This window comes from Giraffa tippelskirchi, chromosome 1 (genome assembly GCF_054371585.1).
Source record: "Giraffa tippelskirchi isolate mGirTip1 chromosome 1, T2T-mGirTip1v1.2.pri, whole genome shotgun sequence".
In the NCBI taxonomy this organism is placed as follows: Eukaryota; Metazoa; Chordata; class Mammalia; order Artiodactyla; family Giraffidae; genus Giraffa; species Giraffa tippelskirchi.
The window spans coordinates 216,132,720-216,370,914 of record NC_137275.1 but is presented as its reverse complement, the minus strand read 5'-3'; the positions used below and the strand labels follow the sequence as shown (position 1 = coordinate 216,370,914).

Genomic DNA, 238,195 nt, shown 5'->3' with positions numbered 1-238,195 from the left:
ATCTTTTTTTTTTTTTGGCTCCCCTGGGTCTTAGTTGCAGCGGGTGGGATCTTTAGTTGCCTCCTATGGAATCCAGTTCCCTGAGCAGGAATCAAACCCAGCCCCCTGCATTAGGAGCACAGTCTTAGCCACTGGACCACCAGGGAAGGCCCATCACCTGACTAATCTTGAAGCTGGGATTCACTGTGGTCTCCATCACATGATTTTTTTCCAAAGAAGCAAATGATACTTTAGCAGGAGGAGAATGCCAAGAGCTAAAGCTGACCCACAACATCTCCCAGGGATTCACTGAGACCTTCCCTTATTTCCCCTGGTCTAAATCATCCGACCTTAGTCCTTAAGTTATCATCTATTCCCTGCCCCCCACCCCCAATGTGGGTCTACCTTGGTTGAGGAGAATAGGACTCAGAGGATACTGGGAACAATTTTAAATACTAAATCTACCTCACAGGAATGCCAATGTCCAGTCCTCTTGGAGCTGAATAAAATTAATACTTTTATATTCAAGGGATGCTTACAACTATGACAGACCCTGTTGTCTGTTCTTTCAATTAAAGCAAATAGCATGAATATAACTAGACATGAGAGTTCTATAGATGTACAACAGATTTTTTTTTTAATTGAATGGTGTTTTTTTTAAACACCCAGGCCACCTTCCCATAATCAAGATCTTATTTTATTCAGACTCCACACAGCTTTCTCTTCAGAACGCCAGGGAAGAATGAACAGGGACCACTATTTGAATTCCTGATTCCAAACTCTAGGTGGGTGATCATGAGCAAGTTACCTAACCTAAATGAACCCACTTCCTAAACCAAGAAGGACAGGGAGCAGATAATAAAACTTACTTTACTTGGCAGTTGTGAGAACAAAATAGCATTTGCTATGTAACATTCCCAGCAAAATGCTGGCATGGATAGATGTTCCCTAAATTTTAATTCCCTTTCTTTCCCTCTGTGCTTTCTCTACTATTTTTATGAAATGATAATCATAAAGCTTTCATAAACAGGCTACTCTCCAAACTCCTCTGTTTGCTCATTTGGGGTCAGTGTATCATTTTTCTATGCTCCTACCATTTAAAACAACAAAAACAAAACAGAGTCTCTAAAAGCCCGTATGAAACAGTCTATTTTCCAGTTTCCTGGTTGGTCAATGGCTTGTGGCCACAATGATCCAGTGGGTAGTCATCAAAACTAAAGAAAGTGAACTTCTATGGAAAACATTTTGGAATACAGTTTCCACCATTCAAATTTAGCCTGGGGCTGCCTATTCATATTCACCATTTCCTGTTGTATTTCAGTGTTCTTTGTGGTGGAAAACTGTCACTGAAATAGAGCAAGTGTCCCAGACTATATGCCTGTGCTTCTACTAAAAGTTTTTCAAAGCAACATGGTGGCAAGGAGGAAATGTGAAGTGTCTGTATTGGAGCAAAAGGTTGTACTGTTGACTGGAATTTATGGAGGGAAGCTTGGGTTTCTAGGGCTCAGCTCTGAGGAAAATGCACTGGATGTGTGTGCATGGGGGAGGTGCCACCAGAACCCAAGAACAGAGCATGGGGCCTTCCCCCACCTCCCCATCCCCTCATCCCTGTCCATAAGGAATCTTGGGCACTTAGGCTGGAAACTTTCAGAAGACAGGGCCCGGGGCCCCAGAATTCGGTAAGTACGCCTGAATCCTGAAACCTCACAGCAAGTCTATCAGGGCTTTCCATGAGCAGCCAGACCTCAGAAACAAAGCGGAGTCACAGCGAAGCATTCTCTCTCTCTCCCCTGGTACAGCATGTGCTTAGGCCTTATTCATGTTTGTGTTAGCTGCTTATCCTCTTCTGGTTTTTCATACAATCATGGCTTTATTTTATATGACATCCCAAACCCTGCCTCAAAATAACACCACCACTTCTGAAGTGGACGGCTAATGAGGACAAAGGAGGTTTTCAGAGGGCATTCAGAGTGACATGTAGAAAGCCTCAGCGGGCCGCCTCCAACAAGAGGGGCAACTGAGAAGGCACTATCACCAACAGAGGCAAAATTGTGTGCACAGTTGAATTTAGCCAGTGATGTCCCAGGAAAAAGCAAAAGCCAGAAGGTCCACTGGAGGCCTTTTGCAAACAAGAAATTAGAACTTACCCCAGAAACAGCACAGAGGCTTGTGGGTAAGTGATAGGATCGTTTCATCTTTCCATGTAGAAGCTCCTAGCTTGAAAGCATGGAGACCCTCTGCAGCAGGGAATGTAATACAGATGGTGAAGTTGGTGCCTAAGGACCACCAATGAGTTTGTTAAAATGCAACTTTCTAGACCCACCTAAGAGATTCTGACTTAGGGATGATGGGGTCTGGAATCTGCATTTCTTAAAACAACATCCTAGCTGATGCTCATGCTGATTCTGTTTGATGAAAAGTTGCTTAGAAAGGCAATTTTCTCTTATAAAATTCTAATTACTTGGTCCTTTTGCCCTAAATTTTATGCTTATTTTTACTGAGTATTTACCAGGTGCTTAAAATCTGCTGACAGATTCATATCACAGCTCTGGCTGTAAAGAACCTTACAATGAAGTAGATGTTTTCCAGACCTCCCCAGACTTCTCTAGCTAACCCTGCAAGCTTCCATGAGCTCCATCTGGCCACGGAAATGTGATTCATTGCCAGTACAGAGGGCTACCTGTTACCTGACTGTCTTTACAAGATGGCTCTGGAGTGTGTACGTATATGTATACTCCTTTGTAGTGTCTACCCATTTGAGAGGTTGGGCTGGAGAACGGTATTGAGCTGACAAGTACTGGAAGCCTTAGTATTGAGTCTTATTAGTGAATCCTTGGACAGAATGGAAAGCCTGTTTATTAGCTGTGTGACCCATGATATTTGGTTCCATCACGAGGAATGATCTTTAAAAAGCATCTAGAAAATGACCATTCAGACATCATATGACCCAACAGTTCCACTCCTAAAACATACAAACAATGCATATGCATATTCATCAAAAGATGGATTCAAGAGGGACTTCCCTCATAGTCCAGTGGTTAAGACTCCTTGCTCCCAGTGCAGGGGGCATGGGTTCCATCCCTGGTCAAGGAGCTAGGATCCCACAAGCTGCACAGCATGGCCCCCTCCCCAAAAAAGAAAAGATGGATTCAAGGATCTCCATAGAAGCAGATATTTACAGTAACCAAAACTAGAAAAAACCCACATGACAGTCAACAGCGTAGTGACACAAATATAATGTTATACCGCAAGGAGAATGAAGAAGCAACGTGGTGGGGAGATCTGGTGGTCTGGTGGTTAGGATTCTAGGCTTTCACTGTGTGCGGTGGTCTGGCTTCACTCACCGGAATGGGAAACTGAGATCCTGCAAGCTGCACAGTGTGGCCAAAAAAAAAAGATGCAACATGGTGAATGAATTTCACAAACATAGTGTTGGGTGAAAAAAGCCAGATATGAAAGAATGTCTCCAGCTGATTCCATTTGTATAAAGTTCAAAGACAGACAAAACTGATGTACTGAGGTAAAAGTGGAGTAGTGTTACCTTTGTGGGGGTTTCTGGGGTAATGATATTGTTTCTTAATAGGGGGGCTAGTTCTTTGTAAAAATCCATCAAGCAGTACCTTTCTGATCTGTGAGCCCTTATGTGATACTTCAGTAAAAAGCTTACCTATATAAGGCATCTAGTCTATGACCCTCACTTCATAAGTGTGGAAACTGAGGCTCAGCGGTGTTAAATAACCTGCGTGAGGTTGACCAGTAGTTCTACTGCTTGCGCCCCTCCTGATGTGGTACATTCTGATGTGGTGTGGGTTAGCAGAATGCTACTTAAGGTAAAGCCGAAAGGCAAAGGAGGGAGGAAGTAAGCAAAAAGGAGAGAAAGAAATGTGAGCAGCTGTGAGTTGCCTGCCCTTCCTTTGCCCCTCATGACTGCTTGTGGGCCTGTCTTCCTCTCCCTTCAAATGCAGCCTTGTGAGGCCCTGATGCCTGGAGCTGCTACCGCCATCTTGTGGCCACCAGCGAGACGTTCCCAACACCCCGAGGATCACTGAGCGCATAATGGGAAGTGTGTCTTTGATGGCGTCCTTGAGCCGCTGCACTTAACTCCGGACCTCTTAAATGGAAAATGCACATCCCAGGACTTCCCTGGTGGTCCAGTGGCTGAGCCTCTGCACTCCAAATGCAGGGGGACCGGGTTCAATCTCGTGTCAGGGAACTAGATCCCACATGCTGCAACTAAGTTTGAATGCTGCAACTAAAGACTCTGCATGCCTTGTCAAAAGATTGAAGATCTTGTGAGCTGCAACCAAGTTAAGACCCAGCGCAGCCAAATAAATAAATATTTTTAAACACCCACACACATATCCCTAAAGTCTTAGGCAGTTTAATAGGGATCCCTGTAACGTGCAGCTGAACTCATCCTTAGGGATTCAGAAGAGGAACAGAAGCAGGCAGGGGAAAGTCTAAGAAGAGAGCATCCCTTGGTGGCAAGCAACGTTCCCAGCAGCAGCAGCAGCAGCATCCTTCAATAACATGCATTCCCAAAGAGACGAGGTGAAAAACAGTTCTTGGGTGGCGGTGAGGGGAGCAAATAGTCTTAGACATTACAATGGCTGTGGCCTGTCAAAGCTCAGCCCCACCCAACAAAATCTGATTCCTTAGTATTTAGTTATTTATTTTTGCTTGGGAAATCTGAAACGTCATTAACCATTCCCCTCTAGAGGTAATGATAATGAAAAAGAAAAAAAGGTGGAAAGGAAAAAAACACTACTCTCTAAAGATGCAGGAAAAGCTCTAAAATAGAAGAGGAGCAGAGTTCCTGCTTCCCTAAGGCAGAGCTCCCGAGCCTTCCCAAAGCCTTTGAACGCCACCAGCTCTTCCCAGATCCTTGCCACCCTGGTGGCTCAGGGCAGGCCTGCTCTGCCCAGCCCCTTCTGTGCTTTATACACAGGGTGATAAATGATCATGCAGGCCCACAGACTCATCTTCATTCTACAGAGGTAGTGAGACTGTGCAGGCATGAGGCCTTGTCTTTCTAACTGCTGAGCAGTGTAGCAAGGTGGTGCTGAAAGTTACACTCAGGACCCAGATTTATGGGCTTCCCTGGTGGCTTAGATGGTAAAGAGTCCACCTGCGATGCAGGAGACCTGAGTCCAATCCCTGGGTTGGGAAGATCCCCTGGAGAAGGGAATGGCAACCCACTCCAGTATTCTTGCTTGGAGAATTCCATGCACAGAGGAGCCTGGCAGGCTACAGCCCACAGGATTGCAAAGAATACGACATGACTGAGTGATTAACACACACACAGCCAGATTATAGATCCAGATGATTGTGTGCGTGTGTGCTCAGTTGTGTTCGACTCTTTGCAACCCCCATGGACTGTAACCTGGCAGGCTCCTCTGTCCATGGAAATTTTCCTGGCAAGAATACTGCAGTAAGTTGCCGTTTCCTTCTCCAGGGGATCTTTCTGACCCAGGGATAGAACCTGTGTCTCCTGCATTGGCAGGCAGATTCTTTACCACAGTGCCGGGAAGCCCCCAGATGACTGAAAGCTGGCTAAATATCAAGGACAACAAACTTTATTTTTCATGTCTGGGGGTCTGTTGATATTCAATATGAGTAGCAAAATAAATATATAAACAGTTTATAAAATTAATTTCTTTTGCCTTTATAGCAGCAAAATATTTACATTATAAGATGATAAGATTTTTCACATAAATGGTGTGTTCAAAGATAAACCGAGGTGACTGGGAGATTGGGATTGGCATATAAAACTACTATGTATAAGATGGATGACTACAGAGAACGACTGTATAGCACAGGGAACTCTACTCATTACTCTGGTGACCTGAATGGGAAGGAAATGCAAAGAAGAGGGGATATATGTGTACTATAGCTGATTCACTTTGCTATTGAGGAGGAACTAACACAACATTGAAAAGCAACTATGCTCCAATTTAAAAAAAAAAAAAAGATAAACTGAGGTGTATTAAAAGTTCTAAGAGTATTTTTTAAAAATTGTTAGAGTTCATTCAGCAAAAATCAATTTGAATCAGACCGCACCAAACTGGAATTGGTTAGGAGTACTCCATGGATAGGAGCTGGGTAGAGAGTTTTATAGAGGAAGGGCAGAAGTAAAGAAATAATGGATTGTCTATAACTTAAAGACTACTTGGCTGTTAGTGATTGTTCAATTTCATAACCTTGAGTCATTTACAGGCTTACATTGGGGTTTGTCACAGCTTTAGAGCCACCTTAGCCTAATGGGATCCTTGTTTAATTTAACAAAAGTAATGTCAAACTGGACAAAGTTTCTTAAGTGATTGTACTTCTCAAGATAGTTTTAAAACTTAATTTCAATTTGAAGAAAACATGTTCTCTGGTAAGTAAACAACTGAAGTTGCTGATTAAATTCTTAATATTTAGATTCAGAAATGAATCAAATTTTACATATCATATTAAAACACTGAAATGGGGATATATATGATAAATGATTATCATAGTATATTAGAATATATTTATTTTATCATAAATTACCACTTACATTGCAATTTTTACCATCTCTTAAAGGAATAACTAGAGGCAGATAGTAAAGAATAAGTATTATGCTTCACTCTGGATTGGGAAAATACCCTGGAGAAAGGAAAGGCTACCCACTCCAGTATTCTGGCCTGGAGAATTCTGTGGACTGTATAGTCTATGGGGTTGCAAAGAGTCAGACATGACTGAGCCACTTTCACTTTCATAGTACATATAAACTGATATATATACAAATATGAGAGGACTATTAATTGTTTAATATTGCAAAAATGTCCCTCAGCCATAGTCCAACTGTACTAACTCATGAGCAACTCCAGAATCACAAATGAGAATAAGGAGAAAAGCAAAGAAATGGACATTCAGCATTAAAGAAAAATGACTGTTGGTTGTACAAGAGTTTATTGAATTCATCTGGCATTTAGAAGTTAATAATTTGTTTTCTTTCTTACCTAAGGACTTCTGCTCCTTAACTATTCCTTGTACCAAAAAGCAGTGTCCATTTTTGACCTTGTGAGAAAATAGAAAAAATATACATATTGATTTCTGCCCTTCCACTCCCCACCTCGTTCCTGGCACAGAGTTCCTGAAACTCTTGTGAATTCCTAAGTGATAAGAACACTAGAAGCATCTGCTGTTCTAATTGTTGGCCTTTGACTCGGGTTTCTGAAACAAGGTTCTTAAATCCATTGGAACTTTCTGGGTAATAGGAGTGAGTTTGTTCTAATGAAGTGATTCTGGGTGGGCTCCTGAATGGTAGTTAAATCACCACCGGAAAGCTCAAGTCATGATCAGAGGTTTGGGATTTTCAGACCTATTCCTCAGTCTCCAGAGAGGGGAGAGGGGCTGGAAACGGAATAAATGATTCACCATGCCTACATGATGAGGCCTCCATAAACATCCCAAAGTACGGGATTTGGAGAGCTGCCGGGCTGGTGAAGTCCTCACATACCAGGAGGGTGTACACCCCAACTCCACAGTGACAGAAGCTCCTAAGCTCAGGATCCTTCCAGATCTCACCTTATGTATCTCTATCTGGTTGTTCAACTGTATTCTTTATCACAATCTTTAATAAACTGCTAAACACAGGTATTTCCCAGAGTTCTTTGAGTTCTTCTAGCATATAATCAAATCCTGGTGGAAAGGAGATAACGGGAACAGCCAATTTGTAGCCAAGTCAGACAGAAGTTGTGGGTAACCTAAGGACCTAGTACTTGTGACTGGGGGGACTGGGGGTGGTGGTGGGGGCAGTCTCCTGAGACTGAGCCCTTACCCTGTAGGGTCTAATGCTGTCTTCAGGTGGATGGTGTCAGAATGGAGTTAAATTGTAGAGCACTCAGCTGGTATCCGGCTTCCCAGGCAGCTCAGCGGTAAAGAAGAATCTGGCTGCTGATGCAGGAACCAGAGGTTTAATCTCTGGGTCGGGAAGATCCCCTGGAGGAGGGAATGACAACCCCTGCCAGTATCCTTGCCTGGGAAATCCCCTGGGCAGAGGAGCCTGGCCGGCTACAGTCCATGGGGTCACAAAGAGTAGGACACGACCGAGCACAGCACAAGAACAGGGAAGTCCAGGGACACGAAGACTTGGAGGATCCACGGACCTGGCACGGAGAAGGCAATGGCAGCCCACTCCAGTGTTCTTGCCTGGAGAATCCTGTGGACAGAGGAGCCTGGTGGGCTGCCGTCTATGGGGTCACACAGAGTCGGACACGACTGAAGTGACTTAGCAGCAGCAGCAGCAGCAGCAGCAGCAGCAGGGCACAGCACAGCTGGTGTCTCAGAACTGTGTGAAAACCCCCCCACTTCTGCTGTCAGAAGTGTTGTGAGTGTGACAGTAGTGTAAACGAGACACACAGGAGGAAGACTGGGTTTTTCCCCAACCCAGACCTCAATGGAGACAAAACCAATAAACCTGCACAGCATTTCAGCCCAGCTGCCTTTCACTTTAGAAGCAGAGGGCAAGAGATATGAAGTGTTTCCATGGGGCTTGAGTAGTGTTAGGAGCAGATGTTCTAGGCTCTAGGTTGTGTTGGGCCAGTGCCAAGTGCCAGAGGTTCTCATCTGCTCCTTAAAGAACGTACGTGTGAATGGAATATTACTCAGCTATTAAAAAGAATGCATTTGAATCAGTTTTAATGAGGTGGCTGAAACTGGAGCCTATTATACAGAGTGAAGTAAGTCAGAAAGAAAAACACCAATACAGTATATTAACACATATATATGGAATTTAGAAAGATGGTAATGATGACCCTATATGCGAGACAGCAAAAGAGATACAAATATAAAGAACAGATGTTCGGACTCTGTGGGAGAAGGCAAGGGTGGAATGATTTGAGAGAACATCATTGAAACATGTATATTACCATATGTGAAATAGATCACCAGTCCAAGTTTGATGCATGAAACAGGGCACTCAAAGCTAGTGCACTGGGACAACACTGAGGGATGGGATGGGGGGAGGTGGGAGGGGGGTTCAGGATGGGGGACACATGCATCACCCATGGCTGATTCATGTCGAGGTATGGCAAAAACCAGTACAATATTGTAAAGTAATTAGCCGCCAATTAAAAAAAAACAAACGTGTGTGTGTACCTGTGTGTATTATGCAAGACCATCTAAAATGCGGAGGCAGGAGCCTCCTTTGCTTGGGACTATTGGTAGTACTGGGCCAAATGAAAGCCAAATGACTTCACATTGTGCCACGCAGATGAAAGTTTACAATCTTGAATAGAGAAAACTGGTGGAAGAGGCAAGCAAACCCAAAGATGCATGCAACTGCCAAAGGCATCCTCTTCACACTGTGAATAGTGACCAAGGTTGCCAAAACATCAGTATCACATAAAATTTAACGTATTGATCTGAATGTATCAATTTTGTGAGTTTTTTTTCTGTGACTAAGTTGTAAACAATTCTTAATTTTGAGAAGTATCGTTATATTTACCTTGAAAATCTTGTAAAGATAAGTGGGAGTTCTATTGCCTTACAGGTGTTAGGAGTAAAGTACAGAAAATGATATACCTGGTGTTGCCAATGAAAAGATTTCTCAAAAAGATAAAATGATGCTTGCTCTGGGAGAATCACATGCTTTAAACTGCTTTAGTGTAACAAGAGAGATAGGCATGTTATTAACTCAAAGTTATAGTCAGATATTTAGATATTAGATGGTAGATACTGCGCAAGAAAAATAAAAATGGAGTCAGTATTGCTAAGAGACCTCTTTAAGTGTAGCCAGGGTAATTCCCTAGCAGTTCAGTGGTTAGGACTCTGTGGTTTCACTACCAAGGGGTCGGGTTTGATCCCTTGTGGGGGGACTAAGATCCTTTAAGCCGTGTAGTGGGACCTAAAAAATTTTTCTTTAAATAAAACACAGCTGGGAGGCCACTGAGGAAGTATGCCTTATGTGCATCTCAGCCCAGATGGAAATCTGACCTTTGACCACCTACTGTCTTAACACAGGCATCCAGAGCATCTGCCCAAAGTTCCAGAAATTCAAGATATTTAATGGACCCTCACCTTAAAGCAACTTGTGACAGCCTTCCCTTCAGGATAAATATTCCCTTTCTTCTGTCAGAGTACATGGCTCTGTACTTTGTACTCTTCTGTCATGGCTTTTGTCTTTATAAGCCCCTGACACTTTCTCTTCCCCAGAACACTCTTCTGGTTTTACCCAAATCTGTCTTCAGAATTGCAATTCTTAAACCCCCCAATAAACTCTTATTTGAAGCTTATTGCATTTTTTGGATTGACCTTACTGAGTAGGAGCCTTCCTTTAAAACCATGGGGAAATACTGTAATAGCTCTTTTAACAGGATAATGTTGGTGCAAAAATTTCCTGTCTGATTTGTCTAGTATCATCCAGGTTGCCCAATATGCTACTTTGCATGTAGAAAGTATTCAAGGAAATAGCTCAGATAATTACCAAAAAGAAGCAAATTGCAAAACAATATATATACATATATACATATATATCGGAGAAGGCAATGGCACCCCACTCCAGTACTCTTGCCTGGAAAATCCCATGGACGGAGGAGCCTGGCAGGCTTCAGTCCATGGGGTTGCTAAGAGTCGGACACGACTGAGCGACTTCACTTTCACTTTTCCCTTTCATGCACTGGAGAAGGAAATGGCAACCCACTCCAGTATTCTTGCCTGGAGAATCCCAGGGACGGCGGAGCCTGGTGGGCTGCCGTCTATGGGGTCACACAGAGTCGGACACGACTGAAGCGACTTAGCAGCAGCAGCAGCAGCATACATATATATATCATATAGATAGCAAGATAGAATGTTCACATTTTTATAAAGTTTTAAACAATTGAATATATTTTAGGAATACAATGTAGCAAAAATTTAAAGATCTGTATTGGAGCAATGACAACCAAATTCAGGAGAGTGAGTTACCTCAGAGATGGATCGAGAGGAACATAGTGGAGGAAGGGTGTCTGGAAGAATCCAAATGTACTTGAAATGTTTTGTTTTTAGGCCAGTAAAGTAAGTTCCACAGTGTCTATTACCTTATTATATATTTTTGTAAGTCTGAGCCATGAAAATGCAACCCAGACAAAAAAGCCTTTCCTGCATTTGTTTCTCAGGTACTCTCACACATGCTCTGAGTGAAAAGCAATGTATTACCTTCCTGTTGAGGCTGTAAAAGATGACCACAGATTTGGTGCCCGTAAACAAGAGAAATCCATCCTCTCCCGGTGTTGGAGATGAGAAGTCCAAAATCAGTTCGTGCTGAAACTAAGGGAGGGGAGAATGTTCTTGCTTCTTCTGGCTCCTGGGAGCTGTAAGGAATTCGCTGGTTTGTGGCTTTATCACTGCAGTCTCTGCCTCCGTGATCACACATGTTCTCTTCTGCCTGTGTCAACTCTCCCTCCCTCTCTCTCTTATAAGGATGTTTGTGATTGTGTTCAGGGCTCACCTGGGTAATCCAGGATACTCTCCCCACCTCAGTACCCTTAATGCAATCACATCTGCAGAGACCCTTTTCCCATATAAGGCAACATTTATATTCATAGGTTCCAGAATTCAGGATTACATGCTGACCACAAGGCCTCGGGGGGCTTCCCAGGTGGTGCCACTGGTAAAGAATCTGCCTGCTAATGCAGGAGACACAAGAGACGTGGGTCCTATCCTTCGGTCAGGAACATCCTCTGGAGGAGGAGATGGCAACCCACTCCAGTATTCTTGCTTGGAGAATCCCATGGACAGAGGAGCCTGGAGGGCTACGCGTGTGCACACGCACACACACACACACACACACACACACAAACGCCTCTGTCTCAATAGAAATGCAATCCTTTCCTAAAGTCAAAGTTAAATAAAATTGGCCCAAGGGTTGTAAGTAAAAAGTAAATGTAACAAGAAACTTTTTAAGAATGCTTGAGGATTTCGGACTTCCCTGGTGGTCCAGTGGTTAAGACTCTGCACCCCCAATGCATGGGGCACAGGTTTGAACCCCGGTCAGGGAACTGAGATCCCATGTGACATGGCCAAAAGATTAAAAAAAAAAAAAGAAGAAGCTAGGGGATTTGGAGAAGCATAGGGCTGGCATTTTATCACGAACAATCTCAAATGAGTCTTTCAGCAAAATTTGTTAAATTTATAGATGGTACCAAATTTGGGGAGTAATTAATAGTGCTAGTGCAATAGTTTAAGAAGAATAAAGGCCCTGAATTTTCAGAACAATACTGCTGAAGAGCATATTAGCGGCACACAGTGAGAGTCCACAAAGCATTATTTGACGAAAGGACTAGATCAGCTTTTAAAGCAAAAGTGAGATTCTGGCCTACACACTCAAAAGCATCTTATAGAAAACGACACATCGTTCAGCCTGTATTTTTATTAAACTTCTATTGAATAAATGAATGGAAGGGCACATTTCTGCTTCATTATGTTTAAAGATCCATCAGCAGGTGTACCTGCTTAGCACTCTTCTGGGGATTTTGAGGACACTGGCATGTACTGAAAACCAGGTCCCTTAGAGGTGACCACACTAGAGGAGATGACATGAAGCACTACACCGCACGCAGCCTGCCAGGCTCAAGAGGGGCTTAATGAAGTGTTGTGAACCCTCTACATAGCCCATCGCAAACAGTAGGGTTCAATCTATTTAATTAAAGGGACAGAACAGTGGCAAAATAAAAGTTTCTATTTAAAGTCAATCAATCTGGACTTCCCTGGTGGTCCAGCTGTTAAGAATTCTGCCAATGCAGAAGACGCGGGTTTGATCCCTGGGTCAGGAAGATGGAGAAGGAAACGGCAACCCACTCCAATATTCTTGCCTGGGAAATTCCATGGACAGAGGAGAATGGTGGGCTATAGTCCGTGAGGTCACAAAAGAGTTGGACACAACTTAGTGACTAAACAACAAGTTATCATACTGGCTTCAGGAGGAAGCACCTCACAGACTGTTACCTAAAGTTTCCTTATCAGTTAACAGAGGCCCAGGTCTATCACATGCATTCCTTTTGTCTTGGACTTTCCACTAGTAGATATGTAGGACTTACATACTTATCAAACCAGTCAATCCTAAAGGAAACCAACCCTGAATACTCATCAGAAGGAATGATGCTGAAACTGAAGCTCTAATACTTTGGCCACCTGATGCAAAGAGCCAGTTCACTGGAAGAACTTGATGCTGGGAACAATTGAGGGCAGGAGGAGAAGGGGGTGACAGAGGATGAGATGGTTGGATGGCATCATCAACTCAATGGACATGAGTTTGAGCAAACTCCAGGATATAGTGAAGGACAGGTAAGCCTGGCATGCTGCAGTCCATGGGGTTGCAAAGAATTGGACACAACTGTGAGACTGCACAACAACAACATACTTACCTGAACTATTGACAGGTAGATGGGTGACACAGTGGTAAAGAATCTGCTTGTCAACGCAGGAGACTCAGGAGATGCAGGTTCGATCACTGGGTCGAGAAGATCACCTGGAGGAGGAAATGGCAACCCACTACAGTATTCTTGATTGGAAAATTCCATGGACAGAGGAGCCTGGTGGGCTATATACAGTCCATGGGATCACAAAGAGTCGGACATGACTGAGCAGGCACATTGACCAACATATCCAGTAAAACACAGATCTTTTTTTCTTTTCTTTTTTAAGAGTTTACATTTTGCAAACTTTATTTAACATTTTCCTTTTTCAAACTGTGGTTTCAGATCTGACTATCCAATGTATTGATAGACATGTAGCTCTACTGTGCTGGCATCAGGCTATCCTACAAGGAGTGACTTCTTGATCTGAGATGTGGCATATCCACTCCTTAAATACACATTATTGCAATTGCACAGCAGTAAAAAATTTCTACAAGTTTAGTGCTTATGTTTAATTAAAGTAGGCAAGTATCCCCGGGATTTGTGTACATTAAGATGCGCAACCCCAAGATGGTTGTTAAAGCTCGCTCTCTGAGTGCCAACCGCAGCTCCGCCTCAGTCCCTACCTAAGTGGATTCACACTTGCTGGGCTGGTGGCTTTTCTCCCCCCAGCGGTCTGGACGGAATACCTACTTGCGGTGCTAGGGACCCGTTCTGTCTCTGCCTCCGCCCTTACGTCACTGCGCGCCCCGCCCCTTTCGGGCCCCGCCCCCGGCCTGCAAGTTCCATGAGCCTCTCTGGCTGCCACTCTTTGGAAAGGAAGTGGCGTATGCATCAGGTTGGCAGTTAAAGTACGAATCACCGTGAGGAGCGGCCGTTGGGTCCAGGCGGGAGGCGGGACTTCCGCTCCCTCGGGGGTCAGTCACCGGGAGGCGGAAGAGCAGCGGGGGCGGGAGGGTTGTAGAGTTGTATGTTGAGCTCGAGTTGCGGGTCTTGAAGTGGTCGCGCCCCCTTGGCGGACGCGACCTGACGGCTAGGCGGTCCTGGGCTCTTCCGCCTCGCGGTAAGTAGGACCGCCTGGCGGCACCGGTTATGGAGGTGTGTGGCCTCGGCGCTGACGTGCTGCCGCCATCCCTTGCCATAGGGTAGTGCCTTCCCCGTCAGCTTTGCCTCCCAGCTTTCACTCCCCCTGTTGTCCTGGGTCTCGGCTGCAGCCGCTCCGCCAGCCCTCCTCGCACGCCCCAGGGACCCTTCTGAGACGCTGGTCCAACCTTGTCACGTCCCTGCTTGACGTTCCCCATCACAAGATGGCCCTCTTGTTCCTCCCTTGCTAACCCGGTTTCGCCTGCTCTATACTTAAGCCCCAGGAGACACTTAACATTATTTTGTTCAAAACCGACATTTGTTTACTAGCTCTTGTCCTTTTGTGCGCATATTAGAAGGCATACCTCGTCACGCCAGTAGAATCAGTTCGTCTCTGCTCCCAGAGCGTTGTTTACGCCTTGTAAAAAGCGCGTGTTAAACTTTTTTTGGTATGGTTGCTTGAATGAGACTGTGTTTTCCCACTGGATTGTACATTTCATGAGAGCAAGAGTAGGGTCTTGCTCATTTGGGATCTACCCAAGCCCTAGTTCAAAAGCACGAAGTTTAGAACTAACCGTATTCGCACTAGCTTCGTGACCGTGGGCACAATCTCCCCATTTATAAAGTGGTGATAAATAAAATAACTAATTTCAGTCATCTTACATAGTGTAGAGTGCAGAGTATATACTGGATAAATATTCGGCTTGTTTCCCTTTTTAGCCTTAAGTAGTATACACAGTAGTTGTTAGGTGAAAAGTGAAGTCATTCAGTCATGTCCGACTCTTTGTGACCCCATGGACTGTAGCCTACCAGGCTCCTCCGTCCATGGAATTTTCCAGGCAAAAATACTGGAGTGGGTTGCCATTTCCTTCTCCATGTTGTTAGGTAGGTATCTTAAATGAATCCAGAGGCACTATAGTTGAGTGATTTTTTGCTTCCTAGCCCTGCAGTCGAATTGATACTATCAATTAGTTGATACATTTGGTAGTATTTGGTAAACACAGTCTAATGATGTAAGTAAAGACAGTAATGCTAACTGTTGGTATCAACATCTGTGAGAATAAACATTTGACTTTCACTCTAATTAAGTGGGCTTCCCAGGTGGTGGTAGAGGTAAAGAACCCATCTGACAGTGTGGAAGACATAAAAAGACGATGGTTCCATCCCTGGGTCAGGAAGATCTCCTGGAGTAGGAAATGGCAACCCTCTCCAGTATTCTTGCCTGGAAAATCCCATGGACAGAGGAGCCTGGCGGGCTTTAAGGTCACAGAGTCAAACATGACTGAAGCAACTGAGCACTCTAAATAACTTGAGGTGCTTGCTTTAAGTTGTGTGCCTTTCAGACATATGTTTCTGAAAAGATGAAGATAAGTGTGTACACATTATTTTTTACAGGTGTTTGTAAAGTGCTGACCAGTTATCACTGAACATAGTTGAAACAGAAAATAGGAAGATGGCAGCAAACCCTTCAGGACAAGGTAAGTGCATCCTGGAATTTCTTTTATTACTAGAAACTTTTCCCCTTTATAGTAAAGTATTTTGATAGAACATTTAGCATGGGGCAGTTATTGTAGCCAGAATTAAAAATGAATAGCAAAAAAAAAAGACTAGCAAAGTAAAATCGCATATTTGAAGCAATTCCAACATTTTGTCTATATGTAACATCCTTAATATTTATTAATCCTATATTTTCAGCTCAGTCACTCAGTCGTCTCCAACTCCTTGTGACCTCATAGACTGCAACACGCCAGGCCTCTATGTCCATCACCAGCTCCCAGAGTTTACTCAAACTCATGTCCATCGAGTCGATGATGCCACCCAACCATCTCATCCTCTGTCGGCCCCTTCTCCTCCTGCCCTCAATCTTTCCCAGCATCAGGGTCTTTTCCAATGAGTCAGTTCTTCGCATCAGGTGGCCAGAGTATTGGAGTTTCAGCATCAGTCCTTCCAATGAATATTCAGGACTGATCTCCTTTAGGATGGACTGGTTTGATCTCCTTGCAGTCCAAGGGACTCTCAAGAGTCTTCTGCAACACCACAGTTCAAAACCATCAATTCTTCAGCACTCAGCTTTCTTTATAGTCCAACTCTCACATCCATACGCGACTACTGGAAAAACCATAGCTTTGACTAGATGGACCTTTGTTGGCAAAATAATGTCTCTGCTTCTTAATATGCTGTCTAGGTTGGTCATAACTTTTCTTCCACGGAACAAATGTCTTTTCATTTCATGGCTGCAGTCACCATCTGCAGTGATTTTGAAGCCCCCCAAAATTAAGTCTGTCACTGTTTCCACTGTTTCCCCATCTATTTGCCATGAAGTGATGGGACCAGATGCCGTGATCTTAGTTTTCTGAATGCTGAGTTTTAAGCCAAATTTTCACTCTCCTGTTTCACTTTCATCAAGAGGCTCTTTATTTCTTCTCTTTCTGCCATAACGGTGGTGTCATCTGCATATCTGAGGTTATTGATATTTTTCCAAGCATCTTGATTCCAGCTTGTGCTTCATGCAGTCCAGCATTTCTCATGATGTACTCTGCATATAAGTTAAATAAGCAGGGTGACAATATACAGCCTTAATGTACTCCTTTCCCGATTTGGAACCAGTCTGTTGTTCCATGTCTAGTTCTAACTGTTGCTTCTTGACCTGCATATAGATTTCTCTGGTCAGATGATCTGGTATTCCCATCTCTGTAAGAATTTTCCAGAGTTTGTTGTGGTCCACACAGTCAAAGTCTTTGGCATAGTCAGTGAAGCAGATGTTTTTCTGGAACTCTCTTGCTTTTTCGATGATCTAGCAGGTGTTGGCAGTCTGATCCCTGGTTCCTCTGCCTTTCCTAAATCCAGCTTGAACATGTGGAACATCTAAATCTTGTATTTTAATCTCTGTTAATATGCTAACATTGTAAACCTTCGGTCCTCCTCTGAAATTTGTTTTCTTACTCTTTTACTTGAGATCAGAACCACTTTTACAGAAGTTAATATTGTCATTGGGCAATATCCATGCCTTTATTTTCATTTGCTTGAAAAGCTTTCCATACACATTTCATCTGTGTTAAGAGCTCCCTAAAGCAAATCAAGTTAGATACATCCCAAGTAAGAAGTTTTTGTTTTGTTTAAAATAAGTTCTCAAAAGCAAAGTTTAGCCTCCAGAAAATATTCAGTTCCACTTTGTAAGTGAAACTTACAAACTTACAAAACCTACTTGAAAAATTGAAACAAACTTCTGTTTTCCTCTCCATATCAAAATTAAGCGTCCATTTGACAGGTCTTATTTTTAAATTAATCTTGGTCGTGTTTCATTTTAAACATCATATAAACATGTTTGTGTCCAGCTCACACTCACTGTCCTGTCTGTGAGAATCATCCATGTTGTGCCATGTATATCAGTTGTTCATTCTGTTTGATTGCAGACTAGTATTCCATCGTATGAAGTTACCACAGTTTACTTATTCATTTTCCTTTTTGGAGACTTTGGGGTTCTATCAGTTTGGGACATTGTGAATAAAGCTGCTTTGAATATTTGTAAGTCTTTTTGCAGATATTTGAATAAATAGATAGGAGTGGAGCATCGGCGTGTACTTTACATTCCGTCTAGTAAAAGTGTGATAATTCTGGTTGCTCCATATAGAGCACTGTTGGTCTTTTCAATTTTAGCCATTTTAGAGGGTGTAAAGTGACATCTCATTGTAGTATTAACTTGCATTTCCCTGATGACAAATGTTGAGCACTTTTTAATGTGCTTATTGGCCATTGTAAATCTTTGTGAAATGTTTGTTCAGACTTCCTTTCACTCATTTTTTTAAAAATTGGGTTATTTTTATTATCAGTTTTTTTTAAGAGTCTAGATACAGGTTCTGGGTCACTGCTAAGTACATCACCTAGATCATTTTGGAGTTGGTTTCTGTTGACTGCATTTCTTTTTTTTTGAGTATGGGTCACATTTTTTTTTTTCTTACTGTAAGTAAGTGAAAGTCACTTAGTCATGTCCAACTATTTGTGACCCCGTAGACTATACAGTCCATGGAATTCTCTAGGCCAGAATACTGGAGTGGATAGCCTTTCCCTTCTCCAGGGGATCTTCCCAAACCAGGGATCGAACCCAGGTCTCCCACATTGCAGGCGGATTCTTTACCAGCTGAGCCAGAAGGGAGCCCAAATTTCTTACAATACTTAGTGATTTGTTATGAAATCCTGGGTACTATGACTAAAACATTTTAGAGACTCTGGATTCTGTTATATTTCCTCTGAAATGTGATTTTTGTTCTAGCAGCTGGCTTGGCTCAACTCATACTGCAAACTCTTGTCTCCTTTATGTTGGGCTGCAGCAGCTGAAATCTCAGCTTATTTTTTTGTTTTGTCGTAAACAGTAGTCTTTATTTTTACACAAAGCACTCAAAATGGGGCAGTTCCTCAAAGGGTGACTTGGAATTAGAAAATCCATCCTGAGTGTGAAAGTGTTAGTTGCTAAGTTGTGTCCAACACTTTGTGATCCCGTGGAGTGCAGCCTGCCAGGCTCCTCTGTCCATGGGATTTTCCAGGCAAGAATACTGGAGTGGGTTCCCATTTCCTTCTCCAGGGAATGTTTCCCACCCCCGGATTGAACCTGAGTCTTCTACCTTGGCAGGCAGATTCTTTACCACCGAGCCACCTGGGAAGCCCTTTATTGAAGTGTGGTGTTGTAAAAAACTAGCTGTGGTGACAGCTTTACTGGGTATAACCAGCTAATACAGTTCTGCTCTCTCAAATACGCAAGTGTGATTTGTGCGTTCTGTGGACTAATTACAGATCAACATTTGCCTGTGGTTTTTGACCTCTTCTTTTCAACAGGTTATAGGGATTCAGATTAAAAATTTAATTTGAACCAAAATGAGACTAAGAGAAATCCATTTTGGAGAGAAAATACGCGGCTAAAAGTCACACCATGAAGTCCAAATGAAAACAAAATAAATATTTTAATCTTTCTGTTGTAACAGCACAGATATTCAAGATTTATAATTTTTTTAAGCAGTTGGAATAAAGCACAATCATTTTTACTGTTGCCTTTGATTGATCCGTAGTCAAATCCACTATGAAACATCCCCTGAATAGAAGCAAATTTAGATTAGTCCTTTGACTTTTGTTGCTCTTTTGTCACTGATTTTTTTGGTGTCGTGAGCTGCTGCTATTAGACACCAGCAGAGGGAGTCCATATCATGTTCTGTAGACTCTGAGACTCTCAGGGATAATAAACTATTTATTTGGATCTACTGCATTTTACTCTTTATGTTAAATTACTTCTGTACTGTTTATGTGTATTAGAACTACTTATTATGAAGATTGAAGACCAAGTTCCATAATTATCTTACAATAATAACTGAAAGAAGAATGACTTTTACAAAAATCTTCATCTGTGTGGTGTAATGTATTAATGTCTCTACTGTAGGGGACAGGCCATCTTTTAGATCTAGCAGTCTATCATACTACAGTAGCAATCTGAACTGCTCAATTTCACAAGCTTTTGGCAGACAGTTACTGAAGTCTCTCATTCTCTTTAGCATTCGTCATAGTGTGGAACATTTGATGGGTTCATAATAATTATTTGATTGATAAGTAACATTTCCTAGATAGCATATTTAAAAGCAGAGACATTACTTTGCCAACAAAAGTCTGTCTAGTCAAGGCTATGGTTTTTCCAGTGGTCATGTATGGATGTGAGAGTTGGACGGTGAAGAAAGCTGAGCGCCGCAGAATTGATGCTTTTGAACTGTGGTGTTGGAGAAGACTCTTGAGAGTCCCTTGGACTGCAAGGAGATCCCACCAGTCCATCCTAAAGGAGATCAGTGCTAGGTGTTCATTGGAAGGACTGATGTTGAAGCTGAAACTCTAGTACTTTGGCCACCTCATGCAAAGAGTTGACTCATTGGAAAAGATCCTAATGCTGGGTAGGATTGAGGGCAGGAGGAGAAGGGGACGACAGAGGATGAGATGGTTGGATGGCATCACTGACTCGATGGACATGGGTTTGGGTGGACTCTGGGAGGTGGTGATGGATAGGGAGGCCTGGCGTGCTGCAGTTCATGGGGTCACAGGGAGTCGGACACGACTGAGCGACTGAACTGAACTGAAGTAACATTTTGAGAATTTAATATGTAGAGGCAGATTATCAAACTGGAATTTGGCCAAGGTACCATTCCTATGGAAAGAGGCCCTCATGATGGGTAAATATCAGGGCCCTGTGATCATGCGTTGGCAGTTGGGAGATTGGTCTAACCTGATTTCAGCTACACAGAGAAACCTGGTGAAAAACTAAGGAACGTGCAAGTTCTTTTAATTCTTTTATAGTTATCTCATAATGCTTAGAGTAATAACTGTAATTTCTGCAGTCCAGTGGTGGGAACTATTGATTTGGGGCCACTTTGGATGTTCTTAGCTGTGATTTCAGGATACTGTGTAGGATTAGAGTAGCATAGCTCCTGGGAGGTGTCTTGGTGACCTCAGACCCAAGTACCTAAACCACCTATGGTCCAGAGGGAAAGCAAATTTACCCTTCAGGCTTGTGCTAAGGTATGCTACCTCTCAACTAAGAATTTATCCTAGTGATGCATAAAAATCACCTTAAAATTCTTGTATTTGTACCTTTTTTAAAGATGAGAGTGTGGAGGCAAAGACACGATTTGGAGTTGGTTTTTTAAAGCTAGATTTCTAAGTAAATAAAGCTAGATTTGTTTTTGTCTCATTTTTCATTGCCTAGGCAAAGGCAGTACAGTAGTTTTCTGATGCTGGAATTGATCTGTAGGCCCAGGTTCAAATAGGAATGAAACTGAATTGAGGCAGAATGTTATGTAAACTAGAATGAGATTGTTTGTATAGCAGAAGAGAGCTTGTGATCCCCAGGTCCATTCAGACTGACCTGGGAGGCCAGTCATGTGAGTGTAACCTAGAAAGCTGTGCTAACCAGTTGTACCCTTTGTAATGGAAACCTGTTTACTGAAAAAGAATTGTCAGAATGGGGCTGACAAGAATCTAGTGAGGGGACTTTCCTGGTAGTCCAATGGCTAAAGCTCTGGGCTCCCAATGCAGGGGACCCGGGTTCGATCCCTGGTCAGGGAACTAGATCCCACATGCCTCAACTAAGACCCAGCACAACCAAATAAATAAATAAATAAATAAATAAATATTTTTTAAAAAAGAATCTAGTGAGGTTAACAATCTAAATGATAGAGAACACTAAGAGATAATAAAAATAATAGCTAGTATTTAGTAAGCAACTACCACGTGGCAGGCAGTATGGTAGGTATTATTTATATTTACTGTATTTCATATAACCATCCTTCAAAGTTGTCATTGTTATGCCCATCAGTCCTGCATAGTGAGATAATTTTCCCAATATTAAATAATAACTGGTAGTACTGAGATCGGAGAAGGCAATGGCACCCCACTCCAGTACTCTTGCCTGGAAATCCCATGGACGGAGGAGCCTGGTAGGCTACAGTCCATGGGGTCGCTAAGAGTTGGACACGACTGAGCGACTTCACTTTCACTTTTCCCTTTCATGCACTGGAGAAGGAAATGGCAACTCACTCCAGTATTCTTGCCTGGAGAATCCCAGGGACGGGGGAGCCTGGTGGGCTGCCGTCTATGGGGTCGCACAGAGTCGGACACGGCTGAAGCGACTTGGCAGCAGTACTGAGATGAGAACCCAAGTTGAATCTGTGCCCAAGTTCCCTGTTGATTGTTTCCCACACTGTACTTTTGCTGTGGGTTAGAACATTCTAATTATAGCATCTAAGAAAAAATTGGGAGCTCTAGACTAGGAGCAGGAGAAGGCAATAGCACCCCACTCTAGTACTCTTGCCTGGAGAATCCCATGGACAGAGGAGCCTGGGAGGCTGCAGTCCATGGGGTTGCTGGGAGTCGGACACAGCTGAGCAACTTCCCTTTCACTTTTCACTTGCGTGCATTGGAGAAGGAAATGGCAACGCACTCCAGTGTTCTTGCCTGGAGAATCCTGGGGACGGGGGAGCCTGGTGGGCTGCCGTCTATGGGGTCGCACAGAGTCGGACACGACTGAAGCGACTTAGCAGCAGCAGCAGACTAGGGGCATAAGACCTCATCTTAATTTTTGTATCTCTTAATGTACCTGTTATTAAGCAGAAAATCCTTACTATAAACTCTAAAATAAAATATAAAATCTTACTATAAAATCTAAAAATACTAAAACTATTTACTATAAATAAACACAGGGAAATGAGTTTATCTGTAAGAGGAAAAGAAAAATGAGTGAGGAGGAAAGGGTGATTCAAGCAGAAGAGATTTCATCATCTTATTTAGCCACTGATGAAGACAAGGAACCTCAATGGATAGAAAAAGAGGCAGTAGCTTAAAGGGGTAAGTAAGTCTTTGGGGTCTAAGAGAGAAAGAACTTGAACACAGGGAGATCACCTGAGCAGACCTCAGGAGTTATTCTTTTCCCTAATCTTGTGTTTTCAGTAAATTCTAAAAGGTGGCTAAGAGTTGAATAATTTTTTTTAAGAGTTGAATAATATTTTAATCTTGCAAGTTATAGGAAGTGTTTGCCATTAACTAGCTATCTAGAAGACCAGATACTGCTACTAATTAATTCATGTTAATAATGTTGTTATATTTTTTATTCTGCCAAGACTTCGACTCAGGTAGTCTCTCCTGAATTAGTATAAGCTTGAACCACTGAATACATTTTATGTATCATTAAGGAGGCAGAATAATATTCTGCCTGCCTACCCTCCAAAAAAATGGTAACCCCCTCCAGTGTTCTTGCCTGGAAAATTCCATGGACAGAGGAGCCTGGTGGGCTACAGTCTGTGGAGTCGCAGAGTTGGACATGACTGAGCGCGCGTGTGTGCAAACACACACACTCACTCACTCCAGAAAACACCCACATCATAATCCCCGGAACCTGTGAGTATTGTTACCTTACATGGCAGAAGGAATTTTGCACACGTGGTTAAGGTTAAGGGCCTTGAGATGGGAATGTTATCCTAGATTATCTAGGTGGGTCTATTTCAGTCACATGAGTTTTTAAAAGCAGGGAGCTTTTTCCTGGCTGTGTCAGAGAGAAATGACCACAGAAAAAGGGTCAGAGGGTGCAACATTGTTGACTTTGAAGTGGGAGAAAGGGGACCACAAGCCAGGGAACTCAGGCACATCTGAGTTCTGATGGAACTCATCTTGTCTGATGGAAAAGGCAGGGAAACCGATTCTCTCTTAGAGCCAGGAAAGGACTTGCAGCTCTTAATTTTATCCCAGTGAGATTACTGACCTGTAGAACTGAAAAATAATGGATTCTTGTTGTTTTAAGCCATTAAGTTTGTGGTCTTTTTTTTTTTTTTACAGCAGCAATAGAAATAATGTACCATTTAACTACATAAGCCAGAAACCTCAGAATCATCCATGACACCTTACTCCTTATTCTTGACTTGATATTGATTCTCTCATTGTCCCGTTGATTTAACTGCCTAAAAAGCTCTTGGGTCTCTCACCTCTGTGCATTTCTCCAGCCGTAAACAGCCTCTGTCGTCTCTAGCTTGCTCCACTGGCTCTTTTTCTCTTACCTAGTCTATTCCCAACCGTGTAGCTTCCATTATCTTTCTACCGGGGGAAGGGTTATTTTGTCCCTCCACCCCTCATTAAACTAATTAATCTAACATTTCAGCTCAGGCATTCCTTCCTGTGGAAGACTGCTTTGACACTGCTCCCTCTCCTTCCAGTCTCAGGTTGATTCAACATTGATTCCTACAGTGATTATTATAAATACTTATAGAATTTTATTTCTTTATTTCAGACTGCTCATCTTAGACTCTAATTATACATTCATCTGTGTAATTATTTGATCATCTCTATCTTCACTGGAATGTTTTAAGAACCATGAGAGCTAGAATGAAGTCAGGTTGTGACACATCATTGCAATCTTACCATCTGCCTTAGTGCCTGTATGTATGTCATTTTTGCACAATAAATAACTTAAAACATGTTAAACTAATAGTTTATTAGTAAACCAATAAACTAATTGGAGGAGTGGACTCCTCCAATACTAAACAGCTGTTGTGTTTTTTTTTTTGAGGATGGGACATGCTAAGCGGCTTATAGGGTCTCAGTTACCCAGTCAGGGATTGAACCTAGGCCACGGAAGTGAAAGCATGCAGTGCTGACCAGTAGGCCACCAGGGAACCTCCCCCTAAACAGCTCTCTTAGGATGGTATAGTTCGCTTTACTGTCGAGTTGTGAAGAGTATATAGCTTGTAAGATAACTACTTGAAAGGATTTGAATTTTTAAAATATCTTTAAAAATAATCATTATGAAAGCAGTATAACAATTGGAAAGTATATTATCCATAACCCCACTTATCAAACAGTAATTTTCATTCTTTAGTTTTAGATTTTTTTCAATAAAAAGATTCCCTATTAGTCCTTGTTTAAGTGTCATAGAACTATTCACACAAAGTGAATTATAAGCTGTTAGGTTTTAAGTGCAATTTGATGTAATGCTAGTTACTCCAGAATATTTTAGTGACACAGAAATGTGTGCTATCAAAATGTTTCTATAAATGAATGTGGAAATGATAGTACATATGATTGTGAATGGAGACAGTTATAGTTCTAAAAGTGGAACTTCTAGAGTGTGTTGCATTATTAAATAATTTTATTAGGAAAAAGTTTAGTTATAAAGAAATAGTAAGTACTTCCTACTGTACATGAGATAATATGTTTTACTACCCTCATGCTTCTAAGAACATAAAAGTTACCTTTAACTTTAAGATGCATATAAAATAACATAAATGCTGAATTATGGCAAGAGGTAGTTTGTGTTAAAAAACAGTTCATGTAGTGATTGTAATAGAAGTTAACTTTTATATATCTATGCCTTTGAGTTAAGTTTGTGCAAACCTTGACAGTGGGAGAATCTTGCTCTAGAAAATTATACTTAACTACTTCACATAACACACCTTCCTGGGTGGCTCAGTGGTCAAGAATCTGCCTGCCAATGTAGGAGACTCAGGTTCAATCCCTGGATCGGGAAGATCCCCTGGAGGAGGAAATGGCAACCTGCTCCAGTAATCCTGCCTGAAAAATCCCATGGACAGAAGAGCCTGGAGGGCTACCGTTCATAGGGTCGCAAAGAGTCAGACATAACTGAGCAACTAAGCATAACGCACTTCATGTAACAAATAGACTACCTACTTTTTTGCCTTAAGTTTCAAATTGAAATAAACTATTATTGCTACTTAAGTTCTGTTGACTGTATATGTCTATAATATAGTAAATGTTTTGTGCAAAAATTGACATATAAATTATTTTTGAAAGCTCAAGAAGGAAGTACAAGTTTTGGTAAAAAGAAAAAAACCAGTAAATATAAAAAAAATGACCACAAACTTAATGGCTTAGAACAACAAGAATCCATTATTTTTCAGTTCTACAGGTCAGTAATCTCACTGGGATAAAATTAAGAGCTGCAAGTCCTTTCCTGGCTCTAAGAGAGAATCGGTTTCCCTGCCTTTTCCATCAGACATCAGACAAGATCAGAAAATAAGAGCCTAATAGACCTGACCATAGCCTTTCCCTTTCAGTTATGTTCCATTTCTTTCTCAGCACTGTTTGCTCGTCAGTTGCAGTTCTTTGACTTGTTCCTTGAAAGACTGTATTATTTCTGAATGAAAGCAGTTGAGAAAAAGAAATACTGTTTTGACCTGAGTATATTGAGTACTTTTCATGCTTTCCACTTCCATGAAAGAGACATTCATAAAGACTCCTAAAACTGAGAACTAAGAAAATCTCCACTTCAGAGATTGACTGAGCAAGGTAGAGATTGGTCCCTGCAGGATTTGGGGCCACAGAGATTTTAAGAAACAAATGCTGTTACCATCTTTGGTGATTAAAATTCTGTAGAACTAAGTCCTAAAAGTCCTCAGTCAGTGTTATAATTTGCTTTTATCTGTGTATAATGCTGTTACAGTTGGTTGAAAATAGGTAATAGAGAGACAGGGAAAACTGCTTACTAGTAGTTCATTATCATGTTAGAGAATAAAATTTTGCTTTCTGGATTTCTAGGTAGCCTAGGCTTATAAAATAGTTCTAATCTGTTTTCTTTCTTTCTCATTCCCTGTCCCCTCTCTTATTTTAGGTTTTCAAAACAAAAATAGAGTTGCAATCTTGGCAGAACTGGACAAAGAAAAAAGAAAGTTACTAATGCAGAACCAATCTTCAACAAATCACCCTGGAGCTAGGTATAGAAGAATCATCTGGTTTTTATATTTAGTGATATAAAAAGTATCTTGGACAGAACTAAAATTGGTTAGCAGTGATTTGTTTCTTTAACATTGGAATTTAACAGGTGACGTTTTATTTCCTAGTTGGATTTGAAAAAAATAGATTTTTAAAAATTGATTAGATTTTAAATATTTTAATTCTAATCAGAATATTTAATTTACAGCCTACTTTCAAAAAAAAGAAAAGAGTTTTGTGTTTTTTGGTTGTTGTTATTCATGAAATTATTGTTAATGTTCCACTTTTTAAGCATTATGCCAAGTAGGTAAAATTGAGGTAGCTTAATGATCTTTATTTTATTTCATTTCTGCCATCTTAAATCTCTTCCCTGACACCCATTATTCCATTCAGCCACCACCTTAACTTCCCCTTCTTTCTTTCAGGCAGATCTCTTAAAGGAGTTGTCTGTACCTACTGATCTCTGCTCTCTCACTGACTGACTCCTTAGCCCACTACAGTCTGACTTCCAGGCCTCCCCACCCTAGCCCCAAAGAATGGATTGGAGCCCAGGTCACTTGCAACTTCCTTGTGGCTAAATCTGGTGAACCAAAGTCCTTTTCTTGTTAGACTGCTTAGCATTATTTGCAACCACTGATTTCTTCCTTTTTAAAAAATTGAAATGTAGTTACCGTACAATATTATGTTAGCTTCAGGTTTACTGCATAATGATTTGACATGTGCATACACTGTGATCTGATCACTACAATAAGTAACCATCTGTCCCTACACAAAGTTATTACAATATTGTTGATCATATTTCTTATGCTGCATATTACATTCCTGTGACCTCTTTATCTTCTAACGGGTTCGTGCCTCTTAATCCTCTTTACCTGTTTCTCCCACCTCACACCCCTCCCCTCTGTTAACCACCTGTTTATCTGTGAGTCTGTTTTCTTTTTTTTTTTTATTATTACTGGTTAATTTTTTGTTTTAATTTTTATTGGCATATACTTGATATACAATATTGTGTTAGATTCAGGTATATACAAGTCTTGTTTTCATTTTGTTTTTTAGATTCCATATATAAGTGAGCTCATGGTATTTGCCGTCACAAATGAAAAGCTTTTTATTTTTTTTACTCCATTGTATACAGTTCCCTCCTCCTTTAAATACTCTTCTTGGCTTCCATTCATTCACTGTTATACAGTCTTGGTGTCTATTTTAGACATTTCTCCACTGCCTGTCTCTTGAATGTTGGTATTCCTCCGAGTTCTGTTCTAGATCCAGTTGCCCAGTCTGCTTCTTTTCACTGGACAGTTGCATCCACTTTCACAGCCTGTTATTTATGTGCCGATAACTTTTACACACTTAATATCTCTAGCCCATTCCACTCTCAAGTACCAGACTGCCTCCTGGACATCTGTACTTTGACGTCCTACAGGCATTTCACCCTTGGTGTGTTCCGTACTGAACTCATCTCCCCTCTCTGCCTACTCAGTATTCTTGGCTTACTTGTTGCCGTGAGTGGTACAGATCTACTAGTAATCAAAATCATAAATGTGAACTTTGTTTATTATTCCCTCTCACTTCCATCTCTGAGCATTTATCATTCTTTTATGTTTAATTTCCCAGCCTAGGAATCGAATTTCTTGATTTCTTTCACAAGGCTGTATATGTTCTGGTACCTGCCTTCCTTCCTAGACTCATTTTTTGACAACCCACTTCTCCCCTCTCTAGCCCTGACCTCCAGTCCTACTGAACCATAAATTTCTTCAAATGTGTCAGGTTTGAACCCTGCCTTCATATGCTCTACGATCTGCTTGAAATAGTCAGCTCTTTAGTTTTCATCATAAATGTAACTTTATGATAGACCAGAGTACCTCAAATCATTTTGAAAGCAGAAGACCATAAATCATTGTTAAAAAGGAGATAATCTGAAGCACTTGTAAATAATATGGGCTTTTCCATATAAATTAATGTAAACAGTGGAAGAAGAAAAAAGACTTATTCAGGAAGATGTTGTTTTTTCTTTTTAAATAATCCCTATATAGAATATCTAATGAAAAATGTGATTCAGAAGTAAAGGAGTCTATAAATAGTCAAGTAACTAAGATTCCCATTTTAGCATAGCGCTCTCAAGACCTGCTCTCAACAAGGACTTCCGGGACCACGCTGAGCAGCAGCATATTGCAGCCCAGCAGAAGGCAGCTTTGCAGGTGAGAAAAGTGTGACTGACATTCTTGTCTCACCGGAGATTTCCCAGGGCTTGGAAACCAGCACAATTCTTATTTTGTATTTCAGTGGAGCAATATCAATAAAAATGTTCCATACATAATTGCAGTAGTTTGCTGACGTTCAATTATGCCCAGAGGATTTGAAGGACCAATACAGGAGTAATGAAAGTATCTTTTATGGTGTTCACACATGATTGATTCTTTGCCACACCTGGCAAGAGACTGCGTGTGCACAAGAGTGTAGGATATTTGGATGGCCTGAATGAGCTCAAGAAGCTGAACTGGCTGGCTAGTTTAATAGTACATATATATTTTTCAAATTGGTCATGCTGTTATGTCCTTTGATAGTCTTACTGATTTATTGTTGCTTGGATTCTTTTTTTAATGGTCAGCATATCTGTTTTGGGTGGTGCTAGTGGTAAAGAACCCACCTGCCAGTGCAGGAGACATAAGAGACACAGGTTCAATCCCTGGGTTGGGAAGATCCTCTGGAGGAGGGCATGGCAACCCACTCCAGCATTCTTGCCTGGAGAATCCCATGGACAGGAGCCTGGTGGGCTGTAGTCTGCAGGGTCGCAAAGAATTGGACATGACTGAGCAAGACTTAACTCTTAATATGGAAATCTGACAACCCATCATCTTAAAAAAATTGACTGTAATGAACAGCTTTAGTATTTCATTGATCTTGGATAATTTAAGATTCTCAGAGACCTTGGACAAGACATCATTACTGATGCTTTTAAGCCTTAGAATCTCAGAATTGCAAGGGACATTACATTAAAGATCATCTCCCTTTAGACCACCTATGAACAGTGACAAAGGACATCACTGATGGTTTTGTTATTTACATTCCAGCATTCTCTACAAAATGTTGGCATCTTAACCACCAGTAATCAGCTACCTTCTCCCTTCTCCTTCCAGCTTCTGCCCTTCTTTCTCACTCTCCTGCTTTATTGACCAAGAGCAGAGCACTCTGGGACCTTGTTCCTAGTTTTCCTCCCCACTTCCAGGAACAAAGTAATTCACGTCTTTGACTCAATTATTGACTGATGAGACCCACAAGGAAGAGAGTAGGGAGGATAAATTAGTACCTGGTGCAACTTGTTAGTGTGAATTCTTTATTATTGTAGATCTTCTGTGTATTTAAACAAAATTAGCAGCAGCAGAACTATCTTTTAAAACAAATTTGGTCTTAAGCACTCAGAAAGGGTAAGTAATTTTAATGCCTTGGTTGAAGAACTGTGACTCTTAATAACTAAATTGCCTTTTTTTCTTTTTTTTTTTTAACTCTTTCTTAGCATGCACATGCACATTCATCGGGATACTTCATAACTCAAGATTCTGCATTTGGGAATCTCATTCTTCCTGTTTTACCTCGCCTTGACCCAGAATGAAGAAAATATTTGTAACAGAAGTGACTTTGTAATATCAAATGCCAAAGCTACTATCATTCAGTGCTATACAAACTGTGACTTTCAGAATTTTGGTGGACTTTTTTTTATATGTTTTGTTTCTTTAAAAGAAAGATGTGTAAGTGAAAGCAAAAAAAGGAAGGTGACCAGGATGATGAAAGCTCTGGAAGCTGTATAATCTGGGAACTGATGCGGCTGCTCAGGACTATAATCTGTGTGTAAGGGAGTTTGATTTTTGATTCTGAATCAGACCCCAAATTGGATGTGGTCACATAACCCACCTCCCAAACTAGTTGGACTGAATATATCATGTCTACAGTAGACTTTCAAGAACAATTTAAAATACTTTATAAACAAATTAGGGTGCTTTTTAAAAATGTGAACCAATAGGCTTAAGTTACATTCACACTTGCTATTTATAGAATTGATATCACTGTACCTTTTGCGTTTATAGTCATCATATCCTAAAATACCCTTTAACTGGTAACTAGTTTCCCTATTCTCAATTTTAAAAGAAAACCCAAGATGCAAGTAAGTTACCAGCCAATTGTAAATACCTTTTATAAAGCTATGCCACTGTTAATTATGTGACTAAATGCTATTAAAAACAATAAGAAATAGAGTTTTAAATTTTGTACATGCTCTTATTTAGTGGTACTGCATAAATAGTGTGCCTCAATAGCTTTACTGCCCATTTTTGCTCTAATTAGAAACAAAGTTGAGCCCCTTTTCAGTTAAAGAGGAAAGAATTAGGTTAAGCAAGTTTCTCAACATGATACATCTTTAAACAGAATCCAGGATGCTTACTTAAATATGCAGTGCCCACAACTGACCTTAGTCCTATGGAATTAGTGTCTAATTCAAAATAAAGTCTGAAAACCATGGGCTAGAGAATTCAGTGTTCTTGATATCTAAAAATCCATACATATGTAGGTCCCTGAACCTTAGAGGTCACTTAGTTAATAGTATTTTTTTTTACTTTTAATAGGGTTGAAATTATGTTTTATACTATATCACAGATAATAGTATTTTTTATAACTGACCTCATCTTGGCCTTAAGTCCCCATCCTGTCTGGTGGTAGGATGCAATTTTAAACTGAAAGTTACAGTTTGAGTCAAGAATTAGAAAAAGTTCATGTCCCTTTTCGAACAGATTCTCCTTCCTTCCCTTAGGTATTTGTTCCAGCCACTCAGCCCCATCTCACCTAAACTGTACGAAGCAGGAGTGGACAGTTCTAGATATGGCTGTGCCATTTAGATTCTCTCTGTTGAGAATTGGGACTGGTTTTCCTCATTTGGGTGAGTTGGCAGCTGTCTCCATTGTAATGGTCACCGTTACAGCAAAGGTGCCCTTTCTCCTACTGCTGGCGAGCACCCGGGCCTTTGCCTCTCTGCCTGTCTCAGGTTCACACAGCTAGCCTTGGCCCTCCTTGGTCCTCACTTTCTTGAATTGATACAAGTTACTCTTCCGTGCAATCCCTGAGCTCCTGGCATCATTCTAAATCTATTGATGCTAGGGAGATAACATTTTTGGATTGAATAGTTTTTATACTATTGATGCTTCTACCAAACGTGTAACTTTTATAACCTGAGTAAAGAGATCTTTTTCCCAGGGGTATCTTTTCTGGTCTCAGCTCTTTAAATAGATATCGCTTAAACATCTGAATCTTCCAGTCCTGACTAGTAAGCACTTCCTCCACCCGTTTCCGTACAAATTCAGTTCAGTTCCCATGTGTATTTACTAATGCCTGCTCTGTAAAGCACTGTGCTTTAAGGGGAAGAGATGAGTTAAGACTTGCTCTTAGAGAAGCCGCAGTGCAGAGGAGCCCACTCTGGTACAGCAGCGAGGAAGCAGCATCCAGTGCGTGGCCCGGGAGCGGCAAACCCGAGCATGCGCAGTCTAGTCACGCCGAGCCGTTACTAATGCGATCTTCCCTGGCAGGGAAAGAAGGTCTGCCCCAGGCAGAGCTCAGGACTTCCTCATCAAAGTAGGGACTGCAGCAGCTGTGAGGACCGCAAAGGATAACGGGGAGGGCGGCAGTGGGCTCCGGTGGTGCTTCCCTCGGGTTGCAGGTGAGTGTGGCTGACGCACTTAACCTTAAGACTTAACCTGTCGCTCTGTCTCCTCTGTAAAAGGAGAACAATACACACACAGCCTAATTCACAAATTACCTAGACCACAGTTTTTCAGAGTGCAGGTCTCAATACATTACCGAATTGAGAGACCAACTAAATGGCTGAATGGGGTATGACCCGCTTTTTTTTTCAATAGAAAACATCAGAGTACATGGCATGTAGAAATAGGTTTTGGTTCATAAATCTTCCTTTTCTGTGTGTTTGTGAGTTTATTTACTTTGTTTATCATATGCTCCACCTGCATGTAAGGTCTTTGAGGGCAAGGGCTTTTGTTCTTGCTTCCTGCCTGTTTACTACTGTATTCTGAGGATAGTATTTGGCGTATAGTAGGTGATCAATACTTACTGAAGGAATGAATGAATATGACCTGGATTGTGATGTAAAGGGTATTTTTTTTTATATATACTATGAGTCATGGCAAAAATGTTTTGAAAGCCACTTCTAAATAATACAGATGATAGTGCTTTGTATGACTCTTGAATAAAAACTAAAATGAATTGAATGAATGAATTTCAAAGGCTGATTTTTTTCCTGAACAATTTATAAGCTGTCTCATTAAGTTGTCTCAGTTCTTTGCTTTACTTTGGCAATAAAAACTCAACCTTACTATGCATTTAAGGCCTGTTGAGGCAAAGGTTTTGGCAGATATGGTTACATTCAGAAGTGGAATATCAACAGAGAGAACATCAGTTCGTTAGTGCAACTGGTCCCCCTAGTTGGAATCCCATCAGCTGGCACAAGTCCCTTTTCAGTAGCATTAAGCCCAACCAGTGTTTACTCAGTGCTTCCTCACCTCTGTGTGTGCATAGTGACTAGTATGCAATAGACACCAACAACTTCTTAAATGAGCAAATAATGAACTGTGGTGCTGGAGAAGACTCTTGAGAGTCCCTTGGACTGCAAGGAGATCAGTCCTGGGTGTTCATTGGAAGGACTGATGTTGAAGCTGAAACTCCGATACTTTGGCCACCTGATGGGAAGAGCTGACTCATTTGAAAAGATCCTGATGCTGGGAAAGATTGAGGGCAGGAGGAGAAGGGGACGACAGAGGATGAGACGGTTCACCGACTCAATGGACATGAGTTTGAGTAAACTCCGGGAATTGGTGATGGACAGGGAGGCCTGGCGTGCTGCAGTCCATGGGGAGCGACTGAACTGAACTGAAACATAAGATGTATGAACTTGCTAAGTGATCTCTTAGGCACACAGCTAGGGGGTGAGAGAGCAGAACTCCTCCCACCTCGCCTCGGGTGCTGCCCCCACTGCCAGCCTTCTGCTCTCAGTCAACACCAGAGTGAGCTGCCAGGGCTTCCCTTCCTTGTGGCCCCCAACCCTCCTGCAATGATGTGTCCTTTCCTGATGATACCCTGCTGTGATCTCTGGAATTCCTTTGGTTCAATCACCAAAATACATCTATGTGTGTGAGCTCTTCCTAGCTCCTGCCTTCCTCTCAAGGTCTACAGGTCGCTGGTGTCTCTCAGGGGGCAGATCAGGGATTCGCATCCCGGCTGCAGGTTCATATAGCGTCTGGCTCACTGACCATTGCCACTTTATTTTCTTTCAAAATTCACTTCTTAAAAATGCATGCCCCTTTCTCCCCTTAAAGACTCTAACATCGCCATTGCGAAGTATTCTGCCTGGGTGCTCCCTTACCTTCCTTAAGGTCTTGTATCCTACTCCAGAGTAGTAGTCTCCCCTGCGTTATCCCTGCTACTGTCCTGGCGATACAGGCAAACACTTTGGTGTGAAGTAATACCCTAGTCTCCCGGGGTTCCAGAGGACATCCTGGGTTCCAGAGACTGCCTTTCCCCTTCTCCAGTTGCCACTTGGGCCATCCTCCTTACCTGGAGTCAAATACCCCTCTCCTCCCCGAGTTCCACTGCTATCATCTTGATCCAAGCCAACATCATATACCTAGACTACTATATGTAGTGCTAAGTCACTTCAGTTGTGTCTGACTCTGTGACCCTATAGACTGTAGCCCGCCAGGCTCCTCTGTCCATGGGATTCTCCAGGCAAGAATATTGGAGTGGATTGCCATTCCCTTCTCCGGGGGATCTTCCCAACCCAGGGATTGAACCTGTGTCTCTTACATCTCCTGCAATGACAGGCAGGTTCTTTACCTAGCATCACCTGGGAAGCCCCTCTAACTGGCCTTCATCTCACCTCACAGTTGAGAATTTCAACACAGCAGCCAGAGTGATATTCGGCTGACCAGAGAGTTCCTTTGGGTTTTTCCATAAGATGTTATGGAGAAACCTGAAACTTTTTGGCCAACCTGATACTTTAAAAATTTAAGTAAGGCCTCTGAAAATATGCTCAGCATCTCTAATCATTAGGGAAATGCAAATAAAAAAAAACACAACTTCACACCCAGGATGGCTGTTGTCCAAAAAAAAAAAAACAAACAGAAAACAAATGTTGGTGAGAATGTGGAGACACTGGAACCCTGGTGCACGGTTGGTGGGAATGTAAAACGGTGCAACTGTTGTGGAAAACAGTAGGAGGGCTCCTCAAAAAATGACACATAGAGTTATCATTTGATCTAGCGATTCCACTTCAGGAGATCTGAAAGCAGGGACTCAAATAAATATGTGTGCACCCATGTTCATAGCGGCATTATTCACAAGAGCCCGAGGTGGAAACAACCCAAATGGCCATCATCGGATGAATGAGCAAAGTATGGTATATACACACAACAGGATATTCAGCCTTAAAAAGGAATGAAATTCTGATACATACTACAACATAGATGAACCCTGAAGCCATATGCTAACTGAAATAAGCCAGACACAGAAGGACAAATATTGTATGATTCCACTTATATGAGGTGCCTAGAATAGTCAAATTCACAAGAAACAGAAAGTAGAACGTGGTTACCCAGGGGCTGGGAGAAGGGGGAAATGAGTTATTGTTTAATGGGTACTGAGTTACACTGTTGGGTGGTGAAAATATTTTGGAAATGTATCGTTGTGATGGTTACATAATAATGTGAACGTACTTAATGCCACTAAACTGCAACATTTAAAAATGGTTAAGATGGTAAATTTTATGTATATTTTACCATAATTTTAATGTAAGATCATGTCTTTAATAAGTTTCCATCTCAATAAGAGTAAAGCCAAAATCTTTATAATGGATTACAAATCTACAAAATATTGTCAAATGAGTCTATTTGTTGGACAAAGAGAATTTAGCTGAGAACAGGCAATCAAAGTTAAAATTTTCTCCCCCGTGGATCTTAATATACCCTCTTTCCCCCTTTCCGTTAGTAAGCTTTTTTACTGAGAGGCTGTTGATCTCCTGAAAATGGCCAGTGACCAAAATGACGATTGGAAATTTGAGCCAAAAGTATATGTGCTTTCACCTTGTGCTAGAACAGGTTTGATTGATAATGAATGTTGGTCCCTGGTCCAGAGTGATAGTCTTTGCCACTTTGGTTAGACAAACTAGCCTGGTCCATCCAACAGAAAATGGTGTGACCTGAGATGCTCAGCAGTTCCACTCTGCCGGAAGGTGGTAATATTTTCTCAGACCCTGCTGTCTGCCTTAATGTCAACCAAAAGTAACTTTGAAGAGACTGGGATGTCCCCCAGCTCCTCACTGCTGATCCCTCTGCTTGGCATGGTCTTCTTCCTTTTACCCATGCCTTTATCCATGTAGCTCACTCTCTCAGTGGTCTCAAGTCTTTACTTAATGTTTTCAATAATGCCTTCTTGGACCACTGTATTCAAAACTTCATCTATCTCAAAACAACCTTGCTTACTTTTTCTCTGTGGTGCTTGGCACCCTCTAACATAGAATGTAATTAACTTTTTAATTATCTGCCTTCTCCCACTAGAATATAAGGGCTTTAAGTGCAGATACGTTTGTGTGTGTGTATGTGTTTTATTGATATATGCCCCCAGTGCTTAGGATACGTGCATGCACAGTCGCTTCTGCTGCTGCTGCTAAGTCGCTTCAGTCGTGTCCGACTCTGTGCGACCCCATAGATGGCAGCCACCAGGCTCTCCCGTCCCTGGGATTCTCCAGGCAAGAACACTGGAGTGGGTTGCCATTTCCTTCTCCAATGCATGAAAGTGAAAAGTGAAAGTGAAGTCGCTCAGTCATGTCTGACTCTTCGCAACCCCATGGACTGCAGCCTACCAGGCTCCTCCGTCCATGGGATTTTCCAGGCAAGAGCTCAGTCGCTTCAGTTGTGTCCTATTCTTTGTATCTAACCCTATGGACTGTAACCCGCCAGGCTCCTCTGTCCATGGGATTCTTCAGGCAAGAATACTGGAGTGGGTTGCTGTGCTCTCCTCCAAGGGATTATCTCGATCCAGGGATCCAAACCACGTCTCCTACGTCGCAGGCAGATTCTTTACCACTGAGCCATCAGGGAAGCTGTGCTTAGGATAGTGCCTGGCAAATTATAGCAAGTGTTCAAACATTTTAATGAATAAATGAAGTAAGTCTAATCATCCAAAGGGAAAACTGGCACCTTGGTCCTAAGCACGGACCCTCTCCCCAAGCAAATTTACAGACATACACACTACGCCTATAATTTTAGGGGGCTCCTAGACTCCTTAAAACCCAGCCATGGGTGCCAGCTAAAACCCTTTGGTCAAAAGGAACATAGCTGTACCTCTTTGGATGATTCTTCAGTGCAATCTTTTGGAAACCATCTCCATGCCACAGATGTTACAACTACTGGGAGTCTCCCAGGAGATTTCAGAGCCTTGCAATATTGTAGCAAACACAGTGAAGCTGGCAGCCATAATTCTGTTAAGAAAACAGGAGTGTGTGCCAGCCCCTCATTATTCATTACTGAGCTATTAATTCAAGTTCTCTTAGGAAAACATCCAACAGTGAAAAGACAGGCTCTGAGCAGCCACAAGCTGAAGCACAGCCCCTTGCCTGGTCTCCCAGGTTAGCCAAGTCATGAGGCAAATGCTGAGCTGCTCCCTTTGAACACACCTGGCTCCCTGGGGATGGGAGTGGCCTTGCAGGATGACAGTGACCAGCTAGTAGGTCCAGTTCGATGTTGCTAACTCCCGAGGCTGCGAATCCAAGAGGACTGGCTGCTCCTTAGAGGAGGAGTTCACAGGTCCAGCATGCTGGATGAGAACTGAGGATCAAGACTTTCACAAAAGAAAGGGGTGATAGTAAAGGAGTGGGTGGAAGGAGAGGGTATCCCAGGCAGAGGTGAAGGAGGCGCTGGCCCAATGCAGAGAGGAGGGAATGGGGTAACCACACGAGCCGGCATCCACATGGACTTGTCAGGTTTGTCTTGGGGAACACAGTGGACACAGGGGCCATTTCCTTAGGAAGAAGTACTGGTGGGCCAGGGGGTTGAGGAGCCTTTCTCAGCTGGGCTTCCACTAGAGCAGGAAGTGCTAAGGCCTCCACCATCTGGAAGGAATGAACATCTCTCCCCTTATCTAGAAAGGCACTAGCTCTCCTCGGGGGAACTGAGCAAACAGGCGGTTGAGTCGAGTTTTGCATTCTGCGGTTCGGATGAAGAGCCCCAGTTGAGAAAGGTTTCAATAACATAGATGTGCTTATGCTCAGGCCATGGGAGTGGATGAAATCACCCTGATCAAGTGTATAAAACTGAGTCAGTATGAATGAGAGTCAATGGATGAGGTGCCTGAAAAAGAATCTAGAGACGCAGCGAAAAAACTGGGAGACAGGGAGCCTTAAGTCGTGGAAACCAAGGAGAATTACAGCCACTTGAGAAAGGAGTGGCTGGCCAAGCTGCTTCCCACAGGGTGGTTATTGTGTTATGCTAGAGAGGATTCTTGGGGTGTATATGGGTGAACATTTTTAACTTCAGTACTTATGTATTTTTATCTCAATGTACTACAAGTAATACAGCATTAAATATAGCAATATAAATAACCAGGCATGCGTGCGCGTGCTAAGTTGCTTCAGTCGTATCCAACTCTTTATGACCCGATGCACTGTAGCCCACCAGGCTCCTCTGTTCATGGGATTCTCCAGGCAAGAATACTAGAGTGGACTGCCATGCCCTCCTCCAGGGGATCTTCCCAACCCAGGGATTGAACCCACATCTCTTACATCTCCTGCATTGGCAGGCAGGTTCTATCACTAGTGCCATCTGGGAAGCCCATAAACAGCCATAGTGAAAGTGAAGTTGCTCAGTTGTGTCCGACTCTTAGCGACCCCATGGACTGCAGCCTACCAGGCTCCTCTGTCCATGGGATTTTCCAGGCAAGAGTACTGGAGTGGATTGCCATTTCCTTCTCCATAGCTAATGGTTATTACTTTTTGACAGTTACTAGGTACTGGTCATTGTACTAAGTGCTTTATATATGTTAAAATCCTTACTTAATCCTCACCACAACCCTACAAGGTAGATATTATTATTATATCCACTTTAAAGGTGAAGAAATTGAGGCACAGAGAGATCAAATACCTTGCCCATGATCACACAACTAGTAAGAGGCAGAGTTGGAATCTGATCCTGCGAGGTTTGACTCCAGGAACTCTGATTTTTAAAGAAGTATTTATTTCTAGCTTTAAAATAAATTCAAGTTAAAAAAAATGGATCATTTAAAAAAAAAAAGTAAATAACAGAACAAGTGGACTCAGCTATCACAAAATTGTGGAGGAGGGACACAAATGACCGACACTTGGGCAACAGTGCCCTGTCTGGGTTGCTATACTAAGGGAGAAATGCATGACAGCGGACTGCACACAGTCTGCACATATCCTGAGACTACAGGACAAAAGGAGCCATCCAGATCATGCTGTCTCCCGCCTAGGGGGAGACTCAATTGTATCCTTTCAATTCGGGGCCATTATCCTAGGGACCGACAACAGCAAACCACAAATACAGTATTAACTATTAACTGTCGAAAATGTTATTTGCTATCGGTGGGCGTTAGATTTTTTAATAATGTCCTGAAAGATTCACGGGGTTCTTTAAACGTGACCAAACTCTTACACATTATTACCATACTTAAGTGTATTAGAAATGTGCTAAATTACTTCCTTGATTGCATTTGGAACATTTCAACAGCTGAGTACATTGTAAATACTCCGGGAGGAATTTTTATTTCTCATCCTTCTTTCTTTGGGATCCCATGAGAAATACAAGAAGCTTGTTTATTGCTGAAATAGATCTTGTTTAATGTCTTTTGTGTCTGTCCCTGGTGCGTTCCCAGCAAAAATGGTAGTGAAAATGGCCCTAAGCAGAGCAGGAAATAAAATGGAAACCGAGAAGAAACAGAAAAGGAAATGTACTGGGGGAGGGAGGCAGGCTGCACACCTGCTGGGGCTCCAGGTGCTAATCTGGGAGAAAGGGAGATGGAACAGACTGAAACAAGCCAAAAGCCACCGGTCGTGAGAGAGACCCTCAAGCACTGAGAAATAATGTCTTGACACCCAAGGGAGAGTGGGCAGCACCAGGTCACGAACACCTCTGTGTCTGTCTACCCTACACTTGCATCCTTGCTGGTCCTTGTCTGCAGGTTCTCTATTCTTTCAAGATTTTGGTAGCATGTAGTTTCCAGAGCAACACCATGAGGAGTATCTGTCCTCAAGGCCTAGAAAGCCATGTGCTACCCCAGGCCCTTGGGGCCCCAGCTCGGTGTGGCCATCTTCACAGTACTTTCAGTGTGGTGGATCACATCTCATCCTTAGAGACACGCTGTACCTATCTCCATGTCATACCTAAGACTACAGGAATCATGAGTTCCCCAGATCTTCTTTCTGCATTAAAGGGAGAGACAAAAATGTGTTCCCATCTGGTAGAAATTTCACTTGTTTTTGCCCTTACTGCTGCAACTCAGCATTCTTGCCTGAAAATTTCCCTCGAGTATTATCTAGAGGATCTTTCTTATCAGCATCGTTACTCTTGTCTTACGTCCTTCCTTTCAGCTTGAAAATTCTGTGATTCTCTACGATTGGTGAGGAGGGTTGGGAAATCTCTTATTATAAGAATTTTTTGTTTGTTTTAAACTCTGCCTTAGAGAAAATTTCAAATATCTACAAAAAACCAGAAGAGTATGATGAATTCTCCTGTACCCAACGATCTGCTTTCATAATGACCTACTCTGAGGCCAGTTTATGTACTATTTACCCTGCCACCTTCTGTACCCCTCTGGATTATTTTGGAGCAGATCTTAAATATTTTAGCATAAATCTCAAAAAGATAACTTTAAAGAATCTAGTGCAGGAGTTTTTAAATGTGGGTTTGTATGTGTAATGTTGCATGCAAATATGGATCTTCTTCAGAAGATGACCTATAGCACTCATCAAATTTTTTAACTGGTTCAGGAGTCTTTTTAAAAATTATAGGCAAAACAATGAGCAGAGATGAAATTTGCCTTAGGGGCAATAACTGTGAAGGAAACTTCTCATCTTTTCACTATTACATTATACTTATCCTTAAGGATTTTTCAGAAACTTGTTTCTTAGGAATGATTTTAACTCTTGTATACATAGACAGCGGTAAATTTCAACTTCAAAAGGCTTTACGATTAAATGCACTCCCTTAAAATCATAAATGCCACCTGATGCAAAAGGCTGACTCACTGGAAAAGACCCTGATGCTGGGAAAGACTGAGGGCAGGAGAAGAGGACAAGAGAGGATGAGATGGTTGGATGGCATCACCGACTCAATGGACATGAGTTTGAGCAAACTCGGCGAGATAGTGAAGGACAGGGAAGCCTGGGCATGCTGCAATCCATGGGGCCACAGGGTCGGACACAACTTAGTGACTGAACAACAACAAAGTCATAAATACTAATTTAAAGAGCAGAAAAACATTGGAGACATTTATACAGTGGTCAATACACATTCACTGAAATTTATTGCTCTCTCTATATACAACAGTTAAGATCATTCCTAAGAAACAAGTTTCTGAAAAATACTTAAGTATTTGGGAGTTTCCGAAATGGGCTCTCAGCCCGCCTAGTGAAGAAACCCAAGTCAGAGAACCAGAGGGAGAGTCAGTCAGGACTATTTCACCCAGAGTAGTAGCCAGGAGACATAGAATACAGGTATAGAACTGCTCAAAATATCCTAACGTTTTGCAAAATTCAAAGGAAAACATATTTCTAGAAACGTGATATGAAAATAAAAAAATCCAGAAACCATACATACTGCTGATTAAGTTAAAATGACTCAGTTATTTTAATAAAACAGACATAAAATATACATTAACATTTTATTTTCAAAAATCTGGGTTAAACAGTCAAGCTGAATGTACATAAACCAAACCAAACAATACACCAACAGCTTAAAAAAAAAACCCAGAACCTTGCAAATCGTTAGGACTCCACTAGACTATCAACAAGAGGGCTGAACTAAATGAACAAGAAACCCTGACACTCTATGACAGAAAATCAAGGTTAGGAGATCGCATGTGCACAAACACAGGAGTATGTGTGCAGGCCTCACTGGAGGGAGAAAGAAAAAGTTGAAAATGGTACAATAAAATAATTCAAGGTACTGACCATTTCCTCTGTCATTCAGAATGATGTTTCCAGCATTAAGAAATCACGGCTAGCCTCTCTACATTAAAAAATGATCCAGGACAACGGAAACATTAGACACAGTTTTGCTGCCATCTTTTGGAACATACAACTACGGAGAAAGTGTTAAAATTTTAAAGACAAGCATCATGTTTCTTGTCCAAGTAGTTAAAGTGAACAGACTTTTGTCAGTTACAGCCAAGCAAGAGGAGACCCTGGGAAAGGCTACACTTGGAATTTATCCATAAGAGACTCCTTCCATCTGGAAGAGGTTTGCTGTGCTTCAGAAGAAAAACTAAACAAACGCAAAGCAACCCACTCATTTTTCTATCGCTAAATTTAAAGCAAATGTGCTAAGGTTGTTGAAAATGTAAATTCCAGTTTCAATTGTCATGACCCCTTGGGGGCACAGACAAAACCTTCATACCACCAGGAAGGACCTGAGCAAGGTCAACGATACTCAGAATTACTGTGTGTTTTCACGTCTGTCCAGTGTAAGCAAATGAAAACCAAAACGAAGCAACCCAGGTTTAAGTTCTAACACTGACACTGTAGACCCTGGAAGTAACTTAGTGAGCTTTTTTGTTTTTGTTTTTTACTGCTTTTATCCTCTTACTATCTGAATTTAAACACAATTCTGTAAAACTTCGAGTACAGCTGAGGAAAGCCCTTCAACTGCCTCTAGCCAGTTTCCTGTTGAAACTGAACTTTTCTGGCATTTGTACTCCAAAACAAGTTTCATTTCTCCTGGTCTCTTGTTACAACACACATTTATCTTCTGTAATTTTCTGCTTTTGCACCTGTTGTTAGTTCTGAGTTTGGGAATACTGGAGAAGCACACAAGACGGCCTCCACAAGCTCTGGTCTGGGCTCTCAGACCCCAAGACAAACGTGGGGACCCCCTCCCTGTTCTCACATGGAAGCAAGGGACTATCAAGATAGTGTTTTAAATGGGAGTGAGGAAAACAGAGCAATTATACTTGTAAAAAGATATCTAAATTTTCTATTTATACTATGAAAGTGAATAAGTGAAAGTGAAAGTCGCTCTGTCATGTCCGACTCTGCGACCCCATGGACTAATTCTCCAGGCCAGAATACTGGAGTGGGTAGCCTTTCCCTTCTCCAGGAGATCTTCCCAACCCACGGATTGAACCCAGGTCTTCTGCATTGCAGGCAGATTCTTTACCAGCTGAGCCACAAGGGAAGCCCAAGAATACTGGAGTGAGTAGCCTATCCCTTTCGCCAAAGGATATTCCTGACCCAGGAATCAAACCGGGGTCTCCTGCATTGCAGGTGGATTCTCTACTAACTGAACTATTTGGGATCAAGTATTACTTCAGTAATTAAAAAATGAAGAAACATGATGCTGTGAGGTGGCAACTGTTTTTCATTTTCTTGTATTAGTTCAGCCCATTTAGTAAGTGAGGACTTCGGGCATTTGGGATATGTGGCTTCTGGCCATACTATTTATTTAAAAGCCTACATATTTTTCTTCTAGTGGGTAATCATCTGATACTGCAGAGTCCCTGAAATTATATTAAGTAAAAAAAAAATTTTTTTAACCAAGCTTTGTAGGTTGCAGTATATCTTTATAAGAATAGTACATAGATGGTTTATTTCTTGAATGACATAACTAAGAATATGTCCCATATCTTTACACATAAAATGTGTACAATACATAAAATGTTATCATATACCAAAGTCACAACTTTTCCCCTCAGAATTCCCTATCGTTTCCTGGCACTTGGTGCAACAGAGAAGTCTGGAGTCAGAATGTTCTTTTGTTTTCTGATAGGTAACTTATTCCTGTCTGACTGAGTGAAAGCCTGCAGGATTTTTCATTCTCTCTCCTTGGTAGTTTAAAATTTTGCCAGGAGGTGATTAGGAACAAGTTTCTTTCACTTTTGGCCTGGAATGCAGGGAGACCTTTCAATCTAAACATACAAATTTTCGTTTTGTTCAGGGAAGATTTTTATAGTCTAATGATTTTTTTTGTCAATCTGGTCTTTCCATTAGGAAAGCAAATGTCAGTAATATTAGCTCATGTTCTGTCTTTCGAATCCATTACCTTTCCCATATTTTCATCTCCTGTTTCTTTTGAAAGAACGTTAGGAAGAAAATATCAAGTTTGTCCTTCATGTTTAGTTTTTTTTTTTTTTAAAGCATCAGTAGTGTCTTCTTTTTTCAATGTGGATTTTAATCTGTTACTGTGTTTTTAGCTTCTTTGAAATCCATCTTTCTTGTCTTTTTCATTTTATTCCACTGTCTTCTTCGCTTAATCCATCCCCATCTTAAAGTAACATATTACTGCCACATAGAAGCAATTCTTCAGTTCCTTCAAATATGACATAGAGAATTCTAAAATTTTGTTTCCTGCAGTAGATCACTTTCATTTTCAAGTGTTCTGGAAGCTATTCATTTTCCTTGGTGTAGTCACATTTTTTTAATGTCCCATTTTTTTCTCTATACTCATCCTTAAATGCGGCTATCCCTCAAACTCCATATTTGCCTTTGGTTATGCAATCTGTCCACTTAAGTGTTTGTTAAATACCTTCTTTTGGATGTACAGGTTGAGGGTAAACAGATGTGCATATTTCCAAGCCCAATTTCTACTTTCACACTTTTCTACTGAAGTGGCATCCTCTTCCTTTTTATTGCTTGGTGTTCTGGATCTCTGATCCTACACCGTAAGTGAAAAATCACAACATTTGCATATTCTGCTACTTGCTTATCTACTCTTTTTGTGTTTTTCTCAAAATGCATGATGCCACTAGTAGACCCTCTCTGCTTTCTGCTCACGTGTTAGCCCTAGGACTGGGAGGTGGACTGAATGAAGAGGAGGTGGGTGGGGAGATGGAAGAGAGGGTGGGATAGAGAACCTTTCCACTCTAAGTGTGGCATCTGGTTAAGAGAAAGGGTAAGCCAGTTACTTCTCTGGCGCCAGGGCTTTGAGTAAGGAGACAGACATGGTTAAAAGAACAAGTATTAAATAGTTTTCAGATTTTCTATTTCACAGAACCTCTGTTTCATGAGTCAAAACAAAAGAAAGCAGTGAGCTACAACCTGAAACGTTTTTTCTCAGTCCACCTCCAAATGCCTTGTAAATTGTAAGATTTCTCCTAGATTCTAGAATTGAGAGGCAGCCTTCTTCTGGGTCTTTATGAGTGTTTTTCTGGGAAGGCTGGAACTCACCAGAGGCTTCTGCTAGCCAGATGTTCTGCCAGACACAGTCCCATTAATGAATTTTAAAAAATCCAAATCTTCCCAGCTATGGTATACAGGGAAGATTCTGGATTACTTTTCGAGTCTTCACTCCACTACTTATTGTCTTGCTGACCTTCGATGGGCTCCTTAGTATCTCTGGGTTTCTATTTCTTAGTGGTAAAATAGGGGAATTGGACTAGGTTATCTCAGAGTTAACAACCCAAACCAGAGCCTTCTGTTTTCTTAAGTCTCAAAACAGAAAAACATGTACTCATAAAGGAAAGAATAGAAAACAAATGACTAAATAAGCATATTTTGCTATGAGCATGCTTTAGCCTAAAGATTATAAAAATTCTCTGATGTCAAAATTAAAAAGCAAAAGTAAAAACCCTGAGCATATAATTGTGACATAGGTTAGGAGGGCCTTTACATTTTAGCAGTAATACCCATGTCAAAACAGGTACAGTTTGTAAACGACTTGACTTTTATTAGACTAAATTGGCATGATCATCTCCCTTTAAGGTGGACAACAGATAATATAAGTAATTTATTGGATAAACACAGGAGATTCTCAGTAGGCAGAAAATGTCATGCTCATTCATAGAAAACAATCAGGCTTTCCAGGAATTATTGAATTATATAAAAATATTAAATTAGTAAGAAAGCACATACAAGGTATGACACAATATGGTTTGAGAAAGAAAATATTTCCCAAACAAGCAGAAACTGTTTAAATTTTTCAAAAGCTCTGTGATAGGGAGTTCACTGGTGGTTCAGTGGTTAAGACTCAGGCTTCCATTCCAGGTGGCATAGGTTGATACCTGGCTGGGAAACTAACACTCCACATACTGGACAGTGTGGCCAAAAAATTAACATGTATTTAAAAAAAAAAAGCTCTGTGATAAATTGACTTCTTTGGGCCTGAAGAAGGTAGTTTAGGTTTGGGGGTTTTGTTTGTTTGTTTGGCTACCCATGTGAGATCTTAGTTCCTGACCAGGGATTGGGGTTGTCCATGCCTCCTGCCCTGGCAGCATGGAGTCTTAACCTCTGGACCATCAACGCCTTGAGCACTACATTTGGAGTGAGAAGAAGTGGGCTCAAACTTAAGTTCTCCAATTTATTAGCTCTGTGAGACTTAGGGAGATTTACTTAACTTCTTTGAGCCTCGGTTTCTCAGTTAATGGGAATAATTAGACCTCGCTTGCAGACCTGTTGTGAGAATTAAATGAGACTACAAGGCAGCCATGAGAAGCACTTACGATAATCAAATCTGAATCTTTCAGAAACTTATTGGAGTAAATCAGTAACAGTAACTATGGCTAAATGTAAATTAATCAAATCTGTTATACTGACCATAGGAGCCCATTCTCATCTCAATGTCAGGGAGGGATCTACCTAATTGGTTTTAATATAATGGAAGCAATATGCATCTACATATAATCCAGTGATCTTTTTCTGGATCTTAATAACTATTTCCTGAAATTATTAACTTCCAAATGAGCCACATTAGATAAATAATAAAGTATTTTAATTGAGCATAAAAATCTGATTCTGATCAACAATTAAAACATAAGGAACTTCTCTGGATTTCTTGGGCTGTAAAGAACTAGAAGTGCTCAAAACCGTCTTCATCATTATTGGTGAACTTGGCCAGGACAGGAGACGTCCCCCAGAGGAGTTTTAGGAAACCCCCTGATGTCAGGATACATGGGTACTGAACAGAGGAATTTCCGGATAAACTAGTTCTTCATCTCCCCAAAGCCTCCTCTTCTCTTAGAAAAGGAGTTCGGCTTTAGATCATCATCAGTCTCCCCCTCATGTTTTTGCTCAGATAATAATTTATATGGAAAAATACAACAAAGATTCTTACCAAAGATTCTTACCTAAGAACTCTGCCTAAACAAGTTTGTTTTCTCTTAAAATAGAGCACTAAAAGCATTAAAAGTAAAAGCATTTAAAGATATACATGAGTTTGAAACTTATAATGTATTCTCCGGCTCAGGGCTGTTGGTTAACAGTTATTCAGTCAGTATGTATGGGCCTTAACTTAGACTAAATTGGAGCTCCTTAGAGGAAATGAGGTAACTCTTCTTTGAGGTCTTCATTGTTTGTATTCCTGGATGGCTAAAGGTAACTGGTTACTAGCTCAAAAATGGTGAGCAATCCAGATTTCAATAAAAGCAACAAAGGGATGTATTATCTGATAAGCATAATATTTAAATATTTTAAGTGGTAACAATGCATGTTAATTACCAGTGTTAATTAGGTGTTAGCCTAATCTAAGAAAAATAATCAACATTCTGCTGCCTACAGAGATAACAAAATGTTAATTTTAAGGAGTTGTGAAACTTGAAGAAAAGTATTATTCCTAAAGAAAGCATTCCAATATACTGAGAAGCACTCACTGAGGAGATTCAGTGTATGATCTTGAGGAATTAGGAATTCTGCCTCCTGGTTTTGCCACTTCCTAACTAGATGGCCTTAAGGAACTGTAGAGATGTCAACACTGCTCACTTTGGAGGTGATCAATTCCAACCATCTCACTGCACAGCTGAGGAAACGGACACCAGCACTGACCGCCCGAGCAGAGGCGCTGCCAATCTGGCCATCTTTCCTGTATAGCCAGAGGCTTCCGCTTCTACAGGACTCTTTTGTCTAGATTTTCTCCGCGGCTGTCTATGAACATGCTGATAAAAGTAGGCACAGGGCTTGATGTTTTAATAAGGGTGAATTGAGATAAAAATCAAAGTAACAAAGAGTTTCACATTTCTACAAATACCACGTATCAGTCAGGGCAGGTTAATCCAGCACATAACCCAAGGAGAGCTGGGAAATGCCCCATCACTGAGGAGACCAATCCTTTCACAACTTTGGTCAGGTTTTCCCATAACACTCCCCTTTGCAAACACAGTAAACAATGGAAAGCTTTCTCATAAAGCCTCTCAGGGCTTCTCTGAAATTCTTTATCGTTTTTGCTTATATCTGAGGTATCTGGGCTTCGAGGTGCAGGAGGTAGAATTTGATGTGTTGGGTATAAATGTGACCAGATTATAAGGTTTGGTTTCCTATTCAAGTTTAACAGTTTAAAGGAGACTTTCCATCATGGAAGGAATAAGTGGTATAAAGCAGATTAGCTGAATATCATTATTGCTTTTACCAAAGACTGTAACTAAAATAGGGAAGACTTATTGCATAATTACTGTGTGTCCAGTGCTGTGCTAAAGCCTTTACATTTCAATGAATCACACCCTTCAAGCTGATGCCCCAAGTGTCTCTGGCAGAATAAAATTCCCAGGGGAGACCAGGGGGTTTCTGGGGAGGAGGTGCCAAGCAAGCAGAGCTCCCTTTAGAGCCGATGCAGAAAGTACTGCAGGCAAGAGCTCGCCCACAGGACTCGCTGGGTCCTCCCATAGTACCTACAGCCCCACCATTCCTGACAGGAGCCATGGCAACTTCTGCCTCTGCAAACATGCAAATTCCCCTATTCAATTCCACTTACGGAAAAAAAAAACAAAACAGGTAAGTGGAGAAAAGTACTCACAGTAAGTGGAGAAAGTACTCACAACCTCCCCCTTTCTTCTCTCGGGATTCTCCCTTCTGCTGGCTTATTAGGCCAAGAGGAGAAAATCCCCGAGAACCCAGCGGGTATGGTTTAGAGCTGGCTGAAAAGACAGAACAATGGCCTGAACTTCGAAGGCTAGTGAGCTAGCTACGCAGCCCCCTTAGATCATCTGACCATGGACACAGCCATGTAGCAGGACAGGTATTTGCCGGGTTAGCAGGTTTCTTAGGTGTTCCTACATATAAAGTGTGTGTGCACACACACACACACCTCTACACACAAATACACAGGGCATGGCGCAGAGTAGCACCTGATAAATGTGCTTTCTTTCTCACTCCCATTCCCCAAGGAGGCATGTGACGAAGGGCAGTTAGGACGCTGAGATAATGATTCTTTCCTTCCATCAGGTTATCACTGGAGATTCTACCTCTTGACTCTAATTATAATCATCCCCTTCAGAACTCTGAGGGTTGAAATTTCATCACATGGGTGATAAGCGACAAAGCTGAGGCAGAGATTGTTATTCAGCTGATGAAAAGCCACTATCGACAGAGAGATTACAGCCTCTGGATCAGTTATTACTACTTTTGGAAACGTTGAAATATGAAAAGATCCCAGCGACACCTCATGGCAATTTTTTCTTGAATCTATTTAAAATAAAACTGGAAGTCTTATCAATCAGGCTGCAGGCTCTGCCCAACAGTTTCATATAGGTTATATTTCTGTTTAAGATCAGTACTGACAAGAAAAATGACCATTTGCTTTCTTCAAGTGAAATTTTCTTTGGGTGTCCAGCAAGTGAGGGAAACTGTACCTCAGGTTCTGGCTCTTTTTAATCAAAACCCTAAAATCCCTATAGGAAACCACAACAGTAGTTAATAGCCTATAACACTGCTTATTAAATATTACCTGTTATTTACATACAGATGGAGACATACCAAAGTTAATCTATATTCAGCAAAGATCAACTAGTAAACAAAATAACTGTTGCAGGAACTAAAAAGGGAATAACGTGAAACCTTAAGGCAGCATTGGTTAAGTCTTCTTCAGTAAAGGAAGTATTACGTATTTCAAGGGCCAGTGAATGATTTTTTAAAAACAATTAATACTAAAACAAAATTTTGAAAAAGAAATATGACTAATTTTAGGACTCCTGCAAAATGAATGTATAGTGGAATTTTAATTGTGGGTTAGAAAGCACCAACAGGAACAAAATGGTGTAAGGTTGTGGCCGTCCTTCCTCAGATACAAAATAAAGATTCCCTAGAAGTTATTCTTATTAATTAGTACTCTTTGGGCTTTTTCACTTATAATTGAGAGTAGTTATTATAACATTCCGTTAATGTGTGAATAACATACGGTCAGATTAAATCTCACCTGAGTGAAATGTGTTCACACTGTGTTAATATCCTATCACCATGGTCTGATTTTTACCACTATGTCCTTGACGCTGGGTTTGCTTACCTGGTAGGCTGACACATCATCGTGTCCCAAGCATTGGTGCCAACCTCAAATGATGACATCTCTTGTGGCTGAAAGAGTCGTACTTTGACAAATATATTTCAAAACTCTTTAATATAAACACATTTGGGGATTTGTTTTCTTTGCAGCTTATTTTGTTGGATTTTTTTCCTGGTTAAGCCTGAAAATTACTTTCAGTTGTTTTACAGATCCAGTGCTATATGCTGACACAACAACTGCACAACACAAAGAACAGATTAAAAAAAAAAGCTCTAAACAGTGTTCAAACGAAAACAGCTTTCACAGCACGCTGAGAAAGAAAATGTAGGCACTTCTGCTTCAGGAGGTTTTTCACGTTTTGATCACAGATCGCTTTTCCAAGACACTTTCTCTCACTGCAGGAGTTTCCGTCGAACCACCTAGTTCACTGGAAATCTTGTTCTCACAAGCACTGTTTGGTGTATTAATCTTTTTTCATAAAACTGTCTCCATTGATGCAGAGACCAAGTTCCTTCTAGGGCTAACAGCAGCCCTGCTTTCCTATCAGCATGACTGAGTGGAGCTCCATGACCTTCACCAAGCAAGGCTGCGTGCTCTGCAGGATCAAGTTATCCACCAACAAAACACAAAGAGGACTGCCAAGCACAAGTTTCCTCCTGGAAGTAGTTAACCCGACTGCCTCTCTCTTCCTAGATCCTCACTGTAACTCATTCAAGTGTTTAGAGTCTTCAAAACATTCTAAAGCTACTAGGCTACTGGGATTTTTTTTTTTTAATGACTACTGAAACAGTTTTTTTTTTCTTTTTTTGAGAAAATCTGTGCTAAAAAGGCACTAGATAAAATGAACTTCCTCGCTCTTGTGTATGTAGTCATTTATACATTGTATTAGATTCTATAATTTAACAGAGGTGACACACATCTGGATAAAACATTCTAAATCTTCACTTGTCTACTTTCAGTTAAAAAAACAAATCCAAAGTCAAAGAAACAGGAAGTCCCACACCCCGACCGTGAGGTCGTGGTCATCCCCGCCGCCTGGGAGCTCTGGCCTTGGCTGCGGGGGGAGCGCCCACTGACCAGGATGAGCAGGATAGTGGCCGGGATGCAGGGGACACTCACTGGCAGCAGCTGTGGGAGCTGAGCCTCCTGGACACCTGAGTGAACGAGACAAAGGTGAAGTTCTCACAGTTTTCCAGCTTGACCTTCTTGGCTAAGTTCGGGACAACTCCCCGAAGAGACCGCAGGCCCATCCTCTGCTCCTCGTACCACACCCTGCCCATGTCTGCAGCCTCCTTCCTGGCTGTAAGGTAAAAAGGGGACTTGGCCTCCATTTGGGTGGGCGGCCGGTGGACGTACATGTACTTGTAGAGGAGGCAGTAAGGACACTGTTTGTGTCCCCTGGAATGCTCGTGGTAGATCTTGCCGTGGCACACTCGGGTGGAAGCACTCCGGCTCTCCCGCTTGACGCTGTCTGTCCGGGCAAAGTAGGACTGGTTCTGTGGGTCTTTGAGCAGCTCGATGTCCCCGTACATCAGATCGGCATGCTCCTGCAGCGTCCTCATGTTCAGGTACTGGCTGTTGTACTTGACCACGGTGGACAGGAGCGTGATAGGGCTGTCATCCCCCAGACACCCCGCCTGCCACATCTCCTCCTCGTCCGAGAGAGAGAAGTAGACAATATTGCGAGAACGGGCCCCTGACATCCCTGCCTTACTCAGCACCCACAGCTTCTCCTTGAGTTTCTTGGTGGACGAGCTGAAGGTGCTGCTGGTGATGGAGAAGCCCACCCCTGCATTCTTCAGGATGCGGTCTAGGCCTCGGCGGATGGCGTGGAGCGACGTGGCCAGGAAGTCTGAGCCGTCACTCTTCTTTACGGTGACGTAAAAGTTCTCGAGCAACTCGTTCAACTTCACTGCAGGGATCTCAAATGAGACAAACACTGAGGTTACACGTTTTGCGGACACCCAGGTAGCCAGACCCCTCCTTCCTTCTGATCCTCCCTGGGGGCTGTGCTGGGGACGGCCCTCTAGAGGGCTGCCTTCTTAGCATGAAATAATGGAAAAAACTGAGCCTCACGCTGGGAGCTCTAGGTTCCACACTAGGCTCTTTAGACATCAGAGTTTCAAGCAGCAAGACAGGAGATAATAATTACACCTTCTCAAAGAATTACTGTAATGCTTAAATAAAGTAGTGGACATGAAAGGGTCTGTAAACAGTAATGAACACATATACATACAACATAAATATATACACACATATATTTTATTACTGGCCTTTGTAACTGACTGTCTCTGGAAAGCCCTTTCTTCTCTTTCCTTCCCTCCCCTTCAATAAAATTCAACTATCCTCTCTGAAGCATGCCTGAATTAAACTGATCAAACTCTGAATCATTTCAACATTAATTTCCTTGATCTCTGCACTGTTTGGCACAGCTGGTATGAAACATTCTACAGAGAAAGGCGACTGACATGTCCAATTTGTACAGCAAGATTTGCCTTGATTTTTTACCTGCATTTATCTGAATAAGTCTGGAAATATCTCTGATTTAATGCTCCATAGAGTTTCAATATCAATATTTGCTCAAAAGATATGAAAAACTTAATGATTATACATGACAATTAAAGAGTGCTCCTTAGGTATGGTGGGAGGAGCAGGAAGGTTGGCTGGAAAGAAAGCTTTACTTTCAAGAGGGAGTCATAAAGATAAAACCAGACCCTGCTCATTGTCAATTTAGGTTGAATACACATTCTAGGACAAAAGATAGTCTCAATACAAAATGTTTTAAAAGTAGAAACTATACAGGTAACTTTCATTCTTCTAAGAGCCCTTGGGTCAAAGAGAAAATAAAAACAGAATTATACATTAAAAATGAACCAAACTGAAAACATTAGATATCAAAATGTATGAGATGTCGTCAAATACATTCCAAAAACATCACAGCCTTAAATGACTTTGTTAGAAACTTTATTGAAAATAAGCAAACATTATTCAACACAAAAGGCTAGAAAAAGTAGATCAAATTCAAAAATAGTAGAGTGAATCAATAAAAATAAAACATAAATTAATGAACTGGAAAAGACATAAACTGGGATAGATAAAAAATGAAACTATTATAAACTCCTAGCAAATATGATAGAAAGAAAGAGAAAGAAGAGAAAAGGAAATATACATATAGACAATTTCAGGAATGAGAAAGACTATTAACTACTGAAACAAAGAATATTATAAACTTTATTCATATTAATTTGAAAATATAAATAACCTGAACAATTCCCTAGCAAAATATAAGTTACCAAAGATGGTTCAACAAGAAGTAAAAGATCTGAGTGAAATGACTGCCAAAGATGTATGTCACTCATAAAGAGATGCCATTATGGAGTCAATTCAGCTTTTCTTGTGTATTTAAACAATTTTGGAGCACAGAAAAAAGCGTTCTTTTTTTTTCTCTAATGCAACTCTGACAGATATTATACCAAAAAACAAAGTATATGAGTATAAATGTACTAAGTCAAATACTGGTGATTTCCATCTTGCACGGAACGACCCAGATAATCACGATGGTGTAATCACTCACCTAGAGCCAGACATCCTGGAATGTGAAGTCAAGTGGGCCTTAGAAAGCATCACTACGAACAAAGCTAGTGGAGGTGATGGAATTCCAGTTGAGCTATTTCAAATCCTCAAAGGTGATGCTGTGAAAGTGCTGCACTCGATATGCCAGCAAATTTGGAAAACTCAGCAGTGGCCACAGGACCGGAAAAGGTCAGTTTTCGTTCCAATCCCAAAGAAAGGCAATGCCAAAGAATGCTCAAACTACCGCACAATTGCACTCATCTCACATGCTAGTAAAGTAATGCTCAAAATTCTCCAAGCCAGGCTTCAGCAATACGTGAACCATGAACTTCCAGATGTTCAAGCTGGTTTTAGAAAAGGCAGAGGAACCAGAGATCAAATTGCCAACATCAGTTGGATCATCGAAAAAGCAAGAGAGTTCCAGAAAAACATCTATTTCTGCTTTATTGACTATGCCAAAGCCTTTGACTGTGTGGATCACAATAAACTGTGGAAAATTCTGAAAGAGATGGGAATACCAGACCATCTGACCTGTCTCTTGAGAAACCTGTATGCAGGTCAGGAAACAACAGTTAGAACTGGACATGGAACAGCAGACTGGTTCCAAAGAGGAAAAGGAGTACGTCAAGGCTGTATATTGTCACCCTGCTTATTTCACTTATATGCAGAGTATATCATGAGAAACGCTGGGCTGGAAGAAACACAAGCTGGAATCAAGATTGCCGGGAGAAATATCAATAACCTCAGATATGCAGATGACACCACCCTTATGGCAGAAAGTGAAGAAGAACTAAAGAGCCTCTTGATGAAAGTGAAAGAGGAGAGTGAAAAAGTTGGCTTAAAGCTCAACGTTCAGAAAACTAAGATCATGGCATCTGGTCCCATCACTTCATGGGAAATAGATGGGGAAACAGTGTCAGACTTTATTTTTTTGGGCTCCAAAATCACTGCTGATGGTGATTGCAGCCATAAAATTAAAAGACGCTTACTCCTTGGAAGGAAGGTTATGGCCAAACTAGATAGCATATTTAAAAGCAGAGACATTACTTTGCCAACAAAAGTCCCTCTAGTCAAGGCTTTGGTTTTTCCAGTGGTCATGTATGGATGTGAGAGTTGGACAGTAAAGAATGCTGAGCGCTGCAGAATTGATGCTTTTGAACTGTGGTGTTGAAGAAAACTCTTGAGAGTCCCTTGGACTGCAAGGAGATCCAATCAATCCATCCTAAAGGAGATCAATCCTGGGTGTTCATTGGAAGGACTGATGTTGAAGCTGAAACTCCAATACTTTGGCCACCTCATGCGAAGAGTTGACTCATTGGAAAAGACCCTAATGCTGGGTACGACAGGGGGCAGGAGGAGAAGGGGATGACAGAGGATGAGATGGTTGGATGGCATCACTGACTCAATGGACACGGGTTTGGGGAGACTCTGGGAGTTGGTGATGGACAGGGAGGCCTGGCGTGCTGCAATTCATGGGGTCACAAAGAGTTGGACACGACTGAGCGACTGAACTGAACTGATATGTGTTAGAACCATGCAAACAAGGACACGGCTCTGATATTCACAAGTAGCAGTTAACATGGTACCAACAAAATAAGGGTTGCTTATGTTATCACATCAAATTCAGGACTGCAGGAAAGCAATGGACATTGAGACCAGCAGGGATTATGGCAGAGTGTAAGGATGATTCAAACATAATAAATAAGGTAACTAACTTATTCCATATATGAAGGAAAAGTAATATGAGCTTGATAATTACTGAAAAATTATTTGAAAGAATGTGCTATCCCACTTCAAATTTTTAAAAATTCAAACTAGGAACTTCCCCGGTGGCACAGTATATAAAAGAATCTGCCTGCCAATGCTGGGGACCTGGGTTCAATCGCTGGTTCAGGAAGATTCCACGTGTCTGGGAGCAACTAATCTGGTATGCCACCACTACTGATCTGGTGCTCTAGAGCCGAGAGTTGCAACTACTGGAGCCCACACACCTAGAGCCTGCGCTCTCTGTAACAAGAGAAGCCACCGCAATGAGAAGGCTGAGTACCACGCCGACGAGCAGCCCCTGCTCACCGCATCTAGAGAAAGTCTGTGTGCGGCAACGCAGACCTAGTGCGACCAAAAAATAAATTAAATTAAAAGAAAAAAATTCAAACTAAACTCAGATTGGAAGAAAAACTATCCTCTTAGTATGAAGACCACTTTACAGATATGAACTATAAACACCATATCCAAATGAAAACATTAAAATCTTTTTTTTTATGAAGTGAGGAATAGGATGAGAATGATGAATATTGCTGCTATTACGTAACACTGCTCTAAAGATTCTGACCGGGTAAGAGATGAAAAATTACACACACACATACATGTATGTCATATATGCATACAGGAAAGGAAAAAGACAAAATATAACTGTTTTCTGATAATCTAAATGTTGGTCTAGGAAACTCCAAGAGATTCAGTCAAAAAGCTGTCAGAAAGAAGAGAGTAGCTGCACATAAAATATAAAAAGTAGTAGCTTTCTTACATACCAGTAACAGTTAATATAACTTCCCAATTACCATGACACCCAAACTCAGCTGGTTTCAGATTTTTATGTTGTTATTTGAAACTTACTACTTGCAGGGGTTAACCTCTCTTTGTATTAGCTGGGATTCATGTGGTTACAAGACAGAGAGAGACCAGACCTGAACAAGCCTAGGCAAAAAGGGCTATCAGAATTGGTGGATTTCAAGGCCCTCAGGATTCCATCTCACCTTCTGCTTCTCTGTACAAAGCAGCTTTCTTTATGTAGCCACCTAGCACTCCGCAAGGTTTATATCTTACAGCTTCAAATATTAGAAAAAGGCCAACCCTTATTTTCAGCAGAACAAAAAATACAAAGGGAAGATTTCGATTGGCCCATTCTTGATCCAAACAACTGACAAAAAGGTGAGCCACTGTACTAACATGATGGCTTCTGTGGTAACCATGGGGATTGTAGGAGAGCAATGGTTTCTCAAATAAGAGGTTTTGAGCAGAAAATCATATTACCTTAGTGTCTAAAAATAAAACAAGTAACTTCTGATAGCTTCCTGTTGCCCTTAGGATAAATTCCCAATCTTTCCCTTTTATGCAAGTCTTCACAATCTGCTTCCATACAATAGTAGACCGCTTGCAAAGACAGATACCACGACCTCTCCCCATCCTGTTCCTCTCAGTTCAGTTCAGATCAGTTGATCAGTTGTGTCTGACTCTTCGCGACCCCAGGGACTGCAGCACGCCAGGCTTCCCTGTCCATCACCAGCTCCTGCAGCTTGCTCAAACTCATGTCCATAGAGTCAGTGATGCCATCCAACCATCTCATCCTCTGTTGTCCCCTTCTCCTCTCGCCTTCAATCTTTCCCAGCATCAGGGTCTTTTCCCATGAATCAGCTCTTCGCATCAGGTAGCCAAAGTAGTAAAGCTTCAGCTTCAGCATCAGTTCTTACAATGAATATTCAGGGTTGATTTCCTTTAGGATTGACTGGTTTGATTTCCTTGCAGTCCAAGGGACTCTCAAGAGTCTTCTTCAACACTGCAGCTCAAAAGCATCAATTCTTCAGTGTTCAGCTTTCTTTATAGCCCAACCCTACATCCACACATGACTACTGGAAAAAACACAGCTTTGACTAGATGGGCTTTTGTCAGCAAGGTGTGTCTCTGCTTTTCAATACGTTGTTTAGGTTGGTCATAACTTTTCTTCCAAGGAAAAAGCAGCTTATAATTTCAATGGCTGCAGTCACCATCTGCAGTGATTTTGGACCCCCCAAAAATGAAGTCTGTCACTGTTTCCATTTTTTCCCCAACTATTTGCCATGAAGTGATGGGACCAGATGCCATGATCTTTGTTTTTCGAATGTTGGGTTTTAAGCCAGCTTTTTCAGTCTCCTCTTTCACTTTCATCAAGAGGCTCTTTAGTTCTTCGTTTTTTGCCGTAAGGATGGTGTCATCTGCATATCTGAGGTTATTGATATTTCTCCAGGCAATCTTGATTCCAGCTTGTGCTTCATCTAGCTCGGCATTTCTCATGATGTACTCTGCATATAAATTAAATAAGTAAGGTGTCAATATACAGCCTCGTCGTACTCCTTTCCCAATTTCGAATCAGTTGTTCCATGTCTGGTTCTAACTGTTGCTTCTTGACCTGCACACAGGTTTCTCAGGAGGCAGGTCAGGTGGTCTGGTATTCCCATCTCTTTAAGAATTTTCCACAGTTTTTTTGTGATCTACACAGTCAAAGGCTTTGGCATAGTCAATAAAGCAGAAGTAGATTTTTTTCTGGAACTCTCTCGCTTTTTTGATGATCCAATGGATGTTGGCAATTTGATTTCTGGCTCCTCTGCCTTGTCTAAATTCAGCTTGAACATCTGGAAGTTCTTGGTTCACATACCACTGAAGTTCACGGCTTGGAGAATTTTGAGCACTACTTTGCTAGCGTGTGAAATGAGTGAAACTGTGAGGTAGAGTGGACATTTTTTGGCATTGCCTTTCTTTGGGATTGGAATGAAAACGGACCTTTTCCAGTCCTGTGGCCACTGCTGAGTTTTCCAAATTTGCTGGCATATTGAGTGCAGCACTTTAACAGCATCATCTTTTAGGATTTGAAATAACAGCTAAGATTCCATCACCTCCACTAGCTTTGTTCATAGTGATGCTTCCTAAGGCCCACTTGACTTCACACTCCAGGATGTCTGGCTCTAGGTGAGTGATCACACCACCATGGTTATCTGGGTCATTAATATCTTTTTTGTACAGTTCTCCTGACATGCTGCAGTCCATGAGGTCACAAAGAGTTGGACACGACTAAGCAACTGAACTGAACTGACTCTGTATTCGTGCCATATCTTCTGCTTCTGTTAGATCCATACCATTTCTGTCCCTTATTGTGCCCATCTTTGCATGAAATGTTCCCTTGGTATCTCTAATTTTCTTGAAGAGATTTCTTGTCTTTCCTGTTCTATTATTTTCCTCTATTTCCTTGCACTGATCACTGAGGATCTCCTTGCTATTCTGGTCCTCCTTTCTTTTCTCTTGTTGCTATTCTTTGGAACTCTGCATTCAGATGGATATATTTTTCCTTTTCTTCTTTGCCTTTTGCTTCTCTTTTTTTCTCAGCTATTTGTAAGGCCTTCTCAGACAACCATTTTGCCATTTTGCATTTCCTTTTCATGGGGATGATAACTGCCTCCTGTACAATGTTACAAACCTCTGTCCATAGTTCTTCCGGGACTCTTTCAGATCTAATCCCTTGAATCTATTTGTCACTTCTACTGTATAAGCGTAAGGGATTTGATTTAGGTCATACATGAATGGTCTAGTGGTTTTCCCAACTTTCTTCAATTTAAGTCTGAATTTTGCAATAAGGAGTTGTTGATCTGATCCAGTCAGCTCTTGGTCTTGTTTTTGCTGTAGAGCTTGTTTTGCTATAGAGCTTCTTCATCTTCAGCTGCAAAGAATATAATCAATCTGCCTTTGGTGTTGACCATCTGGTGATGTCCATGTGTAGAGTCTTCTCTTGTGTTGTTGGAAGAGGGTGTTTGCTATGACCAGTGGGTTCTCTTGGCCAAACTTTGTTAGCTTTTGCCCTACTTCATTTTGTATTCCAAGGCTAAACTTGCCTGTTACTCCTACTCTTGACTTCCAGGTATCTCTTGACTTCCTACTTTTGCATTCCAATCCCCTATGATGAAAAGGACATCTGTTTTTTGTGTGATAGTTTTCTTTATACTCTGCTTTCCAGCCTCACTGAACTTTGTGCCAGACGTATAAACCACAAGGCTCTTTCATGCTTCCAAGTTTTTGCATATGCCAGTTTCTCTACCTAGAAAGCTTTTTTTTTTTCCTAATCTTCTCTATTTGGAAAACCTCTACTCCTTATTTCAGATCTAGCTCAAATTCTGCTCTTTATATAGAAGACTACTCCAGCTTCCCTAAGCAAGTTACTCTCTCAACTGGGATCCCAAAAATCTTTTTAGAACAAATAATTGTATTTATCTATTTATTTTTGGTTGTGCAGGGGCTTCATTCCTGCTCTGGCTTTTCTCTAGTTAAGAGAAAGAGGGGGCTACTCTCTAGTTGCAGCGTGTGGGCTTCTCATTGCAGTGGTTTCTCTTGTCATGGAGTACTGGCTCTAGGCTGTGCTGGTTTTAGTAACTGCAGACACGTGGGCTCATTAGTTGCGGTTCCCAGGCTCCAGAGCACAGTCTCAGTAGTTGTGGCACAAGGGCTTGGTTGCTCCGCAGCATGTGGGATCTTCCAGGATCAGGGATTCAACCCAGGTCTCCTGCATTGGCAGGCAGATGCTTTACCACTGAGCCATGAGGGAAGCCCCCCACAACTCTTAATTTAAATTCTATTACAGTCCTCTTCATATTGCACAGGCTTTTATCTATTTATAGGTCTGTCTCTTAAAGCTTCCTGAAGGCAAGAATGATATCTCATAGATGACTGGTTCTTTATGTTGAAGATCCCCACTAGCAGGTCTGAAATGTGTCATTAATACCCCGTGTGCTGACAAACATGGGTTAAAGCAAGGAGTTAACCACAGTCAGGAGAACCAAGCCAACTTTGTGCAGATCATTTCTCTTGATTTATAGCACAAGTTTCAAAGAAAAATTACAGCAAAAGCAATTCCTGGAGAAATGTCAAGTCACAAAATTTATATTCTTTGCACACAAGAAACTGTTCATTCTGGCCCATGTTGGCTGCCTCTTTCGTTTTCTCAGATTGAGTTTTGGTTGATGGTCATTCCTCCAGGTCTTTAATTTGTTATAAAGACATGGCCAAAAACTATTTCCCTCCATGAGCCACTCTGAATAGATTTACTACATTAAATTCACTATGGATTGCAAACCTGGCTTCCTTGATGTGAAAATGACCAAAGAGAAGTAAGGGCTTGGTCACGGGGCAGATGACTCCAGGTAGGAAAGAACAGTATAAGAAGACTGACTTGCTGATAAATCCCAAACTTTTGGAACTATGTAGTAATCCTTGGCAATTGAAAGAATTATAAGACAAGTAAAACCAAGAGTTACTTTTGGGGAATGCCTCAAACTTCCTTTTGTGATAATCTTGACCAGGGGGTGAAGAAAGTGGAGAAAATGCTTGTGAACTATACATACTCTAATAAGAAAACAAAACAAATCTTCAAGTAACCACTGCTGACAACAAAAATGATTTCACTTTTGTAGTTACCAAATTTCCATTTATTGAGAAAGACAGATACAAACTTCAAGAGGCTCTATTTTCTCAGTAAGGCTAAGGAATATATAAATCAATGAGACAGCAACTTTGAGAAAGACGTGTTAGTGAGGATTAGATGACACTTATGAAGAAGAAACACGCTGTGGAACACCTGTAGTAGACCAGGGTAATGAGAGAGTGAGACTGGCAGGGCACATTCTGCTTATCGAGATGACATTTTGAAGTCTGATCTGATTTCTTGCTTTCCTCCTTAAAAAAAAAAAGAAACTAAATTTGAGGGCTGAAGTGAAGTGTTAGCTGCTCAGTCATATCTGACTCTTTATGACCTTATGGACTGTAAGCCCGCCAGGCTCCTCTGTCCATGGTATTTCCCAGGCAATACTGGAATGGGTAGACATTTCCTTCTCCAGGGGATCTTCCTGATCCAGGGATCAAACCCAGGTCTCCCACACTGCAGGTGGATTCTATACCGTCTGTGCCACCAGGGAAGCCAGCTGCCAGACCATGATCAACAGCTGTAACTATCTTGTCTGCTGCTAGCTATATCTATCTTTAGAGACACAACTAGGCTAAAAATACCTTGCACTGGGACCAAAAAAGTGAGATTAAAAACTGTAGACCTTGATGCCACAATTCCTTCTTTTAACTAAATACTGCTAATTCTCTAAGAGTCTGGCCTTTCTTAAGAATTTATCATTAAAAATATTTAAGTGGCCCATGTGAGAAAGAGGATTGAAATATATTTTCTTCTTCATCCACATTCCTCTAGACAACACAGGAGAAACTACTTAGAAGAGATGATAAGGCACACCCAACCTGGGATGTATATGTTACCTAAGCTGTGGAGGTTGTGGGGAAATGGGGCTCTTTCCATGGATTCCTGCAAGAAGTGTAAAGTTTCCCAGTAACAGATAACTGTCTTCATAGTGACTTCACAAAGTCTGGAAGACAAGATCCTCTGGCCTAGAAAAGGTTAAGGTTAAGGGCTGAAGAAATGGTGATGAGGGTCTACGAGAATACATGAATTTTTAAATTTTTATGAATGAAGGTGAATTGTTACACTTAAATTAATTTATTTGCTAGGTTATTACAGTACAGAGAAGGCAATGGCACCCCACTCCAGTACTCTTGCCTGGAGAATCCCATGGACGGAAGAGCCTGATAGGCTGCAGTCCATGGGGTCGCTAAGAGTCAGACTCGACTGAGCGACTTCCCTTTCACTTTTCGCTTTCATGCATTGGAGAAGGAAATGGCAACCCACTCCAGTGTTCTTGCCTGGAGAATCCCAGGGACGGGGGAGCCTGGTGGGCTTCCGTCTATGGGGTCGCACAGAGTCGGACATGACTGAAGCGACTTAGCCACAGTATTACAGTAAGATACACATAAAATTTACCATCTTAATAATTTACAAGTGTACCATCCAGTGGCATTAAAAGTACATTCGCAATGTTGTGCAACTATCATCACTACTTATTTCCAGAATTTTTTAAAAAAGAAACTATTCATTAAACAGTAACTCCACATTCCCTCCTCCCGCCAGCCCCTGGTAAGCTCTATTATACTTTTTGTCTCTATAAACTTGACTGTTCTACCTACCTCGCATAAACGGAACAAGACATATTTGTTCTTTTGTGTCTGACATTTCACAAAGTATAACACGTTCAAGGTTCATCCATGCTGTAAGCATGCATCAGTAGTTCATTTCTTTTTGTTGACAAATAATACTCCATTATATAGATATGCCACATTTTGCTTATCCATTTATCTGCCGATGGACATTTGGGTTGTCTGGATTATATTTTGGCTGTTGTGAATAATGCTACAACAAACATTTGGGTACAGGTTTTTGCGTAGATATATGTTTTAAATCTTCTTGAGTTTATGCCCATGAATGGAATTTCTGGGTGATACAGCAACTCTATGTTTAACTTTTAGGGAACTGCCAGACTTTCCAAAGCAGCTGCATCATTTTACATTCCCACCAGTACTATGTAAAAGCATACGAAGGTTCCAATTTCAACATTTGTTACTATCTTTTTCTTTTTTATTCTAGTCTTCCTACTGAACGTGAAGTAGAATCTCATGTGGTTTAGACTTGCATGTCCCTGAGGTCTAATGAAGTTGAGCATCTTTTCATGTGCTTATCGTCATCATAATAACTGCTTAATGTCCTTGTCTGCTAATTCTAAAATCTGTATCAGTTCTGGGTTGGTTTTGATGGATTCATTCTTTATGTGATATATTTTCTTGCTTCTTGGCATGTCTACAAATTTTTGCTAACTTGCCAGACATTCTGAATTTTCTTTCTTGGGGTCTGGATATTCTTATAATCCTATAAATGTTGTTCAGGTTTGCTCTAGGACATAGTTAAATTATTTAGAAACTGTTGGATCCTTTTGGGTCTTGCTTTTTCATCATTAAAAAATTAAGATGTAATTTCCATATAACACTGTTATCAGTTTTAGGTAAATAACATAATGTTTTGAAATTTATATATATTGCAAAATGATCACCACAATTAATCTAGTCAACAGCCATCACCACATATAGTTTAATTTTTTCCCTTGTAACGAGAACTTTTAAGATTTACTCTCTTAGCAAGTTGCAAATACACAATACAGTATTATTCACTATAGTCAACAAGCTGTAACATTACATCCCCAGGCGTTTTGAGCACCTTCACCCATTTCACCCCTCATTCCCAAGGTCTAGCAACCACCAATCTGTTCTCTGTGCTCTGAGGTTTTTGCTTTTAGATTCCACATAAAAGTGAGATCATGTGGTATTTGTCTTTCTCTGAGTTATTTCACTTAGAATATAATGCCCTCGAGGTTCAAATGCTGCTGCTGCTGCTAAGTCGCTTCAGTCGTGTCCGACTCTGTGCGACCCCACAGACGGCAGCCCACCAGGCTCCACCGTCCCTGAGATTATCCAGGCAAGAACACTGGAGTAGGTTGCCATTTCCTTCTCCAGTGCATGAAAGTGAAAGTGAAGTCGCTCATTCAAGTCTGACTCTTAGCGACCCCATGGACTGCAGCCTACCAGGCTCCTCTGTCCATGGGATTTTCCAAGCAGGAGTACTGGAGTGGGTTGCCATTGCCTTCGAGGTTCAAATATGTTGTTGCAAATGGCAAGATTTTCTTCCCTGTTATGGCTGAGTAATATTCCACTGGGTATATACACCATATATTCTTCATCCATCTATGGACACTTAGGCTGCTTCTATGTCTTGGCTATTGTAAACAACGTTGCAATGAACAGAGAGGTGTATATATACTTTTGAGTTAATGTTTTCACTTCCTTTAGCTAAAGGATAGATAAAGGAGAGCAAATCTCCAAATTGATAGGAAGTGAAAGATTTAACTCATCTTTCTCCTGGGTATGGGTTACATGTTCCCACTTCTTCCTATGAATAGCAACTTCTGATCAGATGTTAGAAATTATGGATTTTACATTATTAAATTCTGGGTTTGTTCCATCTTTTCAGTGAATGTCGTAATTTCTTTCTAGTTGTTCTCGTGTCCCCATCCTCCCTGAGTTCTGATTTCTGTCTCCCCTCAACTCAGCAAGATTGCCAGGCTCAGTCTGGGTTCCCCTCTCTTCCCTGCAGTTTAGAAATTGTCTCCAGGCAGAAAACCTGAGAGGTGGTGGCACTCATCTTAGGGATCAAGCCTGTGTTGTCTGTTCTGTTGGAAGACTTCTTTCAAACATTCTGCTCAGTTTTTCGGTTGTTACAGGAGGGTAATTCTGGACCCTTTTGTTCCCTTATGATCACAAGTGGAAATGATCTGCTGGATCATTTTGATTAGTGTGTTGCTGCTTATTTTTATAATTCTTTTCATTCTTTCAGCAAACATTACATACATACTTAGCCTATAATCTACTATCTGAAGTTCCTGCTGTCTAAACCTGTTCTTTTCTGTTTCTAATCATTCTCATTCATGGTAGTTTATTTCCTTAAGTGGCTCGTGATTTTTTTTTTAATGAGCACATATTTAGTTGATCTTTATTAATCTGTGAAAAATTTGCACCTACATGTTGGATGTTTCCCTTCAAAGATTATTAGCATATGACTGCAAGGAGCCAGGGTATGCTATTGACTTAGAACTTCTTTAGACCCTTTCAGAGTCCTCTCAATAAAGGGTTCTTCAGTTTGGCTCCTTGTCACTTTCCTTCCTCAATGGATGCTATTAAAATAAGCCCTGAGGGGAAAGCCTGATTTTCATATGTGCTTACTGCTCACACCGCTTCAGTTTCAGCCCTTGGAGGGCTCCGTTTGTTTTTGCAAAGGACCCTCACAGTATCTAGGGCACCATGCTGCCAGAAGTAGAAACTTGGATTTCCTATTTCATCTCTTGTTGGTACCCTAAACACATCACCCAAACCTAGAGGTATCACTTGCCTTTGGGCTTCAACTTTGACTTCTATTTGCAACACCTCTGAATTTAGACTCCCAGCTTTAATATTTCCACCATGTTTTAAACTCATGTTTCCAAATGCTTATTTGACATATCCATCTGGTAGATGTATCTATTATTTAGTTAGACTCAACATATCCAAATCAAAGTACATATTTCTCTTCTTTTTTTTTGTCTTAAAAAATGTTAATTTGATATAATTTTAGACTTACAAGAATAGTAGAGAGAATCCCCAGCTAGTCTTCATTGAGCTTCTCCTAATGTTAATATCTTACAGAACAGTTATTGAAACCAGGAAATTAACATTGTTGCAATGCTATTAGCTAAATTTCAAACTTTAATCATCTTTCCCCATTTTTCCAGTAAAATTTTCTTCCTGTACCAATATAATGCCACGTTTCATTTAGCTGTCATATCTGACACGTTCAGTCGTGTCTGACTCTTTGCGACCCCATAGACTGCAGTATGCCTTAGTTTCCTCCAAACCGTGACCATTTCTCGATCTTAATATCTTCTGTGACCTTGATACATTCCTTGATACATTTGGAGAGTACGAGTCAAGCATTTTGTATAATTTTCCTCAATTTGGATTTGTCTGCTGTTTTATCATGAGTACACTGAGGTTATGAGTTTTTAAGAAAAAAATCCCATACATGTGATGTGTTGTCTTAAGCACATGGGAAATATTGATCTTGATCACTATTAAAGTGGCATCTGCCAGGGTTCTCCTCTGAATAGTTACTATTTCTCTCTAGTATATATTTAAGAGGGTCTTACGTTGATGTAACACAAAAATCCTGTTTATCCTTAAACTTTCTCCACTAATTTTGCCATTACCAGTGGATCTTGCCTGTAGCAATTATCATTGTGGTGTTCTATGGTGATTTTATACCTCTCTTGTTCTACATTTAAAAAAAATTAATTAATTTATTTTAATTGGAGGCTAATTACTTTACAATATTGTGGTGGTTTCTGCCATACACTGACATGAATCAGCCACAGGTTTACATGTGTCCCCCATACCGAACCCCCCTCTCACCTCCCTCCCCATCCCATCCCTCTGGGTTGTGCCAGTGTACCAGCTTTGAGTGCCCTGTTTCATGCATCGAACTTGGACTGGTCATCTATTTCACATATGGTAATATACATGTTTCAATGCTATTCTCTCAAATCATTCCACCCTTGCCTTCTCCCACAGAGCCCAAAAGTCTGTTCTTTATATCTGTATCTCTTTTGCTGTCTTGCGTATAGGGTCGTTGTTACCATCTTTCTAAATTACATATATACATGTGTTAATATATTGTATCGGTGTTTTTCTTCCTGACTTCTGTCTCTACACATCCTAGAATTTTTCCTTCTATTGACAAATGTCAAACATTTCAAGTCAGAAGAGATTTTAAGAGCTTGTTTTACAACTGCGAAAATTAAGAATCTATCAAATACATTTTTGCTCATCACTTCCAGTTAATTGCTCTAAAATGTTACATTTCTTACATTCCTTCCTGCTCAAAAAAAATTCAGTGTTTCCCTTTCACCTGACCCTTAAGACATTTGCAGATCCTACAGTCAGTGTTCTCCCTATTATGACAGTCCCTTCCCTGCTGCTCCTGCAATCATCTTTCAAATAAAATCTCTCCTTATAAAGAAACACAGAAAAAAAGTTTAGTGGCCAATATTCACAAGATTTTGGCTTGGCATTTAAGGGTTATCAGAATCTAGCTTTATAGTTCATTGTTCCCATACGCGAAGCCTCTGCTGCAAGCAGGTCAATATGTCCCTCTGAATTTTACTCTTTCTTACATGATTCAGCTAAAAGACTCATGTCTTTATCCAATTGTCTTGAAACTCTACTTCTCTCTCAAAATACAAAATTAAGTTTAAGTATCAATTCCTTTGTCAGTCTCAACAAAGTGAAATTAATTTACCCATCTGGATTTTTTGGCATTTAAATTCTGCTCTGTACTGTGGATATTTTTCTATTTTAGGTCTTTCCAAAGTTTCCCCAGACAGAAAACACCTGTTGCACATTCCCCACAATGCTTAGCACCCCGCCTGACACAGGCAAGCTCAATAAAGCTGGCTGTAAGAAGAAGTAAAGTCAAGAGTTTCTTACCTTGGTGATGTCTGTGTGATCTTTGAGCCCATTGGTCATGCACCAATATCGCCACACATTCAGGGCATACCGCGTGGCTTTGGTTGTATTTGGGCTTACTGCACTGGTACATAGATCATTCAAGTCATCATTAATATTAAATACAGGAAATTTGTTGAGCTTAGTAGAATAGGCTAGAAAGAAAAACAATAAAAGGCATTAAAATAATTTGCCATTCCCATCTTTGGAGAATTAAATCATTGGATCATGTTAAATAACAGAAAACTTCTAAGAGACAACCCTTTAAGAAAAGAAAATTTCTATCAAGTATATTAGAATATAGTATGGAACAATATTTCTAGCTTTAAATCATGCAATATCCATGCAATATCCTTGGATTTAATCCCCCAAATTTTGCCATATATACTAACTGATGCACTAATGCAGGCATTTCAGTAATAGTTGTGGAAAAATGAATGAGGAGAAACAAAGAATGATTCCAAAATTTTCACTGAAAAAATAGCATTTCAACTAGAAAGAAGGGAAAGCAAAGGGAAGACAAGCTATACATTCTTTCTCTTTCCCTTAAGCACGTGAAGAACTGTTAGTTTTCTGTAATAAATAGTCTCAAAAGTATTATGTGTCATTCTGGACAGCTTTAAATTAAATGGTATTAGCATATTTCTTTATTTCTTTTCACAAACTGATAAAAGAGAGAAATTTCAACCCTGACTCCACAACCCATCTGCTAGCTTAGAATCTGAAATGGAAGGTCAAGTAGAATATTAGGGCAAGAGAAGGGGTACACCAGACAGGCTCACATCTGAGAGTGAACAGATTGTAAATTATAATTGCTAAATGATTTTAGATGAAGACTCCTCTTTTTCAATGTGTCCACTGGTTGCCAAAGAGATAGCTAAAGGCCACCATTAGTTGGCCTTTCTTCATACTCTGTGATCTACTAAAGCTGGGCTTAAACTGTTCAAATTGCTGTCTTTCGATAGAAAAAAAAAAGTCAAGGTAAAAACCACCGCAAAGTAAAAACAATACCAACTTGTACTCTAACCAGTGATTCTGACCCACTTTGGAAAGTTTCTGTATTCAAACCAGGCTCAAAAAGGCTGAGAAACAGCAAAACCAAAGCTAACACATTACCAAGGGGATCTGTAAAGCGACTGACTCACCTCGCCTGTCTCTGCTCCCAGTGAGGACCCCAAACCATCAGCCTCCTGTGTTTTCCAGCATCTACCTGTGCCCAGGACACCACATCACACCCTCCCCAAGCACCCTGAGAAATCTCACTCAGGTCTTTGTGCCAAGCAAATAGCGTGTGTTTTGCAATTCCAACTGCAAACTCTTTCCCCCTACAACCCAACTCCCTTATTCTCGCTTTCAGTACAAGCCCCACATTTGCTTTCTTATTCCTTAGAACTAATAATCTAATTGTGCCCAGAAGATCTCTTCAGTTGGTTTATATGCTCCTTAAGACTGTGTCTTCACCCTTTAAGTTGGTTCTGAATTGCTGAACACACAATCTGCTTTAATAAATGGTTAAAGTAAGACAGAAACAATGCTAGAAATGCTTTCCAAAGCAACTGAGACATGCAGGCATATTCCTCTCAGCACTCTCCTAAACCGACATATAGCTTGTATTATTTCTGGGACTTGCTTGATATTAATGAAAGAATTCTAGTATAAAATTTACTATTATGTCCAGCACTAATTAAATGCTCACTATATGCTAAGGGTCATATAAATTATCTGCGTCTCTAAGCAATCCTACTGTTATACCTATTTTACAGGTAAGAAATCCGAACCTCATGTACTTAGTAACTTCATACATCATTCATCCAATATTTACTGAGGTACTCTCTCTGTAACAGGCACTGTGCTGTCCCAAGTCATGGAGTTGGAAAATACTAGAGCCAACTCCTGCTTTGCTCCTGGGTCCTGCTGACTCCACTCTGGTCACTACAGCGAAGGAACCAGGTACTACAGGGATCCAGCGCTTAGTAAGGAACACATTTGGTATTAGGCACTTGTGGTTCTGAAAAACACCCTTGACTCCCAAATTTACTCAGATTAACCTTCATAAGTCTGATTTAAATAACCATTATAGTCACTATAGCTTTTCTGAACAACAATTAAAAAATGACTTATTTGCAACACAGCCTAGTCCCCATCACTTTAATATGCCTAGGAGTAGAAAAGAGTCACATTGCAAGATAGGATGCTTAAGTTTAATTATTACATTAAACAATTATAAGGGCTTAAATAATTTAATTTTCTATCACAGAAACAGAGACTGTACACTGAAAATGGAAACCAAGTCCTAGTATATAAAGACAGAGGGAAAGAATGCTTGTATACTTACATAATGGGAAAAGAAATTTGTGAAAATGAAACGACGTACACGGTTCCTTCGTGACTGTATTTAAGGATTAAATTATGTCTATTTAACTGCTTTTTAAAAATTCTGAGTATAAGCTGTAGTGTTATGGTGCTGAGGACATTTTTAGGACTTAAAAAGTAAGAACTTACAGCTGAATTCAGGGAAGAGAAGGGGCTACTAAAGAAGGCTCTGAGTGGTTTCCCACTGGAGAACAGGCAAACTCTGAGCTCAGAGTTAGGAGGGGCCGTGGAGTAGAGCCTAAGGATGGCAGATCTGACTGATTATCCTCCTGTCTATACACAGCTTCCACGTACATCATTTACAGCACAGTGTGTAAAGTGAGTGGATTTGCAGTGGAAGGCTACTACCCTCAAGGTCAGAGAGAAAAGGGGGCACAGCCTAAGGTAACTCTGGGCAGCCCCATTGGCTAGAGAGGGGAAAACAGGAAAGCAGCTATAAAAAGTAAGAAACCCCGAAATGTACTCCCCCTCTCAGGTAGCACCTCTGCTGTGTCTCCATCGGGGAGGATTCCTGGCTTCCCAGCCCATCTTCTATTTTACACTGTGCAGGGAAGCTTCTTCATGGACACTTCTTGGCCCAGCATTACAGCTGGGTGGAGTCCACCTGCAGAACCCTGTGCTCAATTATCACCCACAAAAGTGAGGTCTGCCCAGGTTCAAACAGGACCCTTGAACATGGTCGAAGGAAATCCCTATAAGCTATCAATAATGTTAAATCCAGACTTTCATTTTGAAATGTGAGCATACAAACAAGCATCACCTGGCAACTGGGTAAAACTTAAAAGCATGGAAGTTACCAAGATATACAAGCAGAGCAACTAATTTCATGTTCCCTCTCCTCTGCCTGAAACAGACAACTGAGAAAACCAGAAAAAAAAAGAATTTAAAAGATCAATACATAGGTTTGAGAGGATAATGCATACTTAAAACAAGAACAGCTTTTATTGTAAAAGGAAAAGAGAACCAAGGGGGAAAGAGTGGGGGTGGGAAGAACTGGGAGATTGGGACTGACATATATACATTATTGATACTAGTATAAAATAACTAATGAGAACACACTGTATAACACAGGGAACTCTAATGAATGCTCTGTGGTGACCTAAATGGGAAGGAAGTCCAAAAAAGAGGGGATATATGTATATGTATGGCTGATTCACTTTGCTGTATAGCAGAAACTAACGCAACACTGTAAAGCAACTATACTCTAATAAAAATTAATTTTTTTAAAAAAAGGAAAAGAGAAGAACAAGAATGATCCTGGAAAGTTTAAATGATGGAAAAACACATTTTAAAAATTCTCTGAACAGCCGAGTATTAGAATGAACATGGCTAAAGGACAAATTTGTTACTAGGAAGGAATCTTCCCTGAAGGGCAGGCAAAGTAATAAAAAACTATGAGAGTGAAGTTAAGAGGCATACAAGACAGACTAAAGAAACTAAAAGTCCATCTTATAAGAATTTAAAAGAAAAAGTTAGAGAATAGGATAAAATAATCCAAGACATAGGAAAACCCCATTGATCAAAGAAAGATTTTAATCCTTAGAGTGTTAAGGTTCATGAACTGTCAAACACACACACTGAAAAGACACATACGTAAACATATCTTGGTGAAATTTCCAAAGCTTGAGAACAAAAAGAAAATTCTGGAATCTTTCTGGTGCGGGGGCGGGGGGTGGGGTGAGGAGAGACATCACGATATTATCAAGAATTAGATTTTTCAGCTCTGATACCAAATACTTAAATACATTGACTCAAGTCTACTCAGAGTTGTGAGAGAAAACAACCAAAATTAAGAATTCTATTACCTAACTAAAGTATCACTTGAGGAAAAAGAAAGGTATTTTCAATCATAAAAAGAGTAATATCTAAGCACCCTTTCTTACAAAAAAAAAAAAGTCACGGATATTTGCAAACAAAAGAAAAACTGAATCAAAGAGAGGGAAAGATATTGGGTACAAGGTATAGTGAGTGAGAAGCAAATAATTTACTCCTAACGCTAGGTAATGTGGCAATTGAGCTCAACACAATTGTTAAGACTGTGAAAAGAGATGGGGTGTGATGGAACAAAATCTTGAACTAAAATTCCCCATAATTTCAATAATAAGGGAAAATGAGGAGAGGAGAGATATTAAAAAATATGATTAAGATTTCATCCTCTTTTGGAAGGATAAGGAACGAAGAAGAAAAAAAGGGAGAGATGACCAATGTGAATTAATTTTTTACATTAAAAATATATATTTAAATCTGTTAAAAACAAAAAACATGAAAGAAATAACTATTAGAATGTATTTTCAAATAAGAGAGTAAATAAAAGGTATTAGCCAGAAAAAGTTAAACAAAAACAAAAGTCTAACATCTGCAACCTATCAAGCAAAACTTGGGACAAGTTAACAAGAAAATAAGGAACCAAGAAAGCAAGCATGATGTAAAGAAGTCATACAGATGGCCAACAGGCACATGAAAAGATGCTCAATATCACTTATCACTAGGGAAACACAAATCAAAACCACAATGAGATATCACCTCACACCTGTCAAGAAGACAAAAACAGTAAGTGTTGGTGAGGATGTGGAGAAAAAGGAACAATTGTGCCCTGTTGGTGGGAATGAAAACTGATGCAGCCACTATGGAAAGGCACATTTGTTCTTTTAGACATAAAGCTTACTGCACACTTAACAGACTACAGTAAGAGTATAAATATAACTATATGCACTGGGAAACCAAAACTGTAAAATTTATCCAGGACAGTAAATAATGCTTAAAAAAGGAAGGCAATTATTGCTTTCACATTTTTAGATCATTATAAATTTCAATAAAGTAAAAAACATTCAGTCTGAAAATGTTCACCACCAAATTCAATGTTTTTTTAAACACTACCTTTTAGATATAGTACCATTAAATATTTTATACATATTAGTTATTTTTAGTAATTTAAACCTTCTTAGAAAAGATTATCATTAATAAATTAGAAATAGATGAATAAAACTTTTAAAAAGAAAACATCTTCTGACTTGTAGGGTAAATATTCCTCAGCTTAAATTCTAATATTCTTCCCCTACTGGGAAAACTCTGGGAGTTGGTGATGGACAGGGGAGGCCTGGTGTGCTGCAGTTCATGGGGTCGCAAAGAGTCGGACATGACTAAGCGACTGAACTGAACTGAACTGGGAAAATAAAATTTGTTACCTTTTAAATGTTTAACTTGTAAACACATTTAAAGATGAATCTCTTGTGTCTACAGTTCTAAAAACACAAACCTAGTTATAACCATTTATAAAGTAGTTTCCAATACAATTTAAAGTATTATAATACAAAAATACAGTAATTATTTCTATTTGGAATATTCAGCTTTCTATGAATAAATACTTTGGGAGACTATCCACAGATATGGAAGAAATTTATTTGCACTTTTGCAAAATAACGAACTGGGAGAGAGAACACTATATTTTCTGGGGGTTCAATATTTCTTTATTAAATAATTTTAGTGACACAACAAGGATGTCTGAAACTAGTAATTATAATCATTTTGAACAACCATTTCTATTCTATTCAAAGAACATTGTCAAATGTGCTAAATGCAACAAATTGTACACACAGAATTGTATCTGAACAGAAAAATTTTCCTAAAAATGAGGAAGTCTAGAACCTGACGTCTACTTAGCTTGGTATGACTTCACCCAACTGGCTGACACAGCTCCACAGATGGACAGAAAGACAGAGCTTGCAGTGGAGACTTCTGCTGCACGAACAGGACTTTTAGGCCTGGGGCTCCAGGAAGCATATGATTAATTAGCTATAAATGCCTTTCGAAAGTGTCTTCCCTACCTAGGAGCTCTGTCTGAGCACTCACATGTAGAAACGCTCCTCCTTGCGTGATTTCCCCTTCCTCAGCGGTTAGAAAATGACTGACGTGGAACGCTTTGCTCAGTATGCACTGATTATAACCTGGGGCTAATGCATGGTGACCAGGACAGCTTTTTAAAAATGTGGTTTAACTTGTCTTTTAAACTGTTTGTTGTAGCTACAAAAATCAGCCAGCTTTGCAGAAAATCATTGATTAAATGAAGACTAGTCATACCCAAACACAGATAAAACACTGTGATTAAAGCACGCTCTCGTTATAGAGACATCACTGATGTTCATTAGCTGATTTTATTGGATTTTTTATAAGTTTTAGGCTGCACCAACAAATACTGAAAACAATAGAAAGTCACACTACATTAGAGATAACCATCATCACATAACAGAATAAGCCACTGGGACATAAAACTATAATTTTATTTAGAGCACAGGTACACAGACAAATATGAAGCAAACACTGAACTGATCAAGATGAAAACATCTTGGTGTTAAAGATCAGTGAGCAGCGAAATAAAAATGAAACCAACAGTATATTCTTAATAACAAAAAAATTCTCCTGTATTATTACAAATATCAAAAGGCAGAGGATTAATTAACCAAGGGCATCACAGTTGCACAATTTAAATATTAACAGAAATTTCCCTCTTCCTCAATTCACCTTTCTCTTCCTTCTTTCATACATTATAATTGTAGCAGCTTAAAAAGAGAATTTTAAATACGGTTTGAGTGAACAGGAGCACATATGCTTTTTTCATGTAAATCAATTAAAAGCTAAGTGGCCAGAAAATATATATTTAAATTGACAATCCATCAAAAGGGGGGAAATAAATCCATCTTCAAAGAACACTACTGTATTTTTTTATATGACTTTTCTAAGTATTAACTGTGGTGATTACATTTCTAAACAGATGCTTAGTGTTAAATTATACTAAATCGGTAAGTCTACCTTTTTATTCCCAATTAACTTATAAGTGGTAGAATCAAAGGAATCTTAAAGTCATTCTTGTAAGAAAGATGGAAGAACTTAAGTTGTATACAGCATTCATTTTATTAAATCATCAAGTTCTTTACATTAACAGATAAATGAGTTTCTATACGAGATTCTACTGAATCCAAAAAGCTTCTAGTCATTATCTACTAGGCCTATGGGGTTATAAGCTACATTTTCAGGTTACAACAAAAAAAGTCCAAACTATGAGGCTAATCTGGCAAATCTATGTCTAACTTTAGCAATGAAATAAAGTTTAAAGTCATGGTGAGAACAAACTCTATAAATTAGAAACCTAATAAATATATATGTATTATTTGATTAAAAAGTTGTCCTAGGCATAAAGGCCTCAGGACAGACATACAAAATGTACAAAAGACCCAAAGAGGGCAAATAAACCCAAGAGCAGGATTCAATAAATGTATCCATAGCTATCTAATAGAAACTATTAATCATCGTTTCAGGACATACCATGCCAGAGTCTTTGGTGTTCATACAAACAGAATTCTAAGTACAAGGATCTCGCCTGAAAACTCCAGATGCAGGAAGCAGATATTTTTGTGCCACTCCGGCGGCCACCGGACAAGGGCATAGTCTCCCTAGAGCATACATAATTGGATTTCCTTTATTCCATTGTCACCTCCATCGAGTGACAAATGTTTAAAGCATATTCTGGAGAAAAGGCTCAACATAAAATACACCTTCCTTTTCCTATAAGCAAAGAAGTGGCAGGGGCCTTGACGAACTCATTTTAATATTCTTAGAATTAAATCAGCAATTTCAGAAGCAATGTTCCCAAATACAGCATTACCTGTCACCATGCACCTGACAGTCACACAGAAAGCCTCAATGTAACTCAGAAGACTGTCCCTTTATTATAAGGATATTATACTTATAAACCCACTGAACAGACAGAAGGAAATCCTGCACTTGAAGTGAGGAGTTTTGGAAAGTTGGTGTGAAAAGGTTCTTTAAGAAGAGCCTTTTTTCTTAACATTTTATGATATTTCCCTTCCATTTTAAGTGAAAGTCACTCAGTCTTGTCCGACTCTTTGTGACCTCTTGACTATACAGTCCATGGAATTCTCCAGGCCAGAATACTGGAGTGGGTAGCCTTTCCCTTCTCCAGGGACTCTTCCCAACCCAGGGATCAAACCCAGGTCTCCTGCATTGCAGGTGGATTCTTTACCAGCTGAGCCACAAGGGAAGCCCAATAATGTATTAAGTAAGTATGAAATTTACCCCCATTAAATTTTAATAAAGTAGAATTAACCCACTGAAATAATGTTCTAATGTCACAGTAAGTTGGGAATTGCTGAGGCAAGTCACAAATATCAGGAAGCAAACTAAAGACAGGTGGGCATGAAAAAATTCTGATGGTCATAAGGCAGCCAAGTATGTTAAGTTTATGCAGATGCCGAATACAAAAGTTAATATTTGGGAACTTTGGGGTTTTCACGTTGTTGTTTAGTTGCTAAGTCATGTCTGACTCTTGTGATTCCTTGGACTGTAGTCCACCAGGCTCCTCTGTCCATGGGGTTTCCCAGGCAAGCCTCCTGGAGTGGGTTGCCATTTCCTTCTCCAGATCTTCCCAACCCAGGGATCAAACCCGTGTCTCCTGCATTTGCAGGTGGATTCTTTACCACCTAGCCACCTGGGAAGCCAGGCTTTCCATGGTCCTTTATAAACAAAAGGAAAATACTAAATACTCTTATTAAATGAAATTCAAACAGTATGGCATGATAACCAACAAAATAATGTATGCGCCACCACAGTCTTCTGTTATTATATTCTTCAACCTAAAATACCTAGATCAAGGGAAATTATGCTGCTACACTGACATTTCATGGAATTTCTCAAGTATCAGGGGGAAAAAAATTTAAGGTGGGGGGTACTAGGAAAGTTCAGAATTCTTGCTTTCTCTTTTTACAAATGTTTCCCTTTCAAGGAGTTGGGGAAAGTGCAGAAGGAAAGCTGACATGGAATTATAAATATGAAGCAAGATTTTGCAGTTGGCTTCACCTGACAACTACAACATTTCCTTCTGTAGAGGCCACTAAGTGCTGGCTCAAAATATTAAACAGCTAAGTACATATTTCACAAGTCACACATACAAATGTTGACTGGCACAGCCTCTTAGCACAGTTTTTCAGTTTAACTACAATAAGTGATAGCAGCGATGGTTAACAATTCCACATAAATACCACAGACACACACGAAAGAGCACCTACAGCAACATGCAGAATCTCAACAATGACGTCACTGAATATACACAATGCATAGAGACTGTAATGGTTTTTGGCAAGACGGTGGTTTTTTTTTGTAACAAATACTTTATAAACCAAAAATTCTTTTGTTATAAATGCTATTTAAAAAGCTGTAATATAATGAATTGTAGATATAAAAGTTCAGTTAATCTGAGTGGATTAATACTGAAATGAAACTGCTACTTCATCCAGCATAAATAATCAATTATAAATTAATTTCTAGTGGAAGTATGCTAAGGTATTTGATTTATAAAATTTAAGAATCACAGAAAGTAAACAGGCATAAAAATCACTTAAATACAGTATGCACAAATACTGTTAGGATTCTATATTGCTGATTCTTCCTAATTCTACTTACCACAAATAAATAAACTACACCAAAGCATTTTCAAAGCTCCTTAAAATGAGTGTATGATGGAAAAATGTCTAATTCCAGTGTAATACAAAGAACATGAAAAGCCTAGAAAAATCCAACTCTGCATTCAAAAGACAAATAATTCCACTGTACCTTTTAACATCTTAGAATTTCATCTTTCATCATCAACTATGATTTGATAAATATAACTTACAAAACAAAAATTTGTGAGATTTAAAGTGTACTTGTTTGAATTCTTATTTAGAAGAGTAATCTGGATAGTATAGGAATTTACAAATAGTTTGTATGTGTATATCTTCCTGCTGTAGGCTTCTTTTACTAGTTCCCATTTTCTTCCCCCTTTCTATCTCTAAATACACTTCACAAACATCCTAATTATGTTGACAAAAATTTAATCGTTTTGATTGAAGATGTCCCAAACCTCTAAGATGATTTTACCCACAAACTAAAAACTTTCCATAGACTAAAAAAGGGCAGAGTACATTCAAAACCAATAATACAGATGCTATATATCTGGATATTCAAAAGAATACCACTTTAAATAAAAAGTTACTTTTTTAAGTTCATAATCTATGACTGGAATTCACATATTTGAAAACTGTAGTTCGTTTCTCCTCTAGAAATGAAAATTGAATATAAATGGGGTAGGCTGAAAGATGTTAAATAAAAGATGACTGATTATATTTAAGGATTATCCCATCAAATCTCAAAAGAAATTACTGTAATCAGGGTATAACATTACACAATGAAATGTAAAAATTCACATGCAAAATAGCCTATTTGGAAACTGGCAGTTTGAATCTATTTCTTAATAGAAACTTGAGAGCTTAAAAAACTATAAAATTTTCAAAACAAGAAAAGGATACCCCTTCTTACTCAGTGGGAATGTAGGGTTGTTCTTCCTTTCTGAGCCCTACCTACGGACTGGAAGTCAGGGTGCCTGGATTATACTTCGGCTCTGATTCTAACAAAGTGTGTACACCTGGGTATTCACCTCATCTCTCTGGGGCTGTTTCTCTCTTCTATAAAACAAGAGGGATGGATTAGATGAGATGTTTCCAATCTTATTTTCCAGCCTGGCACACAAGAAGGATATGTAATAGAGGTAGCTCATTCAGTGAGTCTCCAAGTAAGAAGTTAGGAGCACAGGGAACACGAGACTTCCCGGGGGATCTGTTGTAGAAAGTGTTCCCTATGCAATCTCCATCCATCTGTTTGCCCTCCCTGCCCCCTCCTCCTAAGACACGGTGACTCCACAGCACTGAAAACCACCAGGCCAGATGATCTCTTAGGTCCTTTCCAGGTCTAGCTTCTATAATTCACTCAATAAAGATGATGGTTACTTTAATACTCTGACCTAATTAATATTCTGATCAAATTAGTACTATGACCTAATTAAAGAGTCTAATTCAATAAAGTCATGGTTTACATAAAAACACAATTTAAATGTATTACAATGCTTTATTTCAAAAACTAATGCAATCTTCAGTACCAAATTATGTGTTTCCTTGAGCCTTGGCAGGCCCAATCAGTCAATTCACAAACAGGACAGAGTAGGAGAGATTTTGATTATCTTTCTTTTCTGTCTAGAAAAATGAAATGAGTTGTTGGCAGTTTAGCAAAATCATCCCCTCTTTTCTGTTTTTATATCATTAGAAATACATCAACCACCATAGGACTTCTCCAGTGGTCCAGGGATTAAGACTCTGTGCTCCCAATGCAGGGGGTCTGGGTTTGATCCATGGTCAGGGAACTAGATACCTCATGCCAAACTAAGACCCAGCGCAACCAAATAAGTAGATATATTTAAAAAATTACACCTACCACCAAAGGATGATCATGTAGTACATTTCTTTATCCCAGTATGTTCCATGACAAGATCTTTTAAAATCATATTTTCATCACTTTGCCTTATGAGAAGCTATGCGTTCACCACCTTAGCCAAATTCAATGGGGAGAAGAAGCGATGATTTGAATCCATGCATTAAGGGAAAAATGAAACAAAAAATAATCGAGGATGCCCTTGCCAATGATGTGTTTCTTAGTAAGTAACTACATCATATGGTAGACATGTAGAGATATATAATACCTTGTATAAAGGAGTTCTGTTTGCGAGAGATCTTTCACACTGATTGGTAAAGAACTTGTTGATTCCTTAGTATTTATAACTACTTTTTCATGAATAAACCTTTTAAAAATACCTTACTGTAATAAATTATCATACACTCTCCCAGATTTTTCTCCCCAGGTTTAGAAATTTATTTCCATTATCACATGGTAGAGAGTTTTTATTTATAGATGTCAAATAGGACAGCTTTATTTTGGCCAGAGGAACAAAGATCAAAACGTTCCTTTCCTGGAGATAAAGAAAACTAATCAGAAGAAAGCTGATTAAAATCAGAAGTGTTTGTCTCTAATATCTAAAACTGTGGAAATAGTCAAAGTAGAAAAAATGTGAGTGGTTCTAGTTGATCTCCAATACTGAGAATCACAGGATAGCATTTTCCTGCAATGTGTCAGTCACTGAGTCATATCCAACTCTGTGACCCCATGGACTGTAGCTCACCAGGCTCTCCTGTCCATGGAATTCTTCAGGCAAGAGTACTGGAGTGGGTAGCCATTCCCTTCTCCAGGAGATCTTCCCAACCTAGGGAAAGAACCTGGGTCTCCTGTATTGCAGGCAGATTCTTTACCATCTGAGCCACCAGGCTTTCTGTTAAAAACAATTCTGACTGACAAAAAACAAAAACAAAATAAATAAATAAAACAAAAACAAAATAATAACAAAATCTTCTATTAAATACTCAATTTGCTAGCACCGATTTGCAGAGAAGACTAAACTTTCTGGCAGACTGGCAATCAATATTCAGTATCTGGTGGATGACAGTATCAGCTCCTGGGCTTAAAAGAGATATTCCCTCTGCCTAGAACCTCCCTCTTTTCTGTCTAAATTAGAAGAAACTCTATTGAAATAGGATTTTTGGTTTACATGAGGTAAAAACAAAGGACAACCATTTGTTAAAAATATAATTATTTGCACATATTCATGTTCACCAGAAAACAAAACTAAGAGTTCTTTAAAGAATGATACAAACTTTTGCTCTCTATTCATGGCTAAGCAAAAAAAAGGAAAAACTTTGCTGAATGTTTCATCTCAAAAGAACCACAGTTAGAGGGATTTATACAATTTTATGCCAACAAACAGCCAGGTGAGGGCACTGCTCTCAATTCAGAGTTGAAAGAATATAGATGATTTTACTACACCAGGAATTCCATTTATAATTTATCACTTCAGAGAGTTCACAGAAGCACAGTAAATCATTTAGTGAACAGGCAGCTACAGCAGTAAAGGCCAGTGCTTAATGGTATCTGGATCTAGTTTCAGCTCCTGATGCCCTTATGTATTAAGTGATGTGGGCAACCTATTTGACTTCTCTGGATTTCCTCATTTATAAAAGAGAAATGATGGTACTTACTCTCACAGGACAACTGTTAAGAATTAAGTGAAACAATTTGGAAGCACTCAGTACCATGGTACACTGTAAGTACTTAGTAAGTGGGATAACTGGCACTCACCGAGGATCATCTGCACATTCCTATGCGTGTGTGCCTCTTTTTAAACACAACGGATGGTGTAGAAATGGCTTTGTCTTATTACTGACTGTAAAACAGGCTCTAAGGTAGATCCACCACAAAATACTCAAAGCAGTATTACATATTCTACAACAAACCAACACATTAAATGGCTAAATAATGGTCAGACCGTACGAGTACAAAGTTCAAGAAACTATGCAAAATAGTCTGGCATAGAGTATTTTGCTGGGCTCTCAATATGAAATCAAACTTTTATCACGGTATCTTTTATAAACCTTTTGAAGGCAGGAATTATTTTATACATCTCTGTACCCCTCTTAGTCTCTAGACACTAGGTTTTCAAGTATTTGATGATATGACTATAAATTTTCATCTCAGTAAAGTCGTCTGATTTCACGGCATCTAGAACCTAAGCCATGTGACTTAGACATATTAATTCAGTGAAGGTATCGGCTAACAAAGGAGACCCGATCTTCACTTCGACCATTCTTCTGTAGATCAGAAGTGATTTAACATAGGGAAAAATAACTATAATAAAAATACTTCAAGTAGCTGATGTATTATAAATCATATTCAGACCAGCCCTAACCATGGAAACAGATGGACTCTTAAGAATAAGCTCTGTTGGATAAACATCCTGAATATCTCTAACCTTTTCAAGCAGTTTGATTTAAAAAAAAAAAACAAAAAACTGCTACCATCTATGATGTTCAATAGCCAGTCACTCACATGAATATAGAAGAAAAACTAAATTATGCAGCTATGTCATTCAAATGCTGACGAATGGGTTTGGCATTTTTGTTGTAGACAGGGCAAAACTTCCAGTCATAGGAGGGGCACTAGAGAATTTCTTACATGACATCACACTGACCTTAAAGTGTAAACTTTGCAAATATGGTCTTATTGTTTTTGTATGAACCATGGGATTGCCTGGAAAGGCAACACGGTCAGTTACAGTGAAGACTGCTGGACTGTTGAATTTTTGCTAAAGCACAAACACAATTTTGGCATCTACCACTGCCACAATATGGATGTAAGTTTTCTAAAGGTAAAATAACAAATAATAAATATGGCATCTGGCAGTAGTATATCCTCAGTATCGTTTATACAAAAACACAAAATTTAGAGGTAGCTGACAATAATTTTTCATAATTTAATTATCCCAAAGAGATAATATAATCCAGCAAAAATTCTACCAAGTCACTCTTCAGAAGACAGTCTTCTAAATCTAAATGTCACAACGTTCCTATTTGGTTTAAGTTACCAAAGCAAAATATAAATAAGTAAAAAATAATTCACAATCTGCATTCTTCCAAATAAAAATGCTAGAGGATTAAACAGGAGATCTTCACTTTCGTACCTCAATATACACAAACAGAAATTTGAAATTTCCTAGTTCTGCTTTCTAAGAGCATACTGACTAACCTTCCCCATGACAAACTTATTTTGCCGTCAAAAAACAAATTAAGAATTTTTAAAAGTATGTCAATGCAAAAACAAAATGCACAATTTAAATCTTTTTTTATAAGAGGTAACCTATGTTTAAAAAAAAACACATTTTTTAAAAAGATGTTTAAAAAAACATCTTTCACAGCAGGCTGCCATGTGCACTTCTGAGCCCACTACAGAATAAGAAGAGGAATGTTTTGTAAAGAGAACAGGGAGAATGAGGCTCTGTGGTTCAAAACAAGCAGAAGAGGGGGGACTAGGGGACACTGTGTGCCATCATGAAAGATCACTCAGACTTCCTTTTAATCAGATAGACTTGAGAGATGCGAAGACATCAAGACATCGTGTCCCCATCTCTGGCTCAAATCACTGGAAACTAATTACGGGTTGGAACTCAGAAAGGTAAACAGAAAAAACTCTGGAGTCAGATGACAGCACCATCTCCTTAGCATATAACCTGTTATGGACTGATCTCAATGTAAAATGGGGATAATCAACCTTCTTTTCAAAGTTGCTGAAAGGATTAAAGATTACATATACAGAAATAAATATGTATGTACTGAAATCTGAATAAACAGTTACCAAAATACTGTGTTGGCCAAGAAGTTCGTTTGGGTTTTCTATATGTTATGGGAAAACTCAAATGAACTTTCTGGCCAACACAATATTAACAGTGGTTATTTTTGGCTAGCAGATTTATGAGTATATATTTTGTTTTCTTTATGCTTATCTGGATTTTCTAATTTTCATAAATTAGTACTACTTATATAAGGAGAGCATGTAAATCACTTAGCACACACATTGCTGGTACATACGGTGGCTCAAAACTAGTGGCTGTCATCATTACTAACAAAAAAATTAAAGAAAGGTATCTTCTGGTCTTTCTTCTTGTTTTTGGCTGCTTCTCTATGACAGAAAAGTCATGAAATGAAGTTGATTGCTTAACACAAAGGCCATGGCAGATTTCCCACTCCTAAGCCAAAGGAAAGGTCACAATTCAGAGAAATGGGTTTATGTGTTTATGACTTAGTGTTGGGAAGAGCTGCCTGGTCATGGGAAAGCTCAGCTAACAGGATGACTCAGCGAAGCAAATCAAAACAAAATTTGTCCTGGTCGTATAATTAAAAACATAAAATGCCACCTACCTTCCTAGCTAATGTGAATTACGAGGATGCTTTGAAGAACAAATACTTGCCAATAGGAAGCCCAGATCCAACAAAGCAATTAAGATTGGGACTTTTTTTAACGTGTTAATGATTATACAGGATAAGAACCTTGCTCATCTAAACTCTTTTATTATTAAAGTATCTCAAGTAATAATTCACCACAGGCTTACAAATAAAGACCTTGGAAAAACCACCACGAAGAGTTGCTTAACCAAAATTATAATTATTATGATTGCAGGATTATCACACATAAATGCATTTATATTTACTGTAGTAGAAACTGCATATCTTCAAGAGTGTTTTGAATTCAACTAAATTTGATAACAAAATGTTGTTACCTAAAGTGAGTGTCAATATTCCTTTGATCTCAACTACAGAGTCAAGCAATCCCCTTGGGAAAACAGACTGAAATTCAGTACTAATAAATAAATAAGTTAGGGGATTTGGGCTTCAAAGAGTATAAGTTTTTTGTGGTCTTGACTAGTGTTTCTAGATTTTCAGTAAGACTTTTCCATTCTCTACTTTCTCTTTATGTTTGATACATAATCTAATGCTTGGGAACATGTCAAAGCTTTGGTAGTTTTAAATTTCTTGTAAATCTGATAATAAAACTTCATGTACACTGATTTCTTAGAAAACAACTAAAAAATTCTATCCAGGTTCAAGAACAATAAAAATGAGCTAGTAACAGTCTTTTTTGCCATAATACTGGACTTTGCATATTATTTAAAAATTATATAGCTTCTAAAAAGAATGGCACCTTTATTCCCACCTTCTAACCCTCTTTGCCCCCACAACAAGTTAGCTAAACATCTAGATTTTCATAAATTGCAAAAGATGAGGCAGAGAAGTTAAAATCTAATTATTCTAAAAAAAAGTATATAAAAAGCTGTCCAGCTTATATCAACATTTTCATATTCTGGATCTGACAGTCTTGTGTAAGCAGGAAAGTTAGTGTTGTCTCCTCCTGATTAATGGATAATTTTAAAAATTAAAAAGATACTGCCATTTATTAAATAGACTAAAAATGAGAGGTGGAGTGGGAAGGAAAAGCAAGAGTTGAGGACACAAGTATCTAGGCTGACTCTCAGTTTCCTTTTTGATAGTTTAAAAAAAAAAAACCCCAAAACGAAATTCCTTCTCTAGTTTGTGTTGCCTGAGAATATGGTTTTATAAAGTCTGTAACAGTAATTACATTTCATCAACACAAGTACATTTGTTTTAAGCCTATAAATACTATGTCAGTAATACTAAACTATCTCCATTGACTTATTTGTAAAAAGAAAAATATATTATATATTTATATTTGTATAAAGTTAATACTGAGGGCAGAGGAAAGGGAACAAGAACCAGTGCTTAATCACAGTTTCTCTGGACACAATAACCAGACTGGGATCTTGCTCAAGCCACCTGGTCAAGCCGTGTCTGAGGACGAGTCGTAGGAGGCAGAGACGATGAAATTGCCACTGTTGGAGTGCCCAGCCACTGACTGGGCGGCCTGCTGGCTCAGATTGTTACAGATAAGCACCAGCTGGTTGCTCTGGGCCTCGGACAAGGTGCTGCAGCTCTGATACACACTGAAGTTGGTTTTCCTGCCCGGGATGTTCCCTTTCTCGCACATGGTCTTCACCATCTTGGCCAGCTTGTTCTTGCCGAGGGCCTGGCAGTTGTACCAATGTAGAGCCGCCAAGTTCACGACTGGCTTGATGGACAAGTAGAAAGGGGCATCCTCATAGCGCATGGCAGGAGGCCGCCGCTGGGCATACTCCTTATAGTCCTGTACGGGGCAGGTCTGTGGCGCGTGCTGGGTGGCATACACACGGGAGTCTGTGCCCCCTCTCTTGGTTTTGGCATTTAGGTCACCAGTGTCTTGACCCATCCACTCCAAGTACTCCAGTCCTGTTTCTGTTACCCGGAGCCGAATGTCACCCCACTTCAAGGTAGACCCATGGAAGCCTGTGCAGTGCCCAAAAGCTTTCGTGTTGTTGAGCCAGACGAGGTTGAGCAGACCCTCAGGGTTATAGCGGCTTAGCAGCCCCCTCTTTCGCAGAATGAGCTCATCAGCAAAGGTGAGCTTCATGGACTTGTGTGGCTTATTTCCTTTTCCTTTGCAGCGGAGTTCAATCTGCTTCTGTTTGAGCGCCTCTTGGGACCGCTTGAATTCCTTATCCCTGGTGATACTGTAGCCATACCTGTGTTCTTTTAGGTACCGTTCAAGTCCACACTGGTAATTGGCCAAGCTGTTGGGTTCATATTCGGACCCATCCTTCTGCCTGGCATCCACAAAGAAAGAGGCCAGGTAGGCATCCAACTCCTTGCAAGGGATGACATAAATCTCTCTTGTTTCAGAAGGATACTTGGAGATGAGGAACTCCCGGAAATTGCGGAGCGCAGTCTGCGTGCTCCGGATGGTTTTCTCGTTCTGCTCCCTGCTGAGCTCAGCTGCTCTTTCATCCTGGTCTGCAACAAATTGGGGAGGGGAGGGATAGAGAGGGTGTTCATGAGTTCAGACAATGCACTTTCTGCTCTGAAATAAAGTTTCCTTTTATCATGAAAAGGGGAAGGAGGAAACAATTTTACAGAGATCACTGATAAACGTTGTTTACATACCTGTTGCATTATAATAGCCAACTTCAGTTTCACAAATGATGTACTAGACATGAGATGACCCAGTATCATCAAAACGAGCTTCTCATGTCACTGGCACATAGTTTAGTGCACGAAGATTTGTGGAAAGAGCGAAATTAGAGGAAGCCTTTGTTTTAGGGGGGAAAAAAAGAAAATAATAGAAATGTGCTTGCTATTTATCCTAATGCAGTGTGCAAGGGCCCCATTAGAGCAACATACTCATTTTGAACCACTTCATTTGTGAAACCAGAGGTTGTACTGGTTCCATTTTATTGAATTAAAACAAAAATATTCAAATCTGTTATTTAGCATTATCTCTATAGAGATCTATATTTAAAAATTACTAAATAGATCGTTTATAGCAGTTAATGTGACATTCTACAGCAATTCAGGTAAACATAGTTTATAAATATTCTGTATGTAATTACAGGGCAGATTATAAAAAGTGATAAAAAATATTCTATGTTTTGCAAAATGAGAACAGATTCACAGATACAGAGAACAAATGGGTGGCTGTCAGATGGTAAAGGGGTGGAAGGGTGGGGCAAAATATGTGAAGGGGAGTAAGAGGTATATATAATAAATAATTCACAAGGATGAAATACACAGCATGAGGAATATGGCCATGAATAGTATAATAACTTGGTATAGGGACAGATGGTTACTAGATTTTATTGTGGTGATCATTTCATAATGTATTCAAATGTCAAATAATTGTGTAATACACCTGAAACTAATATAATACTGTACATCAACAATATTTCAACACACAAAAAAATCTGATGTTTTGGGAAAGTAATGAGGATAAAACTTCATAGCTAAAAAGACAGGACAATGAAATCTGAGTAAGGCTATTATAAACAAGATGTAAGGAAGGAGGTATGTTTCCTGGATAGTTTTACTTTATTAATTTATTATTTATATTCTGCCACCAAAGGCTGGAGGTACCTCTTTCTATTATGACTCACTCATGATTAAGTAATGTTGCTCTGCAATAGCGGTTCTCACACTTCAGTAAGTTTCAGAATCACTTAAGATGCTCAATCAAAATCAGATTCCTAGGTACAGGCCCAGGAATCTGCATTTAAACTAACACCCCCATGCTCAGGGTAAGGTTCAAGAGAACACACTTTGACAAAAAAGTTCCAGTGCTTATGGCTTATCAAGGAAGCCCTACTCTGTTTTACTAGATTTTTTTAAACAATGATTAAATTCAATGGTATCATTTAAATAATTTCCTCTCAGTAACATGTAATTTAAAATTGGGATGTTAACATTAACAATGAAAACATTTGTCAAAATTACCACAATTATGTCAGACATGGTCTGGGTGAAACTCAAAAAAGAAATTCTAAAAATGAAATCACACAATAGAAAAACCAGGTTATCCTAGTGATGTTGAGAGGCAAACACTAAGGTTAATTTAAAACAAAATAAAAATATAATTTCTGACTCTATAAAGTATAATATAAAATTATTTTGTTTATCCCAATTATCTTATTTAGGAAAACTTTAATTTGTAAGGCTGTTCGGTGGGAAGTCTTTGAAATAACCACAAACAATAAGAAAAATAAAATTTCTAATAAGTTGAATTTTATTCATAAAGCACACTGTTTTTGTATTATATACATTTATGAATGTCCATATTATTTTAAAATGACAGTTGTTAACTTCTAAAGTCCTCATAACTTTATAAAATGAACTAAAAAACATCACTAAACTAGCTAGCTAATTAGATATTTTTATAGGCATATTTTTGAGATATTTCCAAAATTCCAATACACAACAATGTATTTTATGCTTCATTAGACTTAACTTTTGGCTATGCTACCTTCTTCCATTTGAAACTGTTTTCTGGATCAACAATAAAGATGTATATCTTTCCATTAGAAATGTGAAGCCATCTTAACCTTTTATCATGCTGACTTCCCTGTTTACATGCAAAGCCCAAGCGGTCAGCACATCTGTTTATTGTGGCTACTTGTTCAAACACTTATCACAAGAGTTTTCAAACTTTAAACATAGACTTTTTAAGAAATAAACATTCATAGACAACTTTAGGGAAAGAATTTCCAGTTCTTCAACTTTCACATTGAATGTTCTCTAAAACTTATTTTTCTCAGATGAAGATCGAGTTTTCCATCTCAAACCTACTGTGTTATGTACTCTGGGGATATCAAAGGCTTTGAGAAGCCAAATAAAATTTAACTTTGGTTTAAGGCAAGTACTAACATATTTTTCCCTAGACAGCCACGTAACTGTTAATTAACAGAGGTGATCAAAGTTGTAGAAAAGCCAACGGTCAGCATAATCTTTCTCCCTTAGGGATCTCGATTGCATTATAGGAGTGGGAACTGCATAGCTAAACGATTATTTCTTTATCTGTGAATGGCTATAACTTTATTGTGCATCCATCTTTTTTTCTGGTACACAGCGTGCCCTTCCAAGCCATAAATTCAAGCATTTCTCCACTGTCTCATCACCATGGCAGGTGACTTCCTGCAAAGATGGCAAGTGTGTATGTGGTTCTCTATTCAGTCCTGCTTCCCCTGCCACTCTCTGGTGTCAAACAGGGTCCAGGGAAACTCTGATCACCAACCCAAGCTTCCCATTACAGTTCTTCAAGAGTGATTATTAATTTTTTTGTTTTTTGGCCACATCCCACTGCACGCGTAACTTCCCTGTCCTGGGAGCAAACCCATGGCCCCTGCTATGGAAGCGCTACCACAAGGGAAGTCCAACAGTGACTGTTAATTCTGCCACTCAGCAAAAGAAAACTGAGGTCTCACACCTCCATTTGATAGTTACAGTCACACTTCTCTTAGCAGCATATCCAAATCCCTGTTTCATCACTGCGTTTGGCAGCCTTTCTTTACATACCATGGTTCCAGCCGAAGATTTCTAGTTTTATTTGAGAAACTGTTTCTGCTTCTTTATGTCTTGAAGTGCTCTCAAAGAGAAGTCAGAATTCTGATCCAGCTCTTTGTGTCTGAATGTGACTACTGCAACTTCAGTTAATTTTTGAAATTTTATTTTTGGCCCACACCACACAGCATGTGGGGTCTTAGTTCCCTCATCAGGGTCGAATTGGACCCCCTGCATTGCAAGTGCAGAGTCTCAACCACTGGACCGCTAGGGAATGTCCAACTGCTGCAACTTCTAGTCCCTGACTTGGTGCCTTGCACTTAACACGGATCCCATAAATGTTCACTGAATGCTTTCTGATTTATGAAATGTATTCTATGAAGTAGTGTTACATTCCTGAAAGATTCTGGCATTCATCAAAAACACAGCAAACTTCATTAAATTTTGCTTGAATGTATATGGTAAGAAATAGAATTTGGATTCTAAATAGCAACAAAAATTGTTTTCAACACAAAGATAAAGATCACTTTCTATTTTCTTAAAAGAAGTATGTATATGGTTTAGTAGGCAAACTAAATGAGCCACTGTCATTAATGAAAAAAAATGCACTGAGATGAGCAAAATGCTTTTATTGTATCAAGGAAGTTGTGATTAATAACAAATTTTTTAAACTGAATGTGGGTAAAATCCCAAAAGGTCTTGAAAACTGGATGAAGAAGATGAGGTGGCAGTCCAAAATATGCAAGTACAAATTTTATTTTTCTAAACAGATCAGGCATTTAACAATTTGAAACGAAGTTTTACAAACGATGAATGAGTAAGCATCAGAATCATGTTTCCTATGCCTACCTTGACCCTCACATACCAAACAGCCTAATCAATATAAGTACCCAGACCTAAAATGTAGCTTAGCCCTGTCTCAACAAATCTGCTCTTCGACCCAGTCAGTGCCTCCACCACCAGCCTATGTTCTCAAGCCTGAAACCCGAGTACCATCCTTGACACCTGCTTTCCCTCCCTGCTACAGCTAATCCATCAAGTCCTGCTGGGCCCGCAGCATTTCAAGCACACTTAATAAGTAACTAAAACATGTCAGGAATTAAGTAAACTGAGTCTGAATGGATGAGTGCTTTTGTGGAATGTATCACAGACTGAGGGAAACAGACAATAACACAAATAAATAAATTTTAGACAAACTGACAAGTGCTATGAAGAAAAATAAATGAGTACTCTGAACAAGAATTAAGTGACCTGCTTAAGGATGGATGTTCCAGGGAGGACTCTAAGACCTTTCAGGTGAGACCTGAAAATGAGAAGCCGATCATACGAAGTATAGGAGGAAGAGTAGAGGGAACAGCACATGAGAAGTTCCTACAATGGAAACTGAGTTAGAAGACCTGAAAGAATGTCAGTGTGCCCAGAGAAAAGTGATCAAAAGGAGAGTGGTACGAGGAGAGTTCTAAAAACCCACAGGCCAGACAGATGTCGCCGGGTCGTGTCTATAAGTCATTATTAACGACACTGTATTCTACCCTAATAAAACTAGTTGCTCAGAAAACTACGTGGTCAGATTTGTACTCCTCTACTATGATATAAACTTATCTCCTCCCATGCTAAGAAAATCTTCAATAAACTGTGCTCTATATTAAAGTAGGGGTGAGTTCACATCTGGATGATCTGGTAGAAAACATTCCCAGACAATGGAATGATCCATAATCTGAACCTCTTCAATGGAAGCAGAAGGTCAGAGCCGGAGAGAACAAGAGAACGTCCAAGTCAACCCCCACCTCCCCTCCCTCTAAGAAAGGGTGTTAGAAAAGGTATGAAGTTTTAAAGCAGATAGCTTTTCTATACTTATTTATAGTCTCTATGCCCCATTAATTACACTGTTTTTCATGTATTTATCATCAGTGAATTCTGAGTAGCCAGCATGTGTTCCAGCACACCAGAGCTACCAAATGATGACTGGGTTTGAAGACTGCCTGAATATGTATTATGAAAATAGTTTTAAATCCATAGATCTGCACATATATTTTAAAAGACTCAACATCTTGAATTTTGCTCTAAGTCTGATATAAAAAGGGAGAACTTCTGGACATGCATGGCTTGCAAAAATGGATTTTAAAAAGGTGTGCCTCTCCCCCAGACCTTCAGTTTAGATTACCTCCCTTCTCACCACACCATAAGCCTGCTGGGCTACTATTTTAGGGGTGCTTGCTATCGCTATCACTAGGATGGTTTTGGTTATAAGTAGGCTGAGCGAACAAACTTTGTACACAGAAGATGTGAGTGACCTTGGTTCTTCAGATCAATGGTTACTTATTTCTTGCCTGTACCATCCATAATATTTATTGCTGTAATAGTTATTACTAAAACTTACTCAAAGTTTCTCAAAAGGAGAAGCCATCCCATAAAACTAGTGTAGTGAAATGGGCCTTTGACAAATGTAGCCAACAGACTGAAAGGTTTTAGATTACTGACTTTCAAGGGATCTATGATTTGGAGAAGGGCCCTGGGAAAGAGCCTCAACACCGGCCCAGGGACTCTTTGGAAAGCCTGTGTAAAGTTTTTATGCAGAGAGCTTTTCTCTACTTATTTACATAGTCTCCATGCCCCATTAATCCAATTATTTCCTCCCTTATTAGGAGATGGCATGAAAAAACACATAATTAGTTCAGTATCTTGTGTTCTCATTTAATCTGAGAAGATTTATGTTAGATTTAAATTCAGAGCCATTTACTTCTACTGCAGTGGCACTCAATTTAACAAAAAATAAACTTACCTATCTCATCCCTTTTGTGATTTTATTAAAGCCATACATCTGAAGCAATAAGAAACATTTAAACATTTCCTGATGTTTAACTTCTTTTTAACTCATTCAAGAAGACTATTTAGTCTTTTTACTCGATAGAGAAATGATGTCCAAATTCTCTTTATAAACCAGTGAAAGATAAGCCCATAAGCTTATTAAATAAAAGTATATTTTAAATTTGAAAAGTAAAGAAGAAAGTAGAAGAAATCTGGTGAGTAGATTTATATTTATGAGGCTGCAGTGGAATTAATATTTAATCCACATGTGTAAGTACACACTGTGCCCCACCTAGCATTTTAAGAAGACTTGTGGGGTGCAGTCAAAGGTAAGTCTCTGATGCTTACACAGATGGCATCATCATTAGAAGAGATAAAAAACACACACAGAACTAATTAAAAAGACCATGCATGGTTGTGTAATTAGGCACTGAGTTTGTCGCATAGGTTGCAGATCCTACAGGAATTCAGAAAGAGAGAGAAGTCAAAATGAGTTTGAGATGGGTTGGAGCTCTATACCATGGGGGAACAGAGATTTGGGTTAGGTATTAAAGGATGGGCATCACTTGGTTGAGCAGAGCGGGAGGGTAGGGCATTCCAGGAAGAAACTGCATGAGCAAAGGGCAAGGGATGGGAGGACTTGTGCTCATGAGGACTGTGAAACACTGATCCTGGTTCAGGGGTGGGAGAAGGGCTGGAGTGGGGAATAAAGCCAGGCCGGTGGGATGCACACTTAGAGAGTCTTATATAGTGATTATAAAGATATACATTAAGGAAAGGAGACTGAATATACCAAGTACAAAGATCCTCCACATGCTAAACATTTGAAGAACCTACTCTAAAAAACAGTGGAAACAGTGTCAGACTTTATTTTTGGGGGCTCCAAAATCACTGCTGGTGGTGATTGCAACCATGAAATTAAAAGACGCTTACTCCTTGGAAGGAAGGTTATGACCAACCTAGATAGCATATTTAAAAGCAGAGACATTACTTTGCCAACAAAAGTCCATATAGTCAAGGCTATGGTTTTTCCAGTGGTCATGTATGGATGTGAGAGTGGACAGTGAAGAAAGCTGAGCGCCGAAGAATTGATGCTTTTGAACTGTGGTGCTGGAGAAGACTCTTGAGAGAGTCCTCTGGACTGCAAGAAGATCCAACCAGTCCATCCTAAAGGAGATCACTCCTGGGTGTTCATTGGAAGGACTGATGTTGAAGCTGAAACTCCAATACTTTGCCCACCTCATGTGAAGAGTTGACTCATTGGAAAAGACACTAATGCTGGGAAGCACTGGGGGCAGGAGGAGAAGGGGACGACAGAGGATGAGATGGTTGGATGGCATCACTGACTCGATGGACATGGGTTTGGGTGAACTCCGGGAGCTGGTGATGGACAGGGAGGCCTGGCATGCTGCAATTCACGGGGTCGCAAAGAGTTGGACACGACTGAGCGACTGAACTGAACTTTAAAAAAAAAATAAACCCAACATTTCTCCACCTCTGACATTCTCTACCCCTCTTATGGTGTTATTTTCTTCCATACACCTACTACCATCTGACATAATATATATTTACTCAACAACCTTTTTGGAAAAGGCAATGGCACCCCACTCCAGTACTCTTGCCTGGAGAATCCCATGGACGGAGGAGCCTGGTAGGCTGCAGACCATGGGGTCGCTAAGAGTCGGAAACGACTGAGCGACTTCACTTTCGCTTTTCACTTTCATACATTGGAGAAGGAAATGGCAACCCACTCCAGTGTTCTTGCCTGGAGAATCCCAGGGACGGGGGAGCCTGGTGGGCTGCCGTCTATGGGGTCGCACCGAGTCGGACACGACTGAAGTGATTTAACAGCAGCAGCAGCAGCAACAACCTTTTTAGCATTTATCTCTGCCCAGGTGAGCTGTGAGCTCTGTAAAAGCCAGGACTTTGCTGCTTTATTCCCAGGGTCTGAAAAAGCTCTTGAGAAGTAGGAGCATTCAATAACCATTCATATTTTGTTGACTGAAGTAACATCAAAGCTGAAAGGACAGTTACTGAGATAACTCTGTGTGCATATTTATACAATCTACTTTAGACCAACTGTACTGACTGCATTTAGAAAGAACTAAAAATTAAAATAGGTGACACAAAATTCAATTTGGGGACTCACAGAGTCTCAAAGTCACTTTATCCTTTATTAAGGCTCTTCAGAGTCAGCTGTGGTCAGGAACAATGATATGGATGTCTGTAATAATGAAATGACTTATAAGCCCACTGAAAGCTTTTCCTAGGGCTATTTCCTTAAGAAATAAGGATCTATCAGCTCTCACTCAAATTGCTACATGACAGTATCTTTATCTTACTATCGGGATAAGGAAAAAACAAGTAGTAATTCTTTAACTATACCAGAATATATCCACAAAATCAATATATCCCCCCAATCCTGACCTCCCCTTTAAAAGGAGATTATATTGGCATTTTGGTGTCATCCATCTACTAGGTTCTTACTTTTTCTATACATATGTTCATTTGATATAAATTTTCTTATGACTCTATGTTCAATGAAAATGATCTTGGTATTTTAAAAAAATATGCCCTGGTTGCTAATCTTATGATCAAAGTGAAAGTGAAGTCGCTCAGCCGTGTCCGACTCAGCGACCCCATGGACTGCAGCCTACCAGGCTCCTCTGTCCATGGGATTTTCCAGGCAAGAGTACTGGAGTGGGGTGCCATCGCCTTCTCAAGGCCTACTTTAATTTTGTCAGGGGTTCCAAAGTCATATTTGTCAACATTCATGTTTCATTTTTAAAATACAGCAATAGCTTCTAATCCCTGTAAATTTATAAAAAAAAACCAAACAGGTATATTTACTTTATAGGTAGAAAACAAAGTGAGATAACCTTATAACTACCATAAAATGTATTAAAAAGTCAATGTCTTCTTTCTCCTTTAAACACTCAACTCATTGTACATTTCAATGCTTTTTCCTTAAAACCTTAAAACTCAGGCTATTTATTTTCTAGGATTGTTAACATCACTAATTGAAGCCAGACTTATATGCTATTATAGCTATCTGACGAGCAAATTATTTTTATGCTCGGTTAATCGTTTCCAATAATGGAAGTAGAATACATTTCTTACATATACACTCAGGAGCATGAAAATTTAGCACAATAGTACCAGTCAGTCTGGTATGATTTTTGATAGTATTTTTCACTGAAGCAGAAATCACTTAAATAAACATTAGTCATCTGCTCATTTCTCCTGGTTGTACAGAATGTGACTCTAGAATCTCTGGAGAATTCTCTCCTTGATAAAAATTTAGAAATAAAATAGAGCACAAAAAAACACCAGTAATTATTAAATAAACAAAATGCAGGCCAAAGAAACTGAGGCCTCTTCCTCACCCATATTCACTGCTGTCTGCATATATGAATTAAATCAGGCCAAGGAGCTGTGTTTGTTGGAAAGTGAGGTAAGACATCACTTGTGTAAAGACTAGGCACTGACTTGCAGATCCTTGCAACAAGGAATTAATTTATGGCCAGCAGGGTGCAGAGTCTCCATTTTTAATGAGTTCTCAGGTGGTTCTAATAGGGCTGTGGGTAAATAGGCCATGCTTTGAAAAACAGAGTTTCATCTCTACTTCCCCCTAAGAGGCCTAGAAAATGACTCTTCTTTCAAATAAGCCTCAGCCCAAGTCTCAGTTACAGCAGCTGCCACAATGCTAGGATGGCCAGATTTTCCAATCTGAACATTTTTATGTCCCAGACAGAAGAGGTGCTTCATAAATGTTTAAGTGACTTCTATTCAGTGAAAAATACTATAAAAAATCATACTGGACTAGTACTGTCATTCAACAAAATAATGGATGAGTCAAATAACGGTTTCCCTCTGAAATCCACTGGATTCAGATTTTTTTCTTTCATAACACCTCCAAATTTATTAAGTTCAACACTGCTTCCCTAATTGCCAAACATCATTTTTAAAATATAACCTTTCCTGCTCCATCCTTCAGGGCAGCTGATGTAGGCAGTGTAGTGAATGGTTAATGGCTCGTGCTGATAAGAACACCTATGTTCAAATCCCACCTCTGCTGCTTAACCAGTTATGTGAACCTGCATATGCTTTTAAACTTTAGCCTCGGTTTTTCCCACTGTTAAATGGATATAATAATTGTACCTATGTCTTTAGAGTTGTAAGAGAATTAAGGTCGGAAAGCAAACCACTTAGCTCATTGTTGGACACATAAATAATCTAATTCAACTCCTTATACATATCACTGCTGAGAAATGTCTTCCAACTCACTAAATCAACGTCTTCCTACTTCACTCGAGTCCTTCTCTACTGATGCTTTAATCTGCAGTAAATATTTACTAATTCTTCCAAGACAGATTTATAAAGGCCACCAACGTTGGGCATAAGTGAACATACCCCACCATGGGTACATGGAAACAAATGGAGTTAACATCTATCTCTACAACAGCTCTCAGGAGACCTTTCCTTCCACATGACCTGGAATCCTGTGATTTGACAAGCTCAGTTGTGTCACTGTAAGAAGAGACACGTGACTGTGTGAATTCAGTAAGGTACTAAACAAAGGTATAAGCATGGAATTCTCTCTTCTAAAAATGCTGCTATTTTGAATTAAATGAAGAAAATGAAGGTTTCCCCTCAATTGCTCCTTCTGTTCAAAAAGAGATGCAGCACCCCAACGGTGATGCAGGAAGTCTTAAGGGCAGCCCTGTTAGCTAGGGAAGCTCGAGGCCAGCCACGCTTGCTTAGAAAGGAGTGAATTCAAACAGGCTTCACAAGGAGGAGATTCAACATTCCGTGACAAACTGAGGAGACACAAAAGGCAAAAGGGAGACCAGATGACAGGCGTGAATAAAAACTAGATGAAGCTTCTCAAATCTCAAACTTAATTTCAAGTCACAGAAAAGAAATTTAGCATTCAAAGGCGAAAGAGTAGAACGAGAGAATAAATATTGTACTGTATTAATCACAATAAGGAGCAATTTCATCTGGGCCAAAATATATTCTTAAATCAACCTTCGAATGTGGCTGCATTTTCAAGCTTAGCAGCATGAAACCCACATGACTGTAATTAATGTAATAAATCATGTTGTGGAATTTTCTACAGAATCTGACAGCGCTCATTGATATACTGCTTATTAGAGACCAGAGATTTCTCCTGCACTTTTTTTTTTATTATACTGCCAGAGACACTGAATCAACAACATCTTCTGATGTGTCTGAAGTATCTGCTGCTGGTGTGATACATAAAATATACAGTAAGCTGCTATCAGACTTGGATATACAACACATAATACCCAATTTCCAAGAAGAATTTGTTGTTTAATTTTTACTTTTCTAGACTTAGGTCAGTTGTAGAAGATACGTGATGGATTCATTAGAGATGCGACATTCACATTTTCCATGGTTTCAGTCATGAAGTCACAGCCTCACACAGCATGACTCTCCTGTCCAGTTTATTTCATGATGACTCCATCAGTTTATAGAGCAGAATACTGTTAAACAGGCGTTATTTTATCCATCTCTGTGTCCTTTCCCTGTCTTTCAAAATCTGACTCCTAAGTAAAGTGTTCTTGAATGTTAACCCCTTTTCAAAAGTAAAACTTAGTCCTTGTGCAGTTCAGGAATTCAGCCATGAATGCACTTGACCTCAGTGAGTTTCAGTTCAGTTCAGTCGCTCAGTCGTGTCAGTGAGTTTACATACTCTTAAATATGCTTTGCATATATAAGCATTTTCTAATTTAGAAATACTGAAATTAAAAAAAAAATGTTAAAAAATTTTTTTAATTTTTAATTGGAGGATAACTGCTTTACGCAACACTGTAAAACAATTATCCTCCAATAAAAAAAAAATTTTTTTTAAACCCACACTAAAACAAAGCATATGGCTTAATGGCCCTTTATTCACATGGGTACCTATTCACCTGAGGAAAAGATTAAGTATACTTCCCCTAATAAAAATAATTTTATTCATTAATCATGAAAGTAACACATTTAATAATAAAAATAATTTTATTCATTTTATAATAAAAGTAACACACTTAATATAAAAAAATTTCCCCAGAAAATAAAGGTTAAAAAAGAGAGAAAAACTGCCCATAAATCCATCCTTCAGACAGCCACTAGATACACTTTGGTATGTATCTCTTCAATTTAAAATTTTAATTAAAAATAGTATTCTTTAATCACCAAGAGTCTAGTCCATTCTGTATTAACTATACACTTTTCTTGCAATTTTTTTTTCTGAAAATATTGCTCTGTCTCACATTTAAGAGGAAAACTTTAACATGGTAATTCCTGGATAAGCTACTGTTTCTGACATATTCCTTCTGATCATCTGAAATGATATATTTTAAGACTTGAATAAGACTTTGGCACTGGATTTATTATCCACTGATTTCACAGAAATTTATTTCTTAGCTATTGAGAATTCCCTATGTCCACCCTTGCCCCCTTTCAAACTGTTTTCCTCACAGCAGCCCCAATGAATTTTCCTAAACGAAACAGGAAATGAATCTCTTATTTTCTTTCTGGAAATTTTAGTATTTGCATATTTGGTTCACTACTTAATAAAAATATATTTGGCGCTTCAACACAATAGGCACTGTTTTAGGCACATCTGTACATGTCTCCTCACCTGTTAAAGCACTTGAATTTTCATCCCCTTGTGGTGGAGACAATTAGACAATAAAAGCAGATGGAGACTGGGACTAAAAAAGAAGAGTAAAAGTTCTGGCAAAGTTTGGGGGAAATTAAAAAAACTAAAGGAAAACTGGTCCACGTTTTAAGAGGCCTGTTAAGTGCTAAAATGATGAATGCTGAAATGTGTAAGAGAAGAATCACCATGGTCAGTAAGCCTAGTGGTGAAGAGCATGAAACTTAGGAACCAGACTGCCTAGGTGAGAATCCCAGCTCTCCCATTCTCTTACTGTATGACCTTGGGCAAGTTCAACCTTTCTTTGCCTTAGTTTATTCATCTTCGAAATGGGGTTAATTATAGTCCTAACTTCACAGAGTTGTGAGAACTCCATTACCAGAAGTAATTAGTGAGATAATAAGCAGTCTGTAAGTATTAGCTATTATAACTGCTATTCTGCATGCAGTAATCAGAGAGCTCGGAGAAGGCAATGGCACCCCACTCCAGTACTCTTGCCTGGAAAATCCCATGGACGGAGGAGCCTGGTAGGCTACAGTCCATGGGGTCGCTAAGAGTCGGACATGACGGAGCGACTTCACTTTCACTTTTCCCTTTCATGCATTGGAGAAGGAAATGGCAACCCACTCCAGTATTCTTGCCTGGAGAATCCCAGGGACAGGGGAGCCTGATGGGCTGCCGTCTATGGGGTCGCACAGAGTCGGACACGACTGAAGCGACTTAGCAGCAACCGTATATGACCCTGCCTACTGAAGAGGATTTTGAAAGTAAAACAATCATCACCATTTGTTAACAGTTCATCAGTATGTCAGTACTGAGTATTTGAAAAGTGACTGTTCATGAGTTTGCTAAAATTCTATGGCTTCAATGAGTGAGAACAAACTCAAGCACAATACATGAGGCAACATTTGATAAATTTAGGAGATGAAATGGTGTATCACGATGGAAATAATTACAGAAAACTTCTTCATATTAGAAACCATTTCTTCCTTTAAATTTCCCTGCAATTTACAGGACTGCATATCTTAATTAATAAGGATCAAAATGTGACAGTATCTTTTACTGAAAATGCATAATACACTAAAAACCACAAAGGAATTATTCATCAACTCGGAAACAAAAGATGTATGGCACATAAAGTAAAAGAAAACAGATAACACGTAAAAATGAAAATGCACAAAACTCTAATAAATTACCTCCTCCTTTTTGAGTGATGCTATTAATATTCATTAGATTCCATCCAAGAAGTAATAACCCACTGGATAGGAGGATGCCAATTCCTCTTAATTGAGTCAAAGGATAATAACAAAACATATTTTTGAAAAATTCATTATAAAATAAAAATTTTAATATTTATCTATATGGGTTGGCTTTCTATTGCACATTTATAAATACAGGCAAAACAGGAAAATAAAGCCCTTTTCTTAACAATGAGATGGCTGTCTTCCATTATATAAAATAATAACTTAGCAGCAGTAATTATAACAGTATGAAGGTGTTGAAAAGCTAGTGACTTATAACATAAATCAGAATATACTCAGACTAAAAATTTATATAAAATATCATTTCAGGTATTAAGAAATATGTATTTATTATTCACTGAACCAAACCCTAAAGTCAAATTTACAGGCACAGCACATTCTAGGATCATAAAGATCCTTTATTTTTCTTGCTGAATGAAGTTAGGTAAAAAATTAAGTAATACTTAAATTATCTAATTTTTAAATTTCTCAAGGGCATGACATGAGGAAGGTGGCCAAGTAAGACATCCTCACCCTGTCTCCCAACAACAATTTGGCATCTATCCATGTACAAAAGTGCCTTTGTGGGAGCTTTGGGACTGGGTCAGAGATTGTGAAACCCTGGTACAGTCTAAGACCAAGGATGGCTGTTTTGAGAAGGCAAGCTTGCGCCCAGGTGGCTGACTCGCCAACTATGGTCCTGGTTACAGAGCCAGAAACAGTTCCATATCGTAAGGGACTCAGCTACGCCCCCAGCTGGCTTTGACCCTGTCACCAGCACTATATGCCAAGAGACGCAGGAGGAGTCACGCCCACCCATAGGTTGGGTAATAGCATACAGATCTTAGTTCTGGCTGTGGACCCTAAGTGCCTCCAGCTTCTCCTGGCTGTGGTGTGGAGCCCCAGAGGGAAGCCCACACAACTCAGTCTGGAGATTCTGAAAGGGCCTGCAACAGGGCTCTGGCCCATCCCAGCCACAGTCACCAACAGTCAGGTTGATATAGGGACCTGGCAGGAGATACTCCCATCCGTGCCCCTGGAAAATCTGAAGGGGCCCTGAACTTGCCACCAGCCCCATCACAGGAACAGGCCTGCATGTCCAAAGACACGGAGGGAGATGCTCCTGTTCACACAACTGCAGACGCTAAAAGGGCCAGACAAAACTTTGCAACACAGACATCATGGTGGGAGAGCTGTGGCTTCCAGCGTGGTGCTGGTGTCTGAGACCTGTCTCTGGAGGCCTGCTGACCAGTCACCAATTATCCAACTCCCCTCTCTACAAAGAGCCCTTCCTGGCAATATCCACATTTCACTCAGGGAAGGCCGAGGGGAAGCAAATCTATTTATACAGCTATAGGAGAAACCAACACCAGATTCCTGTCCTGTGTTCTTACATGTAAACAAACAATTAGATGAGGCATCAGAAGAAAAGTGGCTGCATTGAAGAGAAGAAAGAAGAAAAAGGAACACAGAAAATAAAGGAAAAAATTCAAAGACAGAAAATAATTTTTTTAATCGAATTTAAATTCTCAAAGAAGATCTGATAAATTATTATAACTATAATCTCCATAAAAGAATACAAGTACTAATGGAAAACTTTAAAAAGTTATTTCAAAAAGGAATTTTCAGCAATTTAAGACTCAAAGTTTACGTCCCACCTATCCATTCTTGGGAAATTATTTGATGAACTCCCCCAACAAAAAAAAAAAAAGGAGAAAGTAAAGGGAAACATGAAATCTAGAGAACAGTGGTTACAACCCAGAGGAAAACTCAGGATAGGTGGGAGGGTTACCTCAGGCTTACATTAAATCGACTTGTCTAAACTGCAGCAGCAAGGCTGAAGGCCTGATATGGGGACCCTGGAGGGACCACAAAGATATGTAAGAGCATGTTCTTTTGTCAAAATATGCTACCAAAATTTTAGGAAAACACACACACACACACACACACACACACACACACACACACACACACACACACACACACACACACACACACACACACACACACACACACACACACTAAAATGATACTGTATTTCACTGACTGAAAGATGCACTACTTCACGCTGCAACATCTCTGAAAGTATGCTGCACACAGTGAGAACTTACTCTCTGTACCAGGTATTGTTTTAAACCCTTTACATGGATTAAGTCATTAATCCACGTAACAGCCCTTGGGAACATTCTCCTTTCAGTGTCCCAAAGGTTGTGAAATTCATCAAGATGAAAGGTAGTTTAACCTCAGAACACTAATAGTTATGCACAATATTTACATTGTCAAAACAGTATAAATGGTTTTGGATGTTTACAGTCAACCTAAGGATAAAAAAGAAAAAACTAGTTATGGCCGCAGAAGAAAATGAAAATACGGACAATCCTGTGAAGTTAAGAAGATGACAAGAAGGGGGGAGAATAGTAGAAGGCAGCATATGAACACTAATACCTTCACCCTTGGGTTGAGAAAGCGTATTTATTTCTTCTTTCATTATCTTTAGTTTTCTGTTGGTAACGTGTTTTAATGACGTTACAATCAAATAATGGGAGGGTAATACAAACTGAGTTAAATCCTCATCATTGATAACAAGGAATCTGAAGGTATTTTCTGAAGTTGATAAACCAAGAAAAAACAAATCAAGAAACAGAAGTATAAGCAGTTTACTTCGAATTTTGGAAGAACTGAAAATAGACTCAAAAGAAGTTTCCTTTGAAGAGCAGAATTATGAGGTGATGAAAGCTGAGGTGAGACTGTTATTGTTTAGCATTTATAGACTGCCAAGTACATTAATAACTTTGACAAAAATGAAGAACATTGAAAAAGGTAATAAAATTATTGTTTTTGTCTAAGAAAGCAATCAAAATTTTAAGGCAGTACTGATCAGGCTGCTATGTGTATCATAACTGAAGTCAATAAAGCACCTAGGATGCATCAATCATTAAGTCAGATTTATGGTTCTCTGATCACTGTACTCATCACTGTTCTCACCTAAAATAAAGCTTAAAATCACCTTGCAGTCACAGAAGCATAACTCATCATTTTTGCCATGTTATATAAATACTTTTTTTTGGGTCTAATACACCCTTGGGAACACAAGACATTAGTTATATAAATGAGATCCAGACTGAAAGAGAAGTTATTGCTGGGCCTAAACTACAGCGGGTCACCTGCACTCTGCCCAGCCCCGCTGAGCCCCAAGATGGTCAAGCAGCTCAATCTGGGAGGAGCGGGAGGAGTCCGCTGCTTCTCGCAGGAAAACAGAAACAGAGATGACGTCTGAAGCTAAGACTGTGGTACTCTGACACTTGACGTGTCTGCCCACGGGTTGTACATTATTTCATCTCTCCACACCACAAGGAATGAATACCATGGCTAGAAAATCAAGGTCAATGCCTCCTCAATGCGGAACTGGAGCCTGGTTTCCTAGCAGTCTTACTCAAATCCAAATTCACTGAAGAGAAGCAGATCCTCAGGTTTACAGCAACTTATTAGGCTGCTGTATTTGGATGCATTCTGAGTATCTGGGCGGTCTCAATCATATGCTGATGAACTTTAAATATGTAAAAACAACAGTTTTTGCTACTTTTACTGGTAAAATAGAAAAATGCTCTGCTGCTGCTAAGTTGCGTCAGTCGTGTCTGACTCTGTGCGACCTCATAGACGGCAGTCCACCAGGCTCCGCTGTCCCTGGGATTCTCCAGGCAAGAATATTGGAGTGGGTTGCCATTTCCTTCTCCAATGCATGAAAGTGAAAAGTGAAAGTGAAGTCGCTCAGTCGTGTCCGACTCTTAGTGACCCCACGGACTGCAGCCTACCAGGCTCCTCCGTCCATGGGGTTTCCCAGGCAAGAGTACTGGAGTGGGGTGCCATTGCCTTCTCCGGAAAAATGCCTCTATTTTAAAGAAATAACAAGTCACCTGGGAGGATTTTCCTGTAAAACATTAAGACAAATGATATTTAAAAGGAAGTGAAGCATTGGGAAAAAAGCTGGTAAAACTTCTCAGAAAATTATGCATTTGTACACTGAGAGCAATTAACTTGATTTTCTACTTCTGCCTTTCAGAAAACTAGTAAACAATTATATTTGTAATTCTTAAAGATAGATCATTAGTTGTCTGTAAAAATAAGCAATATTACAAGTTTAACTAAGTTCATGTTATTTTTAGGTATGTAGAAAGTGTCCCGAATAAATTATGATGTGAAATAGGTTGCCTGTAGCCACTGTACTTTTAATTTCCAGCTAAGAAAGATCTTCCTTTCATTTATCATAGTGACCTAATTGTTCACTTAACCACTTTTAGCCATATATCACTCTGCTGCTGCTGCTGCTAAGTCGCTTCAGTTGTGGCCGACTCTGTGCAACCCCATAGACAGAAGCCCACCAGGCTCCGCTGTCCCTGGGATTCTCCAGGCAAGAACACTGGAGTGGGTTGCCATTTCCTTCTCCAGTGCATGAAAGGGAAAAGTGAAAGTGAAGTCGCTCAGTCGTGTCCGACTCTTAGCGACCCCACGGACTGCAGCCCACCAGGCTCCTCCGTCCATGGCATTCTCCAGGCAAGAGTACTAGAGTATGTAATCACCCTAGTCTTCATAAATATGCTATCTAAAGGCAAACAATTCAGTCTTAGTTCAGGAAATATAAGACAAGTTTGTTTTTTTTTTAAACTAGGAGTGTTTTGAGAGGAAGAGTTAAAATGTCTGTCTCCCATTCAGAGGGCAGGCAGAGCAAGAATCATGTTTTTGTCTTGTTCATCACTAGCTCATTGAGTAACTGCAGCACCCAACCTGGACTGGGCACTTGGTAGGCTTCCAATACTTGTTGAATAAATGGTCATGGCATGTTTCAGAATTCTTAATGGCTGTTTCATCCTAGATAGCTGAACTTTGAATATATTATAAATATTCTGGGTCCTGAAGATCTTTCAGTGTTACTTAAAACAGTGTTGCGCCTTGGACAGAGAACACAAGGGTGGCAACAGAGATCACAACAGGCCAAACACTCAGAAGTCATCAAGTCTAATTTCCAAATCATCTACCTGTCTCCTCCTCTCCAATGCCTTTATTGTTGCCTCATTTGAGCATTTATTGCCACCTCCCATCTGAATTATTGCAACTTTTACCCTGTAAAACAGTCCTCAGTCCCAGTCCCTACCTTCCCCATTGCTATCAGTGCGATCTTCTAAGATCACACAGAGGAACTGTGTTCCTCTGCTCTCCCTGTAAGTCTGTGACTTCATGTGCAAAGTCTTCCGTAGGTGGCTCCAGTCCATGTTTCCAGCAGCACCTCTCCTGACCTCTTTGAAACTGACTCTCCCACCACACTCAGACCTTTGCCTCCCTGCATGGGCTCATGCTCTAATGTCTTTGCTCATGCTGTTCATCACCCTGAAATACCCTTCCTTGTGTCCCAAAAGGCTGAGACAACTGCTTTTCATGTGTTCCACAGCATTTTATATACTCTTAGATATGGTCTTGTTGGTCTGTCTGCCTCCTTCTCTACACAATGACATCCTGGGGTCAGGGAATCTGCCATTCATCTTTGTATTTTCACTAGTCCTGTCACAGAGCAGATCTTGCAATAAATGTTGAATAAACTGAAGTGCAAGTGACTTGTCCAGAGGCTTAGTAGAAAAAGAGACCATGACACATGTTTCCTGCTTCTGATTAAGCAAATCCTTCTATTAAACCCTAGGTCTTCCTAAAAATGATTCTCAGAAAAAATAATTGCTTTATGATATACTCTAGCAGCCCAAACTTTGGAAAAGTGATAGGTATGACCTAAAAATGAAAGAAAGGGGAAGAGAAACAGTTTGGTGTGGGCTAGTCCTACACCAAGACAACCAGAGAGAGACCACGGACCAAAGTACCAACCCCTTCTCTCTTAGATAAAAAGTAGGAGACGCCACTTTTGGAACTCCAAGCAAATCATCTAGTACCTCACTTACAGTAAACTAAAGGAAACAATCTCTTCTTCGCGGAACTCAAGTAGCGTTGATCCTGGAAATGAAAGTGCTATATATATAGATAATACAGGACATTTTGCTATTGTGGTTTTTATTCATTCCAATAGAAGAACTAAAAAAATAACTCACCCATCATATCATAATCATAAGGAGGAAAGCCATAGTGAAATCTGTGAGACTAATTCTCTAATTCTTTGTCTATGAACAAGTATACTGGGAGATAATGTTAGTAAAGTTTGCTTTCTTACCAAAAAACCTTCTATATTCAGTAATAACAATAATGTCATAATGTCTTCATCTCATAAATATTCCACAATCAACTTTATGCTTCAAGAGCTATATTATAAAAGTACTTACATTTAAAAACACACAGAAAAGTATGCGGAATACTAAATTATGCTTACCAATGAACCAGAGGGCTTTATATGGATTAATTTAACCCTTATATCAACCCTAGAGAATAGACCCATTATTTTCTTAATTTTACAGATGATAAAGGTAAGAGACAGAGAGGTTAAATGACCTGCTAAAGTCACCCAGAAAATAAGTAACGGAGCTGGGACTTGAATCTAGGCAGTTGTGTGCCCAGATTTTCATAATTAAGCACCGTGCTTCTATTACCTTTATATAACATGAACTCGTGTCTCTGCCAGATTTAATACATGTTAATAATGTAATATTTGTTCCATGGTCTTAAAAGAAAACATCACAGATACAGTTCAAGTTTCCATGTACTCACTGTCACCCATCCTCTCTCCCAAAGGCACACATCATGTACTGATATCTCCTTCCAGCCTACGTTTCATAACTACATGTGGTATGTGAGAATGTAACATACAACAACACACAGTGAGGTTTATTTACCTTTTAAAGTACGGTACTCTATATATTATTCTGCAACTCCATTTTTAAGATATATCTATACTAATTAATGCAGATCTGGCTGATGGATATATTCCACTGAAAAATATATCACAATTTATCTACTGACAGACACTAAGGTTGTTAACTAATTTTCTTCCTTGTTATCACAAAGAAAGTTGCAATGCACACCCCTGTACTTTTCTCCTTTTACATGTGAGGAAGTTTCTCTAGGACAGATGCATAGAAACTGGACTCCAAGGTTGTATGATATGCACACATTTAACTTTATAAGATACTATAAATTGCTCTCCCAAGTGGATGCGCCAATTTATATTGCCATCAGTGTGTTCTCCATACTTGCAGCAACATTTGGAGTGAAATTAATAATTTTTGCCTTTCTGATGGTATCGTATTGCGTTTTAATTTGCATTCCCTTGATTACCAGTGAGGTTGAGCATTTTTCATATGTTTATTAACTATATGGGTTTCCTCTTATTAGAAGCGCCTCTTCATTTCCCTTGCTCATTTCCCTACTGGATTATTTGACCTTTTCCCTACTGATCTGTGGCAGTTCTTCACATATTCTGTATATGAATATTCTTAGTTATGTGCATTAAAATCATCACATAGGTTACTGCTTGTCTTTTAACTTTATGATACCCCTTGTCCCAGCTAAGATTTTAATAGCTGTCAGCATTTTCAATCGTTTTCTTTATGGTCTGCACTTTTTGTGTGTTTCATTTAAAAAACTGTTCCCAACACCAAGGCCACTTAGCAAGATCTCCTTAAAGCTGTTTTAAGTTTTGTATTTTCATACTTAGATCTTTATATGAGACTTACTTTCATGCCTGATGTGAGGTAAGGATCTAATTTTATCTTGTTCTACATGAGAGACCGATTGTGCAATGCCATCCATTGTCTGGCGCATCCTCTCCCACTGATTTATGACACCTCTTTCACATACAGTTCCCATATATGTGTAGGTATGTTTCTGGGCTCTCTATTTTGTTCCATTGCTCTATTTGTCTATCTTTTTGGTCAGACTATTCTACTTTAATTATTACAGCTTTATAATAAGTTATATATAATGTAAGTTATCGTAAGTTATAAACTATATTATATAAGTTATAATGGGTTTTCATTACTGCCTTGGTAAAACTTTCTTTGTAAAAACCTAAATACTTTGAAAAGACTGACAATATAATCAATTCTTTTTTAGAACAGAATGAGTGTTTGTACTTAATCACATTATCTCCTCCCCATCCCCTTCCCCAGTGTAGAAACAAGCCTAAATACTAACTTAAAACCACAACTTTTGTCTTTTCTAAGAACTGCAAAAAAGGAAGGAAAGAAGGAAGGAGGAAAGTGCCCCTCAGCCCGAGGCTGGAGACCACCATGCCCAGTTCCTTAAACTCAATCTGATCACAGGTGTTCTACTACACATGGTAAACCCTAAGACAATTCCCACCACCACCACCACTCTGAGAAGTGCCCTTTGATCAGCTGGGGAGAAGGGAATCTGTGACACTTAGGTAGCGGACAGGAGATCCTGTGACCCTCAGGCAGGAGGGTCAAGAGGTGGTGATCTTCAGGTACAGAACCAACTGAGACCTGTGACACTCGGCTGAAGGGTAGAAGCAGCCTCCAAAAGGCTATGGGAAGGGGTGCTGACAGAAACATCTCAATGGGTTCACAGTGTCAGTAACACATTTGAGGATATGTAGCTTCATCAAGGTTTTGACCTGCTCTTCCTGTGGACATGCAGTCCATACCATAATGGGAGAGAGGGACCTGATTTCTTCCCTGTGCAATTAGGTGAGTGAACAGTTGAATGGAACAAAGTCATTGTTTTAGATGATGTTGCAAATACTAGGCAGTGAGTCCTGGAAACTCCTGGGAGTAGGTATTTAATTTCCCCCCTGGATACGTGCTCAACATTGACTACCTCTCAACACATGACTGCATGGTACTGTGCACAAGGCGTTGGGACTGAACAGAAGGGTGGTTGGTAGCTCCATTAAGCCACCCTGAGCATTACAAGAGAAGAAGTACATGAATAAACTAGGTAAGCATCTAGTCCACTTACCTTCTTTTAAGAGGTCTACAACAAACTGCGGAAAATTTTTAAAGAGATGGGAATATCAGACCATTTTACCTGCCTCCTGAGAAACCTGTAAGAAGGTCAAGAAGCAAGAGTTAGAATGGGACATGGAACTACAGACTGGTTCAAAATTGGGAAAGGAGTACATCAAAGCTGTATATTGTCACCTTGCTTATTTAAAATATGTGAAATGCCAGGCTGGATGAATCATGAGCTGGAATCTAGACTGCTGGGGAAAATATCAACAACCTCAGATATGCAGATGATACCACTCAAATGGCAGAAAGTCAAGAGGAACTAAAGAGCCTCTTGATGAAGGTGAAAGAGGAGAGTGAAAAAGCTGACTTAAAAACTTAACATTCAAAACACTAAGATCATGGCATCCAGTCTCATCACTTCACAGCAAATAGATGGAGAAAAAATGGAAACATTGGCAGATTTTATTTTCTTGGACTCCAAAATCACTGGGGATGGTGACTGCAGCCATGAAATTAAAAGATGCTTGCTTCTTGGAAAGAAAGCTATGACCAACCTAGACAGCATACACTGAAGGACAGGGAAGCCTGGAGTGCTTCAGTCCACGGGATAGCCAAGAGTCAGACACGACTTACCAACTAAACAACAACAGGAGGCCTGATGAAACAAAGCTCACTCTCCCTTATTAGATCTTACCAGACTTTCCATATTTTTACCACTCACTACGGAAGGCAACTCAAGGGTAAAATTATCCAGAGGTTATATTTCTCCAGCTTCTTTGTTTAAAACAATGAAAGCCCAGTCTAGCTAATTTGGGCAGAAAAAGAATTTAATAAAGGCCACATAATTTCTCAGAACACCAAGGAACCAGATATGGAGGTGGTCAAATCATTGATTTGCCCTGGTGGAGACAAACCAGCCACCAAACTCCCGCTTAGGCCTCGGATGGTGGAATCCTGTTCCTGCTGCCTCTAAAAATTGGACTGTATTTTCCAACAGATTCCTATAGGGACCTCTTTATCTATTTATTTATTTTTGGCCATGCTGTGCAGCATGTGGGATTTCAGTTCCCCGAGCAGGACTCTAACCCAGGCCCCCTGCATTGTAAGCGTCGAGTCTTAAACACTGGATGGCCAGGGGAAGTTTTGGGTACTTCTGATTAGAGGCTAGAGTGAGTGCATTTGATTGGCAAATCCTCAGGTCACAAGATTGTGCCCTCACTGAAATATTAACTTGGAAAAGAGAGTTTCTGGCCTCTCCAATGGGGCAGTACAGATACACAAAGGAGGGAATTCGCCGAAATAGGAAAAGTGTTCAAAGTCACCGTGCAGTCAGAAGGAATAATAATAATGTGCCATCTAACGTGGAACCTGCATTTCCTACATCCCTGCTTCTCAAGTTTCAGTGTGCATATAAATTACCTAGAGATCATGTTAAAATGCAAATTCTGATTCTATGTGTCTGGGGTGGAACCTGAGAATCTGCATTTCTAGTAAGAACCCAGGTGATACTGGTTCATGGACCATTTTAGTAGATGAATGAATGTTAATGCACAAAATCAGAATCTATTTCACTATTCAAGAGTATTGAGCACAATCTAATAATAGCAGCAATGATAATGAAAATAATAATGATGGAAACTACTATTCATTGAATGGTTATCATATGTCATATACTCTCTTTAAGTGCTTCACCTATACTTTTCATTTGGTCCTCAAACAATCCTGTGAGACAAGATAATGTTATTACTTTTCAAATGAAGAAACTGAGTCTCAGAGAAATGAACTGAGTTAACGAGTTAAGGTCACAAGGCCAGCAGGAGACAGGGCTGGGAATCTACCTAGGCATGTCTGATCCCAGACTCTGAGTGGTCAAGCTCTACTATCTCAATGCCCACACTCCCTGCCATATCAATCCTCAGATGAGCACCCCTTTATAACAAGGAGGGAAATGATGGTATAAGCTAAGCCTGAATTTTAATTCTGCTTCTTTTATCCTTCAGAATTTGTGTTACATGTCTTCCTGCAGGAAGGTACAGGAAACACTGTGCCTAAGAAAGCAAACTTAGTCTTGGTCCATCTTGTAAGAAGAGTCATATATTTCTTGTGGAATAAGGAACTGTATAAAATTACGTTTGCGTGTATATGTATGCATATATATGCATACATATACACATAAGCATATATTTACTCATGCATATTTTTATCCCTTAGATTAGAACACTGTTCTAGTACATCCAGCATTTGAATGATATATATATAAACAACTCCTCTATCTGCCTCACAAAGAAAACTGAATGTTCAAAATAACAAAAAACAACAACAAAAACTCACCCTACATAAATAGTAGTAAGTGGAGAAGGGAAAGGCTACCCACTCCAGTATTCTGGCTTGGAGAATTCCATGGACTTAGTATAGTCCATAGGGTCTCAAAGAGTCAGACATGACTGAGCAACCTTCAAAAAAAAAAAAAAAAGTAGTAGGTATCTCTGGTATGCTGTCTCTTTCAAGATTAGAATCCAGAATGGCCCTGGAAGAACACTCTCATATGACTACCACAGTCAGCTGTGTGGTCTGTGTAGAACTGGTCCCGGTATCCTTTCCATGGTAGGAGTTTGACGCATCACTGGAAACAAACTAAATGTTCAATGACAGATGAATGGATAAAGAAAATGTGGTACGTGTATACAATGCAATACTCAGTTCAGTCACTCACTTTTGTCCGAATCTTTGCAACCCCATGGGCTGCAGCACGCCAAGCTTCCATGTCCATCACCAACTCCTGGAGCCTACTCAAACTCATGTCCATTGCATTGGTGATGCCATCCAACCATCTCATCCTCTGTCCTCCCCTTCCCCTCCTCCCTTCAATCGTTCCCAGCATCAGGGTCTTTTCCCATGAATCAGCTCTTCACATCAGGTGGCCAAAATATTGGAGTTTCAGCTTCAACATCAGTCCTTCCAATGAACACCCAGGACTGATCTCATTTAGGATGGACTGTTTGGATCTTCTTGCACTCCAAGGGACTCTCAAGAGTCTTCTCCAACACTACAGTTCAAAAGCATCAATTCTTCGGTGCTCAGCTTTCTTTATAGTCCAACTCTCACATTCATACATGACCACTGGAAAAACCATAGCCTTGACTAGACAGACCTTTGTTGGCAAAAAAATGTCTCTGCTTTTCAATATGCTATCTAGGTTGGTCACAACCTTCCTTCCAAGGAGTAAGCGTCTTTTAATTTCATGGCTGCAATCACTATCAGCAGTGATTTTGGAGCCCCAAAAAATAAAGTCTGACACTGTTTCCACTGTTCCCCCATCTATTTCCCATGAAGTGATGGGACCAGATGCCATGATCTTAGTTTTCTGAATGTTGAGCTTTAAGCCAACTTTTTCACTCTCCTCTTTCACTTTCATCAAGAGGCTCTTTAGTTCTTTGCTTTCTGCCATAAGGGTGGTGTCATCTGCATATCTGAGGTTATTGATATTTCTCCCGGCAATCTTGATTCCAGCTTGTGCTTCCTCCAGCCCAGCGTTTCTCATGATGTACAGGGCAAATTGGAAGTGGTCAAACAGGAGATGAGAAGAGTGAACATCACTTAGGAATCAGTGATCTAAGATGGACTGGAATGTGTGAATTTAACTCAGTTGACCATTATATCTACTACTGTGGGCAGGAATCCCTTAGAAGAAATGGAGTAGCCATCATAGTCAACAAAAGAGTCCAAAATGCAGCACTTGGATGCGATCTCAGAAACGACAGAATGATCTCTGTTCATTTCCAAGGCAAACCATTCAATATCATGGTAATTCAAGTCTATGCCCTGAACAGTAACGCTGAAGAAGCTGAAGTTGAACAGTTCTGTGAAGAGCTACAAGACCTTCTAGAACTAATACCCAAAAAAGATGTCCTTTTCATTATAGGGGATTGGAATGCAAAAGTAGGAAGTCAAGAAACACCTGGAATAATAGGCAAATTTGGCCTTGGAGTACAAAATGAAGCACGGCAAAGGCTAATAGAGTTTTGCCAAAAGAATGCACTGGTCATAGCAAACACCCCCTTCCAACAACACAAGAGAAGACTCTACACATGGACATCACCAGATGGTCAACATCGAAATCAGATTGATTATATTCTTTGCAGCCAAAGATAGAGAAGCACTATACAGTCAGCAAAAATAAGACCGGGAGCTGAATGTGGCTCAGATCATGAACTCCTTATTGCCAAATTCAGACTGAAATTAAAGAAAGTAGGGAAAACCACTAGACCATTCAGGTATGACCTAAATCAAATCCAAGGAGCAAGTGGGTTTTAATTTCATGGCTGCAGTCACCATCTGCAGTGATTTTGGAGCCCCAAAAGATAAAGTCTGTCACTGTTTCCATTTTTTTCCCCATGTATTTGCCATGAAGTGATGGGACTGGATGCCATGATCTTAGTTTTCTGAATGCTGAGTTTTAAGCCAACTTTTTCACTCTCCTCTTTCACTTTCATCAAGAGGCTCTTTAGTTCTTTTTCACTTTCTGCCATAAGGGTGGTGTCATCTGCATATCTGAGGTTATTGATATTTCTCCTGGCAATCTCGATTCCAGCTTGTGTTTCTTCCAGCCCAGCGTTTCTCATGATGTACTCTGCATATAAGTTAAATAAGCAGGGTGACAATATACAGCCTTGACATACTCCTTTTCCTATTTGGAACCAGTCTGTTGTTCCATGTCCAGTTCTAACTGTTGCTGCCTGACCTGAATACAGGTTTCTCAAGAGACAGGTCAGATGGTCTGGTATTCCCATCTCTTTCAGAATTTTCCACAGTTTGTTGTGATATACACAGTCAAAGGCTTTTGCGTAGTCAATAAAGCAAAAGTAGATGTTTTTCTGGAACTCTCTTGCTTTTTCGATGATCCAGCAGATGTCGGCAATTTGATCTCTGGTTCCTCTGCCTTTTCTAAACCCAGCTTGAACATCTGGAAGTTCATGTTTCACATACTGTTGAAGCCTGGCTTGGAGAATTTTGAGCATTACTTTGCTAGTGTGTGAGATGAGTACAATTGTGTGGTAGTTTGAACATTCTTTGGCATTGCCTTTCTTTGGGATTGGAATGAAAACAGACCTCTTCCAGTCCTGTGGCCACTGCTGAGTTTTCCAGATTTGTTGTACTACTCAGTCATAAAAAAGAATGAGATAATGCTGTTTGCAGCCTGGTGGCTCAGACGGTAAAGAATCTGCCTGCAATACAGGAGACCAGGGTTCAGTCCCTGAGTTACGAAGATCACCTGTAGAAGGGAGTGGCAACCCACTCCAGTACTCTGGCCTAGGAAATCCCATGGACAGAGGAGCCTGGCAGGCTACAGTCCATAGAGTCACAAAGAGTTGAACACAACTGAGTAACTATCACACACACATAGATGCAACTAGCGATTATCATACTAAGTGAATTTAGAAAGAGAAAGACATACCATATGATATCATTTATATGTGGAATCTAAAATATGGCACAAATGAACCTACCTACAAAACAGAAACAGATTCGTGGACATAGAGAGCAGACTTGTGGCTGCCAAGGGGGAAGGAGGGAGGAAGAGGGTTAGACTGGGAAACTGGGGTTGACAGGGCTTCCCTGGTGGTTCAGATGGTAAAGAATCAGCCTGCAATGCAGGAAACCTGGGTTCAATCCCTGGGTTGGGAGGATACCCTGGAGGAGGGCATGGCAACCCACTCCAGTATTACTGCCTGGAGAATTCCATGGACAGAGGAGCCTGGAAGGCTACAGTCCATGGAGTTGCAAAGAGTTAGACTCGACTGAGCGACTCAGCACACAAACAGAGGAAACGATTACATTTGGAATGGATAAATAACAAGGTCCTACTGTGTAGCACAGAGAACTATATTCAATATCCTGTGATAAAAGATGATGGAAAAGAATATAAAAAAAGAATGTATGTATGTGTATAACTAAGTCACTTTGCTGTATAGCAGAGATTGGCACAACACTGTAAATCAACTAAACTTCAATAGAAAAAGGGAGAGTTCCTGCATAGAATCATAAAGGAAGTTGTGTGCATATACATATATTTAAGAAATAAACACATTAAAAACTCAACTTATAATGCAATAGAAATTTAAATTTATGACCAATGCTCCAAATTTACATAAAAATCTCAAAAATTAATAGAATTCAAACCACTTGGAGATAGTCAATAATTCTTCTAACAATGGATGTCCTTTTCACGCATGACTGCTGAGATTTGAGTTGAGCTTTATAACAAGAGCTAACATTAAAATTAGTAATTTTATCCATACCTTGTTAATATTTTATAACTTTGTGAGTTTAGTTCTGAATAGAAATAAGAATGGCTTTCCAATAGCAAAAAGGATTTTTTTTTTTTTTTGAGGAGGGGCATGCTGTAGCCTATGGGATCTTAGTTCTATGACCATGGACTGAACTAAGGGCCATGGCAGTGAAAGTGCTGAGTCCAAACCACTGGACCACCAGCGTACTCCCAGGAAATAGAATTTAAATGGTATCAGTAAAACTCAACAAAATGGACAGTTTCTTTTTGTTTCTGGCTGACTCAATAGTCATTTGTCAAATTATTTATTTTAAAAATATTATTCAAAGATAACACAGTATTTCTACAATGATCTGATAAATACTTAAGCGTACATAACATCCATTTAAAAAGTACCCAATGTTGCTTTCAGCTAGTTCTTTCAGAACCTTTCCTTGCTTAGTCCTAAGCATGCTTTACATCTTAAGTGCTTACAGTCCATCTGCACGTATTCATCCATATATATTTGGATGTGCTGGATTCTGAATTTCTTTTTTAAAAAATCTATGTTTCAAATAAATTTATTCTATTACTATCAGGGCTTCCCTGGTGGCTCAGATGGTAAAAAATTCACCTGCAATGAGGGAGGACCTGGGTTCGATATGATCTCCTGGAGAAGGGAATGGCTACCCACTCCAGTATTCTGGCCTGGAGAATTCCATGGACAGAGGACCCTGGCAGGTTACAGTCCATGGGGTCACAAAGAGTTGGACACGATTGAGCATCTTGCACTTCACTTCATTTTATTATAAATATGCAAAAATCACAAATACTGATAAATAAATAAAACTTTTAAGAGCATAGAACATAGTTTGTGCTTACAATTTACCACAGAACAAAGGTAAACTGTAAGTTAACTTTATATATCTCTCATTGAAGAAAAGTATCAATCACATTTTTATTTGTCTCATTGATGCTTCCAGTTCAGAAAGTGTTTCTCTAAACCCAATAACATCCTAACAATATAACATCCTTCATGGAACAATGGATCAAAACATCAGAATCACTCCTTAGGAAATTCCTATTACAGTTAGTTCAAGCTTTAATTTCTAATTTACTATACATGTACAGTGGACTAATATCTACTAGACAGATGCAAGGAAATCTTGCAACTTGTTTTTTGCATGGTTAAATTATTAGGATATACAACACAAACGGCAGTTTTACTAAGCTGTTTTGTAATACTGGACCACTTTGTAAGACACATTTCTGAATTCTACCCTCAAACATAAATCAGAATGTAGAAACTGTTGTCAGGCTGTCTATTTCACACACAAAAAAGGGGAGGGGGACAAATAAACCAGATTCACAACTATTTAAGTGAAAAGGCACCACTTATATCCTATAGATATCAAGAATCAGATTTCTTAGAAAAAACTTTCACCAGCCTAATAAAGACAATGTTGTGTCTAATGATGTGAAGATTAAGTCAACGACCATTTTGTGATTAAGTGACTGAAGTAAAACAAGAAAGGAAGGACAAGGGAAAGACAGCCCAAGGAATGGGAGACAATATTTACAAAATGTATATTTAATAAAAGACTTAAAGCTAGACTTCACAGAGAACACTTACAACTAACCAATAATATGGCAACATAACTAGAAAATGGGCAAAGGATCTGAATGGATTTTTCTCAAAAGAAGATATACAAATTAAAACCATAACAAGATACCACTTCACACTCCCAGCAGGATAATTTTTTTTTTAAATGGAAAACAAGTGTTGGTGAGCATATGGAGAAACAGGAATCATGTAAAATTGTTGGTGAGACTGTAAAATGGTGAAGATGCTTTGGAACACAGTTTGGCAGCTCCTCAAAAAGTTAAACATAGAGTTATCATATGACCCAGAGATTCCACTTCTAGACAGCTGCCCAACAGAAATGAAAACGTATGTCCACACAAAAACATGTACATAAATGACATTAGCAGCAATATTTACCACAGCCAAAATATGGAAACAACTTAAGTGCCCATCAGCTGATAAAGGAAAAACAAAATGTGGTCTATCCATACAATGAAATATTATTTGATAATGAAATGGAAAATAATGCTGATAGACACTATCACATGGATTAACCTTAAAAAAATTATGCTAAGTACAAGAAGGCTGTCACAAAAGGCCATAAAATAAGAATCCATTTATATGAAATGTGCACAACAGGCAGATCTATAGAGACAGAAGTAGATTAGCAGTTGACAGGGGCTGTGAGAAGGGGAAAAAATGACTGCTAATGGGTATGGGGTTTCTTTCTGGGATGATGAAAATATTCCAAAATTAGATAGTGGAGACAGTTACACAACTCTGAATATATCAAAAAACATGAAATTGTAAACTTTTAAAAGAGTTATCTTAAGGTACATGAATTTTATCTCAATAAAGCTGTTCTTTTAAAAAGAAAGAAAAATGAATAAACTGAAAACCCCAATTCTGAATCAGATATGAGTATTTTCATTGTATGTTTTATTATTAATATCAAGATTGTATTTGGAAATCATAAATTGAAGATTTCCTTTTGGAATCTTAAGGCTGACACTAAAATGGGGAAAAGCATGTTTGCAAAGCAATGTCATTTCAGGAAGTTAGAGGGTAAAAGCACAGATATCTCAGGCTTCCAGAAGCTTTTCCTAAAATACATGACTTTATGAGAAGAACTAGAATGAAACCAAAATGTGCCACGAATGTCTGCTTTCTACATAGTACTCTGCATGTCTGTTCACTGCTTCCATGTTTCTGCTTCTGGCCTATCAGATTTGAATCATGAACCCAAAAGCATGACCCCCTCTATATAACAACAGCTCAGATTACATAAATACTGAATGCTAGAATTACAGAACGTTTAGAATGTTAGAATTACAGACAGGGGCCTCATGTAACTACTTTCTTCTCCTCTCAATCCATTCTAGTTAGATCCATGTATTTCAGAAATGCAAGTTATCTGATTATTATATATTTTGAGAAAAAAGATAAACTAGTCCTTCCAGATATATCTGGGGTTTGTTTATTAAAAAAAAAAAACCCTGTCTTAAATTGCCACACCACTAAAATGAATAAAGTGCTAAATTGGTTCCAATAAATAATACTGGGAAAAAAAATATTCGGTTTATTTTCATTATATGCCTAACCCAACATCATTTTGGCTTCAAAACTGTAACCAAATACCTTGATACTGATAGGAGAGCAAGCTTTCAAAAATCATTTTACTATATAAAAATTCAGCTTCAGATCAGATACAAACCTTAAATCTAGCCATGTGATATCAACCACACAATCCTACAGCTGTCCTCTCAGCCCTGAGGTACACCGACTGGATGATGAATTTCCTTTTTATGTCAATGTATTATATTTCATTATTCCTATCTTTCTGAGAATAACAAAGGCCCAAATTCTAGCAAATTGGGCCAATGGTTTTAGGAGTGCTGACGGCGCACAATTCTCTGATGTACGTGAACGAGGGACTCTGTCACCTCACGCGCCATACCTGGTATGCACTGTGCCGTGGCCTCAGTGGTTATGGTTGGAGCGACTGGGGGCTGCTGCTGACTGGAGCTCACTTCTGGCTCTGTGTTAACTGAGGGAGAAAGGGCCACCTCACAGGAGGAGACCTGGCTGGGCAGATGGGACAGGAACTCTTCCGAAGCAACTTGTTCATCCTGTCCCGGCAGCTGCAGGGCAGACAAAGGGATGCTGATCTGTTTGTTAGGATGGGATGTGCTCACGGGCATTTGCATGGCCACATGCTGGCTGGTGCCGTGGGCACCAGGGGGTCCTCTGTTAGGTGAAGCCAGAGATACCCTGGTGGTCTTCTGGACGATCGGTCTAGACATCACAGAGGGGGATGCGGACATGCCGTGTGGGTCCAGCTCTGTGCTGATGGCGGATGTGCCGTGGGAAATCAGCTTAGCAGACCCTAAGGAGGGGCCAGCATGAGTCTGAGGCTTGGGTTTTGCCATCTGTGTCAGTGACAGGGCTGGTCCATCTACCCCTCCAGTCAGCTCCGCATTCGCCACAATATAGTAATCTTCAGGAATCTCTTGTTTGATCTTCTTAATGATGACATCACTGCTGCATTCATCAATCATTTGAGTCTGAGAGCTCGAATGGAGAGAAGATGGGACTATTCCAGGCCTTTTTCGTGCAATGCTTTGAGGCCTCTGCGGTTGGGGTTCAAAGTCGCTATCTTCATCCGTAACAGAAGACTCACAAACCATGTCAAACAGAGTGTTTTCATCTTCATACTCTTCAACAGCTTCATCCAGTTCAGAGGGCTCACTGCAATAAGAGAAGTCACAAGAGTCTCTGGTCCGATTACAGTCTAGCTTCGTTTTCACTGGTCTCCCAGGGTACCTTTCAACGGGACTAGTTTGAGTCTCAGAGGGCACTCCAATTATACTGGGACTATCAGAGTTAAAACTTCTGTTATCCTGAAAACAGACCCTTTCTTGGGAGCCAGCTCTGCACGTAGCTGTCAGTGGCCAGTGATAAGCATGGCCTGCACTACAGCCCCACATTGCTGTCAGGTTCCCATGGGAACCTTCTGAAAGTAAATGTTTCAGGTTTGGAATGAGGCTGCAAATGGTCCCATGGCTGTGGGCCCAGCTGACCAATTTGGATAGATTCTCAGATGAGGTATGAAGGCAATCCTCCATGTTACAGGATCAGCAGTGTCTTTCCTAAAAGGAAATAATCAAAATAAGAAGCCATTATTACCCAATATATTCTCAGATCTCAATCACTTCAATTTCCTTGACTATGATTAGGTGGCACACAATAAAAGTCATAGTTAATATCATGTATATGGGCAGAGACTGGAAGAGAATGTAGGGAAAAAGTAAAAACAGTTTATGGTTCCTGGCTGTGGGATTTGAAAATTTTCTGTTATTTCCTTCATTGTTACCAATATAATGTCTACATAAGAAAAAAAAGTGAAAAAAAAAACCCAATAAAAAAGAGGTGAACTTTTTCATAGCACGTTTTACTTTCAAAGTTACAAAGAGACAGGTTCAGTTAACCAGGAGGATGAACTTCCAATTTCACCTTCTGCCACCATAAACTTCACTACTAGAGGAAGAGTCAACAAAGGCTCTGATCCATTCTAGGATGGATGTGAGAGAAGGGAAGTCTGGCTGTTTTCCCCAGAAAACAAATGACATTACTGGGAGTCCGTGAAGAAAATGTGGGGCTAAATGTGGGACGTGGGGAAGAAAAATCTTTTAACAGAGAAGGGAAAACAGACTTAAAGGAGAGCCACTAGAGGCCCCTGCTGGGATGGGGTGCAGACAGGCTGCAGACCAGAAGCAAGGATGGGTAGGCCGGGTGCCAGATCCTAACCAAGTCTTAGGAGCAGGCTTCCCATCTTCTTGCTGTCTGAAATTCCTGAAACACTGCCTTTATCTCACAATTCAGAGGTAAAAAGTTTCATCTGGTATATTTTACCATCTTAGGTTCCTATACACACAAAATGGTATATAACCAACTACCAAATAGATATAAATCATTCTTTATTGGACAGAGGTCAAAAAGAATACTTGTTATGGGTCCTTGACTGGGTAAGAGTAAGGACAACATAACGGGCAAAAAAAGTGAAAAAAGGTACAGATGGAATCCGTGTGTGATTAGAAACGTCTAACAAGGCTCTGTCAAAAGGAAGACCCTGGGAAGAACTAGCAAGAAGGAACAAGGATCTTGATGTGTGTTCCCTGGTCATCTGCAGCTGTGAGTGACAAGAGGCACCTCACTGGTAGCAGGTTTTGTACTAAGGTGCCACGGTCCAACTGCAATGCCATGTGACCATGTGAAAGGGTGCATTTGAGCCTCTATTCTCTGCCCTGCCTCCATGGCACACCATCAGCAGAGTTTGGCAAATTCAAACCCTTTAACATGTTTCATAACATGTACGCTACAGCCTCTCTAACACAGCCATGGCCACAGTCAACCTCCCTCCTTTCTACTATGGCCTTCTCTCGCATTTCTTATGGTCTCCTCCTCCCTAAACAGTTTCTCACTGTCCCTGGGCCACTAAAAACTTTCTTTGCCTTGATATGCAGCCTTCCTCTTTCTTTACCTGGAAAACCCATTCAGGCATGACCTCAGGACCACCTTCTGTCGAGTCATTCTAGATACTCTTTGCGCCTCAGAGATTTTAGATTCTCTTCCTGTACTTTCATCATCTCAAAGAATTTGGCTGTTGGGAGCCGTTCTGGAACTATTGCCGGATGACAAAGTCACGGCACCAATCAAGAAGAAACTGCAAAGCGGTTTCTCTCCAGGATCGGAACCTTCCCTCCTTCCTGTTTCTATGCTTTTGTTGTGGCTAACTCTGTTTCATTCTTTGATGGCTGGAGTTGTAGGGGCTTCCATGATGAGGTCATGAGAGTCCAGGAAAAAGAAAAAGGATCCCTTGCTCCAGAGAAACACTTCAAAAATGATTAAACCTACTGAGGCCCCTGACTGGTGGGCCCCTAACATTCAGCCAGGGAATAAGGCCATGATCATTTGGAAAACAAGCCCTAAGCCTATTGTGACCTGGCCTCACGAGGAGATTGTTATTGATGACTGGAAAACTTCGGTCATGTATCAGGGAAAATTACAGAAACTAAGCCAATTGCCTTTTCCCCTCAGAATCTCAGCATAAACGGAAAAGAAATACATGAATTGTATTGTAAACAGTTTCTAGGTAAACTGCAAAAGACTTGCCCCTGCCAGAAATAGTCTTGTGGTATGTGGGTAGATGGTAAACAAACCACCGCTGACAATGGCTGTACTACGAGAAACTTTTGCCCTTAGACACCACTATTGTACTTATTCACTGAAGCAAGACATTGTATTCACTGTAGTAGCAGGCTGTACAGAATAAGTAGATGGAATAATATGATTTATAGAATAAAAATAGGTTTTGGGATAAACATGTAACCAAAATGTGACATAGGATTAGGAAAAAACTTTTAACACATCTTAGAATCAGGGGATGTTGATCTGAATGGAAAAATATTGTAAGAATCATTATGTAAAAGAACATGTGCTATATAAATAGAGACTAAAGCAATAAAGATTATGGTCTTTGGGCCAATGGTCCTTGGGCCAATGGTCTTTTGGCCATCAAAAACTCTCTGTCTCCTTTCTTTTCCTTTCGCCGACGCTGTTCATCCCTTGGGGACTCCTGGACTAGCTGGAGTGGGACTCCAGCACTTGGCCTTTACTGTACCATTATCACTGACTTTCTCATCCATCTCCCAGACTTGCCTGAGGATTACCTGAGGACAGGGACTACGACACAATTTTTCATTCATCAATGAGGACCTACTTAGGGATACAGAAACTAATAAGATACGGTGTGCTTGAGATCTCATAATCTATTGTAGATGTTGAATATATAAAATGAAGAGTGAATGAATAAATATGTAAATACTGGAAACACCATCCACACTAACAAAATGAACATATAAGACCCTCAAATAAGAAACATGAAATTCCCTATGACTTTTATTGTAATCATTTAAGGGATAAGAGGATTTTCTCCCCACGGGTGTAAACAGAAACACAGCTGTCTTGTGTATGTAGGAGAGTAATACATGAACAACCAGATTTTATGAAGCAGCACAAACTGGGAAGATCCCCTGGAGGAGGAAACGGCAACCACTCTGGTGTTCTTGCCGGGAGAATCCCTTGGACAGGGGAGCCTGTCGGGCTACAGTCCACAGGGTCGCAAAGAGTCAGACACAACTGAGCATTTGAACGCAGACACAACAAATCAAAAGAACAGGGACTGGTGTGGGAGTCAAGAACTTCAAATTTTCATTCTGGAACTCATGTTTTTGGCCTCTAATAATTCACTAATTATCTCTAAGTCTAAAATGGCAGGACTATCTTTATGCTTCTTTCATGATCTAGCAATTTAGGATCTTATTTCATTTATATTCCTTTCATATAACTTTAAAGTAGAAATGCAGATAAAAGAGAAAGACTAGGGAAGGCATTGGTATTTGTTTCTTGAGCTTTCTTAACATACCTGCTTAGTTAGTGTGGCAGAGACTTCTATTTGCCTACCCAGTATCCCTTCTCTCTTATTTATTACAGAGTCCCAGTCTGTTGGGGCAGCAATATGCTCACCTAAAACATATTTCCCAGCTTCCTTTGATATGGAAAATATCATGACACAGTTCTAGCCAATGATACGCAAACAGAAGTCACTGGGTGGGACTTCTGCCAAAGCCCTCAGAAACACAGACTTGTCTGGTTTTTGCCTTTCTCCCTTTGTCCTTTCCTTTCTTCCTGCTGGGAACAAGGACATGATGGCTGGGCCTCCAGAGGTCATCTTAGGAGCAGGAAATAAGGACTTAAGGATGGGAAAGAATAGCCAGAGGAGCTTGGTGATATGATGGAGCTGCTGCATCAGCTCTGAACTGCCTAAGATTCCTTGTTACATAAGGGGAAAGATTAAACCCTGATCTAGCTTAAGTCACTGACACTGAGTATTTGATTATACAAAGCTGAACTCAACTACTAACACACAAAAAGAATACATTCATCTCTGGTTTTGGAAACCTTACAGCAGAATCCTTCATTTTCTTTGCACTATACTCCAGGACAATTGTTTCTCAGACTGGATTCAACAAATGAACCTTGGGAGGGCTATACTTTTATGTCATAATGTTAACTGTTTTCATTTTTATCATATTAAATACAATTAATATAAGTATATTATGAATCATCTAAATCTTATATCTAAGTATTGCCTTGTAATTTTAGTTCTGCTTTGCCTTTGTACCTATACTCACATTAGTGTCCATAATCACCAAAAGTGACATCACTCAACTTTCAATTTGTTGGGAAACCTGTTCATGATGTATTCTTTTTTACCAGATATAAATATAAAACTATTTTTCTGCATTAATAATTGCCAAATGAAAAGTATTATGATTCGACATCAGGAAAATGGCATATTGGAAGGACTGATGCTGAAACTCTAACACTTTGGTCACCTGATGCAAAGACCTGGCTCATTAGAAAAAGACTCTGATGCTGAGAAAGATTGAAGGCAGGAGGAGAAGGGGATGACAGAGGATAAGAAGGCTGGATGGCATCATTGACTCGATGCATGTTGAGTTTGAGCAAGCTCCAGGAGTTGGTGATGGACAGGGATGCCTGGTGTGCTGCAGTCCATGGGGTCGCAAAGGGTTGGATATGACTGAGCGACTGAACTGAAATGAAATGGCATATGTGATGGTGAAGTAATATACCTCTTTAAATGTCACAGACTAATGAGAAAAGAAGTAAATGATATATGCTCATAGGAAAAAATCATACACATTATGGCACAGTATTTAAATGATAACAGTTCAAACTGTAAAAATGTGGCAGAATCAAAATACAAAACTGTATATGCCTGAGGAAGTCAAAAGTACTTATTGTCCAGGTAAAAGTTACTATACAGAAGTAAAATAGTATGTTTGCTAAAGATCCACAGCCAGAAAAAAATTATAATTAAAAGGCAAAGTGGATAAAACTTTATATTTTATTAAAAGCTTAGCCACTTAATTCTATAATAATCATCAACTTTAAGAACAACAGGTAGTAATAATAAGTCATTTTTATTACATTCTGAAACTCACTTGCAATCTCATGAAGAGGCTCTTAAACTTTCCTTAAGTACCATAAAATGAAAATATTTTTCCAGTATTACTATTAATATAATTCAACCAGGCAACCAATGTTAACCGGTAGTTATGAGAACATAATTAGCTAATATTTAAGGTACTTACATGAACTGAGTCTAAGCTGACAAGGAACAGCTATCAATATACTACAATATATTCTAAGTTTATACAAAAGAGAATCGATAATAAGGCTTGATAGGTATTTTCAAACTACTGAGAGTAAGTAAAGCTAGTTTTCGAACAATGTGGATTTGAACTGTGCAGGTGTACCTATACACTGATATTTTTCAATAGTAAGTAGTACTATGGTACTACATAGTCAATGGTTGATTGAAACCATGGTTGTTGAGGAACCATAGATATTGAGCACCTACTATAAATTATATACAGATTAACCCAGAAGCAGTTCAAGGATGAACTATAGTTTCTAGAATATACTGATTTCCTTCAGCAGTTTGATGACAAGCTCTATGCTGAAAAATAATGCTTTTTCTGTATTTTCAAGAATTCAAAATAACTTCAGGAAAGATTTTCCCATATCTTATATGGGTGATGATTGGATTAGACACTCAGTGTTACAGATTATGGGACATCTCATTAAAAATTGAAACTCAAGGAGGGCTGCCTAGCAGAGTGTAAGTTAAGTATGAGATCTGATTATCCTAAATTAGCAAAGCTATAAAGTTATGATCACCACAGTGTATGTTAACTTAGGTAAGCAGACATTCTATGCATTAGTATTCATATTGTTAAAGCCAAAATCAGAAACATATTAAACACAGAATCAGACTTGCTACCATCAAACCTAACATTAATCATTAGGTTTCAGAATGACAATATAAAACTACTGTTATAGTTAACATTTATTGAGCAATTATTGATTGCCAGGCACTACTCTAGGACTTGATATGTCAATAATTCTATCAAAAATCCTAATAAGTTAGGTAACTTATCATCTTGGGAAAAAGAATGGTAGAGCCAAAATTTGAACTTCAGTCTTAGCTCTTGAGCCCGTGCTCTTAATTAATGTACTATACTGCTTCCAGCAATATAAGAGTAGAAAAATACGATCTCAAGTCTTGTCCTCTAGCACATTAATGTTGTTAATTTGAGCCTATGTTGGTTTTCCAGTTTTACTTAGTTGAATTTGTATATCTTTTCTGATTTATAGCTTTATCAGAACTATAAGCATGCATTTCATGTATAAACATATTTAACTAACATTATGATAAAAAAATAACTTAAACCAGCACTAGGTATAAAGAAGATTCATGAAAATATTTTTTTCAAAAGTTTGAACAAACTTTTTGTAGAAAAAAAAGTATAAAAAATTATGTCACTTTTCCAAAGCCTGACAAAGTGAGCTACCAGTCAAATACTGTGAATATCTAGTTGGCTTTCACCTGACTTTGGTTAAAACAATCGCTCCACAGTTGTTGCAGTTTCTCTTTATGAGGTAGTGAACCTTTCAAAGGATTTGTTATTTTAATGCCATTAAATGTGGTGGTAGTTTAGTTGCTAAGTCAATAGTAAGTCCAACTCGTGCAACTCCATTAACTGTAGTCTCCATTAACTGTAGTCTCCATCCATGGAATTTCTCAGGCAAGAATACTGGAGTAGGCTGCCATTTCCTTCTCCGGGGGATCTTCCCAGCCCAGGGACTGAATCTGAGTCTCCTGTGTTGCAGGCGGATTCTTTACTAGTGAGCTACCTGGAAAGCCAATATATTAAATACCTAGGAATAAATCCAAGACTTCTATACTGAAAACTACAAAACGCTACTGAGAGAAATTAAACATGACCTAAATAAATAGAGGTATATACCATATTTGTAGATTGGGAGGATTCAATATTCCTAGGATCAATTCAAGACCAATCAATTCACGATTCAATTCAGGATCAATTCAATCCTGAACTGATCTATATACTCAATGGAATCCCACTGAAAATTCAACCTGACATCTCAAGTAGAAAATGACAAGTTGATTCTAAAATTTACATGGAAATACAAATAACTTAGAATAAGCAAAATTCTAAAATAAGAATAAAGTTGGAAGACTCACTCTACCTGATTTCAAGACTTAAAATGATTTCCAGCTCAGTAATCAAGATCATGGGGGTATTGACAAAAGAACAGACACATACATCAATGGAACACAGTAAGTATCTAAAAACAGACCCACACATATTTGGTCAATTGATTTTTGACAAAACTGTAAAGATAATTCAATAGGAAAGGAAAATCTTTCCAACAAATGGTGTTGGATCAACTGGATATCCATTTTTTAAAAAAATCAACCTTCAGTTACACTACACATAAAAATCAACTCAAAATGGATCAGAGATCTAAATCTAAAATCTAAAATTAGGAAACTCTGAGAAGAAATCATAGACTATCTTTGCAAACTTGGAGTAGGCAAAAGTTTCTTCGGATGCAAAAAGCACTAGCCATAAAATAATTCTAATGAATTTTACTACATCAATTGTTAATGGAATGTAACTATGAGGATTTAGCAGGGATGGAGAAGAGATCCATTAAACTTAAACACACTTAACATAGCTACTTCTTTCAGGAGTTCCCGAGTAACATTCAATGCGAAGTAAACTTGGGTATAGTCTAAAAAGCTCTGATGATGTCTCACTAAACTAACAAATCAGTGATTTAAAAACCCAGAAATAAAAGAAACTAAAACAAAAAATGGGAAGTACTGGCTCTTTAAAAAACAAAAAACAGAAATAAGGTTACTCTGTGTTTTCTTACTTACTGAGGATAACATAGCTTTCTATTTTATTTGCCCACTAACTAGGACTCTTAGAACCTAAGAAGTAGATCACATAAGCTTAATTTCTCCATATTCCCATTAAAGGATACAATTTATTATATATGTTAAATATGGAAAACTACTCAAACAACAGAGATTTTACCAAAAAAAATCTGAAGAAAACAGCTACAACATTAATGTACAATAGTATGCAGAAAGGAGGTCCAACTTAAAAGAACAGAGTAAAGGATATAGACAGGGTATTTACTGCTATTGAGGCCTACAATGTGCTTTCCAAATTTAAAATACATCTATTGTTTCAAAAACATTAATATGTAAATTATATAAATTAGTACAGACATTAAAAGTGGACTTAAAAATAAAGAATTCAGAAAATATAATACTTGCTTTTACTTTTAATATAGTATATTTATTAATTTTCAAATGTCCAAGTACCATGTAACTATTATGTAATTTTTGGAAACAGATAAATCTAAAAGATACTTTGTACATAGTAGTTTTGAAAATCACACTAAGAATATTTTAATTATATACCATGAATGTATAACATGTATTTCATTTATATGTCAATTCAGTACATATCTACTGAATGCTTATTATAAGCTAAACACTGGAGTAAGTTGTACCCCCTCCAAATACATATTTTAATCCTAACTCCCACTACCTCAGAATTATCTTACTTGGAGATAGGGTCATTGCAGATGTAGACAGTTAAGTTTCGATGAGGTCATAGAGAGGTAGGGTAGGCCCCTAATCTGACATGACTGGGGTCCTTATAAGAAGACAGACACATATGGAGAAAGCCATGTGACAATGAAGGCAGAGATTGGTGTTAGACAGCAGCAAGCCAAGGAATACCAAAAACTGCCAGCAAACCCCCAGAAAGAAGCTGGAAGAGGAAAGAAAGATTCCCTGCAGTTTTCAAAAGAAACGTGGTCCTGCCAACATCACGGATTGGGACTTCTAGCCTCCAGAATTGTGGGACAATAAATGTCTGTTTTTTTAATGCCAACCAGTTTGTGGTTCTTTGCTAGGCAGCCCTAGGAAACTAATGCACGTTGTGTGAAGCATTTCAAAAAAAAAAAATAGACAAAACTAGTGTTCCTAACTTCTACAAGTTCAGAGTTTAATAGAACACTATGTAAGTCAATTAATTAATAGACTATAATACAATGTAAGTAAATGCTTCAAGTATGGGGATAATGATTAATTCTACTTCTTGGCTGAGGAATGCAAAGGAAGTCAGGATCTGCTTCCAGAAAGAGATGAAAGCATTCTACACAAAGGCACAGTGACTTGAAACAGTATGGTGATTTTAGGCAACTATAAGGATTCAGTTATTACTGGCTTGTGACATATAAGATGGGGAACAATGGAAAAAGATTAAACTGCAGAATAATGCAGAGGCAAAAGCATGATGATTTTTGTGTACCATACAAAGAGCTTGAGAGTTTACCTTGTGAAGGGCCTAAACCAGAAAAAAATACATGGGCCAAACTTGTATTTTATAAAGATTATTTTTGAGGTAGATTAAAAGGTAGCAAGGGGCAGAGGAGGATATTTTAGAAGTCTACATGAGAGGCTTAAGGAATTAAAAACAAAGAGAAAGTACAGATCTGTTAGAAGATAACAGGCAGCAAGTGGTGATGAGACGATTTTGAGGAACAAGGGTGAAAAGAGAGGCTAGAATAATTTCCAGGTTTCTGTCCTGAGGGCCAGCCAGGATAGATCTGTTCTCAATCAAGACAAATATCGGAAGAGGAAGAGCAAATGTATAGGTTAGAAGTGATGATTTGTTCAATTTCCTTTAAAAAGTAATAGACTCAGGAATCACTGATATTAATAGCATAACATGAACAATCTATGCAACTTACACATAAAAATCTCCCAATTTATCTCCCAGGTAGACAAGTATGCCTTTCTATGAAGAGTATATGCCTTATCTGACTTTGCAATGCCAGTTAAGGTAAGTTGAAAATTGAAAACCATTTCAGTTGACTTTTAAAGTCATTTTAGTCAGGTTTCTTGGGTCAGAGTATAAAATATGGGCCTTCAGAGAGATTCACTGTTCACTGAACTTACTTCTCTGAGTCAAATGTAAAATGTCACCTGTCATCCATACTTTTAACAAATATGAATTAAGCATTGTGAAGCGCTGGCTGCATCCTGCAAAGAGAAGGGTGACAAAGACAGTCTACGTCATCACAGAGTTTAGTCCAGAGGACAGCGAAACGATAAAACGAGAAACTGCAATCAAGCATAGTGCGTGCTACAAAGAGACAGAGCATGGTGTTACACGAACACGAGGCATGGGCATCTAATCTGGACCAAGATGAGTCAAGGAAAGTTACCTAATGATGTGAAAGCTGAGAACCGAGGGATGCACAGAAGTTAGTGGGGTGAGAGGCAGGAAAAGTGTCCCATTTGAAGGTTCAGAAAACACAGAGAACAACGATGTTTGAGAAATGGAAGTTGTTCAGTATGGCTGAATGGAAGAATGTAAGGAGGGATCCACAAGGAGTGAAGAATGTGTAAGATGCATCGGAAAAGGCAGGTAAGGACCAGTTCAAGAAGATTTTCTAGACCATGTTAAAAAAAAAAAAACACTTTGGGCTTTATTATAGAGATAATAAACAAGTATTCTATGATTATAAGAAAGAAAGTGACTTTAGAATCATCATTCTGGTAATAGTTGGAAGTGGGTCAAGTTGGAGATAAGGATCCAGATAGGAGAGAGAATGCAATAATTCAGGTAAGATATAATGGTAACCCACCTTGGATAATGGTAGGAGGGATTTTACGAGAATGATAGATTTGAAAACCAAGTTAAGATGCAGAAGATGAAAGATTAGATTTGGGAGGCAGAAGGAAGGAAGAACTTAGAGATTATGACTTGGCCACTGAGAAAAAGTTTGGTTTATGCTATGTTACTCTGAGGTGCCCTTAAAACATCCAAAGGGAGGGATCAAATAAACAACTGAATATACGTATAGTTCACTTCAGTCGCTCAGTTGTGTCTGACTCTTTGCAACCCCATGGACTGCGGCATGCCAGGCCTTCTTGTCCATCACCAACTCCTGGAGTTTACCTAAACCCGTGTCCATTGAGTCCATGATGCCATCCAACCATCTCATCCTCTGTCATCCCCTTCTCTTCTCACCTTCAATCTTTCCCAGCATCAGGGTCTTTTCAAATGAGTCAGCTCTTCGCATCAGATGGCCAAAGTATTGGAGTTTCAGCTTCAGCCATCAGTCCTCCCAATGAATATTCAGGACTGATTTCCTTTAGGATGTACTGGTTGGATCTCCTTGCAGTCCAAGGGAAGTCATGAGTCTTCTCCAACACCACAGTTCAAAAGCATCAATTCTTAGGCACTCAGCTTTCTTTATAGTCCAATTCTCACATCCATACATGACTACTGAAAAAACCACAGCTTTGACTAGACGGACCTTTGTTGGCAAAGTAATGTCTCTGCTTTTTAATATGTTGTCTAGGTTGGTCATATCTTTTCTTCCAAGGAGCAAGCATCTTTTAATTTCATGGCTGCAGTCATCATTTGCAGTGATTTTGGAGCCCCTCAAAATAAAGTCTCTCACTGTTTCCACTCTTTCCCCATCTATTTGCCATGAAGTGATGGGACCGGATGCCATGATCTTAGTTTTCTGAATGTTGAGCTTTAAGCCAACTTTTTCACTCTCCTCTTTCACTTTCATCAAGAGGCTCTTTAGTTCTCTTCACTTTCTGCCATAAGGGTGGTGTCATCTGCATATCTGAGGTTACTGATATTTCTCCTGGCTATCTTGATTCCAGCTTGTGCTTCATCCAGCCCAGCGTTTCTCATGATGTACTCTGCATGTAAGTTAAATAAGCAGGGTGACAATATACAGCCTTGATGTACTCCTTTTCCTATTTGGAACCAGTCTATTGTTCCATGTCCAGTTCTAACTGTTGCTTCCTGACCTGCATACAGATTTCTCAAGAGACAGGTCAGGTGGTCTGGTAGTCCCATCTCTTTAAGAATTTTCCACAGTTTGTTGTGATCCACCCAGTCAAAGGCTCTGGCATAGTCAATAAAGCAAAAGTAGATGTTTTTCTGGAACTCTCTTGCTTTTTCGATGATCCAACGGATGTTGGCAATTTGAAATCTGGTTCCTCTGCCTTTTCTAAAACCAGCTTGAACATCTGGAAGTTCACGGTTCATGTACTGTTGAAGTCTGGCTTGGAGAACTTTGAGCATTACTTTGCTAGCATGTGAGATGAGTGCAATTGTGCAGTAGTTCGAGCATTCTTTGGCATTGCCTTTCTTTGGGATTGGATTGAAAACTGACCTTTTCCAGTCCTGTGGCCACTGTTGAGTTTTCCAAATTTGCTGACATGTTGAGTGCAGCACTTTCACAGCATCATCTTTCAGGATTTGAAATAGCTCAACTGGAATTCCATCACCTCCACTAGCTTTGTTTGTAGTGATGCTTCCTAAGGCCCACTTCTTATTCCAGGATGTCTGGCTCTAGGTGACTGATCACACCATCGTGATTATCTGGGTCGTGAAGATCTTTTTTGTATAGTTTTTCTGTGTATTCTTGCCACCTCTTCTTAATATCTTCTGCTTCTGTTAGGTCCATACCATTTCTGTCACTTATACATACAAGTCAGTATCAAAAGATGGATAAAAGGAATGATGCAAAGTATCTATGAACATTTTTCCACAATCATAATATAGAGGATAAAAACTGGACATACAAAATGACATTAGCAATAGCCTGGTGAACTCTGAACTCAAGGATTTTGAGTTCATTTAGGGATTTACTTAAATTTGGTCATGGTGCTGGGGGAAAAGATGGGGGAACCATTAGCTTGGCAACTGATGGCTAATTTTCCTTTATCTCAGTAGTGCACATTCCCCCCTCTCCCGTTTCTATTTCTTTATACAGGAATTCAAGATGAAAGGGAATTAAATATATGACCTTAAACGGAGACTGCAGAAACACTATCTGACAAGTGTCAATGTTGAGATTACCTGAGCGATAAGATGCGGTAAATCAAAATAAGGATTATAGGAAGACAGATACAAAAGGAAGTTGAGGTCACTCAGGTGCAAAGCAAAGAATCAGCAACATTCTCCAGTGACTGATGTAGATATAGGGACTTCTAAGTCTCCCAAAAAGCGCCTCACTGGTCGAAGCTGTGGATAAGTCTAGTTAAGTAAAGGTCACACCAAACTTTCTAGAAATTCAACTAACCCTCCTCCAAAACCAATCTTACATACAAAAAAAAAAAAAAAAAACCCCTCAAAGTAGTTGTGTACATAGACTATTCTGGAAGTGTACAAAGGCCCATCTCATGTGGGCTGGGATAGCGCAGGGGTTAAGAGCAGGCACTCCACTGCCAGATGCCTGAGTTTACATAGTGACTCTACCACTTGCTAGCTACTGACCTTGGGCAAGTTACTTCACTTCTCTGCATCTCAGTTACCTAATCCGTAAAATGACAGTAAGAATAGCACCAACCTCAGGGACTTCCCTGGCGGTCCAGTGGTTAAGACTCTGTGCTTCCACGTCAGAGGGCGTGGGTTTGACCCCTAGTCGGGGAACTAAGATCCCACATGCCTCACAGCATGGCCGAAGAAAAAAGACCACCACCAACTTCATACTGTTATTATGAGTATTAAACTTTTCATACTATAAAACACTCAGGACAATTACTTGACAACTGTTTAACTGAAATTAGGGGCTTTCCCCCCCCATTTCGGTGGTCTGAATATTGCACAGAAAACATGTGATACAGCACCATACACTCATGGAAGAATGAGATCAAAAAACAAACCCACTACAGTATGGTATGCTCAGTCAAGAAGGAAGTCCTCATTTAACTTTCTCAGACTCCTCAGATTAACACAGACCCATCAAAGTTCACTCCTAAATTCAGCACAGCAACACAGAACAAGGCTGTTTCCCTGACATCCCTAAAAGTCATGCAAATAGATCCTTAGACTAGATACAGGACTCATTCTGCAGCTACGTTAAAATTTCAGTCCCAGGGCTTCTAAAGAGCAATCTTCTGGACTTCCCTTCATCTACCAATACTGAATGACCTTAGGCCACCAGGCACTAGGAATACTAGGTGAGCAAGACAGTCATACTCTGTCACTATACAAAGCTCAGGGTGCCAGGGTGGGAGCACACCACAGAGGGTCAGGAAAATAGACGCAGCAATGTGACATACTTCTTACCCACCCCATTCCACCATAGTTCACCTACTTCCTCCTAACAAATGCTGTTTACCATCTCTTTGACTCATCTAGTTTTAAGTCCTAACTTAAAATACACATTTATATCATACAAGCCAGTTACGCCTTTACCAAGAAAATAAGTAATTTTAAAAATAATTTTAAATAAAATTTCTACTCTTATGAAAAACAAATACCTCAATCTTAGTCAATAATTTGGTACTGATAGCATACCAAAAATGCTTTAAAAATATTATTGTATCTGAAATACTTATCCATTAAAAACCTCCGAATTCTTGATAACTCCCAATTATTCATGATTTAATTTCTGCAGTTTATACTAAGCATAAGTGCCTACCACTATTAGAAAAGAATTAAAATTAATAACAATTACAATGGCATTCCATTCATTCAAAATGTTCCCTGTGTTGATTAGTGGTATTACTCAGTGACATTTTTAAAGTGGCTTTCCCATCAATGAACATGATTTGACAAGATGATTCAGGCTTTACAGCCCACTCAAAGAAGCACAGTAAATAGAAAAACTGAAATTCTATCTCAAAGTGACTGATGGTAACAATTCTAAAGCTGTCTTTAAATTCACACAGCCTCATTCTCCTGACGGAATTTTCCAGGACATAAAGGTCTAATAATGAAGAATCTGTCCTAGAAGCTGAAAATACAGCCCCATCTTGGTAAGTGAGGTAAAGGAAGGCTGATAGCACATTTCAGAGAACAATGTGAAAGAACACGCTACTCTACTGTCCACTGGGACTGCTCTGACCAAGGTCACCAGTAACCTCCATGTCAATAACTTCACCTGACACTCCTCGGTTCTCTTCATTTAGCTTCTCAGTGGCTCTCAGAGCTGTTCTTCACCTTACTAGAAACTCTAATTTTCCTTGGATTCCATGATACTGCCTTGTTCCTTTCTCAGTTTTCTTTGCTGGGATTCATCATCTTTTTTTTTTTACTTTTAAAATTATAATTTATCAGTGGTCCTAGCGTTCTTCTCATATTACTCACTTACCAGATGATGCTCTCATCCACCCCTACAAATCTGGTTATCAGGTACACACCCTGACAATTAACATCCAAATTAATACTTCAATAAATGGCATCACCATCTCCTCACTAGATGAAGTCCAAACCCTACAAGTCACCTTTGACTCCAATATGTTCTTCACATCTCTATGCAGGAAAAAATGGGAACAATGATGGACTTTATTTTCTTGGGTTCCAAAATCACTGTGGACAGTGACTGAAGCCATGAAATTAAAAGATGCTTGCTCCCTGGAAGAAAGAGATGACAAACCTAGACAGCATATTAAAAAGTAGAGATATCATTTTGTCAACAAAGGTCTGTCTAATCAAAGCTATGGTTTTTCCATTAGTCATGTAGGGATATGAGAGTTGGACCATGAAGAAGGCTATGTGCCAAAGAATTGATGCTTTTGAACTGTGGTGTTGGAGAAGACGCTTGCGAGTCCATGGGACTATAAGAAGATCACACCAGTCAATCCTAAAGGAAATCAGTCCTGAATGTTCACTGGAAAGACTGATGCTGAAGCTGAAACTCCAATACTTTGGTCCCCTGTCACAAAGAGCTGACTCACTGGAAAAGACCGTGAAGCTGGGAAAGATTGAGGGCAGAAGGAGAAGAGAATGACAGAGGATGAGATGGTTGGATGATATCACTGACTCAATGGACATGAGTTTGAGCAAACTCTAGGAGATAGTGAAGGATAGGGAAGCCTGGCGTGCTGTACAGTCCATGGGGTTGCAAAGAGTCTGACACGACTGAGCAACTGAATTGAACTGATTTCTATGCAGAGGAACCTCCACGCCTAGTTCAATTCTAAGACCTCACCTCTGGCCACTTGTTTCCAAAATTACTAGATTTTACAAAGCTTCTAGTTTACATTACTGCTACACTTCTAAAGCTTGTAATAAAAGATGAAACATTCAGACAAAGATGTATTTTCTTTATACACAGTGGATAAATCTTAAACATTTAAAACGTGGTAATAAATTATTTAATAAGTGTAGATATAATTATATAATACACAGCTATATTTAGCTATATAATACATAAATTAGTTCTTATATCTTAACTGATTCTCAGGAAGACAGGACAGGTCTTTCTTATTATTGTGAAATATTTGCTCCTGGGAATGAGACTTTGAAACTCCTATATATATCTTAACAGTCCCTCCATTCTGACTCCCAGTTTTAAGAAAGAAGATAGTGAGTACTGAAAGGGTAATAATTGTTTCAGATGAGATGGTGAATAAGTGACAGGAATTGAGAATGTGAGTAACCTATTTTTGTTCATAAGGCTAAATATTTTAGAAACTCTGAAAAAGGTTTAATAGGTATCAAGATGACTTGAATTTCAGGGCACTGGTAATAGGACTAAACCCTCCAATATAAGACCATAGCATTCATCTGTGTAAATACTCAGAGAAAGAGACATTTCCCTAAGAAATGCAAAGGAATTTAAAAATTCATATGGTTTTGGTTGAGAATTATGGTCCCTTTGCAAAAGCACAAAAATTTCCTTGCTTTTGAATATATTTCTATAGTTTATATTCTGATTCACTAATCTATGTATGTATCTAACAATAGTGAGTCATTTAAAATCCCAGCAGCTGAATATGTTCTTCTATTTGGGGAGACAAATCCCTCTTTGTTCCTCTTACATTTCAAAAGTATTTTCTGATTCTTATTTTTATGGCCAAGTTAACAAATTAACATGTTAAATATTTGTTCCTAGTAAGCTTTTAAACTATGTTAAAAATGTTTTCCAGGTTTCTTAACTAAAGGATGTTGGATTTTATCAAGTATTTGCTCACCTATACGTGTGATCTTTTTTCTTTTTTACATCGTTAAGTTACATGCAGAGATCTCTCAGTCCTGACCAGCCGTGAGGCTCTGCCGCTGCTCCTCAGTCTCTGTCATCACACCACCGGTCCGGTGAGGTCCCTGGACCCTGGACCCACACTGGGCTCAGTGGTCCCCCTACCCCCCGGCCCATCAGAAAGGGAGGATGTGCTGCAGTGCTCCAAACAAACGGTGCTCAAGCCTGATGCCGACTTGAGCTCTTGCATCATTTAGGAAGAGATAGCGCCTCCCTTGGAGAAGACAATGGCACCCCACTCCAGTACTCTTGCCTGGAAAATCCCATGGATGGAGGAGCCTGGTAGGCTGCAGTCCATGGGGTCGCTGAGAGTCGGACACGACTGACCGACTTCACTTTCACTTTTCACTTTCACGCATTGGAGAAGGAAATAGCAACCCACTCCAGTGTTCTTGCCTGGAGAATCCCAGGGTGGCGAAGCCTGCTGGGCTGCCATCTATGGCGCACAGAGTCGTACACAACTGAGGTGACATAGCAGTAGCAGTGCCTCCCTTGCACTTTCACAGCTGCATCCATTTCTCCATAACCCCTAGGTGCTAGAGAAGGAAGACTTCTCTTGTTTCAAAATGAGTATGCCCCAATTCACCGATGCTGATAATTTTTTGGTAATCATCTCCACATTATAACATATTTGAACATTAAGCACCACTGTTTCATAAGGATGTAGGGTGGGGAAACGCCAGTGATTTCTGATTTACAGACTTCTCAGGTTAAGAGTGACTGCTTCATGGGATGATTCTGGTTGACAGAGAGTTGGTGCCTGTAGGCTGGCAATCTGTTTCTATACTCGCATGTACGTTAGGTCTATAAACACTAAGGATTAAGTACTTTGAACACAGTGCGAGCAGACAAGGCATTAGAAACTGGGAAACTTGTGAAGGCTTAAAACCAAAAGCCTCTGTCATTCTGCCAAACCTTTTAAAGTATGATAACTTAAAGAAACACATTCTTCAGGATTTCTGGGAGGAGCATTCACCTAATTTGGGCCCTGAGTGAATTAATGAGCTAAATTCTCTCACAAATTATTGAGCATTCACTCAGTATTCTCACGTAGTACAAGAGCCCTCATTATCCAGATACATTAACCATGACCCTATAATCATGAGACTGTGAAGAGAAGCAAAAGTTGTCATAACACAAATACTCATCAATGAGCTGACCAGTCCTCACTCCCTCTCTCAATACTAGAATCTACTTCTGGGAACCTCTTTATGTCTCTCTCTCATTTTTCGACACGGCAAATACCTGACCACATAAAAGCCCAAAAAGTGAAAGTGCTAGCCACTCAGTCATGTCTAACTCTTTGCAACCCCATGGACTGTAGCCTGCCATAGCTCCTTTGTCCATGGGATTCTCCAGGCAAGAATACTGGAGTGGGTACGCACTCCCTTCTCTAGGGGATCTTCCCGTTCAACCCAGGGTTTGAACCCAGGTCTCCTGCACTGCAGGCAGATTCTTTACTATCTGAGCCACATGGGAAGCCCACATAAAAGCAAGATGAATGTAAACTGAAATTACAAACTTTTCCAAAAATGCATGATTTGAACAAGTTGCTGAAAAATGCTGCAGAACTGCTTTGCTGCTGCTGCTGCTAAGTCACTTCAGTCGTGTCCGACTCTGTGCGACCCCATAGATGACAGCCCACCTGGCTCCCCTCGTCCCTGGGATTCTCCAGGCAAGAATACTGGAGTGGGTTGCCATTTCCTTCTCCAGTGCATGAAAGTGAAAAGTGAAAGTGAAGGCGGTCAGTCGTGTCCGACTCTTAGAGACCCCATGGACTGCAGCCTACCAGGCTCCTCCGTCCATGGGATTTTCCAGGCAAGAGTACTGGAGTGGGTTGCCATTGCCTTCTCCAGGAGAACTGCTTTAATCATACGCAAAACCATTTTTACAAATTAATGTCTGGCAGACTTAGACCAGTTAGCAAATGTGGGGAATTCTCAAAGATGATACAGTAGATATTTCAAAAAAGAGTGAATTAAATCTTTCAGTACTAAGAGAGACCCTTAGGAAAACTGAAGAAACCAAGGACATTTCTGCAAAAATATCCCTTTTCCTCACCTGGCTCAGTGAGATGAAACTGGTGAAGCACACTGTATTATGCTCTTATATAATTTTGTCAGAAAAGCATACCCCTCAAATGATCATTCCAGGTACTTGTTCATTCTAAGGATTAGCACAGAGCTTCAATTATATAAATTTTGTTACACACAAGATTAAAAAAAAAACTATTATTTAGTTTTTTTCCCCAAGTTGAAGCCTATATAATAAAGAAAAAAAGTGTTAAAAAGGAAAGGTTCTAATTACGTGCTGAAACAGGGAAAGAAATTCTAATTACATGCTACAACATGGATGAACCTTAAAGATACCATGCTAAGGGAAATAAGTCAGTCACAAAAGGACCAATACTATATAATTCCACTTATATGAGTTATCTGAAACAATCAAATTCAAAGAGACAGGAAGTAGAATAGTGATAACCTGGGGCTGAGGGAGACTCAAATGGGGACTAACCATTTAATAGGTACATATAATTCAATTTAATTTAAATTTCAGATGAGAAAGTTCTGGAGATGAACAGTGGTGATTTGATTGTGTAACAATGTCCAATGTGAATATACTGAGTATCACTGAACTGTACACTCAAAATGGTAAATTTTATCATAATTTTTCATTGGAAGGAATGACGTTGAAGCTGAAACTCCAATACTTTGACCACCTGATGGGAAGAGCTGACTCATTGGAGAAGACCCTGATGCTGGGAAAGATTGAGGGCAGGAGGAGAAGGGGACGACAGAGGATGAGATGGCTGGATGGCATCACCCACTCGATGGACATGGGTTTGGGTGGAGTTAGGGAGTTGGTGATGGACAGGGAGGCCTGGCGTGCTGCGATTCATGGGGTCACAAAGAGTCGGACATGACTGAGCGACTGAACTGAACTTATCATTTTTAAAAAATCATACTAAATCAGGAATAAAACATAATTTCCTTAAACCTTAAAGAAAACAAAAAAACAAACAAAAAAGCCCATGCAGTAAAAGATTAATTCAGCAGGTTAGGGTTGCTCAAACCCTGTACATTCAATGAAAGGAGAATTAACCCTTTACCAGCTTCTGGGAGATAACCCCTAAATTCCTGGAATACCTGCCTGATAAAGGGTGTTTTGTATGCCTGAGACTTTGGGCCACAATGTATAGTCTGACCTATGCATGGTTTCTCCTGGACTTCACCCATCTGCCTTTTCCCTTAGCTAGCTTTAATCTATATTCTTTCACTGTAGTAAACGGTAACAGTGAGTATAAGAGCTTTCTGAGTTCTGTGATTCCCAGAAAGTCATCAACCCTGGGAGTGGTCTTGAGGACCACTCAAGACAAAGCTCCCATCGAGTCCCCTCACTAGCTACTATAAAATTTCTGTCCCTAATTTAAGCGGGTGAACATTAATGCCCTTTCAGTGCCAATTATCCTCAGCTAACAAGGACCTCCCTTACACAGCCTCATGAATAATCCTTAGTAGATGGGTAACCAAGAAGAGTTCGGACATGATAGAATAGCTGTTCTCAGTCACAGTGCTTTACCATGTTATCTACTGATAAACAGATTTGTGACTAGTTATAAAGTACCAGAGTGGTATCAACTGTTTTTTTGTCAGTGAATTTACCCTAGTGTTCTTCAGGGTTTGCCTACAGTAAAATCACTCTCCATCAGTCTCCAAAAAGCCAAGGAGAAGACATTCCAATTTTCTCAACATGGCTTTTTGAGGCATGTGGATCGGGACCCTACTAGTGAGGCTTACTGCTCTAACATAATTCGTTCGCATTCAAAAGCTGAGCTCCAGCCATATTAATTCATTCTGTTTCTGTGGTATCTTAACTAACTTCAGATATTTACAAAAACTGCTCTATTTTTTTTTTTTTTTGACAGAATGTGGTCCACTGGAGAAGGGCATGGCAAACCACTTCAGTATGCTCGCCTTCAGAACCCCATGAACAGTATGAAAGGGCAAAAAGATAGGACACAGAAAGATGAACGCCCCAGGTCGGTAGGTGCCCAATATGCTACTGGAGATCAGTGGAGAAATAACTCCAGAAAGAATGATGGGATGGAGCCAAAGCAAAAACTATACCCAGCTGTGGATGTGACTGGTGATAGAAGCAAAGTCTGATGTTGTAAAGAGCAATATTGCATAGGAACCTGCAATGTTAGGTCCATGAATCAAGGCAAATTGGAAGTGGTCAAACAGGAGATGGCAAAGAGTGAATGTCGACATTCTAGGAATCAGCGAACTAAGACAGACTGGAATGGGTGAATTTAACTCAGATGACCATTATATCTATTATTGTGGGCAGGAATCCCTTAGAAGAAATGGAGTAGCCATCATGGTCAACAAAAGAGTCCGAAATGCAGTACTTGGATGCAATCTCAAAAATGACAATGATCTCAGTTTGTTTCCAAGGCAAACCATTCAATATCATGGTAATCCAAGTCTATGCCCCGACCAATATTGCTGAAGAAGCTGAACTTGAACGGTTCTATGAAGACCTACAAGACCTTTTAGAACTAACACCCAAAAAAGATGTCCTTTTTATTATAGGGGACTGGAATGCAAAAGTAGGAAGTCAGGAAACACCTGGCATAACAGGCAAATTTGGCCTTGGAGTACAGAATTAAGCAGGGAAAAGGCTAATAAGAGTTTTGCCAAGAGAATGCACTGGTCATAGCAAACACCCTCTTCCAACAACACAAGAGAAGACTCTACACATGGACATCACCAGATGGTCAACACTGAAATCAGACTGATTATATTCTTTGCAGCCAAAGATGGAGAAGCTCTATACAGTCAGCAAAAACAAGACCGGGAGCAGACTGTGGCTCAGATCATGAACTCCTTATTGCCAAATTCAGACTTAAATTGAAGAAAGTAGGGAAAACCACCAGACCATTCAGGTATGACCTAAATCAAATCCCTTATGATTATACAGTGGAAGTGACAAATAGATTTAAGGGACTAGATCTGATAGAGTGCCTGATGAACTATGGACAGAGGTTCGTGACACTGTACAGGAGACAGGGATCAAGACCATCCCCATGGAAAACAAATGCAAAAAAGCAAAATGGCTGTCTGAGGAGGCCTTACAGATAGCTGGGAAAAGAAGAGAAGCGAAAAGCAAAGGAGAAAAGGAAAGATATCCCCATCTGAATGCAGAGTTCCAAATAGCAAGGAGAGACAAGAAAGCCTTCCTGAGCGATCAATGCAAAGAAATAGAGGAAAACAACAGATTGAGAAAGACTAGATAGAGATCTCTTCAAGAAAATTACAGATACCAAGGGAACATTTCATGCAAAGATGGGCTCGGTAAAGGACAGAAATGGTATGGACCTAACAGAAGCAGAAGATACTAAGAAGAGGTGGCAAGAATACACAGAAGAACCGTACAAAAAAGATCTTCACGACTCAGATAATCATGATGGTGTGATCACTCACCTAGAGCCAGACATCCTGGAATGTGAAGTCAAGTGGGCCTTAGGAAGTATCACTACGAACAAAGCTAGTGGAGGTGATGGAATTCCAGTTGAGCTATTTCAAATCCTGAAAGATGATGCTGTGAAAGTGCTGCACTCGCTATGCCAGCAAATCTGGAAAACTCAGCAGTGGCCACAGGACTGGAAAAGGTCAGTTTTCATTCCAATCCCAAAGAAAGGCTATGCCAAAGAATGCTCAAACTACCACACAATTGCACTCATCTCACACACTAGTAAAGTAATGCTCAAAATTCTCCAAGCCAGGCTTCAGCAATATGTGAACCGTGAACTTCCAGATGTTCAAGCTGGTTTTAGAAAAGGCAGAGGAACCAGAGATCAAATTGCCAACATATGCTGGATCATCGAAAAAGCAAGTGAGTTCCAGAAAAATATCTATTTCTGCTTTACTGACTACTCCAAAGCCTTTGACTGTGTGGATCACAAGAAACTGTAGAAAATTCTGAAAGAGATGGGAATACCAGACCATCTGATCTGTCTCTTGAGAAACCTGTATGCAGGTCAGGAAGCAACAGTTAGAACTGGACATGGAACAACAGACTGGTTCCAAATAGGAAAAGGAGTACGTCAAGGCTGTATATTGTCACTCTGCTTATTTAACTTATATGCAGAGTACATCACGAGAAACGCTGGGCTGGAAGAAGCACAAGCTGGAATCAAGATTGCTGGGAGAAATATCAATAACCTCAGATATGCAGATGACACCACACTTATGGCAGAAAGTGAAGAAGAACTAAAGAGCCTCTTGATGAAAAGTGAAAGAGGAGTGAAAAAGTTGGCTTAAAGCTCAACGTTCAGAAAACTAAGATCATGGCATCTGGTCCCATCACTTCATGGGAAATAGATGGGGACAGTGGAAACAGTGTCAGACTTTATTTTTTGGGGCTCCAAAATCACTGCTGATGGTGACTGTAGCCATGAAATTAAAAGACGCCTACTCCTTGGAAGGAAGGTTATGACCAACCTGCTGCTACTGCTAAGTCGCTTCAGTCGTGTCCAACTCTGTGCGACCCCTAGATAGCACATTTAAAAGCAGAGACATTACTTTGCCAACAAAGGTCCGTCTAGTCAAGGCTATGGTTTTTCCAGTGGTCATGTATGGATGTGAGAGTTTGACGGTAAAGAAAGCTGAGCACCGCAGAATTGATGCTTTTGAACTGTGGTGTTGGAGAAGACTCTTGAGAGTCCCTTGGACTGCAAGGAGATCCAACCAGTCCATCCTAAAGGAGATCAGTCCTGGGTGTTCATTGGAAGGACTGATGTTGAAGCTGAAACTCCAACACTTTGGCCACCTCATGCGAAGAGTTGACTCATTGGAAAAGACCCTAATGCTGGGAAGGATTGGGGGCAGGAGGAGAAGGGGATGACAGAGGATGAGATGGTTGGATGGCATCACCGACTCGATGGACATGGGTTTGGATGGACCCCTGGAGTTGGTGATGGACAGAGAGGCCTGGCGTGCTGCAATTCATGGGGTTGCAAAGGGTCGGACACGACTGAGCGACGGAACTGAACCGAAATATCATCCTACTCAATCTTTGCAGCTTGACTTAGTGAGAAGTTTTTCACCCATCAGCACCACTGACATTTGGACAGGATAACTCTTTGTTGTGGTGACCGTTCTGTGCATAGGATATTGTACTGCATTCTTGGCCTCTACCCACTAGAAGTGAGCAGCACACTCCCTCCCACTCAAGTTGTGACAACCAAAAATGTCTCCAGACACTGTCAAATGCTTTCTTCTATCCCAATTCCATGAGAATCAATGATTTAGAGTCATTTCTTCAACCCCGTTCCCCTACTCGCCACCTGCCCAAAGGCTCCATAGGTGCCACTTCATTTGCTCCTCTGGGACTTGATGTTACCCTACTTAAATGTTCACCTCTGTTAGAGTGTTAACAGAAGTGGCTTTTCAAATCCACTCTGAGCACGATTTTATTCATCACACTCTCAGCTCTGAGCCCAGTGCCAGCCACATAATGAGGCTTCAACAAATACTTAGACTAACTAAATGGATAGGGTTGGGATATGCAGAATGTCAGAATTATACGCAGGAGACAATGTTGAGTAAAGGCAAGAAGGTGGGAAGTTCAAGGTGTACAGAGAAGAGCAAACATTTTCATTTGCTTGAGAAAGGAGTGGATAAGCAACATGGCAGAGTGAGTTAAGAAAAACAGATTGAAATAATATGGAGAGTTACAAAAGCTAAGCTAAAGAGCCTGAACCTTACTCGGAAGAAGAAATCAGGGGACTGAAACAGATGCTATTTGCTACAGTCCCTTCCACGTGAGAGTCCCCTGGACTGCAAGAAGATCAAACCAGTCAATCCTGAAGGAAATCAACTCTGAATATTCATTGGAAGGACTGATGCTGAAGCTGAAGCTCCAATACTCTGGCCACCTGAAACAAAGAGCTGACTCATTGGAAAAGACCTTGATGCTGGGAAAGATTCACAGCAGGAGGAGAAGGGGGCAGCAGAGGATGAGATGGTTGGATAGCATAACCAACTCAATGGATATGAATCTGAGCAAACTCAGGGAGATAGTGAAGGACAGAGGAACCTGGCAGGCTAATCCATGGGATCGCAGAGAGTCAGACGGGTGAACTGAGCATGCATGCACACCTGATGTTGAGAGGGCTCTAAATTAATTTGCCAAAAAACTATTCACTAGGAGCCAATTCATAAACAGATCAACTCACTAAGTGTACCATACTTATACTTTCACTCTTTGAAGATTCCAGTGAAATTTCAGTATTTGCTTTAGTATTTAGTATTTGCTGCTTTGCTTCAAAGCGGCATTTTAAGAACTACTTAATTTACAAAAAAAAGGAAGAACTATAGAGTGGTTTAGTTTTCTTATGAATATATTCTTAACAAATATATTCAATAAAAGTGAATATATTCTTTATAAGATTACATTCATGAATATACCCTCCTCATGAATATATTCACGAATATATTCTTCTTTGCCCTACTGGGAAAACATTTTAACGCAGGTTAAAAATTAATGAATACCAATATATTCATGAACATTTTCATAAGTTTATATTCATATTCATGAGCTATGTTCTTGACCATATTGGGACATTTTTGAACCTGGTTTAAAATTTAATGAATATCAACACTATTCATTAAGATGATATTCATATTTTCATCAGCATATATTCATATTCATGGCCTGTACGCTTGACCATAATGGGAAATTTTGAGCTCAGTTTAAAATGTAATGAATATCAATAAATTTGTTAAGAATATATTCATAAGACTATAATCATATTCAATGTATATATTCAAGAAGAGTATTATTTCTCAAGGCAACTAACCTATCCAATGTTTTAACCTATGACAAAATGAACATTCCTTTAAATGGTGCTAAGAATATATGCTTTTATTGGTGAATTGGCATGCTTCCCTCTAGAAGGGCTTTTATCTCCAAGCATACATTAGCCCTAGGATTTACCCAATGAAACCTATTTGGGCATGCACCAGTACCATCCCAGTATTTCTTAGATCTCTCTGCTTTTCTTCTTTTACTCTAACACTCTATATTGATTTGGCATACATTCAGGACTAACAGGATTTTTTTTTTTGCCTGAATGTAAGAACTTCTAGCAATCCCATCAGCTGATTACTACTCTCTGTCTTCATTAATCATTTCTGTTCTACTTTTTAGAATTGTTTTTCATCAGATTTTTTTCCATTAATTCTCTGATTTGATGGTTCTGTTTTACTTAACTAAAAATTTTACTGTTAGAAGAGAACTTCTTTAATACAATAAACAGTATTTATCCCAAAACATAAAATCTTAAAACTAGAACATAAGATTGCCATAAAAAATTAGAAACTAATAGTCTAATCATCATTATCATTCAAACTGCTCAAAATGTGCTAGCCTAGCTCTACAATACAAGGACACAGTAAGAAGATGCCTGTGAATGAGGAGGAGAGATCTTATTAGACTTCGAATCAGCCAGTGCCATGACTCTGGACTTTCCAGCCTCCAGGATTAGCACCCCAAAGTTAGTCTTTTTATGATTAAAAATATTCTGGAGAGTAGAAGGACCCTAAGCTCACCTCTTCTCATGAGAACACCAAAATCACAATCTGCAGAACAACCATCATTATTAGAAAAGACTGAAATATACCAGAAAAGATCCTCTACAACTAAAGACATAAAGACAAAATCACTAATAGGAGGGGTGGACTCATGATATAATCAAACCCCATACCCACTCAGTGGGCGACCCAGAAACTAGAGAATAATTATATTACAGAGGTTTTCTTGCAGGAGTGAGAGTTCTGAGCCCCGCAGTTAGGCCCCTGACTGTGTGCGATCCAGCACCAAAAAGAGGAGCCCCCAGATTATTTGGCTCTGAAGGCCAGCAGGGGATGACTGCAGGAGCTCCACAGGATTGGGAGCTTGAAAACATTATCTTAATGGTCCATGGATGGACCTTGAAAACATTATCTCAAGTGAAATAAGTCACTTATAGGACTGAAAGTGAAGCAAAAGTGTTAGTCACTCCGTCGTGTCCAACTCCTTGCGACCCCATGGACTGTAGCTCGCCAGGTTCCTCTGACCACGAAATTCTCTAGGCCAGAATACTGGAGTGAGTAGCCAGTCCCATCTCCAGATCTTCCCGACCCAGGGACTGAACCCAGGTCTCCCACAATGCAGGCAGATTCTTTGTCGTCTGAGCCACCAGGGAAGCGTACATATCACATTTACATGAAATGGGTAGAGTAGGCAAACCTATAAAGACAGAATGTAGACTACTGTTTGCTTACAAACAGGAGTGAGTTTGAGGGGAAACTGAAAGTAAACACTAATACATACCAGGTTTCTTTTTAGGGTGATAAAATGTTCTCATTGATTGAGAGTGATCAGATTGCAAAATTCTATGAATATATGAAAAACCATTGCATAATTTAGCTTAAATGGGCATATTTATAGTATGTGAAATATATCTGAAAGTTATTAAAAACAAATTAGTTACAGTGGTATCAACTGACTTCTTTTTTTAAAGGTGTTCCCCAAAGTATGCTTATATAAGGAAAGCAAGATGCAGAAAAATGTGCATATGATTTCATCTCTGTAAAACAAGACAAAATTGCATATATGAATATATGTGTATGTGTACTTATAAGAGCATGGAATAAATATGGAAGGCTACATACTAGGATGTCAATATGAGTTACCCAGATTGGGGTGCTAATGTGAGGAGAAGGTAACAGGAGGGTAAGGGAGTAGTAGCTGTGCAACAGATGGTCTGTTTAGACAAACTACTTAAAAAGAAAGCCATGATGTGTCATGTCTGCAACTTACTTTCAAATGGTTCAGTGAGAAAGTATGCATGGGCATATGCACACAATTTCATGTATACATATACACATAAAGATGGATAAAGTAAACATGACCACAAGTTAACAATAGTTTTTTATTATATGATATATAGTTATTTCTCAATTTTGAAATAATTTTGGGAATAGCTAGGTTTTATTGCAATGATTTTGAAGGGCTACTCCAAGGACCATTATTAAGAAAAGAAACACTGCAGTTTTGTAGTTTTTTATCACTTTAGTGTACTGACCAATCCCATTATGAAGAATTCATGGGCATTCTACTAAAAGGTACATTCTCCTATCAAGACACAGGACAAGCTGATACCACACACTGGCACACCAGCAGACTGGAGGAACTAACAACCCTCACATCATGAAATGAGAGTACTACTAGAATGCAGACCCCGGTTTTGATGTTGCAATCCTAACTCCAGAGCTAGGTTACCAAATGCTGTGGGAATGACACCACTATTTTATATATGAATCAGAATCTTCTATTAAAACAGCCCAGGAGGCAACCAAGGAAATAATTACTCCAGTCTCTCTTCTCTTGCATGTCAAAATACTTCCTAGTGGCAGACAAGGGTCTTACAGAAAAGAAGAAATCTTCCTCTGGCTTAAGGCCAAAATAATGTTCCTTTGAATGTATCTCTAAACATAAAGTTGGAAAGAAAAGTATGGTCTACTTTTTTTTTTAAGGCTTTACAAAAAGAAAAGATTGTAAACGCATCTGCCTTTATGTTACTCTTGCAAATTTTTTGAAGGCTGGAACATGTTTGTAAACTACAATCACCTACCTATGACCTATCCTGAGGATACCCAGAGACATCAGTCTGCAAAAGCTACTCTGCAACTTCCAAGGCTCAGTTCACCTACCCTTCATCACCAGAAGCTAAAAAATAAAAAATACATCAAAGTAGATAGCACAGGTATTTTTAATCCAGAGAGGCTCCCCGAGGTATCTATTGAGGCCATCAGTCCCTTATGAGAGGAATGTAAGGCTGTCTCTCGAAATGTGGTCCCTCTTGTTGGCAGCGGTGGCAGCAGCAAAGCAGCTAAGGCTTCCGTGGCCTGTGGGGCCTTTGGGGCCTGTGTCTCCACCACTGCCCCAGCAGAGCGATGACATTACCGAAGTCCTGGTTTCAATACATCAACACCAAATGTTAACCTCTGATCCACTTGTGTTTATAATTGAAGGACAATAAAGATTGTAAATGAAATAGGATACAGTCTAAATTTGTAAACTGTATTATTATTATAAAAATAAGAACTGGCTCACCAGATCATCCGTGGAGAAACCAACCAAATTACAGAATATTTTTTAAAGGTCATTTAACTTTCAATATTCAGAATGGAGCAAACAAATTCTCAACTAATAGAAATCCTTTTCCCAAAATTCAAAAAAATGCCCTCATTTCCTCATTAAACAAGCAACACATGCCAACTTTTTTAAAATTGGAAAATAACAGGAAAGCTGTGTCACGCTACAGAATAAGTGACAGAATAGGCATTCACTATTAACAATTTCAGTTTTTACCTTCTAGTCTTTTATTTGTACTTGGGGTCAGTCAGATTTCCTTTTAAACAAAAGTTGTAATCAAACTAAGTATTACTGTTTACATGCCGTTATCTTAAGCATTTCCCATGGTGTTGTATAATCACATGTCATTCGTTATTCCATCAGTTGTAACTCAAGAATAAGCTGAACATATAATACATAATAGAATTACTGACAGTTTCATAACAGTCTCTGAAATATTTAGTTAGAGATAAACATATGAAGAATTCCAGGCTTCTAAAAGCTAAACTTAATTTCTGGCAAGTACGACTGGTAATTATAACCCAAAGCCAAATATTATGGAGTCCTTTTTTAGACTAAGCAATCTTACCACTCAGCATACATAATCACTGAAACACTTCCAGCATAATTATATCTGCTCAGCTACTGGCAACCATAAATTTCTCTGAAAGCCAGAGAAATGTAAAAATTCTCTAATATGAGTTGCAAAGCAAAAATTACATCTGAACAAACTGAAAGTATAAAACTGATCATAAACATAATATATTCTGAGAAAACTCATACTCATATATATATTTATCTATGAGAAGTAGCTGGGCTTCCCTGATGGCTCAAGTGGCAAAGAATCTGCCTGCAATGAGGGAGACCTGGGTTTGACCTCTGGGTTGGGAAGATCCCCCGGAGAAGGGCATGGCAATCCACTCCAGTATTCTTGCCTGGAGAATCCTCATGGCCAGAGGAACCTGGCAGGCTACAGTCCATGGGGTTGCAAAGAGTTGGACACGACTGAAGCAACTAAGCACATGAGAAGTAGCTACATAAACCATCACAGAAATAAAACCAATCAATATTGAAAGATGTTTTATCTACCTAATAATAGTCTTAAATTCATCAGTTGCTCAGTAGTGTCCAACTCTTTGCAACCCCATGGACTGTAGCCCACCAGGTTCCTCTGGCTGTGGATTATCCTGGCAAGAATACTAGAGTGGGTTGCCATTTCCTTCTCCCGGGGATCTTTCCAACTCAGGGATCGAACCTGGGTCTCCTGCATTGCAGGCAGATCCTTTACTATCTGAGCCATCAGGGAAGCCCTATAAGCACATCAAATTATTTTCAAACTCTATATGAAATCACTGAAGGGAAACTAAATTTTCAACAAAAAGGATACTCGAGCACCCTTATATTATCAGAAAATAAGAAAATGCTGAAAGCACAAACCTACAGGAATATGCCAAAGGAACAAAGAGCCAATTTAAAGAGCTCCAAATGGCCCAAAGTAGAACAATTTCAGCAATAAAATAAAGTAGAATTGGATTATAAACCAAAGTCATAAAATAAATATCCATCAGTCCATACTGATATAAATAAATGATTGCTAATAAATGGGAGAGTAGAGACAAGTCTACTGTACAGAAGAATTCAGAAAACCTTATGTAAAGGCAGCTTCCTCAGGAAGGTGGAGCATCATTCCCCACCCCTTAAATGTGGCATCCACATAATGACTTCCTTCCAAAAAGTAAAGAATGGTGGCCAGGGAAGAGGGGAGTACTTTAGTCTGTAAAAAACTGATAAACACTACCTCAGCCAAGTGATATCTGAGTCAAGGCCTCAACAGTGATAATGCATGTTGACAGCATGTACCATTAACATGATGTGATGAAAACGGCACTTTACCACTGTAGTCTGCCCCCTAAGAACCCATAATTCCCATCTAGTCATGAAAAAAATATCAGACAAATCCAAATTGAGGGGCATTCTCAACTCCACAGAATGCACCATCACTCCTGAAAACTGTCAAGGTCATCAAAAACAAAGACTCTGAAAAACTGCCATGCTCAGAGAAGCCGAAAAGGGTATGATGCCAAATATAATGAGGTCATGAATAGGATCCTGGACAGAAAAAGGAGATTAGGAAAAAACTAAGGATTCGGAATAAAGAATGGACTTTAGTATCAGTATTTAGTATCAGTATTGGTTCATTAACTGTAACAAACATATGCTGCTAATGTATGATGTTAATAATAGGGGAAACTGGATATGGGGTATATGAGAACTCCTTGTACTGTCTTCACTGCTTTTCTGTAAGATCAAAAACTATTCAGAATTAAAAGGGCATGTATATATACAGATACATGTGCATACATACATGTACTTATACACACACACATACAAATACACAGATAACCCTTGAACAACATGGGAGCTCATCCAGATATAATTTATAGTCAGTCCCCTCTGTATCTGTCCTTCCTCCATGTCCACAGACCCAAACAATTGCAGGGCATGTAGTAGCATAGTGTTTACCACTGAAAAATATCTGAGTGTAAGTGGACCCATGTGGTTCAAACATGTGTTGTTCAAGGGTCAACCGTGTGTATGTGTGTGTGTGTAGAGAGAGAGAGAGACAGAGAGATCAAAATGGATACACAGGGACAGACAGATTACACACACATCTAAGTTCCAGGACAGAAGGGACTTTGTTTTTTCCCTACTCATACTCCACTGTTTTCCAAGGACTTTAATAAACATTTTTGGAATGAATAAATGAACATTTATGTTATGTGACACTTGTTTTATTTCTATAATTTCATCCACAAAAAGAATACAATATAAGCTATCACCTAACACTAGCCAAGAAATTATAAAACATTAACAGATCCATGCAACAAACATTTTTTCTTTACTATAATCTAAAAACTGTGATGGATGTTGGGGATTCAAAATCAAAATATAGAAAATTCACAGTCTAATACTGAAAAAGAAAGTTAAGTACCTGGCCAATTCACAGATGACAAAGACAGAAAATGATTAAGTATCAGGGTCTTGCTTTGGGTACCATGGGAGCACATACCAAGTGCATCTAACTCTGCATGAGATGGTAGGTGGAGAAAGATTCATAAACAAAGAGCCAAATGGGTCCAAAAAAGTTCTGTCTATGGGGTACAAATCATAGTGATGGCTGGTGCTTGAAAGGCAAAGAGGACCAGACAGCCAAGGGAATCACTAGAGGGTTTTAAGGAAGACAGTGGCATGGAAAAATGGGTGGGACAGGGTTCAGGCAGAGTGCTATCAGTTGTGAAGTTGTGGGAGCAGATCAGACAAAGATGGTGAATTGAAACAGAGGGGAGGGGACAGAGTTAAGAACTATTCAGGAGGTAAAATAGGCAGGTTTGACAATTACTGAATATGGATGGTGATGCTTCTTATTTCTCCATTTTACCCCTTGCCATCTTCAATCCATTCCCCCCACAGCAGATATAATTATCTTTTTAAAGCAGGGCTTTCCTGGTGGTCCAGGGGTTGTGAGTATGCCTTGCAATGCAGGGGACATTGATTCCATCCCTGGCCCGGGAGGATCCTACGTGCCATGGAGCAGTTAAGCTCATGTGCCACAACTACTGAACCCATGCACCCTACAGCCCGTGCTCTGCAACAAGAGAAGCCACCACAATGCGAACCTGGGCACTGAGATGAAGAGTAGCCCCTGCTCTCCGCAATTCGAGAAAGTCCATGCACAGCAACAAAGATCCAGTGCAGCCAAAATAGCTAAATACATAAATAAAATTATGTTTTAAAAAACCCTCACCTGCAAATCTTGTGAATTTTATTAAAAAAAAAACAACAGATCTTCTCACCCCCACAATTAAAACCTGCCAATGACTTCATATTAGATATTCCAAAACTAAATTTCTCAGTGTGGTCTCCAAAAGGTAACATAATCAAATTGTTGCTTTCTTTTCCAACTTCTCTGTTACGCTCCTCCAGCTACAATGATTTGCTTTCATTTCCTTAAATACATCAAGCTCCTTCCATTTTAGAGCCATTACTTCTGCCTGAAATATTCTTTGTCTATTTGTTCCATGGATCTCCACTTCAATGTTACCTCCGAAAAGGTCCAAACTAAAAAGAAGGTCTCTTTCTTATCAATTACTCTCTATCACAGCATCCTGTTTCCTTTTTTGCACTTAATATAATTTGCAAGTACAGCTGATTCTTGTTATCTGCAGTGGTTATGTTCTGTTAAGTCACTGTACTGAATTAGTGAATACTAAACTCCCAGAGGAAATATAGAGTTAGGTTTCTGTGAGCCTCTGGTCAAAACCTTTTCACCAACTGAACAATACATGATTTTGTTTTATCTGTGTTTCTCTTTAACGATACCTATTCAATACATGTATAGTATTGACTCATGAGCACTGATAAAGCAGGAATAATGGCATCTTTAGGAACAGCCAAATAATTCAGGCAACAAACAGACCACCAGTGGTCCTCAGAATCAGCCGACTTCACCTTACTGAGAACAAACCATAATGAATAGATGGAAACCACAAGGAATGCTCCTTTTCTCAAGATTTCTACGTTTATAGAGAGGTCAACTGCTGTGGATTCCAGGAGAGAATGTACTTCTAGGGTTTATGGTCCTAAGAGGATGGGCAATGGGTGAATAATGGGAAATCAGAATAAAGGAGAAAAGGAAATGTCACATGTCAACCCACAGCCAGCACAGTGAAATGTCCTCTGCATATTCAGTATGTAGTGATGGAATTATCTCTGACACACCAGTTAGGAGTGAATATGTATTAAATCTGCCTTACATACATTGTGTTGCAACCCTCTGTGGAGGGAACCTGGGGAAATACAACACATGGCAAGTCTCTTCAAGAAGACGGAGGTCCACAGATGGCAAATCAACCGGTACAGACTACAGTTAAGGATTTTATCAAAAAACAATGCTATTCTGAAAGAGATGGGAATGCCAGACCACCTGACCTGACTCTTGAGAAACCTGTATGCAGGTCAGGAAGCAACAGTTAGAACTGGACATGGAACAACAGACTGGTTCCAAATAGGAAAAGGAGTACGTCAAGGCTGTATATTGTCACCCTGCTTATTTAACTTATATGCAGAGTACATCATGAGAAACGCTGGGCTGGAGGAAGCACAAGCTGGAATCAAGATTGCTAGGAGAAATATCAATAACCTCAGATATGCAGATGACACCACCCTTATGGCAGAAAGTGAAGAAGAACTAAAAGGCCTGTTGATGAAGGTGAAAGAGGAGAGTGAAAAAGTTGGCTTAAAGCCCAACATTCAGAAAACTTAAGATCATGGCATCCAGTCCCATCACTTCATGGCAAATAGATGGGGAAACAGTGGAAACAGTGGCTGACTTTATTTTTCTGGGCTCCAAGATCACTGCAGAGGGTGACTGCAGCCATAAAATTAAAAGACGCTTATTCCTTGGAAGGAAAGTTATGACCAACCTAGACAGCATATTAAAAAGCAGAGAGATCACTTTGTCAACAAAGGTCTGTCTAGTCAAGGCTATGGTTTTTCCAGTGGTCATGTATGGATATAAGAGTTGGACTATAAAGAACGCTGAGCGCTGAAGAATTGATGTTTTTAAACTGTGGTGCTGGAGAAGGCTCTTGAATGCCCCTTGGACTGCAAGGAGATCCAACCAGTCCATCCTAAAGGAAATCAGTCCTGAATACTCACTGGAAGGACTGATGCTGAAGCTGAAACTCCAATACTTTGGCCACCTGATGCAAAGAGCTGACTCATTTGAAAAGAACCTGATGCTGGGAAAGATTGAGGGCAGGAGAAGGGGGTGACAGAGGATGAGATGGTTGGATGGCATCATCGACTCAATGGACATGGGTTTGGGTGGACTCGGGGAGTTGGTGATGGACAGGGAGGCCTGGCGTGTTGTGGTTCATGCAGTGGCAAAGAGTCGGACACGACTGAGCAATTGAACTGATACTGATTATAATTAGGTTCTCAGGTCACCCAAAAAATTCATTTAGCCCACTCTGCTGGCCAGAAATACAGAACTAATACTTGTACTTGAAACAGCCGATTAAGAATTCTATTATTATTTCTATGAGACAATGCAGCCCTAGTTAGCCCTGGACAGTGAGCAGCGAGGCCTCTGGAAGCATCGAGGCCTGTCCAGCAGGACCTCTCCGGTGTCAGTGCGGCACTAGGGTCCCTGAAGTCTTACGAATCCTCTTCTGCAGCGACTAGTTAAAGTAAAACTTCATGAAATATAATTAAAATTTTGGTTCCTTACTAGCCACATGCAAAACGCTCAACAGCCACATGAGGCTAATGGCGATCACACTGGACATTGTAGAAAGAGAACATTTCCAGAACATTTCCATCATCGCAGCAAGTTCCAGACGACACCACTCAACATCTTTATGAAGGAAAGCATCTCAGCACCATGAAAGAGCTCTCTGGGAACAGACAGTAGTGATGAGAGCACAACTGTGCGAATGTACTTAACACCACTGAACTGCACACTTAAAAAGGGTTAAGACAGCAAATTTTATGTTGCTGCTGCTGCTAAGTTGCTTCAGTCGTGTCCGACTCTGTGCGACCCCATAGATGGCAGCCCACCAGGCTCACCCGTCCCTGGGATTCTCCAGGCAAGAACACTGGAGTGGGTTACCATTTCAGTTACCCACCCCAAAAAGAGGATCTCTCAGTTACATTCTCCCCTCATATTCCAAGGAGTGGCACAAACTGTGGCTAAACTGAGTTAGTGGCACTAAACTGAATCCCTGTCAACTGTGGGGCTCATCAAAGCCAAGAATTTGTAAGTGGTTCTAAACATATGAAAAATGGCTAATGCCTGCAGTCCATGTGCAGGACCACTACCCATGCTCTGGTTTTGAGATTTCACATAGCCTTAGTTGGATCCATCCACATTTTATTTCAACAGCATTGTTATTACATTGTTCTCAAATCCACCTGCCCCAACACACACACACAATTCCGCCCTTCAGAGATGCTAATCCCTTGCCACTAATATCGGTGCCACCATTACATCTTGTTGGCTTTGCATACATGGGAACACAGATAGGAAATGATGGATCAATACTGAAAAAAGGTGGGGGGTGGGAGGGAGGCTCAAGAGGGAGGTGATACATGTATACTTACAGCTGATTCACAATGGTGTACAGCAGAAACCAACACAACTTATAAAGCAATTATCTCCCAATTTTAAAAAAGTTAAAATTTTTAATTAAAAATAAGAAAAAAATACTGAAAAAGAGCTGAAATCAACAAGAGAAATAAGATGGGGTGGAGAGAAACATCAAAAAAACCATAAATTCCATTCTCTAGAAATTCAAATTAGAAATGGTAAATCAGTTTGCTGGACAGAACAAGGGCAGCAAAAGCCTTGTGTGTGTGTATGGGGGGGGGGGCAGGTTGACCAAGGCCCCAAGGTAAGAATAGCTCAAAATCTCTGCAGTGTGATCTACAATTGTGCTTATTATTCAACTACAAACCTCAGTGCTCCCTCAGTTATGAAATCTTACGCAAAAATCATGCTTTAACCTATGAGGGGGTGGTTGCCCATTTGGAACATATTTGATGTATGCAGTGACTTCTAAGAACACAACTCTCCACATAAGCAATGCCTACCCATCCATAGATCCAAGAATAAAAGCGAAGCCATCTGAATCAGAGCCAACTTTATCATGTATTTCCATCTTGGGTTTTGATTTAGCATGTTCTTTTATATAGAGAGAAACACTAATAACAACTTTATCAACCATGCTTAGGTCATATACACTGAATTTTCTGTGGTTCTGATAAAATACCCACACTTAAACCTTTCCAGTCTGATAAAACAACCTGCCTTTGAAAGAAGCCAACTCTCCTGACATGGCAGCATATGTGTGATGTGGGCTCGACTGTAACAATATAGCAACTCACTCAGATGCACTGTTGGATGGATACTGAACATACCAGCCCTCATCCCAAACACAAATCTTAAATGTAAGAGCTACTTGCAAATTTCCATTCATGACAAAGTTCCTGTTAAGTCTGTCTGTTAAGACAGAGTGGGACAAACTTAAGAGCCTTTTTTTCCCCCCAGAATTCAAGAAAAGAATTTAAGATACATATTACCCCACAGGTCTTATCTCATCTGCTGCACACAGTGCACAAGCTTTGGCATCAGACAGATATGTTTCAAATCTTGGCTCTAGCAATCACTAGCTGTATAACTTTGAACAATTCACTTAACCGCTGAGACTCAATTTTCACATTTTAAAGATGAAAATAATAGTAATAGTACCTTGGTTTTATGGCTGTAGTAAGATAACATATGTAAAGGACTGACATCATGTCCAGCAACAACAAAAAAAGGCCTTTAGAAACTTCTCTGCACGACTGCCACTGCCCACTCCAGTCAATCACCTCTCCAGTTTTGCTATATATTCAGCAGTCAAGTCACATAGTCCATCCTCAATAAGTGGTCACTATTATTTTTACAGTACTACACATTTCATCCAAACTAGCCCTATCCCCTGACCTCACCTCTGCTAGTTTGCAGATTCACTGACCCCATCTGCTCACTAATTATGGCACCCTGAAGAGTACACTCTTCAGCCAGCCAATGCCCCTTCCTCTCTCCACATGGCACCCTGACACCCTCCCAATTGCTCATTCGGCAGTGCCTGTTAATACTGGCCAGTTTCATAGAGGTCTAGACTGACAACCTGTACTAAAATGATATTAGGGCACGTGTTCATACACACACCTTCCAGAATGACTTTGCACAAAGGTTCACTTTTAATCATTTTTAGAAAAACATTTCACTAAGAAATTCTAAACTACCTTCCCTAGGACTTCCGAAAGTGTAAAACAGGATGAGGAAATTCCAGGCCCAAGACCAGACTGACAAGTGGCTTAAATTTCATGTAATACAGGACAAAGCTTCTAAAGCCACATGGTTCGTGCTTTAAAATCAACATATCTAATAATGCATGTATCTGAAAAATCTCACCATATTTCCAAAACCATCCTCTATCCTTAGCATCTGATTCTGATGTCACTTCTCAAATTAAGAGTCATGAGCACTAAAAAGAAATCAGCTTCTGATGAGTGGCTGTAATGATGGGTGGCTATGATGGCAGAAAAGATACTGGCCAGTTGTCAGCACACAGCCCTGTATCTTGCTAATTCAGGTCACCACACTTGTCACCTTGAGTATTCCCATCATCCACTTGACTCTAAAAGAAGTCTGGGCCATGTTAATCCAAATTTTCATTCTACCTATTGTGACCAAAAGACCGATGCTGAATACTAGGTCCACATAATGAGACTGAGTCCCTGTACCAGTGCCACAGGCAGCTATACCAAAGACCCACTAGAGGCTAAGCCAAGTCCTCCTGAATTAGTATCTTCATCTTGCCCACCTGAGACTCAGTGCTGCATAAAGGGGATACGCTTCATGGCTACACCCAAGGATCAAACCACAGAAAAGGAGACAGAACAAATGGAAATAAGGAAGCTGACCTCAATTGGGCTCAACAAGGGTCAGAGTCTATGTCAAAGCAAGCAATGAGAATGACTGCACATTTCAAGCCAATCATGTCCATGGTATGGAATTAAGGAGAGGGGAATCATGGTTCTTTCATAAAAAGCACCAGGAGCTGAGACAGGTGTAGGAAGCACAGCAACAGGATAGATATCAAACGTGATTCAGGCAAAGGAAAGCTGGCCTAGAGCTACTTAGAGATGGTAAAATACTAAATATCAAAACAGTATTAAGACATGGTTGGCTATTACTGGGGAGCAGTTATCAGGGATAAAGCACTAAAACAGAATGTGAGCTACCTCACCAGCAACATAAAATACTAGAGGACAACAAAGATCTGCAGTTTCTTAGGGAAAAGCTATTTAAAATGAGAATTCTATGTCCAGCAGTGATCATTCAAGTATATGGACCAAAACAAAGTCATTTTATTCAGGGCATTTAAGGGTATAAAATAATCAGCACAATTCACTTGTACTGGGGCCAAAAATAGAGACTGTATTCTGATAACATGAAAAATAAATAAGAATAAAGATTCAAAACAGATAAAAGAAAATCAGGAAAACAGAATTAGACCAGAATAGATACAAATTTTTTTCCAAATAGAGAATACATTCTTTTTCAATGCACACAGAACCTTTCTGAAAAATGATAATGCAATTTGCTAAAAAGAAAATCTCAAAGTTCCAAAACCCCCAAATCATATATAGGTCAGGGAATCCCCTGACAGGTCAATGGTTAAGACTCCATCCACACTCTTATCGCCGAGGGCCTGAGTTTGATCCCTGGTTGGGGAACTAAGATCCCTTAAGTCACGTGGCATGGCCAAAGAATAAAATAAAACACATTAAAAAAAAAAAAAAAGGCAGAGAGACCCTATTTATGATCAAAATGTAACAAAACTGAAAATTACCATAATAATCAAAATAAGACACATTTTTAAAATACTATTTTAAATAGTAGTGTGTAATTTAGAAATACAAGACTCTAAGAATATTACACATTAAAACTCAAGGAGAACAGGCAAACTAATGGACCCAGGAAGATGACTGCTTTATCTGCTTTTATTAGAAAAAATGTTTCAAAAGATTGAAAATTTTAAAAAATATTAAACAAGCTTGAACATGATACAAGAAAAGAGAAGAAACAGATTATAAGGTAAAGGAGAAATAGAATCGAAAATAAAACAAAGGAGGAATATGGCAATTTAGCAAGTCACATCATAAGGGAGAATAAAGATCAAATATAAACATCATTTATTAAGCACCTCTTAGCTCCAGGTACTGTATGCCAGAATTGGGGACAGAATTGAAAAGGACCAACATATGCTGGCTAGGTCCAAATCACAGACGGTCTAGAAAGGTTTACTAGAAGGAAAACTTGACATTAGCATTTCTAGCTTCCATTTTTAATCTTTGTAGTTTGACTTTGTTCGTATTAGAAAGTGAAAGTTTACATTTATTTGTATTTAATACTACAAACTTTTGATGATCTGCGCTTTTTCCTCTTTTACAATACTTACAGTGAATAGTTACAGTGAAAAAAAATCCACGTTATTTCTCACAGTTTCAGGTCTTGTTTGTTTCTCTGTTCCTTCAGTTTTCTTTCTTATCACTGCTTCCGCCTCCCCTGCCATTCTCTTATCTGTAGGTTAAGCTTGTGGGTGTTGAATTTACAAAGAATGCCCACAATTCTTGACTGTAGAAAAGTTCACCTAGGACCAATATATCTACTTACCTGGAGTACAGAGTGTTATATAAGTGGTGGTAAAAGCATCAGATATATGCTGTTGTTTTATCAGACATACTAAATAATGCACAGCTAATTCAAAATATCAGTTTCATTCTGTCTCTAGTTACTTGAGATTATACTGCATGCATTATCTTATCTACAACTGAAGAGTAGTACTTATACTCAAAGCCACTGCTAGACTGAATTAAATTTCCTTGTAAATAATATACACATCATTTATCTACCTCTGTCTTTTCTATTTTCCATTTAAAGAGTCTTTAAAATGTAAAAGCAATTTGAATTATCTGCTTCCTCTCTATTAGCCAATTTAATCGATCAAGCCAAGTGTAAAACAGCAAAAAACTGTTGTTACTTTGACATTTTCCAAAACACATGAAACTTAAGAACTCTTTGATCTTAATTAAGATGACATTACCGAGGGGACTGAAACACCTCTCTTCTATTATACTGGTCCACTTCCCACAATATTGCATAATTAGGAACAAGAGACAAAGTGATGTATTTATGTCAGCACTTACTGAAATACTAATTAAACGCTTTAATAATCCAACAATTACATGAACACAGTCCAATGGGATCAAATCATTCCCATGCAGTTACTGTTTTATCAGAAACAAGCTAGTATAAACATGTTTTTGAGCTCTAAAAGGTACACCAGCACTTCTCATTATTACCATTTGTAGCAGCAATATTTAACTGCTGGAAATGCCTGAAAGAACTGCACAATTTGGAATTTATTTTCACAATCACCACACCTATTTTGCTTCTCTTACACAGTATTTATTCTTCCAATAAGCAATCACTGAACACCTATGTACCAGGCATGAAGAAAGGCAAAAATTATTATAGAAATGTTTAGAAGAGACACAAGGATAATTAAAAACTGCAACAAGTTCCTAAAGGCCATCTATATTTGCCTTTGATAAGGCTTTTGTTATTGTCAAATAACACTTAAATACCAGACCATGTGATGTCTTGCTGTGTCCAACACGTAAAAGACAGATCATAACTTGCCATTTGTGACAACATGGATGGATCTCGAGGGCATTGTGCTTAGTGAAATGTCAGACACAAAGACAAATACCATATCATCTCACTTATATGTGGAATCCAAAACACAAAACAAATAAGCAAAGCAAAATGAAAACAGACTCATAGATATAGAGAGCAAACTGGTGGTTGCCAGAGGGGAAGAGGCGGAAGGGTTTGGCAAAATAGGTGAAGAGAATTAAGAGGTACAAACTGCCAGTAATAAAATAAAGCCAAGGAGGATACAGTATACAGCACAAGGATTATAGTCAATAATACTGTAATAACTCTGTATGGGAACAAATGATTACTAAACTGACTGTAGTGACCATTTCATAGTATAGGCAGATATCTGATCAGTATGTAGTACACTTGCAACAGACATAATATTATACATCAACTTACATTTCAATTAAAAAAATTAGATACTTTCAAAAGGATCCTAAACAGTTTGCAGTGCTATGATCATAATTTCAGACATCATAAAGAAACATCTAAAAAAAAAAAAAAGAAACATCTAACTTGTGTTAAATCTCATGTTATTTAATAATAGTATAGATTAGTAAAAACCACCTGATGTTCTATAGAGCAATCAACAGAGAAATAAATAACGAATTAAAAACAGCAAGGAATGATATTTCTTCTGCTTTCTTTGAATGTCACTTATTTTAATTTATTCTAATTCTATGATTATTTTGTTTCTATTTGTTTTATAGTTTTAGCTCTTACATATTGCTGTTGATCCACTTTGAGTTAATTTTCACATTATGGCAGTCACTATGGAAAACAGTATGGAAGTTCCCCCCAAAATTGAAAATCAAGTGGCCATATGATTCAGCAATCCCACTCCTGGGCATGTATGCAGACATAATGCATTTAGAACTATGATTCAAAAAAATACACGCACCCCTGTGTTCACAGCAGCACTGTTTACAACAGCCAAGACATGGAAGCAACCGAAACGTCCACCCATAGATGAATGGATAAAGAAGAGCTGGTACACACACACACACGAGAATATTACTTAAGCCATTAAAAAGAATGAAATAATGTCATCTAGAGACCGTCATACTGAGTGAAATAAGTCAGAGAAGGAGAAATATCGTGTGACATCCTTTATATATGGAATCTAAAAAGAAATGATACACATGAACTTACTTACAAAACAGAAACAGACTCACAGACTTGGACAATGAACTATGGGTGCCAGGCAGGGGGAACGATGGGGTAAAGGGCTAGGGAGTTTGGGATCAATATGTACACACCGCTATATTTAAAACAGATAACCACCAAAGTCCTACTGTATAGCACAGGGAACTCTGCTCAATGTTATGCGGCAGCCTAGATGGGAGCGGAGTTTGGGGAGAATGGGTACCTATATATGTATGACTGAGTCCCTTTGCTATCCACCTGAAACTATTGCAAAATTGTTAATTCGCTATACTCCAATAAAAAATAAAAAGTTAAAAAAAAAATTTGTGAAATAAGTCAGAGCAAGACAAACATCACATGACTTCACTTATATGTGGAACTTTAAAAACAAAGTAAGACAGAAAACCAAAATGAAAAGAGTCATAGACACAGAGAACAAACTGGTGGATGCCAGAGGGGAGAGGGCCAGGGATGAGGGTGTTAAACAGGTGGAGGGGATTAAGAGGTACAAACCTCCAGTAATAAAATAAGTAAGCCAAGGGATATAATATACAGCATAAGGAATATGGTCAATAATACTGTCGTAATTTGTATGAAGACAGATGATTATTAGATTTATGGTGATCATTTCATAATGCATGAAAATGTACATCACTGTGTAATAAACCTGAAACTAATATTGTACATCAACTACATACTTTTAAAGCAATAGCAAAATGGTAAGAATATATTAAAAACAAAACAAAAAACAAATTCTCAAATGTTTAATAATATATATTTTTATGACATGACTTTCAGCTGCTGCTTCACCTTCCAGCTAGACTGAATCAGATTTTAAACCATCCTTATGGCATTGTACATATGCAGGGAGCAAACACAATCCATTGAAGCGAAGCAGTGTGTGTAAAAGGGCTCAATTAAATGGTGGAATGTTTCTTGTAAATTAAAGCCCTACTGAATAATCATCTTCCATGCAAATTATCTTTCATGGGGTGTTCCAACAATGTGCCATCATCATATGTAGCCACTTTAATACATGCTTATTTGTAATGCTTGACATAATGAATTCTCCCTCTTTATTCCATAGAAATGAGAATGAGAATTCAAGCTTTTTAATTTTTCCTTGCCAGACTGCCTTTGTGAGTGCACCAGTAGTGAGACACTATTTTTTCAAAACCTATAGTGCAGAAGAATGGTTTATCCAGATGCACACTACTAGCACATTTATCAGCAACAGCACTCTTAAATGGATTTCTGATGAAGGGAAAAAAAACCATACTATCCTCTCCTCCTTCGACAAAGTAAACTTTCCCTGGATGCCCATAAGCTCACTCTCCTAATCCTTACCTCAAATCTTTAAGGTTTCTATCCTTAAACAAAAAGTCATATGCTAAGACATAAATACACAAAATAGAATTTGTTAGCATAATACATCAGGGGTCCACATATTTCCTAAAATTTACACAAAATCAGATGTTGCATGCACAAGTGTGCACTTTCTGAGAAGGCAGTTTTTATTCTTTTCAAAAAGTATTTTATTGAAATATTACTGACTTGTAACACTGTTAATTTCTGCTGTACAGCAAAGAGATTCAGTTTTATATGTATACACATGCACATTCTTTTTTCATATTAATTTTCTATTATGGTTTATCATAGGATATTGAATATAGTTTCCTGTGCTACACACAGTAGGACCTTGCTGCTTAAGAGTGCAAAGTTTTTAATCTGATTCTTAAAGGGGTGAAAAAAAGACAAAAAGATTAAGAATTACTGAGTAAAGCTAAAAGATACACTCTCACAGAGTCATAGTTGATGATACAAGTACAGAAAGTTTGACTGATGTCCAATGGATACAAATTTAGTTCCCTTGGTGCTAACATGCTGTACGTTTATCACACAGAACAAAGATTTCTACTCAAAAGGATCAAACTAAAATACTCAATCATAGTCATTTCTTGAAACCTAAAGAGAGATCCCACACTTCCTTCCTAAGCACTCCAGATTAATTACATGCATTTGAAGTATCAACTGAAGCCCTGAAAAGAATAACTGACAAGGGCGTTAAGGGGAACTCTGAGTCATATCTGAGGACAAGAGCCTGGTGTACCAGCAGAAGGCTGGTCAAGAGAGGCTAATTCAGTGGCACAGTTTCATGTTTCACGAAGGTCTCTGTAAACATAAGGTTTCCTTCTCCCTCCCCGTAAACGGTCCTAAAAGTCCTTAACTATTAACTAAATCATAAACACTGAACTACATTTTAAAAAGCTTTTCAGAAGTCTTTCCAATCACTTTAATATAATGAACTAGAAAAATTCCCAGGGACCTTTAGGTTCAATTAAATACCACAACTACTACAACAGCAATATACTACTGAGCACTCCAGTACCCGAGTCCTGTTAGGAACTCGCTACCAAAACCACTACACTTCTAGTTAATAAGCACCGTTCCCAGGTTCTATTCAAAATTAATGTGCCCACAGAAACCCAAAGTAACAACGCATGATTTTGCAAGGAAGGCAGAATTTTCTTATAAAGTTAGTGTGGCAGAAACACTGACTGTATCTGCATAGATTCAAAAACGTTTAGAAAAAATTTTTTTTAAAAAGCAGCTTGAGGAAGGACTACTTCTGAAGACATAGCACTGAATAATATCAACATTGCAAAAAAATTTCAGTTTTTTCCAAGTGAGTATAAAGCAACAGAATCTTATGCCATCCACAAATAGGCAAACACACAAAATACATTAGGGACATTCTATGTGTATAAAATTATTTTTAACTAAAATAAAGAACATGAAGAAAAACACAATTAACTTTTTTTCCCGCATTTTTTAAAAGAAAACATCACAGTACTCTGTAAGGTAAATTTTATTTTTCATATTTCAAACTTTACCAAAAGCTTTCCCATATGATATTTTGGAAACCATCATCTTCTAGAAAAAAATGTTAAATTGTTTATTCTTAAATACAACCATTACGTGAGCTCAATGGCCTTTAGCCTGTCTGAGTTTAGGGAACGCCCAAATACTAGAATTCTGGTTATATACCTCAAAAGATCGAGTCACAACCTCATGCACCCCTCTCTATTTGATCCCCTTTCCCAACTGTTGCCCATTTAAATACAGTTCTTTACTGTCCTGAGCCACATACTCACAAAGCGAAGTTCTCGCACGCTTCAGTAAACAAGCAGTCTTTCCTAGAGGTGGCTGGACACTGTCCTTTACCTTTACCACTCATTCTGCCCCACGTTTCGCTACATGACCCACTTAGACCTAGGATAAGTTTCTTCTACTGAAATAAAAATAAACATTACTTTCCATGAACTCTGATAACCATCTGTAAGGGTTTATAGTGTAAGTGCTACAACTGCTGTTGTTCAGTCGTTCAGCCATGTCTGACTCTTTGCAACCCCACAGACTGCAGCACGCCAGGCTTCCCTGCCCTCCACCATCTCCCGGAGCTTGATCAAACTCACGTCCATCGAGTCGGTGATGCCATTCAACCATCTTGTCCTCTGTCGTCCCCTTCTCCTCCTGCCTTCAATCTTTCTCAGCATCAGGGTCTTTTCTAATGAACAACATAGTGTGAGTGCTACAATAGCACACTATTTGAAGCCACTGTGCTAATTAAAATGATTAGGTTGTGGTCCTGGAGAAGACTCTTGAGAGTCCTTTGGACTGCAAGGAGATCATACCAATCAATCTTGAAATTAACCCCGAATAGTCATTGGAAGGACTGATGCTGAAGCTGAAGCTCCAGTACTGCGGCCACCGGTTGCAAAGAACTGACTCACTGGAAAAGACCCTGATGCTGAGAAAGATTGAGGGCAGGAGGAGAAGGGGGCCACAGAGGACGAGATGGTTAGATAGCATCAATGACTCATGGACATGAATTTGAGCAAACTCGGGGAGACAGTGAGACAGAGGAGCCTGGTGTGCCACATGTAGTCCATGGGGTCACACAGTCGAACACGACTTAGCAACTGAACAACACATTCTTAATAAATTCCTATATGCCAGCTATGAAGTCAAAATAGAGAGGCATACAGACTTTCAATAATACAAGTATCTGTTGAACTTGATTTTCTCTAGGATCTAGTGTTTAAATGCCTTCCCTTGTAGATACCTAAACCTCAATAATAATCTGTCCTATATGTCTCACATTCTGCTCACATAAATTCATTTAATGTTCACAACAACCCTACGAGGTATATACGTAGTATGCTGTGTGCTTCAGTCATGTCCGACTCTTTGTAACCCCATGGACCGTAACCCACCAGGTCCCTTTGTCCATGGGATTCTCTAGACAAGAGTACTGGAGTGGGCTGCCATTTCCTTCTCCAATACTTAGTATTATATCCTTTTTATAAATGTGAAACTAAAGCACAGAGAGATTAAGTACCAATAAGGACCAGAAACAAAATTTAAACCCAGGCAGTCTGAGTCCCAAATCCATCTTCTTAACCAGGGTGCTAGTCAAAAGAATTCATTACTATCACCATATTTGCTACAATAGTTCTATGCTGAGAAGGTATCAACAGAACAGATTTAGACATTATTATTTGCAAGGATTTTCAAGTTAAAAATTAGGTAAATTATTAATCATAAAAATCACTAAAGTGTTAGAAAACCTCAGATTAAATAGTGCTGAAGCATATAAACACCTACAAAAAAGAACTAGAAGCCCTAGTTCTTTCTCTCTTCTTGATCATTTTCTTATACATAAAATATAGGGGCTAAAATGTAAAACAGATCATTCCTACAATGTACAAACACTGAAAAATTAATCATTAAAAAAACAGCTATGGGGAACTCCCTCCGGGCCCAGTGATTAGAACTCCTAGCTTTCCTTCCCAAGGGCCTGGATTCACTCCCTAGTTGAGGAGCTAAGATTCTGCCAGCCACGTGTGTGTGGGTGGGTGAGTGAGTATGTGTGTGTGTCTGTCTGTCTGTCTTAGTCACTCAATCATGTTCAACTCTTTGTGACCCCATGAACTGTAACCTGCCAGGCTCCTCTGTCCATGGAATTCTCCAGGCAAGAATACTGGAATGGATTGCCATTCCCTTCTCCAGGGGATCTTCCCAACCCAGTGATCAAGCCGGGACCTCCTGCATTGCAGGTGGATTCTTTACTGGCTGAGCCACCAGGGTGGAACAGCCAAAAAACCCCCCAAAATGCAGCAACTCCTCAGATGATTTAAGGCACTGCTGCCTACAGCAGATTACAATCAACTTCAGGAGGATCTAAAGTATTCAGTTTCTAAAGTATTCAAAGACAAAGATATCCTTTAAGTTTCTTTAAAATCCTTTAAAGTTTTTAAATGTTTATTATAAAATATAGCCAAATTATAAGCACTGGTGCTATAGTGGTGAGCATAGCTGCCTTCCAAATTATAGAACGTTTAACAAAAAGAAAAATATAATTCACAACCCAGGACATTAGCATTTCAGGGTATTTTCTGCCAATCTTTTCCTTATGCATTGCTTTACATAACTATCATTATTAAACAAAGAAAGAGGGAGGGAAAGTAGAAGAGAGAAAGAGCTTTTTTATTAACCTGAACAATTTATAGTAGGGATTTTTCATGCTGCCACAAGGCCCTACATGATCTGTTATCACCCAAACCCCCAATAACCTGTTGAAGCTCATCGCTTGTAACTCTTCCCTCCTCCTCTCTACAGCAGCCCTTTGCCTTATTGCTATTCCTAGAATACCAGAGTCACATTTCCAACTCTGGCCTTTTGTACTTTCTGTTTCCTCTGCCTCAGATATTCTTCCTCCATCTACCTCAGTGTCAAGTCCATACACTTATTTTAGGTCCTTGCTCAAAAGCTATTTTCTCAGTGACGTCTTCTTTAGCAACCGAAATGTCAAGCCCTCACCCTGAAATGTTTCACATCTCCCTTCCCCGCTTTACTTTTTTCCATCTTAGCACTTAACCCCTTCTGTGTTATTTTCCATATTTATCTTGTTTATTCTGTCTCCTCTACTGAAAGTTCAATGAGGGAAGGATTTTTCTACTAATTTCCTGACACTTAGAAAAGTCCCTAAAATAGCAAATGCCCAATAAATATTTGCTAGATGAATAACCTCGATAATCACCATTTTAAATGGCTATGTTCTAGTCCATTAAATGTTTACACCAGGATTTATCTAATAATTCCCCTTATGATGGATATATTGGTTATTGCACTATTCCATATAATGCTTTATTGCAAGGGTCATCAAGTTTTTTCCGGAGAGGGATAGGTGGCAGACATTTTCTGTAACAACTTAAATCTGCCAACAAAACAGCACAAAAACAGCCATAGACAAGGAACGGTTGTGACTGGATTGGGGCTGCATCACGCCAGATTTAGCCTGTGGTCCCTGGTCTCTGTTTCCCTAAATCCACTTCTGTAGTATCTTTTCCTATCTTTGCAATTACTAGAATCACTAGATAAATGGGTATGGATACATTTATGGTTCTTGATATATTTTATCAAACTGCTTTTCAAAATTATTAACATGAGGAAGGGAAACAAGAACAGAGACACACTGCTGGTGTTGGTGTCAACAGCTACGACTACTCTGAAAAACAAAGAGTATCTACTCAAGCTGAACATATAGTCCCCATTACTGAGCAGTCAGTCAGAGTATCTGTTTTTCTTCAGAAAGGCTGTGTTAGATACTGGAAGGAATACAGGAGGTTCTGCAGGGGTGCTGATAACACTGCTTATTGATCACAGTGCTAGTCACAGGTTCAATCTGTAAAAAGCTATCAACGGTACACATGACACATTCATTTTTGGATGTAAATTATACTTGAAAGGGGTTCATAACGTGCCATCCCCTGTAATATGCTGCTTTGGCAAACTGATTATTTTGAACTGATGGCATTTGAGAATCATCAGATGCATGAAAGGCTCTCTGACCTCCCTCTTTCTACCTAAAAGTAGGTCATAAAGTTTCCCATGAGAAAGATGCCCTCTTTATACAGGAAAAGAAGAACGTTCTTATCACTGGTAACTAGGAGTCAATGCCAGAATGGATCTAAACAAACAAACCTACTAAAATAACCCTTATCTTCAATTAAGTGTCCCCCATTTGCTTCCTAGTCTGACAATTTACAGGCCCTAGCTAAAACTCCTTTGCCTTATGTTTTCTCTACAAATTTATCATTTGTTAAAAATATACAAAAGCTCTCAATCCTAACTGCTTCTTTGGGTCTTCAATTTCCTTATGAAGACTCCTGTGTGCACATAAAAATATTAGCCAAATTTGTATGCTTTTCTCCTATTAATCTGTCTTTTATCAGTTTAACTCTTAGGCCAGGAGTTGCATTAGTTTTTCCTCGGATTAGCTGTAAGAAAAGAGAACTTGGGGGGCAGTGAAAAAAATCTTGAAAATGTCTCTACTATCTGCTTGGATTCATCCAGATGCTAGGAGATGATTCCTCTGGCAAATTTCCAAAAGCAACCGAAATGCCACCTTTACTTAAACTACACTTGGGGTCCATTTTCATTAAAAAGGATTAAAATCTTAAGTTTTGTCCAGGAGTTAAATTTTAGTTATACAGAAATGCTTTAATGTAGAGTTTATTGTTTTCTCAAGATGCCAAATAAAGAATATTAATGAATCATAATTATCATGAAAATGTTAACAACCTAAATTAAAAAAGAATTAAACTCCCTGAAGCAAATATATAAGGGCTTATCACTATATTATAAAACAGATAAACTACAAAAGTTGTTAAATTACTGCTTATCTTCTTTTTAAACCTACACAGATATCTGTCCTCCTCAATCAACAGGAAAAAAAAAAAAATTCAATGTAACAACAAAAAATCATTCAAAGAAGGAATAAGAAGTTCTAAGCAAGCAGGATAGTGGCAGAAGCTTCGTTTTGGACTCTCCTCAAATCTACTCATGAAAACAGATGGAGCAGACCAAGATATAGACCCACACATATGCTCAACTAACTTTTTACAAAGGTGCAAAAGCAATTCAATGGGGGAAGGATAGCCTTTTCAACAAATGCTACAGGAGTAATTGGACATCCACAGGCAAAAATGAACCTGGACATAAACCTCACACCGTAAATAAACATTAGGAGAAACTGGATCATACACTTAACTGCAAAACAACACAGAAGAAAATCTCTGAGATTTAGGGCTAGGCAAAGAGTTCTTAGACTTGAACCAAATGCAAGATCCATAAAAGGAAAAATTGGTAATACTAAAACTTTTGCTCTGTGAAAGCCCATGTGAAGAGGATCAAAAGACAACTATAGACTGGAAGAAAGGATCTGCAAACCAAATCTCTGACAAAGGATTAGTATCTAAAACATATAAAGAACTCTCAAAAGAGTAAAACAAGCAAACAAAAAAATCCAATTAGAAAATAGACAAAAGACATAAACATATTTCACAGAAGAGGATATACAGATGACAAATAGGCATATGAAAAGATGTATAACATCAGCCATTAAGAAAATGCAAATTAAAACCACAATATTATTAAACACACATCAGAACAGTTAAAATAAAAAATAGCAACAACACCAAATGCTAACAATGATGGGGAGAGATTGGATCACTTATGTACTGCTGGTGGGAATATAAAATGGTAAAGTCACTCTGGAAAAGTCTGGTAGTTACTTAAAAAATTAAACCTGTGGATTCCCCTGGTGACACAGTGATTAAGAATCAGCCTGCCAATGCAGGGGACACAGGTTTCACCCACGGTCCGAGCACTGAGATCCCACCTGATGCAGGGCAACTAAACCTGTGTGCTACAACTAGAGAGTCTGTGCACCGCAACCAGAGATCCCACCTGCCACAACGAAGACCCAACACAGCCAAATAGATAAACATTAAAAGAAAAAACACAGCAAATATAAAAAATTAAAATAAAAAGAATTTGAAGGAAGAGACATAAAAGATAAGCAAAGAAGATCCAAAATAAATTTAACAGAAGACCTTAAAGAAGAAAATAAAAAGAATGAAAATGAATAAAAATTAAAATATAGAACTGATGAAAATATTTATTAAAAAAAATTGACTCAACACAATAAAACACACTGTATATCTGGAACACTTAACAGACAACATTTAAGATATATTCTAATTCCATGTTCGATGCATGAGACAAAGGCTCAGGGCCGGGGCAATGGGATGACCCAGAGGGATGGGATGGGGAGGGAGGTGGGTGGGGGGGTCCAGGAAGGGGAACACATGTAAACCCATGGCTGATTCATGTCAATGTATGGCAAAAACTATTACAATATTGTAAAGTAATTAGCCCCCAACTAAAATAAATAAATTTATTAAAAAAAAAAAAAGATGGCAAAGGGAAAAAAAAGATATATTCTAGTAAAATTATCTGCCTTTAAAGATGAGGAGAAAAGGTCTTTTGGGCATCTAGGGAAAAAGATAAAGACACTTAAAAAGAAAGAAAATCATACTGGTATTAGACTCTGACAACAACATTTTTTATCAGAATACAACATAGTAAGACTTAGCAAACTACAGCTTATGGGCCAAATATAGCCAACTTTCCAGTTCTGTAAATAAAGTTGCGACTGGAACACAGACATGCTTGTTCATATATATATTCTCTAAGGCTTCTTTTGCACGTATGCTCATGTTCATGCTGAGTTGTGTCTGACTCTTTGCGACCCCATGGACTATAGCCTGCCAGGCTCCTCTATCCATGGAATTTTCCAAGCAAGAATACTGGAGTGCGTTGCCACTTCCTACCCCAGGGGATCTTTCTGACCCAGGGACTGAACCCGGCCGTGTCTCTTGCATTTCCCGCACTTGGCAGGTGGATTTTTTGCACTGATATGGCACAGTTAAATAATTGACAGTGACCTATGGCCCACAAAGTCTAAAATAATTACTATTTGGTCTTTTTAAGAAAATATTTGCCAAATTCTAAAACAGAATAGCATATTTAAGATTCTTGAGGAAAGAAAATGCAGGCCAAGTAATTATATTCAGACAAACTGACCTTCAAGTACAAAAGCCACGGATAAACAGTTTTAAATATGAAAGACAGAGATAATACTCACATGAGCTATTTATGAGGATTCATTGAGTTTCAGACTATCAAATGATTACAGAAGGCTTAACATAAGAACTTATGCTATAAACTGAATGTATGCAACTGTAGAACTAAACCAATGATGGGCAAAGGTGACAGAGTAGTATGTGATTTGTCTGGGGCAAACAGAAGAACTGAGAAATCTTAGAGAGTAGGAACTGACTGATTTAGGAGCTTGATTATATATGGAAAATAGGACTAAGAATAAGGGAGAAGTCATAGATAACTCCTAAATTTCTGGACTGGGAAAATGGATGGAAAGAAGAATCATTCACTAAGCTAGGGAATACAAGAAAAGACATGGATTTTAAGAGAAAGGAAGTCAAGTTTGGGGCATGCTGAATGTGAAGTGTTTGTGGAATATCAAATGACTGTGTCCAGTTGGTTGTTACATACATCTGGAATTCAGCAGAGATGCCCTGAGTGGTTCTCAGATTCAAGAGTCATCAGCCAAGAAAGGTGTGAAGTGATCAGAATAGTGTGTAATTTACCATGCAAGTTATCAAGACCAATATCTGAAAAACACCACCAAAAGAAACAGGTTCTTAGAATTCATAAGAAAACAGCATCAGCAGTTTCATCATATTTGCCTACACTGAGATTCTCTTGCACTTGAAACCAATGATTAAGACTTTTCTACTTGAAACCATTCAAAATAAAGCATTTAAAAATAATATGAAGAGTGAATAAAAACAAAATAAAGCCTTTAACTACCCATTTTGGTTATTTTTAATGCATACAAAGTTGATGATGTTGCTGTCTATTGGGCCCTGCACTCAAGTGAAAAAATGCTGAGTAAAAAAGGTATTAAAAAGATGAAAACTGCTATAAAATTACACACATGAAGTATGTATGTATGCATGTATCTATGTATGAAAGACAAAGTGAGTGAAAGTCGCTCAGTTGTGTCCAATTCTTTGCAACTCCATGGACTGTAACCCGCCAAGCTCCTCTGTCCATGGAATTCTTCAGGCAAGACACTCAGAGTGGGCAGCCATTTTCTCCTCCAGGTGGATCCTCCCCACCCAGGGATCAAACCCAGGTCTCCTGCAATGCAGGCAGGAGACTCTTTACCGACTGAGCGACTAGGGAAACCCATGAAAGGTAACAGTGAAAGAATAGGCTGCTTTGAGCTGTAACTGTGTTCCCCCTGATTCATACATTCATGTCCTAACCCCCAGTACTTCAGAAGGAGACTATATTTGGAGATTGGGCCTTAAAGAGGGCATTAAGATAAAATGAGGTCATTTAGGTGAGTCCTAAGGATACAGACTGATGTCTTACCAGAAAAGTGGAGATTAGGACACAGAGAGGCACACAGGAAGGACCATGTGAATATATCTTAGGAAAACCGGTATCTACACGCCAAAGAGAGAGGACTTAGAAGAACCCAATGGCTGCCAACATCTTGATCTGGGACTTAAGGTTTTCAGAACTGCAAAAAATGAGTAAATTTTTGTTGTTTAAGTGACCCAGTCTGTCTTACTTTGTTTCAGCAGCCCTTGCAAATGAATACAGGCTGGAGAGAGAAAGTAGTGTCCTAGTTGGGTGAGAGTTCACAGATATTGATAATAAGCCAATAAGTATGAACCCAGCATAGTAGAGCTTTTTCTCTGTGGTGACTATGGCTTATATGCAGCAATGAAAATGTTTAAACAGCAAGTATTTACAAGGGAAAACAGGGAAGATACTGACAAGGGAAAAGTGAAGGGATGAGATACTGGCAATTATAAGAGGACAGAAAAGGTTAAAGTGTCAGTTTGGAGGAAAACCAAGGAGAGAGAGACAAATCCAACCAAGATATGTCCTATTCCTGAAATCTGAATTAAGTAAAAAGATAAATAAAATAATCCAAACACAATTCAGCCAAGCAAGGGAGAGTGAAGTGAAGTGTAAGTTGCTCAGTTGTGCCTGACTCTTTGTGACCCCATGGACTATATAGTCTACCAGGCTCCTCTGTCCGTGGGATTTTCCAGCCAAGAATAGTGGAGTGGGTTGTCAATTCCTTCTCCAGGAGATCTTCCCGACCCAGGGATAGAAACCAGGTCTCCTGCACTGTAGGGAGATTCTTTACGGACTGAGCTATGAGGGAAGCCCTATTTATAAAATAAAGTCTGTCAGGGTTTCCATACTGGGGTGGGTAGCCTTTGCCTTCTCCAGGGGATTGTCCCAACTCAGGGATTGAACTCACGTCTCCTGCATTGCAGGCGGATTCTTTACTTGCTGAGCCACAAGAGAAAGCCAAGAATACTGGAGTGGGTAGCCTATCCCTTCTCCAGTGGATATTCCCGACCCAGGAATTGAACCGGGATCTCATGCATTGCAGGCAGATTCTTTACCAACTGAGCTATCAGGGAAGCCCAATGGGGGCAACTCTGCATAATTCTCCAGAATTCAGAAGAATTTTTTTTTTTAATTTCAGCTAATGGAATCCTTGATGATTAACAAATAAAAATCAATTTTCAGGCATCAAATGAAAAGATACTTGCAATGGGTATTAAAAGATAGACAGAAAAAGGAGAAGGGGGCAGCAGAGGATGAGATGGTTATATAGCATCACCAACTCAATGGACATGAATCTGAGCAAACTCTGGGAGACAGTGAAGGACAGGGGAGCCTGGTGTGCTACAGTCCATGGGGTCTCAAAGAGTTAGACATGATTTAGCCACTGAACAAAAACAATAATTTATGGAATTCTTTGGAAGTTATTTGTGTGGGTTTTAAAAAAACAAAACAAAAAAAAACATACAGGTAACAATCACTAGCAATTGCACTACTTCTTGCCCTGCATCCAGAGCTACAGAGGCCCAAGAGGAAAGTAAGGTGGAAGGGAAAGCTATTCTCCAACCTGAAGACCTGCTCCCTGATGCCAGGCTAGTCCACATTCAAGCAAATCAGAGGGGGAAAAAAGCTAGGAGAAAAATGCACCATTTTATGGTAAGACTTTTAATGTTTTAAAAAGTTTCTTAAATGATTTAACGCCTTCTTACAGTTTTTAGAAGTTCTTTTTCACATAAAGTTGCACAATTTATCTGTTGAGACATCTTTTGATGCTATTTTTCTTTCAGTACAAAAGGACCAATTACTGATGCCCTAGACCACATCCCTTTGCTTTCTATATTAAGTGTGATAAAGTGTTTCTGAAATACATGTTGTTTGTCACTAGAGACATTGGTTTTACCAATATGTAATACTCAAAAATCTCTAACTGTTTAAGTGTGAGACTGTGCAAGACAAACCCGAATAATGCTGCATAAATTGTCTTTCTCTAGAAAAGGGTATTAAACTTTGTTGACACTGGCTACAAAATAAAATGCAAAAATTTGCATTTTCAGTACTTTTAGTTTCTTGACCTTTATTTGAATTTGAGACTAAGCTTTACCAAACAACAGAATTTACACTGTAACTAGCCAACCACAGTCCTCATTATGGAATCTATGCAGCGCTTTTGTTACCTAGGAAACAGAAGAGCGCACAGGCCGAGTGCAATTGCAGTCTAGTTAAAGAATTCTCCAATCATGCTGGTAAATAAAGTCCATAAATCAACTAATCAGAAGCTAAGTCAAGAAGTACCACAGAAGGGTTAAGCTCTATGGAAACTTTTTTCAAGGGAAAAAGGAAAACTTGTGGGGTTTCTTCAGGCAACTATGTGGATCTCTTCAGTAAATATTATGAGCAGGTTTCTTTACAAACACAAACTGTCAAAAAATAAACTGTTCAAAATAAATGGCTTCTCTCCAGTCTTCAGCTTCTCTATTTTTGACAGTATTTAAGAGAAAAAGCTTCTTTAGAGCCAGCCTCATACATCTGGTAGCAGAATATTAATCCAAGAATGAATACTGCATTTTTCCATGAGAAGCAAGGGTTTGTACTACTCTTAAACAACGCAGGGCGATAAAGGCTGGAATGAGAGGTCACTGTCCTCACCTCTGACAGTCAGGCCTGCTTCCCCAATCTACAAAAGGCTGCCTGAAAAGAACTTGAAAGTCACAGAACTTATATAAAGAATATAATCGTTAACTTTGCAGCTTTCCCCATGGTGATTACTAATGATAATTCTAGTCATTTGAGGGTTCCAGGTAACATAAAGTGGCCATTTTGAGTGTCCTTTAATGGCAACACACTAATAACTAACAAACAGGAAACGACTAGAAAAGCCTATGGATTTTAAAGCCTATCAAATTTAACCATGGACAACTTAGTGTTTAAAAAAAAAAGAAAACTGATTAAGTATCAGATCCTATTACTCAGCTACATTTAAAAATCCAGATTTGCACAAATCCACAATTTCTGGGAAGTAGCATTTGTCATAATCAAAAACAGCAGAAAAAGTTTAAACCATGAGATGTGAGAAATAATTTATATCTTCCTAAACACCAATATACCAGAAGAAAAATTAGTTGAAATATGAAAGATTATCTGGAATGCTCTGATTAACTAAAACAGTACTGTTAATTATAAAAAAGCAAAATATTTAATAGTAATAATAATATCTACATATCACAGTCAAAAAACAAAAACAGACAAAAAAACTAGGTGTTATCTTTTAGCCAGCCCAAATAAATACTCCATGCCAATCCCAGAAAACTGTTAGACACAGCTGCAACTCTGCCAAGCAATTCTCAGTGCAAGGCCACACTTTCTTAATGTTTAGTTTACACAGTGACTCTTTGTTAAACCTTAATGCTACAACTGACAGCCATGTAAACCAATACAATGTGTTAGCTTACCTTTCTTAATACTGGGAAGAGCTGATGAAGAGTGTGTATCTGAGAGCTGAAACCGTGGGAGTGTTTTAGAACTCCATTCCATCATTCATGATAAAACCTGAACAAATTTCTATACTTAACCTCTTTGGGCCATTCTTATTAGAAAAGGAAGAGGCATCCTGCTCAAGGGTTTTACCAGTGCCTGGCATGGAGCCCTGTGCAGAGTTTAAATTCATTTATCTAATCTAGAACAGTAGTCAAAGCAGGAACTAATCAAAGAGGCTGGCATGATCTTTGTTAGATGTAGCCTCTTCTAAGTTTTAAGAGTACAATAATGTACACTCCAGGCATATACAAAATTAGGCATGCAATAATATTAATCTGTAAAACTAGGACAAGAATCTAGGATACCTTTTTCTCCTAGAAAAAGATCACTATTTTAGGCATACTTAAACTGTCTCCTCTTTATAATGACAAAAATCAGTTTGCCTTGTTGACGCTACTGTATATTGTTTTCTGACGAATTTCTACATCTTACTTAACAAAAACTTAAATAGCAAATATTTTTCCACCATCATAATATTCCTTCATGTTTGGATAATAATACTTTTTATTTTTTAAGAAAGATTCCATTTCCTACAAATAGGTATAGATATAACTTAGTGTCCACAAAACTTTTTTTTCTTAATCTCCATGGTAATCATCAGATTTAAGTTTCTCACTAAGGATTCTCACACAATAGGCCAAAAAAAAAAAAAAAAAACGCCAGAGATGAGCAGGTAGACAAGAAGTTAATGCAAAGATATAAATCCAGACCTGCGTCAAAAATCTGAATAATTAATTCTCTGGGTGCTTACTCAACTTTATTATTTGAGTATCTAAAAATACATGGCAACCGTCCATAAAAAACTGAGATAAATAATATAAATCAGAAATATCACCCACGGTACTTTCCAAAATTATATCCACCATATACAACCCAATAGGTTATAAACAGAGAATACAGAAATATAGCTAATAAAACAGGGGAAGCACAATCACAGGGGGAAATGATTACTTCTAACATTCATGTTCTCCCCATATGTCGTGAAAAGTCTCATACCTTAAATCAGCGAAAATAAAGGTTTTAGCCTGAACAGAAAGCTAGATAATTGTTTATCGCACTCCAGTTTAACCTCCACTAGGGAAGCTGTCTCTACCTGATTTGCTTGTTAACTATTTAAATAGGTAGAAGATTCTGTCATGTTAATCCTAAGGAGTCTGGGAAATAACAAAACTTTACCCCCTAAAGTTATATATATACAAAATATACATATATGTAAAATCACAGCCATATTCATCTTTTATTTCTTGCCTTTAAGTCCCCACTTAATCTTTAAAAAACGAAAAAGGAAAAAGGAAAACTACCAGAAAACTACAAAACGTTCTTTGATTTTGATTTGATTTTCGTCAGCCCAACCTCCTCCTACCGAGGGAAATCTATATCTCGGTGTATTTGATAACAAACACAAACCACTGTGCGCAGCCTCAGACCGGGTGGGGGGCGGAAGAGCCCTTCGGAGAAAGCCCTCCTCCGTTAGAAACAATAAATAAGGGACCGAAGCGATGCACGTTCCTTCACACACGCCCCAAAACGCACCTCGGCGAGCCTCGCGTGAAGGAAACAAGTCTGGCAGAGCTCCGAAAACACCTCTCTCGCTCTCGCTCCCGTAACCTCCTCGAGACTTGGAAACTAAGAGAGCAGAGCTTTTCTCTCCCCTTCCCGCCCTCCTGCCCACCTCCAGCAGACCCTGGGGCTGGAGCGGGCGAGCCAGACTCGCAGCGCGCCCGCGGCCGCTGCGACAGGAGACAGCCGGCGGCGGGCCGGCCCCGGAGAGGCAGCCCAGAGCCGCGGCCGCCGCCGCCGCTCGCCCGGTCGCCGGGGGTCTCGACCCGCCTCCCGCCGCCCCAGCCCGTCGCAGGCGACGTCCGGCCGCCCGGCTCTCAGCCCGGACTCTCGCCTTTCCTCGCCCCCGCCCCCCCACCCCCGCAGAGGAACAAAAGGAGGGTTCAGCCGGGTCACCAACAGGCCGCCGAGGGGGCGGCGGCGCGGACCCCAGCGCGGCCGCCCCCCACACAAAGGCGCCGCCGGCCCCGGGCGCAGCGTCGGCGCGCTCGTCCCCGCCCCGCGCGCGGGCTCTCACCCACCTGCAGGTGTCTGTGCGTCTGTCCATAGGAACGCGGGCAGCGAGGGGGCCCTGCGAGAGCCGGGCAGAGCGGGCTGGACGGGGCGGGACGGAGGGGAGGGACGGAGGGAGCGCGGCCGCAGGGCCGGGGAGCGAAGGCGAGAGGAACGGGGCAGGCCACCGGCTCGCCACGGACAGCGGGGCGGGGGGCGGGGGGCGCCAGCCTGACTCGGCCGACCGGCGCGCGCCGCTCCGTGCGCCCCGGGCTCCGCGCGCCGGGCTCGGAGCGCGGCGGGCAGGCGGGGGGCGGGGCGCGGGCGGGGCGGGGCCGGCGCGCGGGGCGGGGGCTCGGACCCCGGGCTCCAGCCGGCACCGGAAGCGCGCCGTGGTCCGCGAGACCCACAGGAAGTGTGTAACGGCACCTCCCACGACGCGCACCGAGCTAACGGCCGTCGCTGCCCGGAGGCGGTGTGCACCGACCTTCCTGCTACACGCGCGCGCGGGCGCGCGCACGAGCTCGGTCTCCGCAGCCCGACAGGTGTGGGAGCCACGATCCCCACTGCGTTCTCCAGTGGGCAGCACCCCTTTCTGCAGCACTTCCCGGGCCAGCGGTCTCCGCTGCCCCTCGGAGCTCTGTACAGCTGCACCCTAAGCCAGGATCAGACCTCCTTGCAAGACATTCCGTTGGTCAGGCGTGTGACACCTGTTTTAACGCGCTGAGTGGAGTCACCAGGCATTGGCAAGAACACCTCCCATCGACAGATGTGCAACCCACAGTCACGCTGGGCTGTGGAAGTTTCTAATCCAACTACAACCACACGCACCCATCCCGTGGAGGGAGCCGGATCGCTGAATAACACCTAAAACACACTAAAACCGGGGAAGCATACAGTAACACCACGTGCACACCTGGGTAGAAGGGAGGTAAGGCTGGACCAGGTGCCCTCCACCTTTATTTTATCTAGCAAACGTGGCACGTACTATGTGCTTGGGGTTCACACTAAGTACTTAGCGAATACTGATTTACATAATCCTAAAGATGCTACAAAGTGGGTGGGGTTAGCACTGCCACTTTGTAGAGGCGACACAGAGATCTTAGAAATCAGCCCAAGATCACGTAGTAGCTGGAGGAACCCAGATTCATCCCAAGTAGTATGCCTCGGAGCTCTTCTCTTCCTACGGCACTGTCTCCAAAATAATAATGGTATTAATAGCGTTTAAAGCATATCTGATTAGCTATATGTAGTGCTCACATATTCACCTCATCCCAACTGTGACAGGGAAGCCGCAGTCCCTGCTACTGTGAGGTAGGTGAGATGAAAGAATATGACTGAGCAGAAAAAGAGAGTAACTTCTGAACAAAGAAAAAAGGATTCGTGACACCTTTGTCTGTCAACATTCCTCCTGGTCAAGGCTGAATTTAAAAATCTGTAAACATTTAGTCCCTTGGACTGCAAGGAGATCCAACCAGTCCATCCTAAAGGAAATCAGTCCTGAGTGTTCATTGGAAGGACTGATGTTGAAGCTGAAATTCCAATATTTTGGCCACCTCATGCGAAGAGTGGACTCATCTGAAAAGACCCTGATGTTGGGAAAGATTGAGGGCAGGAGGAGAAGGGGATGACAGAGGATGAGATGGTTAGATGGCATCACCGACTCAATGGACATGAGTTTGGGTAAACTCTGGGAGTTGGTGATGGACAGGGAGGCCTGGCATGCTGCGGTTCATGGAGTTGCAAAGAGTCGGACACCACTGAGCAACTGAACTGAACTGAAACATTTTTGATAAAATAATGTGTCCAAAGAAGCCCCAGTTGATTGCCACATGTTTCAAATACATAATCCTGTGGAAAAACTGAAGTCCTATGCACTGTTGGTAGAAATGGAAAATGTGTGCAGCCACAATGCAAAATACTACGGAAGTTCCTCAAAAAACTAAAAATGGGGGCTTCCCTGGTGGTCCAGTGGCTAAGACTCCATGCCTCCAGTGCAGGGGCCCTGGGTTCGATTCCTGGTTGGGAAGCTAGATTTCCACATGCCGCAACTAAGACCTGGTACAGCCAAATAAATAAAAGACACATAAAAAGGAACTTAACAAAAAAACTAAAAAAGGAATTACTATGTGAACCAGAATTCCCACCTCTGGGTGTATATTCAAAAGAATTTGAAGCAAGACCTTGAAGAGGTATTTGCATCCCATGTTCACTGCAGCATTATTCACAACAGCCCAGAGGTAGAAGCAGCCCAAAATGTCCATGCATGGATGAATGGATAAACAAAATGTGGCATATACATATAGTAGAGTATTATTCAGCCTTAAATAAGAAATCCTGTCACATGCTACAGCATAGATGAACCTTAAGAATATTACACCAAATGAAGTAAATCAGTCACAAAAAGGACAAATACTGTATGGTTCCACTTGTAAAAGGTACCTAGAGTTGTCAAAATCATGGAAAGAGAGTATTATGGTGGTTGCCAGAGACTGAGGAGGGGAATATGGAAAGTTACTGTTCCATGAGTATAGGGTTTTAGTTTTGCAAGATGAAAAAGTTCTAGGAATCTGTTATACAACAGTGTGAATATAATTATACCACTGAACTGCACACTTATAATGGTTAAAAGAATAAATTTTACATTATTTGTTTTTATCACAATGAACTTTTTCAGTGCAGTCCCACTTGTTTCAAGGATATTTCCATCTTGATGAGTTTTTTTAAATAATGCAGGCTTCCAGCTATGATGAGGTACTTGGTTGAACCAAGTAACTCTTCCACAACAAAAACTATAAAAACATGTATTTAAAAAAAAAAAAGGCTGTATAAATCTGTTATATAGCAACCACCCAGGCAGCCAAGGGTTGAGAGACCCAAGAACCCAGAAAGAAGGGAGACACACTGAAGTGAATTCTCCATCCTCAGCCACCTTTCCTTCTCAGAGCTTTGTTGATTTGTGTCTAGAAGTATAGAAACCACACAGAGGCACCCTAGTGCTTTCAACAGTCTGATTGGGCTGGAGATACAAATGTTGGAGATCAGGTCTATCAGGGCAGCTTGGACTTGAGAGGCTAAGATCCCAGAAAAAGGCAATCACAGTAAAAGGTGTCAATCATTCTACATACCATTTCACCTCAAAGCATTTGCTGATTCCCAACCTGTTCATGCAAGGGTCAAAGAGGTTAGGAAATAAATCAGAAAGCAGTTAAGAGAAAAACAAAACTGAAGAAATCTTTGGCCATCTCATGGTTGTTGTATCACTGTTAAGAGAATAAAAAAACAAGTTATTGAAAGGGAAAAAGTATTCGCAAATAACTGAAAATGACATATATCCTGAGTATCAGTTCAGTCGCTCAGTTGTGTCCGACTCTTTGCGACCCCATAGACTGCAGCACGCCAGGCTTCCCTGTCCATCACCAGCTCCCAGAGCTTACTCAAACTCACGTCCATCAAGTCGGTGATGCCATCCAACCATATCATCCTCTGTTGTCCCCTTCTCCTCCCGCCTTCAATTTCTCTCAGCATCAGGGTCTTCTCCAATGAGTCAGTTCTTCACATATATATAGAGCTCCTCAAATTCAATAATAAAAACAAACAATGTAATATAATGTGGGCAAAGATTTGAGCAGACACTTCATCAAGAAGATATACACATGTCAAATAAGCACATATAAAGTGGCTCAGATGGTAAAGAATCTGCCCGCAGTGCGGGAGACCTGCGTTCAATCCCTGGGCTGGGAAAATCCCCTGGAGGAGGGCATGGCAACCCACTCCAGTATTCTTGCCTAGAGAATCCCCATGGCAGAGGAGCCTGGTGGGCTACAGTCCATGGGGTCTCACAGAGTCCAACATGATAGAGCAACTAAGCACAGCAAAGATGCTCAATTGCATTAGAGATTTGGAAGTTAAAATACAATGAGATACCAAAACATACTTATTAGAATGGCTAAAATTTTAAAGACTGAATATATCAAGTGTTGATGAGCATGTGGAAAAATGAAATGCTATACATTATTAATGAAATGTAAAAATAGTACAACTGATTTGGAAAAAAGTCTGCAATTTCTTAGAAAGTTAAATATGCAGATACCATATGATCCAGTCATTTCATACCCAAGAGAACACAAGGACTCAGTACATGAATATTCGTATCAGCTTGATTTTTAATAGCTAAAAGCTGGAAACTACCCAAATGTCTATGAACAGGTAAATGGATAAACAAATTGTGGTATATTCCTATAATAACAAACTACTCAGCAGTAATAAGAAGGAATTAACTATTGATATATATAATGACAAGAATAAATCTCAAAGTAATTGTGCAGATTGAAAGAAATCGAACAGAAAAGAATATATACTGTATGATTCCATTAAAGTAAAATTCAAGAGAATGCAAACACTTGTTGTGTCCTCACTTGGTGAAAGGGATCAGCTAACTCTCTGGGGTCTCTTTTATAAGGGCACTAATCTTTATCATGAGGACTCCCACCCTTGTAACCTAGGTGGCACTAATGGTAAAGAAACCCACCTACCAATGCAGGAGACATAAAGAGATGTGGGTTCAATCCCTCTGTCAAGTATCACTGAAAAAGACCCTGATGCTGGGAAAGATTGAGGGCAGGAGGAGAAGGGGGCAACAGAAGATGAGATGATTGGATGGCATCATTGACTCAATGGATATGAGTTTGAGCATACTCTGGGAGATAGTGAAGGACAGGGAAGCCTGGTGTGCTGCGGTCCACAGCACACAGTCCCAAAGAGTCACGACTTAAGAGTCTGAACACTGGACAACAACAAAAAGTGAGAGCATTAAAAAAAAATAAGTTTTGCTTTTTTAAAGAAAGAAATGAAACAGAGCACGGCCCTATGTGACTGTCCCAAATACAAAACCTTACTGTGTTCTATAGGCTTCATTCAGCCTCCTTGACCTTTACTGAATTACAAAGGGCAGATTCAAACAGTTGCTAATCAGAGAAGGGAAGGGGGGTGAGGCGCAGTAGTCAAGAAACAATACTGCCTGGTGCTCCAGTGGTTAGGACTTCAACTTCCAATGCAGGGAGTTCAGGTTTGATGCCTAGTTGGGGTGCTAAGATCCCACATCCCTGGAGGCCAAAAAACTAAAACATATAACAGAAGCAATATTGTAAAAAATTCAATAAAGACTTTAAAAATGGTCCACATCAAAAAAAAAAAATCTTAAAAAAATAAGCAATAGTGCAACCTTGGGGCAGGGTCCTGGTTCTTCTTCAAGGGATACATATATAACAACACCTTTGATTTTACTGCAGGAACTAAGGCTCCCCCTCCCAGGTGGAGGATGGTTAACTTCAGGCTGAGATCAAGATTCCTGAAACACCTCCCTGTTACCTCACTACCAACTAATCAGAATAAAGTCACACACCCTGCAGCCCTCACCCCAAATTTTGCCTGTTAAAAACTTCTCCCTGAAAATAATCGGGGAGTTTGGGTTTTCTGAGCATGAGCCACCCATCCTCCTTGTTTGGTTGGCCCTGTAATAAACCTTTCTCTTCTCCAAACTCCAATGTTTCAGTTTGTTTGGCCTCCACTCTGTGTCAGGCACAGGAACTTGTGTTTGTAACAGAAATACAAAGGAACTATTGTATTACTTTGCTAGAACTACAATAACAAAATGCCACAAACTGGGTGGCTAAAGCAACAGAAATTTCTTTCACTTGCGGAGACTCCTCTGAGATCAAGGTGTCAGGAGGTTTGGTTTCTTCTGAGGCCTCTCTCCTTGGCTTGTAGATGACTGCCATCTTGCTCATCCCACACGGTCATTCCTCTGTGCCTCCTTGGTTTCTGTGTTGTGTCCAAATTTCCTCTTGTAAGGATACCAGTCAGAATGGATTATGACCCACCCTAAAAGCCTGGTTTTAACTTAATCACTTGTTTAAATGCCTCTGTCTCCAAACACAGTCACATTCTAAGATTCTCAGGGTTAGGATTTCAGTATATGAAGGGGGCACACCATTCAGCCCATAACCATCTATTTTAATATTCTCATTTCAAAACATTGTGACCAAGTGCATGCTTCTGGAAAGAAATTATTTTATTTTTGGATATCTTCACATAATTTAAAATAGCATCTATACTGCAATTAGTTGAATTATATCAATAATATTTTCCTATAGGTAACTTACATTTAGAAAGGTAGTTAACAAAATGAAAATATGTTTTTGTTTAATTCATCTTCACAAATAGTATTTATTAAGTAGTCTATTATATGATTTCTCTGAAAATACACTATAAAAGATCTTCTTTAAAACAAATTTATAAACCTAAAATATCATTAGTATACAATCCTAAACTGAAAATTTTAAAAGACTAGTCTCATTTTACATGGGAAGAAGATATGAAAAGAATTAATGTTACTGCCTGACCCTGACTGATCACTAATTATACTTTTCCTAGAAGATGATGGTATATGAGATACGGGACTACTTAATGATGCTTATGTTTGGTTGGATAGCTGTTTTAATTACAATTTCAAATCTTATAGATACAGAAATTGTTTTTTTTCCAGAACAAACATGCATATCCTTGTAATATAATAGGGATGAAAAGAAACATTCAATTTTAACTATTGAGCCCTTTTACTTTTTGAGCTGAGCAGTCAACATATTTTCTTTTCTCCTTATAGCTTGGAGTTCATCTGATTCATTAGCTTCTCCAATTTGATTGCCAGGGCCATGTTTCCTTTAATCTTCAATTTTCCTGACATGAATGCCATTGTTGGTTTTAGTTTCCCTAAAATGAGAAAATGAGAGAGGAAAAAGCAGCATTAATGCCCTTAGGGATATACCACTTCAAGAACATGCATTATAAAAAAGAATTTCTGAGTTCTATAAACCTCTGAAGCACAGAAATTTCTTTTATACCATTTTTTTATCAGTATCTTGGGAATCCCAACTCCTCGATTAAGATTTTAACAGTATCTTATGAGAGATAATATAAAAAACAACAAAAGATGTCAAAAAGCTGAAGATGCAACATTTATGTTAGTTACACAACACTAAAGAATAGATGGCCCTCAAATGAGTTGTAGTAAACAAATACGATCTATTTTAATTAATTTTTCAACCTTTATAGGTCATTAAAACTCTTAATATTTCAAGTTTAGATTCAAAAACTCAAATGGCATAAATGAGTATAATATTTTTAAGAAATGACAGTAAAAGTATAGTGTATGGATACAAAGTATGTCTCAACAGCATTTTAACCACAGAAATGCCAGAATATAAAATGGTGAGCATTAAAACAGAATTGTAGCCAATAATAACATATAATAAATAGAAGCTCCTGGAGGGAGAGAACTTTGTTTTTGTTTGCTGCTTTCACTTCCCAGTCTTTTCACTGTTAGGCTTCAGCTAAAAAACTGATCCTTGCTCTCTCACTCTATAGTAAAACCCACCATAGTCCACAGCCCCACTCATGCATACACAGCTTCCAATCAGCTTTACAGAGCTTTGCCTGTAAAGAGGAATGGACATCAAATGGAGACAAATATCTTTGATATATATATACAGATCACCCCAAACCAAAAACAGATGAAAGCAATTTGGGGGAAACAGAGACTGCAGGCATAGGAAAAATGGAAAAGAAGTAAATAAACAAAATTCATGTCCTCATTGATAAAAGAAGCTGTAACAATGTATCAAGAACTGGATGCTGGAAGAAATGGTAGGGGAGGAGGAGAAACCCTGGAAAGGGAGAAAAAGAGGAGGGGATGAAATGCAGGAGAGAAAAGAGGAAGGAAGGGAAGGGGGAGAAGCAGGTGAAAGGGAACAGAATAGGGTAGAGTGAGGAAGAAGGGGACAGGAAGAACAAGAAAGAAACTGAGAAAACGTCAGTGAACTCTTGGAAATTAAGATTTTGATATATCAACAATATTAAAATATAACAGAAAGGAGACACTTGCAATCTTCTGGTCACAGCAGTCAGTCTCTTTATTGCAACACTCCCCCTCCCACTACTAAAAAAGCCTCTCTCCACAAACTAGCCCCCCCCCCCACCAAACACACAGTAATCTTTTCAAATGAAATCTCTCCTTACTATATACATATATATGTAAAGTGAAAGTCTCTCAGTCATGCCCGACTCTTTGCAACCCCACGGACTATACAGTCCATGGAATTCTCCAGGCCAGAAAACTGAAGAGGGTAGCCTTTCCCACCTCCAGGGGATCTTCCCAACCCAGGGATGGAACCCAGGTCAACCGCATTGCAGGTGGATTCTCTACCAGCTGAGCCACAAGGGAAGCCCAAGAACACTGGAGTGGGTAGCCTATCCCTTCTCCAGTGGATCTTCCCAACCCAGGAATCGCATTGCAGGCAGATTCTTGACCAACTGAGCTATCTACAGATACGTATGTATATATATGTAAAGGAATACAAAGGAAAGAATAAGAAGGCCCTAAATGTGAGGTGATTACATCAGAGATTTAATATTTCCTTCAGAATGTGAGAAATGAGAAAACTGAGAACTATCAAAGAAATAATATGATACATTCGCAAAGAGCCCATCAACTATCCAGGAAGATGAATGAAAAATGACCAGACCACCTAGGATCATTGTGAAGTTTCAGAACACTACAGAGAAAGAGACCGTTTTGATTCCAAAACTTTCAGAAAGAGGAGGAGTCGATACAAAAGATTAAGAATAAAGAATGATATCAAATCCTCCATGGTAATCTTAGAAGATGGAGCAATGACTTCAAAATCCTAAGGGAAAATGAATTTCAACCAGGAAATCTCTACCCAGAAAATAATCAATTCCACTCTTAGGAGTCAACTCAACAGAAATGAAAAAATATATCTATACAAATATGTGTATGAAAATATTCACAGCAGCATTATTCATAATAGCCAAAAACTGTTTGAAAGTGAAAGTCACGTCTGACTCTTTGCGACCCATGGAATTCTCCAGGCCAGAATACTGGAGTGGGTAGCCTTTCCCTTCTCCAGGGGAATCTTCCCAACCCAGGGATCGAACCCAGGTCGACCACATTACAGGCAGCTTCTTTACCAGCTGAACCACAAGGGAAGCCCAAGAATACTGGAGTGGGGCCTATCCCTTCTCCAGCGGATCTTCCCAACCTAGGAATCGAACTGGGGTCTCCTGCCTTGCAGGCAGATTCTTTACCAACTGAGCTATGAGAGAAGGTGTTTAAGACAATCTAAATGCCTGCCAGCCAGTAAGTGGATAAATATGAGGTATATCCATGTAATGGAATATAATTCAGCAATGAAAAGGAACTGAACTATTGATACATGCTACAAAATGATGGATGAAGTAAAAGAAAATGAAAGAGTATATTGTTTAATTTCATTTATATGAAATGTTCAGAAACAGCAAATCTATAAACAGCAAGTCAGTGTGGGCTGGCTGAGCAGTAAAGAGGAACTGACTGCAAAGAAACAGAGAATTTTGGAGGGAGTTATAGAAATGTTCTCAAACTGGATTATAAGTGATGTTGTACAACCTTATAAATTTACTAAAAATCATATACACTTACAATGAGTGGATTTTTATGGTATGTAAGTTATACTTTAACAAAACTGTTCTGAAAAATACTGCTAGTAAGCACAGTTTTATATGTATGCATGTGTGTGTGTGTGTGCATGTGTGTGTATTTCTCTTCCTAAAATATTAATCAGATAAATCTTGTACAATTTATTTTCTTTCTATTATAATGCTTTACCATACAGTGGCCTCTACTGGCCAAAAGGAGAGATTTTTGATATTAGTAACACATCCACTATATAGATTAGGTCACAGACATGGCTATGGTTTCTTAAAGGAGAATGCATTTAAACCAAACATATTTTGTTTAAACTTTAAACCAAAAACCAACTGATGGTCATTCTTCAGTAGTACAATAAAAATATTTTTATTTACTTTCCTTATCCCTAAACATATTTTCTAATTTTTGTACCATGAATATGTAGCATTACTGTTTAAAAAATGGGGGAGGGGGCAGATGTTGAAGAAACCTCGATCATTGGTAGCATCATACACATCAAACACAAACTGGCTCTGACAGTATGTAGGTCATGAGCATCCCGGGCTAGAAATGGAAAACAAGCACAGAGTACATTCTGACTGATCTTCAATTTATGAAGGTTAAAAGAGAGCAAAGAATAACATTCGTAACTCAAATGAATCTTTAGGATCTTGAGGTTAAAATGTTATAATACTTTTGTTTAAAGTGCTACTACTTCAGTATTTGAGCTGGTGGCTCAGATGGTAAAGAGACTGCCTGCAATGCAGGAGACCCAGGTTCAATTCCTGGGTCTTGCTGGGTTCAAACCCGGGAAGATCCCCTGGAGAAATGGCAACCCACTCCAGTATTCCTGCCTGGAAAATCCCATGGATGGAGGAGCCTGGCAGGCTACATACCATGGGGTTGCAAAGAGTAGGACACAACAAGCAACTTCACTCTGTAAGTACATGTGTTAATTAACTACCCATCTGGATTTGTGTTGCAGAGTAGAAAATAGAAAAGATTACCCTAACATTTTTCTAGTACAATTAAAGATACATAGGCAGAATAGAAAATGATGTACAAGCTTCTCTTGGTTATGGATTCCTCAGAAACAGGATCACTGGGCCATGGGAGATGGCTACAGTTTCCTATTACAGTAGCTGGCAAGACTGAAGCATGATCTTACTCTCTATAAATGAGCTGCAGCTAAGCTCAGCACCTCCAGTTTCCAAGCTGTTATTGGAAATGATATCTTAGTCCAACTGGCAAAAATGAAGTCTACCTAGGAGTTCTTCTGATTTATTTCTCAGTTCCCAATACTGTCTTATTAGCTTTTCAGTCATGCAAAAAGAGTATTTTGACATCTGCTCCCCATTGTTGGATGAAGTAGAAGGGTCAGTAGAGGTAAGGGTAAGAATCACCGTTCTAAAACTATGTACTCTTCAAATCAACATAAGTAGTCACTAAGACTGCACTGTTACAACATGTTTGAGTCTTGATTATTTGAAAAGGAATAAAGTAAAATGTAAATGTAAAGCAGAATATTAAAAAGCAGAGACATTACTTTACTGACACAGGTCCGTATAGTCAAAGCTATGGTCTTTCCAGTAGTCATGTATGGATGTGAGAGTTGGACTATAAAAGAAAGCTGAGCACCAAAGAATCGATGCTTTTGAACTGTGGTGTTGGAGTAGACTCTCAAGAGAGAGTCCCTTGGACTACAAAGAGATCAAACCAGTCAATCAAAAAGGAAAGCAGTGCTGAATATTCTTTGGAAGGACTGATGCTGAAGCTGAAACTCCAATGCTTTGGCCACCTGATGTGAAGAACTGACTCATTAGAAAAGCCCCTGATGCTTGGAAAGATTGAAGGCAAGAGGAGAAGGGGACAACAGAGGATGAGATGGTTGGATGGCATCACCAACTTGATGGACATGAGTTTGAGCAAGCTCTGGGAGTTGGCGATGGACAGGGAAGCCTGGCATGCTGCAGTCCGTGGGGTTGCAAAGAGTTGGACATGACTGAGTGACTGAACTGAAAGCAAAATGTTAGAACAAAATTTTTCTTGAGCAATCAGTCAACTGGTAAAATTTAAAAACTTACCTGAAAACATTTTTACAAAATCATCAGTAGACATACTCATTACCACATCTGCCTGATCAGAAGGCTCTCCATATCCAACATTACCACCCTTGCTTTTAAGATCAAGAAACCATGTTCCACCATCTTCACCTACACAGAAACAAAGATACAGAAATAAATGTCAAAGAAGCTCTGTTCTTCTTAACAACTGTACAGTTAGAATAATCATACATAATGCTGTTACCCAGGCTGAAATTTCCAGGCCTCTGTAAAATTCAATTTAAGAATTTATTATGTGCCAGGCACTAGGCTAGGCTCTGAAGACTCTGCAATATCATGGTTCATACCAAAGACGAAATGGAGGGCAATGTGAAGTCAGGAAAGTCCAGCCAAAGCAGAGATTTAAAAGTTAGGTCAGAATTTGCTAGAAGAGGAACTGAAAAAGTACAGAAGATAGAAAGAGAGTGGATGGTGGCCTCAGATGAACTCATAAGGCAGTCTCTGTCTTTATTTTACGGGATATTCCATGGAAGGAGAATGGCATTAGGTTTGCATTTTACATAGATCACCCTAACAGCAGTGTAGAGAATACTATGTTCGAGAGGGATAGAGGATGCAGAGGGACTTCTCCGATGGTCCAGTGGTAAAGAACCTGCCTGCCAATGCAGGGGACACAGGTTCAATCCCTGGTCTGGGAAGATTCCACATGCTGCAAGGCAACTAAGCCCTATGAACTGCAACTACTGAAGCCTGCCTGCCCTAGAGCCCATGATCCACAACAAGAGAAGCCACCGCAGTGAGTGCACCGCAGTGAATGCACCATAACTAGAGAATAGCCCCCACTTGGCACAACTGGAGAAAGGCTGTGTGCGACAACGAAGACCCAGTGCAGTCATAAATAAATAAACAGAGGATGCAGAGGACAATTTAGGAAGAGACTGGGGTTGTTCAGGAGCTTGAGGATGTATGCCTGGGTCAGGATCACAGCAGTGCATATGTGAGTGAGAACTTACCAAAGCAGTACCACAGAATTAGGTAACTGATTGCATACGAAGAAGGAAAGGTAGGGAGGGTGCAGGAGAGTGACTTACTTTGCTAGTTTTTGGCTTGGGAAGCTGGATAAATAATGTTGTTTTTTTTTTCTGAAAGAGGGTTATTGAAGAAGAGCAGATTTAACAAGTAGTGCCAAAGGTGGGTATTGGGAATGATGAATTATTACGAGCACTTTCAGATTGAGGCATCTTTGTGATAGCTGGGTGAAAATGTCACATGAAGTCCGAACAGGCTAGAAAGAGAGACACATAAGGAACCAGCTCTGATGGTCACTGAAGCCATGTGGGTGGTTGGGGTTTTCCAAGACAAAGTCTGTAGAACACAAAGAGTTCCAAGACAGTGACCTGAAGAATATCAACATTTAAGAAAAGGCTGGAGAAGCATCTAGCACAGGAGACTGACAAGGCATGATTACAGACAGAGAAGAAAAGCAAACGGACATTTCCAGAAGGAAAGCGTGGTCAGCAGCATTCAGTGTTGCAGAGTGGTGCCAAGGCAAGAATGACAAATGCCCACTGGTGACACAGGGGTCACTGAGGACCTTGGTGAGAGCAAATTCTGTGGAATGGAGGCAAATGACACCAGAGCAGAGAGAATTGTACGTGAAAATAAGTTTGGCTCTGAAAGGGAGAAGAAAGATGGGGGGTAGGCAGTGTGATAGGAAGGGTTGTTACTGCTGTATTTTTTTTAAAGATAGAATAGACTTTGGGAATGTTAACAAGCCACTGGGAAGGGGGCTTCAGGACAAATAGGTGGAAGAGACAGCACATATTCCCTGAGGAGGCCAGAGAAAATGGCATCTAGAACTTTGCTACTCAAAGTGTGATCTATGAACTACAATACTGTCATCACGTCAGAAATGCAGACTTCAGACCCTACCTCAGACCTACTGAATCAGATTCTGCATTTTAGCATGTCTTGTGGGAATCAGTATAGATCTTAAAGCTTAAGGTGCACACATCTGGAGTTGAGCTTGACCTGCTGGGAGGGGAAGATGAGAGGTCTATCGGTTTGGTATCAGATGGCAGGAAGCTGAAGAAATTCCTATTTGTTGGCTTCCCTTATCTCTGTGAAAGAGGAGGTGGGATTATCTGCAGAAATGTGCAGGAAAGTGGTAAAGAGAGAGATAGGAGATTTGAGGAACACTGAAAGGTTTAAATAGTCACTGTAGAAAATGAGGCAAGAAGCTGACCACGGAAACAATGAATTCTGATGTGCTGCTTAGACCTCAGGTGGAGAGGGTCAATGATGAATTTTTATTGGTACAGATTCACTGGTTGGTGAGACTCCCCTCCTCACATTTTCCCAGCAAGACTTGGCAGCTGGACTCAAGTGTGGAGCAGGCAGATAGTCTGATCATCCAGGACTAGGATTTTGACAGTTGGTGACACAAACAGCAGGTCAGGAAGTTTAGGATATAGGCAAGACAGTGACTGAAGCAATGGACTATGGGCTCCAGGGAAAGGAAGTAAAAACAAGAAGATGCAGATGGATTAAGATAGAGTAGAGGTGACAAAGGATAAAAGAATTGATAATGTCAAAGTCTGTGTGCAATGGGACTGTGGTAGCTAATTCTTAAAACTATCATTAACATGTATTAAAACTGTACTGAGAAGAAAAATATTGAGAGATTTTAAAAGCTGACTGCATTCAGACTGATCAGAATAATCTCAAAGATTAAAAAATAGCAAGAGTTCCCTGGCAGTCTAGTGGTTAGGATTCAATGCTTATCACTGCTGTGGGCTCAGGTTAAGTCCTTTGTCAGGGAAGTAAAATCCCACAAGCCATGTGTGGTACAGCCAAAAACAAAAAAGAAAAGGCAAGGTGCCCATGGTTAATAAGTTACTGTATTATACTACCTGTCTTCTAAATAAGATTTTCTCTCAATTTCATACACTAAGATGTTAACAGTGGAAGTATCTATAAGGAAATTTTATTTTACATATGTCCATACGCACTGGTATTAACTTAAAAATACAAATCAGAAGAACTACAAAAACAAGTAGAAAACAAGTGTATCATTTATATGTGAAACTACCGGTTTAAAACAAGTAGATATAACTATAGGTTGACACATATGAACCCCAAGGTAACCACAAATCCAAAGCTTTGATGGTGGTGGTTTATTCGCTAAGTCATGTCCAATTCTTGCGATCCCATGGACTGTGCCCACCAGGCTCCTCTGTCCATGGGATTCTCCAGGCAAGAATACTGGAGTGGGTTGCCATTTCTTTCTCCAGGGGATCTTCCCAACCCAGGAATCGAACCCGAGTCTCCTGCATTACAGGCAGATGATTTACCAACTGAGCTTTGATAGATGCACAAAAACCAAAAAGAAAACACAAATACAAATCAGTAGTTATCTGCTATTCTTAAATGTCTACATCCTAGGGTAAAGGTTCTGGATACAGCCATCTATCCAGGTGATTACTACTGGAAGCTGACATACTTCTAAAGAAAATACCCTATGCTGTTTCAATAAAAGCTACAGATTACCAGAGCTTCCCTGGTGGTTCAGACAGTAAAGCATCTGCCTACAATGCGGGAGACCTGAGTTCCATCCCTGGGTTGGGAAGATCTCCTGGAGAAGGAAATGGTAACCCACTTCAGTATTCTTGCCTGGAAAATGCCATGGATGGAGGAATCTGGTAGGCTACAGTCCATGGGGTCGCAAAGAGTGGGGCACAGCTGAGCGACTTCACTTTCACTTTCACCAGAAGTAACCCTTACCTGAGAGTTCAAACTGATAGATGGCTTGAGTGGCTTTAACAACATCATCACTGAGTGAGTCCTTAACAATTCTGAATGTTTCTTCCACAGCTCCAGAACGTGGTTTTGGTGGTGGCTGCGTCTTCTCTTCTTTCAATTCTGGAACAGCATCTATAAAATGTTATTGATGTAAGTGCCTGTAAGGCCCAGGCAATGTAAGGTCACACACAAAATTAATTAATTAGCAGAACACACTTGCTACCATTTGACCAAAATGACCTTACATATGTTCAGTGGCATCTTGAAAGCACAAATCAAACATATGGAATAACAACCAAACACATCAGTTATGATTGTAAATGTAAATGGTTTATACTCTTCAAGTAAAAAGCTCTCAAGATTAGGTTAAAAAAATTCCAAACTATACAGTGTTTATAGTAAATAGATCTAAACAAACTACTGGAATTTTAGTGGTAACAATTAATCACTCCTTTATCATTGCCTCTGAGTTCTAAAACCAAATGAGCTAAGAACACCACGGAGTCAGAAAGATGGAGATCAGAATATCACTATATAAATTAGTGTAAATGAACTGGAAACTGCAGTTTGAATCAACAGCAAGTGAACTCCTCAACAATTTTACCTCTCAATTAAACGTATTCACCTAGTCTCTTCATCCCTGGGTTGGGAAGATCCCCTGGATCTTTCACTTCATCCCTGGATTGAACCTGCCTCCTCCTTTCAGGGAATGGAAATGTCTCTTTAAGTAAAAATCATGTGAAGACTGAGAATAGCCTATTCTGAAAGAAAGAAGGCTCAAAATGTCTTATATCACCCAAACTCATTACTTTTCCCAGTTTCAGTCCAGTTGGTCCCTCCCACTTGATGAAGAGGGAGATCAAACCACGTATTAGTTTCATGAAGGCCTCACTGCCTAGAAACCAAAGCCAAGGGAATATAGGTTGCAACATTTTCTATTCACTTAAACCATTGGCCATGACCATTCAGCATATGATGGACCAGGGGGAAAGATGTGCAGTGCACAGGACTGTTCGGATCCCTTAGTATGAAGCTGTCCCTCAATATGAACCTGTCTTTATTTATCTTCTTGGAATCATTTGTGGGCAGTTTGGCTGCACCCAGAAACAGGTGAGAGTAATTTGTTATTTAACCCAAAGGACAATCTGTACTTTAGGCTGAAGATCAGTTCTCCATCTATTTCCCAACTCAAATTATACCCAGTCATATTGTCCAATATAACTCACCAAAGGCTATTAAATAAAATCTAATCAGCAGCACAAAGATATACCTAGGACAATATGATCAATTAAAAGTATCTTAAATTTGTTGAATACAAATTACCTTCCATTATGCTTCCACAGACAAATTAAAAAGACAGTAAAATTCTTTTCCTTTTCTAAAGTCCAGCAGATATTAAAGGTGAAATACTTAAGATCCAATGACTATGGTATTATTATTTAGAAGCCAATTTAAAAATTCAGATATATATTTCAATATTTAATGCTGACAGTGCAGTGAGGGAGATAATCATATACAGCCAGTATTTATAATTCTGGAAGGAAACTTGGTAATATGTGTCAGGAAACCTCCCATTGCCTGATCATCCACTTTTAGTGATCTACTAAAAGAAAATCCTGGAACATTTATACAATGAAACAATTATGAAGCACTAAAATAAACAGTACATTCATACGACAGTACATTCACTCAACACTAAGTTGCCATTTCAAAAATTTGTTTTTGAAGACATGGATAATATTCAGGATATAATATTAAGTCAAATGAAGCATATACAATTAAATACAATATGATCCAATCAGGTGAAATATACATTTGTGGGTATGAATTTTAAGTTACATTTTCAGAAAATATAAGTGACTGGAAAGAAATAAACCAAGACACAAACAGTATTTATATTTGGATGGCAGGTTACACGTGGTTTTTAAATTTTTCTTTATTCTTTCTATACTAAGCTTTTTATATATAAGTTAATTTAAAATGATATCAAAATTGATTAAAGTACATTACAAAATCTATTGGATGTGGACAAAGTTATATTAAGGGGGTAAATGCACAGTCAAAATTATTTTATTATTTTTAAAGAAATAAAAATAAAGTATTAGCCTAGCAAGCAAGAAAAGAACAAAAATATGCAATCTCAAAAAGAAAACAGAAAAGAAAGAAATAAAGCAAGAAAATTTGAAATTAATGAATCAAATGGTTGCAGAATTTTGTGAATATACTAAAAATTACTTAATTACATACTTTAAAATGGTGAGTTTGGGGTATATGTAGATCATATCTTAACGTTGTAGTAGAAGTAATGAATCAGTAAAGAAAAAAGCAGAAGTATGAAAAATGAAATAAAATTTAAAATCTGGTTCTTAACAGCAAAAAATAATAAAATACACTAAAATTGAAAACTTTCTGGAAAACTAATCCAAAAAAAGGAGAGAAAAATAAACTGTAAAAAGGGGTAAGATACACAAAAGAACTTAAATTATAAATGAATACTACATGACAACACTTAAATAAATTTTAAAACTTTAAGTGGCTGGTTATGGGTTTTTTATTTTAGAAAAAAACATTAATTGACTGAGAAAATAGAAATATTGTCAAAGAAACAACTTCAGAAAAGACTCAAATGACTTAGTGAGACATTTCAAACCTTTAAGAAAAAGAAAGTTACCCAATTGATTGCCATATTCAAAACAGAACAAAAAATAAAATATAGGAAACAATAACAAAAATTTAGACATTAATCTAAATAACTGACAAAAAATCTTAACCAATATCTAACATCTTATGATAAAATCTAAAGATTTTCTCAATAAAATTAAGAATAAAAGAATACCTAAAACAAATAATTTCAATAAATATTTCCAAATGCTTCTGGAAGTTTGAGTCAGTATATTAAGATACATGCCAGAAATAATCCTGTAAGATACTATTACATTCAGATAATAAGTTTGACCACTTAGGAAATTCAAGAAATTACTCAATGATAATTACACCAACTTGACTTCACTTTCACTTTTCCCTTTCATGCACTGGAGAAAGAAATGGCAACCCACTCCAGTATTCTTGCCTGGAGAATCCTAGGAACAGCAGAGCCTGGTGAGCTGCCGCCTATGGGGTCGCACAGAGTCGGACACGACTGAAGCGACTTAGCATTAGCATTAGCATTATGTGTATAGAGAATTTGCTCTATAAAATTCACAACATGATACTCTCTCATACCTAATCTCATGATACTTGTATAAGGAAAGTAAGAGATGAGAAAATTGTTTCAGAGAGCTGAAGTGACTTGTCCAAGGTCAGAGACAAAAGTGGCAGGGACAGGACTCGTACCCAGATCTGTCTTACTCCAAAGTCTATGCTTTCAGTAACTGTCTCTCTATGAGAAACTATTAGAAGTCTAAAACAAAACAAAACAAAAACTCATGAAGGTGACCAGATATAAAGTCAATATAAAAAGTTAGTTTTTCCTTATTGTTTATAACATATCTTGTTTCAGAAAGCACTTCGGTATGCTTGATAAACTAAACACAATTCAGGATTAAAGTAAAAAGAAGTGAGTGAAGTTCTAAAAATGGCAACTGAAATACCCACCCAAGGTTACACAGCAGTAAGTGGCACAGCAGGAATTCCAACCCAGGCAGTCTGACTGGGTAATATTCCTCCACATAGTGTTCTATATCTAACTATGTAATTTTTATATCGCTAACACACAGGCTGAGCATAGCACTAAGACATAAACTCAGCAGAACTGGACCCAGCAGAGGCTGCTAAAAGCGAGGAAGGCAAAGACATTGGCTTGCTTCATGTTTCTGAAGGCAGGAAACATATAGGCATGTATTTGGTTTTAGAAGGCACATCAGACAGAACTAAGTTTATCATACAATAACTGTTGGAACACCTCTCTTACTAATAGGTGACTACTTCAGGTGACTTGTCCGTTAATCAAGATATATCATCTGTATCATCTGAGGTACCAAGGAGATGGCAATGAAAACTTCAGTGTAGTCTTGAAAGACACTTGCCAAGGGGTAAACTGCATCATTTATTACCTAGACTATTTAAGCATAGCATGATGACTGCACAAGAGAATAAAACTATAGGAGACAAAAAAACAAACCAATAGTATATTCCAGGAGAAGGCAATGGCACCCCACTCCAGTACTCTTGCCTGGAAAATCTCATGAACGGAGGAGCCTGGCGGGCTGCAGTCCATGGGGTCACTGAGTCGGACACGACTGAGTGACTCCACTTTCACTTTTCACTTTCATGCCCTGGAGAAGGAAATGGCAACCCACTCCAGTACTCTTGCCTGGAGAATCCCAGGGACGGGGGAGCCTGGTGGGCTGCCGTCTATGGGGTCGCACAGAGTCGGACACGACTGACGCGACTTAGCAGCAGCAGCAGCAGCAGTATATTCCAAAGGGACTGTCAGTAGACAACAAACATGGAAACTTTTGGGAAGGAAATGAAATCAAGTTCTCCTAAAATGAGTTTAGTAAGTTTATGATTAACCTCTACATCCAAAACTTCATTCCTTTGCTTGTTTCCTCTGATCTCAATTCTGTGCTAACTGAATACCAATTAACTAGAGTCGACTAAAATTGCTGTTGTTGGTAACATCACTGATGTATTAAAAATGCTGCTGTAGATATCATTAACACACAAGATGAGCTAACAGGCCTCTGAGCAATGGACCACCTGGCCAGAGAATCCTAAACCAGAGACATCCTGACTCCCAAAATTACAACCTAGAAATGTCACAGAGGACTTCCCTAGTAGTCCAGTAGTTGAGAGTCCACCTGCCAACTTGGGGGACACAGGTTTGATTCCTGGTCTGGGAAGATCCCACACGCCAGAGGCAAGTAAGCTGGTGTGCCACAACTCCTAAGCCCAGTCTCTAGAGCCCACACACTGCAACAAGAGAAGTCACTGGAATGAGAAGTCCATGCACTGCAATGAAGAGTAGCCCCATTCACCGCAATTACAGAAAACCCAAGAGCAGCAATGAAGACCCAGTGCAGCCAAAAATATTAACTAATTTAATAAAAAGATTAAGCTGGAAATAAGGTTTGGGACTAAAATGCATTGCAGTAAGGTTCTATAGGTTTGCTAAAGGTACAGAAGAAACATTGTCTTCAACTTTCTAACTGCCATCTAAAACATCTATGGTCACTTAGGAAATTTACAGAGTCTATAATATAAAAACTCTGTGCGACCCCATAGATGGCAGCCCACCAGGCTCCGCTGTCCTTGGGATTCTCCAGGCAAGAATACTGGAGTGGGTTGCCATTTCCTTCTCCAGTAATATAAAAATAAGGTGAGGGTCCAGAGGAAGCACTGCTATTCTTGTTCATAAACTATGAGAAAAATTCTCATGGGTTTTCACTGAAGTTTTTCTTCTGACACCTTTCAGTAAGTTAGCGGCATAATGCCAGAACACAAAGATTAAAATGTAAACTCTGGACCAATTTAAGGGAGCCATTGTTTCTACATTGCAAAAATGAAACAAACTCTGTGAATGGTGTCAGATGTACTATAACGCGGCACATTTTTCCTCAAAATAAAATATCAACACAAAACACCTAAAAATGGTGCCAAGGAAAAGAAAGAAAACCATTAAAAAGGTGCAATTTAAAGACAACTTTTTTTTTTCTTAAATGAAAAGAATATACTGAAAACTTCTTACCAGGAGAAGGAAAAAAACACCTCCTTTGCTAGAATTAACTACATTACTTGTCTAGTTTAAGTTACAAAAATAGGGAATTCCCTGGTGGTCCAGTGGTTAGGACTCGGCACTAAGATCCCTTAAAGCCATACGGTGCACTGCCCCTGCCTCCCCCGCCAAATACAAAATAGTTTAAAAGCAGAAATGTCCAATTCTATATTTTGGAAGATATATATATAAGTTAGTAACTTTATTTTCCCACAGAAAATCCGGTCTACATCTTACCGTATGAGTCTGGTTTCTTTGTAACTGTAGCTGGCTGTTCATCCAAGAAGAAATCTGGTAACAAAGGATGGCCTGAAAAATTGATCCCCAAACAATTGGGTTAATGGAACAACTTCTGTATTCAGATTTTAACATCTGTTTAAGAAACATTATATGTTTTTATTATATTGATCATTCTGGAGCTGTGGAAAAGACTCCCATGAGAAGTATAAAACTCTGACCTTCATTAGGCTAAAACACTTCCATTAACCTAGTTATCCTCCTCTCCTATGGAAAATTTCATCTTTAAGATCCAACCAAAGAGTTATTAAGCCCTCACCTGCTCTCCCAAGAGCTTTCTACCCCTTCTCATCTACCCATGCAACCCTTCTCTGTCCTGCTGCTGCTGCTGCTGCTGCTAAGTCGCTTCAGTCGTGTCCGACTCTCCTACCTCCCTCCAAAACACTCAGGGCTCATTTCTGACCTGGGCCCCTTGAGACACGGGGTTCCTCATTAAGAACTTGTTTTCCATCTCTGTCGACGTGTGTCTGTCTTTCCCCCCTCAGAAGATTAAAAAAAACGGAGGGCAGGGATGCACCAGTCTTTGTTAACTGTAGTACATGATCATATTGCTTTCAACACTTGATAGAATTTTTAATTTAAATTGAATTTAAAATTTTGTGTACAATGACACTGTATCTTTAAAATCTAAAGTGATAGTTACACTATACCAGGGTCCAGAAGACCTAGGTATGGTTCAGGTTCTGACATTTATTAGCTGACTGCTCTTAGGCAAAGGCTTAATCTTGTTGAAACCTCTTCCCACTATAAATATTAACTACTGAATACTCTGTACCACAAGCCAGGCACTGTGCCAAGCACATGATACACATTTTTGCATTTAGTTCTTACAAAAATCCTGTGTAGAAGCTATCTTTCCCTTAAAAATAGCTTTCCCTTAAAGAAAGCTATCTTTCCCTTAAACCGATAAAAAAAGTGAGGCTCAGAGGAAACAGGTGACATGCCTAAGGCTGCCCCCCTAGTGAGCAGCTAAACAGAAGTGGGAACTGGGTTGTCTCCTCCCAAACTCCGCAATTCCTAATCTCTGTACAATACTGCTTCCTTTACAGGACTACTATGAAAGTTAAATAGATACTATATATAAAAATGTTTTGTAAAACTATATAGAGCTACTTCATTCAATTTGTTTCAGACTGAAGAGATAGGGATGATACAAATAGAAACATGTGGTTTCTGCCACCAAGGAGCTCAACTTAATTACTAATATTTAAAATACACTTCTGCACAAATACAATTCCCGTTTGGGACTATGATTGTCTATTATACATTATATTTTATATGCAAAGTAAAAATGCATTATCATCACTGTCATCCCCTGCAGTTACAACAGGAAGAATTATTTTTGAACAAGGGGTCTTCTGAGAACTTCTCAAATCCCCGCCTTGTATGTGAGGCAGACCCTGTGTTCAGTCACCTTCACCATTCATCATGAAGCTACACTCAGACTGCACTTAAGAGATAACATTTGGAAAGAGCCCACAAAGATTTTGTAGGAAACTTATCACTGAATCATCTGTACCATGTCCTTGAACAAAATTTCTACTATGTTATTTTAAGACCAACTTCAGAAACTATTTTTCATTTTTGGCTTCAAGATTTAGAAAGGGTTAGAAGCTGATGGGACCTTTTCTGTGTATCTGTTAAAAGGTCTTCGGGCTCACTTATGTTTTCCCTTTCTCTTTTTTGAAAGTTGTGTTAGTCTGGGTCTTTCCCTTCCCTGGGAAGACAGTTTTTAAAAAGAGTGTATAAATGTTACAATCACATAAACACATACACAAAACGGATGTATGTCCACTGCAGACAAAGTGGACAAACACATCACTACTTTTTAAAACTAAATGTATTACCTGGTGTAATGGCATAGACATCAAAATTTTTTATTCCTTCTTCTTTTAAGATATTTTCATCAATAATAAAGTTGCCTGTAAAACTTTTTGGCTTTTTGAAAATGCAATATGCAGCATCTGCAATGATATCAACTTTTCTACATTGGCTTTCGATACCAGATCCCCCCAGCATATTCATAGCAGCAGTGTGTATGGCTGTAGAGAAAACAAACATACACATACATAACTTTAAACTGAGCAACGGAACTATGTGAGGAACAAGCAAGACAATTTATCTCTTTATAACTCAGGTGATGAAAACACAGTCCAGAGAGTTTAAAGGATTTGCCAAATGTTTTACTGACATAACTAGGTAGACAACACATGTTCCTTACTCTACACAACGCTGCCTTATATAGGACTCCTTCATGAGACTCACAGCAAAATTAGATTGCTGATTAAGAATGTGCAAAGAATTTGCATACCATTCTTGAGAGACAAGAAAGCTGGTGAGGAATACTAGCAAGAGCAATGAACTGTAAATCAGGTCAGTGATATTTTTATGCCAACTACACTGAGATTTTTGGCAGGTCACTTTAACATCTTTTGGCTTCAGTTTCCTGTCTCTAAAATATGGAGTCCCTTTCCTAAGCTTATTTCCTCTTTTCCCTCTACTAGAATAAAGAAACTTTGTCTTTCTTGTTCATCACTGTACCCCTAGCACCTGAAACAATGACAAGTATACTATAAACATTTGATAAATACTGGTTGGACTCGAGGGCCCTTTTACACCCAGATACTACTTTCATTTATGAAATACTAGAAAATAAAGAGAAGGAAAAAGAAAAAAAAAAGTGTTTTTTTGACCGCACCTCACAGTCTTCGTTCCCCGATGGGGGGACGATGAATCCATGCCCCCCTCCAGTGGAAGCTCGGAGTCTTAACCACTGGACCAACAGGGAAGTCCCAAGGAAGACTTTTCAAATTATCTATAATCCTTCTCCCCAGAGAAAATTATTATTAATGTTTGCATATAATTTCCACTGTTTTAGGTGCAAATGATTTTTAATTAATTAATTAACTGTTGGTGGCATTGAGTCTTCATTGCTTTGTGCGGGCTTTCTCCAGTTGTGGCACTGGTGTCTTCTCTGGTTGTGCAGCACAGGTTCTAAGGCTCGCAGGCTCAGTAGTTGTGGCCCACAGGCTTAGCTGCTCTGCGGCATGTGGGATCTTCCTGGACCAGGGATTGAACCCATATCTCTTGCACTGGCAGGTGGACACTTATACACTGTGCCATCAGGGAAGTCCCATACATACAATTTTTAAATTATGCTTTTGTGAAGTAACCTGAAACTCTACCATTAATACTACATTATTAATTATGTGTTGTCAAAGTTGTAAATAGTAACTTATCTCAATTTACATTTAAAGCAACGAAAATCCATTTGTTTAAATGTATTTTAGGCTTCAGTTTCTAGTAATCTAGATAAACACCTCTTCATTCTACTGTTAAACCACCATTTGAAATCATTACATACTGAAATAACCTATGTAATTCAGTCCACAAGATGAAAAGTTTGTAGTTTTCAAGACCCATTGACTCTTTCTCATTCAACAGTTATTGAATGTTATAAAAAAAAGTCAGGCACTACTGGAGGTACTGGGGACAGATGAGTGGGCAAAGTAGACCAAGTTCCTACTTTCATGGCAATTACCTCCTAGCACGCTTCCCTCTTGCAAAGCATACACATGAACTTGGGGAATTTCTCAAGTGCACTGAATTAGAAGATACTTCTCCACATTATAACTAAAATTCCTTTTCTAGGAATAAATTTTTTAACTTTACCAATAGCTCAAGAGCTCTGGCCTCACTCTTGAAGTGGTACTTTACGAATAAAAAATAGCAGCTAACATTTATTAAGTGTACCCTGTGCTCGGCATGCTGCTACATACTTTACATACGTTATCTGAATGAATTCCACATGATATGTACCATTATTATCCTCATTTTACAGATGACAGTACTCAGGCACAGAGGGGTTAAGTAACTGTCCAAGGTTACAGGTACCATTATTATCCTCATTTTACAGATGACAGTACTCAGGCACAGAGGGGTTAAGTAACTGTCCAAGGTTACAGGTACCATTATTATCCTCATTTTACAGATGACAGTACTCAGGCACAGAGGGGTTAAGTAACTGTCCAAGGTTACAGGAGCTAGAATTCAAATAGCTGACAGCTTGACTTCAGAGCCAGGCTCTTAGCCACTATGTGATTTGTTACACTTTGTTAATCAACATTTGTAGAGTTCAGTTATCATCTTACTCCTATAAACTGCAGAATTTTTCTATAAATATTTCAATACAGACAATGAGACCATATGCATACATACACACTCCACTCTTACTGTATACTGTATGAATGGTATGCAAAGTCTTAAAAATTATTAAGAATATGTCATGTAAGTATATACATGTCATGTACGTGTGTGTGTATGTACACACACATGCAATATAAGAATAAGGAATGGTTTCCCAAATAACCTATCATTACTTTAATGACTTTTCTATGGAAGATACAAAGAAGGCATGAATAAACCCCCTAAATCAGGAAGTGAGGCATGCAGTTACTCTCAACAAAAGTTTTGCAATGTCAGCAGGTCAACCCAACAGGTTATGCAACTAACAATAAAAACAGATTAATAACAGGATGAGTCAAATCAAATTCCCTAATGATTTCCGGCAAAAAAAAAAAAAAATCAAGATTTATAATGAAAGCTGATATGCCTTGAATCACAAGAATCCTAAAAGTAACCCTAAACTTATGTCTTATTAAGGAATAACTGGAAAATATCTACTAGCTTCTGAGTGGCTCTCCTGATTACAGCTTCGTATATGAAAAAAATTTATGTTTTCTAAGCACAAGAAATAATTCTAGTTTCTTTTTTTAAAAAATACTTTATTGAAGAGATGAATACATATTTTAACCATTTTCAATCATATGTATGTATATTTTAACCACTTTTTTGCTGAAGTGCATGCAAAGTCGCTTCAGTTGTGTCCAACTCTTTGCAACCCTATGGACTGCAGCCCACCAGGCTCCTCTGTCCATGGGATTCTCCAAGCAAGAATACTGGAGTGGGTTGCCATGCCCTTCTCCAGGGGATCTTCCTGACCTAGGGATTGAACCTACAGATCTTACGTCTCCTGCACTGGCAGGCAGGTTCTATACCACTAGTGCCACCGGATAAGCCCTTTTGATGGCGTAGGTGCATTTTATTGGTTTTCTTTCAGATTAACCATTTTTACGTGTATAGTTCTTTGGCATTAAGTACATTTACAATGATGTGCCACTATCACTGCCATCCATTCCCAGAACTTTTCCAAATATCTTTTAAAAAAATTATCTCAGTAAATTGGTTTATAATAGTACAGATGTTTCAGGTGTTTATATTTTGACTTCTGTATACGCTACAGCATGCTAGCCACCGAAAGTTTAGCTTCTATCCACTGGTACCCACTACTTTATTCTCTGTATCTACACACACACACATATTCTTCTATGTGTTCACTGAACCAAAACACCATTGATTATAAAGTGTAACCACCAAGGGGGAAAAAACCTACCAATTAAACTATAATACATCAACTATATAAGAGCAACCTGGTATCAAAGGCGTAAACGTGAAAACATGGACATCTCAGAATCAGTGAAATATGGTACAAACTGCTTAACCTAGCTTGATAAGTAGGTCCCTTGAAAATGGAAACCAGTTTCTAGTACCACAGAGGCCAGCTGCCACCTTGTCACCGTGACCTCCCTGGTTAGCTGAGTTTCCATATCTATGTGTAATGTGGTCCAGGTGACAGACGACTGCAGCTGTTCTAAGATGCCTTTGTTATCTCCCTCTCTACTGCCATTACCAAGGTAAGTAGCCACCAGCTGCAGACTCCTCACCCCAGCTCACTCGAAACCTATCCAAAAGCGGACTGGCCTCTCCTACCACACTTCTGATCAGTCCAGAGGCAAGAGGCAGCAGGCATTTTTCAATAGTAGCCCTCATCCCTCCTCCCCTCCCCGCCCTCCACTTCAGTAGAAACTATAAAATGTGTCCTGTAAAAGGATAAAGTTGTATTTCTGAAGGTAACAGAGTTGGGGGGGCCTGAGGTCCTCATGTTGGGAAACTACTAAAGGCATAATTGCTGGTCCATTTTTTGGATTTGTGGCATTCACTGGGGTGAAAGTTTTAGACCCAGAGGGAGCGAGGTAGCCAGTGAAGAGAAGGAAAACCAAGCCAGAGGGGACAAACATTGGACCAGAACACAGTTTTGATTGTAGATAATATATGTCACACTGTAGATATGTAGATAATATATGCACTCATTTCATTAAGTGCAATAAAACTCTTTCTGAAATGACAATAATGTTGGGAGTCTGCTGCTGGTTCCAGCAACCATAAAGAGAGAGCCACGCTATATGATCCAGAAAGAAAAGATGTGTCTTTAAATAGAGGCCTCAGAAACAGCGAGGAGACTGAACACCCTCTCAAATCCATTTTCATTGCCTCCATCATAAATCATGCAATATTCTAGCTAGATTTCCTGCCTCCTCTTTCCACAGTCTTACAAGTCAGCCTATTCAGATGCCAAATTAAACTTCCTAAACCTCATCCACAAACCACTGCTCCTCTTTGCCTTCTGCTTATTATTGCTCTCCTGCCTCTAAAATTCTAAAGTGACTCTCTACTGAATACAGGTTAAAATTCAAGCTCCTAAACTTGGCAATCGAAACCCTTGGACTTCGTCTGTCCGTCTCGCCCACAACCTCACACCCACCCAACATTCAGGCCAGTCCGAACTACTCACAGTTGCTCCAGCTCAGAGGGAAATAAAAAGCCCACGCCCCTCACAGATCCACCACGACAACTTCTTGTAGCTCCACCAAACACCCAGTATCTTCCCATACTTCAGACTCTGTTGTTCCCTCTGCCAAGAATGCCTTGTTCAGTTCTCCTTGTTAATTCCAACATCCTCAGTCTCATTTCAATGAAAAGGCATCCCTTTCTGACTTTTAATCAGAGCTACGTGGTCCTCTTGCTATGTTTCAAAAGTATCTTGTACGTAATTCATCATGCCACGTATCATAAGGAGCATGATTGTAAATTCAATTCACTATTTTATACAAGTCTAGGACCCAAATGATACCAATGTTCCAAGACGTCAAGTAAGCCTTCCATTAATAAAATGAACATCTCAACTAAAGCAAAGATCTAGGCAGTGAGCTGATTTCTCCTGCCAATCCTGATAATGTCCTTCACACTCCATGTCATACAATATTCTTCTCCTTTCTTATATAAACCTTTTATTCGGAATGTCTATTATGGACCTACATGGAAGGTAATCATACTGTATTCATTCATTCATCAAATATTAATACTTATTGAATCTCTGCAATGATGATAATAAAATGGACAAAACAGATACTATGTCTTTAAGAAGCTTTTCTAGCAAGAAAGACATTAAACAACTATTGTTATTGTTATCAGTAATTTAAATTCAAAGGCTGTAAGTGATGTGAAGGAGATGTACAGATACTAACTTTCTGACTCCATATATCATCTTTAATAACAGCAGTGATTAAGGCAGGGCAAGGAGGTTGAGAAAGGATGAGAGAAGGAAAAGAAGCTGAAAAAAAGAGGCACAGAAAAGTCCAAGTTTTAAACTTTTTTACTGTGATTCACAGTAAGTAACACTTCTTATGAGCAAGACTAAAACCACATAATACCTACACATAAACACTCATAAACATATGCATATTTCATTTATATGTTTTAAAGTTTACCAAATAACACTATTACAATGTGCAATGCTTTCTAACATTCTCTATTTTATTCAATTAAAAATAAAATGAAACAACAACAAAATTCTGGCTGCTACCTACTAAATCAATTTCACAATCCACTAAATTGATTTCATGCCTCACTAAACTGATTTCATGACTCACCAGTGAGTATTGACATGTAGTTTGAAAATATCGTAGAAGCAGTTTTTTCACTTTCATCTTTTGCCTCATTGCAACAAATACCACTCTCCAGAAAATCTTAAAAGAATTTTGTCTGCTAGAGTAACATAAGGGAAACGAAGAGGCAATAAATCATGGTTCTGATCCCCTGGTAGGTCAGGAAATAAAAGAATCTTAGTCAAACTGCAGATGGAATATTTAAAAAAAAACTGATTCCTCATAAAAAAGTTAAAAATAGAACTGCCACATGATCCGGCAATTTCACTTCTGGATATTTACCCAAAGAAAACAAAAACACTAATTCAAAAATACATATGCGTACCAATGTTCACTGCAGCATTACTTACAATAACCCAGATATGGAAGCAACCTAAAAGGCCATCAATGGGTAAATAAGATGTGGTGATATATAATACACACACACACAATGGAACATTACTCAGCCATTAAAAAAATGAAATCTTGCTACCTGTGACAACATGGACGGATTTAGAGCATATCATGCTAAATGAAATGTCAGACACAGAAAGACAACTATCATATGGTTTCACTTATGTGTGGAATCTGAAAAACAAAATAAATGAACAAAACAAAATGAAAACAGACTGACAGATACAGAGAACAAACAGGTGGCTGCCAGAGAAGAGTGGGGTACAAGGTGGGGCAAAATAGGTGAAAGCAATTAAGAGATACAGACCTCCAGCTATAAAATAAATGAACCACAGGAATATAATATGCAGCATAAGGAATATGGTCAATGTGAGTGTAATAGCTTTGCATGGGGACAGATGGTTACTAGACTTATCATAGTGATCAGTTCACTATATATGCAAGTATCAAGTGACAATGTAGTATACCTGCAACTAACATAATACAGTAAAATCAACTATGTTGCTCCTTTTTAGTCACTAGGTTGTGTCTGACTCTTTGGCGACCCCATGGACTGCAGCCCACCTGGCTTCCCTATCCATGGGATTTCCCAGACAAGAATAGTGGAGTGGATTGCGATTTCCTTCTCCAGGGTATCTTCCCAGCCCAGGGATCAAACCTGCATCTCCTGCATTGGCCGGCAAATTCTTTACCACTGAACCACCAGGGAAGCCCTATATCAACTATACTTCCCTTAAAAAACATTTTTTTTTTTAGTTCCTGGAGTTCTTATCAGAAAACAAAGATGGTGATTGGAGAACTGGGTGCAATGGCTAAACTCTCCTAACAGATACATTAGCAACACATCCCAGGGCTCCATAAATTCTGCCCCACAGTCCCCTGTTCTCTCAGCTTTAATACCATAGACCATTAGGCCTCTCACTACTGCCTGGGGCTGAGGAAGTCTCCTCACCTAGCACACAGCAGATGGAAAGTGAAAGGAACCCCTCCTTTGTTCCTAAGCTACAACTCTGGGTACATTCCACACTGTCATTCGTGGCAGTTCCATTCAAGAGTACCTCTAGGGCTACTATACCTTGCCAAAATACTGAATTACATGTTCTTTTAGCAGACAGCCCTACCAACCGACTCATCTACGAGGTGAAAAAGCCAAAGAGGTGTCCCCAGAAGCCTGCACAATGTCTGCCTAACAGCAACTGTCCACTAGGTATTTGTTGAGTGATGAATGAACAAAGAAAACAATGCCAGAGGAAGAAGAATGGGAACAAACAGTATCAAGGTCCTTAGAAGATTTGGGAATACATTAAATGACCCAATGGGGAGAATCTGGAAAATCCAGTATTGACCCTAAGGAGCTTCCCTGGAAAGGGGTCACACTAACTTACATGTTGGAGTCCTGATGTTAGTGCAACAAAGGTTCTGTTAATTTTTTTTTAAGTGAAATGAAAAAGTGATTTCCACTATGTTTTCTCTTTTTTCATACTTTTGGGGGGTAGGATTGTCATTTAGATTGAAAATAATAAAAGAAGTTGAGGTTTTCATAGGCACTACTAAATATATGAAAAAAAGCTACAATAAGAATAGTTTTTTTTCTTTTTCCTCCTTTAAGCTGTTCTGATATATAAGTGGAGGGTAAGCAGGACAAGCCTTCCTTTTCTGTCATTTCCCTCCCCTCATGTTTATACAACATATTCCCTAACCTGCAAGCCATCGGCTTCCACTGTACTTTTAACTCAAGAGCTGCATACAAAGCCCAGCCATAGGCAGGTTATCCTGTCACCTAAAGGGGATCCAGACACTCTGTGAACTCAGAACTTATGTGAAAGTACAGAAAAGTCAGCTTTTCATAAAGGGAAAAAACAAATTAGTAAGAGTACAGGAAAGTAAAGAAGCATTTGCTGGGATGTGTGAGGAGAAAATAAAAGTAACTGCAAGAGAATCTGCAGAATTTAAGGTACCCAAGACAAGGGTGGAAAAAAGGTTAGGGAAGCGTAGATGGCTTCCTATTGGCTTTGATGAGACTCTTCCAGTGTTCCTGAATTCAGTGTTTCTAGTACAGCAACCATGTAGTCATATAGAAGATGACCGAAAAGGGTCTTTCGTGTACAATAAAAAGCTGAATTTGTTTCCAAATAGACATACTGAGGTTTCCTTTTGATGGTCTACTCATTTGCACCCCACCCCACCCATCCAAGAGTGTCTAAGGCAATAAATGAGAATCCAACAAATGATTTCTTTTATAAGTACATACCTGTTTTAGGCCACAATGCATTGACTGCAATTTCACCTTTAAATTCTTCTGCCATTCCAAGTACACACATAGACATACCATATTTAGCAATAGTGTAAGCTGAAAGAAACCACCAAGAATTTAATTAAGAAACAAATTAATTTGTGAGTATAAATAACCAATTTCCTTCTATTACTATTTTTCCTTGATACATTTTTCAGAATTAATACTTATTAGTATGAAAACTTTTAATGTACTATTTTAAAAGAACAGTTTTCTATGTACACAGTTTTATATATATCAGGGATGAACTACTTTTATATATTTCCATCCTAGTAATTGTTTAAAAGAAAAGAGACAGTAATAAACTTTCATTCCTCTGAATATTATGGGGATAAATTACATTGTTTCTTTTTTTAATCCTTTTTTCAATGACAGTGACCATTTAAAGGAAAACTACTTCTAGTAAAACATTAACAAAAGTTTGCAAATTCATTTAACTGAGTCAACTAAAACAGAATTTGTTTTAGTTTTGTTCTATGGGTTCTTATTCCAAATGTCCTCCTTTCCAAATTTTATGGAATTATGTTGAAATAAGGACTAAGTATCTGATATAATAATCTCAAAGGAGGCACCTATACATAAATCTTGTTATTTAACATATGCACGCGTACTCAGTCACTTCAGTCATGTCCGACTCTTTGCAACCCAATGGTCTATAACCTGCCAGGCTCCTCTGTCCATGAGATTCTCCAGGCAAGAATATTGGAGTGGGTTGCCATGCCCTCCTCCAGGGGATCTTCCTGACCCAGGAATCAAACCTATGTCTCCTTTGTCTCCTGTTTTCCAGGTGGATTCTTTACCACTGAGCTACTGGGGAAGGCCTGTTATTTAGCATACTCACCTTAAATCATTAGTTAGGTGTGAAAAGTAAAGTATTTCATGGATAGTTTTGGAGTTTTATTACATTTTATTTTATATTCGAGTTTATCAACAATGCTGTGCTAGTTTTAGGTATACAGCAAAGTGATTCAGTTATGCATATACACATATCCACTCCCTTTCAAATTCCTTACCCATTTAGGCTGTCACATAATACTGAGCAGAGTTCCCTGATCCAGACAGCAGATCGCTGTTGGCTATCCATTTTAAACATAGCAATGCATACACGTCAATCACGGTAGTCTTAATCAACTTTATTGAAGAATAAGTTACATACAGTAAAACACACCCACTGGTACTTGAGGGAGCTTTCCAGGATGGTGGATATCCGTATCTTCATTTGAGTATGGTTATTCAGGTGTATCTATTTGTCAAAACTCATCAGACTGAACCATTAACAACTATGCGTTTTATTTAATGTAAATTATACCTCCATTTCGGAGAAGGCACTGGCACCCCACTCCAGTACTCTTGCCTGGAAAATCCCATGGACGGAGGAGCCTGGTAGGCTACAGTCCATGGGGTCGCTAACAGTCGGACACGGCTGAGCGACTTCACTTTCACTTTTCCTGTTCATGCATTGGAGAAGGAAATGGTAACCCACTCCAGTGTTCTTGCCTGGAGAATCCCAGTGACGGGGGAGCCTGGTGGGCTGCCGTCTATGGGGTCGCACAGAGTTGGACACGACTGAAGTGACTTAGCAGCAGCAGCAGCAGCAGCATACCTCCATTTAAAAAATGACAGATAAAAGATTAAGAATCTACTTACCAAAATGCTACCAATTTCTGCAGAGAAAATTTAATGTTAACACTACATACAAACTGTGATTACATCATTGATACACTGATTTAATGTAAAACAGATTGACTAAACAAGTCATCCCCTCACCCTACCACCTACCACAGTGCTGTTTGAACCACAGTGGATTCAGGTTCAGAGGTGGGCTGAGATTGAGGATATGAGCAATTTTACTCTTTTTCAAATAAGGAATGCATGCTTTAGATCTGAAACCAAAAGAAAACACAAGTCAAACTGCTAGCTTTCTAACAGCTTCATTACTTTTTTAAATTATATGTTAAACTACTTTTACAGGGCAACTGAACTTGTTCAGTAACCTATAGGATACTTTTGTTGGTTTTTTTCCATTTATCAAGAATGAAGATAGCAAAAGCAACTAATATTCATCCTTTGAAACTTTATATAATGGCCTGACAATATGATCTGCCTGATGAAAACAATCAAGTAAGTAGCACACTAGCCTTAAATCCAACTTAGATTATCCTCAACTACATCATTCCAAGTCAGACAGACCTGGGTTCAAAGTCTCCTTCTGCCCTTCATTGTGTGATCTGGGGCAAATACATATAGTATTCTGAGTCTCAGTTTTCTCATTTGCAAACACTGGTAGTACTTGCTACTATCTAGGACTGACCAAGGGATTAAAATGAGACAATATATATGAGATACTTACAACAGTGCATATATTAAACATGAAATAAACAACTGAAATTATTAGTACTACACATTCTGATTTTTTTCATCTTAGTAGGTATGGTATTCCTACCACAAAGGAACTGTAAGTTAATAACATTAACTCCCAACACATTACCAAACTTAATCTGTGCCAACACGCAATGCAATATTCCTTTGGGGGCAATTTTAGTTGTTTTTTTAAAAATCCCATTCAAAAAGGTAGGTATTTTACAAAAGACACAGGTCCAATATTTTTAAATATTTAACTATTAAGCTATAATACACAGCTTAATAACACATTGTAGCTTACTAACTTCATAGTGTTTAGTTTTAGTTCACATTCAATAACTTCTAGGACTTGAAACTAGTCCATTCTTCTTAAGTCAGTTTCTTTCTTATCAATGTACGAAATTTTTGTTACCATCTGCAATGTCATTTTAAGTTTATAAACCAAATACAATTAATATCACTAAAGTAAAGGGTTTTTGTACATATTGTTTTTCCATTCCAAAGGTACTTCATGTTTATGGGAGTGAGAAGGAAGGACAAACAATATTACAGCTGACAGTCATTAGAACAGTGAAGCTGCACCTCAAAACATCAACAGGAAACAACCTATTACAAGCAATAAGATCATATTTCACACTCAAAGGAAAGAGCTCATTTCATTTACATTATAAACATGAGCTTCTCCTTTGATCTATTAGACAAAACCTTTCCACCACCACTTCGCTTGCCTAACCCTCAGCATCACTAACCCTAACCAGGTACATTTTCCATGGCAACATGCCCTATCTTATGCATTATATTGAAAACTCTTAGCGCCACACTTAGATACTAGTATCTTGAGCTTAATAAAGCAGCTAAGTTCACTGTGTACTAGGCACTGCACTTCTTAGCTTTCACATGAATCATGTTACTTTGAGTGTTTTAAGCTCAAAGGCCTATAGGGCATTTGAGTAAATGAATAAAGTGAGCTGGGTATAAGAAAGATCAAACTGTTCAAAAATACAGTTGAGCCTTATTACAGAATTTCTATAAGCATTCATTTAACAAGATACAAACACATATAATACTGGAGATGATAAATTAAACGTTAGTTGTTCAGTCGTGTCTGACTCTTTGCGACCCCATGGACTGTAGCCCTCCAGGCTTCTCAGCCCATGGAATTTTCCAGGCAAGAATACTGGAGTAGGTAGCCATTCCCTTTTCCAGGGGATTTTCCCAACCTAGGGATCAAACCCGGGTCTCCTGCATTGCAGGTGGATTCTTTACCATCTGAGCCATGAGGGAAGCCCACTGGAGATGACCTGCTTAATTAAAACTTAGAAATACAAATAAGGATTGACTAGATTTCAAACTGATTGCTAACCTATTCAAATATGTTCACTAGTTCTCTGACAAAGCATTGCAACACTCTCTTTCATAGCTCTTTTTTTGTTTTAAGTATTTATTTATTTGGCTGCTCCAGGTATTAGCTGCATCATGTGGCATCTAACTCCTGACCAGGGATCGAACCTGGGCCTCCTGCATTAGGAGCGAGGAATCTTAGCTATTGGACCACCAGGAAAGTCTCTCCCACAGCTCTTCAACTTACGTAAGATAGGTGCCTCTGGTGTTGACATTCATCATCAAATCCACTTTCTTCGTAGGTGTTTCTAATGTGTTGGTCAAGCTAATGGCACTGGCATTATTCACCAAAATATCAATTCCTGTTTTCAAATAATCAACTTCTTAGTAATGTCATTTAGACTTCACAACAGAAAGAAATAAAAAATATTTATATAGTTGAATCCTGAGTTTACAAACACTTCTTCTAGATAATATGACTGACCAATTTACCAATGTAGGACTCAGTAGCTATGTCAGAACAGTACGCAAATGATTTTCACTGGCACTATGAAAACAGCCCATCATCAAGGTTCCATAGGAAACTACAAGGAACCTTAGTCCTCAGTAGTTTGTAGCTTCTGTCCTTATCTGTTCTCTTAATTCCTGGTCTCTTAATTCCTTGTTGTCTCCAAGAACCTTAGGTCAACCTCCTTCAAGTTTTCCCTCCTCTCCAGCATCTTTCTAAGGTCTGCCTTCCTTCCAAGGACACAGGTCTCCCTTCCCCCTTGAAGGCCCTTACTTAAATGAAAGAGCTCCTTTCTGGTCTTGGGAACTGGGAAAATAGAAATGACCCAGAGTTTCAATTCTAGGCAAATCATCAAAGTAGATAAACTTATACACAAAATAAATTAAATCTAGAATCATAATTATTTCTGCATATCCATATTCTATCTAGTCCTTATCCATATGTAACATTTATGGCTACAAGCTTAAATAATGTTAAATGAAAATGGTAAAATACAAAAGCATCTCAACACATTTTTGCACTTCTACATGGCCTTCATAATTCTTTTGCAAACTAAAGCACAGTTGATTTGCAATGTTAATTTCTGATATACAGTAAAGTGACTCAGTTTTACATATATATACACTCTTTTTTATATTCTTTTCCATTACTCTTTGTCTCAGGATATTGAATATAGTTCCCTGAACTATACAGTTGGATCTTGTTGCTTATCCATTCTATATGTAATGGTTTGTACTTGCTAATACCAAACTCCCAGTCTTTCCCTCCCCACCCCTCTCCCACTTGGCAACCACAGGTTTGTTCTCTGTGTCTGTGAGTCTGTTTCTGTTTCATTGATAAGTTCATTTGTATCATGTTTTATATCCCACATATAAGTAATACTATAGGGTACATCTCTTTCTGACTTCATTTAGTATGATAATCTCTAGTTGCATCCACATTGCTGCCATAATTCTTTTTAAAGAGCGTTTAATATTCTGTCAAATAGATATATGACAATTTCTACTGCTGGGGTTAGACTGTTGCCATAAACATCTTTTACTATTCTCTTGAATTTGCTTTCCCCATCTCTCACGTTGTGTGAATAATGGTTTAAAGGAGGTTATTATGAGTGAGTGAGTGAGTGATAGTCGCTCAGTCATGTTCGACTCTTTGCAACCCCATGGACTGTAGCCCGTCAGGCTACTCTGTCCATGGAATTCTCCAGGCAAGAATACTGGAGTGGGTTGCCATTTCCTTCTTCAGGGGATCTTCCCGACCCAGGAATAGAACACGGGTCTCCTGCATCGCAGGCAGATTCTTTACCATCTGGGCCACCAGGGAAGCCTACTGTTAAGATGCATTTCTAAGTTTAAAGACAGGTCAACTTAAAAAGTATTAGCAGATACATGCTTGACTTTATCTTATAATCCATAGACAATACGTTAGAATATGTAATGAATCCATACACCTTTTCCAAAGCAATACCTAGACTGAAGTAGCAATAAAGTTATAAACGACCATCAAGAATCAGATGAAATAAGTTAGATGAAGCTTTATCTCTCAAAGAGATGAGGACTGGGAAAGTAGTCAGAAAGGAAATATAATGTACTTTTAACTTTGTATGAAAAATAATGTTCAGTTTCATGTTGCTGAATATAGTTCTGTTTTTGCCAAATAAATCCTCTAGTGGGTCCCAAAACAAATGAAAGTAGATGAGGACTTAAGCTACACTGATTGTGCAAACCGGATCTGACTTGCCAATGATAAAAAAAAAAAACTGGGTCCAATTAAGAGGTAACAAAATTTTTAGACTCAGACGAGCCAAATTAAAATATTAGGTTGGTGCAAAAGTAATTTAGGTTTTGCATTGTTCAACTTTGCCATTTGATATTGAAATACATTCTTAAATAAATGTGGTTATGTTATACATCATTTTAATGCACATTTCTTGCTAATGAATTATTACTTGCTGTTTACTTTATATGTATTTTAGACTATGGAAATAACATTAGACAAAAAGCAAAACACAAGAGATTTTCTTATTTGAGTTCAAAATGGGTCATAAAGCAGCAGAGACAACTCACAACATCAACAATGCATTTGGCCCAGGATCTACTAATGAACGTTGATGCAGCGGTGGTTCAAGAGGTTTTGCAAAGGAGATGAGAGCCTTGAAGATGAGCAGAGTAGTGGCCAACCATCAGAAGTCGACAATGACCAATTGAGAGGATAATTGAAGCTGGTCCTCTTAAAACTACACGAGAAGTTGCCCAAGGACTCAACGTCGACCATTCTGTGGTCATTTGGCAGCTGAAGCAAATTAGAAATGTGAAAATGAAAAAGCTTGATAAGTGGGTGCCTCATGAGCTGACTGCAAATCAAAAAAATCATTTAAGTGCTGTCTTCTCTTATTGTATGCAACAACAACAAACCATTTCTCAATTGGATTGTGACGTGACAAAAAGTGGATTTTATACAACAACTGGCCATGACCAGCTCAGTGGCTGAACCGGAAAGAAGCTCCAAAGCACTTCCCAAAGCCAAACCTGCTCCAGAAAAAGGGTCATGATCACTGTTTGGTGGTCTGCTATGAGCCTGGTCCACTACAGCTTTCTGAATCCCAGCGAAACCATTACATCTGAGAAATATGCTCAGCAAATCGATGAGATGCACAGAAAACTGCAATGACTGCAGCCAGCACAGGTCAACAGAAAGGACCCGATTCTTCTTCACAACAGCACCTGACTGCACATAGCACAACCAATGTTTGAAAAGTTGAATGAACTGGGCTACAAAGTTTTGCCTCATCTGCCACAGTCACTTGTCCTCTGGCCGACTATCACTTCTTCAAGCATCTCGACAACATTTTGCTGGGGAAATGCTTCTACAACCAGCAGGATGAAGAAAATGCTTTCCCAGAGTTGGTTGAGTCCCGAAGCATGGATTTTTATACTACAGGAATAAACAAGCTTATTTTTTGTTGGCAAAATTGTATTGATTGTAATGGTTCCTATATTGATTAATAAAGATTCAGGGTCTGAAACCATAATTACTTTTGCACCAACCTAATAGATCAGGGATGGGACTTCCCTGATAGTCCAGTGGTTAAGGCTCCAGGCTCCAGGCTTCCAATGCAAGGGGCATAGGTTCAGCCCCTGGTTGGGGAATTAAGATTCCACATGCCACGTGGTGCAGCCAAAAAAAATTTTTTTTAATGAATCAGGACACAATGGTGGGAAATGATACAGAAGAAAAGGCAGGTGCGTATGCCTGCTGCCGAGAAAAAGATGGCAGGGAAGATTACATCTGTGGTTTATGAAACAGCATAATCTACTCAAGGCCTAAAAACTCTGAAGATGAAGGAAGTCAAGGTGATAGGCAGTACATGTGGCAGAGGTCCCCGAGGGGCACAGGGAAAGCATCATCCACTGCTCAGGACTTTGTTAAGGATAATTCCCTGGCAGAGAGAAAAGTCAGGAGAAAGGTAAAGCCTTCGCTAAAAGGCAGACTTCAAAGGCCTACAAAACTCCAAACCACTCCACAACAGCAGCAACCACAGCATGGAACTGAAACCAAACAAACAAAAAATAAAGGCTTGGAAGATCTAGGGGGAAAAATTAGAGAGAGAAGAAAAGAGCAGGCCATGAATCATCTCATAAATGTGACACCCATCCTGATTAGGAGGTAGCAGCAGTTGAGTTGCTGAGCAGAGCTCACCAAAGAATTACGATTCTGCATCGTTATGCCAGAAAAGCAGAAGTTCATGGGCAAATGGAAAGCAAAATATTTTAAATACATCAATGTGGATCCTAAGGAGGAGGGAAGGAAATGTTAGGGAAGATTCCAAAAGAGAGGTAACTCCACCACCAATTTGCACTTTTAGCAAGAAAACAGAAGTCTTTCAGGCGCCCTTCTCGACAACAGGTAGCAAAATACATTGGCAGATTTTATTCCCCCAAATATACGAAAAGTATATCTTCTCTCTTTTTTTAAAGTCTTCATTGAACTTCTTACCATACCGCTTGATTCATGTTTTGGTTTTTTGGCCGTGAAGCATATGGAACCGTAGCTCCCTGACCAGGGACTGAGTCTGCATTCTCTGCATCGGAAGGCAAAGCCCTAACCACTGGACCACTGGGGAAGTCCAAAGTATATCTTCTTGACTGAAGATTTCTACCAACTCATTTAAGTTCCAGGACATGAATGCCAAGTCAATTAATATGGATCAACTGGCTTCTGAAGAAACAAAAAAACAAGATTTGCTTTTGTCCCTTTCATTTTCTCTGTCTGTTCCTGGGAAAGTAGATCACATGATAGATAAAGCTGGATCAATCCCACACTGAAGATACTGAAGGAATGATGTCAGGTTCAATGGAAGACAATCTAAGCCACGGTGGCTAAACCAATCAAGACCATCCATGCATCTGAGTGAAACTTCCTTGGCTGGGACAAAACAGAGTTAGGAAATTGGAGAGGAGAGATTTCTGGGCTTTAATTCTTCCAAGAAAGAGATTTTAGTTTGGCTCTTTAAATTCTCTGTGGCAACAACAGGAGAAGAAATAAACTTGTGAGATGCCAGCTACTCTGTAAGAGCCCCAACCTGGAAAGTGGAGGTCTTCACATTTTGACACTCAGGTGCATATTTTCAGATTATGCTGTCACTAATACACAATGTGTAACTCCTTCTGGTGAACCAGATCAGACAACACAACTAGAATTCAAGATGGGAAGTTAAAAAGGAGGTGAATTCTGGGCTTATATAGTATGGCCTTGAGTATCTATAATTAATGTACGTCTTGACCCATTTCAGAGGTTTCTTGGGACAACACCAGACAACAACTGAACTGTTCATGTTCTCTAACAGAATTAGACGACAGAAGCTAAGACTGAGAAAGGGCTCAGATAAAGGTGGTAGCAGTCCTCCCCTAAATTCTGATGATCTCGGTCTCCAAAAAGGGTAGACTCACTCTCAGTTGACAGAACCAATGGGTCAATGGAAAGAACTAAAACTGGATGAATATAGAGAAAGGAAAACTCTATTCTTCTACCCTCACCACCTTACCCCTTAATTCCTCCCTAAAAAATGAATGGCTAAACTAATTAGGTTAAATCTAATCAGCACTAATTGGTCACTTTTCCTAGTAGGTAGAAGTCTCACTTTCAAACTAATTAGGTTAAGTCCTAATTGGCACTAATTGGTCACTTTTCCTAGGAGGTAGAAGTCGTTTTAGATAAAGGTCCCGCATTTGAATATGGCTTCCTCTCCTTCCTTCATATTTTGGGCCCTATCAGTAAGAAGAAGAAAAAAAAGACACCCAGTAATTTCCCATTCTCTCTCCTCTTCTCTCAGGGGCATTCACATTACTTTGGGAAAGGTTGCCAGCCAGGGGTAAGATTTTGAATTTAAAGGAAGAGATCCCATTTGAGTCAAATCTTTGTGCTCCAGTCCAGAAGAACATAGCACTCTGCATTAGGGGTTATAAGCATGAGACTTGCTAATAAAGCATTACCTTGTTCCCCAATATCCTCTGCATATACACAGAGTCTCTGGAATATTATAAGGAGAGAATGGTAATGGTTTGGACAGGATTTGGACACAGCTAGATTCCATGCTATAATACCATCAAAGTCTTAGTTCAATTCCAGATACTTGCCTTCTAGGAGATTATGAATTAATTGGGGGAAAAGAAAAAACACTAAGATCTAAAGTTTTACAAGAAGAGGACCAAAGGAATGTTTTAGGAATTCAGAGAAAGAAAAATGTACATTTCTGGCATAGTCGGGAAATCGGCTTCATGAAGTAGATGAGATTTAAGCACAAAAATTTCAAAAGACAAAGAAGGGATCATTTCAGGAAGGGTCGGAGGTGGAGGAATGGGCATTGGAGGAGCTTCAGGAATGGGAAGAGAAAAGGTGAAGAGGCAAAAAAAAAATTATGGTAAGGAAATGGAAGCAAACTCTTTTGGCTGGATTAGGGAGTTTACATAGGCATATAGAAAGAAGATGGAGCCAAAACAAGTCTGTTAACATCAGAATGCAAAATATCTTGAAAGCCAATAGGTAATCTGCACTTTACTCAATGAATATTAAAAAGTCATCAAATGATGGGTTACATGAAGACAAGTGGATGGGATCTGGGGAATAGATGCATATGTTATGGTCAAGGTCTTAATTTTACCTTGGATAGGAGATTGGTTATATTAAAAATAATTTTTAACAATTATTCAATTACTCATCAGATGGTTTTAAGCTGTGCTTCTGTAGGAACAAATACTTATTTCTGGCTATACTCTGAAGACTTAGAGAGTAAAAATATCAAAAGAAAGTTAAACATTAAAATGATAGTTATACCAATACTTTACCAATATTCAATAATTATCTCAGAATGAAGGCACTACCTCCAAATTTTTCCACTGCCTTCTCCACAGCACTGCTGATTTGCTCTTCATCTCTTACATCAACAATACATGGCAAGGCCTTTCCTCCAGCTGCTTTGACTACAAAGGATAAAGAAAGATGCATTCAAATATTAGAACTTCCATCAGTACCAAACCTCTGACACGAGTCAAAAGGAAAAAGTACCCCATTTTCAGAAAATCAATATAAATAACTATGTCTTCCAACTACTAGCAGCTCTGTCCTACTATAGGACAGACTGAATTCATGGCCGTCTACAGACTAGCCAGGTCAACTCTATTTAAAAAACAAACAAAAAAGAGGGCAATTTTTTAAAATGCTGTTAAAAAGAAATAAGGGGAGAAGGTAATTTAAAAGATGTTTACTATGGAAAATTCCTAAAAATGTACAAAAATATAAGTAATAGTATAATGAACTATCATGAATCCATCAACTATCTTCAATGATTGATAATGTTTTGCAGTAAATTTATCTACCACCGATTCTGTTTCTTTTTTTGCTGGTATATTTCAAAACAAATCCCAGGCATCATTTCATTCATAATTGCTTCATATGTATTCCCTTAACGTAACCACAGTACTGTTAACATAACTAACAAAACTAGCATATCAGCTGAAGCTGAATTTTTAAGCCTTCACTCCTGGCACAGTGCCTTGAATACAAGCACTCAGTAACTATTTGTGTTCCCTGGGCTCAGTAACAACCTGGAGGGGTAGGATGGGGTGGGAGATGGCAGGGAGGTTCAAGAGGGAGGGCACATATGTATATCCATGGCTGATCCACGATGATGTACGGGAGAAACCAACACAGTACTGTAAAGCAATTATCCTTCAATTAAAAGTAAATATTTTTTTTTTAAAAAATAACTATTTATGATCTGAAAGTATTAAAATAATGACTTGCAAATTATGCAGAAAACAGGTAACATGGAGCATTTTTTTGTTCACACCATCCACCTCCTAAATTCTTTCCTCTGCTTCCACTCCTCTGATCTTTGCTCCCATCCAAGAACCACTGGCCTCATGAGATACGATTGTTAACGGGAATCACTCCCACTACTTAAAAATGCTAGGGAGAAAAATGATTCCCAAACACCACTCTAAGGTGACAAAATATTTCTTTAACCAGGTAAAGTTATTTTTAGGGGAGACTTCAGATAGACATAATTAAACTTTTCAGCAAATTCTCTATGTATTGAAACATACTTTCTTCAGCAGCAGTGTAGATGGTGCCTGGAAGTTTGGGGTGTGCCTGGGCAGTCTTCGCAGCAATGACTATGTTCGCTCCATCCTTGGCCGCTTTCAAAGCAATCGCTTTGCCAATGCCACGGCTTGCACCTGTGATGAAGATAGTACACCCTGCTAACTTCCTACAACAGAACAAATGTGACCTTATTAGAAACCTCAAAGTTTTCATTTATTGATATCAGTACCAAAAACTCATGTACATATTCACAAAACATGTTTCCTCTTTTATCAAACTTTCTGATACCTGATGACTCCCATTGTATAATGATCTATAAATTATTATAACTGCAGTGGCCAGATTTGCTATGATTTTTGCAAACAGAATCTGCTCAAATGAGTAAATCTTAAAAAGAAATGGGGAATTAATGAACTACATCAACATATATATTTTTTCCCCACAGAAAAAGTGTTAAAGTTTATTTTTTGAAAATTTTTTTAAAAGACCTTACTTTTGAATGGTGGGATTATGAATAAATTTTATCATAGTCTTTATATTCTTCAGGATTTTTCAGTTTTCTGCAATGAATACATGCCACTTAAAAGGAATTATGTAAAAGTTAATAATTATTTAACAGATGCTCATCATTGCTTATACTAGCTAGAGTGGAAACAACTTAAATGTCCATCAACTGATGAATGGATAAAGTAAAATGTGTTATATATAACTGATCACATGGACCACAGCCTTGTATAACTCAATGAAACTATGAGCCATGCCGTGTAAGGCCACCCAAGACAGACGGGTCACAGTGGAGAAGACATTCTGACAAAATGTGGTTCAGTGGAGAAGGGAATGGCAAACCACTTCAGCATTCTTGCTTTCAGAACCCCATGAACAATAGGAAAAGGCAAAAAGATATGACACTGAAAGATGAACTCCCCAGGTCAGTAGATGCCCAATATGCTACTGGAGAAGAGTAGAGGAATAACTCCAGAGAGAATGAAGAGACAGAGCTGAAGTAAAAATGATGCCCAGTTGTGGATGTGACTGGTGATGGAAGTAAAGTCCAATGCTGTAAAGAGCAATATTGCATATTGCATACCAGGAATGTTAGGTCCATGAATCAAGGTAAATTGGAAGTGGTCAAATAGAGGATGGCAAGAGTGAACATGGACATTTTAGGAATTGGTGAACTAAAATGGACTGGAATGGGTGAATTTAACCCAGATGACCATTATTATCTACTACTGTGGGCAGGAATCCCTTAGAAGAAATGGAATAGCCCTCATAGTCAACAAGACTCTGAAATGCAGTACTTGGGTGCAATCTCAAAAATGACAGAATGATCTCTGTTCGTTTGCAAGGCAAACCATTCAATATCACAGTAATCCAAGTCTATGCCCCGACCAGGAATGCTGAAAAAGCTGAAGTTGAACAGTTCCATGAAGACCTACAAGACCTTCTAGAACTAACACCCCCAAAAAAGTCCTTTTCATTATAGGGGACTGAAATGCAAAAGTAGGAAGTCAGATATCTGGAGTAACAGACAAATTTGGCCTTGGAGTACAAAATGAAGCAGGGCAAAGGTTAACAGAGTTTTGCCAAGAGAATGTACTGGTCACAGCAAACACTCCCTTCAACAACATAAGAGAAGACTCTACACATGGACATCACCAGATGGTCAACACCAAAATCAGACTGATTATATTCTTTGCAGCCAAAGATGGAGAAGTTCTATACAGTCAGCAAACACAAGACTGGGAGCAGACTGCGGCTCAGATCATGAACTCCTTCCTTATTACCAAATTCAGACTTAAATTGAAGAAAGCAGGGAAAACCACTAGACCAATCAGGTATGACCTATATCAAATTCCTTATGACTATACAGTGTAAGTAACAAATAGATTCAAGGGATTAGATCTGATAGACAGAGTACCTGAAGAACTATGGGTGGAGGTTCATGACATTGTACAGGAGGCAGTGATCAAAACCATCCCCAAGAAAAAGAAATACAAAAAGGCAAAATGGTTGTCTGAGGAGGCCTTACAAATAGCTGAGAAAAAAAGACAAGCTAAAGGCAAAGGAGAAAAGGAAAGATATACCCATGAGAATGCAGAGTTCCAAAGAACAGCAAGGAGAGATAAGAAAGCCTTCCTCAGTGATCGGTGCAAAGAAATAGAGGAAAACAATAGAACGGGAAAGACTAGAGATCTCTTCAAGAAAATTAGAAATACCAAGGGAACATTTCATGCAAAGATGGGCACAATAAAGGACAGAAATGGTGTGGACCTAACAGAAGCAGAAGATATTAAGAAGAGGTAGCAACAATACACAGAAGAACTATACAAAAAAGATATTAATGACCCAGATAACCACGATGGTGTGATCACTCACCTAGAGCCAGACATCTTGGAATGCGAAGTCAAGTGGGCCTCAGGAAGCATCACTATAAACAAAGCTAGTGGAGGTGATGGAATTCCAGTTGAGATATTTCAAATTCTAAAAGATGATGCTGTAAAAGTGCTGCATTCAGTATGCCAGCAAATTTGGAAAACTCAGCAGTGGCCACAGGACTGGAAAAGGTCAGTTTTCAATCCAATCCCAAAGAAAGGCAATGCCAAAGAATGTTCAAACTACTGCACAACTGCACTCATCTCACACACTAGCAAAGTAATGCTCAAAATTCTCCAAGCCAGGCTTCAACAGTATGTGAACTGTGAACTTCCAGATGTTCAAGCTAGATTTAGAAAAGGCAGAGGAGCCAGAGATCAAATTGCCAACATCCGTTGGATCATCGAAAAAGCAAAAGAGTTCCAGAAAAACATCTACTTCTGCTTTATTGACTACACCAAAGCCTTCGTCTGCGTGAATCACAACAGACCGTGGAAAATTCTTAAAAGAGATGGGAATATCAGACCACCTCACCTGCCTCCTGAGAAATCTGTATGCAGGTCAAGAAGCAATAGTTAGAACTACACATGGAACAACAGACTGGCTCCAAATCAGGAAAGGAGTATGTCAAGGCTGAACACTGTCATCCTGCTTATTTAACTTAATTAATATGCAGAGTACATCATGAGAAACGTTGGGCTGGATGAAGGACAAGCTGGAATCAAGACTGCTGGGAGAAATATCAATAACCTCAGATACGCCGATGACACCACCCTCATGGCACAAAGCGAAGAACTAAAGAGCCTCTTTATGAAAGTGAAAGAGAAGAGTGAAAAAGTTGGCTTAAAACTCAGCATTCAGAAAACTAAGATCATAGCTTCCAGTCCCATCATTTCATGGAAGATAGATGGGGAAACAATGGAAACAGTGACAGACTTCATTTTTTTGGTCTCCAAAATCACTGCTGGTGACTGCAACCATGAAATTAAAAGATGCTTGCTCCTTGGAAGAAAAACTATGACCAACTTAGACAATATATTAAAAAGCAGAGATATTACTCCACCAACAAAGGTCCGTCTAGTCAAAGCTATGGTTTTTCCAGAAGTCATGTATGTTTGTGAGAGTTGGATTATAAAGAAAGCTGAGTGCCAAAAAACTGATGCTTTTGAACAGTGGTACTGGAGAATACTCTGGAGAATCCCTTGGACTGCAAGGAGATCAAACCAGTCAATCCTAAAGGAAATCAGTCCTGAATATTCATTGGAAGGACTGATGCAGAAGCTGAAACTCCAATAGTTTGGCCATCTGATGCAAAGAATTGGTTCACTGGAAAAGACCCTGATGCTGGGAAAGATTGAAGGCAGAAGGAGAAGAGGGTGACAGAGAATGAGATGGTTGGATGGCATCACCAACCCAATGGACATGAGTTTAAGCAAGTTCTGCGAGTTGGTGATGGACAGGGAAGCCTGGAGTGCTGCAGTCCATGGGGTTGCAAAGAGTCGAACACAACTGAGTGACTGAACTGAACTGAAAATGTGTTATATATCAATACATACAAAGGGATATATTCAGCAATAAAAGGGAATGAAGTATTGATCTGTGCCACATGGATGAAACTTTGAAAACATGCTCAGAGAAAGAAGCCAGTCACAAAGGCCTTCATACTGTATGATTCCTTTTATATGAAATGTCCAGAAGAGGCAAACCTATAGACGCCCAAGGACGAGTGGCTGCCTAGGACTGGGGGTGGGAGAAGGAGGTGTAGGGGTTTCTTTCTTGGATGATGAAATATATTTTAAAGTTGATTAAAGCTGACTGTGGCGTGTATACAAATCTGTGTCTATACCATTTAATTGTATACTTTAAATGGGTAAATTGTGTGGTATGTGAATTACATCTCAACAATGCTGTTAAGTAAGCAAACATAGAAAGCTGGCAGAGAACTCTGGGTGTTGTTCAAAAGATTCTCTGATCCAAATGTGAGCAAAGTTCTCTGTGCCCATTCATTTTTTTATAATATATCCCACCACCTTAACTTTTAACTTTCTACTTATTCAGGTGTTAGATGAGAAGAAAATCTGTACTAAGTCAGAGCAGGAAACCCACTTTCTTGTTTACTTTCTAAAGGCATATAAAGTTTAAGGAGAAGGCTGAAGAGAGGGCAGCAAAGTGACAATGACAAAGAGAAAAAGGGGCAGGAACCACAGACAAGGGTAACAGATAAGCAGGCTTGTTAACAAAAGAATGTAAGCCTCTTGCCAAGATCAGAAAGACTACACTTCAGAAGCAAGTTCAGAGGTAAAAGTGGGAGAAGGGCTTCAAAATAAGAAATAAACGGTTTAATAAGAAGGAAGGGGAATGGAAAGTGAGCAAGAGGTGGCAACTATTTTTAGTTAAAAAAAAAATCACAAAATGGAAAAAAAAAATATAAATAACGTGTAAAGCTTAAAGATCAAAATAAAATGCATACCAAGAAATAGAATATTATCAATACCCTAGAAGCCACCTGTCTACTCCTCTCTATTCTTCTTCTTCCTCCCGACCCACAAAGTAACAACTACTTTAAATATTATTACTAACTTCCTTGCTTTTTTTTTTTTATTATTCCTAATACCTACTTATCTACGTCTAAGCCGGGGGCCAAATCCGACCCTCCATCTGTTTGTGTACAGTGTGGGAGCTAAGAACAGTTTTCACAGATGAACACATATGTGTATGAACATGTATGAAGGATTTTGAACCCCAATTCAGCAAACATTATTTCCCTATTACAAATTGAACTGTATTCACCAAAATACAATTGTACCTCCCTGTCACAGATTGAATTTTATCTACCAAAGTGTTAGGATATTTTGAAGTCCTAACCTCCAGCATCCCCAAATGAGACCTTATTTGGAAACAGGGTTGCTGCAGATGTAATTAGTTATAATGAGGTCATACAGGAGTAGGGTGGATCCTTAATCCAGTATGACTGTGCCTTTTTAAGAGGAGGAAAGACTACATAAAGAGAGACACACAGGGAGGACAGCATGTGATGACAGAAGTGGAGAGTGGAATAAAGCAGCTACCAACTAAGAACGCCAAGGACTGCCAATGATCACCAGAAGCTAGGGAGAGGCAAGTAAGGGTTCTACTCATAATTGCAGAGGGAACACTAACATTGCTAGGGCACTGCTAACACCTAGACTTCAGACTTCAAGTCTTCCGAACTTAAAAAAATAAATTTCCACTTGAAGCCACTCAATTGGTGGTATTTTGTTATGGCAGCCCTAGGAAATAAACACATTCTTTCTTCTCCTCAAAAAAGAATTTCATTCTTGTTGTTGCTGTTTGTTGTTTTAGTTGCTAAGTCATGTCTGACTCTTTTGCGTCCCCATAGGCTGTAGCGCACCAGACTCCTCAGTCCATAGGGTTTTCCAGGCAAAAATACTGAAGTGGGTTTCCATTTTCTACTCCAGGGGATCTTCCCAACCCAGGGATGGAACCTACATCTCCTGCATTGGCAGGCAGATTCTTTACCAGGGAGGAATCAAGAGAGCCACTAGGGAAGCCCAAGAATACTGGAATGGGTAGCCTATTCCTTCTCCAGGGTATCTTCCTGACCCAGAAATTGAACTGGGGTCTCCTGCATTGCAGGTGGATTCTTTACCAGCTGAGCTACCAGGGAAGCCCTTTATACAGTATATGTCTTTCTATAGTTTGCTTCTTTCACAAAACGTGGTTTGGAGACTTATCCATACTGGTGTAAACAGTTACACTTACTTTAAATAATATACAATATTTTGCATATGAGCATACTATAAGGCCCATGGGGTCGCAAAGAGTCAGACACGACTGAATGACTGAACTGAACTGAACTGATACTACAAGGTATTTATTCATTCTGCTGTTTATGGACCTTGAGGAGGGTTTCCAGGGTTTTTTTTCCTATTATTAACAATGGTGCTAAAACAATCTTGTACACTTCTTCCAGTCACATATACAAGAGTTTCTCCAGGGCATATACAGACCGGTGAACTACATTTTCCCCCATATGGACAACCAACAGTTACAGTCTGAAAAGCCCATCTTTCCCACAGATCTTGAATGCCAGCTTTGTCATAGACTGAGTCTCCAGAAATACACAGATGTATTTCTAGGCTCTCTCTTCCGTTTAATTTGGTTAAATGGATTGCACTGTCTTAATCATAACAGCTTTCTTGGCTATACTTGGATCTTTGCTTTTCCACATATTAGAAATTAGCTTATTTAATTGCACAAGCAAAATCAGTTGGGATTTTGATAGAATTCAATGGACAGAGGAGCCTGGCGGGTTACAGTCCATGGGGTCACAAATAGTCAGACACAACTGAGCGACCAAGCACACAGCACAGCAATGTGAGAAGAATCATCATCTTTAAGACATTGAGTGCTCCAGTCCATGAACATGGTATTACTCTCTATTTCACACCTGGAACCACAGGATGTCCCTCTGTAATCAAAGTAATATTCTGACCATTCAATCACGGTGTTATCAGATTTTCTCATTATGTAATTACTCTAGTTTCCCTTGCAATCAGTGCAAAGTTACTTAAAGACCATTTTTTAATTATTACAGAATTTTCAAATATTTTCAAAAATACGGAAAATACTGTAATAAGTATCCACATTTATTTAACAATTCAACAACAATCACTATTTTGAAAATAATTATCAGAAAGCAAACCTCAGAAGTCATTTAATTTCACTTACAAACGCTTCAGTGTGCACCTCTAACTTTTATATAACAATGTCATTATCACAACTAAGAAAAGTAACAGTAATTCCTCAAAATCATCTAGTACCTTTCCTTATGCAAAGTTTCACAACTATCTCAAAAATATCTTTTTACAGGTGGTTTGATCAAATCAGGATCCTGTAAGGACTTCACATTGCATTAATTTGTTACAGACACACCTTGAGAGATTGCAGGTTCAATTCCAGACCACCATAATAAAGTAAATATTGAAATAAAGTGAGTCACACAAACTTTTTGGTTTTCCAGTATATAAAACAGTTACGTTTACACTATGGTCTTTTAAGTATGCTATAGTACTATGTCTAAAAAAATGTACATATTTTAATTTAAAATTATTTTATTGCTAAAAAATGCTAACCACCACCTGACAAAGCAGGGTTCCCACAAACTTTCAGTTTGTAAAACACAAAATATCTGCAAAGGGCAATAAAGGTACAGCACAAATAAAATGAGGTATGCCTGTACATCTTATAAGTCTCTTATAACCTGTAACAGATTTTGGATTTTCTTTATGCCATTTATTTGCTGAAAAATATAGATCTCTAGAATAACCCATATTCTGGATCTTGAACTTCTCCTTTTCATAGCCATTGTACTGTACTTGCTGACTTTTACTTGTGTGCGTAAGTGCATGCTAAGTTGCTTCAGTCATGTCCTACTCTGCAAACCCATGGACCATAGCCCACCAGGCTCCTCTGTCCATGTGATTCTCCAGGCAAGAACACCTGGAGTGGGTTGCCTACCCTCCTCCAGGGGATCTTCCTGACTCAGGATGGAGTCTGTTACTTCTGCACTGGCAGGCGAGTTCTTTACCACTAGTGCCACCTAGGAAGCCCTTTTGCTTGTGAGCAGAAATCTAATTTTTCTCATTGACTTTTGTATCCTGAAAATGTATCAGACTCTTATTAAATCTAGTAATTTAGTTATATATTATTTTGGTTTTCTAGTTATATAATCATATCATCTACAAATAATGACAGCATTATTTCTTTCATTTCAAGCCAAATATTTTTTCTTTCTTTCTCCTGCTTTATTTACTAAAGAAAGAAAAAAAAAAAATGTTTCCAGATGGAAGGTCTGAGGTGCAGGAAGGAATAACAGCCAAAGATATTAGTAAATTAAGTACAGAAATCTAAAAAAAGTTTTTATATTTCTAACTAATAATAATATAAATGATATAATAAATAATAACATTTAGAGGTTAAAATAGAATTAAAATATATTGGTACAATAACAAAAGTTAAAAATGGAATGACTGAAGTTCAACTTTTTTAGGTCCTTGTATTGTTTGGGGGAATGATAAAATTTTATTTACTTCAGACACTGGTAAGTTATATACATCTTTAAACTGTCTATGTTAAACATGATAAATACAAATTCCAAGTCTTAACAGTTTTTGTGACAAGAATGGGATTATAACAAAGACATGGCTTTCTAACAGAAAAACGACAAGAACTCCGTAAGATAGGTTGCAAAGTGAAAGTCGCTCAGTTGTGTCCAACTCTTTGCTACCCCAAGGACTGTACAGTCCATGGAATTCTCCAGGCCAGAATACTGGAGTGGGTAGCCTTTCCCTTCCCTTCTCCAAGGGATCTTCCCAACCCAGAGATTGAATCCAGGTCTTCCGCATTGAGGGCAGATTCTTTACCAGCTGAGCCACAATGGAAGCCCAAGAGTGGGTAGCCTATGCTTTCTCCAGTAGATCTTCCTGACCCAGGGATAGAACCAGGGTCTCCTCCATTGTAGGTGGATTCTTTACCAACTGAGCTATCAAGGAAAGACAGGTTAGAGAAGAGAAAAAGACCCCAGGAACACACTCTCACTCATGGCAGAGGGGAGGGTAAGGATCATTGGTTCTTCTGCTAAAGAATCAGACCAACAAGAGGTGGTATATTAATATTTATTAATTTTTATTAATATTTATTAATACTATAAGATGCAACAGTATTCAAATTACTACACTAATATGACTATCAATAATAAATCTATCAAGTAAAGTTCAAGATTTCTTTGTACTCTCTTGTCTTTAGAGCAGATGTCTCTAAAGGTATACAAATTACTATGTTAAAATTATTTGAATTATTTTTGTATGTATATTTATGTGAAAAGCTTGACATACAGTTAAGGTCCTCTGTTTATGATGGCAGTCCACTTTAGTTTATCACTTTCCCCTCATCTTTGATGAGGGATGCTATAAAACCTATACATGATTTAAAAGTCAAATCTGGAAATTCCCTGGTGGTCCAGTGCTTAGTCCTATCCTTTCACTGCCAAGGGCCTGGGTTCAATCCCTGGTTGGGGGAACTAAGATCTCACAAGCTGCACTGTGTAGCCAATAAAAAAGTCAAAACCTTATAAATGTGTATATTTAAAGAAGTTCAATCCTTTGCCTATAGATTCCTTAATTTGCACTTACCTTTATTATATATTTTTTAAAATATGCAGGCACACACACATATATAAAACATATCCTTTGTGTGTGTATAATTTCCCCTTCCTTTATATACAAAAGGTAGTATACATAGTGTTAAAGTAATTTTTAAATGTAAGTATTTAGATGAAAATGTCCCAATTATTGCTTTAAAAAGCAGTATCCATAGCAGATGCAAACTATTACATATAGGAAGGATAAACAACAAGGTCCTACTTTGTAGCACAGGGAATTGTATTCAATATCCTGTGATAAACCATAATGGAAAAGAATATGAAAAGGAATGTTCATATCCTTTTCCATTATGGTTTTGAGAGAGTCAGTTCCTAGGCAGGTTGATAAGAAGTCCAGGGGTCCCCGAGGAGAGAGGGGTCTGGTGTTCTCAAGGAAGAGGAAAGGACAAACTTATTTTTTTTCTCTACATTTCTTAGTCTTAATCACATAAAATGGTTTTTTTTCTTTAAGCCCGGAACTGATGATAACACAACAAACAACTCAGTTTCAACTTTGTACTGCTACTGCTAAGTTGCTCAGTCGTGTCCGACTGTTAGCGGCCCCATGGACTGCAGCCTACCAGGTTCCTCCATTCATGGGATTTTCCAGGCAAGAGTACTGGAGTGGGGTGCCATTGCCTTCTCTGAATTTAAAATGATGTGCCATCAACTGCAAGGTACAAAGGGAACTCAGAAGAGCACCTGCTGAGCATCCTTTGCTAAGTAACATGGAAGGTTACTTTGTACTAGGGATTATATAACAACAATGTATCCTGCTTGAGGACAGTTTCTCCTTCCTGAAAACCTTCTGATTAATTCTGATATTTTAGAATGTATGTTATGGGAGTGGGTCTGGTAGGATCTTTCTATTGTTAAGTTCTAATCCTGTTATCCTAAAATGTAAATTGTGGGAGTGTATCTGGTAAAAATTTTACAACCTTGAGACATTCTTTTGATTTACTGTAATAACTAATTTAAAAAGTATATAAGTCCTTGCTAACACTAGCAAAGGGAGGCATTCTCCATCCCCCTTCTGATGTCTGTGTCAGAAGCTTTCTCTGTCCCTTTTTATACTTTAATAAAACTCTGCTACACAAAAGCTCTTGAGTGATCAAGCTTGGTCCCTGGTCCCGAAGCTAAATTACCTTCTTCAGAGATCACGAATCTGACATAGTTCACCGTCAGCTATCAGTTTATATATATATATATATATATACACACATATATATGTTTGTGGGTTTCCCTGGTGGCTCAGACGGTAAAGAATCTGTCTGCAATACAGGATACTTGGGTTTGATCCCTGGGTCAGGAAGATCCCCTGGAGAAGGGAATGGTTACTGAATATACTACAGTATTCTTGCCTAGAGAATTCCATGGACAGAGCCTGGTGGGCTACAGTCCATGGGGTTGCAAAGAGTCGGACACAACTGAGCAACTAACACACACATATATGTTAGTGTGTGTGTACATATATATGTATAATTGAATCACTTTGCCATACAGCAGGAATTAACACAACATTGTAAATTAGCTGTACTTTAATAAAATAAATTTAAGGAAAAAAAAAAAAAAAAGCTCTACTCCTTTGCCTTTGGTCCACTTGGATTGATTCCCAGTAGGATAAAGGGCATTTTCACGCTCAAGGTCTTAGGCACTAGCAGAAACAAGGGCAAAGTCCACTTTCCTCTTAACCTGAAAACCACTGGGTCTATACCTCCATTTCTAAGGTATCAGAACCAGAGTATAGAAGGTGAGAAAGCAAAAAGATTCCAAATTCCTTATTACTACTGGTAGATGACTAAAACTTGCTAATGCAGAGGTAGCACTACAATTTACCAAAATTCCCTAGTACCTCACAATTATGGTAAATGTGATGAATCTTTAACTATTTAAAGAAAAAAAGCAATCAGTTCAAAAAAATACTATACAAGTTAAAGTTCATTTAGAAAAATAAACATCCGAAAGTAATAAAGAAAATTCTGAAAAAAAAAATCCAGATGAGGCAGAAACTAGCCTTCCAAGATACTAAAACACTTCATAAAATTATAGTAATTAACATAATTTAGCACTGGTACATGAACAGATAGACCAAAGTAATAGAATAAAAATGATCCCTATACATACAAGAATTCAGAGGTGGAATTTCTAACAGAAAGAAAAAAATAACTAGTCACTCAATGGTGCTGGAACAACTGTACAGCCAGCCATCTGAACCAAAATGAAGTGGGTTTCCTAACTCACTTCTTATGCTGAAATGTGAGTCGGGGGGAAAAAAAAAGCCCACAAAAATTCCAGAAGAATACTTACAAATTAAAAAAAAAAATCTTTGTTTAAGATGGCCTTTTATAGCTTTGTCACAAAAAACACAGAAGTCTTAAAAGATAACTTGATTATCATTTATAATTCTGATTCAATAAAACCACATGGTTCTGCATGATAAACAAATAGGATAATCAAACTCAAGATGCAATGAAAAAACACTGAGAAAAAATTTCTAACATGTATGATATAGAACAAATTACTTTTCAGTAGAGAGATCTCAGAGATCAATCAAAAGCCTAATTGTGTAAGCCAGGCAAAGGAAAAGATACACAGATGGTTTTAAACCAGGATTTCTCAATCTCTACACTATTGACATTTTGGACAGGATAATTCTTTACTGCAGGGGGCTCTCCTGTGCCTTATAAAATGTTTGCCAGCATCCCTAGACCCGCTGTTAGATGCCACTAGGACCCCACTCAATTGTGACAATAAAATGTGTTCCCAGATATTGCCAAACGTCCTATAGGAATGAAAATTGCTCCTTAACAAGAACTGCTGCTTTAAACATATAAAAAGATCTGCTTCCTCACTCTTTGATGCAGATTTTAACTATAATGAGGTGTCATTTTTTTCCCTAGTTAAATTTTTATTATCAAAACAAGTATTTTTATTATCAGACATTTTGCTGTTTACCAATGTGTTGGGTTAGGAAATTGCATTACTTCTTTTCAGTGTGCAACCTCTTTGGAGGGCTTTTGGTATTAGCTACCAAACTTGAAATGCTTACACTCTTTGCTCCAGCAGCTTCATTGCCAAGAATTTATCACATAGATACACTTAAATATGTGCAAAACAGGTGAATACAAGGATAATCACGGCAGCAAAGATGGAGTAACAATAAACTGATCTGGTATCCAATGATGGGGGTAGGTTAAATAAATAGAACATTAAAAGGGAGAAAGATCTAAATGTACTGAAAATATGTCCTAAGGCATATTAAATGACAGGTAAAAATAGCAAGACCCAAAACGGGGCTTTGCTACTATTTTGTAAAGTGGGGAGTGTGTTTGTACGTGTTTAGGATTATGTACCTAAATATGTTTATAAATACACAGAGTATCTTTGGAAACCCACCAGAGAGTAAGTAGAGGACTGAAAGTTAAGAATAAGGAAACTCACCCTTTTGAGCTGCTTAAGTCTTTTGGCCACATGCCTATATGTTTCAGGCAAACTTCAGAACGAACATATCACTCAGCTTAAAACATCCATACCGTACATAAACGGAAAACAGAATGGGATGGGGGGAGGGTACAGTTTGCTTCTCAAGTCAAAAAAGTTCTGGAAACGGGTTGCACAACATACTTAACACTACTTAACTGTACATTTAAAAATGGTGACGATGGCAAACTTTATGTGTATTTTAGCACAACTCAGTAGTGAGTTGTGAGTTTTTTTCACATCTCAAAGTGAAAAAAAAAGCCTCCCCCAAAGACACTCATCCTTTAAGGTTAGCTTCAGTTCAGTTCAGTTCAGTTGCTCAGTCGTGTCCGACTCTTTGCGACCCCTTGAGCTGCAGCACGCTAGACCTCCCTGTCCAACACCAACTCCCAGAGCCCACCCAAACTCATGTCCATTGAGTCGGTGATGCCATCCAACCATCTCATCCTCTGTCGTCCCCTTCTCTTTCTGCCCTCAATCTTACCCAGCATCAGGGTCTTTTCAAGTGAGTCATCTCTTCGCATCAGGTGGCCCAAGTATTGGAGTTTCAGCTTCAACATCAGACCTTCCAATGAACACCCATTTCCTTTCTTTGGGAAGGTTAGCTTAGTTTGTTACTAACTTGAAATCCCTTTTTAAACACCCCTTATTTTCTCCTTCCAGAATTGAGAGTTCTGAACAAGTGGGGGACTCATTAAGTGCACAAGAGTTCTGGTGACCTTTCACCCAGAACTCGCGGCCTCCAGCAAGACACGCAGCTGTATCTCTAAACCCAAAGTTGGGACCCGCCCTAAAGGCGGCGGGATACCTCATTCCGGATCCTTTATCTATGAGATTTTAACAGGACTGCCACCCTGAAGTACACACCTCCGCGCTACTTTTCACAAGTTACCCCAGGTTAGAGGAACACTCGGAGAAGGCAATGGCATCCCGCTCCAGTACTCTTGCCTGGGAAACCCCATGGACGGCGGAGCCTGGTGGGCTTCTGTCTCTGGGGTCGCAGAGTCGGACACGACTGAAGCGACTTAGCAGCAGCAGCAGCAGCAGAGGAACACTGCATCCAGCGCGAACCAGCGTTCCAGATCGCTCCGAGCAGTATCATTAATCCTCCCACCGCCGGGTCAGGGCCACCCAAGCTATCCACTCCGCCTGGCCCGGCTTCCTCCCCCACGGCGCCAAATTACCCTTACCCGGTGTTGGGCAACATGATTGCCGCAGATCGAAGTCAGTGGCGACAACGGCCTCAACGAGCGACCGCGGAAAGGCTGCTATTTCCCCAGCATTTAGCCCCGCCCCTGGGGCCCCGCCCCCCGAGCTCTGCGGGCGGCGTTGGGCGCTCCAAGAAGAGGGAGGTGGCTGAGTGCGCCTGCGCACGCAGTAGGCCCCGGCGGCGCGCGGCGCCGGTTTGCTTCTCTCCGCAGCCTGCCCCCTGGAAACCCGCGCTACGCGCAAGCGCTGTGAGAAACACCTCCGCCCCGCCCCTCCTGCGGGGTCTCTACGGTGACAATTGGTCTCCAGCCTGCGCGTCGAGGGGTACTGGGCGCGTCGGCCGCCTAGTACGCCTTTTCCCGGCCTGTGAACGTTTCCCTGCCGCCACGCAGAGTTCCTTTGCCAGGAAGGTGGCCGTTTGAGATGTCCATTAGGGACCTTGAGGCCTGAGATGCGGCTTCTCAGCGGACTTTGGCTCTTGGTCCCCTCGCCGTCCACGCTGGCACCAGGACGTCTGTCTGCCTGGCTGCCCGCGCGCCCTCGGAGGCCCGTCTTAGGAGCGCTTTTCCTGGGCAGATAAACACTCTTTTCCTAAAAGCCGGCCAGCGGCGCATTTCGACTCTCCCACTGAATCTAGACTGAAGGCAGCCGGACTGCAGCTAGACAGCCCTGTGGCGAGGAGTAGCTTCTGAATCAGAGCTCTACAGTAGTCAGTCTTGCCGAAGAACTCAGAGTTAACTCTGATTTTTCCACTCTTTGTCAATATCTCGGCGAGGAAATACCCAGACTCAGTGCTGGAATAAGGTGAATTCTGGAACTTAGTATTGCTTTTGGTAGTATACCTTGGACATAACTCAGCTACCCTAATGAACCAGAGACTGCCATAATATTTTTAGGGAGACGTGAAGAAATTCTATTTTGAAGAGGTTCGGTTCAGTTAGCCGCTCAGTCGTGTCCGACTCTTTGCGGCC

The 238,195-nt window shown here is 39.4% G+C and overlaps 3 protein-coding genes across 20 annotated transcripts; 1 reads left to right on the top strand and 2 right to left on the bottom strand.

The window, feature by feature from the left end:
- Window positions 1-10,804: 10,804 nt before the first annotated feature.
- Window positions 10,805-179,503, bottom strand: KIAA1958 (KIAA1958 ortholog). 11 transcript variants are annotated; one of them, XR_014064517.1, is made up of 6 exons: window positions 179,243-179,503; window positions 177,077-177,122; window positions 118,485-119,676; window positions 84,970-86,019; window positions 67,469-67,641; window positions 50,236-52,062 (listed from the first exon to the last, which is right to left on the bottom strand). XR_014064517.1 is itself a non-coding variant. In XM_081527030.1 (5 exons), the coding sequence occupies exons 3-5, from the start codon at window positions 119,650-119,652 to the stop codon at window positions 51,256-51,258; spliced, it is 2,148 nt and encodes a 715-aa protein (XP_081383156.1). In that variant the 5' UTR covers window positions 119,653-119,676; window positions 177,077-177,122; window positions 179,243-179,503; the 3' UTR covers window positions 50,236-51,255. The 11 variants fall into 11 exon arrangements, 6 of the variants coding, with proteins under 6 accessions (XP_081383156.1, XP_081383145.1, XP_081383164.1 ...); XR_014064516.1 differs by lacking the exon at window positions 177,077-177,122 and adding an exon at window positions 79,175-79,286 and having other exon boundaries at window positions 51,003-52,062; XR_014064547.1 differs by lacking the exons at window positions 50,236-52,062; window positions 84,970-86,019; window positions 177,077-177,122 and adding exons at window positions 10,805-11,253; window positions 13,350-13,453.
- On the top strand, window positions 14,226-32,929 carry INIP (INTS3 and NABP interacting protein). Of its 6 annotated transcripts, none has more exons than XM_081527215.1 (6): window positions 14,226-14,257; window positions 15,819-15,901; window positions 24,226-24,373; window positions 26,563-26,665; window positions 28,771-28,861; window positions 30,178-32,929. In XM_081527215.1, exons 4-6 carry the CDS (start codon window positions 26,628-26,630, stop codon window positions 30,271-30,273), a joined length of 225 nt encoding a protein of 74 aa, XP_081383341.1. In that variant the 5' UTR covers window positions 14,226-14,257; window positions 15,819-15,901; window positions 24,226-24,373; window positions 26,563-26,627; the 3' UTR covers window positions 30,274-32,929. The 6 variants fall into 6 exon arrangements, with proteins under 6 accessions (XP_081383341.1, XP_081383310.1, XP_081383320.1 ...); XM_081527194.1 differs by lacking the exon at window positions 14,226-14,257 and adding an exon at window positions 14,278-14,403; XM_081527204.1 differs by lacking the exons at window positions 14,226-14,257; window positions 24,226-24,373 and adding exons at window positions 14,278-14,403; window positions 22,649-22,793.
- Window positions 179,504-183,361: 3,858 nt separating the features above from the next.
- On the bottom strand, window positions 183,362-237,454 carry HSDL2 (hydroxysteroid dehydrogenase like 2). Of its 3 annotated transcripts, none has more exons than XM_081526965.1 (11): window positions 237,206-237,454; window positions 222,961-223,124; window positions 221,737-221,835; window positions 215,096-215,210; window positions 212,926-213,029; window positions 211,105-211,203; window positions 202,464-202,658; window positions 200,557-200,628; window positions 194,586-194,735; window positions 190,824-190,952; window positions 183,362-185,984 (listed from the first exon to the last, which is right to left on the bottom strand). In XM_081526965.1, the coding sequence occupies exons 1-11, from the start codon at window positions 237,220-237,222 to the stop codon at window positions 185,872-185,874; spliced, it is 1,257 nt and encodes a 418-aa protein (XP_081383091.1). In that variant the 5' UTR covers window positions 237,223-237,454; the 3' UTR covers window positions 183,362-185,871. The 3 variants fall into 3 exon arrangements, with proteins under 3 accessions (XP_081383091.1, XP_081383099.1, XP_081383109.1); XM_081526973.1 differs by having other exon boundaries at window positions 194,586-194,723; XM_081526983.1 differs by lacking the exons at window positions 212,926-213,029; window positions 215,096-215,210.
- Between the last annotated feature and the right edge of the window lie 741 nt (window positions 237,455-238,195).

Coding starts and splice junctions, on each gene's coding strand:
- INIP (XM_081527184.1), top strand. CDS start 15,877: ATGGCAGCAAACCCTTCAGGACAAG. Junction 26,666..28,770: donor ACAAATCACCCTGGAGCTAG/GTATAGAAGAAT, acceptor TTCCCATTTTAG/CATAGCGCTCTCAAGACCTG. Junction 28,862..30,177: donor AGCAGAAGGCAGCTTTGCAG/GTGAGAAAAGTG, acceptor ACTCTTTCTTAG/CATGCACATGCACATTCATC.
- KIAA1958 (XM_081527030.1), bottom strand. CDS start 119,652: ATGGAGGATTGCCTTCATACCTCATCTGAGAATCTATCCAAATTGGTC. Junction 67,642..118,484: donor CACGGCACAGTGCATACCAG/GTATGGCGCGTG, acceptor TTTTCTTTCTAG/CCTATTCTACTAAGCTCAAC. Junction 52,063..67,468: donor ATCACACAGACATCACCAAG/GTAAGAAACTCT, acceptor GTCTCATTTGAG/ATCCCTGCAGTGAAGTTGAA.
- HSDL2 (XM_081526965.1), bottom strand. Junction 200,629..202,463: donor TGTCTATGCCATTACACCAG/GTAATACATTTA, acceptor TCAATTTTTCAG/GCCATCCTTTGTTACCAGAT. Junction 190,953..194,585: donor CTATCAGTTTGAACTCTCAG/GTAAGGGTTACT, acceptor GTTTCTGTGTAG/GTGAAGATGGTGGAACATGG.